We start from the raw sequence: 288358 nt of genomic DNA on the forward strand, positions 1-288358 counted from the left end.
TATTTTAGCAGGAGTTTTGTGCAGTTGGCTGACTAGATCATATTTAACTTTGGGTACAGTGTTTGTTGTTGACGTATGTCCCTTCAAGACATATTTTTGAGCTCTGGTTGTTACATTGACAAATTCATGATAATACGGATCTCGGATTGTGATGACGTTTACTTGATTGTCCACAGCTGATATATGGTTGATAGTGTTATTGTAGATGTGATTGATACAAGCCCCACGTGTATCATTTGAGGTTGAAGCTCCATCTTTGTTGTAGTTTGGAAGAGGATTCTTAAAGGCTCCATGGTCACCATTTGTCTTGAGACCATCCACCGTTAAATCACCTCTATCAATCATGTCTTGGACAATGTTTTCCAATCTCATGCAATCATTTGTTTCATGACCTTTGTTGCGATGAAAATCACAAAAGTGTGAGTCATTCCACCAAGGTGGTTTGATTTGTGGTTCATAGTTGTTGATTGTTGGTAAAGAGATAATTTTGTTTGCTATGATTTCTCTGAATGTTGACTCCACTGATTGTCCCAATGGTGTGTAGACACGTTTTTGAAAATTGTTGGTGTTACCTCATGAATTGTTATTAGGCCCTTGATTTGTGTGGTTGTTCTAAGCATTGTTGGCATTGTTGGTGTTGTGTTGATCTTGATTGGTATTCGGTGCATAAGTGTTAGTGTCTGGGTTAGCACCTTTGGGATTCTTTGTAGCTTGGGTATTTCCTGACAATGCAACTACGAGCTGCTTAGATTTTGGATCATGTGATTCATTGCCTCATTCGTTTCCATTGTTTTTGTTTCTAGTCCAGAATCTGGATTTGTCCAAGTTATTGTTGTTTTGGTTATTGTAGTTTGATGAACTTGTTCCTTCTTTGAAGAATTTTAGCGTTCCTTTCTTGACACATGCCTCTTCTACTTGAATGCCATTTTCAATCAATTTACCGAAAGATGGTATGCATTGGAGTTTGAGCTTGTAACTCATCTCACCATTCAAGTTGTCTATGAAAATTTCTATTTTCTCCTTTTCAGGGATATCTCGGGGATATCTTGGAACCATACGTCGCCAACATTGAAGGAATACCATGAATGTTTCATTGTTTTTCTGTTTGGTGTTATAGACGTCTAGCATGGTGATAGCATGTTGAATGTTATAGGAATATTGAGTTATGAATTTGTTGACTAGTTTGTCAAATGATCGGACAGGAGGTGTGATTTTGGATAACCATTCCATTGTTTGTCCCCCCAAGATTCTTGGGAATAACCTCATCAAATAGGTGTCATCATGAGCAAATTCAAGACTCATTATGCAGAATTCTTGACATGATCACGGGGATCGCTTTTCCCATTGTACTTGTCAAATTTGGGAACGTCTGAGTTTGGAGGAAAAGGCACCATGTTCAATCTTCGATCAAACAGATAAGGACAAATTTCATTTAATGAATACCATATTGTTGTCCCTTGTTGCATGTCTTGCATTTGTTTTTGTAACATTTGCATTTGTTGAGTAAGGGCAATCAAAGGTGCATTATTTTGTCGAGGGAAGTATTCTTCCCTTGCATTAATTCTAGGTTGAAATGGTGTATGGAACGGTATGTTTTGCTCGGGGATGTTTTGCTCTGGTAGATTTTGTTCAAGAATATCTTGCTCAGGGTCACGTGTGTCTTCCTCTCTTTGTCGTTCTTGATATTCGTAATGTTGAGATCTTGTTCGAAAAATGTTTGTATCAAAGTCCTCCATAATTTTAACTCCTTTTCTTGTGAGCATGAGTAGGTATTTTTCTTTGTCATTTTCCATTAGCCCTTCTACAAGTTTTTGAAATGAAGCACTTTCTTGACATTCTTGAAGAAGTTCTTCAGAAATCTCGGTGTCCTCTAGATGCGGACCTTTGAAAGGATTAGATAACCTTCGATTCATGCTTGATTCTGGTGGTGTGTCGCTTTGTTTGTTTCGTTGAGAGTGAGTGACAATTGGCATTTTAGAAATATTCGGGGGTTGGTGGTGGTAACCTTGGGAAGTTATAGGTGATGCACTCGTCGGGAAAGAATGCTGGATTGATCTTTCCTCCACGATTTATGAGTTGACTGAACGTGGATTTTTGACAGAATGCTCTATTCTTCAAAGGTTCCTTGTCAAATTCGTTTGATTTGTTCTGAATATAGAGTCGTACATGACAAAGGAATGTTCGATGAGATTTGAAGAGTTGACGATTGATGTATAAAAATTTATTTCTTTTGGCAAATTTCGAAGAACTTGGTTGTTGTTTCTTCAACTTAGTATTACGATAAATATTCTTTTCTTCTCAGAATATGAGGATTAGTCATGCACAAGTGATCAATGGTTTCCTTTGAGTTGTTTTGGATTCAGTTTATCTTGTTTTAGAAACTCAAGTTTTACTTTATCAAAGTGAAGGTTTAGATTCCCCCTCATGACAAAGTGTGTCAAATGATATGGATAAAGTCTCCCGATATGGAAACTTGATTAGACAACTTGGAGTTTTAAACAAGTGTGTTTTTGGGATAAAATTTGTGAGATAAAAAGGACCTATTTGTCACTTGTGATGATGTTTCTTGATTTTGATAGGATAGATATGTTTATCGTGTGACCAATTTTAGATGTTTGGACAACTTTTGTTTGATTAGAAACTTTCTTTAGAAATAGCTTTGGATACTTTGTTTTTGGTATTCTGATTTGATGAAGTACAAGTTGATGAAAGGAGGTTTCCGAAAATGTTTTCAAAATTTTCCAAATTTACCTCTACTTTTCTTGTTTTGACCACGCGCTAAAACAAAGACTCTATGCGCTATAAAATGTTCTCAAAGCGCTAAGGAAAAGACCCCACGCGCTATGTTGTTTTTCGGACGCATTGCTAACTGTTTTGCACCAATTAATTTGTTTCAGCTTTGGTTTCAAAAGATTATGCGCTAATATGGGCCGTTGATGCGCTAATGATTATACTCTACGCGCTAAAGTTTGACTTCCACGTGCTAAGCTAATGCTTCCACACGCTAAGTTGTTTTCAGAACAAGCTAAGTTGTTTTCAGAATGCACTAACTATTACTGTTGATTCTAAATTTTGGTGAAGCGCTACTGTTAATACTTTATCCGCTAAGGACAAGGCTTGATGTGCTAAAGTATGATTGCCACGCGCTAAACTACCCTGACTTGATTGTTTTCTGCAATTTTTGGAGTTTTGCCTTGAGTTTTTAATGCTGATAGATGATTTTCTGAAGTAACCAATGAAAGCACGGCACCAAAGAGACAACCATTTTGTCTAATCTAAACAATAAGTGTATGTTCAACGAGGACGTGTTCAAATCCCCAATATTTCAACATGTTTAGATACAACATGCATTTCAAACAGACTCTTTATTCAAAGGTCATAAGTAATACCATAGCCCACTAGTCTCGATACTCCATCAACTCAAACAGTCGTGTCACCCCCTAGAGGGCGCCCATTTTTTTGCTTTTTGCCAGAAATTAACTCAAAGTGAATTGCTTCATAATTGAGTAGTTATCTTGGGAGATATATGGTGAGCGATCTTGGGGGCGGATTCTTCCCCACCCTTGCACTATGATATTACAAATGTTTGGTTACTGACTCGGCTCAAAGTTTCTATGCTAAGGTTTGTAGTCAAGCTTCTTGTTCGGCCGTCAGTGATAAACTCCCTCAAGAGGCTTCCCAATGTTTAGAACAAAGTTTTTATGTATCTCAAGGATACTGGGAGAAGGCTAATCGCTGCGCGCAACCGTTGAAAAGGACTTTCGTCACTTTCCACATTTGATTATAGTGGGTTGGAACACTTGGCTTCAAAGTTGTTTCCCACTTAGGTTGTTCCCTTCCCGCCGGCCAAAAATGGCTTTAAGAGTTTTTCAACCCCTCGGGAAGGTAGGCCTGCTAAAGGATTTAAATGTTGTATGACTGAAAGCGTAAGAGTAATCTGGCTTTTTGATCACCCAGTTAAGGGGAGAGCATATACCTTCTACTTTTGAGACAAGGCAAATAAGGTTCTTTTTACCTTTCAAGTCAATGATTTTCTAAGATCTATATGGAGATGTTGCTCCACGAAAACATGGTGTTTCTTTTATTTCCTTCAAAGCAATTATTTTCTAATCTAGGAAAAGAACCGGGTCAACAAAGAAAACTTCGATGTTTGGTCAACAAAAGAAATCGATCCAAAGGGGAAGACCTTCCCTCTTTGATTGTGAACAAAATTTTTAAGTGTGGTTCTTTTTCCTTGCAAAAAAATTAAAATTGATCCTTTTATGCACCAAAGGATGGTGAGATTCTTTTTAGTCTTTGCTTGCAAAAATAAAAGATTGTCTTGTTCCTTTTAATAACCCAAAAAGAAAAGTTTTTCTCCTATGAAAGCAAGAAAGATTTTCATTGTGATTCTTTTTAGGTATCCCAAATGAAATGTGAGTTCAGTTTTAAGAAAATTTAAAAGAGGCTCAAATTTTAACTAACTTATCTAAGTTAGTAAGAACTCTAAACTATCTTAATGATCCTAAAAATGGAGCTCCTATCTGCAAGAAAATTGTTAGAAACCTGCAAAATATCAAGCAAAAACCATTAGACAAATGTGGACTTCAACAAGTCTAATTTCGCACTCGGTTACAGCTTTTAGTTTTTGCCTCTATCTGTGATGCACTACAGAACAAACTGTACGCCTCACAATGTAATCTGGATGCGCTATAGGACAAGCCCGACGCGCTAAACTCTTTTTCAGATGCGCTACTCTATTTTTCTCCCACGTTGAGATCTACAGGAAAAGATTAGTGAAGATGATGTGCTAAGCTAAGGACTTCACGCGCTAGAGTGTAAACCCCACGCGCTAAACAGTGTACGGGATGCGCTATAATGTTAACCAGATGCACTAAGGGATGTTCCCCACGCGGTGATTCCTGTTTCCCGTGTACCTGCAAAATTGTTTGTTTTTGAAAACTAATTTGATTAATGGGGTAGTGCCCCATAGTGGGGGCCAGAAATGTATGCGGGAAAAGCGGGTCAATGAAACTTAAAATGCGAAAAGTGAAGCCCAAAGAGACTTGTCCACACACCCACAAGACTTCTTGGTGCAAGGTATGGAGTCATGAAGGATGACTCAACTTCCCAAGGTTGGTTCCATGGTTCTCTATCTCACAAGATCCCTCAAACCAATGCCTTTGCTCTTAGATCACTGAGCAAAGTGGTTTAGGGATGACAAATGCAAGAACAAGGGATGCTTTTGATTGATTTTAACATGAGAATGCATCATATCTATGCATGATTCTATAAATGCAATAAACTAGATTATAAGATGACAAGATTAGTAGTAATACTATCCTAACATGATATACTAGTTATATGATTTAAGCTAATGATAAAGGAAATAGTCTAAAATGCTTATTAGATTTATTCCTATAACAAAGAGAGACTAGATGTGCTAAAATTGAGCATAAGTGTGATACTAAGAGCTTGCATGGATATTAGATAATAGATTTCTTAGATTCATGGATCCACAAAATGGAGGAAGGAGAGCTCTATTTATAGCAAAAATAGGGCAATGGATGGCCAGGATTGAAAGAGTTAATCAAGGGTCAAGTTTGAAAGTTGATCAATCCATGTTCACAATTTTCACCAATGAAATGGTGACAATTGTTAACATAAGGTTGGTTTAGAGGAGATGTAAGAAGCATTAAATGCTTGAGAAGACCTCATGGTTACCTTAGGAGGTAAGAGTTAAGGTTAGGTTAATGTTATCCATTGGATAAAGCTTTTACCCAAGGGGTAAACTCTTGTGCAAAGGATAAAGGAATAACTATGGTTAAAGCAATAAATGTTTGATGAGACCCTTGGATTAGATGGAGGTTAAGTTAGGCAAAAAGTCTCTAACTATGCCACTAAGGGTTAGTTAACCATTAATGGTTTGAAGACTTTGGAGACAAATTTGTAAGAGTCCTTCCAAATTTGGGGGCATTCAACAAGTTGTTGAATGGATAAAGGCTTTAATGCATTTTGAAGAATTTACTCCAAATTTGAGAAGTGACCTCCTCAAATTTAGGGAAAGGGGATAATGAATGGCTTTGGGTTAATTGATTAGGATTAGATGGATCTAGAAGAATTTAGGAAGGGGGTTAGGATGCAAGTGGGAGATGTAGGAAAATGCAAGTGGGTGAGGGAAAATAGAATTTAATCAAAATAAAATTAATTTATTTCAATTTGGTTGCAATTTGGGAATTTGAATAAATTAGATTTATTCAATTTGGGGTGAACTATTTAATTAAATGTAAATTTAATTAAAAGTAGAGAGAAAGGGATTTAATTAAATTAAATGATTTATTCAATTAAATAATGCAAAAGGTTTTAGTGAATTTAACTAAATAATTTAGTTAATTAAATAGAGGAATGTGGGCGATTTAATTAAATTGGATTTAATTAAATAGAGGAATGAACATAAAATGTTCATTTGGGAATATGGTCATTTTATACGTCTACAACAACAATATATGGTGCAAAGTTAACCATAAAGGAAAATTCTATTGCAAAACAAAGATTGAACCATACACTCCTAGTCCCATAAATATGAATTTCATTTTGCATGAAGATGGAGAAGAATATATTTTTCAAGAACTTATTTCTCTCTTGGATGAGGTTTTTGATTGCTCGTTATATGACTAAGGAAATGCCTTCCAGTTTGACCCATTAGGTGAAGGAAAAGAGACCAGGTTGGGCACATATTGCATTCATTAAGAGAACACTCCTATCCTTAACCTCATAAAGACAAAAAAAGATCTAGAGGGGTTATGGTAGTTGTATTTTAATGGCACAATAAAAAATAATGGTGTCAGTGCTGGTGTAATGCTAGTGTATCCTAGCTAAGAGATGTATTTCCTCTCTTTTAAATTTCAATTTAGTTGTACTAACAATGTCATTTAATATGAAGCTCTCATCCAAGGTCTCCAACTTGCACAAATACAAATTGCTACAACGCTTTGGAGATAATGAGTTGGTTGTTAACCAAATCAAAGCTCAAAGCATAGCTAAAAAAACCTACTCAAATCTTACAAACATAGAGTTTGGGATTTGATTGAGGTTTTGAAGGGCTTTGACATTCAAAGTATCCCAAGGAATCGGAACAAGAATCATGATATACATACAGTAGTCACACAGGCACATGTTGTAAACAAAAAAGGAACAATATATTAGTCGTGTTATCCCAAACAACCAAGTAAATTGGAAAGTATTTGAAAGTGATTAGAAAAATGTCAATTTCTTACAAAATGAGGTAGAATTTTTTTGATAAAAACTAATCTATGTTGTAAGACCAACAAGAAGATCATATCATGTAGTTCAACTCCAACAAGTTACTTCCAGGTCTTGTCACCTTATAAGGCATTTATTAATGATGCTCTGCAAAAAGGATTAGAAAATCTATTTGATGGCAACACACACAAGAGCACAAGAAACAAACGTTAGTGTTAGCAACAAAAGATTATCCTAAACAGGCATATCAAGAGAGATATTAAGCATGAAATAGAAAGCATATAAACATAGAATGAAATAGCTAATCAAGATGCTCATAGTTGCTCCTCCCTTGTTCCTCTCCTCTCCAAGTCCCAAATGAGTGTAGCTCTCAGCTTTTAGCACTAGCCATGGATGCCATATGGAGATTCAAGATGGTTGAATATGATAAGCAAATACTATGCAAGAGTAGATAGTGATGCTATGAAAAAACTCTATGCTAATGCCAGTATAACAACAATACTCTAAATGCTTCCTCCTTTGCTTGAGGAGAAGGGTTCTATTTATAGAAGAAATGGAGAAATGAAGGGTTAAGATTGAGCAATCTTAACAAGGGTTAGGATTGAAAGTTGGGGATCCATGTGCACAATTGGCACCAATAAAATGGTGACAAGTGTCAACATAGGATTGGGTTGAGAGAAGAGGTTGGAGGCATTAAAGGCCTGAGAAGACCTCATGGTTATCTAGAAGGTAAGGGTCAAGTCTAAATTAAGATTACCCACTGGATTAGGAGTTAATGCAAGGATAAACCTTTGTGCAAATGATTAAGAGATAATCATGGTCAAAGCATTAAAGGCTTGATGAGACCCTTGGGTTGGGTAGAGGTTGAGTCAAAACAAATGTTTTAACCATGTGGGAGGGTTTGAGGTAACCATTAATGGTTATTGGAGACTTTGGGGATTAAGTGGTTGAAGGTTGAAAGCCTTCAATGGTTTATCAAAGACTTTGAGCCATTTAGTGGTTGAAGGTTGGAAGCTTTCAAAGGTTATCCAAGACTTTGAGACATTTAGTGGTTGAAGGTTGAAAGCCTTTAATGGTTATCAAAGACTTTTAGGCTTTGAGAAGTGACTCCATTTTGCTTAGGAATGTGACAATAATTAGGGGATGGATTAAGTTAATTAGGAAGAGGTTAGAAGAATCTAGAAGGGGATTAGATTTTGCAAGTGGATTTGGTGGGTGAGGGAAAATAGGATTTTATTAAAATAAAAATTCATTTATTTCAATAAATGTGTGCAAGTTGTATTTGGATAAATATTCAAATAAATATTAATTTATTTAAATGAGAAAAAGGAAGATAAAGCATTAAAATGCTTGAGGACTTTGAGGGGAACCATTAAAGGCTTGAAGACTTTAAGGAAAACCATTAAAGTCTTAAGAAGACTCTAGAAGGAAGCCATCAAGTTTGAAGACTTTAAAGCCATCAAGTTTGAATACTTTAAGGGAAACCATTAAAGGTTTCAAGTGGGTGAGGATAAATAGGATTTTAAATAAATAATTTATTTAAAATAGTTGTGCAACTTGCTTTTGTAGGAAAATACAAGTGGGTGGAGGATAAAGGTGATTTAAATAAATGATTTATTTATTTAAATGTGAGAGGTGGGATTTTGGGGGATTTAAATAAATATTAATTTATTTAAATGTGAGAGGTGGGATTTTGGGGGATTTAAATAAATATTAATTTATTTAAATGTGAGAGAAGATTTAATTAAACAAATATGATTTATTTATTTAATTAATGGTATGAATTTGGTTAAGTGAATTAAATCAAATAAATTGAATAATTTATTTAATTAATAGGAGAAGAGGGTTAAGATGAATTAATTAAATATTAATTTAATTAATTATTAATTGATGGTTAAATAATCAAATAAATACTAAGTATTCATTTAATTAAGTGGACAAATTTATGTGACTACATTTGCCCCTCTTTGAGACGGTGTGGTTTATCGCGTCGTTTCAAAGAAAGAAAAATAGGTGTGAAGAAATGCCCCATAAAATATAAATTTAATGGGTGGTATGCCCCCTCGAGAGATGGGCCGAATTTTTTTTGAAAAATCGGGCGATCTCTCGAAAAAGAATGAAAAGTGGAGGGGAGGTAGAATAGAAGAAATTAGAACTAATGATGAAAGAATGGGAGAAAATGGAGTGAATATGAAGAAACAACAAGCCAGCGAGTACCCTGAGGTCATGCAAGAGATACATAGCAGATGTAGTGTGGGGTTTGGATTGATGCTATACAATTGATCAAAATTGGTTGGACAATCTGGTGCAATCGGTTAAATTGCCCCGATCGAGTCAAAGCGTGACAGTTGATGTCAGTTGGTCGCTTGGACATGATAAAGTCTGAGTAAGTGAATCAAAGTGACCTGATGTGACTTAGACAATTGATGTAATTGCCCGATGAAGTCAAGGTATATGAAGCAAAATACTCGTTGAGATTTAGACAATTGATGTAATTGTCCGTTGGATTGTGTTTGATTGGCTAATCAATTGATAGGATGTGCGTGTGATGGATGGTTGTGGGGAATCATGGTAGCCCCGTTGAGACTAGGTCATTATGATAAATGCCTGATGTAGTCTAGGATTACCATAATCGATTACCTGTTGAGACCCGAAGATACTTGATCAGAGTATCTGTTGATAGTCTAGGTGTGTGTGAGACGATGTATCTGTGCAGATAGAGTAACTTTCTTGACTTATTGGATGACTTAGGATAGGAAACACAATCCCTCCTAGTTAGAGATGGATGGTGATGAACGTGGCTTGATTAGGCTGATTGGGACACGATGTAGGGTATGTGATGCTGATTATTGAGATGGGGAGGGTGGGGGGGTGTGCAATGTTAGATAGAAGAAATGGAGGACCTATTACATTCCTATGGAAGAAGAGGAAAATAGAGTATCCATTGTCATTACTATGTATGAATGATATGCAGCTATTTATGAATGTATGGATGGATGGAATGCAACGGAATGCAATATATACAAATGAGATGGAATGATGATCCATGGTGCATTATTTTTCATCATTGAGCTTTAAAATGTTGTAAGAAAATACAAGCAACTTGACATAAAGATTCAAGATGACCAGAGTCTTTCTTACATGGATTTTGATATAGCAAGTTAATACAAGCAACTTGATATAATGGATCAAGTTGACCTGAGTATTGCTTGCGGAACAGATAAGGATTATCTCCTTTCATGCATGACTTGGATCGTCCTCCTTGATCTTAGGCTGATCATATCCTGAGACAAGTGCATACCGTACTAAGAAATAAAAACCTTTATCCAAATTGGATGAGGAGGAACCAAAGAATGAGCATTGTACCTGTAAACAAACAATATATACATAAAGAATAAAGAATATGGATCCTTGGTAATGGTTCATGCTCATATGGTCGAGATATACGCTGTAGTCAGCAAGCCGTAGTGATCTATGACTGCATTTGGCATAAGATCACGTAGCTTGGTGAACTTCCCACGTAGACACCATTAGTACATGCCCCAGAACTTCATCGGAAATAATGCACAAACGATACAAAACAATGTTGAAAAGATCCCGATACAGATAAACAAATGAATTACTCACAAATCAACCAAGTATTTGACAGCCTAACAGAATTTTCTTGTCAAAGAAAACATCATCTTGTCTTTGTTTTGGTAAGGAAGGATGCATCCTTGTTTTAAAGACAGTTTTGGATTGTTGATGTGGATTGTGTGGTTGTTTGGTAAATGGTCATTGTGTGAGTAGTTTGTCGCAATGTTTGTTTTGGTATCTGCATGGATGAGTATGTACAAGGTGTTGCCATGTTTTTGTGTGATTTTTCAATGGTTTTGTCGATGTTTTTGGATTTTGAATTATTTTGAATGTTTTTGGTATTTTTGCGAGATATTTTTGAATGTTTTTGGATTTTTGATGATTGTTTGAATGAAGAACTTAATGAATCATAAGACAATGTAGAATCCACTTCCATCAATAGGTTAAAGGCATTGCCCCCAGTTTTAGACATGACTATGAAAAAGCGGGATGCAAGATGTATGGAGTACTATCATAATTGCAGAGGAATAACAAGCCATGGTTGATGGATGGATGGATGTATGTATGAAGTAGATGTGATCGCCACAAGTCTGAAAGATAATGGAGCCATAGCCTTTACGAGTGGCGCCTGTTTGCCAGGTTTTCACCATCGTTCTTACCCAAGGTGCCACCGGAGTGGTTGTTCACCGTTTGGATGCATGATTTTTCTTTACTTTTTTGAATGTTTTTATATTTTCTTCAGGACATTTTTCTGAATGTTTTTTGGTATTTTCTGATAGGCAGGGGAGCCTAATGCTCTGTACAGCTTATGTGTAAAACCGTTTGAGGTGCATGCTGTTGATTGGATCTGCGAGCGGTTCTCCGTCTGATGTAGCCAACTGATATGCCCCGGACCCGAATACAGCAGTGACAACATATGGGCCCAACCAGTTTGATTCAAACTTGCCTTGATGTTCTCTGTTTGGTTGGTTGCGAGGATTTTCTCGAAGAACAAGATCACCTACCTCAAATGTACGAGATCTAACTCGGTGATTGTAGCTTCTACTCATGTGCTGCTGATAGGCTTTGAGGTGATTGTATGCAGCTTGTCGCTTCTCATCAAGTAACTCTAAGTCCTGAAGACGGGATACTCTGTAGGCTTCATCATCGATGAGATTATGCAAGGAAACTCGTAAGGATGGTATCTCGACCTCAATAGGTAAGATAGCTTCAGCACCATAGACCAATGAATAAGGAGTTGCACCTGTAGGGGTTCGAATGCTAGTTCGATATGCCCATAATGCTGGATTCAATTGAACATGCCAATCACGACCGGCATCATTGACTGTCTTCTTTAGGATTCTCAATATGTTTTTATTGGATGCTTCGGCCTGACCATTGCCTTGTGGGTAATAGGGAGTGGAAAAGCGGTGTTGGATATGAAATTTATCACAAAGCTCACGGACATCCTGATTTTTGAAAGGAAGACCGTTATCTGTGACAATGGACATGGGCACACCATACCGACAGATGATGTAATTGAGGATGAATGAGGCGATCTGCTTGCCGGTGACTTGGGTAAGTGGAACAGCTTCGATCCACTTGGTGAAATATTCGGTGGCGGTAATAATGAATTTATGGCCATTGGATGAAGATGGATGGATTTTACCCACAAGATCAAGACCCCATTGACAAAAAGGCCATGGTGTTGTGATTGGTTGCAGTTCTTGAGCTGGTGCATGTATTAGGTCACCATGAACTTGACATTTTTTGCACTTCCTGACAAAGTAGTAGGAATCCTTTTCCATAGATGGCCAATAATATCCAGCTCGCAGGAGTTTCTTGGCGAGTGATGGACCACTTGAATGAGTCCCGCAAATTCCTTCATGTACCTCTTCCAAAGCCTTTGTTATCTCACCTTGTTCCAGACATCGAAGGAGAGTACCATCAAGACCGCGTCGGTATAGGGTTTCGGCAATAATGGTATATCGAGCAGTTTGGCGAATGAAGGTTTTACGTTGGTTATTTGATTGGTTGGGAGGAAGGGTGTGATCGCGGAGATAGGTGTAGAACTCACCGTACCATGGGGATTCAGAACCAACAAGGCAACATATCATTTCAGATTCGGGGATATCATAAGCCGGGATCCAAAGTTGTTCTACCAAGAACTCGTAGCGTGTTGAATTTTGTGGAAGATCTAGTAGAGATGCGATGGTAGCCATAGCATCAGCAGCTCGATTCTGATCTCTTGGTATCTGCTCAAAAGTGATAGTAGTAAATGATGTCTTTAGAGTGTCCACCATTTGCTTATATGGCATGAGTTTATCATCCTTGGTCTGATACTCATCTGTTGCTTGTCGAATGACTAGTTGGGAATCACCATATACTTGCAATTCTTTTAATTTCCATTGTATGGCTAATCTGAGTCCTGTGATCAAGGCCTCATACTCTGCTATGTTGTTTGTGCATGGAAATGTGAGCCTGTAAGACTTCGGGATGCTATCACCTTGAGGTGTGATAAACAGAATGCCTGCCCCCGAGCCGTGCCTAGTGTATGAACCATCAAAATATAGTTTCCATGGCTGTGCTTCTGTGATCATGAATATCTCTTCATCTGGAAAATTGGAAATGAGAGGATGATCGCCTATGAGTGGTGCATCGGCCAACTGATCTGCAATAACCTGACCTTTGATAGCTTTACGGTCCACATACTCAATATCAAATTCACTTAGAATCATCACCCATTTGGCTAAGCGACCTGTCAATGCTGCTTTGCTAAGTAAATACTTGAGTGGATCAATCTTTGCAATGAGTTGCACCTTGTGTGTTAACAGATAGTGCCTCAGTTTAGTGGCTGCCAAGATTACTGCTAGGCAAGCTCGCTCAATAGGTGTGTAATTGAGTTCATAGCCCACCAGTGTGCGAGAGATGTAGTAAATAGCACACTCTTTTCCTTCTGCATTATGTTGTGCCAGTAGTACACCCAATGTTGTACTTGTTGCTGAGATATAGAGCAATAATGGTCTACTTGGATCTGGTGGCATCAGCAATGGTGGATTCATGAGATAGTCTTTAAGCGCCTGAAATGCTTGCTGGCATCGGGCATCCCACTGAAAGCGGATGTTCTTGTGTAGCAGGTGTGTGAATGGGTGACACTTATCAGCCAATTGTGCAATGAATCTACGGATGGATTGAAGCCGTCCTTGTAGTGTCCTTAGCTGACTGATATTCCTTGGAGGTGGCATGTCCATGATTGCCTTAACCTTTGCTGGATCGACCTCAATACCTTTGCTTGAGACAATGTATCCTAGAAGCTTCCCGGAGGTCACTCCGAAGACACATTTCTTTGGGTTGAGTCGAACATGGTATTGTTCCAGTCTATCAAAGATTTTATCTAAGATGTGGAGATGCCCATCTCTAGTGAGTGATTTTGCTAGTAAGTCATCCACATAATCTTCCATCATAGTATGCATCATGTCATGGAAGATGGTAGTCATTGCTCTTTGATAAGTCGCTCCTGCATTTTTTAGACCAAAAGGCATTACATTCCAGCAATATGTGCCCCATGGACATGTGAAGGCTGTCTTATGTTGGTCCTCTGGTGCGATCTTTATTTGATTGTATCCTGAAAAGCCATCCATGAGTGAAAGCATGGCATGTCCTGCTGTCAAATCCACTATGATGTCGATATTTGGTAGGGGGAAGTCATCTTTAGGACATGCCTTATTCAGATCTCTGAAGTCTGTACAAATGCGGATGCCCCCTTTTGGTTTGCCGACTGGCACAATGTTGGAGATCCATTCTGCATAATCAATTGGTCTAATGAAACCAACATCTAGGAGTTTCTTGAGTTCTGTTTTGACTAGTACGGCAATCTGAGGATGCATCTTACGAAGTTTTTGCTTGACAGGTTTGGCTCCTTTTGCTACTGTGAGATGATGCATAACTAAATCCGGATCAAGCCCAGGCATGTCTGCATATGACCATGCAAAGTTGATCTGACGCTGCTGGAAGAACTCTATAAATGTAGGTTGTTCCTCTGGAGTGAGAAGAGATGCCAGATGTATGATATGAGGGTTTTTAGGAGTCCCCACATTGTATTCTTTAGTCTCCTCAATGAGAATCGTCGATCGTTCCTGTTGTGTACTAGCAGGGAGAATGTCAAACCCTTCATCCTCAAGTGCCTCAGAGAGGTTTTCACCGTTGGATACGCTCTTTCTTTTTACTTTTGTTGGATCAAACAGTGCCACAGTGTGGTTTTCACTGGAAGATCCATTTTTTAATGTTATATTTTTGCAGCTGAAGGGTTTGGCATCCGCCCCGAAGTATGCTGCGCTATTAAGTTCAATGGCGAATCCAGCTTTGTGATCCCCGCTTGGTAGATTATCCCTTAATTCCAAAAAGTCAATGATAGCCTCATCGTTCTGGAAGAGGTCAAGACATGGGGGATTTGGTTGGTTCCATTCAATGAGTTCAGGGTGGATAATGGGCATTACTTCATCGATTAAGTTAAGTGCGGGAGATGTATCAGTGAGGGTTAAGACAGTGTGGTGAAGGTCCTTGATGGTACTCTCCCTGTCAGAATCAGGCGTAGGATGAGACGTAGGGTCTGTGGAAGATGTTTCCAGCTCAGGTACCCAAGTGGTCTTTATCTGTGCTTCTCCGTAAACAGGGATGTCTTTGCGTGGTGGAGGTGGTGATGTGTCTTCCTCATCTGAAGTATTAAGTTGCACTGAATCGAATTCCCACTCATGTGAGTCGGTCTCTGAATCACTCTCCAGCATCCGATTGCTATACCATACTGGGATGTCTTTGGAGTTAAACACGGCAGGCGTGATTGGTTTATGTACCTTTGTGGTGATCGGTGCTGCAGGAACTGTGATGGGGTTTAAAGGATTTGTTACTGGAAGTATTGGTAATGGTGACTCAGTGGCTTCTGCTGGAATTACTGGCGCCATAGATGTTGCAGCGGGTTCTGATACAGTTGCTGCTGCTATTGGTGTTATTGATGGGATTACTGGTTCATTTGGTGGGATGATTGGCATTGTAGATGGTTGTGGTGGGTTTGTGAGCCTCGATGGGGCAGTGGGGATAGTGTTTGATGGTGCTTTGATTATGAAAGGTGTCCTCTTTGCAGTAGGTGGGCAAAATGGTTTGCTAGGTTTTCCTTTGAATCTGAGTTGAGGAAGGATCTCTTTTTCAAAACCTAGGCCTGTATTACCTTTGGGCTTGAATTCTGGTAGCAGCGGTTCGTGTCGTCCTTGTTTGCAGTATCCCAAAGCACTCTGACCATCATATCCCATTCTTTGCATAATGAGGAGGCCTTTCCCATATTGTTCCGTAGGAAGTGTAACTTGCGGTTTGTCAGTGGTGATGGGATCTTTATAGATCCAGTCCGCCAGGTCCTCATCTTGTGTCTCTTCCTCTTGACTCTTTCCAAGAATGAAAGGCGTTAAGGCACATGGAGGCATGATTAGTGGTTGCTGGAGCAACTGCTGTGGTTTACCATGTGTTCTAGGAGAAGTGGGCATTTGTCCCACACAAAAGAGCTGACTCAAGTTGTATTCTCCAGGACCTTCCTCTGCGATTTTCATCTTAAGCTTTTCTTGCTTGGGTATAGGGGTGTTTGAACTGGCAAGAGAGGCGGGATTTATATATGATGTGGAGGAAATGGCTTCTCTATTATTAGGAACGGTAATCTCTGGTTGATGGCTGATATTATGGCAAAATGCAAAGGGATTTGCATCGCCCAGGATTGTGATCTCGACCCCGTTATGTGGGAACTTGATACATTGATGGTAGGTAGATGGAACAGCTTGCATGGCATGTATCCAAGGTCTCCCTAATAATAGATTATATGGCAGAGGAAGGTCCAGAACCTGACAAATGATATGCTTTACCACAGGGCCCACTCGGATTGGTAGTACCACAGCTCCTTTGGATGAACGCTCTGCATCATCATAGGCTTTGATGGTGATCTTCTTACGAGGATCCACTGATTCTATTGCATATCCCAATGCTGTGACCAACTGAAGTGTGCAAATGTTTAGGCCTGCTCCATTATCGATCAAGACTCGCTTGATCCTGTGTTGGTTGACAAAGCCTTCAATGTGGAGTGAGGCGTTATGAGGTTGTTGGAAAGAAGAGTTGTCGCTTTCAGAAAAAGTGAGACAAGGTGATGACTTTAGATTTCCAACCATGGCTTGAAATTGGTCTGTATTCAAGTTTGCAGGGACTGACGCCTCTTGGAGTGCTTGATCCAAGATAGTTTTATGAGATGGTGACAGGCGTAATAGCTCTAAAATGGATATAAGCGCAGGCGTTTTGTCTAATTGTTCCACAAGATTGTACTGCTTTGGGATGGAGGTGGTGCCTTGTGGAGCTGCCTTGATGGTAACTTTGCTGCGACGCGTAACAACATTGCAATTTGAGGTGGGATTTTTGAAGGTGATAGTTGCAATTTGTTCACTGGCATCATACAGGTGATTGACAGTGTAATTATACGCAGCCTGCGTGTAATCAGTGGTATCAGGACCTCGTCTGGAAGTGGAAGGACCCCTTTGATCTTGCGATGGAAGTGGATTTTTGAACATCTGATGATCATTATTTGTCATTTTTGGATCATGTCCTTCAATCTCAATTTCTCCTCGATCAATAAGATCTTGAATGAGATCTTTCAATCGATGACAATTACTTGTCTTGTGTCCTCGTCCTTGATGGAACTCACAATGTTCAGTATCTCTCCACCATGCTGGTTTGACCTGAGGCTCATAGTTGGATAGCTTAGGTAGAGTGATCAAATTCTGAGAAAGGAGTGGTCGCAACACTGTTTCAATGGGTTCCCCTAAGGGAGTGTATGTACGTTTTTGTTTTTGTGGACGAGGTCTTGGTTCATCCTGAGATGTGATGCGACCTTGATTAGGAGGAACATTTGTGTTATTTTGAGGTGGAGGATTTTGTCCTGCAAACCGAACCACAGGTTGTGCATTTTGGATAGTTCGAGCATCCACAACCCCATCGTTGACGATATTCTTATTCTTGTTCCAGAAGTTTGGTTTATCACTATTGAATCGCGGGCGAGGACCATCTTTTGGTTCATTAAAGATTTTGATGAGTCCTTTCTTGATGAGTGCCCTTTCACATTTTATACCTTTGGTGATCATATCGTTAAAGGAGTCTGTGTCTTTGACATCCAGGTGAAATTCCATTTCTTCGTTTAAGTTGGAAATGAAAATTTCCACTAGTTCTCGTTCAGGTAACTGAAGAGAACGTCTGCTAGACATTTGGCGCCATCGTTGCAGGAATACTGAGAATAGTTCACCTGGTTTTTGTTTGGTATTGCATAGATCAGCCATGGTGATGTCGCGTTCAATATTATAAGAGTAATGAGATAGGAACTTCTGGATGAGTTCCTCAAATGTTCTAATGCCACCTGGAAGTCGGGAAAACCATGATGTGGTTGTTCCTCCCAAGCTTTGGGGAAAAAGGCGCATTAGGTATGTGTCCTCATAAGCCACTTCAAGACAAGCAGAATGAAATTCTCGGACATGATCACGGGGATCCCCTTTTCCTCTATATTTTTCAAATTTGGGTGTTTCAAACCCGCGTGGAAAGGGTGGCATATAAAGATTCCTATCAAACGGATAGGGACAGATGTCGTTAAGTGAGAATTGATTGGTCTTAACACCACTATGAAGTTGTTGGGCGAGATTCTCGACTTGTTGCCGCAACATCTCTATTTCATTTGGAGGAGGAGGTGGTGGGTTACCTCGAGGAATGTTATATCTAATGTGATTTCTACCCCTTTCCTCCTCATGGTGACTTTGTCTTTCTGATGCTTGTCTTAATTGGGCAAGATCAAAGTCCGAGGGGAGTTTGGCTCCTTCTTGAGCAAGTCTTAAGAAGTGAGCATCCGCATTGCTCCTGAGAATTTCATCAAATAATCTGTTAAAGTGAGGGTTATGCTGAACCCTTTCGATTGTTGAAGGAGTGGGACTACTTGGGTTTTCATCATTTACATTTCCTCCAAGTGCTTCTTGAAATTCATTGAGGTTGTCCTCTTCTTCCTCAATTTCTATTTCTCGTTGCCTTGATCGCGATCGGGTTTGAGCCATTTTGTTTGCAAGTTTGTGTTGAAGTTGATTGAAGATGATGATGAGTTGTTCGATGAAAGATGGATGATTAGTGGATTGTAGATCTCTAGCACTCTAAAGGTAAATGTAACCAGAATTCTTTCTTTGAATTGCTTGTTTGTTTTGATGAGTTTGGATGTGATAAGGTGTAGAGAAATCTGAGATGTGTTACAGATTTTGACTACCTAGCAATGAGAGGATTCACTCATGAACTAGTTTTAACCTGCGTAGATGTGTCTCTTAGGATGAGCTTATCCTAGATGTAGAAACAATCTAAAAGTGATGTGATGTGTTTGATTTCAAGCAATATCTAAAAAAGGAATCTTGGGACAAGAACCTCTTAATGTTTTGAGAGTTTTGGGATGAATTGATGATGGAAAAATGATGTATGAATGAGATGATGGATGTTTTGTTTTCAACTTTAATAAAAACTTTGTGTTACAAATGGAACAAACTCTACTTCTTCCCTTTCAGGCGTTGGTGGCATTTCTCGAGCTGTGTTGTAGGTGATACAGATGTTTGGGAAGAAGTTGGGATTAATCTTTCCTCCTTGATTTTTGTGATAACTCAGAGCTCTATATTGCATAAAAGCTCTGCGGTTCAATGATTCGGAATCAAACTCGTTTGTTTTACCTTGAAGATAGAGACGCATGCGATGTAGAAAGACTCTATGTGAGACAAAGATTTGTCTATTGAGATAGAAGAATTTCCTCCTTTTGATCAAAGCCTTTGAGCTTAATGGTCTTCTTTTCAAGGTAATATTCTGATGACACTTCTTCTTTCGCAAGATGTGAAGAATGGTCATAAATTTTTGACTCTTTGTTTGTTTGCACTTTGTTTTTGGTATTTTTGGTTGTGTTGACAGATGTTGGATGAATACTTTGTTTTTGGGATTGATTTTCTGATTTTTCTTTGACAAGAAAACAAAGCAAGCACACAAACACAAGATTGTAGCCTCAAAGGCACAAATGAGTATGGGTCTAGATCAACCCAATCCTTGGACTTGTTTTTGACCCTTCCTTTAGATTTATTTTAAGGTGTATTTCCAAAGCCTGAAGTCGGCTCAATTCGCACTAGGTCTGTAAAACGAACACACTTCAAACACTTTTTATCCCTAAGGTCAAATGGCCAGTTGTGATAAATTTAGCCCACATCTTGATATTTCTTCGACTTTGGTACTACATACCTTATGAATCCCGCCATGGCAGGTAAGGATGTGATATACTAAGTCTTGCACGAGCATAACAAATAGATGATCCCTATGATGGGGGAGTCACCACTTTTATCAAGCCACAAGTGACTTTTCAAAAAGCTATGTTTCTACTCAAGGAAATATGTATGGTGAGTATCTTGGGAGCAAAACCATCTATGCTCTTGCACTAAATTATACCTCAAATATCCTCAATCAATAGAACAGGTGGGCTACTACTTAAAGGTGTTTAGTCATGTTCGATGGCTTTGGACATAAGTTCATTCTGCAGTGACTCACTTAAGAGCCTTGTAACTGGTGGTGGGGCCCATTTGTCCTTTCGGCCAGTTACACTGTAGGAACAGCTATACCCAAGGTTACAGCTTTCGCTCTCACCTGATTTCTATAGCGGCTCGAAGGATTTACCGCTCGAGGTCGTTCCCAAGAGTATCGATCCCTTGGCAGGCCTCTCTTAAAAAGATAAAATGTGAGTGTTACTAACACTTTTCTCTTGCACCTAGGACCACAAAAGCCAAGGGAGAGGATAGTGTGTGTTAGAAGTAGGACCACTCGACCAACTCTTTGCACAAGTGTGCCAAGCACGAAAAACACCTGTTCTTTTTAATCTATCATTGCAATGTGATCTAACTATTTGGAGATGTTGCTCCAACAATCATGGTGTTCTTTTTAATTTTCAAAGGCAATTGTTTGAGTAAACTAGAATTTGAAAATCCTGGTCAACTTAATGAAAAACACGTTTGCATGAAGTAAGATTGCTTTAAAAATGAGACAAGTTGATTGTGAATTTTATTTGCACCAAAAATGGAAGTGTGGATTGTGAGTTTTATCTTGATGCAAGAAATAAAATTTGCCTTGTTGATTTTAAGCACCAAAACGAAGTTTGTTTCCTAACTTGCAAAAAAAAAAAAAAAAAAAAAAAAAAAAAAAAAGTTGTTTTTGTATAAGTTTGTGGTTCTTTTTACCTCTGAACAATGAAATTCTTTTTAAGAGCCCCAAACAAATGTGTGATTCTTTTTCAAAAGCCCAAATTTGAAATGTGAAGTTAATTTTAAACCAAAATAAAAAGTGAATTCATTTTTAAAACCAACTTCAAAAACAAGTTAGTAAAAAATATAAATCTACTCTTTAATCTAATTTAAATCTGCACAAAAGAGAAAAATAGTTAGTAAAATCTGCCTATTTGGTGGGCTTCTACAAGCCTAAATTTTTATTTTTTATTTTTTGGTTACAAGGTGATTTGTACAACGTTTTGTTACAATAGCGCTAGTCTGCGTTTGAACAGAGGCACTATTTAACACAAACGTATTAAAAGAAAGGGAAAGACAGAGAAGGGAAAAACACTGAAACAGGGGGAATAGCGCCAAAATAATGCCAAACGCACCAAAACAGTGTCAAAATCGCAACCTGTGTGACATTTTCAACATTCAAACATGTTATTGGTTAAAAAAAAAATGATCTTTTTGGTGTTTGGATTCACGTCAGGTTCACCAAATGATGCTCTGCAAAAAGGATTAGAAAATCTATTTGATGGCAACACACACAAGAGCACAAGAAACAAACGTTAGTGTTAGCAACAAAAGATTATCCTAAACAGGCATATCAAGAGAGATATTAAGCATGAAATAGAAAGCATATAAACATAGAATGAAATAGCTAATCAAGATGCTCATAGTTGCTCCTCCCTTGTTCCTCTCCTCTCCAAGTCCCAAATGAGTGTAGCTCTCAGCTTTTAGCACTAGCCATGGATGCCATATGGAGATTCAAGATGGTTGAATATGATAAGCAAATACTATGCAAGAGTAGATAGTGATGCTATGAAAAAACTCTATGCTAATGCCAGTATAACAACAATACTCTAAATGCTTCCTCCTTTGCTTGAGGAGAAGGGTTCTATTTATAGAAGAAATGGAGAAATGAAGGGTTAAGATTGAGCAATCTTAACAAGGGTTAGGATTGAAAGTTGGGGATCCATGTGCACAATTGGCACCAATAAAATGGTGACAAGTGTCAACATAGGATTGGGTTGAGAGAAGAGGTTGGAGGCATTAAAGGCCTGAGAAGACCTCATGGTTATCTAGAAGGTAAGGGTCAAGTCTAAATTAAGATTACCCACTGGATTAGGAGTTAATGCAAGGATAAACCTTTGTGCAAATGATTAAGAGATAATCATGGTCAAAGCATTAAAGGCTTGATGAGACCCTTGGGTTGGGTAGAGGTTGAGTCAAAACAAATGTTTTAACCATGTGGGAGGGTTTGAGGTAACCATTAATGGTTATTGGAGACTTTGGGGATTAAGTGGTTGAAGGTTGAAAGCCTTCAATGGTTTATCAAAGACTTTGAGCCATTTAGTGGTTGAAGGTTGGAAGCTTTCAAAGGTTATCCAAGACTTTGAGACATTTAGTGGTTGAAGGTTGAAAGCCTTTAATGGTTATCAAAGACTTTTAGGCTTTGAGAAGTGACTCCATTTTGCTTAGGAATGTGACAATAATTAGGGGATGGATTAAGTTAATTAGGAAGAGGTTAGAAGAATCTAGAAGGGGATTAGATTTTGCAAGTGGATTTGGTGGGTGAGGGAAAATAGGATTTTATTAAAATAAAAATTCATTTATTTCAATAAATGTGTGCAAGTTGTATTTGGATAAATATTCAAATAAATATTAATTTATTTAAATGAGAAAAAGGAAGATAAAGCATTAAAATGCTTGAGGACTTTGAGGGGAACCATTAAAGGCTTGAAGACTTTAAGGAAAACCATTAAAGTCTTAAGAAGACTCTAGAAGGAAGCCATCAAGTTTGAAGACTTTAAAGCCATCAAGTTTGAATACTTTAAGGGAAACCATTAAAGGTTTCAAGTGGGTGAGGATAAATAGGATTTTAAATAAATAATTTATTTAAAATAGTTGTGCAACTTGCTTTTGTAGGAAAATACAAGTGGGTGGAGGATAAAGGTGATTTAAATAAATGATTTATTTATTTAAATGTGAGAGGTGGGATTTTGGGGGATTTAAATAAATATTAATTTATTTAAATGTGAGAGGTGGGATTTTGGGGGATTTAAATAAATATTAATTTATTTAAATGTGAGAGAAGATTTAATTAAACAAATATGATTTATTTATTTAATTAATGGTATGAATTTGGTTAAGTGAATTAAATCAAATAAATTGAATAATTTATTTAATTAATAGGAGAAGAGGGTTAAGATGAATTAATTAAATATTAATTTAATTAATTATTAATTGATGGTTAAATAATCAAATAAATACTAAGTATTCATTTAATTAAGTGGACAAATTTATGTGACTACAATTAATAATGATGATCAATTGAAATAAAAGAAGATAAACCTAGGTACAAAAGAAAGTGACTATGAATTAGTTAGTGTAGTTGAGTGGAAGTTATTAGATTTGGGAAAGGTATGTTTTGCATTTGAACAAGATACTTCTGTTAAGCTTTGTCAAAAGTATGATGATATAGTTGCATGGACTTATGAAGTGTTGCTACACACCCCAAATTCTCCTTAGGGGAATTTATTCCCTAGGCGCTTTAAATTTCCTCTAAGTGCATACTTTCATAAGTTGTTGTACAGGTTCCCCTTGATGACTCAATTCCCAATAGGTGTTCAAGGCTTCAATATTAAATGTTTAGTAGGAAAACATCTCACAGAAGTCACCAAAATATTTTCATTTCATGTCACCCTCATGATCCATAAGTTATATTTGATCTAAGAGATCCTAAATGGATGATCTTTCTCTTTATTAACCAACTACCCAAGTTAGAAATCCCAAAAATTTGCTAAGTGTGTTCCCTGTTGGGGATTGGATATTAGAATTCCCCTTTCCTTCTTACCTCTTTCACCCTTTTCTTCCTATATGCTTGCATTGTGCTTCCTTTCCTTCCCCTTTTCCTTTTCACCAAGTCTTTCAAACTACAAGGATTGGGGTTTCATTTTGACATTTTTTCATATCCTTAAGGAAAAAGTTAGCCTAAAACCCCAAAGCTTGAGGCTCAACTCCATTTTCTCTCTTTTTCCCTAGTCTTTGGACATCAAGGCTTGGAATTTAGACTTAACCTTTTCTTTTTTATAAAAAAATAAAACTAAATCTTGACCATGATGCTCGATCTCATGACCTTTACTTCCTTCTTGCCCTTCCTTATTGGACAATGAATGTTAGGGATCCACCTTAACCCTTTTCTTTGGAGAGAATTAAGGTAAATCTTTGAAACCTGATCCCTAAATTCTCTTTACATTCTCTTTCCTTAGGCCTTTTGCGGGTCAAGGTTTTTAATTTCCCTTTAACCCTTCCCACTTAGAAAGAGTTAAAGCAAAATCCCAATCCTTGATCATTGATCCTTCCTCACTATTTTTTTCTTCCTCCTTTTGATCTTTGAACCTCGACACTTCTTCTTTCTCCATGCCTATTAGAATGTTGTAAAATGTAAGTTTGATGTTCAATTCCTAACCCCTAACACACATTTAATTTAGCATTGTAGCAACCCAAATTGTACTCCCTTACAATTTTTTCCTCACTTAGGCCTCACTTTGGCGTTTTATCCTCTAGGGATTGACTAAATCACTAATTTTTCTCACACCCTTCACTCATGTCACACTTTCACCTTCTCACCAATTTGAGCCTTTTTCTTGGAGCCCTGACTTGCAGGACCCAAGGCCTAAGACCATAGCACCCACACCCTGGGCCTCTTAGGACTATGGTGTATATGCCTTAGGCTCCTCAATTGGGCCCCAAATTGGCCCCACTTAATGGTGACATTTAGAGAACAGGAAATTAGATCTCGTGTCAGCATAGGTAAAAAATTTAATGAGATTTTCAAGAACCAAGTATAAAAGGTCTACCCCTCTCATTTCTAACCTAGCCAATTCGAGATCCCAATTACACTCTAGAAAATTCAAGTGAGAAAGAAATCAGTCTTCTATCAAGAATTGGAGCAGAAGTGAAGTCAAGATTCAAGCATTGGAGATAACATTCATATTCTATGTTTTATGTAGACTATCTACATGAAACCCTAATTTCTTGCGAAGACAAACAAAACTTCATTAAAGGTGAACCCCTATTCCCAACAATTTCCCCCTTTTCATTCTATAGAAGAATAGGTACAAAGTTGCATTCAGGAGGACCAATAGGATTTGCAGAGATGAACAAGTTCATCTTTCGCCCACGAGAAATTTGGAGGACCATGACAAATTGATACTACCTAGTCTTGAAAAATAAGGCCGAACTTTTGGGAACAGATCTGGATCATCTTCTTCTACTCAAATCTAGGCTGGTGGCTCGATACAACATCTATAGCTCACTGTTTCTATCGGATTGCTTCAATAATTCATTATCTTGTCCTAATCTTCAACAATTCAATTTCAATTCAATTTGGGGAGGATAGAGCCCCATCCAAGAGACCTGAAATATAATCAAAATCTAGATCTATCAAAGCTAGATCTATTAGATTCCTCTCCTCCCTAATTTAAAGGTTAATTAGGTCACTTAGTGTTTTTATCACCTTAATTTAACCTTGACCCTAATTTTTCACCATTTCAAGCATGTTTAATACATAATGCCATAAATGCTTCATCAACTCCTCCAACCATCAAATATTGATTTGTGGAGATACATGAGGTTATTTTAATGTGTTTTCAATAGATTCATAGTGGGAGGTTGATTCCCATTCTCATTTATTATTTTATGCAACTCCTTTGTTAGAAAACCCAAATTTTGTGGTTGATATTCTTCTAGATGTACACAAATTCAAAATATTATCTTGCTAGGGCATGACAATGGCTCCTAGCACATCTTATTAGCCCCTTGGCTTTCTTCGTGTATTTTTTGTAGAATTTGATGATTCAACCTCACAAGACAAGAATCCTTTGCAAGAACACCATATGTCACAATAGAGAAATCAAGCAAGGATGATTTCTGAACAGATCATAAGAGTTCTATATTATTCCACAAAAGATAATGATTACAATGAATGAATTAATCTTAATGACAGAATGAACGAAACCCTAGATGCAAACCCTAAAGAAAGATTAAATTATCTAGAGCCAAGTGTCAGAATCATAATGAATGAAACAACTTAAGCTATTTTTAGCCTAATTAAATAGAAGTAAATAGAACCTAGAAGTTTAGTTTAACTGAATAAAGTACTTAAAGGACCTATTTAAATAAATAGTTAGTGTAGACACCTAGATTCGACTACTCTAATTTATTAATTCAGGTTCACTATAACCTTTATTTCATATAAATTAACTAATTATATTATATTTACTTAACTAATATCTCTACACAAAATTAATTTCATAATTAATTATGTTTCATTTTATTCTTCTAAAAAAATAATTAAACCATATTTAATTAATTATTATCCCTAGACATAATTGATTATGTTTGCCTTCTATTCTTTTAAGGTTTGATTAATTTTAATAAATCAAACCCCACTTTAGCCAAAATATTAAATCCTTCTAATCTTGATTAGTTAATTAATTAACTAATTAATTCGATTCCTAACCTCATTAACATTTCTTCTCATTTTAAATTAATCCCATCTACCTAAGTCAACATGTGACTACCCCTCTTAAATGACTTACATGCACAAGTCATTTTTCATCCTCCATCTCAACTTTTGACCAAATATTTTATTCGGTGCTCACACATGTGTGAGAAGTGTTCTTCCCAACACAATTTCCTCTTTTCTCCATTTTTCATCTCTTCCTTCTTACACATCATCCACTTTGCCACTTTTGTTTCCACTTGTCATCCTCATATTCTTCCCAAGATGTGTGAGCACACCTTGCCCTCTTACCTTGAAAAGGGTTTTAGATAGTCTTTTAATTATTAAAATTCACTTGATTTATTCTCTAATTTTTAATAGTGCTAGAAAGTTACTTCATCGAACCTCACTAATAAATATCAACCTTGACAATGAATGTTATCAAGCTTCAACCTTGAAGCATCTGCTTACCATCCCTCAATAACATATATCAAGTTTCATTCCATGAATGGCTTCCTAGTTAATTTTAAAACTTATAGTTTTAGTCCTTACACCAAAGCCATCATTTTTAGAGTCATCATTTTTATTTCATTGTTCGCGGCTCTTGAAAAGTAGAACCATCCACAATTCAATAAGTTGCCTAGTGAATCTCTATAGAGATAATTTGTAATATAATAAATTCTATGATAAAAGAATATAACAAGAAATATTCTATAAATATTTGAAAGTGCTTCAAAACAAAAAGGCTACTTTGAGGGAGCAAATCTCCAATAAGAGCATAATTCAAATATAATGATCATAAATTAACCACTAGATCTTATATATACCCTACATATGACTTTGATGTTTCTTAAGCCAACTTAACTGCATATATATGATTATCTAGATTAATTAAGAGTAATGGTAGCTACAAGTCAATACTCATATCCCTATGCTAGTATTAAGGACATAACATGTTCCTCTCCTTCACACAAGAGTTTTCCTTGATATTGATCAATTGTGGATAGTTCTCCACAAAATATTCATCATCTCATTTGAAATCTTTGATTATAAAATTCTTCCATGATTAGTATCTAAGTCCTCAACTCCTTTCTGTGTTTGAAAAATTAAATCAAGCATTGAGATGACTAATCCTGCTACATTTAACTCAAGTAGAGCATTGTATGTTAAAATTTTGTGCTCAACTTGTTGCTTCATTGTGTAATGTATATATCTAGCTTGTTCTCTTTGTGATTGAAGAGTATGTCTTCCTAGCGTTGAATTTGTTACTCCATCTCTCTAAAATTTTGGTGTACCTTCAAAAACATGGTGAAGTGCGGTGCATGGTGCCCTACCACTAATTGAATGGTTTGCATAGGATCTCTTTTGGGATCCTTGTAAACCTTCCTTCAAAATAACTTGTAGATTTAGCAATATGTGAATTTTTAATTGTTCTACTTACAATAACAATAATTGAGCCACACATCTATCTACCCTCATGTTAAACATATTTTGCATTTGGTGTAGCTTACATGTGTGGATACTTTACATGCAACCCCCTTGGTTTAAATGTTTTACCCTCTAAGTAAAAATGCATGTATAGTTTTTAGATATTAATCTCAAATGCTCCTACAATAGTAGTGAGCCCTTGAACACCCATAATAATGTATGCTCCCACCATGGTAATAGCACATAGGACAATCAAGCATGCAGTATTCCATGTGAGTTTAATATTATGACATTTCCCTAAACAGCTTAGTTTACATACCTCTACAATCATCATATAAGATTATAGGTTTAGGTAAAGTGAATAGTTCAATTATTTTTCCAACTTACTATTGATGAAGTTATGAGTACTCTTTGAGTAAATCAATACTATTACTTTTAATCATTCAATGTGTAATGAGTTCCCCCTAAAAAATAAACCTTGTGACAAGATATCATTTTTTTCCTTCTATTCATGTGGCCAACAATACCAAATGAATTAGTGTTCCAAGTACAAGTATGACATTGCAACCCTTTGTTGACATGTAATATAATGAAGATCAAAGAATTTCTCCATTTGGCAAGAACCAATTGGTTAGATCTTTCTCATCAAAGTTTTTGCATATCCTTCTTTAGTGTGAAAACCTTAACATCAAGTTTTTTGGATGATGATACATCTTCAAGTTTGTGTCAATCCTAAAATCATTATGCTTATGATGTGAATCTATTAGTGTAAATAGGGTCTAGCATATCACCCTTTCTGGGTTGACCCATTCACACTTGTTCTTAAGTCTCCAATTAAGAACTTTGTAGGGTTTGTCTCACTTCATGTGCTTGAGACATGTAAATTCAACTCTTCAAAAACCTATTGCATGCACACTTATATATGTTCTCACACTTGTCTTATGACCTTGCATGTATTCCACATTTGGAGTGGCCAATCATTCGATCATACCTTCCTACCTACTGCTTGTCTTTAAATGCAAGGTTCTCATTATGTATTAGACACTCAGTTTTTATATGATATGCATATTATTGTGTTTCCTATTTTCACTTGTGCAATTTAATCTTGATGTTTAATAGATCTTGGTCTCCCTAACAAAATCCACTCACTTAGCGCTCATAGAACTCTTAAGAGAAATATATATTTTCATTAATGCATGGGTCCCTTCACTCTTAGGAAACCCATTCTTCTCTTCCCTTAATGAAAAAATATTGGGTCAACTATGGAACCCATTTCAACTTTTAGATCATCCATGTTAGGAGATTTTCCATCTTTGGCATAAGCACCTAAAAACATTTATTTAGGTAGTGATCCATCTTAAGATTTGAGTCAATTACACAAGCATCATGTCCCTTAGAAGACACACCTTGTTGAACCTTATGATGTAAATCCACTTTCTTAGAATTCATTAAACTCTCAAAAGAATCAAATATTTACATTAATAATTGGAAAAGCTTCACTCTTAGTGAACACATTCATCTCCTCCCTTAATGATGAAATATCATCCTTAAGATATTACATATCTATGAAACCCTTCTCAACCTTAGATCATCCTTGTTGGGCAATCTTCCAAGTGTAACAAGATTCCTTCCTTCAACTATTGTTGAAGCCTCTACACAAAATGAATCCAAAAAAACTGAGAAGTTTTATTATCTTACCATGGCCTAGATCCCACTAAAAAAATTACTAGACATTTTGTTGATTTTTAATCTTAGAGGCAAACTTGGTGGAAATACTATATTTGTAATAACTTCGTCAATTATTCTCCATACTTAAATCCTACCTATAGTAGCCTCAATAATCCTCAATCAACTCTATAGAGTTCCACACACAAAAAAACATTTAAGAGTCATGTGAACAAATTTGGTGGAAACCCTAATTTTTCATTAATTCTTCCAAATTTCATTCCAATGATCTCAAATCTAGATTGTAGCTACATTAATGTCCATCAGCCCTCCAAAAAGCTCTTAAAAATCATCAAATTATGATATGTGCTCCCCAATTCAACCTCTTGAATTAAAATTTGTCTTGTTTCCTACGTTCTATTTGAGAATATCATGTTTTGATACCACATAATGAAATAAATTGCACAAAAGAAGAATATAATTAGAACTATTTTACAAATACTTCACAATACTTGAAATTAATAAAGCCACTTTAAGGAGGCAAACCTCTAAAGATCTCCAATAAGAACACAATCCTCATTATGATCATCATAAACTAACTACTTGTTATTATATATAGCCTAATTATGCATTGGATGTCACTTCCGCTACCTATATTAATAAGAATACAACTTAATTAAAAATAATGGTAGCTACAAGTGTACAACTCACATTCTCATGCACACTATAAGATTAAAGGTTCATTAACATTTCGTAAAATTATATCATGAGAAGAGGTCTTCCATCTCACAATTTAGCTCTTCAACTATGAGAAATTGATTTCGATACGTCTAATACTTCTCATTTAAAGATTAATTTAAAATTGTCTCAATCTTTTTCCAACAATTCACCCACCAAACTTCATTCTCTTAAAAAAAATATCATTCTTCTCCAACCAAATCACCACAATATATCTTTTTCATCTTTTTTAATCTTTGGTAGGGATATTTGATCATTATAATTATTATTTAGATGTTTAAATTTAAAAAAATAAATGGATATAATTAGAACTAAAATTAATTATAAAACTAGATAAAATTTAACATATAAAATAAAAAAATATTCAATATAATTACACAAAGAGGCATATACAATGACAACAAAAGTAGTATAATATTTTTTAATTAATTTTTTAATATCACCAATTTTTAATTTTTAATTTTAATGAATATGATTTGTCTCAAAAAGACACTTTAAAATAGAAAAAAAAAAAAATACATAAATAACGAAGACTTTTTGACATGCCAGCAAAGCTACCCATGTGTCTTCCAATATCTTTGGCAAAATTGACAAGTTTTCATCCCCCACCAAATAGGATTATAAATTATATTATCATACCAACAATGTAGAATTGACACTTTCCTTCATGTAGATGATCTCACTTATCCATGACAAAATTAGCAAGGTTATATGATAAGATCACACAATAATAATATAAATAATTGTATGTGTCTATTTGCATATGCAATATCTTGTGAAGAAAATAAGTTTATATGCTCATTTTTAACAATAAATAGGTAGGTGCACCTAATAATCATTCAACCTAGTGAGAAGACTATATAGTGCTTAAAAAAATATTTTGAAAAAATATATATAGGGTTTCATAAAGCTTGAATGAAATCCTAAGCGGCTTTAAAAACTTCTGGTCATAATGTGATTTCACGATTTTTATCTAATTTCATCATTGGCAACAAAAAAAAATTACGTTGTCAAGAAATTTATAATTCTTCATCTAGGATATCACAAATCTTAAATGAAACCCCAAGCGGTTTTAATAACTGTGGTGATAGATAATAGGATGCTAGGATTTTAATTGAATTGCTTTTTGGCTACGCGTTGTATGTTTTTCTAGGCCTTTTAGGGATATGAAAGAAGCTTGGCAAAAGGCATTTTGCCAGTGAAGAAATGCATAGGAGCTCCAACATTTGGGCCAATCTAGGACTCAAAATTATGATTTCTTTATAGTTTAAAAATATTTCTTCTGATAATGTGTGATGCACACAATGCATGTGCACGCAAGGGCAAAAGCTTCACATCTAACAAATCAATTCAAAGACCAACTTAAATACAATTCTTTTCACTTAAATAAATGTGACAAAATTGTATGTCAAATTTTGTTGAGAAATAAGTGCAAATTTTTTCCCCTTTCTGTATATAAATCTACCAAATCTTTAAAAAAATATGCTTGAAATGTTATAGTAATGAAACAATAATCCAATTTCAAAGTAGATTATATCGTGTAGACACCTAAAATTGTCTTTTCTAATTAAATATAAATATTTTCATTTATTTTATTATTTTATTGTAAGTCTTTTATTAATTAAATAAATCTTTATTTATTTAATTAATTCATTAATCCTCTTCTAAGCCTTTCCTCATTTAAATAAATACTTTTATTTAAATAATCATTTTTTTAAATTAAATAAATATTTTATTTATTTAATTGATCCCACATCTTCTATTAATTAAATAAATATTTATTTATTTCATTTATTCATTAGCCTTTTCTACCCATGACACATGTCATTCATCTCTTAGTTATTCTCTTACCTACCCCTTTATCATTTAATTATTTCCTCTACCTACCCTTTAATCATAGCTGACCATTTATCTTTACACCACTTAATCTTATCCCTTCATTTCCAAAAGTGTCTTCTATATAAGAGGATACTGTTGGAATCCAAGAACACTAAGAGGGGGTGAATCAGTGTTCAACTGGAATGTAAGATTTTAGCCATTTTAAAACATGCATTCAATAACCGGTAAACATAAAACCATATAACTGAGATAAATAAAGCAATCACATAAATCAACACCATAACACAGAGAATTTATACGTGGAAAACCTCAAAGAGGAAAAACCACGGTGGGATTTGTGACCCACAATATCAATTCACTGGCCATATTACACATAAAAGGAGCCTGCACATGCAGGAAGGCACACTGCTCCTCACAAGGAGTCTCACTGACTACAATCACTTTCTGATACAAATATGCAAAATTGAACTCATATAATGCATCTTCTATGTCTGATTAAGTTTCAGTTAAAGCTTTGACTGTTCCAGTTCTAAAACCCTAAACCCTTACTGAAATAACATACACTTTGTAAGTGCCTCCAAATCATCTACAGATCATTACAAAACATTGCTCACATACATATGATCTCGCATACATAATCTTCGCATCACTGATCTAATTGCATATATCATATATCAAAATGACTTAATGACTAACTTATATACCTTTACAAACATTCATGCCATATGTTGGCTTACATTGATAATACAAAAAGATTATCCATGTCGGCTTATTACAAGTATATATGAATTCTAAAATGTATTGTCGATAACTACCCTTGTCGGTTTCCAAATGTTGTCGGCTTTGGGAGCCGATTACCCTTATCAGTGAAGATACCTGTCGGTGTCGGTGTCGATGTCGGTGAAGTGTCTATCGGTGATGAACCAAACCAAAGAATGATGTCGGAATATGTTGCCATCAATGACAACATATGAAACCGACAAAATGAGTGTCAATCGCCAACAATCTCCCCCTTTGGCATTGATGGCAACAATCATGTGAAAAATGGATTCCATCTGTCGGACTCCCCCTCAAACTGCTCCCCCTGAGCTAAATATGTCATCTACAATCTGATCCATACAAATACTCCTTATCCCTTTTGATGTCAATGAAATATTTTTCACCTATACTCCTCCCCCTTTGACATCAATGCCAAAAACCGGGACAAAGAATGAATGAATGAAATTGTGTACAGAAGAATGTCCCTCAAAATTCTTACCGAAGTGGAATTCTCTTGAAAAATTATGGATAAGCATTTTTCAAAAACTCCAAATAAGTGTCCCAACTGGATTTGAATGTTCCTGATATTGATACAAGTCCATTTAGGACATATGCATGGGATTCCTTATCCTTGATGTTTGGCGGTGTGGGCTTGCCTAACATATCTATGCATTCCTTCTTATGTACTTTTAGTGTGTCCAACTGGGGACTCACTAACCCTCCAAGCTCCTTATCTCTTTGAATGATTTTGTCTCAATCTCTTTCAAGAGCTAAAATTTGCACACAACAAAATCTGACCATCTACCAAAGTGGTTAAATAATTTACACCATCAAAGTTATTTAGCTAACAATTTTATTCTGAATATCTCTAATGCTTTTATCTATGTCTGCAGTAAGTAAACATGAGTTGCAGCATACCCGGTATATCTTTGTACATTGTCTCAAAGAATTATCTATCAATTTCAATCTATCTTTAATATCTACCTTGTCTGATTCAATCAATTGATCAAAAGTGGCCCTTTTTCCTGAGCGAACCTGTCCAGAGCATGTCGGTTAGAGATTTGTTGCAGTGATTGAAATTCCTTAGAAATATGTTATGTCGGCATCTTAAGCTTGTCAGATGAGCTTGCTCCCTTGTCGATCTGGCATTCCAGGATTAATTGATGCAAAATTAGAATTGAATGATCAATAGTTTGCTTCTCTTTTGTCCCTTCCTTTATCATTTTGTGACCAGCAATCATCATGAGTTCAGTTGAACTCATCTCTGTTATGCTCTTTTGCTCAACATTTACAGTGTTAATTGCCAACAATGAGGTTGTGACTATCAGTTCCATGTCGGATTCCTTAACCCTTTTCTCTGATGATTGTGCAGAAGCACTTATTTCGGTTTGAGTTTTCTTTTCCTTCTCCACTTCAAGATTTTTCTCTTTATCCTTCTCTTCTAGTTTATTTTCTTCAATAATATCTTCTTTTGTACCGGTGGTTTTGCCACTTGGTGCAGCATCTGCGACTACCGTTACATCTTTTGTTGTATCCTCAATCTGTACACTCTGATCTGGAGGATTGTTGTCCTCAAAATCTATAACCTGTACATTTGGTGTATCTGTCGGTATATGTACACTATCTTTCTCTATCAGCATCTCCTCTTTATCATGTACATGAGTTACTGCCAGAGATTTTGCATTCAATTTCTCAGCATCTTTCAAAATTTTGGGTGGGTCACCCATTATACCTTTTCCTTTCCTATCAATCGGGATATCTGTGGAGTCATATTTAGGATTAGCTTCCAATGATGTGAACAAACTAGGGTTATCAACAAAGAATTTGATCCATGTCTCATGGTTTTCATTGATTATTTCTTTAAATCTCCCTACCATGAGGCTAACTGTCATGTGCTTGCTACAGAAAATTATTTTATTTGCAACTTCAAGGCACATATCCAACTCTTTCGAAGTGATTGCACCACAAGCAATTAATAACTCTTGAATCTTTATGTGCTTGTCCTCCTCTAAAATGGATAATCTTTTAACATCTAGATTATGATATAATTATGTTGGTATTTGCTTTTCAATTTCTATTAAAGCTTTGTTGTATATATCTAAGTGCAACAAAATTGCTTCGTCAACTTCTTTCAGCTCATCATCATCCAAGTGCTCATGATAGAATTGTGTATTTTTCAAAATTCCATCCTTGGTAATTTTATCAATCAAATCTGCACATGTCATGGGAGGGATTATAGATACATTACTGGTTTCGATAGCAAGGTCTATAGCATCCTTTTGCTTTCTTCTGCCAGTACCGGATGGTATAGGACATGTATGAGATGTTTCATTTGTATCTTTTCTCTTTGGTACTGGCCTCCTCTCTACAGGTTTGTTGGTCGGTATCTTGATTGTGACCTTTCTTACCGGTTGCTTCTTTGCCTCCTCCTTTGACTTCTCCTTAGGATCCTTTGCTTTCTTTCTCAATACTCTCTTGAATGCTAAAGGAGTGTCATCTTTAGTTTTAGAATCTGATAGAACAGTGGAAATGATGACTTCGAGCTCTTTCCTCTTTCTTCCTTTTACCAAAGAAACATTCATTATGGCCTTGATGTCTTGGTAAACTTTCTCAACAAATTTGTTGGCCTTTCCTTGTTTCTTCTCCCTCTTCTTCTGATTGAATTCAGTCTGGACCTCTTGCTCCTTTTGCTTTGCAGTGCCAAAAGACTTTTTAGTCTCATCAAGTGGAGCATTAACCAGTGTTTGAGCATAAGCATCCAGAATCATAGCATCAACCTCATACCCCATCTCCTCTATCCATATCTTCCGGGGTTTAAATCCTTCCATTAAGGTTTCATCATTTTTAACCATAAAGCATATCTCGGTTGATTATTTATCAACAATGTTCTTAGGGATCCTTTCTCTAGATTTCATTGCTTTCTGAAATGCCTTGAAATAACCCCAAACCTTATCGTCTATCAGGATTTTTAAGCTAGCAATGGATTGCTTCAATTTCCTGCCTACCGAGATGTCAAATGCCCATTGTCTCTTTCCAAAACTGGGAGTCTCATTAAGAAAAAATACTATTAAGTTGACAATGAGGTTCCCATACCAGAATGCCCCAGTTTTCTCTCCTTTAATCTTCCCTATATTGATGATCAACTCATCCTTCATCCATTCACAAAGATCTATTTTCTCATTTTCCTTCATTATTTGATGTGCAACATATATGCAGGAGCTAGAAACAAAATTGAGATGGTTGGATTGAGTTACCTTGTACCCAATGACCATGCTGCCAAATATGATGTCTCTGTCAGTCATGGTGTTAACCCTCATCTATCACCGGTCTGAAGTTGTGTCAGTGAGTTTGTTAACCTGATCATTTGAAACCTTTTTCTTTGGACGTTGACCTATCTGCGACAAACCAATGATGGCCCTAATGGCTTCCTTCATGATGGTATATGGCCTATCCAACCAAATGAACTCTCCATGTACCCTTCTTAGTACATATCAGATGATTTCATATTTGAATTCAGGGAATCAAGGATGCCAGTAAACCCTAGATCTTCAATGTGCTTATATTCAAGTTTGATCATACCTGAGTCACCCATTAACTCATTCATGTACATATTCTTGATGTCACTGGTACCTAGATCCTCAATGTGGCAATGATTATATGCTCTAACATCTTCCACATAAACAACTCCTATCGGAACATGCAAAAATGCACCAACCGAATCATCCAAGGTGGCAATATGCGGGCATGGTTTGAAAATTGGCAAAGGACGATCCTTAACCTCAACAACGATTGGATTTACAATGAAAGAAGGTGTAGAGGATGATCCTTCCCCCATGATAAAAGATGATTGTGATAAATACCTGAAAATGGTTGTCTGTGAATAACCCTAGAGAACTCTTATGAATGTCGATGGAATCACTGATGAAAGTTTCAAATCGCTCTGAATCGCCTCAGTATCGCTCTAAATCGTTTTGAATGCGAGGTGATCAAGAATTCTTCCCTTTAACCTTTGAGAAACCCTAATTCGCCATTGATATAAATGCCTTCCGGTGAGACATATCGGATCTTGATTCAGCATATCTATGCTGAATGAACCTCCCTCCTCAAATGTCTGAAACTACATTTTAGATCTCCTTCCCGGGGAATATGTAGGATTTGCATGAGATTTGCCTACCCCTAAGGCATCTGCCTTAATTACCGAATGAGCTTCCTGTCGGTGCAGGAACAATCTACTCTGTCGATTGAGTAATCGAAGCAGTTTGTTCTCCCGATTGATCATCTGACTTCCTTACCCAACTCTTGATAATCAGTTTATCAAGGAATGTAAGCAATGTCAGATTCATGGAGACCTCATTCATGCGCCAGCACAAGAACTTCAACTGATTGTGACTCTTTGGCCCTTTTGTCAGTGGGGACTCGATCTCATAGACAAGATTCATCCTCCTTCCAATGGCCATAAATTTATTATTACTACTACAGAATATTTCACAAAATGGATTGAAGTTGTTCCTCTCACCCAGGGCACTGTAAAACAGATTGCTACATTCATCCTTAACTATATTATATGTCGTTGCGGTGTTCCCATTTCCATTATCATAGATAATAGACATTCCTTCAAGAATCAGGATGTTTGTGAACTTTGTGATCGCTTCCATATTAACCACCGCTTCTCCACTCCATACTACCCCCAAGGTAATGGTCAAGATGATGAGTATAATAAAACCATTCTCAAAATCCTCAAAAAGAGTCGATGACAATGGCTGAAATCGGCACATCCAACTTAATCCCACACTTTGGTCTTATCGCACAAGTGTTCACACACCTACTGGAGCTACCCCTTATTCACTTGTCTATGGTGCCGAAGATATCTTTCCTATTGAGGTCAAGTTACCATCATTCCGAGTCTCTTTGCGCGATATAATCAGTGATGAAGACTACAAGGTCTCTCGCTTACAGGAACTAGAACTATTGGATGAGCAACGACAAACTGCTTTTAATCATCTTAAGACTTATCAACAAAGAATGAGTCGCAACTACAATCATAATGTAAATACTCACACATTTTATGTGGGTGGGTTAGTATTGTGAGAGAATCCTAAGAATCAATAGGACCGAGAAAAGTAAAGAAAATTTGAGCCCAATTGGCTTGGTCCATATGTCATCACAACAATTTCTGGATCAGGTGCATATCAACTCTCAACACCAGATGGAGAACCTTTAGAAGATCCGATTAATAATATGCACCTTTGCAAGTTCTACACATAGCTTTCTAGAATATCCTAATTCAAAAATACAAAAAAAAAGTAAAAAGAGAAATAAATTCATCCAACGGTGAAAACCACTTCGGTGGCGCCCTGGGCAAGTACCATGGTGAAAAGTGAGTTACCGATGCCATGCGTAGAGACATTTCTCCTCCCTCCTTCAAGATTCAGTCTCACTCTTTCACTTTTCACACACTCACAACCTATCCATCCATAATAAACTTACCCATCCCCATCATGGCTTGTTATTGATCTACCTAAGATTGGTTAGTCATTCATAATAAACCTCCCTTTTCACCCCTTTCCTTCCATAATAAATCAGGTCCAATCTATAACTGGGGCAAGATCCTAAGTCTAGTGATGGAAGTGGTACCCTGAGCATCACATGTTTTAAGGAGCATCGTCTTTTCATTCCTCCTTCTTTTCATGCACAATCCACAATAAAAGATCACTCCCATCGCCAATCTGCAATAAATTTTCATTCTTCTTCGCAATAAAGTATCAGTTTCATGGATTCAGTCAGTTTCAAATGAGACACAACCAACATTGATCTTTCAACAAATCAAATCTTTTAGCAGACTTTGGCAACAACATGGTTTTCAGCATAATTTGTCCTTTATCAAGATGACAACATGGTGACCAAATCAAACATGTTAACATATATGGCAAGAAACACAAATAACTTGAGGATTTCATTGTGTGTTGGTATCAAGTCTTGGTTTTCTTTTGGTTTTATCTTTTGGTGACATGTCTTTTAGCTTTTCCAGGATGTCTCTGACTAGAGATTTCATCTCCAGGATGTCTTTGACTAGAAAGGTGAGGATGGGATATGTTCACCTGTTGTTTTGTTGAATGTGGATTGTCTCTTAGTAATGCTATGACTTGTCCTAGGATATGAGGACATTGTGAGTCTAGTGTGAACTAGGGCATTCCTTGTTTGTGATTGTCTGATCTCTATGCAAACGGGTACAATGACTTTCTGGGTCAAACCTATACCTCGATTGTCATAACCTATTTGTCATAATAAATCTCAATAATGATAAAGCACAAGAAGCTCTTTCACTTCCATATCTTCTACTTTTTATTCCCCCTTTCTTGATTGACGTCCATTGTCCTTCCTTGAGTCCGTCAAGCCCGCTATCACATGATTGAGTATAATGACATGCCAAAAATATTTGCATTTCATGTAGTTTCTACCTGCATCATCACATGTTAGCATATCTCATTTCATGCATATATATAGAAATCATAATCACATCACATCCTACACACACCACTGATTAGCATATCAATTATACATTTACATTCTCATCATGTATATAATCATAATATGTTAAGAATCATACATCCATTTACACTTAGTACATTCACATTTGCATTATAAAAACATAAAAGAACAAAAACATATTGCATATCATCATGTACATATTGGCATCCATAACATAAGATCATAAGCATCATAGAATCATTATAGCAACATGCATACATAAAATGCATCATCATATAGAACATTACATAGGTACACATGCATATAGTTGCTGCAACGAATGAGTCATCTCATATATATCTCATAAGGCTAAAAAATCATCTGAAGGTGTCTACATCATCATACAAAATTTGATACAAAATGGGATCCAAGAGAGCTATGATGGAGACCCTCTCTCGGAGCCTGTTGGCCTTGAAGGAATCTGAGCTCTTGAAGTCCCTACTCTAGGATCACCCCCTTTGTCTCTCTCTCCTGGTGGTGCGGGTGGACCCATAACTCCGCCACTGGATGCATGTCGTTTGTCCCCTCCCCCTGTGGTAGTCATCCTGGATGCTCTCCTGAATCTCCTAATCCTCAACTCTAGAGGAATGAATGCGTCATACATATCTCTCCAATAGGCTATCTCCTCCCCTGCCCGTAAGACATATGTGTATCCATCCCCTATGTCCTCAGCTGCTCTCCTATCTACCCTCAGTGTCTCCTCAGCCTCAGTGTACCGTTGGATGTCCTAATCCCTCTCCCTCTGCATCTCTACTAAATGGCACCTCAATCGAGTCGTGTCTCTCTCAAGATCCTCGATCTCATCAACTTGTTCTGCTACAATCTCTCGCAGTGCTAGCAGCTCATCCTCCTCATCCCCACCCAGAGAACCCTCCTCCTCCCTATCCTATCCCTATACCTATCTCTAGGCATCTCTCCCTGGTACTTGTCCCTATACTTGTCCACCAACCTGTAGCACTTGTCCTCCTCTACCCCTCGGTGGTCTCGGTAGTCTCCCTACCTATGGATCTTGTCTCTCCTCAACTCTCTCGTCGACATCCCTATGCCCACCCTTTCCCCTCGTCACCCTCCTCATTGCTCCTCTCCTTCATCTCCTTTGCCTCCCACCACCTACGTCATCATCATCCTCATCATCATCATTCTCCACTGCCACAAGCTCATCTAGATCTGTCAACCTGGGTATCGGATGTCCTGCAAAATAAGAATCATACTTTGCATGTGTACCTCTGTCAGCAACATCCCTCAGTAGATCCCAAGGCATCATAACCATTTGCTCAAACTCAGTCACTGCAGCATCATAAGACAAAATTGGCCCCCAATGAGCCTGCTCCCTCACTGTTCGTGCAAACTCTCCTGAACCCCTAGGCATCCTCTGTTGCTGCCCAAACTACCTGCATACCCTGTCAATCAAATGCCTATCAAGTATATAAGGTGTCCGCCCAATCAAATACTTGCTCTTGAAAACATAAGGTAGCTATGTGGCATCCTCCTCCCAGTCCTCACAATACAGATACAGTCTCCATATGACATTATCTATGTCATCTATAACTCGTCTCCAATAATCCACCTTCCCAATCTATGGCTAGGAAGTGATCATATTGTACAAGTGTGCAAAGGACTATCCATGTCCTCTCCCTCTGAAGTGCACTGGTATCGTCACTGCAATGTGCTCATATGACCACACCTGTAGTAGAGTCACCCTGCAACCACCGAGATACACAAATTGATGAAGCTCGTGATATAAGTGTGCCAATACAAATGGACCCCATCATATCTAGTATGCTATGTCCCCAATGTCTCCAGATTCCTCTCCCAGTCGGCAGCCATACCCCGTGTCACCCTGTCTGGACACAGGTAACCACTAATCACTCCTCCAACTATTGTTGGTAGTCTGCATCCAGTAACTAGCATCACATCCCAGCTGACATGACCCGATCTCATCTCCATCTCTCGGTCTCCAAAGACTCATCTCGGTACATCCCTATCTCCCTCTTTGTCATACAGCACGAGCTCGTCGTGGATAGGTATCCTCTAACGTGATTGATGTCTCGTTAATCGACAAATGAAACGAACAAGTCTCAGAGTGCCATCTCTCTGCTAGAGCAATCAGTAATCCTCTATTCGCTCGAATCTCAAGCAGATACATGATGTGTCTCAATCTCATACCCTCGACAGTTCCTCGCTCCTCAAAGGTCAACTCAGGTCGCAACCTCTGTGTCATGGGGAATCGCTCTCTAGACTATCTGGGCCAAGTACTCCGAAATCGAATCAAACCAATCATGTCAATATTAGTGGTACTCATGTTTATCACATAGTGCTACTTCTATTCTAGTGCTTATGTCTATCACATGGCGTTGCATCCTAGTGTATATGTTCATCACATTGCACTTGATCCTATTTAAAGGCCATATTTGAGTGTATCCTCTCAGCAACTTATCCAATTGGTAACGTATGTTCATCACATAATTGTCAATTCTAGCCTATCTCTCACTTTGTCTTCTTAGGGCACTTGCTCAAGTGTATCCTCTCAGCAGCTTATCCAATCGACAGTGTATGTTCATCATAGAACTGTCGATTTGAGCCCACTTAGACACAAATGCAATTTTACAATGCAGACGTGGTTTTTATCAACCTAAACGTGTTTTTTTTTCCTAGATGCGCCATTGTCCTACACAAACGCATCTTTGTGACACAGACATGTTTTCTTCATATAGACGCGACCATACTCTATCCATCATCGTCGACTGCTCTAAGCTCTCTCTCCCTCTCTACACTTTGATCTCCTAAGTGTGTGGATGCAAATGAGGATGTTTTCCTTGTGGCACTATCTTATAGGCTACTTAACCCTAGTTTCCTATGTCAGTCTTTTTCTTGTGTGACCTTGTCACCCTATCTTATTAGTCATTTCTAGCCTTTCTTTCTTATCGAGAGATTGTTTGCGATCTTTTCAAATATTTCCATTCAATCTCTCGAGGGAGCGTATCATTCTCATCATGCAGTAACTTCGTATCAGTTTATCTTGTCTTCTTTGAGCCAATGCAATAAGCTGCATTGTCTCAAAGAGGCGCAAAATGTAGACACTTAAAATTGTCCTCTCTAATTAAATAAATATTTATTTATTTAATTATTTTATCATAAGTCTTCTATTAATTAAATATCTTTATTTATTTAATTAATTCATTAATCTTCTTCTAAGTCTTCCCAATTTAAATAAATATTTTTATTTAAATAATCATTTTCTTAAATTAAATAAATATTTTATTTACTTAATTGATCCCACTTCTTCTATTAGTTAAATAAATCTTTATTTATTTAATTAATTCATTAATTTTTTGTACCCGTGATACATGTCATTCATCTCTTAATTATTCTCTTACCTACCCTCTTTATCATTTAATTATTTCCTCCACCTACCCTTTAATCCTAGACGACTATTTATCATTGCACCTCTTAATCTTATCCCTCCATTTTTTTAAGTGTTTTTTATATAAGAGGATACTCTCCTTCATTATCAACCCTAATGAGCATTCTAATCGTCTAATCGTCTAATGATACAATCAAGCTTTCTTGCGATCAAGCTATCAACTACATTTCTATTCTTTGTTGAGTTCTTGTGTACACACAAAATCTGGGAGCAAATATGTCAAACAAGATCAATGGAGATTGAAACTCTACTTGACATGTAAATGGTATATTTGGTTTATTTTATTTATTTGCATGGTCTTAGGTATCTTCATTTATGTATGGTACATTGCTTTCATTGTTAGGCTAGGGTTTTGTGATTGATCCTTGTTAGTCTTTCAATGTTGTTTTCAGTATCCATTTTCACCGTATACACACCCAACAATATATAAATGATTTTTTCTTTTCAAATACTTTAAACTTAAATAGATAAGATTATCTTCAATATTTATTTATATTAATTTCTAAACATTTTTTTTATTTGATATTTAATGTAAACTATTTTTACATAATAATATATTTATGATTTTTACTTTTTACAGTTTTACTTTTTTTTTAAATAAGTATCTTAACTATTTATTTATTTTTAAATTAGAAAAAAAAAATTATTCCACTAATTTAATTAATTTCTTATTTAATCAAATAAACAATAGTATTCATTTTTATTACGCAATAGAAATTTTAATTGATTTTTTATCCACTAAATCTTAAATCCATCATTTTCAAAATAAGGATAAGATTTTGTATTATTGCCATTAGATTTAGGTAAGGATTTTCAATTAATTAATAAACACTAGACAATAGTTTTATTACGTGATGCAAATAGAATTTTATATAAATATATACATTATAAAATTAGAATATTAATATAATAAACATTATTTTTTATATGGATATATTTGATTGAATATTAATCATATTTTAGATTATATAATAAATGATGAATGAAATTAAGGATGAACTAATATTCAAAATAAGTAGAATAAATATTGTTATGTTTCAACATCTCAAAAAGTTAATTTTTCTATTTTTCTATATTTTAATTCTAGTAATTTTTCTTTTTAAATCACTTACTTTATTTATAGAAATCATGTCTTCATGTAGGGAGTATTCAAAACCTATCATCATAAATATGGTATATATATTAATAAAAACTTAAGATAACTAAATTCAATTTTAAATAAAAAATGTTTATCCTACATAGTAGAAAAATAATATAATGAGAATATAGAAATCTGAAAAATACAAAATAAATAAATAAATAAATTATTCACATTATAAAAAAATATTAATACTAATCTTGATTGAATCTTCATATTACCTTAACCCTAATCCAAATTATAAGTGAACATTATTCTTAAATGAACTCTAAGTCTTATTGAACTTAACCATAATCCAATCCTTATCAAACCCTAACCTAAATTTAAACCTCACTCATATTCAAATTGAATACTAACCCTAATTAAATTCTTACACTAAATCATAAACCATCAACCTACGTACATTTGAATAAAAGTTAAGTTTTAATAAAAGACCTATCAATCTACTACTTGAAATCTAGAGATATTGACTTATAATTTAAACATTTAATTATGTAAACATATAGACATTATTTATGTCCAGATTTTAAAGATCTTTTAGTCAGCATGTTTTAACATACTTATAATGGTTATGGATTCAATTGTCTGCAAGAAGATAGAAATCTTGCACATAATCGAATCCAGAAGCATTATAAGAATTATAGCATGGATTGTGAAAATTTGATAGCTTTAAGCATGTTTTAAAATTAAGAACTTCACATTTAAATTTTACTAATTTTTGTATTTAAATTTAGATGACTTACATGCATGTGTCAATCGAAGATAATAATTTAATATGCTTGGCAATGTATGAAAGTATTAGCAGAAGAAAACAAAGGCAAAGAGGTGATAAATTGTAAAGCCTTGCAACTTGAAAGGAAATCACATTATCAGGCGAACTATCAAGCAATGAATGAAGAGACAAAGGGAAGTCTCCCAAAGGCACCCAAAGCACAAACCCAAATGAATGGTAGGTCAGCTAATGGAGAGAAAGCAACAAACACGCAGGTTGGTAGGATGCAAGAGAAAGAGTTTAAAGAAAGGCAAGATAGAGAAGCCAACTTAATTATTAAAGGCGTGAAAGAGTATGGGAAAAGGAATGCACTCTTGACCTTGCAAGCGATTTCCTTAGTGACATGGTGAGGTGGCAAGGTAAAATTTGCCAAGCATGGAGGATAGGCAAGATTTGCGATGATAAGGTTAGGCCCATAAAAGTCATCTTATCTGAGATGTGAAGCATATTCTTTTAAACAAAAGACAACTTTTGAGGGCTTCTCGTTTCTTCCTTGATGAAGATTTAACTGTTAGGCAGCAAGAGTACAAAGAGAAGAATTGACAAAAGTTAGAGCAGCAAGAGATGAAGGGAAAAGGGTGTGGTTATACAAGGGCAAAGTTGTTATTGCATGTTTTGGTCCTCATTCTAAAACAGGACAGCAAGCTGAGAGCAAAGTTATAGCAACAAATTCCTTAGTAGAGAGTAGAGGTGCAAGGTCATCATGGGCAAATGTGGTTGAAAACCCAATTTTGGGTCTTACATGTCAATATAAATAGCAATCAACACCTACCCAAGATTCCTTGAGTTTGGTTTGTTGGAACTGCAAAGGTTATCCGTGGAGACGTGGACCTGGGTTAAGGCCTATTGTGGAGGAGAGAGACATCATTTCTCACTGAGACACATGAGCACGAAGGGTTTATGATCCCTTTGTTTAAGGGTTATTCGAAGATGGCGGTTTCGAAACAAGGCTGCGGGAAATGGCAAAGGTCATGGAGGTATAATGGTTTTAGTGAAAGAAAGAGAAGGTTGTCTAATCCAACTAGAAAGAGAAGACAAACAAAACAATTTATGGTTCAAAATTTCTAAAAATGGAAACTTCGTTAGGATTGCAGCATATTATTTTACCCCACAAGTCTCAAAAACATACAAAAACTATGGTTTGGACCACAAAGATCCCTTTGCTGCCTTGAAAAAAGATATTGCAATTTATGCTCAGCAAGGCGAAATCCTCCTTGTAGGAGATTTTAATGCTAGGACAGCAAGTGAGCAAGCTTGTATGCTTTGCAATAAAGAAGATTGCAATCCTCTATGGCTCAGGAAAGTCAGAGACCATCAGTGGACAAGATGATCTGAAGACAAACTACAATCACTTTGGGGAAGAATTACTCACTATTTGTGGTGTTTTTTATTTAATCATCTGCAACAGTGTAATTAGATGGGCAAAATCTGGTAATTTCACCTGTAACACCTACAATGGGGCAAGTGTTGTGGATTATGCAATTTGTTCTCATAGCCTATGTGAGCAAATGGAGGTAATGATAGTTTGTAAACAACTCTCGGACTTAAAATCTGACCATAGGCTTGATATATTTAAGCTTTTCATGGGCAGATCAAAAGCGTCGAGAGGTGAAAACTCAATGTACTCAACATTCTTCAAATAAAGGCAGAATTCTTTTAACCCAAAATAACTACAATATTTTCAAGGTTGTGCTTGAGAGACTTGTTAGGAAGGTGAGAATCTCATTCCATGGTCTCCATAGCCATGAACTCATAAATCAAATCCATAGTGTATTGTTGGAGTGTAAAAGGGCCAAGAATAAGAAATCTGAAACAAAATGCTTTCCGGTAAATGCTTGGTTTGACCAAGAATGTAAAATTGCAAGGAGGAATTTGAGAGATTCACACAAGGAAGAGATCAACATTAAGGTTTACAAGCATATTTTAAAGCAGAAAAAAGTTGATTTTGTGCTCACAAGGCAAGAAGAATTAATTTCCCTTAGTGAAAAAACCCAAAGTCTTTTCGGAAGGAGCTGCAATCCAAGAAAAAGCAAACGGAAAACAACATTACAACTAAACACTGTTTCGATTATGCTAAACAACTTTACGAGTAGGACGTTGGGGTGTAATCGCCTCCAATTTTCAACTTTAATTTAGATTTTTTTACAAAGCAAGAAATTGAAAGGGGTATAAAAAAGTTGGGTGTTGGAAAAGCAAAAGACTTGGTTGATCTTCAAGCGGAATATTTGAAGTGGGGTTGGAAATCTTTGGCGCCATACATTATAAAAAAATTTAACATCATACAACAAGGTTTTCCCAAAGATTGGACTACTAGTCTTGCCATTTCTCTTTTTAAGAGCAGGGATGTCAATAATACCTCTAATGACAGGACCATTATGATTAACCCTTTGTTTGCAAAGTTATTTGGCAACATGATAGAGAATAGTATTAGCAAGTGAGCAGAAAAGAGTGGTAAGCGAGCAAAAGGGCAAGTTGGTTTCACACCTAGTTGATCATGGTATCACTTTGAGACATTTAATTGAAAAAGGATGGGAAGAGAAAGAATAGATCTTTTGTTGTTTTGTTGATTTCAAAAAACAAATTGACACGATTCCTAGGGTTAAACTTTGGAAAAGAATGGAAGAACTTGGGATTTCCATTCATCTTTGATCTTAGAGTAGTTGTCCATAGACTTTATGAGGAGGTTAAATTCAAAATCAGAACCTCTGATGGTCTCTCTAGAAGTTTTAGAAGCGATATCGAGGTCAAGCAAGGGTGTTCGTTCTCCTACGTTGTCTGGTTTATACATTGACAAGTTGGAAGAGTGGTTAAACTCTCAGGATGGTGATGGTGTTCGTCTGGGTAAATTTGTGATAAAACTTTTGCTTTATGCGGATGACCTCATTTTTATTGCTAAACCAACTCTTGGTTTGCAAGAGCATTTGTATACTTTGGAGCACTTTTGCAAAACGGTCGAGATGCAAGTCAATATCAGCAAGACAAAAATCATGGTTTTTTCTAATAAGAGGAAACGAAACCAGCATAAGTTTTACTTTGAAGGCAGTATTCTTGAAGAAGTTTCAGACTATAAATATCTTGAGATTAACTTCAACAAAAATCTAAATTGGGATGGTTGCAGGAAGAGAATCCTAGGTGGTTAGAATGCTCGATATGCTCTTCAAAACAGATGTAGAGAAGTGGAGCTTTGGGATTGGCAGGCCTCCCAAACTTTTTTTGGGCTTTTAGTTCTTCCTGTTATTCTCTATGGTTGTGAATTATGGGCCAACACTTCAAGTTCATAGTGGAAGCAAATCGAGCAAATCCAAAAGCGCTTGATAACAAACAAGTTCAAGATTAAAAATACAATTCCTTATGATATCATGTCGAGTGAATTGAATATACTCCTATTGAAGATATTGTTCTTCTCTATGGTTGTGAATTATGGACCAACACTTCAAGTTCATAGTGGAAGCAAATCGAGCAAATCCAAAAGCGCTTGATAACAAACAAGTTCAAGATTAAAAATACAATTCCTTATGATATCATGTCGAGTGAAACTGGGTCTACTCCTATTGAAGATGTTGCTATGGTTCATCTCATTAGTTATCTCAAAAGAATTGGGCAAATGGAGGAAGGGAGATGGCCTAAAGCTGTTTTCAATGACACCTTGAGAAAAAGAAAGAAGACTTGGATGCAACAAAACATCAAATGGTTGAGTAAATGGAATATCTACCTAAATTTGTGCCCCACAAATAGTAAAGAGATAAAGGCTTTTGTTATGGATAAATTTCACAAGTGGTCTTGAGGTAATGAGTTAGCGAGAAAGAAAAAATATTATATCACTGAGTTTAATCCTGCTTGTGATCATCATCAAAAAGCTTATATAAAGGCTAATATTTCGTGGAAAGCTAAGTGTATTATTGCTCAATTAAGAACCAACTCTCATCAGCTCCGTAGTGAAACTGGTTATTGGAAAAGACCAAAAGAAACTTGGGAGGAAAGAGTATTTTTTACACATCTGGGAAAGTTGAAATTGAAAAACACTTCATTTTAGAGTGTGATGCCTTCAAAGATGTTAGGGACAAGTAGAATAAATTATTGACTATGGGATCTTGGTATGATTTTTTCAGCGAGGATTTGTTGAGAGGTTGGGGCCACTCGTCAACATTTTACACAGAAAGTGAACAGATTTGCAGGTTAGATCTGATGTGCTATCCCATAGACTTTGTCAAGTCTCGTGGACATTAAAATAAATTTATTTCTTTCTTTCTATGGATAAATTGAAAACAAATATCCTTTTCAATGGACATCAACAAACAAGAGGCGCGAGTACTACATATCATTCAATAACCATATAGCATAGCCCTGTTCCTCCCCGTAAAGAAGACGCACTTATCCACCAAAATAACAAACAAGAGTAAAAAATTCAACTTCAGTTCTGCAAATTGAAGTTTGTGAGCAATGGCGAAGGCAACCAACAGACCGGACAGCAATATGAACAACTCTCATAGTCGTCAAGATATCTATACATCTTTACTGCACTTTTTACTTATATTTCTTCATATAAAATCGAACGTATCATAACTACATAACGTATATAAACAAGCTTACAAAAATAACAACACGGAAGAAACAAGACAATCAAGCTGGCAGAGAGATTCAGTGTCACTCAAGCCGTTAAAAGATCCAAACATCCGACAAACTCTCCACCTTGGATATAGAGGAAGGATGAAGGGCCCGTACATGCAAAACTTTCCCAATCAAATATGTGTAAAGGCTTACGATTGACCTAATTAGAAGAGGTATTGCTTCCAAGCTCAACCCAACAAGTAAACAAAATGATCAAATCCAGAAAAATATATGCTAGAAAGCCAGGGGAACGAAACAACCTTTGTCTTATCTTTGTCTTAAATTCCACTAAAAAGACACTAGTGGGGATTATTTCCAAATTTCTAGTGGCCTGCCAGTGAACTTTTTTATTGAATTAAGCTTTTACCAGAGTTGGAGGGCATGATAAGGGCCACGGCTAAACTCGCTCCAAAAAGGGATTATAAAACTCATGTTATTGATTTTTCAGAAAATTACAGATCATTGATCGTAATGAGAAGAACAAGCTGCGGCTTTGATTTTTCAGAAAAGTCAGTAACACGAGTTTTATAACCCCTTTTTGAGCTTGTTTAGCCACGTTCCATGATAAGCTAGGACATCAAAAGAGAAGGAACAAAGTGTACCGATACGAGAAAGATAGGTCTCTTTCTTCTCACACATGGACCTTATGCGTAAGATAAGCATTTTCTTACTCGAAACCATAAAAGCTGCCTTCTAAAAAGATAGTGCATTCCCTTAATAAAAAAGATAGAGACAATTGATTTCAAATCTGACAGCTTTTTGAAAACGAATAATTTCATGAATCTCCATTCCAATTTATTTCTATTCTCACATTTGACAGTTAGTTTTAACTTATATGTTTCTTTCATCTTTCTACAAAAAGCAATTAGCCAAAGAAATGAATATAATAACAAGATCATCAATAACCCTTACCAGGCATCCAAGGCAACGTAATATTACCAATAATTTACTAAAAAGAACCCTTAGCACAGTTGGACAATTGTCAAACCCTGCAAGGGGAAAGCGAAGCACTGCGGATGAACTATACCCCTGTACAGATTATGGAAGGCTATCCACCATGTTTACATTCAAAGAATTAAATTAGGTTTTATGCATGCATATGCTGTTGTGGTTAGTATCTCTCGCTTCAGAATTACAGGATACATCAGATCAAGGGCTTCAAAGCATTATTTGAAAGCTTCATAATGATACAAAAATGTATTAAGGTAAGTTGTTGCCTAAGGATACATCAGATCAAGGGCTTCAAAGCATTATTTGAAAGCTTCATAATGATACAAAAATGTATTAAAGTAAGTTGTTGCCTATTGTACAGAAATAGATGAACCAAGAGTTCATATTTTTATGCTTTGAAATCCAAGACGATAATACATCAGGCTCAAAGTACAAGAAAACTTATACATTGAGTTGGACAAATCAACGACGAGGTGCTGGCATTTCTTGCTTCTTCACTTTCGAGTCTGATTTTACCATGCTGCACACAAGAAAATAGAAATATATCATACAATATAAGATGTTCCATAGTCAGCTAACTCTTGAAAGGAACAGTATTATTACAACTAGAGTTATGATGTAAGCAGCCCAAGTGGATATGCAATTAAGTAGGTTCGTTACATATTACATATCCATAATGCCAACAGGAAGCTTGTGCAGCATATTAATGAGAAAAAACATCAAAAGTTGGTATATGAACAAACCAATATTCAAATCTTAGTCACAATTATGATCTACAAATTTGAAAGATGATTTCCTATCACCAAGATAGTCTTAAGACACAGTGACAAGCAACTAAATTGGAATTTGCAAAGTTCATTAAACATGGATATCTAAACAGAGATAACAAATAAATGCACACACAATATTGGTTTCTTCTGCACAAAATCTCATGATGCAGCAATAGTATGATATGATATCGAGTATTTAAAGGAGACCTGAGAAAAAGAATGATTCAAATGGCTTAACCACTAAGAGCCTGGACACAATCAGTGATCTACTCTTAATATTCATTCAAAATTTGTAGCACATCTGACAATCACCTATCAATGAACTACATTGCACTTACCATTCATATACATCACTTAAGCCTGTTAGTGGAAAATACATTGAGAAATAATTTGTTCTTTTGCTCATTTTAAGAAGTCTTATATAATCAAAATTATCAAATATACATTTCTAGCAATCATAGAAAATTTTTTGACATCAGCACAGTATCTGAAATATCTACCATTACTCCACAGAAATTTATGGAATAACAAGAAATTTTTGACAATCCTAAAAGAAAGTTAAAAAATTAGCATAGTATCATGAATGATGCACAAGTATTTCAGTCGCATGCAATCCTGGTCATTCAAATTTGGGTTGTTGCTCTGATTTCTGTGTCTTATCAGGTTCTTTTTGTCTTTTTCGCTAAGAGCATAACTGTCTTGCAGGATGACGCCTTTTGCTTCATCCCTGAATGATGTAACTTCTGCTGGAAATGCATCTACTCATTCCTCATGCATGGCGTTTTCATCCAAACCTCTCTAACCTGTTCACTGGGGTCTGCCTGGTCTGGCACTCAGCCTTTTATGCTGGTGTTTCAGTAAGGTATCCTGACAGCCTTAATGCTGGAAGACTCTAGTGAAGTAATGGGATTTTAAATGCTGCAGTTCTGACTGGCAGTTACTGTTGCTTCAGTTATTGACTGACACCTTTTCCTTTTTGTTGGTTGATCCAAGGCGGTCATAGGTGTTAATGGCAGGCACTTCCTTCACTCAACCACTTGTTGTACCTTTTATAACTGATGTCTCTTTCACTCGTCCATTCCTGATTGTGGGAAATAAAAGCTAACAGCAGTTTCTTTTGCTGGACGGAGCTTATCTATTCTAGGTGGTTTTTTTGCTATAAAGTAAAACATATGTAAAAAGGCAAGGAGACAAGAACAGGAAAACAGGGATCATGGAAGGTTAAGAATCTGGGAAGTATCCTTTTTGCTGGCCTGCATTGACTGTCCAGGCTGAGGTTTAAGAGAACTCTAAAATTCTTGTATTGTCTTGTTGCTAACTGTGTGCATATAAATAAATTGTAATGTTAACTATAAGCTTTAATTTTCTGAGCATTATTCTTGTTGCATTTGTGAGATATTATTTTTTGTGTGGACCTGAAAGAGTCAGCTGCCTTTCACTAGGCACCTGATCCGTATCTGCATCAAGTGGTATTAGAGCTAGTTAGATCACTGGGTAGCTGAAGTGTCTAGAAGAGTCAATCTTGAAAAAATTTACAAATTTGTTGCAGGTGTTAGGATCGTGTGACTGCAAAGAACTAAAGTGGAAAACATGGCTCACAGATGCAGACCAAACAGTCAAAGAAATGCTAAGAGCAATGGCAATTAAATTGGAAGCAATAGAGGCAACACAAAGAAGAGGTGTGCATATTGAAGACAATGAGTAAACATAAAAGGGAAGAGGCAGTAAGCCAAGAAGGAAAGGAACCCTACACCAATAAACCATTCTTGAATGCTGTCACACATACGAAATAGACCCCAAGATGGATAATCGATGCTACAATGACAGAATGAATCCTAAACAGCTCATAAAATAGATTTCAGATCCTAAAAGTATTTTGATTTTGAGTCAATGGTAGACTCAAAGTGGATAAGATTTGTAAGAACTAAATTGAAGGGTCATGCATCCCTATTGCAGGATCATCTGAAGATAGACAGAGAACAGCAGAGAACAGCAAACAAGTACAGATCATGGAATTGACTGGTTCCAAAATTGAAAGGAAATTTCTTACCAGCATACTACCAACTCAATATACAGCAGAAGGAGATGATGTAATGTCCCCTTCTAGAATTACCCTAGAATCACAAATGCAATAAAGCAAGAGATGAGATAGGGTTAGGGTTATATTGTTACCAAGTTAAATATCCTTTTTAAGATGAACCTTGATGTAAATCCTGCAACCAATAACCAAGGATATATACAGATATACTTTTCAATCATTAGGGTCACATGTTAACACGTAATAATCTCAAATCAATAAATAGACAATATCTATAATACTACCTACTATTCAATCACATTAGGGTTTGGAGGACGAAGCATGATAGGTGGTGCAGGAGCACCTAGGCTACACGAGGTAAAAGGTTCTATTATGAACAATGTCATTGATATTTGAGCTTTAAAGGTCATTTGAATTTATTTCAATCTATTTTGAATCAATATGTAAGGCTACATGAGCCACTTGTATCAGGTTGTTCAAAATGTCTATTAAAGTCCTAATAGGGTCACTTGGGTCAACATTGGTCTATATGGTCAAATTGTGCCAAATAACCCATGGGAGGGTAAATATGATGTAATATGTTTTGTTTAGTCCCTTTTGAAGTGTCAAGAATGTGTATGCAAAGGTTTGAGGTCATTTGGGTTAAAATGCAAAAATTGTCAAAAAGTTGCAAAGAGCAACATTGCAAAAAGTTGCAAAAATTGATGTAAAAGGTTTCTATTTGGTCCTAAAGGGGTAGTTAATCAGTTATAGGGGGAAAGATCTTATATATTTCATGTAATGGTCGAATTTGAGTCATGGTGGCAGGTTTGGAGGAAGGGTTTGTAAGGAGAGCAATTATTTGCCTCTAGCTGTCACCCAATCTGCAGGTTGAAGGTGACAGTCATGGTGTTTGGCACCAATTTGAATGTAATTTCTCAGGGATGGATGAAATGGTGTGCAAAGGAGGAAGTATAAACCATGAAAATCAAATATTTGTAATGGTTTTGGAAGAAACAATGAAGATGTATTATGTTTTGTGTAACCCTCTATCTGCTGTTATGTTGACAGTCACATTACATTGCTGCTTTATGCATATTTTACTTGGAAAATGGATTGGATATTCCCTCTAATAGATTGGAGTGTGTAGAGTAGTGAGTTAGAAAACCTCCGGAACAAATTTGAACACCATCCGTTGATTATGGTAAGAGATCCACTTGGTTTTATAAAATCTGTTTTAAAACCCTCATTAATGGAGTCTCTCGTAAAGTTTTAATGATATCTTACGTTTCAACAAATGGAAATTTATGTTTCTTGGCTCATTATAAAGTATATTGAGAGAACTTTAACATTAATTTTGTTTGGGATTGAATGGTTTGGTATTCTATGAGAAATTTGATGCCCTAGCAGGCTAATCAATGAAATTTTCTAAGTTATTTATGACAGTAAAAATGGATCTCAGTACGGGGGGCATAACTCCAAAATTAACCGTTGGATCTGGCTAGATTTTGTATATGTTTTCGTAAACCTAGTTATCTGCATTCTCACTGGAGCAATTGACCACGTGATGTTGTTTCAGAAAGTTATGAGCAACAGAGTTCTGTACTATCAAAGTTGCAGAATGATGGTCTAATGAAAGTTGCATGTCAAATTCTTGTTTATGATCAGATTTAGGTGTTGTGGCTTGAATGTGATTGGGATATGGAGTTGGTATTTTAAATGGTGCTTGGATGTGGCTTAAGTAATCTGATTTATCTTTTTGTGATCAGGATACATGTGGTTTAAGGGTATGAAGGTAGGAACTTGTTGAATAGTTTATGATTCTTGAAATCAGAAATGAGTTATGAATGTGATCTTGAAACATATGGATGGAATGATATTGCAATGATTGGTTGAGTGTTTAAGATGCCTTAAGTCAGTAAGGGTTTGGTTAAATTGCTGATTGGATGTTTATGTGACTATTGGAAGATTGGATCCTAATGATAGATTGGGATAGTTATGTTGTTTGATATGGTTGATTGGTTATTGATTATGCCTCTATTATAAAGAAATCGTTGATAAACAAATTGGAATGCTGATTGGATTAGTAAGATCCTTGGTTGTGAGCTGGTTTTCCATGATGCTCTGCATCAATAGGTCTGCCTGAAGCCATCCCTGCACTAAGCCCGAGCGGACACTCACCCTCTTGGCCCCAGTGGCAAGCACATTGGACATCCACTCAGGGTGCCTACTGAGATGCTCGTATCTGCTTTCTCTATCCATGCCTCACCCCTTTAAGTCAATAATCAATCATATTGGAGTAGGGAGAGGAGATCATAATAGGTGGCCCCAATGGTAAGCACACATGGACATCCACTCAGGGTGGCCTACTTAGATGGTGATCTTATAATAACCCATCTTCCTTAGACCTCTTTTCCTTCCCTACGTGATTGCTTGTTACGAGTTACAACAGATTTACATTCATGCATATGTATTTTACATTCAACATATACACAAGTGCTAACTAATAGGCTGAACATATACCACAAAGATAGTTATTAATGCTATCAGCTGTTTAATATAATAATCCTGGATCATATCTTGGTTCATACTGCTGCTCCCAATGATCTTTTCTGATCTGAATCCATGTTCTTTCCTTTCCTGCTGTAGTTACTTCCATTTCCCTTCATGACTCGATTACTTTTTCCTTGATGTCTTGTTCCTTGCCTCCCTCCAAGGAAATCTTCGACAACCATTGGAGGTTGCTGCCCCTTGAGAGATGGTCATAACCCTTAATTGTGCCTCTTTATCCAATCGCTGCTTAGATGCTTTTATCCTAATTGCTGGTGTATACTAATGGTGTTAATTGCTGTTTAACCAAGATTGGAGCATTTGCCTGCAACTAATTATCGCTGATGTTTGTAATGATAGAATTGCTGCTTAATGAGATCGCTGCTTCATGAATAATGAGTTTGCTGCCCTAGTTTCCTGTAATCGCAGCCTTTAATATATTATTGCTGCTACTTATTGCCTATTGCCTTGAAGATTTACCTCTGCTTATCTGCTATTATATTATTGAATATTTTTCCACTTCATTCCTCATCCTCTACCATTTTATCTTCTACTTATACCCCACCCAAGAGATGCGTCTTTATGAGAGAGGTTGGCCCTAATTATTAAGCTTTATTTAATTTAATCTTTTTGTTGGTCTTAATAAAGGATAATATCCCTTCATCTAAACTGGCCCTCTAACAAAGAAATGATAATATAATTTATTCATGTTGGCCTTTCATTTAATTTTTATCCTTTAATCTTTGAAAGACCCTAGCTTATTTCTTATAAAGCTATAACCTGAGTTTTTCAAGACTACAATTACATAGAATTGTGACTAGTGTTGCCGGGAATAATCATTATGTTATGTTGTCATATTATGTTTATGTTGTCGTCGGTAATAATGAGTTACGGCAGTTAGTTAGTTGTCCCAAAGGGCAGTTGGACGCGATGGTTGGTTGCACCCCTTCGGGTATTATATATTGCATACCTTTCCTTCTTAGTATCATGATAGTCGTATCTGGGTGTAATGTTATAAGCACTTCATGTACATGGACTATTGAATTAATACAAAAACTGGCTCTTTAAAATATTTCCATTATGTTTTGTGCATTTACTTTCTACATTTAATCGTTTACCCGTATGTGGCAAACATTTGGCGTCATTGCCTAGACATACTTGGGAAAAGAAGGAGCGGATGGCGCACGGACACGATGGGCCTACCCGTTGGTGAGATTAACCCAAAGGTTGACGATGCGCAAACAGAGCCCTACAACGGAGAAGACATTGCAACGAGGGAATTCTCAATCCTGCTTCAGGTGGCCATCGAGACCTACGTCCAAAGGGAAGCCATAGAGGCTGACGTCCCAACAAGTGCAGTGTGGACCGCACTGGAAGTTAGCCCCGCAGCGAATCAGTTGATGAACCACCTCCCCCGGTTGCTTGCACAGGCATCACTGGCACAACGAATTCGCCTGGATGAGATTGCCCGTGAGGAGCGACGCCAACAAGTCCTCCAACAGTACGAAGAAAACAGTCGTATGGCATGAGGCCAAGGGGAAATTGAACCCTGAACCTCCAGGAGGAATAAAGAACATTCAATAATAATGGTGTCTTACTATTGAAACAAATTGTATCCGACGGGATGAATTAATAAAGAAGTGTTCTATTTTTATGTGTTGTTGCCATTTATGGAGATGTACGGGAATTAATGCCCAACCTATTAAACAAAGATAGAAATAAGAAGGCAAAAAGTGAGGAGTGGGAGGCCGCACATAGGGCCTTGATTTGGAACAACAAGTAGAACATAGACGGAGGCTAAGGCAACTTGCAGAAGGACGACCTGCCAAAGGGTTGCCCGAAGGGAACCAAGGAGGTGTCACAGAGGGTGCAGAAGCCGAAGAAAATTTGTACGCATCGCCAGAACACCGTAGGATGAGAAGCCACGCAGAGTTTTTGGAGGAAACAAGGCTACGAAGGAATCTAGTCGAAGAGACCCGGGATCAGTTCAAAAACTTATCCCTTACGCCGCGCACGAAGGACCACCGAAGGAAGCGAGCAGAGGACGAGGGTGAGAACGGAGGGGAGGGCAACCGTACGACCGTAGGTGCGGAGAAGGCACAAACACACGACAAACAGGACCCCCTCTTGGGACCCATCACACCAAGCACGCAGGGACAAAATACCATACCCCCAGTCACTCAAGCAGGAAACACCACCCACGCCAGAGGGAGTGGCGCGGGTGCACGACGGACACAGCCACCTCCGGGGACACAACCCCCACAGACACAGACACCTCCGAGGACACAACCCCCATCAATTGCCAATAGGCAGAAGTGCCAAAATTCACCGGCGACGAGAAGGAGGATCCTGTCAGGCATTGTAGAACCTACGAAACCATATGGGCGGCCAATGGTGTCACAAACTAGGATGAATGGATGACGCAATTCCCAGCGACATTACGAGGAGTTGCCATCGATTGGTACTTGAATATTGATAAAACTGCAGTGGCCACATGGGACACGCTACGGAAAGCCTTCGAGAAGGAGTTCCGCCTACTTCGAGACGACAATGAAATAGTAGCTGAAATCTATGGCACAAAGCAGAACAAGAACAAGACGGTCCGAGCCTATAGTCGGTGGCTCAAGGAACTGTTGGGGAAAATGGAGAGTCAACCAGCGGATGGTTTGAAAAAGAGATGGTTCGTGGAGGGACTGAAGCGCTCCCTCCGAAAGAAGATGAAAATTGTTCCACCAACCGATACCATCCTAGCCTTTGTGCCAGAAGGTTGTGGCCACTTCCAGGCATGAATGGTATGCTTTGAGGAACTCGAAGTATGTCTCGGCTGGACGTGAGGTTGCCTTGGTGGATGCACAAGGCCTCGGGAGGAGCTGACCACCAGGTTGGAGGCAGTAGTAGCGGGAGACTCAGCTCAGTGTACACAGGTCTTGGATGCCGAGAGGGCAACACGGGTGGCTATCGAGGACAAATTGGCTAGGGAGACAGTATCATTTGAGTAGCAGTTGGTGGAGGCTGAGACTAAAAAGCGTGTTTTTCAGACAATTTGGTTTAGGCACAGGAGGACTATGATGTCAAGAAAAAAAGAAAAAAAGAACTCCTTGCGGAAGCAATAATGGTGACATCCGCACTTGAGCATCGGATGGTAGCATAACAGGGTTTTCAGGCGAGGACACAGTAGGTGTATAAGTTCCGGGCTCGACTGGCGTCAGCAGTTCTCTGTAAAATACCTGACTAGAACTGGTTGTAGATAGATATGTAAACTGTAAAATTCTTATCACACTGAGTGTTGGCAATGTGTATTTCCAGTTTTGTATTGGTTTCAATAATTTTGTTTGTGATTTCCCTTCTAACAATATAATCTTGTGATTTAGAATTAACCATCTAACTTATTATCAACAGTGCAGACATTGTTCATATTCAATATTTAGTCACTGCATTAATTCAACATTTAATTACTGCATTACTTGAACAGACACTTCATTCACATCATTTATTTAGGCTTTCTTGTGTGCACCTATTAGTTCACCCATCTGAGAATTGTCGGATTTGCGATGGTGTTTTCTCAGGACCTTCAACATCTCCTCATGATGGGTATTGTGAAACTCGGAAATCACGAACTCTGAGTATCTTTGTCAAACGTTGATTATGCTCATGCAACGATCACGTATTCCATGGTTGGATCTTCAGCCCGGCCGCACCAGTTATGAGGTTTACCGCCACACGGCAAATGTGAATTGCCAGGGACGTGAGACGCTTCCCTCGATTTCCCTCTCGTCACAGCAACCAGGAAGTGCCAGAAGTGTGGGGCTCGTCACGGCAAATAGGAACTGCCTGGAACATGGGATTCTCGTCCGTATTTGCAACCTGAAACTCCTCTTTGTGTTTGGGCGGCTTCTAACTATTCTCTGCAACTCAAGATTCCCATCAAGCCTTCACTCGTTCATGGTGATCAAAAACAACTTGCAGTGCTCCCGAATGTGTTACATGGGTGTTGGACCTACGTGTGGGACTTACTCGTGACTTTCCCAAACCACCGAAACTTCCCTCATGATGATGTGATATAAAGATCACATCTTTGTAGCTATGATACCGGTTCTCCCCTTTTTTGCCTGGGTCCTGGTCCTGGTCCGTGCCCGGTCCTGGTCCTGGTCCGGTTCGCCCTGGGTCCCCCCCGGGTCCTGCCCAGGCGGCTGGGTTCCCTGTGGGTCCTGCATGTGGGTCCTGCCATGCAGGACCCACAGGGAACCCAGCCGCCTGGGCAGGACCCGGGGGTGACCCAGGGCGAACCCAGGAGGACCCGGGTGAACCCAAGCCCGTGGGTTCCCAAAAACGGGGCCCACGGGTTAGAAAGCATTTAAAAACAATAAAAAAAAATATTTTTAATCTTCTAAATACATCTAAACCCTAATCCGCCCCTCTATAATGCATTTCATGCATCAAAACATGCATTCAACCTATTCTACTTGCATTTTTGAAGATTTTTTCTCTACAATCAGGGTTCTTAGTTTTTGTATTTTTCTTCGAAGGTGACGACTACGAAGGTGTGAGACACGCATCAAAGGCATAGGAATCACTGGAGAAGAAAGATTTAGCCATTAAAGGTAAGTGAATCTGAATTTTTTTCAAGTTTTCAAGAATTTTTCCAAGTTTTTTTCAAATTTTTAAATTTTTTTTTAAAGTTTTTTAAAGTTTTTTTAATTTTTTTTAAAGAAGTCTTGTATATTTTTTTACACTTTGTATGCATAGTATGGGGTTATAATACCAAAATTTTAATAATTTTTTTCAATAATGTTGTGCATTCTCTTTTCATTTTAGGTGCACTATTCATATAATCATACATAATGGCTGGAACTGGAAGTGCAAGTGCAAGCTCTAGTTCAGTTGCAAATGTCCGAAATGAAAATACCCCCTTTAAAATTGATCAAGATTCACCACTTTGGCATTATACAACAATGATCAAGCCAGTGTCTGGTGGTGGGGGTTTTGTTTGGCAATGCAACCATTGTGGCACTGAGTATACCAGCTCATACTATCGAGTGAAAGGCCACCTTTGTTTCATCCCTGGGCGTGGAATAAAATTTTGTAAGGGATCAGATGGCAAGGGGCTGCCAAAAGCTCTAGTTTTGGGATATATTAGAGAACAAGAGGAAGCTGATAGGAGAAGTGGCAAAGCAAAGACTAATCATCCTCTTATCCATCAAAGCTCAATGTCTAAGAGGCCTTCTAGTAGCATGGGCTCCACAAGACCAGCTGGTTCACATCCTTTCATGCAAAACCCACCAGTTGATGCAGTAGAGAATCAGAATGTTGTGGCTTCACGGAAAAGAGGCCCATTGGATTTTGCCTTCAAAAATGAACTGAGAGAGATTGCAGATTCCAAAATTGCACGTTGCCTTTATGGCAATGGGCTTCCTTTCAACCTTGTTAGATCACCTTACTTTCGGGACATGGTGCATACTCTTTGCAATACACCTTCTGATTATGTTTGTCCAGGGTATGAAAAGGTGAGAACCACCTTATTGGCAAAGAAGAAAGCATCCATAGAGTTACAGTTGAAGGTCATCAAAGATACATGGCAGGAAACAGGTGTGACCATTGTTTCTGATGGATGGAAAGATTGTAAAAATAGGCCATTGATCAATGTTATAGCAGTGTGTCCTAAAGGGGCAATGTTTTTGAAAGCAGTGGATTGTGAGGGGCAAGTGAAAGATGCAAGTTTCATTGCCAATATCTTGATAGAATGCATTGACATGGTGGGGCCTCAAAATGTTGTCCAAGTTGTAACTGACAATGCTAAAAATTGTAGGGCAGCAGGGACTATAGTGGAGGCTACATATGGTCACATCTTTTGGACACCATGCGCAATACACTCACTCAATTTAATCATGCAAAAGCTTGGCACACAAATTGATTGGGTGAAAAAACTATATGCGGAGGGCGAGGAGATTCAAATGTTTGTGACTAATCATCATATGTCACAAGCCATTTTCAGGACCTTCTCCAAGTTGGAGTTGTTGAAGGTAATTTATAATTACTAATTTTAAATTTTATTTTTTAATTTTTTAGTTTTAAATTTGTATTTTTTATAGACTTGCATTTGATATATGTTGTGTATTTTGTTATGTCATGTTAGGTTGCTGAAACACGATTTGCATCTCACACGCTCGTCTTAAGACGACTTCTGAAGGTGCGAGACGCCTTGAGTTCTATGGTCATCAACAGCTTGTGGAGTGTATGGAAGCAGTCCCACACAGAAAGAGCTCTAAAAGTAAGAGCATTGATCCTTAGTGAGAAATGGTGGGATGATGTGGAATATGTTTTGAATTTCACTGAGCCCATCATGAGCATGATCAGGTATGCTGATACTGATCGCCCATGTTTGGGCGAGATTTATGATGGCATGGATTGCATGGTGGAAAAAATAAAAGAAGTAATAAATAGAAAAGAAAATGACCCAACGGAAACATTTTTCAAAGTTGTGCAGAAAATTGTTGTTGACCGTTGGAACAAGATGACCACCCCCTTACATCTCTTAGCATTTGCTTTGACGCCAAAATTTTATAGTGCAGAGATGCTTGCAACACCAAGGAGGGTGCCACCATATAGAGATGCAGAGGTTGCTTCTGGCTATAGGGCTGCCTTTAAAAAGATATATCAAGATGAGGAGACAAGAAATATTGTCATGAGGGAGTTTGGCCAATTTGTATCTGCAAAAAATCATGATGTTGTAGCTCTTAATGCTAGATATGGGATGGATGCTGATGAGTGGTGGTATGTACATGGTCAAGGCTCCATTTACTTGCAGCCTCTTGCAATTAAACTTAACTCCCAAGTATGTATCTTTTTATTTTTTATTTTTATAGTTTTCCAATTCCATTTGATGCTATCATTTTTTTATTTTATAATTTTAATTTGTAAATTTCTAATTATGTTTTAACTTTTAACAGGTTGCAAGTTCTTCTTCAGCTAAGCGGAATTGGAGTACATACTCCTTCATCCACTCAGTCAAACGTAATCGTTTGGGTGCAAAGAAAGCTGAGGATTTGGTCTACGTACACTCCAACCTTCGTTTGTTGTCACATAAGGACCCTGAATATAGTGAGGGTGTAACAAGGAATTGGGATCTAGCCCCTGAGTGTGCTGATTTAGATGCTACAGTTGCACAACTTTGCCAAGTCTCTATAGACGAGGCGGTTATGGAATTTGAGAGAGACATAGCTAGTGGGAGTGGCATTCCATTTGATATTGGTTCAATTGATGCTGAATTTGAACCACTTGATGACCGTGAGCTTGGGTTGGATGCTTCAGATGAAGATGAATATGGAATTTAAATCCCATAGATGGCTTGTAATTTGAATGTTTAACTTTATACTTTATTGTGTCATGACATTTTCACATTTTGAAACTTGAAACTTGAATATTATCTTTTTTGCAAATTATGAATATGATATTACATTTATGATTTATGATATATCAATATCAGAATATTTATTGGCATTGGCAATTATGGATTTATGATTTATTGATTTATGATTTATCTGTTATCATCTATGTATCATTGTATGGGAAAGTTACATTTTATGTTTGATGTTTCATATTTGTATGTTTGAACTGTGAACATATATAATTTTGATGTTTGAAGTTTGAACATATATATATATATATATTAAAAAAAATTAAAATATATATATATATATGTACGGACGAACCCGTACCCGTACCCAAAAAAAAATTTTTTTTGCCGAATCCGCGAACCCGTACCCGAATCCGAACCCGAATCCGAACCGGAACCGGTAACTTAGCTTTGTAGTATTATACAACGATTCCATTAGGCCAGAACAATAATGGCGAAAGGAATTCAATTTCCTACCATTGATATCCCGTGGATCATCAACCTTCACTGAGTTCTTTTCATAATTCCAAATCTGCCTTATTCGTTATTCGCCAAGCTTATTTATAAGATGCAAACAGGTGAAAAGTCCCGTAAGGAACTAACTTCGTAGATTAAATCATTAAATAATAGTTAAGCAACCAATATTTAACGTTAATCTTTATTAAAAAGAACTATTAAAATATATCATGCCAGAAAATGATATAATATTAAAGAAGTCCACTTTATTAAAATCAAACTATGCTTAATTTGATGGTGACTTTGATGGGGACATTACATTCTCTACCTTGGTTCTATTTAATGTCATCTCTATTTTGTATTAAGTCGTCCGGAGACGACTTCTTTTCTTGGGGAGGATGATGTTGCCGGGAATAATCATTATGTTATGTTGTCATCGGTAATAATGAGTTACAGCAGTTAGTTAGTCGTCCCGAAGGGCAGTTGGACGCGACGGTTGGTCGCACCCCTTCAGGTATTATATATTGCATACCTTTCCTTCTTAGTATCATGATAGTCGTATCTGGGTGTAATGTTATAAGCACTTGATGTACATGGACTATTGAATTAATACAGAAACTGGCTCTTTAAAATATTTCCATTATGTTCTGTGCATTTACTTTCTGCATTTAATCATTTACCTGTATGTGGCAAACAACTAGGTCTCATGACTGCTACAACTAGGGTTCTATTAATGTTGTGACAAGGGTTTATGTTTGTTGCGACTAGGGTTTAAGACAAGGGCATGACAGATAAATGTCAGATCCTACATAGAAGAGTTCTACAAGATTATAATACAAGACAATCATATAGAAGACGCAACAAAGAAAAGATTCCAAGGTATGTTTCAGGGCTCCAAATGTCAATCCAAGATGAGTTTTGCATTATCAAAGTAAAATCAATGGTGATGACTTATCAATATCCCTTAGGTAGAAGAGCATTTGGCCAGAAAGCAGCAAAGCAACTCAAAGGGAAAAGGGAGATCCTCTAAAGAAAGAAGACAATTTAGTGATGATAAAAAGGCAACATACAAACAAGTGGGAAACTAGCACTTATGAAAATGAAAATTTCAATCAAGATACAAGGGGAAGGCAAAATTCTACAAGAAGAAAAGGATAACATGGAAGAGGAAGACAGAGGATTCACCTAATACATGTGGGGAGATTGGTCATAGAGCGCTTCAAATGTCCACAATTACAATAGGACCATGGAACAAAAAAAAGTGAGGCAAGAAATAGCATTGCCCAAGCTAATGAGAAGTGTAGCATCACTCCCCCATACAAAAGAATTGGACCAAGAAGAGTCTCTCATGATGAAGAGAATGATGTTAAAATCAAAAAAGGAATAGCATAAGCTTACATGGAGCAAAAAAATTTCATGACTATATGCAAGTCCAAAGAAAAATGCTTCAATGTTGTTGATATTTTAAGCATGGACAACTTGGTCTCCAAGGAGATGGGGGGGAAGCTTAAGTAGGATTAAACATCCCAACCCATACAAGGTCTCATGATTGCAAGAGGAGCATCAACTCCTAGTAAATTAGAAATGTGTTGTGTTGTAAACACACGCCCCATTGCAAATGGGGACCCCTCTTTTTTTGCCAATTGCTCGCTTACTTTTGCTTAGTTTTGCTTATAGGTTCAGCAGTAGTTTCAAAATCTCTAGCCTTAGAGTGAGAAGGGTATGGTTCTGTCAAGTCCTAAAGTTGGTTGAGGAACGAAATTGTGAAATGAAGTCTTGTGTAAAATGAATGTCAAGGGTAAAAATCATAAAATTCTGATTTGTAGAAGTGACAATGCAAAACTTGAAGTTTAAAAAGAAAAAATGAAGAAGAACAATGTGAAATTAAATTTCTTGCACATAAGTGTGAAAGTGATGTGAAATGAAGGGAAGGTAATTGAAGACTCTAAGAGAAACAGTTCAAAGGTTATAGTGCATTTCAACTCCACCTTTGAGCATACATTTTGTGAGCTCCATCAACATTTCTGCAAACATTAGGAGAGATTCCGCACAAAATTGTAAGACCCTTTGGAATCTCCAGCATGCACTAAGGAGTGTTGTGCAAGAGATGGTCAAAATTCCACCCCAAATTGTAAGTCCGCCTTGCAATTCCACAAAAACTTGTATGTATTAAGTGAATTTCTGCCCAGAATTGTATAACACCCTATGATTTCCACCACAAATTGCAAACACACATGCAATTTCTGCTCAACAATGTAAAGACAAACTTCAAACCCACTCATGAATTCAAGGTATCATAAAAAATCTGCTTGGAAATGTATATAAAAGTCAAAAAATCCTGCCAAAGAATATGAGAGCTCATCTAAGATATGGTGGATCTTTGTATGAAGTTTCAACATTTTACATGGTTTCTACTTCTAAAGTTTTAGTTTAAGTTCATTGATTTTAATGGTGAAATGTGAAGATATTTGATAGATTTCTTGATTCATATGATATGTTATTTGTTGATTGCAAATTGCAATGCATAGTTATTCTGAACTTATTATGATTTTAGTTCAATTGTGGATGATCATTTGAATTGCACCAGCATTGGGTATTTGGATGGATGTTTATAATATGAAAATCTTTCACTACCTTCAGAGATCGCATCAGTTTTGTGTAGTTGTTGTTATCATGCCAAAGCAAAGCTTGATTTAAGGAATTTGTCTATCTAAAGCACTATCCATTATCATCGTTGTCCTTAGGATCTTAGCTTAGTTTCTCTAACCCTTATCCTTTTGTTTGAAGACTACGATTTTAGGAGGAAAGCATCACTTAGATCGTCATAACAGATGTTCAAAGATTCAGATTTGTTCAAGTGTAAGTCCCTTTATGATACCAGCAATATAACATCATTTCACTGTGACTATCCATTGCACATAAAGACCTAACAGTAGGAACCTTCGGCTTACCTTATGTGATGTCCCCAAATAAGACTCCATCAAGTATTATTAATATTGAGAAAGCTCCTTGTATTATCTTTAAGGATTGTTGGAATTGTTTGTCATTATGGCTTATCATTGATGTCAAATGGCTGTTTAAGAAATGATGATACAAAGACTAAAGCTAAAGAAACATGAATGCATTATTCAGGACTTGTACATTGATGTGATGAAAGCCTTTCAAGTCTACCTACAGTCAAGACTATTTGCAGATTGAAGATTTTAATAAGATCATTAAGTCAGATGGAAGAGATATAATGCATCTTGTATACAGTGACTTTATAACAACGTGGCCAACTGGTTTGGACTACCTTCATTTGTATAGTGGCAAGAGAATTGTTTATGACAGCCCAAAAATGTCCCCACTTTGAAATATAATTTATTAATAAAATTTAAATACAAAAGAATAAAAATAAAAATTAAATTAAAATATAAAAGAATATAATTAAAATTTACTTAAGGAATGGTGAAAAGACATGGAATGAAAAGTTCCTACTCCCTCCAACATGAGATATAAAAGGGAGAAGAGAACCTCATTTGAGAGGGGGATAATTTGGGAATCAAAAGTGCAGATCTGACTCAAATAAAAGTGCAGATCTGATTGTGAAACGTTGTGTCCCTTTGAAAGGGCAGAAATAATGAAGACTTGCACTCTTTCAAAGGGTGCTAATGGTGAAAGGGGGTGTCTCTTCCCAAAGGGCATACATGGTGAAGAGGTGTGACCTCTCCCTCAAATGGAGAGATATAAAGGAAAGGAATCAAAAGCATCCAATATCACCACCATCAATCAAATCAGATCAGAATTGTTATTAAGTTACAGGCAGTAACATCCTTGTTATTGGTGATTTGCATGGGGATGTGCTTAATATATGCAACCTGATAATATTCTTATGCAGAATTTAGTAGTAATATCAATAATATTAATATAGACTGCAATATGTATAACAGTCATACTTAATTTTAAATGCATTCATAATAATTGAAAGAAAAATATATTCAGTCTAAGTACTTAATCAATTCTAATTCTATTCCCCAAGGGAGATGGGTTCTGTTAGGGAGAGGCCAAGTAAATCCACTCCAAGATAAAAGGGCCCCAAGGATGAAAGAACTGATGTTCCCGACGTCTGGGCTCAATTAAGGAGGTGGTGTCATAAAGGAGGTGGTGTCATAGCGCCCTAGACAAGCCGCCCTCTTCTTGGGTTAAGAATGAGAAGGGATTAGGAATTAGGACTGGAGTAATGACAACATTAAGTTGAATTATGCACTACTTAATTATCTACTCTGAAATAATGTAATATACTAGGTTGTAATATACGTTTCCCTTTGGGAATTGACAGCCTATAAATAGGGGACATTACACTTGTGCATGACAGCAAGATGAAGACCCACACAATTGTAAAAGATAGAAAAGAATTTATATTAAGCCCATTGAATATTAGAATAGAGGATGTGGACATCCGTCTAAAGGTATGTTTGGTTTCTGGAAAGCAGTTTTTAAAAGATATAAAAGAAGCGTGAGTGTGTTATGCTTTTAGTCTTGAGCTTACAAAAGTTAGGATAGCTAGGGAAGTATTGGAAAAATATGTTGTAATTCTTTCATAGGAATTGCTGAATGGGTAACCCCCCCATGAAAAGTATCACACGTCACATGGATTTGATCCCTAAACCAAGCTTACAAAACTAGGTAGTATACAAGATGACATGAACAGAGAATGAGGAAATGAAGAGTCAGGTCCAAGAGTTGTTAGATAAAGATTTGATAAGGCAAGCTTGTCTGCAATACCAACAATATTAACACCCAAAAAGGATGGTGAATGGCAAATGTGCATGGATTCATGAACCATCAATAAGATAATAATAAAGTACCAATTTCCATTACCCCAAGTGGATGACCTAATGGATTGTTTTAGTAGAACCAAATATTTCATTTAAAAATCGACTTAAAATTGGGTATCATCAAATCCGGATCAAAGAGGATGAATGGTGAGTGACTAGTTGTGCCATTTGGATTGACCAATGCACCAACCACTTTCATGAGGTTGAGGAATGCTGTATTGAAGCACTTTCTTGATACATTTGTGTTTATTTATTTAGATACATTTTCATTTTCAGCAAAATAAAGGAGAAACATTTGAAGCATTTTATGTTAGCCTTGCAAAGACTTTAAAAAAAAAGTTTGCCAATCAATTTGAAGGAATGCAGTTTTATGAAGAACAAACTAATATATCTGGAAACCATCAATTCCCAGGGGTTTGAGAATGCATCCAAAAAAGTTTGCTGATCAATAGTTTTATGAAGAATGAACTAATATATCTGGAAATTGTCATTTCCTAGGGGGTTTGACAATGCATCCAAAAAGGATGAGAGCAATTGTAGAGTAGCCATCTCTAGAAAATGTTTATATGGCATTCCACTAGCATTTGTGCACCAATCACAAAGACTTTGAAAGGCGGTAAGAATGAATTTCAATGAGCAATGATAGCACAACAGCAATAGGGAAGAAGAATTCATCTCTTAAAGAGAAGGTAACATAACAATTCATCTTAGCATTACCATTTTGACAATGTGTTTCAAGTGATAATGTAAATAGTGACATTATCAAACTAGTTAGCTTTTATCCTACCTAGGAAAGTCCTATTTACACTAGTTAGGTCCCCGCTTAAAAACTTTTACCTTTTTGTCTCACTTCATGTGGTTGAGACATATGTACTCACCTTTTGAGACACATAGTTCATGTGAAAATGACACCTTTATCACACCTGTCCCATGAAGATGATATATTATGGACACATGTCTTGCACTCATGGATGAGGTTAGAGTCCACACCTACCTTCTCATCTCACCCCTTCTTCTATACATTCAAGGGAATCATAGGTACTTACATGCTTTTTGTATTCACACATATTGTATGAATATATTGCATATTTTTGGCTTATTTGAAATCTCTTGTAGAAGGCTTCTCATTGTTTTTGCAAGAACTATTGGATTGTGAAGATAAAATTTCCAACTCCAACGTTATATCAAAACTCTGAAATTGCAAGCATCTTCTCAAATCAAAGGGGGCTTTAGCCAACAGATTTCTTATAGTGCATTTTGGAGCCAAGCAAAACTTGCCATTGCAATCACAAACCTCAAAAACTTTGAAATCGACTATCAAATTGTCCATTTTCGACCATGTGACCTAGAGCTATTAGGGAAAATTCCAGCCATACGATCGTATAGAAAATTGTGCAAAGTAACTTTTAAAATAAAAAAACATCTTTTTTTAACTGTTTCTCAAAAAATTTAAAAATCATTTTGGAAAAAAAGCCTAAAAAAAAATAATCTAAATGTAAAAGTGCACCTTTTTAAAAGAAACATACATCTAAACAAGGTACCATGCAGACAACAGGTCACATCATTTCCTTAGCATCTTTTTTCGTGGCTTTGCCAAATTTGGCAACCAACTAAATTTAGCGAATAAATCAGCTGTAACTAATTTTAGCTACAATTAATTTTATTTGGAGTTTCATTAACCCTGGAGCATCCCTATAATTTGGTAACTTTCTATTAAATTTGGCTATGTCGTCATGCTGACATCATCAATTTTTCCTCTAAAGTAAACCCCTTCTTCATCAGCAATTTCACTTTGGCACTCCAGCTTTAAAGGCCCATATCTTGGCCATACAAAATCATTTTTCCAGGCAATTTATTTATTTAGTGTAACTTTTCATGCTCTATCTAGTGGTGTTATTTTGTAATTTTGAAGTTTGGATGTTTCAAAAATCACAAATTCTAAGGATCATTCTGCACAATTCCAGTTTTAACAACTTCAAAGCACTCGTTCAAGCACATATAGACTCCTTTTTGAGTATTAGTAATATTTGTACATCAAATCTACCTGATGATAATTGTAAATGCACTAAATATAAACTGCCATATCACTATTATTTTATTGGGGGCACTCTCTTAATGCATCGAGGGGGTAATCTAGTGTTTCTACTTTTGTATTTGTTGATTCACGTGATCATGTTTCTCACACTAGATTCCTTCCATTTGAGTATTATTCATAATCCTCCTAATAAATGAAAAATCATGTGTTGATATTGTGGTAAGAAAAGGTATAGTAAAGGATTGTATTAATCATCAAATGATGAAATGAAGCAACTTTTTCTCAATCATGATATTGTTTTACAGTTTACTTAATCATCCACTTCATGCACATGTAGAAATGTCATATGGTCTCACTCAAGCATCTTGTGAGACATCCACCTCATTTGGGAATGAACAATGTATGCCCATGGCTTTTATCTAATGTTGCTACATTTATTGTACATTTGAATTTAGTGTTTATGATATCTGCAAGGCTTCCAACAATTCTATGCACCAGGCCATCAATATCAATTTTTCAGATCCACTGCATTGGGATGCATTTCAACCAGAAATATCATCCTTGTTTGTAGAGTCTCACATCACAAATATGGAATACGCTATTGAGAACTTTTGTCATCTATTTGATAAGTCACATAAACATTATTGTCACTCCATATACGTCTTTGGATCTTGCTCTTGCCTTGCCCACATCAACTTCTATAATGACAGATTTTGCAAATATTCATGAGTTCACATATTCGACTTAGTCATCATCCATTTTTATTTTTTTCGTTACGAGAGGGGTATCCCCGCGACCCAGCCCAGCACCCAACCTGCCTTACCTTGGACTTATTTTATTGCCAAGTTGGGGTCGAGGAAGGGGCGAGCTGAGGCGAGACTAGTCCCCTACGGGGAGGATCCACAGCCTGCAAGCAGTCCCCTCTCTAAAACCCGGGAGGGAGTCGAACCCAAGACCAATGGGGAGCAAACCCACAGCCCAAGACAACTCACCTACCCGTGTGGGCTTAGTCATTATCCATTTTTGACATCCTCTGCAATAGTACAACATTCTCATCAATCCAATTGCCACCATATATACATGGTTCCTGTACTTGAATCCTATACGGTGCCTAATTCATCCTACCAACACATTTTAGCATTGGGTTGGAGACCCTTGAGCAACATTTGAAGACATCATCATGGGCATCGTCTACGTCTTTGCATCATGTGCAAAATTTAGAGACTTTCATTTTACTTCCTACATATTCCTATCGAGGATGGGAAGTCATCTTGCACAAAATTGTGGTGTTGTTTCTTTCCAAGGGAAGAAACGTTACTTAGCATTTATAAATCATCTTTAACACCCGATGTCAAACATATACCATCACTACAGGAAGCATTTTGAGGGAAAGCTGCATGGTTTCTATTTTCCTCTCAATTTTGGGAGGGAGCATTTTTTCACATGGAGATCTTTCCTTCTCACCTTTTTAGGGGGGTTCTAACAGACCACCTCTTTTCTCTCTCCTATGGGGTAACGTTTATTGTACATTGTCCTAGAAGTAAGCCTTGGGGGTTCATGACGAGTCCTCATTCTACTTCTATATTCTTCACTTGCACATTCTCTTTTTTAAAGGACTTCTATTTCCAACTAGATTTTCCCCTTTATCATATTGATGAGAAATTTGTACATGGGTACTGTTATCACAAAAGCTTGCACCCTTGCTGAGCTATCAACTCAGCAACCTTGTGAAACATGGAAACAACCCCGAAGTGTGGGACCTTGCGCAAGGGGGTTGAATCTCCGGAGAAGGCCGGCTTCCTTCTCAATCCAGGTGCAGGCGTTGAACCAACTCAACACTTCAATACTTACTCCTAAGCCTATCCTAACAACTTGCAGAGGAAAAGAGAAGAGAGAAATGCTTAAAATAAAAAAAAGTGATGCACCAAGAAGAGATTGTTTCTTTCCCTACCCGAAATGACACAAAGAATCAACTAAAATACCCAAGAGATTGTAATGTCCCCTACTAGGTCTAGCCTTGTTTTCCCCATGATTAATCCATCTCAACATACTTAAGACTTAAACTAAATTGATTAGGAAACAAACTATCTTAAATATCGCATTTTCCAACTTCTTAGATATCGATAGTCATAACAGAGAAACATAATCTTCTTTCTAATATTGAATTAATAATTCAATTTGGTTTATAATCTTATATTTACTTGTTCATTCAAATTACTATTTGTATTTATTTTCAGATAATATTATAATATACATTTTACTACAAAGCAGTTCTTATAAAATATTATAATGATTATAATCGTTATTGGACTGATCAACCCATATATATATACAAAAATTAATAAGTAAAATCGAATTATATTCTCTACAATATTATTAGCACTGCCAATTGCTAAATCTCTAATTATTAGTTACCTAGTAGCTGCAGCAACAGACAGATCTGACATGCATCAGATCTGGTCTGCCACTGTGAATGTAATCAAGTGTGACTGCCTTATGTATTATAGTGTATAACTTACTTTACTGTTAATTAATATAGAACATTTCCAATGATTTAATTCAGATTTTATATTCACTCTATTAGTTATTAACCAGTTTATACCTTACGTCTTACTTGTGGATTGTTTGTTATTTTTATAGCAAAGTCATAATATTGCTCTAATATGACACTGTTAAACGTAATTTGTGATGAGGCTGTAGTATTATTAATACTAATTCTTATAATAATTATCATGAACCTTCTGAGGCATTCGGCACTTACCTGGAGCGAATTCCTTCTTTGATCTGAAAAGTGTTCCATATGCAACCAGTTTAAAGACTCAAGATTAATTCGCTCAGACTGAACGATCCCAATAGGATATAAACCCGATACCCTCCGTCCTCCACATTGTAAGTTCTTTATATACTTATTATATGTCCATTGAATAAGATCAAATCTTCTCATGACAACGGTTATGACTTTTTATAATTTCCTTTCCTTGCATAAGAGTTTTAATCTCTTAGTATGATCAAATATACTTAACTAATAACCATATTTTTATTAGCACCGTTTGAAGTCACTTTTCATGGTACGTGGTATTTGACTATTCCACATCTCTTAAGGACAAATACTCATGCCTATCAGATATCGTTTCATCTACTGGATATAGATCGCTGACTATCGACACTCCATCCATTACAATAACCTTTGTTTTAGCCAATGCGTAATACTTAGGAATATATCTTAATCGTTCTTCCTTTCCCGATATCCATCTTTCTTTAAATGTTGCCGGCTATGTCTCTTTAATAGTCGATTACACAATATGGTTAGAGAATGATGAGTTGTAATTATCAATGATGATATGGCTACTGGTATTTAGAAGAGGTTGGTGACTTTGACCACCAATTGTAATTTTTAATGATATGGAGCCAGATGTATATTCATAATAATCGACTGATCATACCCAAAGTTTGAACACCAACCCATGCCCCTCTATCCCTTACTGGCTCACTGTTATTTAATCAAGTGAGTAATATATATAAATTATATATTTATTATTTTAGCTCACTGTTATTTAATCGAGTATATAATATATAAAGTATACATATTTATTATTTTAAATATATAAATTATGTTTACATTTAAGAATAAGTAAATTATGTTTATATAATTTATTTTGATAAGAATATTATTAATAATAAATATTGATAGTAATGTTTAATAAATTCCAAATAATCATGCATTGGTAATTAATAATAATAATTGTTTCATTTATGCTATATATATAATGATCAAGGAGGGGACATGACAGAGATCTTCAGTTGTATGAGTGACCCCAATGCATGTATGGAGGTTAGAATTCGTTGAATGTCAAGAGGGGAGGAGGTTTCCCACAAGTCACACTCAAAATTAAATTAACACAGCACATATGAGAGAAGAGCCACAAAACATACACCTATGATGAACGTAACGAAACATACACAGCATACATAAGTTAAAGGAAGGCAAGAATGGTGATTTCAATTCATTATAAGGCCAATGGCCAAACTTACACTTGCATAAATGCAAGATAAATACAAGAGAAGTGAAAGAGCATCGAATAGCTCAAGCCAGCAGGGAGAGAACCCTTTACCATGAGGCTTAACAGCCTTTATATAGAAATTTGGTTACAAGAGTGATCATGACCCCTGTGTGTGCAGGCAAATGTCAGTCTGGGAGTGCAGGGAAGTGCATGTACTTGACTTCTATACATGCAAGCAACCTAGCCATACCTTGAGAAGAGTGGATTGACTGACCTTCCAAAGTCAGAGCATGCAGACATGACATATGTTACCACAACAAGTATGGCCTTGTACCTCTCTTGATGGAAATCCTACCAAAATCAATAAATGCACCCTAGTAGCTCCACAAAGGAAGATGTACAAGTCACAAAAGTCATCGAAGCATTTAAAGTTTTGAGTGTTGATCACAGCATCCGGAAGTGTTGCCAGCCGGAAAAAAGTCTGAGGACTTCAAAAACTCGGGTTCCCGAAGTGGGGAAGACAAAGAAGGAACTTCGAAACCTCGGGGTTCCGGAGTTTCGGGAAAGGGAAGAAGAGACTAAGCAAAAGGAAAAGGGGAGACCTAGCAAAGGAACTTTGGAACCTCGAGGTTCTAGAGCTCCGGGGAACTGAAAAAAGGCTAAGGAAGGAACTTCAGAACCTCGGGGTTCTAGAGTTCCGGAGAACTAAAGAGGAGGGGGAAGGAAAGGGAGGAAGTTCGGAACCTCGGGGTTCCAGAGTTCCGGGAAGGAGAAAGGAGAGGCAGCAAAGGGAAGGAACTTCGGAACCTTGGGGTTCTGGGGTTCCGAAGAAGAAAAAAAGAGAAGGAACCTCGGGATCCGGAGTTCCGAGGAACATGAAAAAAAAGGAAGCAAAGGGAACTTCGGAAAAGGTTCTGGAGTTCCGAGGAAGAAAGAGGCCAAGGGGAGGAACTTCAGAACCTCGGGGTTCCGGAGTTTCGAAGAAAAGAAAGGGAAGGCTAAGGAAGGAACTTCGGAACCTTGGGGTTCCGGAGTTTCGGGGAAGGAAAGAAGACTAAGAGGGAAATCCGGAACCTCGAGGTTCCGGAATTCGGGGGAAGGCGAGGAAAAGGAACTTCCTCCAAGCAAGACAACACTTCACACCAATGCCTCATTTACTGTATATAGATATGAACAGTAGAAAACACCCACCACTTTGTTCATCCACAAGATTGTCAACCCTACTCGCTCATCCCCTTCTCCTTTTCCTAAAAGTGGTGTTGTGGATTCCCATTCCCCCAAGCACCCCAAGGTTGTGATCCTTGACAAACCCAACCCAACCCTATGGTTAAAATCTATGTGTCACTCGCAGCTCTTATCTCCAATAATCCCATGCCCCTTGGCCAATAATCCCATGCCCCTTGGCCACAAATCCCTACCGGCCAAAAAGGGAAAATTTATTTTCAAGGAAACCGCTTTTGCCAATCTCCCTTCCATCCCTAGCCCCCTTGTCAAGCTCTCTACGACCAAACACCCAATATACAAGCTGAAAAGGGATCATCCCACTCACAACCAAGAAACCCAACTGAAGATGGGACTGTGCTTGAAGGATGTAAGGCTCCCTCCATGCCACCCTACTATTCAAGAAGAAGTCAAACATCCTTAGTGTAATAATCTTAAGGCTCGTGTGGACAACATTTAAGAAAGTTTCAATATTCACACTAATGTAATGAAATGGCTCCTTGCCCAATTCCAAAATGCCGAGTTGAGAATGCAAGAGATGGAGATAAAAGTGTTCAAACAGACAGAGGAACAGCCTAAAAACCCAAGTGAATGAAGTCGCATCGTAGGAAGTGAAAAAATTCATGCCCTCCAGAAGAATGAGAAGAAATTAAACAAAAACCTCTCCCGGATAGTCAATTTCAGCAAGCAAACCATATAAAACTCAGCTACCAGTCTTTATGTTCTGCAAAATGCAATTCAAAATGACAAAGGGAGACTATATAAAAGAGCCCAACCAAGAGAACCCAGAGCCAGTCCACAGCTTAGAGGCAAAAACAGTGGCATTGATGAGGACCCCTAGGGATTTCTTTGATTGATCTAATTAAATTTCTTACCAAATAATGGCAGGCTTCCAGTGGGCATCAGAAACTGGCAGATAACAAACAAGTGTTTTTCTTTCTGTGGAAGATTAAAATAGAAAAACAGGGGTCGTGGAAGATCAAGAATTGCATAAATGTTCTTTTTGTTGGCCTATGTAGACTGTCCAGGCAGAAGTTTAAGAGAATTGTAAAATTATTGTACTACAAGTAAATTGTAATGTGCACTCTGAACTTTAATTTTCAGACTATTATTCTTGCTGCATTTGTAAATTGGTTTTTTGTGTTGAGCTGCGAGATTCAACTGCCTTTGACTAGGAACCCAATCCTTGTCTGCATCAATAAATGCCAATTGTTGTTCTATGGGACTTTGTATATCCCATAATATCAGTTAAAAAATTAAAAGATAACAGCAACTACAGCATAATGCATGTTTGGTTTTGCTGATGAAAATAAGGATGTAAATGGTTTTATGTTGCTTGCACCCTGGGTTATAGTTTGGTTCATCAGTCGTTCCAAGATAAGATAACTGAGATTACTGCAATCTCTGTAATATATGTTGTATTTTAATAGAATTTTCTTCCACCTATAAAAGTACATAGTTGTAAAGTTATATCCTTGAACTATCAACCTGCCAAATATATGCTCAGAACACAGAATATGCACTTTCATTGATATGCATAAAAAAAAACTTCAAAAATAGTTGATTTTTAGAATAAAATTGCAAGCAAAACCTTTCAATGCCTTGGTTCATTGTAGGAACTTCATTAAAACATGCCTAGCCATTACTTTTTGCGCAGTGTCACAAATTGCTTCACCAGAAAAAAATGAATATTGTAAATTATTGAAATGACCAATACCTTATGTCATGTGGTGTAATGAATATCCATTGAGAACCTTGTGCCTTGGCAAAGTCAACAACAGTATCCAAGCTTATTTTCCTGCTAACAGCATCCTGTGTAGCAATTCTCGATCAGTAATCATCAAGTAAAGCTAATTCTCAAGGAGATTGAACATCAAATGGTCCAAGAATTGATTATTTTTTCTTACCATAAATACATCAAATTCATCCATTGCACGGAAGGGAGCCTCTGTCATTTCATGTAAAGCAAGAGCAAAGCAAAGCGTAGAGAAAGAACGCTCTCCACCTGTATGTTACGGAGACTATCTAGTCATTAACTCTCCAGAACTCATTTGTTACCATGACAGAAAAGAAATTGTAAGACTTTATGTGTGACCTTTCCCTAAGACGAAATGTATTTCTCTCCATGTCCAGTACAGTTAAACTATTTTGTTACATTTAGTTATCAAATTTACCCCTGTATCTTAGCTTGTGAGCTTACTCTGCTCAGAAATTAAAACACTAGTAAATGCCTTCTGCCATTACTGTATTAGTATCCTTCAGAGACCCATTGACCACTTTTAATTTCTATTTATCTCAGCATCCATACTAGATATTTGGAAAGCAAAGTAATGCAATTCAACACTGTTCCTCGTCCTCCTAAGCCTTAGGTAAATACAATATCATTAAGAGAAAAATGATAAACATTTTTGCTCATGGCTATGCTCTGAGGAACTTGCACCAACTAGGAAAGAAAGAATTCAGCATCTTGATGAAGATATTATCACATAAGTCATTGAAAACAAAAAAGTAAAACAGACCTGATAATCCCCTTGTATCTCTAACTGCACTACTAGAATTGTCTTGAGGCATCTTAACCTGCAAATCAAAACAGAACCATCAAATCAAAGCAACTTGCAATATATTTGGTCACCTGAAATTGCCAAATAAAAATGCCATAACATCTAAATCTCAAACACATATGGAATCTTGGCATAGATAACTATCAGCTTGATGTATGCTTAGTGGCTTGAGTTATTTTTTACTTTATCCTTTGAATAATAATCTAACGTTATACTTCTATTTTCCTAATTTTACCTGTCCAGTCCTTCGTTTGTGTTCTTGATTCTATTAGGAAGCAAACATGTTCTTTGTTCTTTCTCAATCCCTGTTCTATTTGTTCTTCCTCCAATTTTCCCACCTTTGCTTCTTTGTATGTTCTATATTTGTTTTATCTTCATAATTGTCTTTTTTCTTAATGTGTGGATTCTATTGTTAACAGTATATTACTTTCTTAAAAATATCATTATCATTAAAAAATTACTATTTTGAGAATAAAGATTACAATAATATTATTACTATATTTAGAATAATAATATTATGAGTATTTTAGCTATTCTTTTCAGGCTGCTGCTATACTAATAATAATATGGCTATCAGAGTTTTTTTGGTATCAATAATTAGTTATGTTCCATGGGGACACATCCCCTAGCCTTTTACCCACATCCCACTACCTAAAACGTTTTGGTGACATGAGGATGACTAGGAAACATCCCCTTACCATCCCCTTTTGCCTGCAAACTTCATAAACATCCCGGTACGTCTGGGAAACTTGCAGGGGATGTACAGGACAGTTAGCCATCCCCAAGATAGCCAGGGGATGCCTAGGCATCCCTCGACCGTCACAAAGACAGCTAGCAGTTCCCTATGGCCCTGGCCAAATTTGGACACCAGTTAGAAAAAAAAACACATTTTTTAAAAGAAAAAAAGGAATAGCAAGACCACAAGGACTCCCCACCTGCAATGTCCCCTATTGGGAATAAGCATGTTTCCCATAATTAAACCATATATCAACACACTTATCATGCGTTCAATCAGATAATTAAAACCAGAGAACAATTAATTATTTATAATACAATCAATAATTATTATATATAGGCCCCATCATTACTTCTTTCCTAACCCTAATGGAAGACAGGGATTTACTGTCATACGGAGCTTGGAAACCAGTCTACAAGTAGCCTCCCTCGAGGTTTCAAGACTGCGTCCATCCACCATCTTGGGCTAACCTATCTTCTGAGGATTTACTCTGCCTCTCCCTACACACACCAACCTATCCTCTTACAAACAATAGCGAATGATTAAAGACTAGGCCATTGATATAATAGTCTTTCATTCATTATAAATGTATGAGAAATTAAGTATAAATCTGATTTATTATTATGATCAAATGCAGTCTTATTGACAATGCTTCTTTGTATGTATTTATAACAGAACATACAATAACTTGTATTACATTTATATATAGAAACGTAGACATCACACAACATAAATGAACAAGTATATGATCATAAGCACAATACAGCATACCAGTCTACTGCTCTGCTGCTGGTATTATTTTAATCCTGATTTCCTCTTTATACAGACTTCACGTCTTTTATTCTTTTTCTCCTCCAATGCCTTCTTGAATGCTAGACGTGTACTTCTTATACCTGTTGACGTGTATTTTGTACACAATCATACACAGAATAAAATACCCAAGGGTACCTTATCCTCTCTTGAATAAAATCTCTAATTGCTGAAGATATCGCAAGAAGGATCAGTTAGGGTGACTTAATGTTCTTTTAAGTAGGGTCTCTACGTGTGGATAAGCACCAGTGGTTGTTGTGATTGCTGTGTCATCAAGGGGCCTTACGTTTCCGAAGTAGAATTTCCTAAACTAAACGAATTCTCAAAAAAGATCAAAAGAGTAGGGCTTGCAAGAGATCTAGTCTAATCTAACCCTAAGAATGACTCAATGTGGACGAGACTTGGCAAGATTCTACCAACTTCAATATTGCCATAAAATAACAACTCGATTGAAATTGATGCGATCTTCTAAGGTAACAAATGATTTTCAATTCACCAAGGATCATAGACACTACCACAAAGGCACATATCCAAGATATAACAATGATTGAAGGTTTAAGTGATTCAAGTTTATCCAGTTGACCACGCAAGGCGTTCCTACAATCAGCAAGAAGCTAGTGGTTTGGAATATGAATCTCACCAAAGATCAAGCCCAACACTTAGTCCTTCAAACTTAAATACTACTTTGACTGAGAATGATTCAAGAAAGTAAACAACCATGAAGATAACCATAAGAATTGCAATAAAACACCATAACTTCAATATTTTATTGATCTCAAAGCCATCATGAACAACAATTGTTTGAAATTCCTTCTTCAAAGCTCAATCTTGCTACAAAATACTTGCTTCTATCAAATTGCTAATCTCTAATCACTAATGCTGATATCTAATAATAAAATGAAAAGGAATGAGGGTATATATAGCATCCTCAATTACAATGAACAGTCCAGATCAAAAGAAGATCAATGGCCAAGATTATGACACCTAAACCCTAATTAGGGTTTATTACAAATAGCCCCCTTTTTACTGAACAATATTAAATGCATAGCCAAATATTAAATTTGGCACGAAAATCTAGGAGACATAGACCAATGACAATTAAGGTGCCACATCATCTATAACAACCTTTCTTCTAGAATCTTATTCCCTTTCCAATGCTCCTTTTTAGCATATGCAATGAATCTAGACACGATTCCCTCGATCTCAGCAATTGGAATCTCGGGAAGATTCTTCATTCGTTCCTCCAAGTGGATGACCTGATCGAAAGCCTTGAGAAGAGCAGCGTCCCATCCAGGTTCAAGTTCTTTGATCTTCTCAATCAGGAGCATGGTGGCAAACATCTAATCTCGTTGCTCATTTGTAATAACATTCTCATCTTTGCAAAAGATGACCTTGACTCTATCTTCTAATTCTTGCAAATCCACATCTGTCTCAACCGCAATCCTCCTGCCAAGAATAGCACATAATACTTCGAACACTTTGTCCTGGATCGGATGGATAATCTCTTCAACTTGATTGCATTTGTTACTGATGTCCTCAAAAAGAACTTCCTTCATCTGGAGTAAAGTTGACCATTGGAGTAAACTATGAGGTCCTCCATCCATTATCTTTTCTTGTGCTAGGACCTTCCTTGATGTTTGTCTAATTACTTGCAGGACAGGAATGATAACATCCTTAGTATGAGCAAAAGCAGCTACAGTTATCATTAGGTTGTGGATGACCTCAAGAACTTGAATAGCTCGGTGAATGGTCTGCATCATCCTTGTTGCAAATTCAATAGCAACTGTATGGGATTTGTCAATCCAAGAGCCCATAAGCTGAACCAAACTCCTGACTCTCTCTGCCTCGCCAACTGATTCAAGGGGAAGTGCCTGTGTAGGAGATACTGCTGGATCCTGACGTCTCAAAGGCTGATTGAGATGGCTAAAGTAGCCTCTCCAAGCACTGACCTCTCGCTCAAGCTTCCTATTCTTTTCCATTTCTTCTCTAAGCTTGTCCTTAAGTGCCTCAAATGAATCAATGGCATCATCCAACGTCTGCTCGGCTGTGAGTGGACCAAACTCAAATGTCTCTACATCATATTCCTCTGCGAGGATCTCACCTTCATACTTGTCCACTGCTGGTGTAGCTATCTGTAGTTTCCTGGATCTTGTCTCATCTCTGATCATCTTGGACATCTTAGTAGCCTTCCTCTTCTCTGTCATTTCCTGAGAATTTCCAACAAGGCTCTCTAAATCAATCACATTATCTTCGTCCTCGATCACAATCACCCTTGTTAGTCTTTCTTTTAACCAATCTGGAATGGCAGATCTTGTTTCTCTAACCTGTATCTCATTAGGCAATGTTTCTTCTTCTCTGAGAGGAGATGTTACTTCATTATCTTCCTTATCTTCATGTAGCTCATTAGCTTGGAGAGACCCACTTGGTGACCTTCGAGGTGCCTGTCCTTCTTTATCGTTCTGTACCATTGATTCCATAGATTCCTCCATCTCAAGTGTCCTCTTCTCTTGTCGAGAAGATGTGCCGGATGAACGATCTCGGTTGGCCTCTGGCTTCTTCTTGGAAGATTCTCTTTTCTCAGGTCTCTCTTTCCTCTTCGAGCCTCTTGGATGGGGATTGCCCTCACTTATACTTCGAAGGTTGCCTTCGCTTGCATTTATGGGATTAGGATTACCCTCACTTACACTTGCTCCTCCTTCAACTGGTCTTTCTTCCAAAGTGAAAGTCATAGATATGCCTTGCTCTCTCAACTTCTGATGCTGCACATCAACCCATCTGCGAGTACAAGACAAGACTGGAGCCATCAAAGCATCTAGATCCACAACCTCGGGTTCATTCCAATCTAGCCTCACTGATTTGCTTTCTCGATCATAAGATGATTGTAGATGTCTACCACTATCCTGAGCTTGGTCGGCCACTCTGTAAATTTTGCATTTTCTGATAAAGTCTAAAGGCAATCTAGAATGCATCTTTCTTTTCACTTCAAGGTCATCCAAGAGATTCATCACAAAGTCTTCTATCTGAAACTCATGCTTATATTTTCTTCCGACTGTCTCCTCTATATACCCATATGGATCAAAGCTCTCTCTCAAGGCAAAGAATGAAAATGAATATAAAGCTAACTCTTTCTCTGCATCATCCATGGCTAGAGCATTAGGACATACCTCAACTGAATTCCCTAATATGATGGGCACAGGAACTCCATTTCCATGTCTGTGTCTGAATGCTTTCACATAAGCTGCCAACTGTCTTGTTACCTCAAGTAACACTATTCTGTCTGTCGGATATCTTGGCAACATGTAGAGAGGTGAAGGACATCCATGAACTCTAATATATGTAAATTTCTGGAATTGGATAAACCATGCACCGTACCTCTTTACAAGTTCTTGTGCATCCTGAGATAGCCGGTTGTGAATCCCGCCTTGCAATGTCCTGGTGATGTTCATCGTGAAGGTATCATTGACTAACTTGTAGTTACTTCCTGGCGGATGATGCAAGTGAACATAGGAATCACAAACTCTGACTTCCCCGGGCCCTCTTCCGATCACTCCTCTGTGAGGTAGTCCTGCATACTCAAAGCTCCTGATCAAGGCATATATGATGTATGAACTCATATGGAAAGACTTGGTAGCCTTCAATCTCCTTAACTGTACGTCCAAGCAATGGCTAATCATTCTAGCCCAATGGATTGTTCCTTTTCCCTGAACTATCACTTGGATGAAGTAGAACATCCACTTCTCAAAATAGAAGGCTTGAGGAGATCCTGTGACTCGGTTGAGTAGTGTTATCAAATCTCTGTACTCCTCCTGGAAGTCGATCCTATGTGGTGTGTTCGGAATCTTGCTCAGGCGAGGACGACTCTTGAGTAACCAGTTCTTATTGATGATGCTTAGGCAAGCGTCTGGATCATCTTCATACATGGACCTGGCTCCTTCTAAGCTTTTATAAATCATATCTTTATGTTCTAGCAAGTGAAGAGCTTCACTGATAGCTTCCTCTGAAAGATAAGCAAAAGTGTCTCCTTCCTTGGACACTATCGATCTGGACTGTGGATCATAATGGCGAGCACACTCGATCATCAACTCATGGCACTGGATTGCTGGAGGGAAGCCGGCCGCCTTGATAATGCCACTTTCAATTATTCTCCTTGCGACAGGTGATGGCTTGCCAATGTAAGGGACCTCTCGAAACTTCTTCACACTGAAGTTTCCCAAGTTGGTATCTCCAATGTTGCTCCACTTCGACACGATCTTGGTCTCCAATTCTTCGTTCTTCTGATCTTCCTTCATGAGAGCTGGACGACTGGTGGATGCTCCCGCCTTTGGGGTTGCCATTGTAACACCTACACAACATTTCATAATAAGAAATAGATTTTCCAATGTATAAACATAAATTAGATTAAAGATTGAATTTAGGAAACTTCATGATAAGTCCTTGAGTTATCATTTCCTAAATACGATTGAGATACTGGAAATTCAAAATTTCAAAATTCAAAATTTAGATTAAGACTATGACGATCAAAATTCAAAATTTAGACAAAAGAAGACTTCGCCATACCTCACTTTGAGAGCTAACTCTAAAAAGATGCAAAATAAGGAAATTCGCCTAGGCAAAAACGAAATTTGAAGTCTTCAACGTAGTCCTCCTCTAGCAAAGGCGCCTTTCTTAGTTAATTTCACCACCTTTGGGGTCTCCAACGTGATGATAGAGTATTCGCTCCACCTCTAACCAAATTCGCACCCTTCCTTGATGAGATTTCGCACTCTCTCCTTGTCTTCTCCAAATCGCATGCAAATGAATGATTAAATGATGATTTGAAATGAGATATCACACCCCCTTTATATAAGCGCTTACCTCCTCAATCCCCATAGGCCGACTTTTGAAAATAGGCAAATAATAAATAAATTTCAAATAAAAAAAGAGGCCGACTTTTGCAAAAATATAGAAAATAAAATCCAAGCGCTTCAATTTTATTTATTTAATTTAATAATTAATTAATTAAATGCCTTGTAATTAATAGCTTCGATTTTTAAAAGGCAAAATTAATTATTAAATGCCTTGTGCGCACCCATTAAATGCCAATTTTAATTAAAAATATCAAGGTTTATCGAAATTTAGCATTTAATGCAGTTCAAAATTTATTGGCGCCAAACACGTGAGAGATGTAAAGGATACAAACCATATCGCTCTGGTCCCTGGGAGAGGGACAGGAGCGATCTAGCATTTTGCTCTTGAATTTCTCCCCTTTTACGTTCAAAACCACTTCCCCTACGTTGAAACTGGCATCTTCATTGGGAATCTTGAATTTGATCGATTCGATGTTGTAGATGAATGCCTCTTAAGATCATTATCGCCCTGGTCCCTTGGTGAGGGACAGGAGCGAACTTTGCATTTACTCCTTGGTCTTCGCCTCTCTAATCACCAATTTGCATCACAAGGCAAGTAACAATTTTATCCTTTCATTCCACGCGTACTTTACTTGTCCTTTACAAGGCAAATTTGATATTCAAGTGAATATCGCCCTGGGCCCTTGGTGAGGGACAGGAGCGAACTTTGCATTTAGCTCAAATTTGTCATCTTTTCACCTTAACTCCTTGTTCATCACCTTTCAAATGACATTTCGGATCTTGTGTAACCTTGCTTTGATGTGATCTAGGAAGAAAAATGATTGATTTTATGAATATCGCCCTGGTCCTTGACTGAAGGACAGGAGCGAACTTGCCTCTTTGCTCAAGTTAGTCACTTTTTGACATTTGGTTCCTTGCTTATCATCTTCTCAAAGACATTTTCGACCTTGCGCGACCTCGCCTTGACATGGTTTTTGAAAGAAATGACCAGTCTAGTGAATATCGCCCTAGCCCTTGACTGAAGGACAGGAGCGAACTTTAGTCTATGGTGCAAATCCTCTATCATATTGATATCAAATTGTCTTCAAGGCGTAAAATGGTGCCCTTTATTCCTTCTTGAACGTTTGAAACGAAAGTGGCCTTCAAAGTTTAAGCATATTTGACTATTTCGCTCTGGTCCCTTAGTGAGGGACAGGAGCGAACTTGGATAATTTCATCAATTTTCATGGTCCTTGCAACTTTGTTCTTCTTCGAGGCGTTCCAAACATCATTGCCACCTTGTACCTTGGCTTGGAGTGGTTTAAACTTGGAGGAGAATATTAGATAGCCTTGATTTCGCCCTGGTCCTTGACTGAAGGACAGGAGCGAATTTTCACTTGTAAGCTCATTCGTGCTTTGCCAACTTTCACATTTGTCTTCAACGGACTTATTATGCTCCCCTTCACTTATCTTTGACATGAAACTTGCTTTAACTTGGTGGGAAATTTGTTTTAGGAGGAAATCGCTCTGGTCCCTGGGAGAGGGACAGGAGCGCCTAGGCAAATATGGGCTTCACTGGTGTCTTGCACTCTTCAAAATTATATTCAATAGATTCGTTACGCCTCCTTTTACTTGCCTCAAACTTAAAAACTCATTTCACTTCGCCAAAAACTTGTCTTATAAGGAAATCGCTCTGGTCCCTTGGAGAGGGACAGGAGCTACCATTAAAATTCGCCCTGGTCCCTGGGAGAGGGACAGGAGCGATTTTGCTTCTAGGGCCAATTTTCTCCTTCGAGGTACAATCAAATTATATTCAACGAGTAAAATGTACCTCCCTTGTTCTTCTCAAATCGCAAAATCGTTCAAATCTTTCAAGGACAAGGCAATTTTGGATTTCAAGCTCCGGTCCTTCAGTGAGGGACAGGAGCGATTTGTCTTCATAGCATGTTTCCTTGTCTGCAAATTTCTTCAAATTATATTCAATGGACAAAAGATGTCCTCCCTTACCTCTTCCAATCCAAAAATCGCCTTAGTCCTGCAAGGACAGTTGAATTTTGAGAAACAAGCTCCGGTCCTTCAGTGAGGGACAGGAGCGATTTTTGTCCTTGAGGGCAAAAGTTTAACTTTTCATTGCAAACGGCTAAATCCTGGCGCTTTATCATGTTGATTTCACCTTCCATTGCATCCTTGACGCTTCAATTTGATCAAAATGAGGTCAAAATGGTCTAAATAAGTCATTTCGCCTTGGTCCCTGACTGAGGGACAGGAGCGATTTCACTTCCATAGGCCAAAATACCAAGATTTTAAGCTCTCAGTCACTTCACAAGGCAAAATTAGGCCATTTCCAATGTTCGGGCTCAATTATCAAAAATTAGCCAAAAAATCACCCGGACAAAATTCACAATTCCATCATTAACACTTAGGCAAAATTTGGACTTGCATTCAAAAAATCTGACTGAACCTAGACAAACTCGTTTGACCTCCTGACAGATTCACCCTATTTCAAAATTGCATCCTACGAGAGGAAGCTCAACAATCTTCAAAATTTGGACTAGACACCGGCCTGAAAACATCAAAACGGAAACCCTAAGGCTAAACCCCAGTCCAGACGACTGACTCACTAACCCAAAACCCTAAAAGCAGAGAGAGAGAAACAGGCAAAACCGAGCAAAAAGAGGGGGTCCCCATTTTAATGGGGCGATGTGTGAAATGGTCACAACAATACCCTTCCATCAAGGGTGGAGAGTTGTGATCTTCCTTAAAGGTTGTGATCGTTTGAGTGGGGAGTGTCCCTTCATGCATCGCATCTCTTCAAGGATATAGCACTCCTTAATGACTTTGTAAACATATCGACCAACTTGTATAGTTGGTTATTATATCTTAAACATTGAATTGGTTGACACATCATATAAACAAATCTGTCAATCGTTTATCCTGTCCTTAGATTGGTCGATTAAATGAATCTTATTGAATCTGTCATAACATGAATTGCATATGTCTTGAGAGTCTTAATGAATTGGCTGGCATGGTTTTCAGATTCCTTATGTCACCGTTCATAACCTGTGCTTTGTCTTATTCCTTGGGCTTGAATCCTATGATCTCATCCACTCAAACCATGATACCAAATTATGTGTAAGGTCTATGTGCCCCAACTGTATGTTCTTTGACAAATCCAGCTATAATAATTTCATTATCAATTCTAATTAATACTATTCTTTGTACTAACGTAGGGTCCAATTAATGTTTCGGTATGACTTGTGCTCCAAAAAACTGAAAACAAGACAATTTTCCCTTATTAAAGATAGTGCAAGAATGGTTGTCATGGCATGGACATGGCAGTCCACCCTTCCCGAAATTGCTTGTCCTCAAGCAATGATTGTTTTAACTAAATCTTCTCAATGCAAGGATCCCTAACCAATCCTAGAAGATTTGTAATTTTAAGACAAGTTTTCTCTCATTAATTGTGATCATAAGAACAGTTTTGGTTATTCCTATGGATATCTCTTCAAAAAAAAGCAAGGAATGAGCTTCCTATATTAAGATGAGGATTAGAAGCATAACACACATCTATGATCCTAATTGTGAGATGTGTTGGACACCGCTGTCGTTACACCAAAAGCTAGAGCTGTCAATGAACATCACGGCGGCCAGAGACAAGGATCCATGGGAGGCGATTAAGCACATGTCACGAATCCCGAGGTCAGCATTGAACATCTATTACTGACTAGAGGGTAACAATTCCCCACACAGTGTGACCCGTGGGATTCGAACCCGTAACCCAGCACTCTGATACCACTTGTTGGACACCGTTGTCGTTACACCAAAAGCTCGAGCTGTCAACGAACGTCACAGCTGCAAGAGACAAGGATCCACCTAAGGCGGTTAAGCACATGTCATGAATCCCGAGGTCAGCAATGAACGTCTATTACTAACTAGAGGGTAACAAGATGATCATGCTGACTCTGCCTTATAGAATGGAGACCTTTAGAAATTAGTTCACTGTATCTTATTGTTTGTATGATAGTTGTACCCTAACACAACTGTTCGAGAGGGGATAAAATGCTATAACATTTGTAAATAAGTTTGATACCATGGCGGATGACTATGCTTAGCCATGCTTTGTATAAATTTGTTTGAATATGACAATGTGTGATAAGCAGCTTTGTGAAATGATAAGTACTGTTTAGAGAATAGAAGATCTTTTGGTACAAAGGGTTATTAAGTATCGCTTATGACTGCGGAAGTGATTTTGAGAGAACCCCAAATGATGATTCCACTCCATCATTACATACGGAATCTAAACCTAAACTTTCATTCAAATCAAGCAAAAAGAAAAAAAAAACTCATTCATTCTAATATTTGCAAACAAAGAAAATTGCAGTAAAAGAGGACCAGCAGGTGTTGAAGTATTGAACAGCAATTGAAAGAGGAGTCTAGGGCATCAAGTCTTCTACACTAGAGGTATGTTATTCATCTTTCATTTGTTTTTGGCATTTATTTTACATTTTTTAATGTTTTTTTCAAGATTTTCAACACATAGGGAGGGCATTGTGAGGTTTTTTTCCAACTTGCAGCTCTCTTTGAAATTATTACCAAAAAAATCATGAACCGCAACAAGAGCAGTGATAGTGAGGATGTTGAAGTCCAAATGGAAGAAATCAGTAGACCTAGAAGTATGCAAGCCATTGGGGGGTCTTCAAGTTCAAATCTAGCAACTTCAAACCCATTTGATTGTCGTTCCCAAATCCTCAAAACCTATGCAAAAGGCCCATTCAACCCCAAAAAAACTCTATTACAATTTGCATCAAGAGTTGATAAAAGATAAGAAAAAAAATAACAGCGTATAGTAGAGTATGGGAAGGCCATTTGTGCCACAAACAATATAGGAGCAGCTATACTAGAGTTTATTGCCATCTTTCATGGATATGTGGTCAAGGGGTGAAAGATTGCAGAAAAATAACTCAAGCTCATAAAATTTAGGCCCTAGATTTCATATGGAGTGGGAAGCATTAGGTAAAGGGATTCCATAGGAGAGTGTGCAGACTAGTGTGTCAATGTCTATAGGATCAGTGGATGTTTCTTCTCATGGGGGAGAGAGTTCTACTACTTTTACTTGGGGAAAGAAGAGAAGTACTAATGTTACTGATTTGCTTAAGATACAAGCAAAAGATGTGACTGAATCCTCTATTGCTAAGTTTGTTTGTGCTCATGCCATACCCTTTCATGTCTCACGTTCACCATATTTTAAACAAATGTTCAAAGATGTTCAAGCTATTGGTCCCTGTTGTGACGTTTTCACACATCGCCCCATTGCAAATGGGGACCCCTTTTTTTTGGCTTTTTAGGGTTTGTTTTCTAGGTCTTTTAGGGTTTTGTCCGTTAGCCTTTGCATTTTGAGTGTCGCCCAGGGGATCACATGGATAGCAAGTCCGGCTTGAGTGATGTCCTGATCCTGAAATTTTGGCTAAGTCTGAAAGTCCTGATCCTGAAAATTGGCTAAGTCTGGAATGTCCTGATCCTGAAATTTGACTTAGTCTGGAAACTGAAAAACCTCCAAAAACTAGATTTTGCAATATGGCTCCTGGAGGTCTGAAACCACTCTCAAACATCTTGAAAGTATATATGGAATATAACTTAAAGTATATACTTAAATGTTATATTCCATAAAAATTATCCTGATAGAGAGTTCAAAAAGTCAAATTTCGCTCCTGTCCTTCACTGAGGATCCAGAGCGAATTTCGCTCCTGACCCTCTCAGGAGGTCCAAGGCAAAAGCGCTCCTGTCCCTCCCCAAGGGTCCAGGGCGAAAAAGCTTATTGGAGTCATTCCTGACCTTGTTTGGTCAAGTTGAGACATCAAAGGCATGGCGGAGGACGAAATGAACGTGATAGAGCATCCGGACTTGATTGAAGACAATGAAATGATGGCACTTTGGCCTAGAAGACAAAAAAGCGCTCCTGTCCCTCACTGAAGGACCATGGCGTTTTTTCCAAAATTCTCCTCTTTGTTTAAGATTTTGAGGCAAAACCTGACTTGGATAGGAGGGAGCAATGATGTTTTATGCCTTAGATGCGATTGAGGGTTTAAAGAACAAAGAAATACACCAAGATGTAAAAAGGCGCTCCTGTCCCTCTCCAAGTGTCCAGAGCGATTTTTTAAAAAGTGCAAATTTCTTGCAAAAGACAAGGCAAGTTTGTGATTGAAATGAATGGAATAAGGCATGATTAGCCCATTGAAGATAATTTGGAAGGCTAGCAAAGGACAGACAAGCTTGAATTTACAAAAGCGCTCCTGTCCCTCTCCAAGGGACCAGGGCGAAAAACATATTATCTAGCTCTTCTCTCCAAATTGGGACAAATCCAAGCCAAGGCAAGTTTGAAATGATGTTTAAAATGCTTCGAGGTGGAATCGAGATGCAAGAGTTGTAAATTTTGATGACAATTGGCAAAAGCGCTCTTGTCCTTCACTGAAGGACCAGGGTGAAATCTCCAAATATGCCCATTTATCTTAAATTTTGAGATGCTATTTTTCGTTTCCAAGGCTCAAGAAGGAATGGGGAATGATGTCCTACGCCTTAAGGGTAATTTGAGGATCGAAACAATCAAGAATTTGCACAAGGACTCAAAAGCGCTCCTGTCCCTCACTGAAGGACCAGGGCGATTTTTATGAAATCAACAATTTCCCTCCGAGATTATGCTAAGGCAAGGTTGTGCAAGATGGAAAAGGTCTTTTAAAGCATGGTGAACAAAGATTTGCCTTCAAAATTTGATAATCCTAGCCTAAAATGCAAAAAGCGCTCCTGTCCTTCACTGGAGGACCAGGGCGAAAATCTTTAGAACACCAATTTTGCCTTGCGAAAGCAAAATGAGCATGCATAGAATGGACGAAGGGGATCATTGCTTGCCCCACAACGAAAGTTGGCAATTAAAGGACGAAGAAATAAGAGCAAAAGTGAAAATCGCTCTTGTCCCTCTCCAAGGGACCAGAGCGAAGTTAATGGCATTCATCATTTTTTTTTACCATATTTTAAACATTAATATCCTCCAAATCGCATGAGATGCCAAACTTGCCAACTTCGAAATATTTGAAAAAATTAATTAAATTGGCATTTAATAAAGAACATATTGGCATTTAATAAATTAATTTTGAGCCTCAAAAAAAATCAAACTTTTATTGTGGAGGCATCTAAAATTAATTTTGGATTTAAATAATTAAAAGATTAAAAGTTGAGCGCACAAGGCATTATTTTGCCTTTATTTGACAAGTCGGCCTCCTCCTTTTGAGGTTTTATGTATTATTTCACCTTTTATTTGCTAGGTCGGCCTCATGGGTAAGTGGAAGGTGAGCGCTCTATATATTAGAGGTGTTGCTTCACAATTCAAATCATTCAATCATCCTTTCAAGTGCGAATTTGGAGAGCTAATTGAAGGTGCGAAATCTAGCTGGAGTGGAGCGAATTTCTACTAAGTGTGGAGACTAAGGAGGGCGAAATTCATCTTGAAGGCTATTGGAGAGGCGAATTTCTTGCTAGATTGGAGGATAATTTCCAGATGTTTTGAAGGTATTTGAAGGTGAATTTCCAGATTTTTGAAGAGGCTAGTGGAGTTTATTCTTTTCCAAGCTAGAGGAGGCACAATTTGTTCAAGAGAAGGCTTTGATCTACATTTTGCCTAGCGAATTTCATCTATTTTTGCATCATTTCTTAGAGTTTAATGCTCAAAGAGGAGGTATGGCGAAATCATCTTGACACCTTTGTTGAAGATTTGAATTTTGAACTTTTATTTTGAAAATTCTAAGTTTGGCATAGTTAATTAGGAAATAATAACTCAAGATTTATCATGAAGTTTCCTAATTAAAATCTTAAATCTTCCTTTTGAATCCTAATTTCTACACTTCAAGATATATTATTAATTGTGAAATGTTGTGTAGGTATCAAGATGGCGACTCCCAAGCTCGAAGGATCTACAAGTCGGCAGGTTCTCATCAAGAGCGATCAAGCAAGGATAAGGGCGACCTCCTCCAGTCTAGCATCGACAAGGACGACCTTCTTCGATCCAGCATCATCAGGATAAGGGCAACCTCTTCCAGTCCAGTATTCCAAGGCGAGGTACATCAACATCCTGCACATCAGGGACACAAGAAGTCAGAACAAAGGGTTCGTTGAAGAAGCAGATAGTTCCAGAAGAATTAATTAAGGCTAACTTCTCAACGTTACCAAATTGAATATCTACCAAGTTACAAGTGTCAGACAAGGTGGCATCCTAGTCATCACTTCTCCAGTCAGTGTGGTCCACCTCAGCATGTCCAGATTCAATGTACCTAACTCATGGGAGATGGCACGAACTTCGATGTACCTACCCCGGCTATTCATTGGTGGAATTTTCCAGAGAAGACATGTGTCCTAAAAATACAATTTTTTCATTGGTCGAGCATTAAATGTTATGTAATGGTTGTAACAAACCCTAATTAGGGTTTTCATTGTTGAATCTTGGCCATTGATCTCAAATTGATCTTAGCCATCGAATTGTATTAAGGGCACTATATAGGCCCCGGCTCTTCATTTGTAAAGGATAGTAAGAAAGCAGTTAGAAAGGAGTTAGTGAATAGAGAGTAGTTAGAAGGTGATTAGAATAGCAATTAGAGTAGAGTAGAGAGAGAAGGCAAAGATTGTTGCCAAGATGTTGTTGTAAAAGACTTGTAACTTCATTGAAGAAATGGTGAGATTTATGGGTCGATTCGACAATTTGCATGGTCTCTATACTTCTCATATTTGATTTCGTGTTATTAGATGAGTGGAAGAAATGTGCTTGATTGATGGTGGAATTCGTATATCCATACTACTAGCAGTTTGTTGATTGCAAACTTGCCTTGTGTAGTCAACTGGAATCATTCAGCTTAAGCTTAACTTCAATTGTCGCTTCTTCATTGATATGCATCAACCTGATGGTGTCTATGCCTGCAGTGATGATTTGAACATCATAAAGCTTTCCTTCGAAGATCGCACTAACCTTGTGGAGATGGTCCTGTGATGTCAAAACAAGACTTAGTTAGAATTCCATCAAAAATCATTCATTGCTCTTACATTCTTAGTGTTAGGATTAGATCCTTTCCTCGCCCTCATCTTTTTTCCTTTTTTCAAATCTAAGGCAATAAAATCCTGTGTTCCAGCAATATTCAAAGCAAATCAGAAGTTCAGTCATCAAGTGTAAGTCCCCTTGTGATTCCAGCAAATCACATCATACCACTGGTGCTTATCCACACGTAGAGATCCTACAACGAAGAAGCTTGAAGTCATCCCGATTGAACCTTTTCGCGACATCTTCAACATTCGGAGACTTTACTCAAGAGAGGATAAGGTACCCTTGGGTATTTTATTCTGTGTTTGATAGTGTACAAAATACACATCAACAGTCCCTCAACTGTTTCACCTGGAAAAACTAATACGCACCACCCTTCCTGATAGACAATACTCCAAGGTGAGCATTTTGATGGAAGGTATTAACAAACATGGATAAGGGATGGATGCTCCATAATCATGGATGGGTGGACCTATATCAAACATTGGCCACTCATCAATCTTACTATCACTAGTTAAGCAAGCTCTTATTTTCTTAGAGCTAAAGATTGTAAAGGGAAAAGGAAAGATGCAGCCTACCAATTTCACATTTTGTGAGATACCATAGAGGAGGTTGGAGCCTCTGATGTTGTGCAGGTAGTGACCGATTCAGCCCATGTGTCATTCTTCTCACACTAATTGAGCCTCTAAGGTTGCAGCCTTCTCACGTTTATTCTCTTCTCTTTGGATGCCTTCTAAGAAAGGTTACGAGTATTTAAACAAAATTATTCACAAATATTTGTGGTCAAATTAGGAAGGTAAAGCTGGTTAAAAAATCTGCTTCTTGGTTGAATTGTATTCAAACAAAAGTTAGAAGTGGGCAAAGTCTTTTGGACCCTAAAACACATGAGATTGGATTAACTACCAAATGGATAGTTAGAGTTATTTCTAGAAAATAGCCACGGAAAAAATTGGTTCATCACCAATTATTCTTTCTATTGCTAAAGGGAAGCGGAAGGTTGTTGGATGGATAGATAAAATTCTTCTTGCTACCTCCTTTCATGTAAAAGCCTCATTTCCTCTTCAATCCATTTGGAAGCCCCGCTAGCTTGTTAGTAAATTTTTAAGCTGAAAAGATACCTCCTTGCAACATGGATTCAGCTTTGGAAATTCTTCTATTTGGTGGAATAGACAAGTGCAAAATCACGGTCAGCCTCTTACAGTTGCTTTTCCTAAGAATGCTTATTGTTGTTTTAAGAAAGGGATTCAACGGTTTGATAATGTTTGACATTTGGGATTTCAACTCCTTTGCATGGACCAATCTGTTAAAGATGATAGCTTCGGTCAGATAAATGTGATCATGAATAAAACTTACATCATTAGAATACTTCATATATGTATAACAATATTAGTAATAATCATTGAGTTTATTATTACTATGTATATTGATATACATACATATTCTTTTCATGAATAAACCAAATCTGATTAAATGATCTAATAGATGATCATATATCGATTGTCATCTCCCCAGTATAAAATCGGCGATCATGTATGATTTACTTCCTATCGAATTACCATTGCAAACGGATTGTAAACGGTTTGCTAATGCCACCGATTATGAATTGGTATTGGTGATATTAAATGGACAGACATATCGGTGGAGAGACATGCCTCCACACGTGTGGAGACATGTCTATCCATCGATGTGCCTCCCCATTTAATATATATGATTCACAAGGAGATCGATGGAGGATGTACCGAAATCAATCAGTGCAAATCTTAGAAGATCGATCTTATTCTAAACACAGCGATAGTTGTGATATAATCAACAGCAATTGAAGCAATACCATCTCCCTTCATACTTGCTGCAACCTGTAAAATTCATAGGTTAGTGAGATCATCAATTGTGAGATAATAAAATTAAAAGATACCTCTGTTTTATCTACTAAGAAATCTAATCTACATTAAAACAATCAAACAGAACTTGTGTCAGCCATTTGATATGATAGATTTGGGATTTCTGCATTTTTGTCTAGATGTAGAGGTTTGGCAAACAGGTGGCAGCATTTTCATCTCTCAATCAAAGTATGTCAGGAGTTTGTTGGAGAAGTTCAAGATGCAGGATTGCAAACCTTCATCTACACCTATGGAGAAAGGGCTGAAACTATCAGCCAAATCAGATTCACCTATTGTGAATAAGTCAGCATTCAGGCAACTAGTTGGCAGCCTTGTCTATCTTATGGCCACTAGACCTGATCTTAGTTATAATGTGAGCTACATATCTCGTTTCATGACAGCCCCTAAATTAGAACATTGGGTTGCAGCGAAGAATGTACTAAGATATGTGAAAGGGACACCTGACTTTGACATTTTGTACAGCAAAAGCAAAGATCCTAGGCTGATTGGTTTTATAGACTCAGATTGGGCAGGTTTTGTTTATGACAGGAAGTCTACTTCTAGGCATGTCTTTAATCTTCGCACGGGTGCAATCACATGGACCAGTAAGAAGCAACATGCAGTAGCTCGTTCCTCGATAAAAGTAGAGTATTAGGGAACTGTTAATTAGGGAACTGTTAAGGCAGCATGTGAGGCAGTATGTTCAAAGGATGCTTTCTAACATGAAAATGTCTCAAGTAGGGCCTTCACCCTTGTACTGTGACAATCAGGGGGTGTTGAAACTTGCCAAGAATTCAGTCTTCCATGAGCGAACCAAACATGTTGAGTTTCATTGTCATTTCATTCCAATTTCATTGTCATTTCATTCGCCAACTTGTTGAAGATGTGTTGTGACCTTTTCACACATCGCCCCATTAGAATGGGGACCCCCTCTTTTGTTTTTGGTTTTGCCTTCTCTTTGCTTGTTTTTCTCTCTGCTTTTAGGATTTTGAGTGAGTAAGTGGTCTGTCTGAGCTTGCTGCATTAGGGCTGAACCTTGGAAGCTCAATTTTAGGGTTTCATTAAAGTTAAGTCTAACCAAATTTTGGAAAAGTGTTAGTTTACCTGAAGATTCAAGATTGTCAGAATGAGGTATACCTTTCAGGAGAGTCAAATTGGTTAGGTCAGGGATAGGACAGGACTCAGGATAGGTCTAGATTGAAGGAGGGTTTGCCTGGGTAAGGTCCAGTTTGTTTCTAAGTCTGGGTAAGCTAAGCATGGTCTGTGAGGAAAGGGAGTCCAGTCGGCCAAGTTAAATAGGGAATGAAATGGATCAAGAGCCTGAAAATGCCAAATTCGCTCCTGACCCTCCCAAAGGGTCCAGGGCGAAATTCTTTGTAGACTGGATTTCCTTCATAATTTTGACTAAGTTTTGACGTGTTTGAAGATGAATTTATGTGTTCTTGCCTGGAGAGGGATTTGATCGATTTTGGAGAGCAAGATGATGCCTTAAATAGGATTTTCGCTCCTGACCCTTCCAGAGGATCCAGGGCGAATTTCATTCTAAACACTATTTCTTGCCTTAGATGAAATTGCTATCCGGTTCCTAGCCTTGAAAATGATCTAACCTTGTCTTGTGGAATGGTTTGAAACTTAAAAATTGAGCAATTTAACCTGGAATGAAGATTTCGCTCTTGACCCTTCCAGAGGGTCCAGGGCGAAAATTCTATTTGAGCTTATTTTTCACTGACTTTGGCTAACGTTTTATGTGCAGGGTCTCCTGGAAGAAAGATTGGACCTCATTTGATGCATTTGAAGGTTTGAAAACATGAAAAAAGATGAATTTTGGACAAGGAGGGTAAATTCGCTCCTAACCCTTCCAGAGGGTCCTGAGCGAAACTTTGAATATCTCTTGTTTTGCAATAAAAAAGGGTCAAGTTTTGGACATGAATGGAACAGGAACAACTCCCTTTACCCGCCTGAGAAAGTTTCAACTTGAAAAGATGAAGGACTTTGTTGAAAACCTAAAATTCGCTCCTGACCCTTCTAGAGGGCCCAGGGCAAAAATCTTTATGGGAGATGTTTTTGGCTTAACCCTGGTTGATTTGGAGTGTCAGAAGCATGATGAATGGCGAAATGAACATGATGAAGCCCCCAAACTTGTTTGAAGATGAAAGAATGAAGGAGTTTTGCCCAAGAAAGGCAATTTCGCTCCTGACCCTTCCAGAGGGTCCAGGGGGAAATTCCTTTTAGACACATTTTTTGGGTTTTCTTGGACATGAAATCCTATTCATAGCACAATACAAGATGAAATCTTACTTGGCAAAGGGGTTTCAAGGTGAAAAGTGAAACATTTTGGTCAAAATTGCAAAATTCGCTCCTGACCCTCTCAGGAGGTCCAAAGCGAAATTCTCAAAAACACCTTTTCTTGCAAGGTCAAAATGTTTTTTTATGGTTGGAGTGGATGTGAAAAGGTATGTTTTATCCTTTGAAGATAAATTGGACGGCCAACAAGAAGCAACCAAGCCCAAAAAAGGAAAATCGCTCCTGACCCTTGCTGAGGGTCCAGGGCGAAAATTCTAAAACCTATCTTTTCCTCCAAAGTTTGAGCGAAGCTGAGCCTAGGCATGGGTTTAAAACGATGTTTGGATTGTCTTAAAGTGAAGTGGGATTGTTGAAAGTGAAAGTTTTGATGCCAAGAGGGAAATTCGCTCCTGACCCTTCTAGAGGGTCCAGAGCAAAATTTCCAAGTCCTCCCCTTTTTTTGCAAATCCAAGACAAAATCTTGCTATTCATGACTTAGGTGGGAGAAGGACATCATGTTTTATGCCTTAGAAGTGATTTGAAGCTAAAGGAATGAAGGAATATGCTTAAAACTCAAAATTCGCTCCTGACCCTCCCAGAGGGCCCAGGGCGAAAATCATAAAATCAACATATTCCTTCTAAGTTTTTGCTAAGGCAAGGATAGACCAAGGTTGAAAAGGCCTTTGAGACCACTTGTGAGTAGATGCTTGTTTCAAAAAATGATGATTCTAGGCCAAGGAGGAAAAATCGCTCCTGACCCTTCCAAAGGGTCCAGGGCAAAAATTTGAAAAACCTCTATTTTACCTTGCAGAAACAAGACAAACTTGGGTGGAGTGAATAAAGAAGAATATTGCCAAGCGATGAGTGAAGGATTCAACAAAAAATGATGAAGGAATTAACCTAAGGAGGAAAATTCCCTCCTGACCCTCCCAGAGGGTCCAGGGCAAAAAACCCTAAAATCACACTTTTCCTCCTAAGTTGAATAAAACTAAGTCTGGAATGCAATGAAAGAGCCTATTTGGAGTGCCTTGAAGTGGTTTTTGAACTTTGAAAATGAACAGTTTGAGCCCAATTGTGAATTTCGCTCCTGACCCTTCCAGAGGGTCCAGAGCGAAATTCCCCTAAATGCACTATTTCCTTCAAAATTTGGATGAGCTAACCTAGCGATGGAAGGAAATGGACCCTGGAGATTGCCTTGGAGGAATTTAATGATTGAGCTAAGGTGAATTCTGGCCTAGAATGAGAAAATCGCTCCTAACCCTTCTAGAGGGTCCAGGGCGAAATTTACATTTTCACCTAATTACTCATGAGAAATGATTAAAAATTGAAATGCAATTCCTTGATTAGGCCAAAACAAACATAAGTTTGCCTTCCAGGAGATTTTGGAGTGAAGGGAATGAGGTGTTCAAGTCTTAAATTGAAAAATCGCTCCTGACCCTTCCAGAGGGCCCAAGGCGAAATCATTAGCAAGCTTCACTAGCCCTCAATCCAACATTGATATTCCTCAAATCATCAAAAAATTGCTAAGTTTGAAACATTTGGGAAGATTAAATTAAATTCACATTAATTGAAGGCATTTTTTTTAATTTAATAAATTGATTTTTTGACCTTGAAATAATCAAAAGGGTATCTTGGAGGCATTTAAATTAATTTTTTATAAATTAAAATTTTTAAATGAGCGCTCAAAGGCATTATTTTGCCTTTATTGGCAAGTCGGCCACCTTTTTAAAAGGTTTTTATTTATTTTTTACCCCTTTTTGCCAAGTCGGCCTTGGGGAAAAGGAGGGTGAGCGCTCTATATAATAGGGGGGCATTGTTTCAAATTCAAATCATTCATTCATCCCTTCTAAAGTGTGAAATTAAGGAGCAGATTGAGGAGCGAAATCCAGTAGACTGGAGGCTAAATTTCCAGAATCTACTAAGCGTTGGAGACTAAATTCCAGAATTTGCTGAGTATTGGAGGCTAAATTTCCAGAATTTGCTGAGTGTTGGAGGATAATTTCCAGATTTTGAAAGGCTGGTGGAAGGCAAACTTCTTTTGAAGGTTAATCAAGACAATTCATCCAAGAAGATCAGCAATTCAATCCTTATCCAGCAAAGTCCGATCTTCTTTCTTCATTTTTCCAAGGTTGATAGTTAAGCTTTCAAAGAAGGAGGTATGAAGAATTAAATTTTTGAAGTTTATATTCAAGACTTGTTTTGATCTTATAAGCAATCCTTCAAAAATCTAAGTCTTGTGCAATCTGATTTTCATTCATAATTTGAAAATTCATAAATTCTTGAGTTGTCATTTCATTTTCAAATTAATGATTTGAACTATTCCCTTGGAAACTCTTGATTTCTACGCTTTAAGGTACAATGCTTAAGGACTAATTTTGAAATTTTTGTGTAGGCATCAAATGGCGACCCCTAAAGCTGGAGGATCTACTAGTCGGCAGTCTCTCATTAAGGAAGATCAGAAAGGTGACGAGTTGGAGACCAGGATCGTGTCCAAGTGGAGTAATATCGGAGACACCAACTTAGTAAACTTCAATGTGAAGAAGTTTCGAGAGGTCCCCTACATTGGCAAGCCATCACCTGTTGCGAAGAAGATAATTGAAAGTGGCATCATCAAGGCGGCAGGTTTCCCTCCCACAGTCAAGTGTCATGAGCTGATGATCGAGTGTGCCCGCCACTATGACTCACAATCAAGGACGATCGTATCCAAGGACGGGAACATCTTAGCTTACCTTTCAGAGGAAGCTATAAGCGAAGCTCTTCATCTTCCAAACCATAAAGATATGATTTACAAAAGCTTAGAAGAAGCCAGGTCAATCTATGAAGATGATCCTGAGACTTGTCTGAATCTCATCAATAAGAATTGGTTGCTCAAAAGTCAACCTCACCTGAACAAGATTCCCAATACACCGCATAGGATCGACTTCCAGGAGGAATACAGAGATTTGATAACTTTGCTCAATCGAGTTACAGGGGCTCCTCAAGCCTTCTTTTTCAAAAAGTGGATGTTCTTCTTCATTCAAGTGATAGTCCAAGGAAAAGGAATGCTTCATTGGGCCAGAATTATTAGCAATTGTCTGGACGTGCAGTTGAGAAGGCTAAGACCCACCAAATCATTCCACATGAGCTCATATGTTATATATGCCTTAATCAGGAGTTTCAAGTATGCAGGGCTACCTCACAGAGGAGTGATCGGAAGAGGTCCCGGAGAAATGAGAGTTTGTGATTCTTATGTTCATCTGCATCATCCGCCTAGAAGTGACTACAAGTTAGTCAATTACACCTTCACGATGAACGTTACCAGGATATTGCAAGGTGGGATTCATAATCGACTATCTCTGGATGCACAAGAGCTTGTGAAGAAGTATGGTGCATGGTTCATCCAGTTTCAAAAGTTCACATACATCAGAGTTCAGGGGTGTCCTTCACCTCCCTACATGTTGCCGAGATATCCAACAGACAGGATAGTGCTACTTGAGGTGACTAGACAATTGGCAGCTTATGCAAAGGCATCCAGACACATGCATGGAAATGGGATTCCCGTGCCCATCATACTAGGGAATTCACTTGAAGTATGTCCTAACACTCAAACCGCGGAAGATGCAGAGAAGGAATTATCTTTATATTCATTCACATCCTTTGCCTCGCGGGAGAATTTTGATCCTCATGGTTATATGGAGGAGACAATCGGTAAGAAGCACAAACATGAGTTTCAGGTGGAGGACTTTTGGATGAATCTCCCAAGTGATTTAGAGGTTAAAAGAAAGATGCATTCCAGGCTACCCTTAGATCTCATCAGGAAATGCAAAGTTTATAGAGTAGCCGATCAAGCCCAGGATAATGGTAGATACCTCCAGTCGTCCTATGAGAAAGAAGACAAAGGAGTGAAGATAGATTGGAATGAGCCCGAGGTTTTAGACTTGAGAGCTTTGATGGCTCCCGTCTTATCGTGCACTCGCAGATGGGTGGATGTACAACATCAAAAGTTGAAGGAGCAGAATGTATCAATGACATTCACTTTGGAGGCTAGACCAGAAGAAGGAGAAGCAAGCGTGAGTGAGAATACTTCTCATTCCAAAGGCTCAAAGAGGAAAGAAAGACCTGAGAAAAGGGAACCCTCCAGGAAGAAGCAGAAAACCAATCCTAATCACCCACCAAGCACATCTTCTCGACATGAAAAGAAGGCGAGTCAAAGAGAAGATTAGGGGAGGATGGTACATGAAATTGATGAATCTATGGAATCCATGGTACAAAATGACAAGCTAGAAAAGGGACAGACGCCTCAGCATTCATCAAGTCAATCTCCCCAAGTTGATGCTAATGAGCTACATGAAGAGAAGAATGATGATGAAGTGACATCTCCTTTCCGAGAGGATGGACCACTGCTTAAAGAAATACAAGAGAAACAAGATCCGCCATTCCGGATTGGTTAAAAGAGAGACTGACAAGGGTAGTTGTGGTTGAAGAGGAAGAAGATGTATTTGTAGCTACACCAGTAGTGGACAAATATGAGGGTGAGATTCTTGCAGATGAGTATGACTTAGAAACATTTGAGCTTGGTCCACTTACCACCGAACAAGCGATGGAAGAAGCAACTGATTCATTTGAAGCACTTAAAGACAAACTTAAAGAAGAAATGGAAAAGAATAAGAAGCTTGAGAGAGAGGTCAGTGCTTGGAGAAGCTATTTTAGTCATCTCAATCAGCCCTTGAGACGTCAGGATCCAACAGTATCTCCTTTACAAGCACTCCCTCTTGAATCAGTTGGCGAGGCAGAAAGGGTCAAGAGCTTGGTTCAGCTTATGAGCTCTTGGATTGATAAATCCCACACGGTAGCCATTGAATTTGCAACAAGAATGATGAAGACAGTTCATCGAGCTATCCAGGTCCTTGAAGTTATCCATAATCTAATGATAACTGTAACCGCTTTCACTCACACTAGAGATGTTATCATTCCTGTCCTACCAATGATAAGACAAACACCAAGACGGATCCTGGCACAAGAAAAGATAATGGATGGAGGAACCCATAACCTCCTACAATGGTCAACTCTGCTCCAGATGAAAGAGGTCCTTTTTGAAGACATCAACACCAAATGCAATCAAGTTGAGGGTATCATCCATCCAATTCAAGATAGGGTGTTTGAAGCGTTGTGTACCATTCTTGGCAGGCGGATCGAGATCGAGACAGATGTGGACATCCAAGAGTTGGAGGAGAGAGTCAAGGTCATCTTTTGCAAAGAGGGGAACGTCATCACAGATGAGCAACGAGATCAGATGTTCACTACTATGTTCCTGATTGAGAAGATCAAAGAACTTGAACCTGGATGGGAGACAGCTCTTCTCACTGCTTTTGATCAAGTCCTCCACTTGGAAGAACGAATGAAGAATCTTCCTAAGATTCCCATTGCTGAGATTGAGGGAATTGTGTCCAGATTCATTGGATATGCTAAGTAAGAGCATAGGAAAGGGAACAAAATTCTAGATGAAAAGTTGTTATAGGATGATGTGGCAGCTTAATTCCTATTGGTCTATGTTTCCTTGATATTTGTGCCAATTAATTATTGGCTATGCATTTAATGATGTTTACCTAAATGGGGACCTTTTGTAACAAACCCTAATTAGGGTTTAGGTGTCAAAATCTCAGCCGTTGATCTTCTTTCGATCTGGGCCATTCATTGTATTTGAGGATGCTATATATACCCTCACTCATTTTCATTTTGATAGTTAGAAGTTAGAGAAGAGAGAGAGCTTAGAGAGAAGAAAGTTATTGTGTAGTAAGATTGAGTAGTGAAGAAAGAATTTTGAACAATTGTTGTCCATTTGGCTTTGAGATCAATAAAATATTGAAGTTATGGTGTTTTATTGCAATACTTGTGGCTATCTTCATGATTGTTTATTTTCTTGAATCGCTCTCAGTCGAAGTAGTATTTAAGTTTAAGTTTGAAGGACTAAGTGTTGTGCTTGATCTTTGGTGAGATTCACGTTCCAAACTACTAGCTTCTTACTGATTGTAAGGACGCCTTGTGTGGTCAACTGAAAATATTGAGATTGCTTAAAAATTCAATCATTGTGGAAGTATTGATATGTATCTCTATGATAGTATCTATATCCTTGATGATTTGAAAATTACTACATCACCTTAGAAGATCGCATCAATTCCAGTAGAGTTGTAATTTCTTGGCAATACTGAAATTGGTAGAATCTTACCAAGTCTAGCCTACATTGAGTCATTCTTAGGATTAGATTAGCATTCCTTCCTTGAAACCCTTATCTTTTGATATTTTTTGAAAATCTGTTAGTGTTAGGAAGATCCTGTTCCTGCAATCGAAAAGAGAGTAATACGGACAAGCTTTCTCAGAAAGTACGTAAGGCCCCTTGAAGAAACAGCATATATAACGACCACTGGTGCTTATCCACACGTAAAGATCCTACAACGAAGAACCTTGAAGTCATCCTAATTGATCCTTTTCGCGATATCTTCAGCATTCAGAGGCTTTAATCAAGAGAGGATAAGGTACCATTTGGGTATTTTATTCTGTGTTTGGCTGTGTACAAAATACACATCAACAAGATGGAACTGTGATCTTGCAATATGTTCCAACTGTGGACCAGACTGTAGACATAGCCCAAACAAGTTTGTAAAATTTAGGGGGCAACTTGGTCTAGTTGATAGAATGACCATTACGAGAGGATATTAGAGTAATAAATTAATTATTTAATGGTCATTAGTTTATTTAGTCGTCTTTAGTTTTCTCAAATAGTTTCTAAGTTAGTTCTCATTTGACGTTGGTTTCATTTAGAAACATCATATTGTATAATGCCTATCTGTATTTGCTTCACTTAATTAGTTTAATATCAATTTACCATTTCAGAGCTATTCTAAGAACAATAAAATTCCCCTATACTAAATTTAGCTTCAAATTCCAACTTCTACTTAAATTATCGTTCAATAGCACAAACCTGTCTATTCAACTTTGTAAATTATCATTCAATAGCATGAAACACCTTGAACTGAATATAAAATCGTATCCATGTCGAAAATGATGATAAATAACATATTACAAAGCAGTATGGCATGATTTTTAGGACAAATTAAAATATAAATGTTCATAAAGTCCAAAAGGTAGAATAAGAAACTAATTTAATTGGGCGTATTAATAGAATGTCTACCTCTACACATAATCTCTCTTCATTGTAGTTAACCTTAATGTGCCCACTGATTCCTTTCTTTTTTAGATGTCCATTAAATCTGCATTATCAGTTCAACACATATGCTTTCAGACGCAAGTATATTTAATCAGCAGATAGTGATACCAAAGTAAGACACTAAATGTAAAATTCCAGTTTCAAATAACAAAAATAGCCAATAAATGCTTCTACATCAATCACAAATTCCATGAAAATATGATATAATAATTATCTTTGGCTTTTCAATGTAAATCTCCCATGTTCAAATATACTATCACTTATCAATTAATATCAGTTTCCAATATTCTTGAAAAGGCATAGCCTGAGAATGGTGTTATTTAAACTGAAAAAAAATCCTTCCTATTCATCTATGTCAAACCCAAAATTGATGTCTATGCCGGTTGAAAAAATATACACAGAATAGCACAATATGAAACTGCAGTATAGTCTGTAGGTTTCCAAATAAAGCCCTCGAAGCTATGTAATTAACAGGATTCTTCAAATGTTCAACAGAGAAATTTATTTATCATTGCAACTCCAACGTAAATAACAAAATTATAATTAAAATAAGTTTTCATAGACAACCACTTTTATCACATTGGTCCTCTGTTTAAGTTAAAATGAATAAGACAATAATACTGTACATAAATATGAGAGAACTTTAAATTCTTGCTGAGAAATTAGAAAAAAAATGTCCTTGAAAGTAAGAGAACAAATTTTGAGGAAACATGAACTTCTAGACAAAAAAGATCTTGCAAAGACACTTGAGAAATGATCCAATATAACTGCTACCATCAAAAATAAAATCAGTGTTAATACTTACTGCCACGTTAATTGGCGTTTCAATAGAGATGCATTTCTTTCAAACTTGGTCTGTCGCAATTCCAATGCTTCACAACATGCCTGTACATTCACAATCAACAGATGATCATCACATGCAAGTATTTCAATATCAATCGAGCACTTGCTAAATATTTAATAAGAATAAATTTATAAATACTTTAACATTACAAATAAAAAAAATGGAATCATCCATAACAGCTTGATAGATTCGCACCTAATGAACTCATCCATGGCATATTATTAGGACAAATATTTTAGATTTACAGACAAAATTTATTTAATATATTAAAGGGTTATGTATGAACCAAAGCAAATTCAAACTAGAGCATCATACAGCAGATATCCTATTTTAAATCCATCTTTCAGTGACTATCGTTTCAAAGAAATCAATCCATAATAATACAAATATACACCAAGTAATGTCAGGCATATGAAATATGTAATTTCAAAATAACACTACATACAACATTAAATCCTAGCACAAAGCAATTACTAAAGCCTGCATACTATAAATAACTTCAAAGGAAAATTTAGCAAGTTAAATATTAGAACATCAAAGCCAATCAATCTCGTTCAATTCACTTGGCAATAACATTGTTTAAGATTGTGCAAACATCCAGTGCTCATGGTAAAGAGTAAAAAAGATCAATAAAAGAGTGGTATTTACACAATCAGGAGACTAAAACCCACATAGATACTATAGCATACAAAATTCTAACATGCATGCACAATTACAAGTAGACTATGTTAGCGGTTTTAGTCTGGATCCTGGTTTCAGTTCGTGGACTCAGCAAAAAAAAAAAGGGTAGCTGGATTCATTTTGGGTTCATCCGTACAGAAAACATGTGTATATGTAGAAAACATAAATGATAAATATTACAAAATATTCATTGTTCAAACTTCAAGTTCAATATTAAAATAATATCGAGTTTAACAATCAATTTTCAGCATCATACAGATTTTCTAAATCATCAACACCAGCATCACCACTGACATTAGATGACTTGGGAACATTTGAAGAATCACAAACAGTGCCACTACCACTCACACTAAATGTATATTCACGTTTAAAACTCAAGTGTAACATGTTGGAAAGTGGAAGAATCCAAGTGAGATTGCTCTAGCTCAATATCCCACAACTTCATGGAGGTCTAGGGACAATGCCCCCAGTGGGGTCAAGGGACAGCACCCCATGTGGGGACCAAAGGCAATGCCCCAATCATGTTCCCTATCACAATACAAAGTGGGCGTGAGGAGCAAAGGTCAACCACTAAGCCCAAAAGAATAACTTTAAAACTACATAGACATTCATGGTGCACACCAAAGAAGCATTAGTCTATAAAAAATCGCAACAAATAGCAATTATTCGCTAATCAGCTTAGGGCATGATTTTTTTATATTTAAATCGTGTGAATGATTGGCCCAAAAAATCACGAAAAACAGGAACCCTAGAAACAACAGTAAAACCCTGAAAAAATAGTGAAACAATGAAAAAATCCCATGAATGTGCATTCACTATTGTCGTGTGATGCGTTCACTGCATTCTTGGTCGCATAAGAGGAAAAAATGGGCAGAAACCAGAATGGATGTTTAGGGATCATTTTGCTTGCCGAGTTCTCCTGTACCATTTCCCCAATTCTCGATTATTATAATATTAAGGTGAAGCCGCTAATCAAGAGCAGACGAATCCGGCTAATAAACTTTTTGTGCATTAAGTTCATAACATAATGCATGTCCTCGATTTATCCTCTTATAATACATGTATAATATTTTTAATAAATCATTTATAGTATTTAATTTACAACATTAGTTATTAATAGAATATTAAAATAATGTTAATTTTAGTATTAATGCTCAATAGTGTATATTCTATTTTAGTCAAATCGTCTTCGATCTTCTCAACAGTTTCTTATTAGAAACTTGCTATTCTTGTAAATGTCCTTGTATTATTTATGAGCGTCTTGCTCATTCTGATAATTAATCAATTATTTGAAATCCATTGCGTGTCTCGCATTGTTTTATGGTATTAGAGCTATAGGAGAAATTTTTTTCGAAAATTTTTTAATCCTAATTTCCAATTAGTGGAAATTTTCGAAATTATTTTTTGAAAAAATTCATTAAAGTTTTTTTTGCCTAGCTTCTAGGGTGTATCGTCGCGTTTTTCCGCGACCTGTGTTCGCGCGACCTGCAGGGTCGTCGCGTTTTTTTCCCGCGACCTGTGTTCTCGACTCACAGGGTTGTCGTTTTTTGTTTTTTTTTTCCGCGACCTGTGTTCGCAAGGTCGTCGCGTTTTTTCGCGACCTGTGTTCGCGCGCCTGCAGGGTCGTCTGCAACATCCTGCACTGTTCCGCGACCTGCACCTCAAACGCCAGTTGACTACACCCTACACTCCTCAGCAAAACAATGTTGTCGCAATCGTACGGTTGTTGAGATGGCTCGCTCTATGTTACAACACCGGAGTGTTCCGAATAAGTATTGGGCTAAAGCAGTGTTTACTGCTGTCTACCTTCTTAACCGTTCTCCTACTCAGGCTGTTAAGGGGAAGACTCCAGAAGAGGTTTGGTCTGGTCGGAAGCCTCAGATCAGCCACCTGAAGGTTTTTGGCTCTGTTGCCTATGTTTGGATTCCAGATGCTAAGCGCTCCAGGTTGGATTCCAAAAGTCAGAAACTCATGATGACAGGATACAGTGATCACCATAAGGCCTACAGACTGATAGATATAGACACTGAACGTCTTATCTTCAGTCGTGATGTTGTATTTGATGAAGACAGAGGATTCTTTCAGTCCCCTTCTTCTGAGTAGAGTTCTGAGGATCAGCCTCACAGTGTTCTTATTCCATTAGGTTCGCTTGATGGGAGGGATGATGCAGAATCTATTTTCAATGATGCACTACCTGAGTTCCCTCCGAAGAATAATCCTCCTCTTGCTGCTCCTGTTCCTGATCCTGAGCCTCTTCCAGCTCCTCCAGATGTTCGCACTTCTACTCTCCGGCCTAAATGGTGGGCCAAGACCATTGGTGATCTCAGGGATACTGAGCTCATTGAGGGTAGAACCTCCCGTAATAAGAGCAAACAGCAGCATACAGTCAATTTTGCTCTCATGGCTAACATACACAGTGTTTTTGAGCCTCAGACATACTCAGAGGCTAAAGGTATACCTGAGTGGGAACAGGCTATGGAAGCCGAGTTCCAGAGTCTTCAGAAGAATCACACTTGGGCCCTTTCTGATCTTCCTTCAGGGAAGAAGCCCATTAGCTGCAAATGGGTGTACAAAGTAAAATACAAAGCTGATGGAACCCTAGACAAGTATAAGGCTCGTCTTGTTGCTCGTGGGTTCTCACAGAAAGAAGGCATTGACTACGAGGAGACTTTTGCTCCTACAGCCAAAATGAGTACCATACGGCTCGTTCTTGCCTTGGCAGCCCAGTTCAGTTGGAAAGTCCATCAAATGGACGTCAAGAGTGCTTTTTTGAATGGTGACTTACAGGAAGAAGTCTACATGACGCAACCCCCAGGATTCAGGGTTGTTGGTCAAGAACAAAAGGTCTGTAGACTAGTCAAAGCACTCTATGGTCTGAAACAAGCTCCTCGGGCTTGGTACATGAAAATTGATAAGTACCTGACAGATCATGGTTTTCAACGGAGTCCATCTGATGCAAACTTGTATATCAAGCATTCTAGTAATGATATTCTGTTTGTAGTTGTCTATGTGGATGACTTAATCATTACTGGCAGTTCAGCACATTTGATCACTAGGATCAAACAGGATTTGTGCCGCACCTTTGATATGACAGATTTGGGACTTCTACATTACTGCTTAGGAGTTGAAGTCTGGCAGACTGAGCACAGTATCTTTCTCTCTCAGTCCAAGTATGCCAGAAGTCTTGTGGACAAGTTCAGAATGCAGGATTGCAAACCTGCCTCTACTCCTATGGAACCCGGGCTCAAACTTTCAGCTCAGTCATCCTCACCAGTTGTGGATGAATCTCTGTTCAGGCAACTAGTGGGCAGCCTCATCTATCTTACTGCCACTAGACCGGACATCAGTTTTGCAGTGAGCTACACTTCACGCTTCATGACAACTCCCAAGGCTGATCATTGGATAGCAGCGAAGCGTATGCTGCGTTATGTGAGTGGCACTCCTGATTATGGACTTCTGTACACTCAGAGTTCTAATCTTATACTCAGTGGTTACACAGATTCTGACTGGGCAGGTTCGGTTGATGACCGTAAGTCTACAGCAGGGTATGTGTTTAGTTTGGGATCTGGGGCTGTCACATGAACTAGTAAGAAGCAGCAGGCAGTGGCTCTCTCCTCGACAGAAGCAGAGTATCGGGGAGCAGTTAAGGCATCTTGTGAGGCGGTTTGGCTTCGACGTATGCTTGCGGATATGCATGTCTCCCAGGCAGGTCCTACTCCCTTGTTCTGTGATAATCAGGGAGTGCTCAAACTCGCCAAGAATCCAGTCTTCCATGAAAGAACCAAGCATGTGGAAACGCATTGTCACTATATTCGACAGCTGGTTGAAGACGGATCCATCCAGTTGCTGTATGTTCCTACCTCGGAGCAGCCAGCAGACATCTTCACCAAGCCCCTTGGTCCTGATAAATTTGTAAAATTCAGGGGGTCTATAGGTGTAGTTAATAGATTGAGCATTAAGGGAGGGTAATAGAATATTAAAATAATGTTAATTTTAGTATTAATGCTCAATAGTGTATATTCTATTTTAGTCAGATCGTCTTCGATCTTCTCAGCAGTTTCTTATTAGAAACTTGCTATTCTTGTAAATGTCCTTGTATTATTTATGAGCGTCTTGCTCATTCTGATAATTAATCAATTCTTTGAAATCCATTGCGTGTCTCGCATTGTTTTAGTTATTTAATAAAACTTTTTGGGTATTGAAATTATTAATATTTTTTAGAATTTTTAATAATAATTTTTAATTTGATTTTAAAAAATAAATGTTATTTAAAAATTAATTAAATATATTTTAATAAATTATAATCGTAATCTTAATCTAATAAAAAATGCCATATAATTACAATACATGAAACCACAATAAATAATACATGTCCTTAACTCATCCTCTTATAATACAAAGGTCATTAATTATTTTATTTCACACTAACTTTTGTTGTAAATTATAATAAAATAAAAATTATGATTTTTTAATATAGTTGTAGATGGAAGGTCTAGTGAAGGACAATCAGTTCATTTCTAGCTAGTCCAATAATCACAATTCATTTAGAATCAAGAATCACAAAAAAAAAAGAAAAAATCAATTCGATGTTGAACAATGTTGAATACAATTTTTTTTATTCTTAATGTCAAAACGAATTAAAGATTTCCACTACTAGGAATTGCAAATAGGTATAGCACCCACCTTCATTTATAAAGAAAATCTTGCACCCACTCTAAATCAAATATTAGCTAGGCTTCCTCAAATGCAAGTTCTACTCTTCCACTTCACTTCATCTCAACCACCTTACTAGTTTTCCACCAACTTTATATAGTCATAAGTGATGCACTAAGGTAGCACTAATTAAAAAACTATTACCTCAAACCAACACCAAATTTTCTTGGGCAAAGATTTTTAGATCCTAACAGAGGCCAACTTGGATCATCATATTATTGGACAAGCTAGGGCATGCTCTTACCCAAGAGCTTCATCATCAAGACCTCCTACCCAATAGCATGCGCGGTTTATTTGTAGTAGCAAGAGTCATTGGCTACATTTTTATTTTTTTTACCTTTTTTAATGGTAAGTGCTATCGTTTAAGGGGATAGCGCCCTATATTAATATATAAAGATTAAAAAAGTTTGCCATCAAAGCTTGACAATAAAAAACAAAGAAAACACCACTACCCATCCACCACCCTGAATACATAAACTTGAGCCTAAACATGCACACCAGAAGGTAGAACCAGACTTAGACCAAATACAGATCATGTGCCACCATTAAAGGTTTGCATGATGTCCCCAGCAAATTCTCTGACATTAATCACAGTTTCAGTAGCCCCATCCGAAAACCACCATTCCTCTGAGTTTGTTATCCTACAAAATGGAGCCATATTCCCATTCTACACTGCACACCAAAAAACTTCCCAAGCATTCTTGCCGAATGTTCTCATCTTCTCTCTTTCCTCTTCCTTCTCTAAACGCCTGCTTTTGACTCTGATCCTTTTACTGTTGTCCGAATCTTCACTCCCTTCAATTTTAGACTCCTCCCAATCGTCCTCTGAATCAGTGGGCAAAAATACTTCCGGCTAGAAGTAGGTCTTCAGTATGCTCATCCATTCACTCTCTGGCAAGCTTAAGATGGAGTTGGCAATGCTATCCACGACTCTCTCCCTAGACTCGATGACGTCCACAAGAGGCATAAGAACAGCTTCATACACTCTGGAATCACACCAATGGCGGTCGAAATTGAGCGTGATCCCAACAAGTCCCTTAATAGCATCGTAGGCATACTCCTCTGAGATAAACAAGCTGCGGAGTTGAGCATCCAACGTCTCCTCGCAGTTCACGCATCCAATGTTGACGAAGTGTGCCATGAGCGAAACCGAAATCAAACACGAACACAACCAGAAGCTTTGTGCCACAACTAACTACCTTTCCACACAATGAGGTCGAGACTTGAAGAAAGCCAATTAATAGGCACTCAAAGATCTAGATGTTTCCATTTGGAGCAACGCATGCCAAATCTTCCAAGATCACTCATTCTTCAAAAATCTGTCCTTCTATCACTCTTTCCTATCACATGTCGCTCAGAACGTCGTCAATGCGAGTATGAGAAGACAACCTGCCGAAATTTGTGCGAATCCACTGCCACCTATCCCAAATTCGCAGGCATATCTACAAGGACATTATCCAACCCCATCACATTTCTTTTCCAATAAGTCTTTTTTGCTCAGATCCGTAATCTCCTTACTTATCGATATTGAATCCACTATCACTTCTGCCATGTCCGAATTGACACCAAGATTAGCAAAAAGATCTACCAATCGATTACCTTCTCGATGGATGTGAGATATTTCATATGGACCAATTGCTTGGATTTTTTATAACTTTGAATTTAATTTATATGTTGACTTTGTACAACTATCACCATCTAGTGTTATCATAAAAGCACTATGAAGTATGTTTTGTGCAATGCAATAGAATCAGCAGCATTAATATGAACAAGACTAATCTAGTTTTGACAATTTATGGGTCTCTCTATTTTATTTTCTCTCTATATCTCTATGCTTTAGAAATGCCCTTAAGTTTGTTTTTTAAATCGTTTCCGTATCATTTTATACAAATTTTTTATGTGTTTTTTTACGTCTGATTTTATCCCCATTTTTTGCTGATTTTTTTTTAAAATATTAAACTTCTGGTTTGATAATTTTTCCCCAAACGATTGTGTTGCTTCTATGGTGCACACCATTTTCATAATTTATTAAATTACAATGTCAAAGATAGAAAAAAGTTTTAAAAAGGTAGAAAAAATGGATGGATTTGACCTAGGTTCACCTAGGTTCCCTCATATCCTACCCGACTTCGTCAAGGACGAGCCCAACCCCACTCTCCCAAATCCAAACCTATCCACAAGCGGATCAAACCAGATCACAAATCCAATTCGGACTGAACCCAAATCTGGTTCAAATTGAACCCAGATCCAACCGATATAAAAAGGTGGATCTGGTAACATAGTAAGTAGAAAATTCCAATCAATGTGTGCAATTAGAAGGAATATATTGCATTGCATACACAAATGCAATTGGAATCTTGCTCTCAAGATTCACATCTACAAGCATGTCTAATATGTACTTACTAAAAAACCCTATAAGGTACTTGTTGTGACGTTTTCACACATCGCCCCATTGCAAATGGAGACCCCCTACTTTTTAGGCCGTTATGGTCTTTTGGCTTCGTTTTTGGGTCTTTTGTGGCAGTCTCGTTAGTCCTCCCAGTTTGCAAGTGTTTGGGGGTCAATTTGATCAAGTCTGCTTTTCATTTGAGCAAATTTGGTTAAGTCTAGGACTCGTTTTGTTAACTTTTGGGTTTATGCCTTTTGTCCTATATTTTAGGGGTTTCTGTTAGGGTTTTGAAGAAACTAAGCATACAACTAGAATCAAGTCCCTTCAAGGAACCTCCCAGTAAAATTTGGGCCAAAATGGAACAACTTTCTATTTTTAGAAAGTTCCTATTTTTTAGGGATTTTACCGAGTCCCAAAATGTCGTCATTTTGCGAAAAATCAAACTTACTATTTTTAGTAAGTTTCTATTTATAGTAAGTCATTCATGTGTCCTGTCTAGGGATCTAACGCTCACATTTTAAAGGTTTCTATTTTTGGAAAGTTTGTTCTAATAGGACCATTCGGGCAAGGTGACAAAGATCAGGCATTTGCAGCTACTTCTAATTCCGGAAAGTCAAAAAGCAGACAAGGAGGGCCAGAGAATGGTTAAGTGTTGGAAGCCCATTCTTGAAATGGAAAGCTCAAGAAATTTGTCTAAGTCTGAGAAATCACCCCAAATTCTTATATGTTGGCCTGATCCAGAAGAAGCTCAAAATCCATCCAAGTCTGGAAGAGGCACAATTCAATGAAATTCCTCCTCCATAGTGAAATTCCACCCAAACACTCAGTAGGGTGCCAAAATGGAAGTCTCATGCAGGATTCACAATTCAATGAAATTCCTCCTCCACAGTGAAATTCCGTCCAAACACTCAGTAGGGCGCCAAAATGGAGGGGTCATGGAGGATTCATATTCAACGAAATTCCTCCTTCACAATAAAATTCTGCCCGAGGCCAAGGACAGGTGCCAAAATGGAGAGGTCATGGAGGATTCAGCATTTGATGAAATTCCTCCTCCACAGTGAAATTCCGCCCAAACACTCAGCAGAGCGCCAAAATGGTGGGGTCGTGGAGGATTCAACATTTGATGAAATTCCTCCTCCACAGTGAAATTCCGCCCAAGGCATGGTGAAGGCGCCAAAACAAGGAAGTGATGGAAGATTCCAAACAGAGTGTGAATTCCTTTGCACGTGGAAGGGTGACAAAGTGGATGATGCATGGAAAAATGTTGAAGTTAAGAATTCCTTGCCTTAAGGAGAATTGCACCTAAGGAAGGTACCAGGGCGCCAAAACTTGATGGTCATGGAAAGCTTCAAAATCACAAAATTCCTTACCAGTGCCGAATCATTGCCCGAGTCCAAAGGCAGGTGCCTAAATCCAGGGATCAAGGATGAATGCTTCAAGATGAAATTTCCTCCATTATTGATGAAAATGAGATCACAGCAGAAGCTAAGTTTGATGTTGATGGCATCATGAATTTGAGAACAATGTCATTCCCAGAGGAATGATACAATTGGAAAGGATATTTGATCAGGATCAGATCAATGCAGTAAAGAACCACAAGACTGAGGGTGACCAATATAAAAAGGTAAATGTGGGAAATGAAGAGGAAGTTAGAAATATATGCATAGGCAAAGTCTGCAAGCCAAAGGAGAAGGCCAGTATAATTCAAAGCATAAGAGAGTTTGCTGATGTCATAGCCTAGAGCTAAGAAGATCGAAGGACTTCTGACACTTCTATCATCACGCATACAATTCCTTTCAGGCCTGAAAGTAAACCATTCAGAATGCACCAAAGGCTGGTTAACCCACTGTTGAAACCCCTTATCTACCAAGAAGTAAAAAAAATTGTTAACCCAATGCGCCACTCAACATCCAACCTGGTCCCAATCAGAAAGAAAAACGAAGAAATTAGGCTGTGTTGATTTCCGAAACTTAAACAAAGCCCCACCATCGCTTGATGAAGTTTTGCAAATTGTGAACGGATCACAGGTATTCAGGGTACAATCAGGTAATTGTTGAATACAGAGATAGATAGAACACAGCATTCACAACAAAATGGGGAATCTTGGTCATTAACACTTTACAGATCAACAAAGTGTTATTTGTGTTTGTGATCAAAAGACGTCTTTTGTAGGGTAGTTAGTTGATACAATGACCATTAAGGGAGGGTTTTAGAATATTTAATTATATTTAGTCAGCTATGTTTAGTTGTTTGTAATGTCCCTCTTCCTAAATTACTCTACTCTGCCCTAGATTACAATTTCCCAGCTATCAAGAGCGTTTTAAGAAGGAAATCTCCTTGGTAAAAATAATCTGCAACACAAGTTAGAGGATAATCTTCTAATTACAACATATGAATGGTTATCAATTATAGATCAATTATGAAATATAAATAAAGGAAAATAGGATAAAAAAGACTAACTATGATTTGTGAATTAGAAGAACTGTAATTTAAAGAATTACTATAATGAAACTTAAACAATTATGCAACAGCACTGTAATGTAGGAATCAGAAAGTCCTGAGTTAACTACAAGAATTTTAATTGTCTTGATAGGGTGCCTTAGCAACGGTTCTCCCTAAACAAGCCATTTTGTGAGGGTGCCTTCACAACGGTTCTCCCTAAACAAGCCATTTTCTGAGCATGCCTTAACAACGGTTCTCCCTCAGCCTAAGAGGGTGCCTTATAGCGGTTATCCCTCTAGAAACCATGCTCAGCAGTGTCAAAGATCAGATTCATAAGCATAGATTAATCAAGTAGGCAGGAAACTATCAGTATCGGTCATAGATATGCAACATATTAACACTGTAAATGTACAGTTACTATTACGCTACAAATACCATATAATGCATCTACAGTTTACTATATGTATTTTACAGAATTCTTACTGATTTCAATATCGACCCGAGTCTATTTGTGGCAAGGCATAAGCTTTTCCTTATTTCTTACTTCTTGTTTCTTACCTTTCTTTTCACATCCCCTTCCCGTACCTATTGGAAGGTATTTATCCTTCCCTCCATGGATGAAAAGTCACATATTCATCAGCCATGTCTGTTGGTGGCAGCAACCCCTTTGAAAGGTCGCTGCCCCACTTAATCAGTCAAATTAATATTATTTAATGCCATTATTGGGAGTACGTTCAAAAATTCTTCTATAAGAATATTAGGGAATATTACTGCCTGTAACTTAATAAAAGTTCTGATCTGATATGATCAATGGTTAGTGTCACTGGATGTTTTGATTCCTTTCCTTTATATCCCTCAATGTGAGGGAGAGGTCACACCTCTTCATCATGTATGCCCTATGGCCAGAGTTACCGGAAACAGCAACCTCTCAGCTCAGATACCCGTTCCTCCGTATCTGATACGGATACGGGAACGATACGGGTGTGATATGGCAATCAAAACGTATCTATTCGTTTCTGGAAACTTGCCCTTTCCAAATGCGTTTTGGATTCGATTTGGTAAAAAATCTAAAAAAAATCCTAAAATTGCAAATGAACTACAGACCACTATTCATTTAATTTAGAAAGAGTTAAAGATTTTTCTCCTATAAATGATCAGACCAGCAGCTCTCTAATTCGCACAGAAATTGAAAAGTTTTCTTTCACGCAGCCTGGGTTCTTTTTCTGGAATGCTTTGGCTTGAGATTTGCTGGAGCCTTTGCTTCTTTGCAACTTCACTCTTTTATCTTACCGTCTGCTCTGCAAGTAGATCCTGCGTGGCTATTCGGCATCACTTCTGTTCTGCTTTGGCTTCTTACTCCCGCCTGGCTCTTTGGCTTCTTCCGTCAGGCTCTTCGGCTTCACTTCCGTCTGGCGCTGCAACCTCTTCCCGACTCACTTCCGTAGCTGGCTTCTGCAGGTAGGAGCTGGTTTTTTTAATTAATTTTTTATGTATATTTTATAGTTTATTATTTACTTTTATTTAATTAAAATAGTAATTTTATTAATTTTTTTAATCTTTAATAGTTCGTTTTATATAACAGTAACTTTATTAATTTCTATTTAGTGTATTAAAAATTTAAATATTTAATATTTCGTTTTATTTATTTTTTATTTAATATTACTTTAGTTTATTTAACATTAATTTAATTAATTTATACTTGCTTTTATTTATTAATTAGTAACTTTATTAATAATATTTAGTTTTCATTTTATTTAACAATAACTTTATATTTGGTATTACTTTTAAATTTTTAATGTATATAATTTATTTTAAATTATTAATAAATTTTAAATTTGTCTACATAATTATATTATTATAGATTTTTATATTGTATGTTTTGTAAATTTAATTTTGAAATAGTAAAAATTAAGCATATATTATAAATTATTTAAGTTACACTCTTAGATAATAAATTATACTGTCTTTTATAAAGTTAAAGAAAAGTCAGTGTATAGTTAATAATTATTTATTTTTTATAATTTTATTAATTTGTTTTTTGCAGGATAGTAATCAAGGTAGAATCATCATCATCATCTGGAAACGACAAGTGGATCAAACCAAACCCTAAGTTTCCATTATGGAAATATGTCACCATCCTTGAAAAGTTTCAAGGTGGGGGAGGTTTTAAATGGAAGTGTCACGAATGTTTGACTGATTATAATGGTTCTTATACTAGGGTTCGTGGGCACCTTTGCCACATAAAAGGCACAGGATGTGAAGTATGCCTTGGTCCAAATGTTGGTGATAGTAAAGGGAAGGGATTGTCAGCCAAGAAGATTGCAAAATACCAGAAAGAAGAGGATGAAGCTAATCGGGTTCAAACATCAAATCAGAGGCCAAGTCTAAGTTTAAACAAACCTCCTTTGCATCCAGCTTCAGGGACATCTACTAGCCACAAGAGAAGCAATTTAGGACCTCTTGAAAAGGCGTTTAATTTGCAAAGTCGAGAGGATACAAATCAGAATATTGCACGTTGTTTGTATGCGAATGGAATTTCATTCAATGTGGTTCGCTCTCCATTTTGGCAAGAGATGGTTAGGTCTATTAATGAAGCCCCAAAAGGATACAAAAGTCCAGGGTACGAGAAGGTTCGTACAACGCTTTTGGCTAAAGAGAAAGATGTTATTGATAGAAAATTGCAAGTGATTCGAGATTCATGGAAAATCTCAGGGGTTTCTATCATCTCTAATGGATGGAAGGATGTTAGAAACAGGCCACTAATCAATGTGGTCGCAATGAGCCCAAAGGGGGCAATGTTTTTGAAAGCAGTGGAATGCAATGCTGAAGAGAAAGATACTCAGTTTATTGCCAACATTCTAATTGAGGCGATTGAGTCAATGGGTTCAGAAAATGTTGTTCAAGTAATCACTGATAATGCAAAAGTATGCAGAGCAGCAGGGTTGGTTGTGGAAGCAAGGTATCCAAACATTTGGTGGACCCCTTGCGTAGTTCATTTTTTGAACTTAATGCTCCAAAAAATTGGCAAAAATCAATGGATATAGAAGATTTATGAAGAAGCCAAAGAAATTCAGATGTTTATTTGTAATCATCACATGTCACAAGCCATTTACAAACAATTCGCCAAGTTGGAGTTGCTAAAGGTAAGTTTATTTATTTATTTCAAATTATCCAAACATTTTTAAAAAAATTAATTATTTTTTGAAATATTTGTATGATTTATTTGTTTCTAAAAATTATTAATTTTTAATTGAAAGTGGTTGAGACACACTTTGCCACACACTATATTGTTCTCAAAAGACTTGTGGATGTCAAACAAGCCTTAAAAAGTATGGTGATTAGCAATGTTTGGGCAATATGGAGGCAATCTCAAACAGATAGAGCAACTAATATCAGAAGGTTAATTCTTGACGATGATTGGTGGGCTCAAATAGATTATTTACTATTCTTCACTGAGCCAATATACACCCTCATTCGTCGTTGTGATACTGATCAACCAATATTGGGTGGCATCTATGATTGCATAGATACAATGGTGGAGAAAGTTAGAGATATCATTATAGCAAAAGAGCAAGATCCCTCTGAATTTTTTTATCGGCAAATATATGAGATAATTAAGAAAAGATGGGATAAAATGACAACTCCTTTGCAGTTTTTGGCATATGCTTTGAACCCCAAGTACTACCATGCTGATATGCTAGCATTGTCAAATAGGACTGCACCAAATATGGATGTTGAGGTTGTCAATGGGTATAGAAAAGCTTTCAAAAAAATGTTTACAGATCCTAGAGTTGCTAAGGAGATTCGAGATGAGTTTGAGACGTTTGCATCCTCTGATGGAACCTATGCAGATGTTGATGCAATGGCTGATAAAAAAGAAATGGACCCTATAAAGTGGTGGAACTTCCATGGTGCAACAACTAGACATTTGCAAAAGCTAGCTATCAAACTATTGTCACCGGTTTGAGTTTATATGAATTATATTCTAATTTAATTTATTTTTTATTTTAATTTTTAGTTGATTGCTGTCTTTGTAACTTGTACTATAAACTTTTTTATAGGTTTCAAGTTCTTCTGCATCCGAAAGGAATTGGAGTACATATGGCTTCATCCATTCTGTGAAACGAAATAGGTTGGCAGCCAACAAAGCAGAAGACCTTGTATATGTGCTTTCCAATCTTCGTCTCCTGACGCATTCCTCCACAAACTACATGAAAGGACCTTATAGACTTTGGGATGTACAACTTGAGATGAGTGACATTGATGTATCCATAAATGCATTGACACATCTCAATCCCACTATTGATAATTCTGACATGGGAGGAGCCTCCAGTGAACCTTCAGTACGTTCTGAGAGTCTAGTTGGTGGTCGCACTCAATCCAACTATTCTTACTCTTTAGAAAATCTTGATGACCTAGATCTCCAATTTCAAGAGAATAGTGATGATATTTTTGATAGCATGTGATTCTACGAGAAACTATTAATGTATTTGAATTTTGTTTGAATAATAAAACTATATTTCCCAATTATGTTTCCATATTGCTTCATAGTAATGAAAATCTTCTTTAGTTACTTAGAAATTTGTGTTAAATATATATGTAATTGTTTTTTTATAAATGTTGTATCCTCTACCGTTCCCAAATGAGAGGTCTCAAAAAATAGCCGTATCCGTATCCGATACCGTTCCCATATCCGATACCGTTCCCGTTTCCGTGCAACTCTGCCTATGGCAAGAGACACACCCATTCACCATTAGCACCCTTTGAAAGAGTGCAGCTCTTCATTATTTCTGCCCTATGAAAGAGACACAACCTTTGACAAAGATATCCCCTCTCAAATAAGGTTCTCTTCTCCCTTTTATATCTCTTGATTGAGGGAGTCACAACTTTTCATTCCATTTCTTTTGACCATTCATTAACTTAATTAAAATTTAATTATATTTTATTTTATATTTTTTTTTTAATTTAAATGTCAGTTTTAATCTTTTGTATTTTAATTTTGTTATTATTATATATTATTAAATCCTATTTCAAAGTGGGGACATTACATTGTTCTATTAATGGTCATTTAGTTAGTTTAATTTGTCTATTAACGGTCTTTTATTAGAAGGAATAGTTAGCTTTTTAATGTTTTTGCCTTTTTGCTTTTTAGCTTCAGTTAAACGGTTTGTTCTTTTTAGAACACCGTCTTGTAATCTCTATTTAAGGAGCCTTTGTCTCCTTTGTTAATACATCGGTTATTTGAGCAATTAATTTTTCACTTATGCCTAGGTTACACCAAGTTTTCAAGACAAGGACAGCAAGGGAGAGGTAGACACATTTTTGAAAAAAAAAATTGGGCAGCCATTTGTTTGGAGACTACGAAGGATGGCTAATCAAAAAAGTAGGGAAAAATTAAAATATAAGAAATTTCAAATATTTATATGATTAAAATTGTAAGGCATCCATCTTCTACATTAATAGAACCTTACCAAATAACATTAAAGCTGAATTGAGAGTTCAGATAAGAGTCAACTAACAAAATTTCATTGTCAATGTGCATATATGTTATATATAAGCTACAACAAATCAGAAGGCAAGAAACAAAAATATGACAAAATAAGTGAAAAAAATGGCAACTTCAATTAAATATGTAACCTATTTTAAGGAGTGCTTTTGTATTATACTTTGGGTGCAATACAGATTGGTTTCTAACTATTTTGTTTCTGATATTCTTTATTAGGACATTGTGCAAGTCTTATCCATCGAAATTTGCATCATACTTCCACTACTGCCATTCACTGTAGTTTGATGATACACCAACCTACAAATATCTAAAGCATTTGTTCTATGACTTGTTTATTTATGAAGGTAAGTATTCATAATCATTTTTTATATAGCACAGTAAACAGGAAAAAAATGTGATTGCAATATTAAAAAAGCATCATATAAAGAAGTCGACTCTGCTATGCCCCTAACCCTATAGTCTGCATTGGGTTATGAGTAGTCAACCTGTGGCTACTTTAACTCTTGAATAAGTTACATAATCATTATTATAATCATATATAGGCATTTAAGTTATCCTATGGGCTAGAGTTAAGTATCTAAATTGGCCTCAACCAAAGCACAATTAGGTACATATGGGAGTTAGTGGCTGGTCATTATCATCATATTGAGTATTGTTCTTATTGAAGACTATTTAAGGTATCCCCCTTGAAATGGATTAGGAGGTTGCCCCTAAGAAGTGGCATGTTATTATCACACATTTGCAACAAATTTCCTATTTAATTCCAATATTGTGTAAGTTCTTTCATTACAAATGGTATCAAAGAATGATCTTGGCAACATGAAGGTAAGGTAATTTATTTCAATTTTGGAGGTCATTTGGGGAAATGTATCTCTTTGATTTTGCTGAATTTATGCTTGATTTTTAAAGGGGTTTTCAAGGTCACATTGAAACTCATACAATATATATTTGAAGACAATTGGAGCAAAATTCAATGAGTTGTTGCATAATTAGGGTTGCATTAGGGATTCCACCTAGTTTTCTTCCAAATATGCAAAATTTCAGCCAGAGAAATTCTGATATCGAGCACAAATCACAAGGTCTCCCTAGCAACAGACCAAGAGATGATCCTAAATTAACACAAATCACAAGTCTCCCTAGCATATCTAAGTTACCAGACACTCCCGAGCACATAGTTGTGCATTCAACTAGCCCCCAACACCCCATCCTGAAAATCTAAATTATAAGACACTCCAGAACAGCCATCATATCTATGCTTGCTTATTCAACCACCATCCCCCATCCCTCCTCTCTTATTTTGTATTTATATATAACTGTTTACATAAAAATTAATATATATTTACGATGTATTATCTCTATCCATATAACTTGGAAGCTTATATTAGCCCCGTAAATAATTTTTATTTATCTAACAAGATATAACATACTCACATTCAATTTATTTCGGAAAAAATCAAAAGTTAGTCGTTTCTTATTAATCTTTCGCTCATGCTTTGCATACTTCATTCTCAAGTCATCAATTGATTCAGGGTGCCTGCACAAAATGGAATTTCAATTCCTTCAAAGTAGAAGAGAGGTAAAACATATATAAACATACGCTGAACAAAATGTATTAAAATAAATAAGGTAAACTGTACAAAAACAGCAGAATATATATATATATATATATATATGAGCAACTAATCACTTAAATTTACCTTTGGTTTTCGGTATTAAGTCTTTGGGTGAGCCTCTTTAACTGGGCACTAAGCTTTTCTGGAGTGTCTTCATGACAGCCACCCAAAGCTTCAACCTCTGCTTCAGGACAAATTACAGAAGCTTTTTTGTAATTCTCCTACAGACATTGAAATTAAAGTATGAATAAGATGGTATCAGGTATGAAATGAGGAAAAAACAATGTGTTCAATAAAATTCACCACAGCATTTGTTAAGAATCTTTTTTGTGAAAAAAGCCATACAAAACCAAAGCTGTGGCACGTGGTATTCAAAACAAATATGTTGCATCCTTACAAACATTAACTACAGAAAAAAATATATATATACATAACAAAATAAACAATTTGGGAGAGTATATGCCATTAAATGAGGCCGCAACATCATTTCCATAAATTTCCAAATTGAAGACCAAAGAGAAAAGTTAAGCATGTTCTGAGAACAGATCAACCAATATGACAAACAAGCCCCACAGAAATTAACAACCTTTTCCTCTGGATAATCAGCTTACAAGTCAAAATATAGCCACAGGACAATAAATTTCTCAACATAAGTGCATGCAGATAAAATTTGGAAGAATAAGCTGTTGAAGTTTACTTGCATATGCTTAGTTCATCAATGCCATTTATCATTTCTTGATTATTGTTTTCTTACTTTAGCTACTCCCTTGTCCAAAAGTTCAAACCAAATATCCCTCACAATCAAAATCCTCTTATTAGACCTATGCAAAAAAAACTAAGTTGCAGGATTCGCCCCCCTAGACCCCTGGTACTAGTCCGAGGTCCTAGGCTGGTCCGCCTGTGGTCCGAACAGGGTCCGTGATTCACAAGCCTAGTTCGGACCAGGTCGAACCCGGGGTCTGATGGTCCAAAAATGGCAATTTTTTTTGCAAAAATTTAATTTATATTTTTTTTGAAATCCACCACATAAAAAATTAAAATGTAACCCTAAAAGTGAGTTTTAAAACATTAACTTTGCTCATTTCACACAAGCAACATGACTACAAGAAAGGGGAAACGAAGATGTGGGATATAGAGCCAGAGCATACTGATTTGGATGCTTTCACTTCTCAGCTTGTTGCATTTGATGACTTGGATAGCAAGCAAACTTATAGTACAAGTGCAAGTGTAAGTGGCAGTGGCATTGGTTCATCTACTGTCAATGTCAATGAGGAGGAGGAGGAGAATGAGGATGATGAATTAGAGAATCCATTTGATGATTAAACTTTAAATTGTTGAAAGTTGAAACAATGATACTTGAATATTTTGTCATTTTGATATTAAACTTGATGTATATGATGTTGTTATGGTATGATCACAAGTTTATGTTGGTTTTGTTGTTTATATAATGGTATGTGACATGCTAATCTTAATTCATGCTTATAGGCTGCATTATATATATATATATATAACGAACCCAAACCCCTTTTCCAAATTTTGCCGTACCGGCATACCAGTTCTTCGATCCCAAACCAGCAACTTAGAAAAAAAAATATAAAATTCCAACATGATAGTAAGTTGAATAAATATATGTAAAGATATTATTCTAATGTCCACTAACGATCCGAAGTAAATCAATGCGACTCAAAAAGCGCATTCACTTGTAATAAACTAGGGCAAGGAGACCCTAAACTATGAAAAATATAACTTAGTATCAAACAATAAAGAAATTATCAAAATCAAACAATGGGGTAAATATAAAACAATAAAGCTCCATATTAAAGAGCTGAGATGAAAAAATCCTGTGAGGAAATGGTCCCTCAGAAGCATAGTGGTGGCAAATATTAAAGTGGGAAATCATGCAAGAAAGCAACAATGGTCATCAATGGCACTCAATCATAGTTTAATATTTTGACCCCTATTAAAGCGATGTAAATTAAGGAAAACTATAGATCGCGTTCATTGGCACAGCCAAGCTCTTCAAGCTAGGAGCTCAACATTGATAGGACTTCAAAAGGGAATCCTGCTTGGGCTGATATAAGTTGTATTATCAAAGACTTGCTGGCAAGATGACCATATAATTTTAACAAATTACATGCCACTTAAGACCGACAATGAAGCAAAGGCTTGGGCATAGATAGGAGGATTGATGTGGCTCTTGAACTTTGCCTCCCATCTCTAGAAGCTTAAGATGACTTTCAAATTTTTGCATCAGCTATGAATAAGAGCTCTAGCCCTGATTTTTAAACAGTTAGAGATTCTGCTAGGAATTTACATTGAGTTTGTTTAGCACATTGTAATCATGAAGTCAATAAGTGTGAGAGCATCGTAGCCAAACATAGGGTCAGTCATAATATTATCTTCCATTGCGAGGAAGATTTGAAAGATTGGGTAGTTGTCAATCCCCTTGTTTTAGACAATGCTCCCATTCTCACTTACAGCACTTCATCCCATTCGGGATCACTCTACAAAATTGTTATGGCTTTGTAGGGCATGCTCACTTTCAAAGTTCAATTTTGTGGGATCCAAACTTAATGACTCAAAATGGTTGTTGCAGTTATGGAGAACCTTGACCTAGATTTTGTCTACAACATCCTTGTGCTGGATGGTAGGGCAAAGCATTTGTGATTCAAGCAATTGAAGTCCACAGTGGTGAACTCCTTTATGTGAAATTTGGTGCCCACAACTATAAATTGGAAGATTTTCATTGATCAAATGATTTCTTCATGAGGATGTATTTTATATAAATGTTGAGGGCCTAAACTCCCATTGGAAGTCATTTGCATAAGGTGGTTTGAGAATAATGTTAACCTTACCTCAATGAGCCCTTGCAAAGTGAAGGTTGGTCCATTTGTAGTCAATGTGACCTCTACTCCCCTATCACCCTGACATCATCTCCTCTCTTTCGAGCAAAGGGTTAATACCCCTAACTCCTACTTAAGGATATTTTGGCTTGCGATAAAGCCAGAAACAATTGCTGTGGGCAATGGTGACAACCATTGGATAGTGATATATCTATTGTGGTCCATTCTCAAGCAAACTCCATGACATCCTAGCTTTGGTCGTTGTCTCTTGCACCAAGTGGGCTCACCCTAGTTTTCACTAGACTTTCTTTGTTCCTCCCCACACGCATGGCCCTACAATCTTGACTAAAATCATCCAAAGGTCAAATTTTTCACTACAAGCACTTCAAAAAAGGTGTCTAATATGGATATAATTGGCAAGGCTTTTTATGTGTTTGAAGTCAAAGATGATAAGTAAATAAAACAAATATAAGGTGAGTATGTTCACTAACAATAGAGGAGCAAGTGGACTTCAACACAAGTAAAGATTGTGGAAAGAGTCACAGTGGAGTCGTAATGGTGCTAGCATGTCTTTATTGTGAAAATGGGCTTGGAGGAAGTTATTATCGACATGGGTAGAGGGTCTCTTGAAATTGATTTGGTTGAGAAGGATCCTATAATGTGAATACTTATACCTCACCTGATTCAAACTCTCTAGACTTTTGTGTGTAGGGGTGGTCAACCTTTTCTTAATGGTCAGTTTTCTTTCTCACTTTGGTGTTTGTTTTCTATATGTTTATTAGCATCATCATCTGAAGACTCCTTTTCATACTACTACAACCAGTGCCCACGCTACAACCCATAGAAGAACAGGTAATTTTCATGTTTATTTTTTCATTAGCAAAGAATACCCAATAAACACCAATATTTATTGATAGAAAAATAATAATTTAACATTTTGAAAATTAAGTTTTCTATAACGTGCTTTTGCAAAGCACCATTTCAATATTGTATATAATGATATGGTTTTGTAAAAGCTTGATTAGAAATGTACATAAAAATACAATTTATTAAAAGCTTGATTGTTGCGACATAGCACCTTTTATAATAGAAAGATAGGCTAGCAAAACTCAAAATATAACAAACTACATTATAAAGTATCACTATAAAGAGCTTTGACCACTGGAAATAGTAACTTAACCTAAAATAATAAAAGACCCTAGATAAGCCAAATAAAAATAACCCATATGATACAAATCAATATATAGAACAAAGGCACCTTGCCAAAGAACTATGTATATAATCTAAGAGCATGGGGTATAGGGTATACTTGACCACTCATTTTACAAAGTGGTGGCCCTTTGAAGGGTCAAGCACCTCTTGTCTCTACAATGGAAAAAGCTATAGCTAGCATTCCTCTCAAGTCATTTTATGATCATTAATAACTCCCCTCCATCTCATGGCACACTTGACATGTAAAAACTATGGTACTCCTCTAACTCCACTTCCTAGAGAGAATAAACACAACAAACTCTATCATCTCATATAACATGGTGCTCTATCTAAACTTATAACTAGTAAAATAGCAACCTAACTAGGCAAGGGTGTCATAAGGCCATGTGACAAATTATGTTAAATATAGTTGTCATTAAGCATGTTGCCATCAACAATTTCCAATAAATGCACAAAATAGAAGCTGAGGATAAGCCTCCAAGGAGCATTCAAAGGTAGGAAACCTATCTATAGAAATGTTGACAAACTAGACAAGCAAGATAGAATCAAACTACTTATTGAGAGACAAGGTGAAACTACTACAAGAATAACTTCCACGATTGTATGCAAATGAAATTTATTTCTCAAAAAAGGACTACCATAAGAATGAATTATGCGAGTGCATGAATTAGCAATGAGAAAAAAAATCAGCAAATCACATCAACACAAGATTTACATGGAGAAACCCTTTCAAGAAAAACCTCCACACAAAAAAGAGGACAAGTATGCATTAATCTTCAAAAATGAGATACATGTACACACTAACACTCTTTACTCTAACAACACTCCTACAACACCTATGTACCTATAAAACAATCTTGTAAGGAAAAAACCTTATTTCTCCAATTTATAGAGAAATGTGAGAGGAATACTACATATAGTTTCCAGAAACAATGTACCATCAAACCATGCTAAATGCGAAATAATTCTATGTCCAAAATGAAGAACCTCTTATGAGAATAGTAAATGTGACTCCCAATGAGCCATCAATAGCCAAAATAGCCTTGATACTAGTAATAGATGACATATTTAACTTGTAACTCCTCCATAATGGCCCATGTGGTGTAAAATCATCACCCAACTCATACTAGACCCACCAATAACATTCAAAATGCTCCATTACTTTATTCTCATGCCCAAGTTGAGAAATTTACTAAAAATAGCTTTGCAACCCCACTACTAACTCCACCTCCAAGAATGCATATAACAACTAAAGCCAAGATTCTTGAGGAATCTTAATTGCAGAAAATAATTTCTAATTCCACTCTGCATAGCTACTGATAGTTTCCAATAGTGTTGGACATGCATGAGTTATATATAGGATTGCAAGCTAAATGGCACCTTAATTCTAACACTAGTGCATTGCCATTAGACAAGAAGGCCTTAGGGGCTAGCGTACTTGAAAAATAAAGCATTAAATACAAATATCTCCATAGACTTAAGCTAAATAACCACATGTCGTAACTATATGACAATGGATAGATGATGATCAACCATCAATGTAGAAAAGAGTCATACAATGGTGTAGGCTAGTTTATACCCTCTCAACACACTCAATCAACAAATACCAAACCAAACTTCAAACCTGGAAACCATGTAGAATAGTAGATTTAATGTTGTGTTCAAGAGATGTATCTTTAAAGGGATCTATTCAAATGTATCTTACAATAATAATGCCCCGTAAGAAGAACAAGAAGCATATTCCTTTTCTAGATGACATATAAAGCAAGCATTAGATGGAAACGTGAACCTATAAAGTGAACCCCAAAATACATAAACTAGTGACCTCCAGTGAGGCATTTATTACTTGGAGAGAATCTATATTATATTTCAGATTAAAGCCATAGTTTTACCTAGAAATTAAAATATGACCATCTTTAATGTGAATGTTCTATCTAAGAATGCCCTCAAGCTCAACTAGATGTTAAAAGAGTGTCTGCAAGAGAGCACACAACTCTGACTCCATCTGTGCATTAGTCATACTCAAAAAACTAAAAGTCCATCAATAGTATATCAGATAGAGAAAAATGAGGTTAATAATAAAGAGCCCTTAAGTACCGACAATGTGTAACCTCTAAAACAGGAAGTACCCAAGTACAGGGTTAAAGGCCTTCCCAAATTCTACAAAGCAGCAATAGATCACGTAAGACCAGACTCCTCAATGGTATCTCAAAGGGGAAATGTATTCCAAAATAGCTTGGAAAACTATCTCCAAGCCCACATGTCTCTTTGCTTTGCATCCACTATGCTCTGATTATTTAGAAACCTTCCTGACTGAAACTGTAGCATTTTCTTCAGTATATATTTGCCCAGGAATATGATTTTTATAGGTAATCAGATCTGATGTATCTCCTCATTTCTAAATGGGCCATATAAGGTGCAACAGCCAAGGGGAAGTAACATCCAAGCAAATAATCTTAATTAACAAACCTACAATGTAAACGAGAAAATTAGAATGATGACAGATGGTATACTCTTGTCAGTCATTCATTTTATACAAGGAAATATCCAATATTGCAGAGATGGACTGAAGAAAGGTTGTGCAATTCATGCTTAGGCAAAGGTTGGATCCTAGCTTCACATTTTGCAAAAGTTTCAATTCAGAAGCATTTTTTAACAATTTTTTCCTACACAATGAGCCACTATGACAATAGAGAAGCACATTACTTCCTCAATAAGACACAAAGTAATTGTCTTTTCATTTACCTTATATGTTGTTCAACAAGGTGTACAACCATACCCCCATCCAGATTCAAGCATGTGACCTTCACTATGAAATACACATCAGTTCATGACTAGGTCAAATCAAAAGTGTTTACTGTCTACATATGTGGTGGATAGATAATAACAAAATACTAGTTTTCTATTTAAATATTTTTTAACTTTTCGATTGCATTGCTAAACTATTTAACATCGATGAATATTGAGAGACACCTCATTATGAATGTGAAATTGATATTATGAATATATAATCACAATACAATTCATAGAAGGAATATTCATGCGGGATCAACCTGGATTGGTGTGCCCTGCTGGTCATCACCAAATGCGAAAAATCGATGTGAATCATGAGTTGAGTCTAGACCATGGACTCACCCAAACTCACTTGAGTTCTGCAAAAAAATTAGCCTCACTTCTGCTTGTACCCATGCTTTTTCTACATGGACTCACCTAACATGAAAACATAAAAAACTCTCACATCCGATTCATTATTTCAATCATGTCGATCTCTTTTCAACCAAAACACTTGCAAATTTGCATGTAGGTGGGGAAACGACGTGAAAGAAGTGTTTGGAATGCTTTCAAAATGAACATTTGTAATAACCCCACTTTGAAATATAATTTAATAATAAGTAATAAAAATCAAAATATATGAGAATAAAAGTTAAAATAAAATTAAAATATAAAAGAATCTAATTTAATATAATTAAAATATAAAAGAACCTAATTTAATATAATTAAAATTTGATTTAAAGTTAATGAATGATCAAAAGGCATGAAATGATAAGTTGTGACTCCCCCAAATATGAGGTATAAAAGGGAGAAGAGAACTCATTTAAAGGGAGGGATAATTTGGGAATCAGAAATGCAGATCCGATTTAAATAACAAGTGCAGATCTGATTGTGAAAGGTTGTGTCCCTTTCAAAGGGAAGAAATAATGAAGAGTTGCAATCTTTCAAAGGGTGCTAATGGTGAAAGGGTGTGTCTCTTGCCAAAGGGCATACATGATGAAGAGGTGTGACCTCTCCCTCACATTGAGAGATATAAAGGAAAGGAATCAAAAGCATCCAGTGACATCACCATCAAATCAGATCAGAAGAAAAATACAGGGAAATCTGCTCTCATCAAGATCGATCATTACAGCCTGTGGCAGCAGATTGGCATGATGTATCCCACTTATTGCTAAGTGACTATTTGCAATTATATGATATGGAATATTAGGAATAAAGAACAAATATCTATAATATGAGACACTATAAATACAAATGCATATTAGGGAATATTGTCAAAGAAATCAGATTTATACTTAATTTCTTATGCATTTGTAATACTTGAAAGGCCAATATATTAAACAGTTTAGTCCTTGATCTTCCACTAATGCCTTCGTGAGGAGAGGTTGGTTTGTGTAGGGAGAGGTGGAGTAATTCCCACAAGGCAGTTAAGTCCCAAGATGGGGTATGGACAGGTGTTCCAGAAACCTTGAGGGAGAAGTCCCAAGATGGGGTAAGGACCTGTGTTCCTGAAACCTTGAGGGAGCCTACTTGTAGATTGGTTTCCAAGCACCCTAGCACAATAGTTCCCCCATCCTCCATTAGTATAGGAGGATGATAAGGATAAACCCTTAATATAATTGGTTATTGATTTATGAAGAATTGTTGTTCACTAATCTCGAACCCTTAATTTAAGGCATAATAATATTTAATGATATGTTAATTATTGGTAACTGGCAACCTCCTAGTAGGGGACATTACAATATTTGTATATTCAAATGAGTTTCGAGTGTTCTTTGCAAAGAAGTCTCTAATTTTTATTTCCCTTTTTCGACTTTGAAATGACAAACGCTGAAAACCTGGGGGTGATGCCACATAATTATTCATACAATTTTATCTTATAAAAAAAAAATACTAAAAACATGCTAATTTTTTTTTGTTTTAACATCTTAATGGCATTTTCATTTTATGTTAAAATCAGCAACGTACAACACAGAGCAAAGGCGAGAAGAACCCTACATGGAAGCATGGGGGATCAAGTGATGCCTAAGGCAAGGTGTCATGCCCCACCTGAGGTTTAGGGCCGACCTGGGGTTTAGGGGACTTAAATTAATTTAAATAAAGTATTTTCTGGTCAACCCCCTGGTTATAGCGCCCATCTAGGCAAGGAAAAAAAAAAATTTTAAAATAAAATAATAATAAACTAAACATGTCTTGGCTGACCTTGTCAGAACTAGCACCCATTTTGGGTGAAATAAATGTCAATGATAAAAACAGTTATACTGCTGGCCGACCTAGTATGAAGAGCTGTGACTGTTGGGTTGAAGAGGCATTTCAAGAGGTATAAATATAAGTTTTTTGAGGATCATTCAACATCAATTCACTTGTAAAATAATTCCTATTTAAGAGCAGACAGAAATATTTCAGATAAACATATAAATCGCCAGCAGACATAAATATATCATAACAGCAGAAGGGGAATCAAGCAATCTACCAATCAGATATATCAGAACAGCGAAGGAGATCAGCAGTTCCATTATAGAAATCAGACCAGCAATAAGATCAGATAAGAACTATTATTAAGTTACGTGTTGTATCATCCTATTCCTGTGGTATGCATTAATTGTTTAATATATTTATGCCTGATGTATACAGTAATAGCTGCACAAAATCCTTATATGCTTAATATAATGCATTTAATATGATCTCCAAATAAGCCACAATCAATCATGGCAAGGTATTCTTTGAATTATGGGGTCATATGACACATGTAATCTTTGAATTATGATAAATTGATGGTCAAAATAGACTTTTGTGTTCTCTAAAGGCATTAATTTCTTTTTTCTACACAGTCTATGCCAAGTCCTAAGTCAAAATTTAGCACAACTATCAATATATTTGTTCTAAAGAATATGTGCCCAAACGTTATCTCTGTAAGTAGTTGTAAGTTTGTAACAAAACTAGTTTGTCTCCTTTTAAAGAAAAAGCCCTCACCCAAAAGTGAAAGGAAAATTGCATACATATAAACCATTTCCACATAACTCCTATAAGAGAAATATATGCAAAACAGATTTTCACAATCACAATGCAAAAGAACAGCAAACATACTACAGTATGACACAAAATGTACCCTTAAAATCCCTCCTGAGAAAAACCCAACCTCCAAAAGCACCCACATAACTCAATGTATTATCTCAAGAAACAAAAATTACAATACACTGGCAAAACTCTCCATGCAAGACTTCTAAAGCATCAAATATTCTAATTGCATTCCTCTATGTGAACAAACAAATGAGAACCATGCAGACCTATTTTATTTGATTGCTTATATACTGGAGAGATATAGAATCTTTTTTGTGCAGACCTGGGGTGTTGGGCAGAAAGGTGGAGTTAAATGGCCGGAAATTCTGTTTGGTTTTGTAAATGATTTGGGTAAACCTTTTAACCTCTTTTGGCTACTTTTATCTACTGAAATACTGTGGTTCTTATGGAAAATGAGAAACGAGGAAAGGTTCAAAGGAAGTAGGAGAGCACTTACTGAGTCAATTAGAAGACTCATCTTCCATGATAGTTCTGCACAGGTTTCTACAACGATGGAGATTTCTAAAGATAAGTTTGTCAAACTACTGAAGACTTGTACAATGGAGGTTAACAAAACAGAGATAAAGTATGCAAGACACTGTCCATTTATAAATCAGACAACATTCCATTCCTGAGAGGATACTTGCAGTTTTAGAAAAAGTATAACAAGAAATATTCAGTTGAGACACTGCAGAAAGACTTGGGGCTACATCAAGGATCGAATTTACTATAAACCAACGGGAGGAGTTCACAGTTGAGGTGGTGAGATCTAATGATGACTTATCTGATATTGATCCACCACTTGTGTGGGACGATATGGACAAATACAGTGAAAACATGACTTTCTGATTGACAGTTTCTTTTTCTGGTTAATATATATGTATTAGTTTTGGTATGAAACTTTCTCTAGACCTTGCACAGTCTGTTCACTTATTACATAGGCCTTGCATGGCCAGTCACAATAGATAAGTATTCCTTTTTTTGCATTATCTTTTTGTGACTCTGCATGGTCCAGCAGCAAGGGATAGGATTAATTCGTCATATACAGATTCTAATGGTGTAATATTTTGATTATTAGTAATCTACATGCAATACAAAAAGAAGCGACAGATTGATACAGTCCAACAATCACTTATTCCTTTACTCATCAAAAATCCAATCTAAATGTTCTCAAGCCAGTATAAGCAAATAATAAAAGCACATAAATTTGCCAACCCACCTCACGCTTGTCTTGAAGATCTTTGAGTTCTTTTTCTGCTTCTGCAGCCTCTGGAATTACTTTATCCCTCATTATTCCCTCATAATGTGTCTTTTCCTAGAAATATACACAACAGTAGTCAACCCTACAATATATATTACTAGTGCATTATAACTATAATGCACCATATAGTGAGAACATCCCTAACAAGAGTGCATGAAAGTCCAAAATATAACATGATAATATTATATTGAAAAACAATATTCAGCATCACTCTTTCATCAGAGTTTTTTGCAGATCTATGGTATAGAAAGAAATGTTGATAGTTATAAGAAGCCTGCAAAATATCAGAAAATTTTGGACACATATTTCTTGTAAAAGTCAACATATTTTTTGACGAAGTCAATATTATCCAGAATGAAGGCAAAGCAATATATTCTTTCAGTGCTAAAATGAATAACTAGGGTTCACTGAAAAAGCATAAAATGGTTACAAACTGCAAGTACGATATTAAACCAAAGAAACAGGACTCGGACTCGGCAAGGCCAACCCGGAGTCAAACTTGGGACTCGGAGTCAAACTTGGCTTCAAACTCGGCTGGACTTGGGAAAGTGAAAAACTCAAGAAATTTAGAGATTTTTAAAGATTTAAAACTTCATGCAACCTTTTTTTGAAGGATTTTTAAAGATCAAACAATTTGTATGCTAACAGTGCTATTACACAAGGTTAATAAGATAGATTTGAAGGATGAATAGCAAGCAAAAGCATAAAAACTAATCTCATAAACTAAAACATTAAGAGAAATGGGTAACAACAATAGAAGTAGATTGGAAACACAAGCTATGCAACCATAACATAGTTGGAACGGATAGCACACTGTTTGGTCCTTAATGTAAGGTTGGTAGAACTCACAGATAACACAGTATTTTCCACACGTACCAATTATTCATGTAACAGAACATTCATATATCATAGCAAAAGTAATAATGATAAACAACTAGACCAGAAGAGTTATATCTCTATTGAATTATCCAGAATAGGTCCCTACAATCCTTCTCTGTCGAAGTTCCATCCAAACAATATATAGACCCGACGATTGGCCAAGTTGCCAACTGTCACCAACTCCCAACTACCCGACGGGAACCTCTCGGCGACGCAACATAACCATAAACACAACATAAACACAAATATAACTATCATTCCTACTAACATGTGTTATTGACCCCTAACACACACAAAACTAAATACCCATGCTTAAGTACTAAACAAATAAATATAAAATGAAGGTACAGGCAAAGTCTAACATGCACTTGTGATCAACAAAACCAATCAAGTTGATAAAGTAAAGATGTGGATACCAAATCAAGGATCTATATTATATAACACTAAATCTATATTTTTTGAGTATAAATAGTGGAATCTAAACAGCGTGATGTAAATAAAATGCCATTCTCTATATAAAATTCTTACTGCAGCTGCTGTGCTTAGAGTATCTTCAGCTGATAGCAATTCCCGTTCAGCTTCTTTAAAAGCCTCTATGTCAACTCTCGCTGAATCTAAAATTTTATGAATGCAAGAAACTCAATTAGAAAGTTAAAGGCTACAAAACTTAAATACAAGATAAGCATATATGTAATGTAACATTAAAATATCCAAGTTCAACAACATGACACAGAAACATGAAATGTATCCACTGTGTCTTCTGCAAAATACTTGAAAAGTAAAAATTCTACAAATTTTGATCTAGACAAAATAACAACTAATAGCTATATGTAGCCATTATTTGCATATTTGATTCACTGTTTGATGTTTTCTAAAATGTAAAGAATGTCAGAAAACAGTCGATTCGCTTTAAACTATCATGATATCCTTCACGCTTAATGATCACAGACATGACTTGATAGGGATCTTCTGGTAAATAGATGTCAAAAACACTGATTTCACAGTTGACAATTCTTGTAATAGAGAGGTAAACACCACAGAATATGTAAACAATCAGAGTCGAACGTTGAATACATACCACATAATGTATCAAATGAGAGTTTACAATCATCTGCTTTCTTTTGAGCTTGAATCATTCTTATCTTGAGCTTCTCAATGGAGTCCTCCTTTTGCTGTATTTCAGATTGTACTTTCTAGAATGCCAGAAAAAAATTGTATGCATATGGAATCAGCTAATAAAGACGTACAAACTAGGTTAACATGCAATCATAAATTAAATAAAATGGTTAAGAACATACTGTAATCTCTTGTTCGAGTTCATCTACATTTGGACCATAATCTCCAGTTGCCTCCACTTCAGCTGAACTCTTAAGGTCCCGTAGATGGAGCCGTTTTGATGTAACAAACCTTTCCAGCTCAAGCAGGTGCCTCTAGAAATCATAGCATTTCAAGTCAGTTTGATGAAACAATGCAACAAAATACTGTTAACTCTATTAAAAACTGAGGCAACAAATAATATCATAAGAAATATTACCTTTGTACTTTGCAAGTCAACTCTAACATCACTTAATGTTTTTTCAGCTTTGGATTTTTTGTTTTCTGAGAATCTTATTAATTCTGGTATCTTTGAAGCTTCATTCTCATATTCATCAATCTTCTCACCAATCGCAGCGCAGAGACGCCCTAATCGGATCCTCCGATCTGGAGGAAGTGTAGTTTGAACAGATCCTCTTGAAAACCTGTTACGATGTTTTACTTGTCATTCTTCTAATCTAAAATAAAGAAAATTAAATTGAAATTATTTGCTAACGCACAGTTGTTTGTTATTTCCATGTATGAGATCATAGCATTCCAAGCCTCCAAATGACTGAATCAAATGACATTAAAACTAATTTTTGACATTGTGCAGTATTTTTCCTTATTGAAATGCATAATTTACAGATTTTGATTTGCTTAAACTCTAGTTGAGATCACTGTCTTCCCTCAAAAAATTGGCTTCCAGAAACATTTGTAGGTGCTTAAACATAACCCATTTCCCTCCTCCAACACTATATTCACTCATAAGAAACTTTTGGTGCCATGCCTTTGAACTTTTTCCAGCCTCACCACATCTTATGCTTTGCACTGAAGCATGTCTCAGCCAATGTTTTTCAGCAACAATTCACAGCCATTCCTCATTCTCGATGCTTAACTCATACACATCATAACATAATAATTCCCTATAGATCACAACATGAATTCCTCAAAAAGGTTGTCCTGGTGTACCTAACAATGTGCACTTGACAACTACTGAAATACCTAAGGATATAATGCACATGAAACCCAAATCTCTGCATAAGAATCTGGACCTCAGACATTACCCATGCCAAATTAACAAAGAAGCCTTTAAATGATATCACAAACATTTAACTTTCTATGATTAGTTCAACCAAATATTACATAGATTGAACTCATTCTCCAGTTATTCTTAATGGGCTATCTTGTTTTCCTAGATCCAATAAAATTCACATGATTCCTTCACAATAGGGCACAAGAATGGTCGATTATGTTTGATGGTATTTGATCCTCCACATTCCACATATCACATCAAACACTTTTTGTGCGACCTCTCCAAAGTCTTTCCTCCCACCCTTATGATGCATTGATATATCATATAACCACATCACATTCAATTATGGCGATAGAAATGACTATTCCTTTCCACCTTTTGTTAGTCTGCCAATCTCCACCAACCAACAAGAGCAAGTATGTGTTTTTGGTCCCATGTCATTTTAGGTAGACTCCTTGAGACCTTTCTAAATAAGATTCATTATTCCAATCCCTCTTTAGTTTGTTCCAGGCCCAGAAGTAGCACGAAGTACAACTTCCAGACTAAATGCCAATCCAATAATCAAACATGAAATGAAGACAGACAAAGATGGGAAGCACTATTATGCATTCAATTGGACAGTGAGATTTAACAATATCTCCCCTCTTCACTTTGATTACAATGTAGTCAATGAGATACAATACTGTGTATCTGTTAGTCACAGTTAATTGTCATTGACGTCAATATCTCTATGTCTATAGTTATACAATACATTGAGATTGTTTCTGTCAGTGTTATTTTTTGTGATCAGATTCAGTATTCACAGGTATTCTCTTTCGAATGCATATACAATACATTGTAATCGGTTCTGGCAGTAATAATCTTCATGATTCAGAATTTACTGGTGTATAAGCATGCACTCAAATGGTGTACAATCAGGTTCATATATTAACCATTGTAATGGATAGTAATGATTAGAACAATGATGCAAACATAACAGTTCACCATTATAAACAAATGCAGGACAGTTGATGGCACAAGAAAAACGTGATTGATTGACTCTCCTTGCACACGATTTCAAGTGAGAGAAAAGTCATGTAGCTCATGCCAACTTCACACCAAAAGATGAATTTATAACAAAAATGTGATTCCCAGCACAAAAACATACTCAGAAGATGACATCTGAAACAAGAACCTTTACCAGAAACAAACAGACTTGACATCAATGACAAAACAACTCAACAGTTCTTTGGGTCTTTTTGCGGCAATTCCTTCGGTCTCCCTGTCTGCAAGTGTTTTTGATGTAATTTGATCAGGTCTGCAAGCCATTTGAGCGAATTTGGCTCAGACTGGAACTCGTTTGGTCTATTTTAGGGTTTTGCCCTTCAGACTTAGGTATGAGGTCTTTTCCTTAGGGTTTTGAAAAATCTGAATGTTGTAGAGCCCTTCAAGGAAGCTACCAGTGAAATATGAGTGAAATCTGAGCACTTACTAGTTTTAGTAAGTTTCACTACGTCTCGAATTGTCTTTATTTGGCCAAAAATCAAACTTACTATTTTTAGCAGTTTCTATTTTTAGTGTCACCCTGTCCCGGTTTGCCCAAATATGATGTTTAGAAGTACTTACTATTTTTAGTAAGTCTATTTTTGGCAGGTCCACCTTGGGCAGTGGTCACGACACTGAAGGCAGAGCATTCCTGAAAATCTGTCTAAATCCAGAAAGTTGAAAAAGCAGACAGTTGATTAGAGAAATGGCTAAGTATGGAATTCTTTTTGAAGTGGAAAAAACATTGAAAAATCAGTCTAAGCTAGATAGATCTGCTTCAAACCCAAAAATGGCATCCCAATCTGGAAAGGTGAAAAAATGGCTAAGTCATTGGAGGAAAAACCAAAATACCTTACCATGGCAAAATGCACATCCAAATCTGGAAAGGGGCGCTAAAGAGGCCATGGAGGAATTCTTTGAAAAACTAAAATTCCTCCACAACATGGAAAAGGCGCCCAGACTGAAGGTAGAGCACTAGATGATGGTCTTGGAGGAATTTTTTCTCCAAAACACAAAATCCTCCACAGGGTGGTTTTAGCACCAAAACATGAAGCATAGCACCAAAATGGGGCATGCAAGGAATATTCCTCAAGGCCATGATATCCTTCACCTAGTCAAAATCCCCCCCAACTTGGAGATTGGGCACCAAACTGAAGTTGTGGAGGATTTTTCCTCCAAGAAACAAATTCCAGCACATAGAGCAAAAAACGCCAAAGATTAAAGAGTAGCGCCAGAATACTATCAAGGAGGAATTCCTTGAAATGTGAAACAATCTTGTTGCATAGTGAAATAGCGCTCTAGGATAGGAGTTAGGCACTAGATTGAGATCCTAGAGGAATTGTCTTCAAAGCCAAAGAATCCTCCACAGCATGGATTCAGCACCTAAGCAAGGAAGTAGAGTGCCAGACGAGAGGTGTGGAGGAATTTTCCTACAAGGTTGGAATTCCTCCACCTAGTGAAAAATGCACTCCAAATCAAGGATAGGGTGCCAAAATGAGCTTCAAGAGGAATTTTCCTCCCTAAGCAAGAATCCTTCACAACATGAAATTTCCGCCCCAAGGCCAGAACTGGAGAGGGGGTGCCAAACCCAAGGCATGGAGGAAAAAGCAAGAGATATATGAAAAATTCTTCACAAGGTGAATTTAGCGCCCAAGTTGAGATGAGGGCGCCAAACCGAAGTATAGGGGAATTTTCCTCCATGGCAAAATTCCTCCACAAGGTAGAAACTTTCACCCAAGATGAAGAAAATTCCATTGTACAGGAAAAATTGACCAAGGGAGAATTTTTTCTCCCCTAAATTCTAGAGCTTGAAAATGAAAAAATTCCTTAAAAATAGGAAAAGTCATTGATTGATCCAAAATCTCCTTCAAAACAAGATGAACTCAAAAACGCGAAAAAAAATTCCTTCCAGATAAAAAATTCTCTCCAAGAATTTTTTTTCTCTCAAAAAAATCCAGACAGACAGAATATTCCGCATTTATTACACAACTTAAGAAATTATGGAAATTTCCATTTTCGAACTTGTGACGTTTTCACACATCGCCCCATTGCAAATGGAGACCCCCCTACTTTTTAGGCCCTTCCGATATTTTGGCTTTGTTTTTTTGGGTCTTTTCGCAACAGTCTTGTCAATGTCTCTAATTTGCAAGTGTTTGAGGGTCATATTGGTCAAGTCTGCTTTTCATTTGGGTGAATTTGATGAAGTCTAGGGCCTGTTTTGTTGATTTTAGGGTTTTTGCCTTTGGATCCTAGATTTTAGGGGGTTTCTTTTAGAGTTTTGGAAAAACTGAACATACAACTAGAATCAAGACCCTCCAAGGGACCTCCCAGTAAAATTTGAGCCAAAACGGAGCAACTTTCTATTTTTAGAAAGTTCCTATTTTTTAGGGATTTTACTGAGTCCCAGAATGTCGTCATTTCGCCAAAAAATCAAACTTACTACTTTTAGTAATTTCTATTTTTAGTAAGTTTCTATTTATAGTAAGTCATTCATGTGTCCTGTTTTGGGGTCTAACACTGACGTTCTGAAAGTTTCTATTTTTGGAAAGTTTATTTCTGGCAGGACCATTCTGGCAAGGTGATGAAGATCAAGCATCCATGACTACTTCTAATTCCAGAAAGTCAGAAAGCAAACAGGATCAGTCAAAATGGTTAAGTGTTGGAAGCCCATTCCTGAAGTGGAAAGCCCTAGAAATTTGTCTGTCTGGGAAATCACCCCAAATTCTTATATGGTGGCCTGATCCAGAAAAAGCTCAAAATCCATCCAAGTCCAGAAGAAGCATGAAATGTTGGATTCCTTGCCTTCGGTGAAAGTCTGCCCAAAGCCAAGGATAGGCGCCAAAATGAAGCTTGCAGGGAAAGATTGAAAATTGGAAGAATCCATGGAAGTGAAGAAATAGCGCCATGAAATTGGACTGGGCGCTAAAGTTGGTATGTCATGGAAAGATCAAAAACTCATGAAATTCCTCCTCCGTGGTGGAAATCAGCCCAAGCACTGAGGAAGGCGCCAAAACAAGGAAGTGATGGAAGATCCCAAAAAATGTTGAATTCCATGCCTTAGTGAAAAATCCACTCATGCACAGGAAAGGGCGCCAAAGTAGGAGTGCCTTGGAATTCATTGAAATCTTTAGAATTCCCTCTCTGAAGCGCAGATAACACCTAAAGAAGAATATAGAGGCCAAACAGAGGCATCCATGGAGAACACGAAAGAAAGAATTTTATCCATCAAAGTCAAAATCCTATGCCCAGTCAGGAAAATTGAAAATTCTTCCAAGAATTGGAAGTGATGAATTCCACCATGAAGAGTGAATTCTATGCTCAGGATTAAAAACTCAAAAAACTTGGCTAAGGCATGAAGAATTTCCTTCCTCAGGGGTAAGGAACAAATTTCTTTCCAAAGGAGAATTCCTTCACAACATGAATTCCATGCCGGGATGAATTGAAGGTAAAAAAAAAACAATTTCTAAGGCAAGGAAGGAATCAGGGTTGAACTGAATAAGAAATTTCCCCTCGAGAAGTTTTTTTGAAAAATCCATTCTCAGGCATCAAATTACATCCAAATTTCAAAATTTTCATAGATTTGGATTAGTAGGAGAATTCTCTCCCTCTTGGACTTGAAACCCTAATTTGTGGAAAAATCCTAAAAAATAGGAGATGGTGGAAAATCATTAAAAATCTCCTCCAGAGCAAGGAAAGTTCGAGAAACTTCAAAAAAATTCTTCATGGATCAAATTCTTCTCTCCTGAAGTTTTCTCTCTCCAAGGTTTTCTCACCAAGTGGCAACCGAGTCAACACACGTTGAATTAATGAAGCATCTCTTTGCATGCAGCTGTCACATTTATGGCATTATGGCAGATTCCTTTTGCATGCAACTGTCACGTTCAGGAGATGATGGTGCATTTATGGCATCATGGGCGATTTTTGCATGAGGGTTCATTCATTGCATAGTGGGCACTTTTTGAATGTAATAGTTAATTAATGCTTTATGGGTGCAATTTTTGGCAAGATTGTAATTAATTGTATATGGGCTTTATGGGGTATTTATTGCCGATTCCCACCTTGTTGCATCTTGAGTGGAGAATCTTTTGGGCAAACCCTAATTAGGGTTTTGCATCTAGCCAAGGCTTGAAGCCTATATAAAGGGGTGACCCCCATCATTTGTAAGAAGGAGCCTTGTATGAAATTGTCGCAATAAGTTTTGAGATAGTAACAATAAAACATTGTTCTCTGATGGTGTCCACTTAAGTTATTTTTTCAAGACTTGCATGGTTTCACCTTCCTCACTAAGTAGAATTTTATTTTCTCAGTTGCTAGATAAAGTGCTTTGATTTCAATGGAGAACGTAATGGTGTCCGATGAATTTCATGGTTCATACTTTTTGCATCTTGTTGATTGTAAGTTGCAGTGTAAAGTTAGCCTGAGCCATTAAACATGTGCTAAGTTCGATTGTGGACAGTCGTTTGGATTGCACCGTGTTGGGTATCCAAACGCACTTTCTCGATATTAAAATTCTTCAACATCCTCAAAAGATTGCACCGGTTTTTGCGGAGTTGTAGTTGATCTTGGCAAAGCAGAGCTTGGTTTATTTGGAATTTGTCCACCAAAGTACTATTCATTGTTATCACTACTCTTAGGAGTAGATTTTGATCCTTCTAAACCCTTTCCCTTTTACTTTCAGTTCATTTTAGTCCGTTCGAAGCAGAAGCATCGCAGAATTGCCATATTTGATAATGGAGTTCCAGCCACAACAAAGAAGTGAAAGAATGATGCAAATGTAAGGCCCCTTGGATTACCAGCAATCACATCAGCCAGCTAAGTCACGTCCGTAGCATAAAGGAACCTTGGAGTCGATTGTTTGAACTTTCTGCAATCTTAGCATGCAATCATACTTTGATCAAGAGAGAGTGAAGTGACCATTAGGCAACTTTATTCTGTGTTCGATGTTGTCATAAAAAACACGTCAACGGAACTCAACCTTAACGGCGAGACCCATTTGCATGGCGAGTTGTCAAGGGAAACATGACGCATTTTTTATACAACTACTAAGTTTAACTTCTCACCAACTTGGCAAGGAAATTCTATTTAAACTCCAAATTGGGAATTTACATGCAGGAATTCCTTCTTCATCAATTTATTAAATTCCTTATGATCATTTTTAATGTCGATTTATTTTGTTTTGTAGGAATGGTGGAATCCAGCAAGGTTGCGGCTACTTCTCAGCACGCACAGATTAAGAACGAGATGAAACGATTCCTTCCAGAGTCCAAGATTATTTCAAAGTGGATGGAAATCAGCGACACCAACTTAGGTACTTTCCAACTGGGAGCATTCTGAAACAAAATATTTGGAACTGTAGGACGTGCTCCATCAACCCTTTCCATCAAGTTTGTTATGAGCGGAACTGTTTCAGCTGTCGGCTTCCCTCCAGCCATTCAATGCCCAGAGCTGATTTTGGAGCGCAAAGCATTATAATCCTGAAAGAAGAGCAATTTTAGCATCAGTTGGAAAGCTTCTAGCTAACCTGACCGTTGAAGCTATTGGAGAGACATTCGACATTCCAGCATACCAATCCATGACTTACAGAACCAAGGATAGAGCTGCAATGATATATGACGCTGGTGCGGAAAGATGTGCTGAAATAATCAAAAAAGTCTGGATGCAGAAGTCAAGGCCACGTATTTCCAAAATGCCCAAACAAATCACCAGTTTTGACTTCAAGCAAGAGCATGGTGACCTCATGATGATGTTAAGTAGGATTATGGGATGTCCACTTGCCTTCATGTCCGAAACATGGATGTTTTTCTTCATCAGCAAAGAAATGGAAGGCAATGCAATAGTAGATTGGGCAAGCTTGATCAGGCATTCCGTGCATGAGCAACTAAGGAATTTGAAGGAGAAGTGTACCCAATCTTTTTACATGAGTTCATATGTTATCTATTCATTGGCAAGAATGGGAAAATTTGATGTCTTGCCAAGAAAGGGACCCATAGGAATTGCATATGTACAGCATTACATCGATCAAGTTAGTCAGCGACACTTTCACCATGCATTTAACCAGATTATTACAAGGTGAACCCCATACAAGGTTGTCACAGGCAGCCAGAGCGTTGATACATAACTAGAAGGCTATTATATTCAATTTCAAAAGTTAAACTATATTCGGGTTCAAGGATTCTCTTTTCTTCCACATAAGCTACCGAGGTATCCGACAAACAAAATGGTGCTACTAGAGCTCACTACACAATTGACCGCCTACGACAAAATTCAAAAGAAGAAACTGTCAATTGAATTTCCTATTGTCGTAGGTGATTATATTAAAATGTGTTTGACATTTAGCGGTGACTAAGAATTTAGTGGAAGACTTGCCATTTTACGAGCTAGCATCCCATACGGCCAGATCCTACTTTGATTCGTACAACAAAATAAGGATGGTTGCCGAAGTGAAGTTCAAGCACAAATTCCACCTGGAGGACTATTGGGCGAATGCCAAAGATGATCTTGAAATCAAGAAAAGGTTGTTCTCCAGTTTGTCCCTTGACATGACCAGATTTTGTGAAATAATGGTTGTTAGAATCACTCCCAGTGATGTGAAATATTCAAATGATGAAGTGTGGAAATATTAGGCTAATCAAAATTTTGGAGGTGAAAATTTGACTAAGTAAGATTCTTGCTCAAGGCATGGTCCTACCACTGGCTTGCTCATCAAGCGGCATTCGTGCGAATGGGCACTAGAATTGCACCCATGCTAGAGAGGCAAAAATCATTAGATAACCTATGGCAATGTTAGATAAGTGATTTGGAAGAAAATTCAAAAATTTGGGCAAGGCAAAAATCTGCTTAAGGAGTGGCCTTGGTATGGGTTTGCTCACTATGAGGTAATTGCACAAATGGAAGGTGAAATTGCGCCTAGGTTGAGGATGGTTGAAACAAAGATGCATCAAAATGACTATCTCAATGGACAATCCTTTTATAGCAAAGATGAAACACAAGTTCATATTGTGCAAATGAAAAGAAAATGTCTGCCCAATCTATGTAATTGGATCATCAAAAGCCGCCACGCCAAGCTTGATCTAGGCAAGATAAAGTTTTGCAAATGAAAGGGCAAAAGCGGCCCAGCTTGTGCAAATGATGGCATAAATGTCGATCTAGCAAGGAGAGGTTTTGGTTCAAACAAAGGTAGAAAATGCACCCACCAAGCAAATTTGTACAATCAAAGGTCAAATTTCCACCTAACTTGTGTAAACAAACCTCAGTTTGTGGTCTTTTTTGTTCAAATGAGCACCTAAAATCCACCCAAGTTGGTGCAACTGAAGTCATGAAATGCACTCAAACAAGAAATCATTGTGCAATTAAAAGATGAAATGTGGACCAAGTAAGAGGTCTTGTGCAAATGAAAGGTCAAAAGTCGATCAGGTTGTGCAAATGAAGCACAAAATCCCATCTGACCTAGTGTAAAAAGTGTTCAAAAGATTGACCAAGCAAGTTATGCTTGTCCAAATGAGGCCCAAAATATGGAAATCATTATGCAAATGGGGGTTAATTTGCCGCCTTCATTGTGCAAATAAAGGGCTAAAAGCCGCCTTCATTGTGCAAATAAAGGGCTAAAAGCCGCCTTCATTGTGCAAACCAAGGGCTAAATGCCAAATTAATAGCGTAAATCAACCACTAAATGCCATCCTCTCCAAGGTATCTCCAAGCATCAATGCTAAGTCGGCCAGCATGAATGAGATGAAGTGCTTAAGGAGAAGAACTAAAACATTTATATGAAAGTCAAGTCAGCCTAGAAGATGAAAGGATGCACCCCTTCCCACTCATTAACGCCTATAAGAGGAAGTCTTCCACCCCAGTTAAGACATCGTTCAAACAATCAGCGAATTCTAATTAGCACTTGAGAGCAAAGTGAAATACATTAAAGGCAACGAATTTGAGTAACAAAGATTGATCATTTCATTGATCAAACTTTGCTTTAAAGCAAGACAATTTGAGATTAAAGCTTGGCTTGAAGATTTTTTTTTTTCTTTGAATATAACCTAGGCAGAGCTGAGCAAATTTTCCATATATCATCAGACCTGTAGCAAACATAAAATCAGACCTAGAGAGTGAACAATCAGAACTTCAAACATCATTTGATCAGACAAAATCAGACATATAGAGATGAAGGCTAGGTAAAGTTAATATGTACTTTATAATGTTTGATGATTTCTTGTTTCTTTTGCAGGTAAAAGAAAAGGGGCAGCTCTGATCGTAGGAGGATCAAAGTGAACATGGGGATATCAGAGACACATTTCGCATTTAAAGAATCACACCAAAGCAGGATAAGTTTATGACCTGGAAAAGTAAAAGAACAAGATCGTCACCTATTCTCATCACATCATGGTGACACAAGGAGGTCAAAGCCTTAGGGCATGAAGGAAAGATAGCATACAGGATAAGAAGATGTTTTACAATCTTAAATTTCTTCCCGAAATCTAAGAATCATTGCTAGCACACCGAAGGAGGAACCTCAATAAGGGACTTTGAAGAGAAGATGTATGGTCTAACATCATCAAGAGGTCAACTAGTACAAAGTCAAGTTGATCAAAACAAAATGAGCAAGCAAAGATAGAGGACTGACTTGATCATGATGATGCCATCATCATCAAACCAAGCTTGTAGATGTTGAGTATCAAGAGATTTTGCTCAACTATTTACATTTGTTTGTGATGAGATATCAAATCTACAATGCAAGTTGAGGTGGCGTCCCAATCATCACTCACCCAATCAGAGGATTCCAAGTCAAGAAATCCAAATATAATGCACCTGACTCACCTTATGGATGCACAAACTTCAAGATACCTAACCTCTTTTTCTATAGGTTCACATTCAATGTATGACGTGTCAAATTAAATGTAATTTTCTCATTGGTCAAAAGGGAGTTGTTGTAACAAACCCTAATTATGGTTTTCATCTTGTAATTTCGGCCATTGATTGTGAATCAATCTAAGCCATTCATTGTAATGAGACCTCTATATAAGGCTCACTTTTTTCATTTGTAAAGGTTAACAAGAGTAGAGCAATAGAGGAGTAATAGATAATAGTTCATAGATAGCAATCAATAGTGAGAAATTAGAATATAAGTTAGATTAAGGAAGGCAAAGATTGTTGCCAAGACTTTGTTGTAAAGAGCATATGATTTCATTGAAGCTATGGTGAATTAGATGTGTTATTTCAACAAGTTGAATGGTCTCTACTTCTCAATTCATTTTCATGTTGTTTAGATGAATGAGATCTTTGTGCATGATCAATGGTGAAATTCATACATCCATACCACTAGCAATTTGCTGATTGTAAGTTCACCTAGTGTAGTCAACTAGAATCCTTAAATGAGCCCTTGATGTGAATCACCTTGATGATATCCTTGTTGTTAATAGTGATTAGAACATCATGTGCTTACCTTAGAAGATCACACTAAGCTTTGTAGAGTTGTTGCTTTGCATGTCGAAGCGAGACTTAGTTGAGTTTCACCAAAGATTTTCCATCGTTCCTACATTCTTAGGATTAGATTAGACACCTTCAAACCTATCTCTTTTGCCATTTTATTTTCCCAACAAGTAGTTAGAATCTTAGTTCCAGCAGCATTCAAGCAAGAGTTTAAGTATCAACGTAAGTCCCCCTTGTGATTCCAGCAAAATCACATCAACCATTGAGCTATCCATACATCAAGACCTAACAATAGATACCTTGGAGTCGTCTCCGTTGATCACATAATGTAGCATCCGAGGAGATTTTGATCAAGAGAGGACAGAGTGCCTTTCGTATTTTATTCTGTGTTGCATAGTGCATAAAACACATCAACAGAGACCAGCTTTGGACACCACTCCAAATTGACAAAAATTAAAATGTGGGTGATTGAAAACACCACAATGACATTATCGCTATGCACCTATATCATTCTTAGTTCAAAGAACAACTTCCACACTTAAATTGTTAAAACATTGACAAATACATATGTATATGTGTATGTGTATCATAGTAAGACTCTTAACAAAATTTGTCAATTTCCGATGAGTTAACTACTCTCACCTGCAAAAACAGTGAGCCAACAAGACTGAACATCAGCCTGGCTCGGGAAAGTTGGTGGAACTTCAAGTAATCAACAGAAACCAGATTCAGCATGAGGAAAAAGACCCTTGATTTGTCTATTGTTCTTCAAGTTCTGTGTGATTTGACTTTGAAATAATCAACGATACATTTGTTAAATGGGATGAACTCAAATGTTAAGTCATTGGAGCCTTCATAGTGGAGACCCGTGTTCAACCACTCAGGAAACATGTTAAAATCTAATATGTGAAAAATGACAAGTACCTAAATCAGGCGGACTATTGATCCAATATTAGGTGTGTAACCCAAAAAATGACAAGTGCAAGTCCAGGGTAAATGTGATGGAAGACATACACTCAATTGTAGCATCTAAGACGAAGGACTCCCCATTAAGAAGATTTGCCAAGTGAAAGATTTATTAAGAACACACATACACGCACACGCATTTATGTATGTGTATCATAGTTGGAAAACTCAGACTTGGCATGAACTCAGTAGCCCAAAATTTTGACTTGGTCTGAGACTTGAGACTCAGCAAAAAACAAAAAATAAATGCCATTGCCAAAGCAATCCAATTGTCAATTTTCTATCTTCAAATCTAACCTTGACAATCAATCTGCACTGCTCAATTTGCACCTACCGAAGATGAAATGAAAAAGAAAATGAGTCTCTGAAACCTCAGGTGGCATTTCTTTTTCATTTGCCAAATCTGTTCCCAAGACTCACCTGAATCAGGTGGCATTTCTTTTTCTTTTTCACTTGAGACTTGACCTGTGAGTCTGAGGGAAGCTGTGTGTGCGCACAAATGCAATTGCACATATGTGTGTGTGTGTGTAAACATGCAATTGTACATGCACTTGTGTAGTTAAAATCCGAATGTTTTACTCTTCAACCAAATGACCCTTGTATTCTAAATGAGTCTTGACTTTGTGTATAGTATAGAAAAATCTAAAATCTTTCTACATTCTAACTTCCAACAAAATGGCTCTTCCAATTCTGAATGTGATAATTGCAATAATTTAGTAAGCAGATGTCCAACTAAAAATTATTAACTTGTAAAAGCTAGCAAATATATTTTAAGCCGAAATCCCAATCATATTTGCATTACTCATTATATGCTTTAAGCTTCAAAAATTAGAGTACTGAATCTATACATCATTGAATCCACCAAATATTCCAATAATAAAAGCAGCATCCTCCCAACAAAAGCAACTTCAGAAAGTTCTAAGAATTACTCACATTTTAAAACCATCCATTGTGAATACTTCCTTAACATTTGGGGACCTATTTTCAAATGCCACTGCCTTGCCCATTTCATAGTCCCTTACAAGCACTTGTCTTTCCATGCTCCCCTATAAGATTACAAAAGCAATTGAAACATATGTAACATTACACTATAGACTCTCGAGAAACAAAACATATTGACAAGGCAACCAAGCATAGTCTCATACAACATTCCAGCATGTCAGCAAGTTATTATTTGGAAAAATGGAAACCTTAAAAAATAAGAAAAAAAACAGCTCACATTTTTTCAGCTGAATATATATTTCTGTAACCTTGCAAAGAAAACTAACATATGCTTAACAGTAATATTATTTACAGCTATATGCAAGTATATGAAGTGCACAAAAGATGAACAAATTAAAACAAACAGCTGCATCAAATCACAGACAGTTAAAAAAATTCTCTATTTGAAATATTTAAGACCAAAAATCAATACTTGCTAAGATGCTATCAAACAGTAGCTACATAGAAAAAATTAATATACCAAAATACATAAGTGGCTCTTCTTCAGAACTAATTAATTGCAACACAAGATCTAAGTTAGAGATTAATCCAGCTCAGACAATATCCACAACCCACCTGATCAACCAAGACATTTACTATTGTTGGTATTTCCGTATGAATTGTAGACATGACAGTCTGCAAACTTTTATCAGGTAGCATTCTATCTGGAATATTCAACCTGTATATCATTAACAATAAAAGATGACAATTAGGAGATGTAATATCTACAATTTGTCAAAATGATTATTACAATATTATAAAAAGTACATATTTTAAGAAGAATATATTACATATACTTACAAAGGCCTATTGAAGTCATATATGATGATTTGAAGATTAGAATAATTTGCATCCCGAGCACAGGAACGTAACAAAAGTGCATCCTTATGATTTGTAACAACAAAAGCATTTAACAATTTCCCAATAGCATGCTCAATTGCTAGTGCCCAATCTTGGTCCTTCACCAGAGTCTGCATCAAAGAACACAAACTGTAATTCACAGACAATCATGTTTTCTTCTCCTGCATTACTACCATATCCAATCATCAAATGACATAAAAGAGGACATGTCAAGACAATTTTTTTCCTAAAGAACTTGTTTCACAAAAGTAAGATGTCACAATCTGGGGATAATTGTCAATTTGGTGACAAAAGATCATCAGAATATACAATTACAGTTAACAAAGAACCTTGTATGCAAGAATCATTCTATTGGAATCATTGTAGCAAGAGCCAAAATAAAAAAGGTAATCATTTCCCTAAATTATTTTTTTGTGCCAAAACAACATTGAATTGGTCAAAAGACTAATTGTAAATTATCTAGGAAGCAGATTCTAGAATTATAATAATAATTCTATTGTTGTTTCCTATTTTTGAAATTACACAGACAAATCTTGTTACTGCAAAGGAGTAGTTTAGTAGATAATGATAGAATCATAATAAAAAATAAGTCGTACCATGATAATTAATTAGTACTCTGCACCTCTTCAAATGATGACTGATAAAAAAAAATCTCTCTACCTGCAATTCATGAGCATTAAAGTTTGACATGGTTTCAGAGAAAAGGCAAATCAGATTCCAAATTATCCTTCTGGATTATTTCCATGCAGGTGACCTGATTTCATCAGCATTCCATCAGGACCTGTCCCACCCAAAAAGAGTGCTATTTCAGTGACAGTGACAAATATCGCCCCCCATCGCTCCCCCATTGCAGCGAAGGCATCTCTTAGATATCCCTGCCAAAGCAAGGGACATTGAGGGAACTCTGGGACAACCATGGGATGCCTAAGCATGCATCAATCATCCCAAGGACACCAGAGAGTCCCCATGTTGAACAAAGTTTCTCTGTCCTTATAACAATTTTGATTTGTGTCGAAGCTTTGAACAGACAGGCAAAATGATAGCATCTATAAACAGTTGATCCTGGAAAAAGAAGGAACATTTTACATGGTATTGAGAACAGGATGGACTATTATAAAGCTGTTAATGTTTTTGTTACATAGATGCATGCTATCTTAATTTTAGGAAGTTGGTGATCAAATATCTTTTAATTTGTGTGTCACAGACACCTTGCGCTTCATAGAGAGTGGAGGAAATTGTGAAGGTGGGGTGGTGGTGGATATTATCATGTTTTCATAAGTGTTTGTGAGGTTCTGCTCACTACTGCAAGGAGTTTTGTCATGTCCCCTTTCTAGAGTGGACATCAGAGACGGAGGAGTTGGCCTATCATTGGAGTCTCGTAGGCTAGCAGCGGTTGATTGGGACTCATTCAGTGCATATAGTGACTGGATTTTGGCTTTACAGGCAGTTTGGAGCAGTTCCTAGATTTTAGGGGATATCCCTAAATTTTCGGGAGGTCGTGACAATTGCCAGTCGTGAGGTTATTTGTGACCTTTCAGATGGTTTCAGTTTCAAGAGATTTGGGTGTGTTTCCTAGTTTCTAGGAGTGATTTCCGACATCAGTCACAAACAGGTGACAGGTTTAGTTTCAGACTTTTGGTGTGTTTCGAGCTTTCTGTAGCTATTTGGGTTATATTTTTAATATATTTAAATATTTCCTAAGTTAGCGTTTTAATATTTTAAATAAGGCTATGTCTATAGCCATTTCGGAGTAATAAGGGGTTTTTGGCTTCATCCAGATTCGTATGCCCATGTGTTATAGCTCGTTGGAAAGGTCTTGAACTTTTCTAAATGATTTTCACTTGTCAGGGTCCTTTTGGCGCTTGGAGTTATTTTATATTGAAAAAGTGGTGTTTTTTCTATACTTGGGTGCCCAATATTGGGAAATGCGACTTTATATTAAAGCGCACTTTTCAAATATCTTTAGGGTTCGATTTGGAAGGACAGAGATATAAGGAGAAGGAAACCTAATTTCTCATTATCTTTTACATATTGAAAACTTGTTTGGTGCGATATTGCTCTGGTAGAGCAATTCTTCAATCTAGGACGCAAACCCCATGATTGGTACTGGCTGGGACGTAGCCCTCAACTATTGATTGGTAGTGGATTCTTTTGGCATTGGCATTATTGGTCAGAGTGTATGCGCTATTCCTTGTGGAGATTCAGATTGCTTGGTGAGGGTTTCAACAAGGTGGTTGAATTTCCCAGCTGGGGCGTGATTGTTTCAGCATGATGCCACCATTACTGCAGGTACACTTTACACTGGAAGTGGTGAAGACTTGCATTCAGCCATAGCTGGTGTTCTTGGTTTGTGTTCATCATCTACCCTTCAGTTGACGCCATTATTGGATGTAAGCACATCCCCAGTGCGTAGGAAATAATCTGGATATTATAAATCAGAAATCTGCCTGGTACGATTTGTATCAATTCTGATTTAATTGAATGTTCTTACTTGTTTCAGCTTCCTTCCTTATTTGTTGTTCTTTATTCATTACTTGCTTATATATTCAAAAAAATACAAAAAGAAACCAAACATTCTGCAACTTCTCTCTATTCTGTAAGACCATCAGCAAAATCACAGAAAAAATATAGTTTATTATTTTAAAAATTACAGCGGATCAGCAAGGGGATCCATCAGGGATCTTTTAGTGGTATCAGAGCCTACATCCTGCCAGCCTGTCGGGTTTATGAGAAATTGTCACATCTGGGTACTGGATAAAAAGTTTTGATAATTCATTTCAGCATCTGGGTACTGGATAAAAGGTTTTGATAAATCATTTCAACATCTGGGTAGTTGATAAGAAATTTTGATAATTCATTCCAGCATCTGGGTATTTGATAAAAAGTTTTGATAATCCATATCAGCAACTGGGTAGTTGTCAGCCTACACATTTATGCTTACAGTTGACAGCTGGTAAGACAATACGTTGGCCAAAGTCCCAAAATTGTTGAGAACAAACTTTATTTCGACCTCCGGGATCTGTTGGGATATCAGTTTAGTTACAGGTAAATACCATGGCTAGAACTAAAATTGGGCACTCAAAAGTTTCATCTTCGCCAACACGTAAAAGTAGGATGCCTCCTGCCAAGATATTTAATGATACAGTTATGAGCAGCTAACATCAGTATTGTTCTCTTCCTAAGATGATACGTGAGCTCCTTTCCTTCACACAATTTATGGGTGTACCCGGAGCAGACGAAGATAACTTGGTAGCCACAAGTTCAGATCAGTGGCAAAGAAGGAAAAAAGAATCAAGGGTGCAGGAATCAGGAATGGACAAGGAACTTTCATTTAGGGGTAATATACCTCTACATAAGAATGTTTTGGTGCCCTCAAGTTCCGATGAGTGGGACAAGAATTTATGTGATGGTTTTGTTAGACGTGGATTCAACTCAAGGAGACATTAGGACAGCTTTGGATAATGAATTGTCCTCACCTTCCATGCAGGGGATTTCCCAAGAGGCAACTGATTTAGAGGTTAGTAATTCTGATTTTCATGACAGCAGTGAGGTACCTTTGCATCAGCTTGAGGTATCAATGTCTACACTTGTACAAGATGGTGCCAATGGGCTGTCACATGAAGGTATTCAAAATTCGGGTACCAATGATGCTTTGAATGTTGAGAACTCATATCATGATGATTCTGATTTTATAGATCAGACCTTAGAATCCAGCCCAGTATGTTCTCTTAGTAGCACTGGACCACAGGATCGTGAGCCAGTGGGTTGTGCGGACACATGGGATGCAGAAGAGAGTGATGACAGTGCATTTTCAGCAGCATCATCATTGACGGATGTGGTGTTCTCAGAGGCACAGAGCAGCAGTACTTACACGATGTTGACTACAGAGAGGTACAGGATACAGATACAACTTCTTTCCACAATGTAGATTTTGAGTTTGTATAGTTACAGGAGAGTCAACATTCTCGGAGTCCTCATCACCTGATTGGACAACTCAAGGTTGATGACAAGAGTATAGACACAGTTATTGAGCATTTCGATGTCGCTCACCAGTTGTTGGCTACACATAGTTGCAGCACCCTCATGATTGATGAGCAGGGCAGCAGTGATTTTTCCTTACCAGAGTTTCATGCTCTCTATGGAGCCATTGGGATACTGAAGCATGAGTATTTACAGTTAGTGGTTGACCGAGATTATCTCCTTCAGAGGGATTTTATTAGTTATGGTGCTTTGTTGAGGGAAGAGGAGGAAGTTGATATCCTCTCTTAGGAGCTTGCGGCGACTGTTGTTGCATGGGAGGATACCCAATTGTCCCTTCAGGAAGAAAACCCCAGATTGTAGGAGCTTTCTGATAGATTGAGAGTGGCACAAACATCATCAGCGACAGATACAGTACAGTGTTCTACTGTGACACTGCGAGATTCACCAGAGAGTTGTGATTTGACTCACGATATTACTCCATCATTGTTTTCACAGGCGACTAGCAGTTTGTCAGCTGGTTGGGAGTATGATACTCATGTTGACTTGTTTCCTTCTCTGGAAAGCAAATCTTCTTGTACACCTCTTACAGCTGACGAGGGAAACCGGTATGTTTCACCGCAAAGCCACAGTGCTCAGTTGAGGTGTATTTTGGATTTTGGATCTCAGACATATGAGTTGTCTTCGGATTCATGGTTTGAGAGCAGTGGGAGTGATGATGAGTTTGATGGACAAGATTATGACACAGAGCCATTGAGTGAGCCTACGAGAGTCCATTTAGATTACCTCGCGAGGAGTACACTTCATTTCTCTTTTAGTCTGATTGTAGATGATTGGATGGCTCACAGATGTGAGTTGGTTCGGGACTTATACTATCTGTGTTGCGATATGTAATGTCCCCTTCTCAGACCTGATCTTTGACTTGGTCATTATTGGCTTCAGGGCATGATTGAAGAGTTAAGTTGATATATTTAATTAAAAGGTCACGTTTTAATATTATATTCGAACATTGACCCCTTGGCCTAGTCTATTGACTTTATGTTGTTTTGAAAAGTGGGCTTTTTGAGGGTGGCGCCTTCATTTAAGATTATTTTATTAATTTCCAAAGTCAAAGCAAGCTTAATGTGGGCGCATTTATCAAGGTATTGAATTTAATTAAAATATCAATATTAAGCTTGAAAGGAAAAGGACGCCATCTTGGAGAAAGGATTAGGGTTTGGATATTGAAGTGGATTTTAGGGTTTCGTGAAGTCAACAGGAAGTTATAAAAGGAAGACTTTGAGCATCATTTGATATCTTTTGTCTACAGTACTATTATGTTGCCGGTTTGGCTCTGGGTTTGCTTCGAGGAATGAAGGCCTCCTAGCTCGAGCATCGCTTCTTGTTTGTAAAACAACAACTAGAGGTGATTTTAGTCTAGTTTGTGAGTTCCTTGAAATTTGTGCATTGTAATCAGCATTGTAGTTCTTAGTTTCTGATTTTTGCATATTAGAAGTTCCTGGTTTTTGCATGTTAGCTTCAGCAGATTGGATGTTTAATTCATAAATCAAAAAAGACAAAGAATTTCGTTGTGGGTATTGCATATTCCCTTCCATATAGGGAAGGCGCCCATGTGTGCCAATTTGTAGATTTATTTGTGAAGCATCAGATTTTTAAAAGAGAAATCGCCCTTTCCAACTGGGTCGTACCTTTGCTGTCTTGGGAATTGTGCATTGAGTGTTAGATGCTTTTTAAGTCTGTTTTTTGTTCTTAGTCTGAGCGCCTCCTTTCTATTAGAGTTTTGCAATTGATATCAAGCATTTTGAATGAGTAAAGAGTGAGTTCCGAGCATTTCAAAGGAATCCTATGTTGCTGGTTATTTGTTGAAAGGTTGCAGGTCTGTTAAATCAATTTGGAGAAATCTGCAATATCTTTATTCGATGGTGGTGAAAGTTCTTTGAAAGCGATGGGAATGCTTCATTGAAGATTTATTCAAGTCTGGAGAAAAGGTTGGATCTGTTTATTGCCATTTCCGTTAATCTTACTTCTCAGCAAAGGAATTCATTAATATTGTACCTCTCTATTTATATGCTGATACGTATTGTTTGCAAGATTTCATCTTTCATAGTGTAAGCTGGCAGTAGTACTAACAGCAGAGTATAATCTTGCTTTATCAAATTGTAATGCTCTTCTTACTTTCAGCATTTGATATTGTATTTAATTGACCTCCGCCCTATGGTAGCTACTTTCCCATTCTGGGTTAGCAAGCACATTCTGGGTGTTGAGTATTTCCAGCTTCCGCATTTCTTTTCAAGCATTGTTTTGTAATCACTCCGCCATATGGTCGCCCCTCACTCCATTCTGGATTGGGTAGCACATACTTGGTGTAGAGTTCCCTTTCAGCATTTAGGGTAGAAGATCCTCTGACCATATGCTCGCCATCATCGGCGCCATTCTTGGTTAGAGTTACTGCATAAGCAATTTGTTTTAGATCCTCTGACCAATGCTCACACCTTGCCCACAACGGGATCCTGGTGTACATTCTAGTTAGAGTTGCTTCAGCACGTTTTGGTTTATCTTCTAACCTTAACGGGTGCATTGAATGTAATTTGTAATTTGTACAAACGAAAAAATTTGGCTCGGAATATTTCACGATAGTGCTCTCCCATCTTCAGAGGATAGAGTTATTGATTGCAGGCACCTGATCCAACAGTTTGGGATGGATTGTTTGCGGGATCAGCAAACAATCAACCGTTATGATGAGCAACGACCGTCAGAGTTTTTCATCTCCTTGACACAAGGCCTTCATCCAGGATCATGGGGGAAGGATGATGCATGGATTAGCAGGTGTGTTGTTGTGGATGGTTATCACAGGTGTGAGAGTTTCACAGTGGTTGTAGAGAGACACGGTATCGAGGATGCCTCTTACTATCATTGTCTCTTCATGACAAATGGATGTGGATTTAGTTTTATTTGGGATCCAGGTGTTGATTCATTTGATACAGCATCTTATAGGGATTATAGTATGTTGCTCCAGATATTAAGATTATATGGCACTTATATCAGAGGAGAGCAGCAGGAGCAGTTTATGTCCTACAAGTGGTTTGTGTGGGATCATGGTATAGACATGTGTACTACCTTTCTTTCGTGGATCCTACATGGGTTGCTCCACTTCAGATGTATAGATGTAGTCGTGGGTGTACAGTGGTTGTTGACACTTGGACGGTATGTTCGGAATTCCATGAGGATGGAGCTGGAGTTTACCCACTATCCATCTCAGTTTATCGAGCAGAGTGGGAGGACAATTGATCCACAAGTTGATTGTCATCAGATAGCTGACGTGGATGAGTTATGTGATGTTACTCCTAGTGAGTACTTTGAGCCAGTTGATGTGGCAGTTTCACCTGATTCTCTAGACAGGGTGATTGTTTCATTGCTGGTTGGTGATTACATATTTTTAGATGCCAGCCTGGACAGTGATGATTTTAGTCAATATTATATATTGTCTAGTGAGTTGGCATTAGATCTTCCGGCACATCAGTAGCAGTGTGTGGCAATTGTGTGTCACTTGTGTCAGATGGGGTCAGATCATAGAGGGTCTTCAATGGATTGGCATTCATTGGATATTATGACGGAGGTTATGCATGTTGGTGATCACAGACACACTAGTGATCTTGGCATTTATGGATATTTGATCTATGGAGATGATATAGTTTTCCATTGCTCACTCGAGGTATTCAGCGGGAGCTATGCTTCGCTCTGGGACCCAGGTAGTGTTGATTTGACAGCATAGGTGCTTCAGCATTTTAAGGAGCCATTCCAGACCGGGTATTGCATGTTGTTTATATTAGAGATGAGCAGCAGTTACATGCAATGGTTTGTTTACGTCTTATTTGGGATGCTGGAGGATTGGTGTTTCAGTTGCTTGTGGGCAAGCAACTCCGAGAGGGGAGGATTGTCATGTCCCCTTTCTAGAGTGGACATCAGAGACGGAGGAGATGGCCTATCATTGGAGTCTCTTAGGCTAGCAAAGGTTGATTGGGACTCATTCAATGCATATAGTGACTAGATTTTGGCTTTACAGGCAGTTTGGAGCAGTTCCTAGATTTTAGGGGATATCCCTAAATTTTAGGAGGTCGTGACAGTTGTCAGTCGTGCGGTTATTCATGACCTTTCAGATGGTTTCAGTTTCAGGAGATTTGGGTGTGTTTCCTAGTTTCTAGGAGCATCCCTAGATTTTAGGGATGAGACTACCAGTTGATCCATGATTTCCGACATCAGTCACAAACAGGTGACCGGTTTAGTTTCAGACTTTTGGTGTGTTTCGAGCTTTCTGTAGCTATTTGGGTTATATTTTTAATATATTTAAATATTTCCTAAGTTAGCATTTTAATATTTTAAATAAGGCTATGTCTATAGCCATTTCGGAGTAATAAGGGGTTTTTGGCTTCATCCGGATTCGTATGCCCATGTGTTATAGCTCGTTGGAAAGGTCTTGAACTTTTCTAAATGATTTTCACTTGTCAGGGTCCTTTTGGCGCTTGGAGTTATTTTATATTGAAAAAGTGGTGTTTTTTCTATACTTGGGCGCCCAATATTGGGAAATATGACTTTATATTAAAGCACACTTTTCATATATCTTTAGGGTTCAATTTGGAAGGAAAGAGATATAAGGAGAAGGAAACCTAATTTCTCATTATCTTTTACATATTGAAAACTTGTTTGGTGCGATATTGCTCTGGTAGAGCAATTCTTCAATCTGAGACGCAAACCCCATGATTGGTACTGGCTCGGACGTAGCCCTCAGCTATTGATTGGCAGTGGATTCTTTTGGCATTGGCATTATTGGTCAGAGTGTATGCGCTATTCCTTGTGGAGATTCAGATTGCTTGGTGAGGGTTTCAGCAGGGTAGTTGAATTTCCCAGCTGGGGCGTGATTGTTTCAGCATGATGCCACCATTACAGCAGGTACACTTTACGCTGGAAGTGGTGAAGACTTTCATTCAGCCATAGCTAGTGTTCCTAGTTTGTATTCATCATCTACCCTTCAGTTGGCACCATTATTGGATGTAAGCACATCCCCAGTGCGTAGGGAATAATCTGGATATCATAAATCAAAAATCTGCCTGGTACGATTTGTATCAATTCTGATTTAATTGAATGTTCTTACTTGTTTCAGCTTCCTTCCTTATTTGATGTTCTTTATTCATTACTTGCTTATATATTCAAAAAAATACAAAAAGAAACCAAATATTCTGCAACTTCTCTCTATTCTGTAAGACCATCAGCAAAATCACAAGAAAAATATAGTTTAATTAATTAATATAATAATCATATTTAAATTATATATATGTGTGTATAATATATATACATTGTGTTGATGTGTTTTTAATGCACTTCAAACATAGAATAAAATACTAAGGTATCTTATCCTCTCTTGAATAAAGTCTCTCAAATGCTATGCTTTGTGATCAAATGAGACAACTCCAAGGTTTCTACTGATAAACTCAATGGTTGATGTGATTGCTGGTAATCCAAGGGGACTTACATTGAATACTTGAATGTTGAACATTTGGATGTTGCTGGAACTTGGATTGTAACTATTTGATTGGAAAATAAAATGGCAAAAGACATAGGGTTCAAGAAGTCCATTCCAATCTTAAGAATGTAAGAAAGATGGACAATCTTTGGTGAAATTCGACTAAGCCTTGCTTTGACATGCAAAGCGACAACTCTACAAAGCTTAGTGTGATCTTTTAAGGAAAGCAAAATGATGTACAAATCATAATCAACAAGGATACGATTAAGACAATGCATATCAAAGTGTGAATAGCAATTGAAGTTAAGTTCACTTAAAAATTTCAGTTGACCACACAAGGCAAATTTACAATCAGCAAATTGCTAGCGGTATGGATATGACTTTTACAATCAGCAAATTGGTATGGTATGGATATATGACGTACACTCAAAGAAGATCAGACAATTTTGCAACTTAAAGGTATTTAATTTGCGAATGATTTATCGATGGGAGCTCTTTTTAAGGATTTTTGGGTTTAAGATATGCAGAAAGTAAATAGAAAAGGGTTTCGAAAGCTAAGCTAACCTAATCTAAACCTAAGAACAAGGAGACAAAGATTGCTCAAGTGAAACCAAACCACACTTTTCTTCCCACTAGAAGACAACTACACAAAGGCGGTGCAATCTTCAAACGTTGTGCAAGAGTTTTTCTTACCACCAATGGACACCATCATAGAACAATATTCACCCGATGATCGAAGTTAAGCTTACACGTATAAAAGGCTCGGGCTAACCTTACAAAGTTAGTAACAATCAGCTACTAACAAAAGGTATGAGCAAGGGTTTGCACTATAAACAATCTCATCAATCTCTTTCATCTAAAAACTTGGAAGCAAATCTAATCTAAGTGAAGAGAGTGAGACCATGCAAGTCATAAAACAGCACAAGAATACACCAACAAATTGAACAATGTATTAAATTTGCTACTTCACAACTTATCGCAACAATCTCAAAATCAATCTCTCCTCCTTTACAAATGAGGGGGTCACCCCTTTATATACACTTCAAGCCACGACTACACGCAAAACCCTAATTAGGGTTTTCCCTGAAAGATTCCCCACACATGATGTAACAAGGTGGGAATCAACAATAAATACCCATATACAATTAATTACAATCCTGCCAAAAATGGCACCCATAAAGCATTAAATTATTAATTAACCATTACATTCAAAAAGTGCCCACTATGCAATGAATGCACCCTCATGCAAAAGATCACCCATTGTGCAATAAAGATTCCTCCATCCAAAACTACTCACACTGCCATAAATACCCATCATCCCCCATGCGACAGCTGCATGCAAAAGAATCAGCCATAATGCCTTAAATGTGAGGGCTACATGCAAAAAGATGCTCCACTACCTCAGCATGCGTTGACTTGGCTGCCACTTGGCAAGAAATCCTTGGAGAGAAAATTTAAAGAGAAAAAATTTAATCCACAAAGAATTTTTCTTGAAATTTTGAATTTTACCTTGTCTTGGAAGAAATTTTCCATCAAATTTTAACATCTATTTTTTAAGAGCTTTTTCAAATTAGGGTTCTAGTGTCCAGGAGAGAGAAAATTCTCTCACGAAGCCAATTCTATCATCATTTTGAAATTCATATGAATTTTGATGCCTGAAAATGGATTTTTCAAAAATTTTCCTAGGGGGAATTTTCTTTTTCAATCCACCCTTGACTTCGTTTTCCTTGCCTTGGAATTTGATCTCTAACCTTAGGCATGCAATTCACCTTGATGAGGAATTTGACTTGTTTGATCTTTTCCTTGGTACCCCTTCCCTAGCGCTCTGCTATGAACTTGGGTGCTATTTAGGCATGATGGAGGAATTTTGAGTGCTTGTTGTCTTTCCATGTCCCCCTCCATTTGGTGCCATAGCTTCTCCTTGGGTGCTAATTTGCTAGGGTGAAGGAATTCATGGTGTGGAGGAGAACTCTTTTGGCGCTATTTGGGCATGGTCAAGGAAAATGGAGGTGGAGGAAAATTCCTCCACTACCCCTCTTCTCTCTAGAGCACCAAACAACCTAGGCCAAGGAATTTCGCTTGTGCTTGACCAGACTTGCACATTTCCACATTGGCAAGGATTCTTAGTTGATTTCCATCCATACTTAGTCAATTTTCGACCATTTTCTAGATTCAATATGCCATATTTGGATTTGAAGTGGTTTTGTGCCAGACTTAAAAAAATTTCCATGTTTTCCACTTCTGGAATGGGCGTCCATATTTAACCAATTTTTTATCCATTTTGCCTACCTTTTGAATTTTCCGGATTGAGAAATGTTCAAGAATGCTAAGTCTTCAATGTCTGGCTGTGAAGAGCCTGCCAAAATAGACTTTCCAAAAATAGAAAATGTTACAAAATGTTAGGATCGGGGCAAAACAAGACACACGGGCAATTACTAAAAATAGAAAATAAAAATAGAAATTGCTAAAAATAGTAATTTTTATATTTGGCAAAATTAGACCAATCCAGGAGGCAATGAAATCCCTTAAAAATAGGAACTTTCTAAAAATAGAAAATTGCTCAGAATTCGCTCAAATTTCACATGCGCGTTCCTTAAAAGGTCCTGATTCCAATGCAACACTCAGTTTTTCCATAACCCTAAAGAAAAGGCCTCAAGTGAAACCCTAAAATAGACAAAACATCCTCAAACTGACCCCCAAATGTTGAGACATGGACCAACTAGGACTCGAACCTAGGACCTTCCATATGCTGCTGGAGTGCTCTATCACTGAGCTACTAGCCCCTCTTGGACCAATCCATCGTCGGTCCGGGTGTGGCTTATTTCCAACACCAACACCCCCCCTTAAGCCACACCTCTCGTGTGCTTGGGGCTCCTAGCTTGGACCTAGCTCTAATACCATGTTGAGACATGGACCAGCTAGGACTTGAACCTAGGTCCTTCCATACGCTGCTGGAGTGCTCTACCACTGAGCTACTGGCCCCTCTTGGACTAGTCCATCGTCGGTCCGAGTGTGGCTTATTTCCAACACCAACACCAAACACTTGCAAACTCGAAGAACTGACGAGACTGTTGCGAAATGACCCAAAAACCAAAACCAAAAGACCAATAGGGCCTAAAAAAGTAGGGGGTCCCTATTTGCAATGGGGTGATGTGTCATTAGGTCACAACAGGTACATTGCATCTAGACACACTGATGTGGAACTTTTTTGATTAGTTGAGTGGTCACTAGGATGCCATCTCAACTTGCACTTGTAGACTTGATAGATTATCATGAAGGAATGTTGAGCAATATCTCTTGATACTCAACATTATTCAGTTTGCTCAATGTGATGATGGTGATTGATCTTCTCTTATTCATCATCTACTTGATGAATGTTACACCTGGTTGGGATTAACTCCTCAATGTACTGGCTTTAATTCTTGGATTCCTGAAGGGAATTCAAGATTGTAAGACATTCTCTCATCATGTAAGTTATCTTTCCTTCATGCTCCAAGGTCCTTGACTTTGATCTCTGCTTTGCATGACTCAAGCTTGTTGTTGACTTGTCCTTGATTTCTTACTTAATCGCCTACAAAACAAACAAAAGGGTGTTAAATACATACAATACATACTAAATTTCACTTACCTTACACTTTTATATGCCTGATTTTGTTCTTGCTATAAGTTTGATGCTATGTGAATTTTCACATAAATCTGCCTTGATTTCTTTCCAAAATGGACAAAAAACTGCCTTCACTTGATCTTAAAACCTTCTCCCAATCAAAATCGCCTCCTTTACGTGAATTTTGATCAAATGTAATGATCAAAATGATTGTCAAATCGCTGATCTTGTGAAATTCGCCCTTCAAAATTATCGCCTTGAATGTATTTCGTTGTGCTTTGATCAAGAGGATGATTGATGAAAATCACTAAATTGCTGGTCTGGGTATATTTCAGAATTATGTTTGTTTGATTGCTTTGAAGTGTGACAAAATGAATCACAAATGCCCTCTTATATAGGCGCTGAAGGCTAAAAGTCACCACTTTTCACTTCAGCTTCTCATTAGGCCGACCTATTTAGACAAAATAAAAATCCTCTTATTGAATGCTTTTACCCTTGCTTATGCTAGCCGACTTATCATTGATTAGGAGATGGCAGCATTTGGCGGTTGATTTGCACAATTGACTCGGTATTAAGTGCTTCATTTGCACTAAGTTGGCGACTCAGAACCATTCAATTGCACAATGAACTTGATAAATTAACTCTCATTTGCACAAAAATTTATGTTTTGAACACTTCATAGTGAGTAACTTTTGTTTGCATAAGATCATTTTGCCTTGGGCGATGTTAAGTGATTTGTTTGGACTTTACAATCTTGGCGGCAATTTTGAGTTCATTTGTACTTGATAACATGAGCTGCCTTTTGATGTTCACTTGAACTTGAGGGCATGGGCAGCTTTCTTGAGTTCATTTGGACTTCTTCATCTGAGCGGCTTTTTGAGGTTCATTTGGACTTGATGAACTCAGCTGCTTTTTATCCTTCATTTGGACTTGAAGGCTGTAAGGAAAGCAGAGTGCGGAATACGCTCTCCTATCATCAATTCTAAGGGAGTATTTTAATTTCAGTTTGCAATACATTAAGATAAACACAGACAAAAGAACACCAGATAAAGACACCAGAATATACGTGAGAAAACCCTTGCGGGTAAAAAAACCCACCACCAAGAAGATTCCTTTATTCAGTAAACAACACGGTTACAATAAATTCTCAGATCTTCTTTTCAGACTCTGTTCTCACAACACGCAAACACCTCTCCACTCGGCTTCTTCAACTTCCATTGTAACGGCTACTTCCTCAACCACCTATATATATACCACACATTCCTCTGTCGGTTTGTATACCGATAGGCGATGTTAACCCGAACATTGGTCAGGAGATTCAAGGCATATTCCCAACAAAGGGTTGGGCGGTTTTTTTTGTGTGTTCATTTGGACTTGATGATCTTGGCAGCATTTCACCTTTCGTTTGGACTTAGAAGCTCTTTCGTTTGGACTCTGAAGCTTTTTCGTTTGGACTTAGAAGCTCTTTCATTTGGACTTAAAGGCTCTTTCGTTTGGACTCGATCAAAACCCCTTTCTCAAAACAGTGATTGGAGCTTCATTTGTACTTAGTGATTTGAGCAGTTTTCAGACCTTCATTTGTATTTCGGTGTTTTGCGCTTCGTTTGCACCATTTCATTTTGCATTTGGTGTGTACCTCTTTTCGTCATTAATCTCAAACTTGAATGGGGTGGCATTTTGACATCCATTTGTACCAAATTTGTTTCATGTTTCATTCATACTAATTCCAAGTCTTAAACTCTCCAACTTGAAGGGCGGAAATTTCACCTTCATTTGGACTAAATTGATTTCATGTTTCATTTGTACCACTTTCATTATGAAGTCTCAACTTGGAGGGGTCTAATTTTAACCTTCATTTGTACCAAGTTCATTCCTCATTCCATTCGTACCTCTATCAAATCTTGTTTCAAGGTTCCCATTTGCACAAATTTGAACTTGCTAAGCAATCATTCATCAAGATCAATCTTTTCAGCAAACTCATGCCTTAGTCTATTTTTCATCTCAAAATCCCAATTTGACGTATGCTATGATACTTCAAAATTTATCCATCCTTGAAAGCAATTTTGATGACTCTTCTCATTTTGACCTATATCAAACCAAAACCATAATTAATGCCATTCCAAACCCTAAATCTTTTTCTTGCAAATTGACAACTTTTAGCAACATTAACAACTTCAATCCTGATTTGACAAGACATATTACCTCTCACAAGCAAGGGCTAACAGCTACTAAACTTACCAAGCTAAGACAACCTAACTAAACACCTAAGCCTAAGCAAAAAAGTGGGGGTCCCCATTTGCAATGGGGCGATGTGGGAAAACATCACAACACATTGCAAGAAAGGCAGTGTACCTAAAACCCATAGCAGTGATGAATGCTCATTTCTAGAAACACAATGAACTTGCACCCTACCTGTAACAATGAATAGCCGTTTTCTGAAACGCAATGTATTAGCAACCTATTGGCAACACTGAATGGTAGTTGTTTGAAACGCAACGTACCTGCAGCCCATTGGCATTTATGAATGGCTATTGCCAATAGAGAATCCATTTCTTCTATAAAATAATAGCAGGAGAAGCCATGCAACCAAAACAGCACTGTTTTGTGGTCATCGCCTCTCAAAAACAACTATTCTGTCAATAAAAACTCTAATTATAATAACATTTTTATAAGCATGTTGTCCACAATTTATTCAATACGATCAGCGAAAGCGTGAGGAGCATAATGCATGTTAGCATTTTTCTGTTCAATTTTTCAAACCTGCAACCCAATGACAACAAGTAACAATTGTTGCCAATAGAGAATTCATTTCTTCCATAAAATAATACTGAGAGAAACTGAGCAATTGAAACGGCTATGACAGTCATTGCCTTTCCCAAAAATCTATACTGTCAATGAAATCCCCAGCCATAATTTGTAATGTCCCCGCTTTTGGGTTCTCTAGCAATGCAGTTGTTATTGACATTCCAAGTTTGTGTCGGCATAATCCAAAGGGTGTTTTGATATTTCCAATGAGCTCAGATGGTTTAGAGGAGTTAAATGATACTTTCAGATGTTATTTTCAGCTTCTGGTTTGGGTGATTCTTGGAGGGAGTTTCTATTTTTAGTAAATCACCCAGTCAGGCTCGTTTATCATCTTTCATCATCGGCATTATTCCTATGTTCGCCATTTCCGCAAGATGGGTGTACTATTGGCTATAATTTAATTAAATTTACTAAGGTTGCTATTTTAATTAAAACAGTTTAATGAGCACCTTAGTATTATAGCTCATTGAAACCGGGGCGAAAGGTTTTAAATCTTAGGCACATAAAATAGGGACCTTGTGTGTCAACTTATCATTATATTATTGAAAAGGTAATTTTCAGAATAAAATGGTAGTTTAAATTAATAAAGTGACTTTATTATAATGTCAACTTTAAATTATAACATAGTTTCTTTTTGGAGGGAAAATGAAATAAAAGAAATAAAATAAAGTATTTCTCTCAAAATAGGAAAAAGGCTATTATAAAAGGAGAAAAAAAGAAATTAAAATAAGATATAATTTCAAGTGAGGTGGTGGACTTGAAATTGGATTAAATTATATTGAATATTGGCTCCCATTTGGAAAACAATACAAAGGCATTATGAGAAGGTTTTTCATCATTAGATTATGCATTTTTTACCTCTTTGAGAATACTCTACAGCTGGGACTTGTTTCCAGCTCAATCTAAGGACGAAGCCCCTTGGATTTCTTGGTGTTGGATGAAAACCCAATCACCATTGTCAGGTGGTTTCACTCAGGAATCACTATGGAGTTTATTGCAGGTTCTTGGCATAATGGCAGCTAGGGTCTGCAGACAAATTCATATTATCAGCTGCATATTCATTCCAGAATGATACGGCAGGGTTTGAGGTTAATGGAGCCAGCCTTTGAGTACATATGCATGGCTATTTCACATATTTTTGGTGCTCAGATTTATTGGACAGAATTTCTATCGGGGTTTAGTGAAGCTAACTGGTTCAGACATGGCTCTTTCCCCACCATATTAGCACAAGATTTACATGAATAATATCAGTTGAGGCGGGTTATGGATTCTTCTCTTGGCAGGAGAATGAGATTATATTTGCAGCAACTACAGGTTCATCTTCAGATTTCATAACAGCAGCTACAGGTGCATAACAGTCCAAAATCGCATTAATCCTATGGCAACAAGCAAGGAGAATAACAGTGCATTGTTGAGGAAGCTTTGTCTAGGGGTTTGAAGCATCTTATGATCATTTTTGTAAGCGTATGTAAGTCTGAAAACATAAATCAGACCATATCCGCTGTAACCAAGCACTACCATTTCAATAAAGTGTCAAGCTTCTTCATCCGGGTACGTTTAAAGACGTTGAATGATTCTATTTCCTAAAACTTAAGTTGTATGCTTGCTGTTTACTTCATTTACAGTCATCTAATGGCATTATTTGGTGGTCATATTGCTATCCTTCCATCTTCATATCATGGCATAAACATATGTAGAAACGAAACATCAAAACACCAACCCAAACTTCTGAAAATCAAATCAGAAAATTCATCTCAGAACTCAAAAATACAGAAAAAGGAGGTTGCATGACAGCTGTTTGACAAAATGACAAACTTCCAAAACTAAAAAAAACAGGGCAGAACTACAAGGGGTTGTCCATAATTTATTCTAGTTAGTTAGAAGATGAGTGAGAAACATAAGGCTAATTGGCATTTTTCTATTCGATTGTTTTCCTTTTGAAAATGTAGAGGATCTCCATACAATGGTGACGAACTAGTTGCGCTAACTCCAAGTGCTAATTGTTTCATTGTCTATGTTGTCTTCTTCATACTGCTTTTAATCCTAGCCATCATGGACAATCAACACAAAGCATACACACAAGTTCTTCTAGTTCTTCTGCTAACATCCTACAACAGTTTATCATTCAGCAGCTATTTTCGAGCGTTACACCACCTGCTACTTGCCCAGGTAAGTGGTAACCACTCTGCTACGAACCTAAACAACTCTCCAACCCCAGGACTTGCTCATTTTCCCTCCCATTATCTCATTTTGAACTTATCTCTCTCATTCTCATTCAATACATCAACTGTTAGTATTCTCAACCTCCCTACCAACAATTTCCACAAAGTCTACAGCATACTTGACTGGTCTTACTCTCACATGAACACACCGGCATTGTTTTAGCAATCTCCTTGAAAGTTTTAGCATTTTAGAGAGGCCTTGTCTCCCTTGGCTTCTCCAAGCTCTTTGAGGTGATATGTTTTGTTTATTGTTCTATACTAGGCACCTTGGAATCTCTATCTCCTTCTTGTTATTCTCTCACATACACACTAGGTTGCACTTCTTGTAGACCTGTAAGTCACATTCATAGCTTTGTTATTGCTTTTACACACACACACACACACACACAATGTATGGTCACCGTAGTACACAAAAATGCTCCGAGGAATAACATAATGTTGAAAAAAATGAACATCAATAATGATCTTTAGTAGGAAAAATATGCTTGCAGATTAACATAAACAACAATGAAATATTTGCAACCATAGGTATAAATGGAAATAACGATCAAATGAGAATGAATCTGCATAGTCATTCTTCAATGTCTGAATGCTTGGAAAACAATATTGTTCAGACTTAGAACTTTGCATTACCTAGAATAATCGATTATTGTAATTGATTATTGAAGAATGAATACTCTACACTCATATCACAAACATGAAATGGGATGAAAAATTAAAGACTGACTGCATCAAAGGTTGCATACCACATGCGCTCCAATTGGTCCAATTGGTGGTTTGGTAAATTGACGATGACGATTCTCAATTGAACGCAAGAGAGAAAGCACTCTATCACCTCCAAATGCTGTCACCTGATTTCTAGGAGAGTCAATATTTCCGAAGAGGCCTGAAAGCATCTTTAATTTAAAATCAACAAAAAATAAAGATCATGTACTACCTTGTTGCTTTGCTGTCTTCTGAGAGTTTCAATATGTCTTTTGATATCCCGATACTTGCTTTGATTCTCTTCAACCTGCACCTCAACCAAAACCCCCATGCAACTCATCCATGAGCACACACAACCAGAAATCATAAGGATAAAAATGTCTCAAAATTTTCTAGTGTACAGAAAAAGAATATTGCATAATGGAAGCTTACAACACTGTTAGATCACAAATCTATGTGTACTTGAATAACTTTGTGCAATCTACTAAAGCATATACAATCATCACCAAAGTGAAAATTAAAATCAGATTTGAAGCTATATCTCCTTATATTGACATAGCCAACATAAACTCTACAGCCACAACAGTTTAATCTATTAGCTGAAATCTTATCCTAATTTGCCAAGAAATCATGGTCTGGTACTATCACTAAAATTGAAATGAACAGGTGCGTGATGGGCACAATTATAAATAAGAGTTAAGGGAACACCAATCCAAAGTTTCAGAATGATCTACCTTAAGTTTGTAAGCATGTGTTCAATCAGTCCATTCAAAATACATTAGAATCTGAAAGCCATATGTACTTGAGCATGAATGTGCAGACCTCTTGGATGCACAGAAAAATCTGATAAATCCCTTAAACTAAACTCCTCCTAAAGTTAAAAAAGTATATGACAAAATAAATTATTATCAAAAAAGGAAAGAAATAGAGCCCATTATTCAGTCAATTTCCATGGGCCACAAAGGAAAACCCTTTGAAAAGTCAAGTTGGTAAAGAAATCGATCAATCTCAAAAAGCTTTTACAGATAAACTGCTTTAACCATCCTGTAGCAACATTCTCTCAACAAATGTTCAGATAAACTCTTCCCTTTGAAACTGCTTCTCCAATTGGAAGAGGGATAAAAGACCAAATCTTAGAAAGATAAACCTCCACATTTGATATATAATTAATACTCGGCAAGAAATGTCAACTTTTTAAATTTTAAGCCTTATAAAAACGCTATGTGAAAAAATCTTCTAGAGAATCTTCACTTCAAGCCCATTCATTCAATTCAATAGATTCTTATCAAAGAAATGACCACATGCCTGAAAAGAAAACCACGATTCTTGCTTCCATGTAACGCTTATTTGAAGGCACCCTACATGGCATTTTCTGGTACCTAATCTATCACACAGCTTCAAATGCCATAGGCAAGGTAAAAGTGATCCACATGCATCAGCATTTTCACTACCTTGATAAGAGACAACCAGGAACCATTATCTTTTAAAACCAAGTTACACCTTGTTTGGAAAGAATGCGAGATATGAAGCTAACCCAAAGACTTCAGCAAGCAAAATGATCAAATCATCATTCACCAAGTAAAAAATATAGAGAAATGTCATCCTCACAATGTGCCAGCTTAGTTGTATTTGGATTAGGCTCAATTATAAAATTCAAAAGAAAACCTATTCATAACAGTACAGACCAAGTTTGCTAATTAAATTTTAGCAAATGGATAGTGGAAAACATACAACACATGCCCATACAATGTGAGTAAGAGCTAAAACAAATAATACACCAGATCAATTCGGGATATCATTGGTTGGATGCAACAAATGGACATAAGAAATAGGTATGAATTACAATGCATGAAAAAAATAATGCACTTTATAATAAATAACAAAGACTTGAAAAAGTTAGATTTTGTGGCATCACCACTGCAAAGATCGATGCAAGAAAAACACCACACACATAATTTGTCCTCACAATCCCATACCTCGGTAGTTTTCACTTTTCAGAATGTTTCCTCAGGCATCTAAGGTTAATGATACCTTGGTCCATAAACACAGCTTGAGAACAGAAGAAGGTCCGAGAATATTTCCATAATTCAAAACAGACACAAAACACTAAAAAATAATATGATTATAATCCAAAGCACAAGAAAAGGACTTTCCAACAAAGACTCCTGATCGAGATGAAATGTCAAGGCATGGTTTCTTCCTTGGCTTGGGTCATGAGGACAAAAACTAGGGAAAAATAATTTGGATAACATTCAAAAGTTAATATAGAAAAAAATTTGATGCAAAACCATATTGTTTATTAAATAACACAAAATCTAAGGATAAATAATTTGGACAATATTTGTAAGTTAAAAACTTAAAAGAGAAAAAAAAATTTAAAAAAACGACATTGTTTAACAAATAATGCACTAAAGTGCGAACCACTCTTTTCAATCACCAATCTCAATATGAAAAGCAAATAACTTTCCATTCAACTGTTAACAAACAACAATATGGCTCACTTCGTGAGCATTGTAATCCTTCAAAGCTTTTCTTATTAACTTGGTAATCTCCCACAATATTGGCCTCTGTTATTCAGTATATTCATATGTGATATGGCTAAGGATTTAAGGAAATGGCAAATGAAAATTTAATATTTGTAAAAGTATCTAAAAGAAATTAATATTTGCAAAGCTATCTTAAACAACATTTGCACAGCTCAGGTTCATTAGAGTTTTCCGGCTTACTGACAATTTTCCAAGCTACAAAGCCCCCACTAAAGCCTATCGGCTAATTATACAAGGAAAATGAGAAAGAAAAATAGCATAATAATGTGTCCACATTAGATTAATAAAATAGAAGATCTATTTGTGAGAATGTGTGGTTTAGCTTACCCAAAGAAAAAAATTCTTTCTCAAAAGAGTACCTTCATCAAATACATTATTTATTTTTATTTATATGATATTGTATTAATCATGTTCAAGTGAAGTGTGGCCTTTGCCCGTATCCAAAATGACATTGGAGGATTGATCATCCTAAGGGTGCCACTTATTGTGTTGAACACGTTAACACCATATCTTTTTCATAAAACTGATCCTCTGCATGTTGTCAATGTAGTTTTGGGTTTCAGCTGGTTAACTATGATGGCAACCTTGACCTATATCCACTTCATTGACATAGGAATGCCAACTGTCAAAACCAATTCACTTAAAAAACACAGATCTGCACACATCCATGGCCTTGACCAGTCACAAATTGTTGAAATAATACAATGTTATAAAAATTGATCACTTGAGCATATAGCACATTCAATGAATTATAGCATTACACCCTCTAGTACAATGCACACACTCTTATAGATAACTTCCTTTATTCCCACAGATTTAAACACCATGAATCATTAAAAGGTAAAAATGAAAGACAGGGCCATGTCTACCTCTGAAGCAATAGTCTTGACATTTTCCATGGCTGATGCTACTCTTCCATTCAACAAATGTTCCTCATTGCGTAGCCTGAAAAGCCAATGACGATACTGTAAGGCCAAACTACATTAAAACATGACACTGCAATTTTATAATGTCCTTTCTATTTCTATCATATAACCAATAGATTAATGAAGATCAAGTAAAATCAACCTTTCAATCTTTAAATTTGCTTCATCCACTTCTTCCTGGACCTTTTTGAACCTCCTTTCTCTTTCAGTTTTTTCTGCCTACAATTATTAACCACACAGTAAATACAACATAGGGAGAAGAATAAGAAAAGTTGCAAGGCAAGCCCCACAGGTATTAAACATTCAGATGCTAACAAACATAACAAAAATTCAACCATTTGTAAATTAATAGATAAATAATTGGATTAGGCATTCAACAATGGTTTAAGTAAATATTATTATCACAATGCAGAATGCTTTTAAGGATAGAATTGTGATCATAAAGATCTTAATATCATGCAAAATAATGGATAAGTAATTGAAAATATCATGCAAGATATCAAGAATGAGAGTTTGTGAACATCTAAATCCTAGTACCATGCAATCTAAGATTCATCACCTTAAAAAGTTGTTTTGCATCTGATTATCAATGTCCAAAGGAAAAGATGCAACAACAAAAAACACACCTGGGTGGTCCTAACGTGTCGTTCTTGAATATCAAATATCTGTTGTTGCAGAAAGCGAACACGATCGTGCATCCTTTGAATAACAGCTTTCCTCCTATCTAATTCCTCCTCAAGCTCAACTCTATCTCTGGTTGCCTGAAAACAATCAATGAAAGAGTGTTAATTTCGAAAAGGCAAGAGAAAAAAACCAAATAGCCACTACTAGAATAAAGTATCTAAGTTAATTGTTTCCATTCCAATACACATGAGTAAATCAAACGCATAGAAAATCTTTAGAAGTCCTCTTGAGTGACAAACAACATCCAGATGATGCATGGCTAGGGCATAAGCATTCCCATGTACCCATGAAGTTTACAAAGTAAATCTTGGAAATATATATATAATGAAATCCTTTGGGTGCCAAACAACATCCAAATGATGCATGTTTAGGGCACACCTATGTATCCATGAAGTTTCATAGGAGGAATATATATATTATGAAATCCTTTGGGTGCCAAACAACATCCAAATGATGCATGACTAGGGCATTCCTATGTATCCATGAAGTTTAATAAGAGGAATAAATATATATATATATATGATGCTAGAACCAATACACAATACGAACACAGCCAGAGGCAAATAGTTTTCCTCAAGCATGTCAGGTGAACGAGTTTCAACTAATGGATGAAAAATTCAAGTCAACAATCAATAATCCATCAAAAGCACTTACTGACAATTAAAACAAAATCAGCAAAGGAAACTTAATTTATCCATTAAATACTGTCAAGCTCTAAGGTAAGCATAGTAACTAGAATAACTCTGTAAGTAAGGTTCAAGTTCAGAGCAATCTCTTGACAAGAAACTGAAAAACGAGTATCACCTCTTCCTCTGTTGATCAGAATTCAAAACCATTTAATGCATTGAAATGCTTGGGTTATAATCAAGTCTAAACAAACCAAAATATTGGTTTAGTATCTCCTTGACCCCCAAAACGACTCAGAAGGATTGTGAAATTATAAAATGCAAAATTGTAGTTAATACCAAAAATTTTGGAGAGCCTAAATAATTTCAGGTTAGCATCTACTTTAGACAGAATTGACCCCAAAAAAACTCAGAAGGTCTATGAAATCATAATTTACAATATTGTAGTTAATACCAAAAAACTTTAGAGATCCAAAAACTTGTGCTTTTATGAATTTCAAATTACAATAAATCTTCTCAATTTCTTGAATAAAAACTTGTCTCAGAGATTTTCAAATTTCAAATCGGCTCACTTATCTTCTATTTTTATATTCTTTTCTAGAAATAGCAATAAAAGAAGTGTTATTTGAAAACACATTGAGGAAAGAGACAAGTAGAGTATGCTATAGTTTCACATCTCTTCTTAGAAATTGCTACCTTTTGTCACATGAGCATAGCAGAGAACAGATAATGATAGATTCATGTCTCTTATCAAAGATTCCTTTTGTAATCGCATGGGAAAATAATTTGCATCTCTTCTCAATAACATAAAACCTTCTGTTCTGATATTGTTTTCTTTATGTATAATTTATAATTGTATTTTGATTTATTCATGGTTAATTTCAATGCAACTCTGTAGATATGTTTAAGTTGTAAATATGAGCTTCAGGTTGTCATTGATGTCAAATTTGTAAACCAGATGTGCTATTATGTTGTTCTCTGAGTCCGGAAGTAGTTTTGTTATTAATAGTTGACATAAATGTGTAAAGTATGCACAAATGTTGTGTGGACATATGGAAACTATTTTAGGGTGTCTTGGATGGCAAATATTGATAGTATGCTGTGTTTTCGGAGCTTTGATGTTGGTTAGTTTGGTCCGGAGGTGGAATGTTGCTACCTGTGACTTTTCCAGTGAACAGTCTGGCTGCTGAGTGTTTTGGTCTGGTCTGTGCCAGAAATATATCAGATGATGTTGAGGATGGTTGCGATGGTTCTACTGATACATTATGTTGACTTTGAGGTTGTCTGCATGTTGTGTTTTTGGTCCAGATTGAAGTTTGAGTTTGGAATATCGGTGTAAGCTAAAAGGTTCTATTTTGGGGGTCGACCTAAGGAGTTTGGTCAAGGTGGTTGCATATGGTGCTATTTTGGAGGTGTCTGGAAGGTGTGCTGACATGGTGTGGTCCTCCACAACTTTCATTTTCCTTTTGGATTTGCATTGGAAATTATTATTGAGGCAGACAGTTGCTTATACATATTTCATCTACCCTTGGCCAACTTAACAAATGTTCTAGGTGTTGCGGTCGATATATGTAGGTCAGAATCATCATAAGGAAAGATAGAGAAGTTGTGTATATAGTGCGAAGATATACAATGATCTGGATGTGTGACAGAGTGGAGATGAAGGATGTTTCAAATGTGCTTTAACTAGTTAACTGTAATCAACAATCCAGTAAATGCAATTCTTTGACAGTTCAATCTTTGATATTGCATTATAATTGAGACTATGTATCTTGCCCTAAAGAAGTGATCTTCAACTATGCAAGTTTTCGTATCTTGCCCTAAGGTTGTGCAGCTTAGCTTGCTAGTCCCTTCCAGAGGAGTGAGCTACCTGGCCTGTGGCCTAAATCATTGTAAACATTGATATCTATATCGTGAGTGTAATTCTCACCATGGTTTTTCCCTGTTTGGGTTTCCCAGGTAAAATTTTTGGTGTACTTGTGTGATTGTTTTTGCTGTTTCTGTTATATGCTTTCATGCATATGGTGGATAGAATGAATATTGCGCTAAAGGTTTAATCTGATCAAGTTTTTTAAGTGTATGCTGATTCACTGATTCAACCTCCCCCCCCTCCCCTCCCCATTCCTCCCCCTCTCAGCATCTAGTAGTGTTCAACAGTTTATGCTACAGTTGTAATTAATCAATTCTATTGGTGACACATTAAGCTCCTACAAGTTAGTTACCGTACATCAGCTTAATTCTCTATACTAGCAGCTTTTTCAGCCTCTTCTAATCACTCTTAAGTTCAATCAAAAAAATGATTTGTCCATTGGGATAAAGTTATAAAGAAAAAGCCATTAATAGAAGGCCAGTCAAAAGAGACTCAAGAGAGACAATCTATTATGGAAAAACCAAATGAAATCTCACTAAAGATGAGAGATATTCCAAGTTCATAAAAGATTAAATGTGAACCACAGATTTCATCTATGTATTCAAGCAACATATTAAGTGAAGTGATTAGAATGCTCGGCAATATGTTGAGTGGTACATTAAAACCAAATTACAAAATGGAAAGTCTATATAAAAAGGCATATTCTTGAATAAATGTTTTTGAAGGTGATAAAAAATAACCTGTGAAAGATTTTGCTGAAGCTCATCTTGAGATTTCTTTAATTGTTTTGTTTTCTCCATCATCGAAGCAATAGTAGCTTTCTTTTCCTGTTGAACCACCTCCATCTCTTGTATTTTCATCTGCAATAAAATGATCTCTAGTAAGAATTGGTAAAAGTTATGGATAATTTTCTCAACTTTCTTTTGGGATCCATTTCTCACATACAATTTTATATATAATAAATGAATACAGCTTTTAATTTCCAAAGATAAACTTTTCCTCATCTGTCGACATTAATATAGCTTTCTTCCCTTCTTTCATTCATTCTCCCTTCCTATTCTCGACAGTTTACTCAAAATCTGATATACTACCACCAATATAGCCCTCCAGAAAAAAGCCAAATACTATTAACAATGGAATTTGCGCATTTCAATTTTTAGTATGCTCTAAATTTAAAGACATTCAAATGTTTCAAGGGCCCTTAATATTCAAGATAACATTATCCTTGATGGTCAGGGAAAATTAAATTAGAAATAGTTGATCACAAAACTATATCTACTAATATTAGCATTTCAACTGATATATAAGTTCAAATTAGTGTTGAGCCTTCTATCAAAAAACAAAATCAAACTGAGCAGATATGATTAAATAATGATATTTTTAAGCTATCCCAATAACTGATATATCTTTTCTCAGCAAGGTTCCCCACATTTCCTTGAAAATATCACACCTTTTTCAAAACATATTTGACCGACATTTTTGTTACATCCCTTTTTACATGGATGAATTTATGTTGCTTAGTGATTTATATTGCTAACATTGCAGATGATATGTACATCAGAAGGATGAATAATTTTGGCATGTATGTTTATATTAATGACTGGTTTATATATTTTTATTTAATATGTAGAATTATGGATGGATAAGATTCAGCCTAACTACATGTTTTGTGTCTAAGTGGGTGCAGGATAGCTAACGCCCTCAAAAGGGAGGGAGAGTATCATCAAGGAGAGGAATGTAGACCTTGGAAGAGGACAAAATTGCCATTGAAGCCTAGAACCTTGAGATAAGTTGGCTTGGCTTAGCGGTTGCGGTTTCCTTAGTCCAGGAAGTCAATTTATGGCATTGTCAATTACTTGATCTACTTCCAAGTTCCCAAGCCTTTTGAAACTTGGAACCTTGGAATCCTGAAATTCCAAGTTCCCAAGCCTTTTGAAACCTAGAACCCCAAAATCCCAAAATTTCAAGTTCTCAAGCCTTTTGAAACCTAGAACCCTGGAATCCTAAAATTCCCAAGTTCCCAAGCCTTTTGAAACTCGGAACCCCAAAATCCCGAAATTCCCATGTTCCCGACTCCTCTCCCCTAGTGGCAAAGCCCGACTTCCAACGACTTGCCACATTTCCAAATGACGTGATCAACACTCAAGGCTCTTAATGCACCACCAACCCCTGCGACTTGTCTACTTTCTTCCATGGAGCTACAAAGGCGCATTTAATGTTTTTTGCAAGATTGCCATCAAGTAGAGTATAGGGCCATGCTTATTTATGGTTACTTGATGGCCTTCATGTCAGGCATGCATGCTCTGACTTTGGAATGTCAGGCAATCCACCTTCTAGAAGTACTTTTCTTCTTGGGATTGCCTTGTGAGGGTATGGCCAAGTTGCTTGCATGTACACCATGTCAGGCCTGTGCACTTCCCTGCCTTCCCTGACTAACATTCCTTTGTGCACACCAAAGTCAAGGGTTCCCCTCCTTGACCATTGGTCTCTCCTATGCGACCAACTTACTATATATAGGCTATTAAGCCTCATTGTAAAGGGTTCTCTCCCTGCTGGCTTGAGCTATTCTTATGCTCTTTCACTTCTCTTGAAGATTTGTATATTTCTTGCATTTTTGCAACAATAAGTTTGGCCATTGGCCTTAAGAATGAATTGAAATTTTCATTCTTGCTTCCCTTCAACTCATGCATGTTGTGTATGTTTCCTTACCTTCGTTATAAGTGTATGTTTTGTGGCTTTCTCTCATGTATATGTTGTGTTAACTTGTTTTCAAGTGTGACTTGTGAGAAACCTTCTCCCCTTTGACATTTAGCAAATTCTAACCTTCATATATGTGTTAGGTGTCATTCATGCAACTGAAGTTTGTACATCTTCAGGGTATTTCAATTGATTCGTTATGTCATTTCGGGTGGGGAGAGGAACATCTCTTATCTTGGTGCATGACCTCCTTTCATTTAGGAATTTCCTTCTTCCCCTTCCCTCTACAAGCTGTTAGGATGAGTTTAGAAGTAGAATTTGGAGTGTTGAGCTGGTTCAACACCTACACTTGGATTGAGAATGAAGTCGGCCTTCTCTGAAGATTCAACCTCATTGCGCAAGGTCCAACACTTTGGGATTGTTTCCATGTTTTACAGGGTTGCAGAGTTGATAGCTCAGTAAGGGTACAAACTTTTGTGACAATAATAACATTGACATTTCAATGTGGAAGAGTTTTTTCATTGCTTCCTTTTCTGATAAAGGGGAGAAAGTTTTGATTTCAATACACAATAAGAAAAACCCTCAAAGGTCCCAAAATGGTTAAGGTTCCATTTCCTTCACCTATATTTATGAAATGATGAAGCCTTAAAGGCAATAGGAAATACCATTGGACCATAAAAGACTTGGGCTTTGCCCAAAGAAAAATTTTAAAAACTATTGTCTCTCATCTTTGTGTGGAAGTTGATCTTCTTAATGCGCTTCCTAAGGCCATTAACCTGAGAATGAAAGATATAGTTTACTCTCAACAAAGTGAGTATTAATGCATCCCATTGAAATGCAATTTTTTCCCAAAACACAACATTTCCAAAGGAACTGCCCTAAAAGACACAATCTCTTCAACAGAAAAGGGGCCAAAATAAAGACTTTCAAAAATCTAGAAGGAAAGGTAACAGGCACAAGAAAATCCAGATACTTCTGTAAAAATCCCTTTTCCATTAATCCCTCCTTTGTCTTGTTCTAAGATGTTGCTCCCACAGAAAATTTAGGGACCTATCCGGATTTTAAGGCAGATGAGGGGTTTGAAGAGGTGATGTTACCTAAAGGCAAAGCTGATAAAGAATATTTAGTACCAGCCTTTAACGATGGAAATGAGGTGAAAGAATATGAAGCCCTTTCTTCTGCTATAATTAGTCAAAAAATTAAATGAAGAAAGAAGAATGCTGAAAATAGATCCAAAGAGATATCTAAGAGCATTGCAGCTGGCAAGCGATCCACCTTAGATTTCACACTGAAAGCTAAAAGAAGACCTAGTAAACATTAATGGTCCTCATGTAGTATTTTAGAGGCTTTGTTGATAAGCTGTGTTCCAAACTTCCAGCTGATCTGATTTTTTGTTTTTTGAAGACTTGTCTTCTCTGTAGTACCTGATATCTCTGTCAGTATTGCTGCTGCAATATTTGTGATACTGATATTTTATAATAAAGATAATTCTTGTTTAATTGTTCTGGACTTCATATCATTAGACATGCATTCCACAGAACAAGAAAACTGAAGTGAAGAAATTTAGCAATTTAAGTTCAAGAATTCTTTAATGCCAAGAAGCATTCTACAGTAGCAGTAAGGCATGGCACATCATGTCGTAACCATGTATATAAAAACCCATTAACTTAACTTTTACAGACATTTACACATAAAATAATCAATATTTAATAATAAGCCTATACAGTAGCAGTAAGGCATAGAGCATCTGAGCATCATGTCACAACTGTGTAAGTAAAAACCCATTAACTTAACTTTTACAAACAATTGCACATAAAATAATCAATATTTAATAATAAACATAATATTAATTAGTAAACATTATTGAAATCTTAAATACATCTATCTAAAATGTTTAGAAAAAAATGATCTTATTGATCATAATAAATCTAAGTTCCCAGATTCTTCTGGAAAAACGCTGGGTCCTGGTTCGGTTCTGTCCAAATTCTGGTCCTCTGGAAATTCTCTCCAAATTCGTCTAGGGTCCTGAATTTGCCCTATGGGTTCACTTAGAAGGACCTGGAGCGAATTTTGGGGAATTTCCAGCGAATTTGAAATTCAGTGGCAGAACGCAGGCCGAATTAGAAAAATAAATTGAATGAATGATTCAATAATCGGATAATCACATTGAACTATACACACACGTATATATAGAGGTTACAAGACGATGTTCTATAATTAGAACATAACGTTAAAGTAGAAGGCTAAAGAGCTAAATGCTAAATTAAGCGTGAAAGCTAAATTAAGCTTAAAAGCTAATTACATAAAAAAAGTAAATGACCATTAACCAAGGAACTCAAATTAGGTGACTAACATAGAATTAAATATTCTAATACCCTCCCTTAATGGTCATGCTATCTATCACACCAAGCTACCCTCTAAATTTGAGAAACTTTGTCGGGCTCAAGGACTTGGTGAGGATATCTACAGTCTGATCTTCTGTAGGAATGTACTGCAATATCTCTAATCCATCTTCAACATGCTAGCGGATGAAATGACAATGAAGCTCCACATGCTTTGTCCGCTCATGGAAGACTGGATTTTTGGCTAATTTTAGAACACCTTGATTATCACAAAACAAGGGAGTAGGTCCTGGTTGAGACATTTGCATGTCTGCAAGCATCCTACATAGCCAAATTGCCTCACATGCTGCCTTAACAGTTCCCTGATACTCAGCTTTGGTGGAGGAAAGAGCTATTGCCTGTTGCTTCTTGCCGGTCCATGTGACTGCACCTGTACCCAAACTGAAAACATACCCAGAAGTTGACTTTTTGTCATCAACGCAACCTACCCAATCTAAGTCTATGAAACCAACCAGTTTAGGATCTTTGCTTCTGTTGTACAAAATGCCAAAATCAAGAGTGCCCTTCACATATCTAAGCACACGCTTCGCTGCAACCCAATGTTCAACTTTTGGGGCTGACATGAAGCGAGAAATATAGCTCACAGCATAACTGATGTCAGGTCTAGTGGCGGTGCGATAGATTAGGCTGCCCACTAGTTGCTTGAATGAAGACTCATGCACTACGGTGAATCTGATTTGGCTGATAATTTGAGCCCTATTTGCATAGGTGTAGATGCAACTTTACAATCTTGCATTCGAAACTTATCCAATAGGCTCTTGACATACTTTGACTGAGAAATGAATATGTGGTTATCAGTCTGCCAAACCTCTACACCGAGACAATAATGGAGAAGTCCCAAATCTGTCATATCAAAATGCTGACACAAATTTTGTTTGACCTGCATGATCAGATGTGCTGGTGTTCCTTACTGGCAACCTTGAAACCTGGAGGCTGCGTCATGTAGACTTCAATCTGCAAATCACCATTGACAAAGGCACTCTTGACGACCATTTGATGGACTTTCCATCCAAATTGAGCGGAGAGAGCGAGGACAAGCGTAATGGTACTCATCTTGGTTGAGAAAATGTCTCCTCATAGTCGATGCCCTCCTTCTGTGAAAACCCTTTTGCCACCAACCAAGCCTTGGACTTATCAAGGCTTCCATTAGCTTTATACTTGACTTTAAACACCCATTTGCAGCCAATGGGCTTCTTTCCTAGAGGAAGATCGGACAATACCCAAGTGTTGTTTTTCAGAAGACTATGTTGCTCAGCTGCCATAGCCTTTTCCCATTCAGGTACACCTTTAGCCTCTATATATGTTTGAAGCTCATAAATACTGTGAATGTTGGCCAAAAGAGCAAAATTAACTGTGTGTTGCTTGCTCTTACCTCTAACAGATCTACCCTCAATGAGCTCATCATCATGAAGATGACCAATGGTCTTGGCCCACCACTTTGGCCGGAGAGTAGAAGTACCAACATCAGCTGCAGGATGAAGATTACCTTGAATATCTAGAGCAAACTCCTCTGGATGTGGATCTAAAAGATCCTAAGAAAAGTCGGGGGGGTGCAATGTCATGCCTGAGAAAGCCCACAACTTCAAAGCCAACTGAATCCCTCCCATTGGGTGGAGCTAAGGGAAGACGAACACCCATACTTACAGCCTTTGGAGGCTGATCCTCAGTACTCAAATCAAGAGAGGAAGGCTGAAAAGGCCCTCTTTCTTCATCAAATACTACATCTCGACTGAATATGAGGTGATTAGTGTCTATATCAATCAGTCGATATGCCTTGTGGTTGTCACTGTAGCCGGTGAACATCAATTTCTAACTCTTTGGATCCAATTTGGTGCGCTTGGCATCCGGAATCCAAACATAAGTTGTAGAGCCAAAAACTTTCAAATGATTGATTTTGGGCTTCCTGTCAAAACAAGCTTCCTCTGGAGTCATCTTCTTAACGGCCTTTGTGGGAGACCGGTTCAAAAGGTAGATTGCAGTGAAGACCGCTTCCGCCCAAAAGTGTTTTGGAACATTTCTATGCTCCAACATAGACCGAGCCATCTCAATGACTATACAGTTCCTGCGCTCAACAACACCGTTTTGTTGTGGAGTGTAAGGTTTGGTAAGTTGATGCTTAACACCATGTGATGCACAAAAGTTGGTGAACTCTGTAGAACGAAATTCCTCTCCATTGTCGGACCAAAGAGTGACTATCTGACAGCTAGACTCTTTTTCCACTAAGGCCTTAAATGTCTGAAACATGGTGAACACCTCTGATTTCTGCTTAAGAAAATAATCCCACATGCGTCTGCTGAAATCATCAACAAATAATAGAAAATACCTGCATCTAGTGACTAATGGAGTGTCCATGGGACCACAGATGTACGCATGAACGAGATGTAAGACCTTGGATGCTCTCCAAGCGTCTCCATCTGAAAACGGAGTCTTATGCTGCTTTCCAGCTTGACACGCTCCGCAAACTCCATGATTCTAAGTTTGAATCTCAGGTAATCCTATGACTAGATCCTCTCGAACCAACTGAGAGAGATAGTGAACATTGAGATGCCCATATCACTGATGCCAAAGAGTGTTGATGGAAGTACTCCTAGTTGCCATGGCGAGGTCCTGAGAACCAGTAGAATCAACAAGTCTATAAAGACCACGATCCTCAATACCAACTGCAACTATAGTGCGAGTCTCCTTGTCAACAATGCTGCACCTGTGCAACCCGAAGAAGACATCCAGCTGTGGTGAATGATGCATAATCTGACTGACTGACAATAGATTGAGCTTCATACCAGGTACAAAGTATACATTGAGGAATATTAAATCCCTCCCACCAAATGAAATCTAAACGTTCCCCTTGCCAACAACAATCTACTCTTTGCCTCCACCAAAGATCACTGAATCAGTGAAAGGCATGTACTCTGTAAACCAATCCCGACAATGTGTGAAATGTCAAGAGGCTCCAGAGTCAATGTACCAGGCTGATGATTGAACATCATCAGAGGAGGTTTGGGCCATGAACGCATAGAATGCAGATTCAATCTGATCAGGATGCAAGGCAGAATTGGCTTTCTGCTTGGACCCCCCATGCTTGGATTGTTGGGATGCTATCAATTTCCGGCAATCTTTCACCAAATGGCCATATATATGACAGTAGGAACACTGTAAGCCCTTCTTTTTGGAAGACTGTTGAGGTTGACCTTGATCTTGTCCATTCTGTTGGAAGGACGGAGCTTTACCCTTGTACTTATGCGAAGCTGAGGCTATGAAAGCCTGTTCAGTGGATGAACTAGCGCTGCTTCCAAACTGTTGCTTCCATTGATCCTATTGTAGCAGCTTGTTGCAAAGATCAAGAAACTTCAAATCAACACTAGTAGAGGAGATATTGAGTGTATTAATGAGATACTCGTAGGATCTGGAAAGGCTTTTCAACGTGATCACTACCATATCCTCTTCCACCATGGTTGGGCCTATAGCTTCCAACTGATCACGGATGTCATTGATCTTCATAACAGGTGCTTGGATAGATGAATTCTCATCCATCATGATAGAAAACAGCATATTCTTCAGAAAGAAAGCTCGGCTCTTGTCGAACGTTTCATGAAGATCCTTCAAAAGATCCCAGATCTCTTTTGCTATTTTTCCTAAAGGCACCTGTAAGAGTTGATCATCTGTTACGGAGAGTTTGATAAGCATGACAGCCTCTCGATTCTTCACATCATGTTTGTCTTGATCATCACCTATTGTTGTAGGACAAGATTCCTTGCCCAAAACAAGTTGATCAAGGCAACGATACTCAAAGATGGTAAGCATACGTTGTTTCTAGGTGTTGTAGTTACGGCCGTTGAACTTCTAACTGTGTTCCAACATGATGTTGGTTAATGATGCCATCACGAAAATCGAGGTTGATCGAGGTCAATTGAGTGAAAGTAAGAGACAGAAGAATTTGATTGTTTTTAAATCAGAATAGAAGTAGCTAATGAAAAAACTGAAACCCTATAGGAGATTTCTGGCACGAATTCCAAGGCACGAATTTCGAGGTTTGGAAGAAACCCATAAATTAATTTTTTTGCAAACTTGAAATGGCATAAACAGTGCCCAAAAGACAGCAAAATTCCCGATGTCCACAGAATTAGCAGAAATTGCAAACTGTTTTTTAAATTCCAAGGCAAATTCGTTGGCACAAAATTTGAGGCATGGAAAAGGAGGCACCCAAAAAAATCTGAGACCAACCCAGACAAGCTCTCGAAAAACCCACCAAGAATCTGAAAGCATAATGTAAATCCGACGGCTCAAAACAAGGCACGAAAAACGATGCACCCAGAAAAATCTGATGATGACTCAATTAAGGTCTCCAAAAACCCACCAAGAATCTGCAACTAGAATAAAATTTTGACTTGAATTGAAGGGTCAAAACCCTAGTCGAACATTGCAGAAACCCTAGGAAAATTTTCAACCTAAAAAAAAAAAATCCACCCAGGAAGAGAAAAAGAACGTGCTCTTTTTTTTTTTTAAAAAAAACAATTTTAAAAAAATCTCTTCAATAAAAACTTCAAAAAAGTTTAATAACAAAAACTTTTAAAATTTTTAATTTCCATGCTCTGATACCATGAAAAATAAATTGAATGAATGATTCAATAATCGGATAATCACAGTGAGCGATATACACAAGTATATATAGAGGTTACAAGACGATGTTCTATAATTAGAACATAACATTAAAGTAAAAGACTAAAGAGCTAAACGTTAAATTAAGCTTAAAAGCTAATTACATAAAAAAAAGTAAATGACCATTAACCAAGGAACTAAAAATAGGTGACTAACATAGAATTAAATATTCTAATAGAATTTTGGCAATTAAACATGTTTTTTTCAAAAAAATTTGAAGTTTTTAAATTGCCTATTTAGTCAACTTGGCCCTCCAACCCTAAAAAATAGACCACTAAAAAGGCCAAAAAGGTAAAACACATCTCATTTGGGGATGAGACACTTGACAGTGGTGTATTGAGAACTTATTTGCTGCTCCATATATGTATATATTTTTTATTTTTATTTTTTATTTTTGTATGTTTTTGTACAACGAACCCAAAGCGAACCCGAACCCACCTCAAAATAAATTTGAACGAGTTTGCGAACCCAATTCTGGAACGGAATCTGAACCGAGACGACAACTTAGTCCTTAATTAATAAAATTTGATAAGGAGGAGAGATTTTCCACAGCAAGTCAAATCATGATATTGCTATCAAGATTCAACTGTGCAGTTTTCGAGTCAAACTCATTAACCCATATTTCATGTGTAGTGGTTCACAATAACCCATCTCTCATGAGAATGAATGGTCCACTTAGGACTCATTGTTGGCATTTCCATAAAGTTTGTTATGAGGATATTGAGAAGGTTGTTGGAGATTGTTGATATAACTGATAAAAGATAATTACTGTCTTAATAATATTGTTTTGTCATTGATGTCAAGCAATTGATTTTCTGATTCAGTATGATGTTGCCATATCTTAATGTGTATGTTGATGAGTATAAAGATGTCGATAAGTAACACAGAAAGAGTGAGAATGAAGGGGAGTCATAAGTTATTCAATGGGCAACTATTACCGAGTTAGACAGTGATGAGATTTTGTTGTTTTAATTGTTTGGATATCCTATATATGTGTATTCAAAGACTGAACAAGGAGGAGAAAAGATTTCATGCAATAGAATGAGTAAAGGTTTGATACTATACTATTTTACCGAGCAAAGAGCTAGTCAGTAAACACTAAGGATATCGATATCGGTTAAAGAAGGCAGAATGTCTACCGAGTAAAGTTCAGTATTAACCGAGTAACAACCGAGCAGTAACAGAGCGCATTGGATGAATAAATGCATTATTAATTGAAGGATACCAATGAGCTGGAGATGTATAAATGATCGGTATGTCGTGCAAGAAGTTTGTTGAGGATCTACGACAATGAAAATACAAGAGTTAGATCTACAGCGCAGATTGAACGATCATAACCTAGCACAAATACCAAGGAATACAAGTTCCAAGGCGAGATAAAACGTTTTTCAGATCGAAGGATTCAATGAACCTAGTCAAGTATGATGATCTGATGGCTAAGATTGATCATGGGAAATGTGATCAAGGAGATTAAGCGGTTAGGAATTGCTTATAAATAAGGAATTGTTGATAAACAAGTATGCGGGCAAAAATAGAAGAACAATGATGTTGCTGTAGCGGTCACCGAGCACAGAAGATTGAAGATTTGATTGTAGAACGGATTGAGATGCCCAGCAAGGAGCAAGATAAGTCTTATGACAAGATTATTTTGAGCACATAGAGTCTGCTTTAGCATTTCAGATGTGAAGTTGCAGATATATTTTATTACTGTTATTTATTTTGTAAGTGACAGGAAATCTCTTAACCGAGTGGACCTAATAGTCTTATTTGTAAATCCTTTAGCAAGGTAACATTCTGAATGAGTGTTTGAAATCCTTTGACAAGGTCACTTCTAACAAAGTGCAAGATTCTAACAGATCTGAGGGAAATCCCTTAACTGGGTCACATCTAGCAATGTGTATGTAATCTTTAACAGGATTTGCTTTTAACGGAGCATACTCTAGAAGGGTATATTTCTTAGTGGGTCCGAAATCCCACAGTGGTTTTTCCCTATTTGGGTTTCCACGTTAAATCTGGTGTTAAATGTGTTGTGATGTTTTAAGTTTATCAGTTTATGAGTTTGAATGATTTACAGTCATAGTTGCATATCAAATAAGGCTACCGAGGTTGAATCTGATGAATATATTGTAGATTATTGTTTGTAAGATTCACCCCCCCCCCCTCTCATCTAACTAACACTCATTGCATCTAGATGATGCTCACAGAGGTGAAGCATTGAGCCTTCCTGGGAGGTCACCCATCCCAGTATTACAAAAATTTGTTTGATAGTTATTAGTATTATTTTTGAAACAAAGAGTGACTAAAAATTATTATTGAAATTTTATAAAATAATATACTTTATACGTCATTGGAACATATAAGAGTCCATCACTATATATTTTTAGATAGAATATACAATAAAATTTATGTGTCCATGTATGTTATAAATAAAATAGTTCTAAAGTAAAATAAAATAACTCTTTTAAGTAAATTAAATATCTCAAATCGGTGTCTTTCAGATACATGTTTTTAAGATACTTATATAAAAGGAAATTTGCATGTTAAAGGCCATAGAACGCTTACACTAAACCAGTCAACAAAGAAGTTATTAGCTCCATATTCATCATCATGAACTTAATTTTTACAAAAAAGTCGGGAAACTTTTCTCCCTCAAAGATTTACATTACTGTAGATAAAGGCAACATATCAATGAACACAGTACAGTTAGTACAATCATGCGAGCCATTGGTGAAAGAATTTGACTCAAAAACTACACAGTTAAATCCTGAAATTTATATCATAGCTTGACACAGCAAAAAATAGGTCCTACTTATCAGCACTTACAATATTTAAGATCAGACATTCTTCTTCATCGGTAGAAATGTTAATTCTAAGGTATTAATAGACATCCTACAATTATGATAGTCTGAAAATTCCATGTATTAGGCTGTCATGTCCCCGCCATGACAACCATACTCGCACCATCTCAAATGAGAGAAAATTCTCTTGTTTCAAGACTTCACAATTTTCTATTACTCGGATCGTGCCCAAACACCAATCTGATCCTGTGTTAACACAAACGATGATATATACACAAATGACTATTAAGGAGCAGCGATTTATTACTAAAATCAGCGATAGCAAGGTATTTGTTAATCATAAGAGCTGACATAGTTTTGAGCAGCAATAATATCAATTAGTAACAACGACTATATCAAACTGAAGGCAATGGAGAAATATATATGAGAGCAATCAGTGTGTTTGGGCTTATGCTATCATAACTACACCCTCAACAGTGACAAAATTCTTTTTGGTACCCATTTTAACTAGACTCCTAGTTTTTTTACAGTGATTAAAAAAGGAGGAATAGTTATTAACTATGACATTCATAGTTATTAACTATGAAATTGTAGGAATAGGGCCGGCATTAACGGAAACAACAATGCATATGTTAACAGCAGTTAAAGACAATGGTTCTATTCAGAATAAGTCCAAAACAACAGATGAAGGCAGCAAACATGTGAACCAAGGCAGCCCTCAATAAGGAATAAACAAAAATAAACTAAAAATAATTACAAAGCAGACGTTAACCAAGATTCATGTCTCTTGGAACAATTCCCTCTTCTAAGGGATACCTCCATGAAGAGGCATCGCTATGATATAAAAGGGAAGAAGACCAGATTGATATAGGGGAGGAACTGGAGACTTAATTCGATCACAACAGGGATCATCAGAGAAGGAGTAGATCAATTATTAATTACTGGCAGATCATACTCTCTGCATATCATATTAATTTACAGGCAAATGATATAAAATTACTGGCAATCACTGGTATTACAACAAATTGGTATGCTGTGTCTTACTAATGAATTTAATACTTACAATCATATTATATTTGAAATCGATTAGGAATAAGGGGATTTGCATGGCCTATAATACAACATGTTTCATTTGATCTTATATATACATTTAATAGATTTTTGTGTTACTAATAGTGTAATCAGATCTATATAACAATTATATTTAATTTCATTAATTACTTATATAATCATCATAACAGAGAGATTAGCATATCAATGACCTAATCCTTAGTCATTCTATATTGCCCCTCATGTGTGTAGGTTGGTTTTGTTAGGGAAAGGTGGCAGTAATTCCATCCCAAAATGGGTGAGCCCCAAGAGGTGGTATGGATGGGTGTTCCTGAAACCCTTGGGGATTCCAAGAGGTGGTATGTACAGGTGTTCCTGAAACGCTTAGGCCTATTTGTGGAGATGGTTTCCTAGCGCCCTAACAACTAATTCCCCATCCTCTATTAGGGTTGATGATTAGGAAAGGAGTAAGGATTGGGGGCTAAAATATGGTAATTATCACTTGTATTATGAATATTAATTGTTCCTTAGTATTGTATAATGATGTATAATGATTTATGTTAATTACTAGGAAACAGGAAGCCTCCTAGTTGTAATGTCCCCACTTTGAATTAGAATTTAATAATAAATAATAATTACAAAATTAAATTTCAAAAGAAAAAAAATAAAATTTAAATTAATATATAAAAGAATATAATTAAAATTTAATTAAGTTAATGAATGGTCAAAGAAATGGAATGATAAGCTGTGACTCCCTCAAAAATAAGATATAAAAGGGAGAAGAGAACCTCATTTGAGAGGTGGAGATATGGATGGAAGAAAATGGAAAATAAGAAAAATAAACATTAAATCCATAAATTAGACATCAGAGTCATTTGTGCAGATCTGATTCTGAGTATATCATCGAATATTACACAAATTACAATCATCAAACATCAAACACAATCAGACCCCAAAAGACATTCAGCAGATCGAGGAAGAACTAATTCTGATAGAGAAAGGAAATCCAGATCAAACCTTTAGCCATCCAACAGCGAATACATCAAAGGAATTAATTTTCAGATCAGACTTAAAACAGCAGTCTGATATTATTTTCAGATCTACCCTTCTTAACACTCTATATCCTCAAAACCGCTTGTGGTATATATCAGTGTTCCACGGGGACGCATCCCCCCCCTTTTGGCCACGTGGTATATATCAGTGTTCCACGGGGACGCATCCCCCCCCTTTTGGCCACGTCTCCCAAGAGGAAACATCTCCGGGACCGCAGGACGGAGACGCAACGTACCCCGCCATCCCGCCACCGCTACCCAATCGCCACCGAGACGTCTCCGCATCTCCCAAGGAGATGTGCAGACATCTCCTTGGGAGACGTCTGGGCGTCTCCCCGTCACTCATGACGTGCAGACGTCTCTCGAGGGACGGGGAGACGCCCAGACGTCTCCCGTCACCCCACGCCAAATGTAATAAAAAAAGCATTTTTTTATAAAAAAGTGACTTTTTGGGGGGTTAAGGGGTAACCCTAATTGGACGTGGGCCCCACCCTTTCCCCCAAAACAACACAAAAGCATGTTTTTTTCAGATTTCACTCTCATTTTGGAAAACTGATTTTTTTTCCAGCAAGCTGAAGAGGAGGAAAAACTTGAAGAAGACTAATTGAAGGGGTGAGAAAAGTGATTGCAAGCGTGATAGGAGCTAGAAGAAGGAAGAAGAAGATTCTTTTGCATTTTGGAGAGATTTTTTAAGCACAATGTAGGGTTTTTCAACTTTTTCTTGTTTTTTTTTTGGTTTTATTTTTTGATTTTTATTGTTCTATATCATTTTTGGATTTTTTTTCCCTATTCATCTCAAAATGAGATTTGATGTTGAATCTTGAGGGCAAAATGATGAATATATTGTTAAACTAGGCTGATTTTATTTTTATTTTTATTTTTATTTTGTGAAATGCAGTGTCAATTTCACAATGAGCTCCCAAGGCATGAGTGAAGATGACATGGAAATCCATTCTCATAGTGAGAAAGATTCAGAATATGAACCTGAAAATGAGGGGGGTGACCATGGGGCTGATCCTGGAGCCCAATCTAGTTCTATGGCGAGTGCACTAGCTAGTACAGGTTGCCCTTCAGAGTTGTTGTATTAGAATATTTAATTATATTTTAGTCACCTATATTTAGTTCCTTGTTTAATGGTCATTTAGCTTTTTAGTTAATTAGCTTTTAAGCTTTATTTAGCATTTAGCTTTTAAGCTTTATTTAGCATTTAGCTTTTTTTTTTAGTTAATTAGCTTTTAAGCTTTATTTAGCGTTTAGCTTTTTAGTAGTTCACTTTAAACGACTTGTTCTTAATTTAGAACGTCGTCCTTGTGATCTCTTTATATACGCTTGTATATTGTTGAATAGATTATCCGATTATTGAATCATTCATTCAATTTATTTTTCATGGTACCAGAGTGGGTCGATGGGATTCTTTAAAGTTTGGCGAATGTTTTAATTAAAATTCATGGCCTTCTTTCAGGAATATTTTCCAGATTTTTTTAATTGTTTTTTATAAAAAAAAACGATTTTGCTTTTTTGAAGGCTTTTTGAGGGTTTCTGGTTCGTGGGCGAATTTCTTTGTGTTGGGCAGCAGTTCATTCTTTTTTTAGCATTCTAGAGATTTTCGGGCCTTCAACCTAGAGTTTTTTTTACAGATTGAAAATTTTCCTAGGGTTTCTGCAATTTTCGACTAGGGTTTTGACCCTTTAGTTAAAGTCAAAATTTTATTTTGCTTGTAGATTCTTGGTGGGTTTTTTGAGACCTCAATTGGGTCATCGTCAAATTTTTCTGGGTGCATCGTTTTTTGTGCCTTGATTTTTGAGCCGTCTGATCTATATTTTGATTTTAGATTCTTGGTGGGTTTTTCGAGAGCTTTTCTGGGTTGACCTCAGATTTGTCTGGTTGCCTCGTTTTCTGTGCCTTAAATTTTGTGCCAACGAATTTGCCTTGGAATTTAAAAACAGTCAATGATTTCTGCTAATTCTATGGGCGCTGTTTATGCTGTACATCCGACCGAGGGTTTCTGCCCTATTTTTTTTGCGTTTTTTTGGGAAAAAAAATTGTCAATATTTTTCTTTTTTTTTACAAAAAAAAAATCATGGGTATTTTTTTATTTTCTGCAAATTATTATTTTTTCTGATTATTTTCAAGAAAAATTTCAGGTTTTAAGCTTACAGAAAAATTTTAATTTCTGGGTTTCTTCCAAACCTCAAAATTCGCGCCTTAGAATTCGTGCTAGAATTCTCCTCCAGGGTTTCAGATTTTTTGTGCAATTGCTTCTATTCTGATTTTTGAATCAGATTCTTTTGTCTCATGCCTTCACTAGGTTGACCATGTTCAACCTCAGTTTCTATGATGGCATCTTTGAACAACATCATGTTGGAACACAGAGAGAAGTTCAACAGCTGCCACAACACCTGGAAACAGTGCATGTTGACGATATTTGAATATCGTTGCCTTGATCAGATTGATTTAGGCCAGACCTCGTCTTACAAGTCCTAGGGTTTTCACGATTTTTTCCTGAAAAATTGTCTGTCGGTTTTCTGATTTTTTCCACAAAAAATCATGGGAGGGTTTCATGATTTATTCCTCAAAAATTGTTCGTAGGGTTTATAATTTTCCTTTAAAAATCATCTCATCTGTAATCCGCGATATTTGCGTAAGATTTTAGTTATCTGGGTTTTACCCTTTTTTTCCACAAAAACGATGATTTGTAACCTCAGATTTCTTGGTTTTTCGGTTTTCTCCTTAAAATCGTAAATTCTCTTTCGAGGGTTCCTATTTCAAGGTTTGACGGTTTTTTCCTCAAAATCATGCTTTGTTGCAGTTAGTTTGGGTAGCACCTGCCAGGGCAAACATGTGCAACCGTGGTATCTTGCAGTCAGTTTTGGAGTTGATACTCTTCTACAAAAGGGTTTGCCGATTTTCCTCAAAATCATGGTTTCAGGTTTCAGTTTTGTTACCCAACGTCAAGTTGGATGGCTTTTGGTATTCTTGGTCATTAACACTTTTCAGATCCAGGAAGGGTCTCCACCACAACAGAGTGTTCTTTTCATTTGTGATCAAAAGAGTATCTTTTGTAGGGTAGTTAGTAGATAGAATGACCATTAAGGGAGGGTATTAGAATATTTAATTATATTTTAGTCACCTATATTTAGTTCCTTGTTTAATGGTCATTTAGCTTTTTAGTTAATTAGCTTTTAAGCTTTATTTAGCATTTAGCTTTTTCTTTTTAGTTAATTAGCTTTTAAGCTTTATTTAGCATTTAGCTTTTTCTTTTTAGTTAATTAGCTTTTAAGCTTTATTTAGCGTTTTGCTTTTTAGTAGTTCACTTTAAACGACTTATTAGAATAATATCTTTCTCTTTGTGTTATTAATGGTCATTTAAGTTGTTTCTAATTTTGCCTCTTGTTAACGATTGTTTCTTTTAGAAACATCGTCTTTGTAACTCTATTTAAAGGAGCTTTGTCTCCTTGATTAATTGAACAACATCGATTCTTTGAAATCCATATGCTTTTGCATCTGTATTATGGTATCAGAGCCTTGGTTATTTTCGAAATAATTTTTCAATTAAAAATTCGTCATGAATTTTTAACAGTTTTTTTTGAAAAATTTCTTTGTTTATTCGAAATTGCTACTTTGGCAGTTCGTTTTGGCTGCTGCTACTAGGGTTTTCTGGCTATTTGCTGCCCTCTCCCGCGACCCATCTCTCCTAAATTTCACGCAACCATGCGACTTTCCCGCCTGCAGATTTTTTTTTTTTCTGCCATTTTTGGACGAAAATCTGCATTTTCGGCTAGGGTTTTGACCCTCCAGATTCAGTCGAAAAAAAATTTTGAGCACAAATTCGTGGTGGGTTTGTCGAGATCTCAACTGGGTCGTCATCAAAAAAATTTGGGTGCTTCGATTTTCGTGCCTCGATTTTCGAGCCAGCGGATCCAGATTCTGACAGCAGATTCTTTCTGGGTTTTTCGCAAGGATTTCTGGGTTGTCTTTAGATTTTTCTGGGTCAGCCGGAATTTTTTTCTTGAAATTCGTGCCTATCGTACTTCATTTTTTTAAGTATGTACCTGCATCTGCCTCTGTTTCTGCATTGGGATTCGATTTTTTTAATTCTGTGCCAATGCCTCTTCTCAGTTTTTTTGTTTTCCATGCATTGGGAAACGTGCAAGATGGCGTCATTGACCAACTTGATGTTGGAAGGTAGTAAAGTTTTGTGTACTTAGCATCTTCTTAGTACCTCGTTTTTCGTGCCTCAAAAAGCGTGAAGATGGCTTATGGGCCTCGATGTTTGTTTCGGTTTTTAATATTTTTTTACCTAAAAAAAATTTTGATGGGTTTTAATATTTTTTTCCCTTGAAAAAATCTGTGGGTTTTAATAATTTTGTCCTAAAAAATTATCTGTGGGTTTTTAAATATTTTTTGTCCCTGTAAAAAAAAAAAAAAATCACAAGGGTTTATGATTTTTTCCTCAAAAATTGTACTTTGCTGCAGTCTGTTTTTAGTCGCACCTAGAGTTGTGCGAACATCTGCACTAGTCTCTTATTTGCAGTCTATTTTCGGGCATCTTGCTCATCTGCAATAGTTTGGAGGGTTTGCCGATTTTTTCCTCAAAATCGTGACAGTTGTTCTTGGTGTGTCTCTGGTTACAGGGAGGGACAGTTCTCCAACATCAGGTTGGACGGTTGGTGTTGTTTTGGGTATCTCCAGAAGTTCTGCAGTTTCTGGGAGGGTTGGTGGCAGACTCATCTCAAGTGGCAGAGTTAGTGGCAGGCTCTTGTCTTCTGTTGCAGCATGTTCTGAGAAGAAGGGGGCAACCTTCTCTGTTATTTCTCTTGGTAGTTAGAACGATGACCATTAAGGGAGGGTATTAGAATAATATCTTTCTCTTTGTGTTATTAATGGTCATTTAAGTTGTTTCTAATTTTGCCTCTTGTTAACGATTGTTTCTTTTAGAAACATCGTCTTTGTAACTCTATTTAAAGGAGCTTTGTCTCCTCGATTAATTGAACAACATCGATTCTTTGAAATCCATATGCTTTTGCATCTGTATTACGACTTGTTCTTAATTTAGAACATCGTCCTTGTAATCTCTTTATATACGCTTGTATATTGTTGAATAGATTATCCGATTATTGAATCATTCATTCAATTTATTTTTCAGTTGGCCATATGCTAGGGGTCATTTTGATCCTAAGTCTCCTCTAAAACAGTTTGCTTCACGAATATCAATACAAGGCACATCACATTCAAGTGGGGGAACAAGGAAGTGGACGTGCAACATTTGTGACACTGAATGGTTTGGTAGCATTAGTAGGGTGAATGCACACTTTCTGTTTTGGAGAGGAAAAGGCGTGAAACATTGTAAGTTTTTGGAGGAAGCTAAAAATATACAGTACAGAATTGAGTTTAAGAGGCTTTGGGGGGTTCCAGATGACACAAATATTTCAATGCCTACTACTTTGTTTGCTAGGGCAGCACTTCAAGGCAACCAGAATCTACCACATACTGCCGCCAGGGCTGGGAAACGTAGGTTGCAGACACCACAAAGCAACCCCATTGCTGATATGTTTAACGTGCAGCTAAGAGATGAGATAGATGAATCCATTGGCAAGTTCTTCTTTGCCAATGGCATTCCATTTCATGTTACACGATCTCCTTATTATAGGGAGATGATGGCTATGGTGGCCAAGGGAGGACCATCTTATGTGCCACCAGGGGAGATGAAAATGAGGACCTCGATCTTGGATAAATGCTATCCCAAGATCAATATTTTGATGGAGAAGATGAAGGCATGTTGGGTGGCATCGAGGTCCAGCATAGTTATGGATGGGTGGACGGACATTAGCCATCGTCCACTCATCAACGTCATGGTCACATGTGCAGAGGGCCCATACTTCCTTAGAGCAGTTGGTTGTACAGGGCATCGTAAAGATGCTGATTTCCAGTTTCAGGTCCTCAAGGAGGCTATTGAGGAGGTTGGGCCACAAAATGTGGTCCAAGTAGTCACAGATGCAGCCCATGTGTGTAGAGCAGCAGGGAGACTCATTGAGGCAGCCTATAGACACATTTGGTGGACCCCATGTTGTGTGCATGCCATGAACAATGCACTCAAGGACATGGGGAAGATTGACTAGATTAGAGGAGTGGTCACCGATGCAAGAGATGTGCAGATGGTTATCTGCAACCACCACACTTCACATGCACTCTTCAGGACCTTCGCGAAGAAGGTGTTCTTGAAACCAGTTGAGACTAGATATGCATCCTATTTCATTCTCTTGGAGAGAATGATTGAGTTGCAAGAGGCATTGCAACTCATGGTTATGACTAATGAGTGGAATAGGTGGGTTGAGGCCAAGACAGAGCAGGGGAGAAGGGTGAAGGAGATAGTGAAGGGTGATGTGTTTTGGACTGATACGAAATACATTGTCTCCATCGTTTCTCCAGTATTCCAGGTGATTATATATGGGGATGGGGATGCACCTAACCTTGGAGAGGTGTATGAGTGCATTGACTCTATGCTTGACCAAATGAGGGTTGTTGTGCGAGTGAAGGACCCCTCTCTAGCATTCTACAATGAGCAAATCCGACCTATCATTCAGCGTAGATGGGACAAGTTGAACACTCCTTTGCATATGGCTGCCTTTGCCTTGAATCCTAAGTGGTACAAGGCTAGACCGGGTAGAGTGACACCTATTCAGGATGATGAGGTGAAGACGGGTTTCTTTAGGTGCATAGAGAATATGTTTGATTCCAGAAATGCTGGCACAATGCGCACTGAGTGGGGAAGATTTGCCACTCTTAGAGGTTATTCAGATGCGGCAAAGATGGATATAGACACTATGGCACAGGAGGACCCACTATTGTGGTGGAATTGTCATGGCCCAAAATCTTTGACCACCACTCTAGCCATCTGTCAGCTATCCCAGGTTTTCAGTTCTTCAGCTGCTGAGAGGAACTGGTCTACATATAGCTTCATCCACTCTCTTAAGAGGACAGACTTACCTCTAAGCGAGCAGAGAAGCTTGTGGTTGTACACAGTGTTTTGCGTCTCATGGACCGCAAGACACTTGTGTACAAGGAAAGTCTAGCGGCACGATGGGATGTAGAGCCAGAGGAGCCTTCACAGATTGATGAGGATGATCCTACCACTTCAGATGCAGGGCTAGTTGGTGCGAGCTTGAGGGACCTTGACCTTCAGGAGTCCAACAGTTCCAGTGAGGAGGAGTTCGCAGATGATTAGAGGCCTCCATTAGCTACATTTTGTCTTTGACTCTAGTCTCTTTTGTAATGCTATTGCTACACGTATTTGTATTTGGCTACTCATTGTAATGATGAATCATGTAATCATCTTTATTATTATAGACTTTGCAATGGCATCAGATATTCATATTTTCGTTTTCCTTTTTCGATATAATAGAAATCTCCAATTTGACAATTTCATTTGTCAAATTTTATTTAGCATTTAGCAATTACTAATCTAAGTAATCTTGGTATTTCCTATAGTTTCATTTGAAATCTAATTCTTATATTGTTATACTGTCATACATCTTTTCAAAACTATATGAGCACCACCACCCCCCCGTCGTCCCCAAACTTAGGCCCTTGGTCCCCCCGTCCTGGAAATGAGTCCCCCCGTCCCCAACGCCTGTTGAACATTGGTCTATATATACATATTGCTTATGCATAAATAGATATATGCTTAAGTGCATACTTAAATATAAGATATGCCTGACTTTTTGAAATCCATCTTGTAGGAAGGGCCTGGGGTGTAAGAGGAGGATTATAAGAGAGTTGTCTAAGTAGGCCACCCTAGAGTTGACCACATAACTGGCTCCTATGGCCAAGAGGGCTCTGATAATCTACTCTTGGGCTTAGATACAACCAAGAAACCCCCTTACATCCTCCGTCCATCTCCGCAATGATAGCACTTGTTGTTAGGAGGATGAGATATTGATAGGGAAAGCAAGTACAAGCAAGCCACTAAGTAAACCACCTTGGTGGATGTCCTTATTGACTGCCCACCGAGGCCAAGAGGACTTTGGCATTCACTCCGCTCTTGGGCTAAGTGTAGAAATACCTTCGGGTGGACCTATCATGTTTCTTCCTCTGAACCCTAATGTACTTGTATAATTTGTATACTTTATTGATAACATATGAGTAGGAAGTGATATTGTTATGATTGTAGGATTCAAGTTCAAAATCACATTATTTAAAGAGATATTTTACTTGGTAAGATGTAACCCTTACCCTAATTTGTTGCAATTGCGATTTTAGGGCAAATTAGGAAGGGGGCATTACATAAGCTGCTAGTGCTGTATTGAAATCTGAAAACACATTTTAAATGGTTTGATTTTCTTTATGCTCGATTCCATTTATAATATTCATATATAATCGTAATGAAAATCAACTAGTATTGGCACTGCACATACTAAGGTTATAAACTTTATCTTTAACCTAGTTTAACGTATTTTCCTGAATAAAGTCTCTTGATTTCAAACCCAGTTCAAGACAGGACAAAGGACCGTAGTCCCTATTTCAATTACCTAGTTTGAGGTAAAGCCCAGACTAAAGTCTCTTTTATTTTTAACCCAGCTCAGGACGGTGCCTGAGAGTGAGATCTCCTATATTTTATCAAACTCAAGGTAATACCCAGAAAGATGTGAAAGACATCTCTAACATTATAATTCATTAAAGCTATATTTCGTAAGGATACACATATATAGGCAGTTTGTTAGAATTCAATATCAATAAGCCTACTAACAAGCATGTTATATTTCAGTCATATCCTGTGCTAATCCTTACAGGTTGTTTCTTGAACTACATTAAAACTGAACATTTTTAGATATTCAATTTTTAACATTGTATTCAAATATTGGAGTAATGATGACCTATTATGCTGCACATATATAAATGGAACCCTCAAGTAATTTTATGTTAATTAATAATTTTTCATAGTTCACAGGATTTGTATCTTTTACTTCTGGATTCAACTGGGACTGTGGAAATCTAATCTCTTTGAGTTCACAGGATGTTTTCACTCTCAAATCTCTTATCAAGACACTTCCCATTTTTCCTTCACCTGTTACAGTGCATCTCCTTGATGTAACTGCAAATAGTATTGCGGTTGCCTATCTTTCTCTATTAGTGTAACAAATTTTGTGAATCACCAATCATAACACTAGCAAAGCTACATGATTCAACGAAAAGCATAAAAAGAGGTAATGGATCTATCACAGAGAAATGAAAACAGATTAGCAAAGAGTGTTATAATTTAACAGCCTAGAAGAACTATAAGTAATTATTGACATTGTTTACTCATAGTCCCAACTCCTAGTAGGCTAGTAATGAGTTCTCACTTTAGCATATAAAAAAATTCACAACTTTTGAAGATTTCATATTTACTAATGCTGTTTTATAAACCAAGTGGAAGATTCATCAATGTTATGAAGCTATATTTTATGAGCTTGAGTCTCAAAATCATCAAGTTAAAAGAAATAATATGGAAAAGAATAAACTGAAGTCAAAGCTACCGTTCAACAACTTTTGCAGCATTTCAACACTTAAAAGAAAATAGATACAACATGCATTAAGGAATAAACAATCATTCCAGTTTAATTTTTATATCTAAGTTAAGTATCTGTGTTGTCAAATGGAAAAAAGTACCTGCTTCTTATCGATTCTCGCTTGAACTGTGGGTATGCGACCTTTAAGCTTTTCAAGCCTAACAGTCTGCTGTTGAATTTGCTTATCTATTTCATACACCCAAGACCATGCCAATTTCTTCTTCAATGGCTGAACTTGTTGTGACATTTTTTCAACATATTCCATGCTCTTTATCTTGTCCTCCAGTTCTTCTAATTCTTTGACAGAAGGTCTTATTGAAGCTTCCAATTCATCAATCATGGCACTCGAAGCATCAAGCTGATTCCTAATATTTTTCAATAGATCATGCACTTGTTGTAATAGCGTAGCCTTGAAGAAAAACTGTAAAAACAACAGTTTAAAGCTTTTTCAAACAAACCATACCAAAAAAAATCCTGTTAAGCATCAGAAATACATTGCCAAGCAAGATTCTAAGCAGTAAACATTGTGTAGAATAATATATAAAGGAGCAATATTTCAAGTCCTTTGACCATATTTCTCAAATCATTTACCAAAACTTGCCAGTATATATAGTTAAAAAAAAAAATAGAACCATTTAAACATAATATATAATAAAATATCATGGCAGATTTTTGCCACACCTTAAACTTTTCCTTATCATTTCCTGAGTGCAGGAACTCCCGGCTTTTGTCTTGAGTCATAATAACACATGGATTTTCCACGTCGATCTGTAATGGTACAATTAAGATACATAAACACAGAGCACCAATGTGAAATGCCATATAGCTGCAATACAATAATAAAGGATCTTCAAATATCAACAAGAATAAGAGAACCTTACAAGACTAGTCTATGAAACAGAAAAAATGTTATAAGATTCAAGAAGCAATAAGTGCATAAATAATGTAAATGTTGGTTGAAGAACGTTGCAAAAGCAGACAAGAAAAAAGCATTCTAATATGAAACTACATCATTTGAGGTAAGCCTTACAAGAAGGCAAAAGACTATCAAAACTACATCATTTAAGGCAAGTTTACCATCCATTATTTATTAGAATAAGTTCCTTTACAAAAAAAATTGTTTTTTTTCAAAGTTTCAAATAATTAGGTAGGATTTTTTGTTTGATTTTTGTTTTATGTTAGCACTTGCAGCTGTATTTTTATCTTTCAACAAAAAAAAGCAAAGAGCGGTAGTGAGGGCAGTATCAGTAAAGAGGTTCAAATTCAATATAGAGGCCATAGAGGTACTATGGAGGGGTTCTTCTGGGAGTGGGGGTGTTGTCAGAACTGTGAACTCAAATAACCCCTTTGAATTCCCTTTTGAACTCCTCAAAACTTACGCAAAGACCATAACTAAGAATTAAAAAACCTTTTTACAATTTGTAGTAACCATAGACAAACACAAGAAAAGAATTCAAGAGGAAATAGAGTAGGGCTATGTCATTTGTGCAACAAGGATTATAGAGACAGCTACACAAAGAATTGCTCTCATCTTTTGTGCATAAATAAACAAGAGGTTAAAGGCTGTGAAAAAATAGTCCAAGGTGAGAATGCCAACGTGACTACATAACCTACTATGTCATTACATAACCAAACCATAGATGTCTAGAGTTAAAGAGGAGAGGTTGTTGTAAGGATGTTCAATTTTCAATCATGAGAAGTGTTTAAGTCATCTATTGCCCATTTCTTCTTCACTGATGCCATATTATTACATGTGGCACATTCTCCCTACTTCAGATAAACGTTCAAAGATGAAATTGTTGTTGGTTTCTCATTTACCCTCTCTAGAGAGTATCCTAAGGTGATTCCGTCTTTTATTAATTTTTCATTGAGGACCTCTAGTTCCATTTCAACTGCACCTTTTTCCTCAAAAATGTTTCTAAACACTTCTTTCTTCCATATTCTAAGCTTGTTTTTCAGGAAATCTAATCTCTTGAAAATATAATACCGCAATTTTTTTATATTATTGTAATATTACTGTAATATTAGATAAATTACAATATATTTAATGTTTTAAGATATATTATTGTAATTTATTTAATATTAATGACTAAATTAGGTATGATAGTAATATATCTTAAAATAAATAAATATTCTTAAACGAGCTAGGACATGCTTTCACCCAAGAGCTTCATCATCAAGGATGTCATTGGCTACATTTGATTTTATGAAGGTTGACTTTGTCCAAAGTCACAAACTATATTGTAATTGACATTTTGTCAACTGTCGTGATCTACTTATTATTTATGTTGTTGTGGTATGTTTTGTGCAATGTAATCAGCGATATGAATATAAACAACGAAAATCTATTTCCAACAATTCATGTGTTGAAGTCTCTATTTTATTTGTTTACAATATCTCATTGCTATAGAAATGCACTTAAATATATAAAAAAAAAAGTAGTTTTTGATTGTTTTTCTGCAATTTTTTTGTCTATCTGACCTTAGTAAAACTAAAACTATGATCTACAAACCTCCCTAAGTGTTCTTTCCATGTTCTAACTCTACTACAAGAAATCTGTGCAAAATACAAGGAATTTATGTATTTACGGGTGAAAACTACAAGATCTCCATCACCCATACAAAACTACAAAATTCCTAATTTCATACCTAGATCTCCATCAACCATACTTTCTTCTCTAGTGTCAAGACTTACTTTCTCATGGTTAAAAGAACTGTTTGAATGCATGACAATATATATTCCTACACGTATAGGATACACCCATTTGGGTTTATCTGCCCCTAGTAATTTAGAATCTTTTTTTCTACTCTGAGCTTGTAGCTTGTAGTATTTTTACTCTTTAAGGGTTGGAATTCCTTTTTGGCTCTCACAACGCTATTGTTGTTAGTTGTCAACTCTTGTCCACATGCTTGGTTGACTTTGGACATTAATTTATCTGTTTTTTTTTCTCTCCAAGCATGGGATGCTAGTTGATATTGATTAAAACCAAAAACATGGGCATTGTATGATTGATAAAAAATACTACTGCTAAAATAAAGATGAGACTTTTAAGACATACATACCAAATGAGCTCTTGAATTATCAATATAACACAACAAAGAAGAAAAAATAATAGTCACTTACATTAAAATGCTCCACAAGCTCATGAAGTTCATCCCGCTTTTGGGTAACTCTTTTACCTGCAATATATAAATCATAAAATGGAAGGATAAACCAGAACATAATCACTTTTTATGCCAATTTGATTTTATCGAAATTCAAACCTTGGTAATTCTTTAAAGTAGTTGTACTTGAAGATTCAAGTATTCTGCGTTCAATGATTATCTTATCTCCATAAACCTCATGTTTGAAAGCATCTTCACCTTCATTCTTCAATTCCACAACAACAAGAGCATAACTGCAAAAAGATGAGCCCAAAGTTTAACACTATCGAAGAAGTATTTATTGATAATATCACAAGAAGCACTAAAAAAAATGGCAGTTAAAAATTATTCGACATAAGATTAATGTAATTAACATTCATTCTTTGTTTTATACGATTTAACATGTATACAGTTCCTACAATTAAAATGCTTTATTCATTTAGTTCAATTTACAAAACTTAAAGTAGGCTCCACAATTGATTTCAAAGTTATATCATTATGCATACTATACATCAGTTATAATGTATGTATTTGCAGATCATAATATATCTTAAGTTCAATTGCCATATTGTGGAACACCCAACAGTTAACATGACTACTGCATCACTTGCAGGTAGTGGAAGCAAACTGAAAAGTCTACTGATGACAAATATGAGAAATTTGTGTCAAAAATCTCCGCATAGACGGCTGACAAAAAACAGATGGAGGTCTGATATCTGCTGTGGGTGATTCCATTACAATTAGGGTTTTATTAGTTTAATTTTTCTATTTTGTGTTTCATGTATTTAATTTAAGGTATGAGGTTTTCTATTATGTCAGAATTTTCAATATTATTTATTTAGCAACTTAAAAAATTAAAAAAAAAAGGTCCAAACAGTTCTGGTCAGACCGAAGAGTTCTAGACTAAACCTCATCCAGGTCCAGCTAAACCATCCTGTGCACGAAAGTGACAAACTCTTCAAGGAAATGGATCATGAAATTTTCGTGAGGATAACAAAACAAAACAGACAGATAACCACCTAATTCGTTATACATGCAATAATAGCAGCACTGGATATTATAGTAACTAGGACACCTGAAAAGGTTTTTCTTGGTCTACACTTCCCAGAAGGAACAGACACAACAGATCATGTCACTTCACAGAATTTCGTTATCCATCTCAGCTTGTAACTGGTGGCAGTGTACCTATTACCATCGACTATCCAAAGAGGATCCTCCTGTGACCAATCATGATGGAGATGATCATATCAAACGACATAAGTGATATGAAGGAGAGCAATGTATGTGTGTGTGTGTGAGCAGTACATCTAGATTAAAGGAAGAAGGTTCGATGTTGCATCCAAGTATCATTTAAAGGAAGAAAGTGTAGAGTTGCATCCAAGCATCATTTGAAAGAAGAAGGTGTGGCATTGCATCCAAGGAGCATTTGAATGGAAGAAACCAATTAAAAAAGATGTCAACAAATTGAAGAAGCAAACTAGTCATAAAAAACCAATAAAGTTGACTCACTGTGAAGATAGAGAGATAACCATTTCTAAAGAACAAAGTGCCTGTGATGTCCCCATCTAAACAATCAAAATATGATAATGCCCGCTCTAAAATAGAATTTAATAATAAATAATAATACAATTAAAATATAAAAAATATATATATAACTAAATAAATGAATAGAATGAACTAAAAAAAATCTTAATAATAATAATAAACAAGAATTTAATATATAATTTATATTTATTAAATATTAATATTAATTTATTATTTATAATATAAATTTTACAATATTATATTATTGACAAAATCACAATATAAATATAATAATAATACATTATTGCAAAAATAATATTATAAATACTGTATTATTAAATTATTGATAAAATAATATTATAAATATTATATAATTAAACCATCCAGTATCATGAATAAGTGTTGATCACTTTGGGTAAATCGAAACTAAGACAAAGATCAATGGAGTGACTAAGTGAAAACTACTGTATGACTAGCAACCCATACAAAGCGATCGATTGACAATCATCAAAATTATTGTAACAAATGATTAGTACGATATTCATTATGCAGAAATCGTATATTCAGACAGTGATATTATTCATAGTGATGATCAACATAACCAGCGGTAAACACTCTCTAATGGTTGGGTCATGGGTAAGTTTATGTCCATGATAAGACAGATTAATAGCAAGATCGGAGCAGGTTTGACATCGAAAGAATAAGAAGTTTTTAAGACTACGATTGCTAAGGTGTGATACTACCCAGGCCCGATCAATTATACATCAATGGGAAGCAAATTAAGTTTGAAGTCAGCAAGCATACTTGAAGACAACATATACAAGAATGATCGACATCATTATGTTGATTTCTCATCGAACATTATCAAGGCCAGGAGTAATAAATGGATAGTGATGATTACTAAGGATGAATAATACTATAGTCAGCGCTTGTTATGAGAAGAATACCAATGGTAATGATAGTCAATGATGGTGATCAATTCATGAGGACAGCAATTGGGTAGAAGACTAATTGATGGTTTTGAGATGATTACGTTAGCAATATGGAAAGGTGTGATTAGTTAAGTTTGACCGAATATAAGAAGAGATGCAATTTGTTTATGTTGTGAAGAGATGTAATTAGGAAAGGATATGTCCTTTCATAATTCAAGAGGTGCATCCCTTCTATCTAGCAGGGTATAAGAGGAAGATCAAAATCATTCATTTGGGGATCATCGAACATTTCTTCTTTTATATATATCCAATATTGATCTGCTCTTTAAGCACATTGCCTCTCAGCAAATCAGAGGCAGACATTATCAAGATTGTAAATCAGACACGGTCAGCGTATTACATATACATCAAGATCAGATCAGACAGCAATTTTCTTGAATCATAATATCAGACCCTCTTTGACAGAGAATTCAGATCAGTTATTAATCTCGCCATTTCTATTAAAATATGCATATGTGTTCAAATGTCAAACCATTTCTAAAGAAATATTTCTTTAAGCAAACTGACAGTGATTTCCCTGTATTTGCAAGCTTTAGTATTTGCCTAATCTAGGAATATCAATAAGGGGACATCACAGTGCCAACTATGATATGTCTCTCAATCTGAGGCAAAATCAGCCATGGATTTGAGTCTGTCAACATAGAAAGCTTGAAGATATTCTCAAGGCGAAGTGGCTAGGTGACAAACTCGGCATGATAGTTTGGACCCTCTCAAAAGAAGCTCAATTTATATATACCAAGCTAGATCCCCAGATCTCTGACTCATACAGTAGATTAGATTTAATAAATGCAGTGTTATCTAAGAAATACATCTGAAAGCATTAGCACAATGAGACAAGACCTGGTACATATCTGTGCAAACATGCCAATTGTTGGCAGACTACAGACTAAAAGACGAGCCGGTAAACTAAACATCCATGTGAGTGTAAGTGTAATGTCTACCTATTTTATCTGTTGCCCCATCTTATTAAATAAATGATTAATCATGTGTTGATCATATTGCTTGGGTAAGTGATTTAATTGAAATGAAATTATTAAATGTGAATCCTATGACATTGAGTGATTTTGCCATTCACCTCAGCTAGTGTTGCATATAGGGAAGATGTGCCTAATGTTTGATTGAGGTGTGCAGGTGCAAATAAAATCCCAATAGTGCTTAATTGGAGATGGTGTATATGCTTTGTATACGTATATAAACTCATCCTACTCAGTATAGAGTAATAGGAAATGTGAAATCGAAACCCATCAAACCAATATCCAAATCAGTCACAATTATAAATCCCTGAAGTGTTAGAACTATAAATGTGTCTTTCTTGGGTGACTTTATTTGATTAGTATTTTAATGGTCACTAGTGTATTTTTTGCTTTATTTAGTTTTCTATTTTTGGCTTCTACTTTTAGAAGCAGTTGTTTCTTTTTAGAAACATCGCCGCTTGTAATCGCCTATTTAAACGGCTCTACAATTGAATAAAGTCATCCGATTGTATATTCAATTAATTTTTCATGGTATCAGAGCGGGTCGATGGGGTTTGTCAGAGTTTGGCGAATGTTTTGATAAAATTTGTGGCCTCCTTTCTGGAAAGTTTTTCCAGAATTTTTTTAATTGATTTTTTTAATAAAAAATCGTTGGTGAAATTTTGAAGTTTTTTTTGGGCAGATTTCTTTTCCAGATTCAATCGTTTCGTGGAATTTTTTTCCAAAATCGCATTTTTTTCACGATTTTTCTTGGCAAAGTTTTTTCTTTCCCTGCGACTGCGCGGGGGTTCTGAAGCAGTTTTTTTCCTGTGTTTTCCACCAACACCCTCCATATTTGGCGCGATTTATTCTAACGCGAAGTTTTCCAAAAAAATCGGGGGTTTTTTTTCCGGCAACATTTTTCCAAAATCGCAATTTTTCTTAAACACGATTTTTGCAATTGTAAAAATCGAGTTTCTGTCCACGATTTTGCTCACTAATGGCCCGCGATTTTTCTCTGCGACATTTTAGGTGATTTTCCTTGTGTGCAGACGATTGAGTCTTCTTCGTGCAGCGACTAGGGTTTCTACTGGCAGCGGGATATGTTTTTCCGACACCACATTTTTTCTCTCGCGATTTTCTGCATATTTTCATCAGGTTCTTTGGCATGATTTCTGCAAAGGTTTTCCGCGTTTTTTGGGGGGGTTTCTACAAGCCACGGCCTCTGCAAATTTTGGTTGCGTGTTTCGACTTTGGTGTTTTCTAGGTGCAGTTCTTGCAGAATTTAGGGCACAAACCTTTATGCTTTTGGCTACTGTGTTTTGTTTCTGCTATAAATCTGAACTAGGGTTTTTTAGATAATTTTCTAGGTTTTCAAAACATTATTTCTAGATTTTGATTATTTTTTCCACAAAAATTATTTTTGGGTTTTAGTATTTTTTCCACAAAAAATTATTTTTCTGGGTTTTACCGTTTATTTTTACAAAAACGATGATTTGTAAATCCAACTTTTAGGGTTTTCACGATTTTTTTCCTGAAAAAATGTTTGTGGGTTTTCTGATTTTTATGCCACAAAAAATCATGGGAGGGTTTTGCTTGATTTTTCCTCAAAATCAGGGAGTGTTGTTTTACCACGCGATGTCTGTGCTTTTGCCGCGTGATGTCTACTATTTTACCTCGCAATGTCTGGTGTTTTGCCACATGATGTCTAGTGTTTTACCGCATGATGTCTAGTGTTTTACCGCATGATGTCTGGTGTTCTACCGCGTGATGTCTAACGTTATACCACGTGATGTCTGGTGTTTTACCACGTGATGTTTTGGGTCTTGCAGCACAACGTTTCAAGGTTTTTACCATTTTTTTCCACAAAAAATGATGATTTGTATCTTCAGTTTTGGAGGGTTTGCCAATTTTTCCTCAAAATCATGGTTTCAAGTTTCAGTTTGGTTACCCAACATCAAGTTGGATGGATTCTGGTATTCTTGGTCATTAACACTTTGCAGATCTAGGGAGGTTATCCGCCGCAACAAAGTGTTATTTCCGTTTGTGATCAAAAGATCTACAGTGTTTTTGAAGGGTAGTTAGTAGATAGAATGACCATTAAGGGAGGGTATTAGAATATTTAATTAGTATTTTAATGGTCATTCGTGTAATTTTTGCTTTATTTAGTTTTCTATTTTTGGCTTCTATTTTTAGAAGCACTTGTTTCTTTTTAGAAACATCACCACTTGTAATTGCCTATTTAAACGGCTCTATAATTGAATAAAGTTATCTGATTGTATATTCAATTAATTTTTCATTATTTATCATCATTTTGTGTATTTGCTTGGTATATACAAAGGATTAGTAGTCTTTGTCAAAATGCCATTTTTCTATTAGATTAATTGAAAAGAAACATATTTGATTAGGCAAGTAAAGTAACTTTGAGAATATTGCACTTTAGGAATGTTAAGTTAGAAAATATTGCATTTGTATGTAAAGTAATTATTTGACTTTGCTAGTGAATTGGGAAATAGATTTAAATCAAAGTTCAAAATGTCTCTTAATAGGTAAAAAGATTGGCAATGTGAAAAATATGAAAGGTAAAAAAATATTTTACTTCTAAATATTTTGGCTTATATTGAAAAGCCTTTCAGTATGCATCTTGTTGTTTTTTAAGTTTTTGGGGAGACAAAAAGAGCATGATACTTACTACTTAAAACCCTACCTTTGATTGAAGTGCTTGGAATTGATTGGGGATTTCTCAGAACTGTTTGTAGTTTGTTTAAAGCTTGGGGATTGTATTGAATTCTCGCTTGGGTTAGACGAAAAAATTGCAAAGAAAGAAAACCCCCTATCCAAAGCTTAGGAGCACGACAGTTTCCTATTTATTAAATTATGCATTTTGTTGTTTGAATCTTAGAAGCCATGCTTATACCTTAAGTAGTAAAGCATATGGCCTTGCGTTGGGAGCACTTAAGTTCAATATGGGGGTGGTTTTAATTGAATAGCTCAATCTAGTTGTAAGTTTATTTTATTTTGAAAAAAAATCATTATTTCCCTATTAATGTGACCCTCTTTCCCAAATTTGTATGTGATCATAAAAAATATTGGGTAGATTTAAGCCAAATGATATTGTTGAAATTTTATTGGGTAGATAACTTCCGCATACAACCTCCTTTTGACGCAATTCAAGCTACGTCAGGATCGTGTCAGTGAGCTCTACGTAATGGGGCCATTGTAATATCCCCCTTAATTTTTCCCATTTTTTTTTCCACAATTACATTCAACACAACACTTGTTATGGTTAGGAAATGAAAACCAAATGCTGCTGAAAGTAACCCTTCGCTTTCTGATCACCGAGAGCCCAATATGGGAGGGTAAGAGCATACAGTGTCGAGGGGATCGTTAGATGCCAATAACTTAAAATGATTACAATCTTCGAGCGGCAAGCCAACCCCTTCCGCTTATACAGCAAAATAATGGAAACAATGCAATCACTTGCCGGTAAACCAGCCAAGGACAAGCTAAAGAACTAAAGAATGCAATCACTCGGCCGCTTGTTCAGCAAGAGGACTAGAAATGAAATACAAATCAACTCGGCCGCTTATGCAGCGGGACAGTATTACAATATCCAAAATAGGCGGCAAAGCCAGCCTCTTCCACTTATGCAGCGGGACTTAAAGCAATAACTCAATTAGATGGTTGTTAGTACTACTAACCAGCTTACAATGCATAATATGGATTACAAACTAAGAGAAATCACTATTCCAAGATAGACAGCATGGCCAGCCTCTTCCACTTATGCAGTGGGACAAGAGAACAATAGGAACTGTTGTTAGTACTACTACCAGCATTACAATATGGATCATAGAAGTAAGAATTGAGAACCAACAGCTGCAAATGATAACCAACTTCCTTCTTTCCACACCAATGAACTTACACACCCCAAAATCAACTCCCAACACCAAAAGCTCAAGGCACACCAAGAAAGCTCTTCACACAACCAACTTCAAATTCTGAAATTACCAATAACACACTAAAAATACAAAGACCAGCAAGTAACGGACAAACTAAAATGCTCACAACTTCCCCAAATCAACTCCGAATTGCACCAAATCAAAGTTCTCAGACTCGGACTCGGCTCGGACTCGGCAAGGCCGACTCAACTCGTGACTCGGCTATGACTCGGCAACGACTCGGCAATGACTCAGCAAAATTAAAAAACCCTTGAAATTAAGAGATTTTTAACAATTTAAAACTTGTTTCATGCACCCATTATTGAATATAGCCCAATTATAATGTGTGCTAGCTTGTTATGCCATGAAAGGCATGTTGGTAGAGTATCTACTTGTTTGGGGCTTCTGTTTAGTATTTTCTTTGGCCAAATTGAAATTTTGGGAGCACCAACATGAGACATCATGAATATCTTCACTTGGAAACTATAAGGAGTGCTTGTGTATGGTAGTAGGTAGGAAATGTCCCCAACTCACCCACTTTTTTTCAAAATTTTAAGAAACATCCCTGTTGTGAGGCACTCACACATAGCCCCATTGCAAATGAAAACCCCCACTTTTTGCTTTCTAGGGTTAGCTCTTTTAGTTTTGTTGTTGGTCGTTTTAGTGTCTTAGCCTTTGAATTGAAGGGATTGAGTTTCTCAAAGGTCATCAAATCAGGTGGATCTCCTCAAGGTGGAGTGAAGGAGGTTAGGTCAGTTGAGTGATTAGGGGTTATTTAGATCATTCCTAGGGTTTTTGTGTACTATCTGGTCACACTTCAAGTTGCTAAATCAAACCTTGGTTGAATGCATAGTGTCCTCCTAGGTCCCGTCCCTTACATCAAGGTCAGAGTGAACTCGCCTTAAAAGTCTGGAATGTCATCCTGATCCTGAAATGGCCTGAAATTTGACTAAGTCTGGAAATTTGAAGGATCCTCCAAAAACTAGATTTTGCATTATAACTCATGGAGGTCTGAAACTACTCTCAAACATCCTGACAATATATATGGAATATAACTTAAAGTATAAGGAAATGTCACTTATACTTAAATGTTATATTCCATATATGAATCCTGACGGAGAGACTAACTTGTCAAACTAGTCAAAACATTGACCTGTCGTGGCCGAGTCTTGGAGCTTGGACTCGGCGAGTTTTGCCATAACTAGCCTGACTCAGACTAACTTGTCAAACTAGTCAAAACATTGACCTGTCGTGGCCGAGTCTTGGAGCTTGGACTCGGCGAGTTTTGCCATAACTCGCCTGACTCGCGAGTCAGGCGAGTTATGGTCAAAACTCGCCGAGTCTGAGTCCCGAGTCAACAAAACTCGCCGAGCTTGGCTCGACTCGCCAACTCGGCGAACTCGCCTGACTCACGGCGAGTTTGGGAACTCTGCACCAAATCAAAAGCAAATGAGAGATATAACATAGACAACACAAATAGAACCTCAAACCTGCACCACAAACAATCAGAACACAACACGAGGCAGCCAAGGAAAGGGGACGGCTCTACTGGGAAGTTCGACTTGCTACATAAAATCCAAATCAGCTTTTCAAGATCCGCAAAATGGTGAACTTTATCGCCCAAGGCATAGGAAGAGATGGAGAAGATACCCAGAACCACACGTCAAGCACACAGGGAGCCACGAGCAAAAAAACACCTTCAGCACACACCGTGATCAGCAACATGATCACTCAAGAAAACACACCAAAACATCTGAAACTGACACAAAATTCTGCAACATTGTTCTCCAGTCCACTCCTCTGAATGAAGAGCAGTCTCTAGCTCGACTACTTATTGTATTGCAAGCAAGAAATCAAGCTATGGCTAGGAGTTAAGCCTTCCCCGAAGCTTTCACTTTGCATTTCGGCAGCATTTCATTATAAAAAATTCTTGGATACCCCCAAATGAAGGCTAAGGCACATATTTGTAACTTCCTCCTGAAGTCAAACTTCTTTTCCCTCCAATATGGGATTAAACAACCACATTCCAATTTCCTTAATTTGCATTTCATTTCATTTCTCCAAAATCGCCCATTACTTGGTGGCAAATACACCTTATACAAAAATACATTGATAAAGTGTATTATGGCGTTTAAAGAATAAATTGAATTATATCATAAAATTGACTTATTTTTCCTCCTAAGGTGTCCATCTTGCCTTAACAATAATCACCCACATATAATTAAGGAAATGACTTAGATATCAATATAACTTAGCAATCCCTTTTAAATAAATCCTCCAACCTTTGCCTTGAGTTATAATTTAATTTAAAACACCATTTTTTCATCAAATATTGAACCTGCCAAAACAAGCTCCAAGGATATGGGGAAACAAGCTAATAGAATTGCCCTGCTAGAAATAGTCACTGAATTGCACTGAAGAACCCTTGCCAAGAATAGCACCAAAACATATTGGACGACCAACTGCTCAAACTAACCTGCCAGAAATAGCCATCTGAACAAGCTTACTGACATCCTGCTAAAAATAGAACTACTAAAAATAGCATACTGCTAAAAATAGTACTTACTAAAAATAGCATATTGCTAAAAAATAGTAAGTGTTTCCAAAGTGACTTTAACCACATTTTGAGCAGCTGTTGCACTTACTAAAAATAGTAAGTCCGGAAAAAGTCACCCGATGCAGATGCATGTTGAACCATCCTGAAGCGCTATGAAAACCCAGAAGGAATCCAAAATCCAAACTATCAAACTCCCACATATACCTCTTGAAAACACCAAAGAATCCTCCTAGAAAATATGAAACCCTAATTTCTGCTCCTGACTAGACTACGGGCCTCCGAAATAGGCAAACGGCCAACTGAACTAATCACTGCGGAGAAGGGGACATTACAGCCATCTCCATCAAGATTTGAAGATATCTATTTTTTAGGGTTTTCTGGATCCTCCTAGATCAAAGAGACATTGTTTTTCATTGAAGTTATGGTGAATTTCATATGTTGATTCAACACATTGCATGGTTTCTACTTCTCATTTGTTTTAATGTTGATTAATTGAATGAAACATTTTGTGGATGATTAAAGGTGAAATTCGCATATCCATACTACTAGCAGTTTGCTGATTGTAAACTTGCCTTGCATGGTCAACTAGAATCCTCATTCAAGCTTATAACTTCAATTGTTATTCACACATTGATATGCATTGCCTTGATGGTATCTATATTGTTGGTGGTAATTTGAACCACATATAATTACCTTAGAAGATCACACTAACTTTATGGAGTTGTTCACTGATGTCAAAGCAAAGGCTAGTTGAGTTTCATAAAAGATTGTCCATCCTTCTTACATTCCTAGGAGTAGCTTAGTCTTTTGAAACCCTTCCCCTTTTGTCCTTTTTTCCAATTCAAGTTTAGCTTAGGAGAGAAAGCATCATAAGATTGCAATATCAGATGATCAAGTTCCAACAGTCCAAATATCCAAACATTCATGCATTCAACGCAAGTCCCCTTGTGATTCCAGCAATATCACATCAAACCATTGAGCTTATCCACATGTCGAGACCAGACATTAGGAACCTTGAAGTCTTCCAATTGATCACATAGTTTAGCATTTGGGAAGATTTTGTTCAAGAGAGGATAAGATACCTTGGTATTTTATTCTATGTTTGAGGTGCATAAAAAACACATCAACATGCCCCCACGGGTTAGAGTAGTTGGTCTTAAGTCTCGGGTTTGCTCCCTGGGGTCTTGGGTTCAACTCTCTCTCCCAGAGTTATTCTGCCACGAACACTTGGGGGCGGTGTTGATGGCACCGTGGCCGCAGTGATTAGTCTCGCCCCCAACTCGCCCCTTGCTTGAACCAGGGTAAGGTCGGGGCGCTGGGCTGGGGCCGCGGGGATACCCTGACGACAACAACAAAAAAATAAAAAAAATAAAAAAATAAAATAAAAAAAAGCACATCAACAAGGTGCCTGTAAACTAATCAACCCAACTAAGCCCAAGAGCGCGCAACATCCCACTATGACAACTCACCTCTTGGCCCACGAGGCAGGAACATCTCACTATGACAATTCCATCCCTTGCAGTGGCCTACTTAGCTTGGGACAACCGGTAAACTGCAACTCCCTAACTTACTTCCTCTATTCATTCCTCTAATTGATTACGAGATAAGACATACACACATATATAAATAATCTAAGAAAATATAATAAGAGTAATTTATTCATTATAATCTATCCATAATAATATATATACATAAATAAATAAATGAATTAAATTATATTACCAATTATTTATGTATTTGCTAATTACCTATTATATAAGTTATTAATGGTTCATAGAACCATTAACTCTCTTCTTATAACAATTTCTATTGATAATACAAGAATATTAAATACTTTAAATGTATAAGAAATTTACTATCCTTCCTATCATATAATTTGTAAATTTCTTTATTGAAATGGTGATCAATAAATATTAAATCATGAGTCTTCCTTACCAATAAAACTGATTGTTGTTCTAATCTCAGTTTGACCGAACTGCCTTTCTCCTTCAGCATTCTATACCCTTTTTCTTTTGTCGTTGTTTTTTCTCAAGTAACACCCAATGGCTGTCTTAAAAGCCACGTCCCATGCCCATGACATGGTGGAGTCTCTTCCCAAAGTTTGCGCCTTTCCTTTGACCGCTAGGTAATGGTTGTTGGTAATAGTTACATGTGCCCAGCCAATGATTCATATTTTAATTTAGTTAGTAGTTATTATTTATTATAATCAGCACTTCTCATTATTAGTAATAACTCTTATTTGATTTATTGTTAATTATAAATTGTCTATCCATTGTTTATTTATACATACAAGTAATATGTATGTAATATAATTAAGGGAAATAAATAGATAATGATAGGCTCTAAAATATGTTTATATATTGATCAATTGTTTAAAAGATTCATACATGTTTTTAATTTGAATGAATTGATATTGTAGTGTCGAAAATTGCATACCCCTTTGTAATTCGACCTACATCTTTAGTAACCACTTTGGTGTCCATTCCCCTAGCACCTAAGTAGGCTCACTTTAACCCTTGCATCATCCTTTTCCCTCTCAGGATGCTCAAGACCCCCTTTTCAGCAGCTCCCTCGTAGCGTCAGTCTTGTTGGTCACGTATCTCCCTTATCTCCTGTTGTTCTCGAGCGTGATTCATTTGGACACTAGCACGCCGCACGGATGTCCATGCACCACACATTTGTCTCACGACATCTTCAACGTTCAAATGTCGGTTATGAGCGCGCCTTTCCACTTGTCAGCTACACATGTCGATGGAAACGGCCCCGAATCTTTCAAATGGCTCGCCAACCCTCTTTTCCCTCCTCTTCTCTCTTTTAAATCTATCCTCTTTCTTCATTCAAGCTCTCTAGATTTTGGGCACAATCTCTCTTATTCTTTGGGGCTCTCACGGCTTTCTCTGGCTCTCTCTCGCTTGCTACAGGAGTCTCTAGTTTGCTACAACACTCCCAAGTTCTCACAGTATTCTTTTGCAACTCTCTTGGCTTTCTCAAGCCCCTTTGGTAATATCTATCTATTTATCCTATCTTTGGGCATCTTGGGATTTATCACATCCTTCTTCTATCATTTATCATTTATCATTTATCTTATCTTGCAATTATCTTTTATTCTATCAATCTATCTGCTTGTCTATGGAGGTGGAAACACCAAAACAGAGATTTGACTGAGGCAAGTCCCCAAGCAGCCCCAAACATTTTTCCTTTCTAGCTTGTGTGCAAGTTACATTAGAGAAGATTCATTTAGCTAGAGACTTCATAGCACAGACCTATTGTTTGTCTACTTTCTTCCCTTTTCTCTTATTTCACTTTATTTCCTAGTTGTCTGTATTTTTATATCATCGCACTTCTTTCATTTATCTATACAACTGTCAATCCCTTCTTTGTACAATTCTTTGTTTTTGTCCGTACAGGACGGTAGCGCGTCGCACTAGAGTCCTAGTTCCGCATGTTCGTCTTGGTCACAAAGAGCTTCCAGAAATGTCTAAAAGGTCTATTTGTCTTGTATTATCTTAGTTCTATATCTCGTATCCCCTGGCTCATCCTTAGTGCTAGTTTGAGTGAGGTAGCGGCGGATCAATTTGTCCTCTGAGATTCATCATCTTGGAGGTGACAAATCCCCTCTATAGATACATCAATATATTCAAATAAAGTTAATTGTTTACAATATAGAGGATATGAGAAGGTATAACAAAAATGCATGAAGGGCATAAGGTTGATGGTGCAGGAGCACCTTCACAATTTTGGCTTATTTGATCCTGATGGCATCATGAATTGAATAAAGGACTATTGTAAGAGTCCAAGTGTGTGTTTTACGTTTCATTATGGTTTAGGTTTATCTTAGAGTGGTTTACCCAAGGTTTCACAAGTTTTCTTTCCAGTTTTGGCCCATAGTGCCTTGTAAGCCAAAAATGGCATTATAGTGAAAATGTGTTAAAAACCTTGTAACAAGCCTAGAAAGGAATTGGAGTGGGTGTATTTATTGATTTGACACCAGCTCAAATGATTAGGTGGAAGATATTTGTATTGTAGGTCAAAAATGCACTAAGAGTCAAAAATTGCTAATGTTGTCAAGCAACATTTTGACAAAAAGTGAGAAAAGTTGTAAAATCACTCTACAAGGTAGTTATGGATGCCATAATGGTTGAAATGGTTTGATTGTGCCTATATAAGGACACTTCAAACATTGTAAATAGGTTGGTTTTGTATTAGCGAGAGGAAATTAATGAAATATGACTGTTTTTCATGCTTTTTAAGCTTAATCTGCTGTAACAGTCCGTACAGAGCAATATTTCCGTACTGTTCTTTCATGGAAGTTTGTGTCATGGTTGTATGAAGGTTTTTCATTCTTTGTGTTAGGGTTTTTACGGTGTTTTGGTTTATCAAATAAAATCTTTTAGTTTTTGCCAGTTGACTGCCCTAAACTGGGGTTTTGAAAAAAATGGGTTGAAACACTTGGTCTCCATGGGTAACCAAGCAAAAATGAACCTTGGAGACCAAGTTGGACCTTTGTACATATTGTATTTAAATTTTTGCTGTCAGTTGTGATGGAAAAGGTGAATTTGAGCACTTATTAGGCAAGTGGTCTAACTTGGCTAATATTCTTCTTTTATGCTCAAAATTTGGATTCTAAGCATCAAGTATTGAAACAAATATGGACAGAGGTCTGCACCTGTCCTAGAAGCCTTTTGAAGGGATTGGATCACCTTGGTTTATCCATTTGTGCATTATAAAGTATCACTGTTTGTAAAGGGCAGCGAACTCCCTGTTTTGGGAAATATATTGGTTTTTGGCCCCACGATTGTTTTTGAAACCTTCTATGCATGAAGTCTTCACCATACTTGTTCAAGGCAGAGTTAACTTGTTGATAAAAGGTTTATATATGTTTTGGTGCAAGCATTTGAGAAGTTCTAACCCTCCATTGTGCAGAAATAACAGTGAAAAGTCAGAAAAACAGTGAAAATGACTGTTTATGTCATCTTTTACAGCTAGTATGCCAAGTGTTTGGCAAAATGACAAGTGGGAAGTGTTTGAACAGTGATCTCCAAGGTGTGGCAGAGCCCATTGGTCAGTTTTAGGCCTTGGTTCATGAAGGAGAAGTGTATTTGATAAAGCAAGCTTGAAAACCCTCACTAAACCCTACATTTAAGCCTAAAATGGAGGACAGTCACTAAACCTCATTCATGGAGCCTAAGACCTGAAAAATCTTTGAGCTTAGGCCTCTAACACATCATCCAAAACAAGTTTGTTGGTGCAAATGCCCATCGTTGGGCTAGGTAAGCAAAAAAGTGACAATTAGCCCTCCACGGTTAGTAGCCCTTTTAGCCCTGTTTTGCAAAAAGTGTGAACCCGATTTGTGCAAGGTTGAATGGTCTTGAAGAACCATTGGAAACCATTTGAAAACACTCAAGGAAACCTCCCAACACCTCAGTATGACCAGAGTTTCTATATTTGGGGTTTAGACCTATAGTAAGGGTTTGAGAAAGTGTATGAACAAATGATGGGAAGAACTCAAGGAGGAAGTTTTGGGTTGAGTGAAGCTTGTGAACATTAAAAGTGAGCCTTACCTAGAAAACCAAAACCTTTCCTCTCTCATTTGAAAGAGTCTCTTAACAAGAAGATTATACTTAGCCTTAATTGGTCCTCCTTTGGGATTCTCCCTATCAGATGTCTTTCTAATCTATCTAGTGAGTGAGAAAGGACAACCACATTGTCAGCAAAAGACAATGTAGTAATCAAAATACAATGTGATAAACAATCAACTACATTTGTTTGCTACAATTGAAAAAATCAAGTTCAACTATGTAGATGCATTAAGAGACTTGTTGATAGAAAGTGTTCCTATTTGATAGAAAATTGTATTCTTGATGAAGTTACATACACAATAAGAGCATTGTGGTAATAATGAATGAAACTAAAATATCAACATTGTGCCTATTTTGGAAAAACATGTGTATCTAAACAAAATTGAATGCTTTACCACAACTTAAAAGTTGAAACAACAAATGACTTTGGGAGACCAATGACATTGAGGGGTTCCTTCTCAGTTGGATATTTGTGCTTACAATTAGTTCATATTATTCACGGTTTGATCACTTCAGATCTATCTATCTTGCCAAGCTAACACTTCCTCGGTGCTTAGTTACTTTTAATAATGCAGGGTCTTTCTAGTCTAGTATTTCTCTATTGTCACAAAATGTGCTCTGAGTCCCTTGACCCAAATGTTAACGTGTAGGCACTGATATAATTTCTTTCATCTTTGTTTCTTTCTAAGATTATCTCTCTCCAAGTAGCTCGAAGTTTTGTAAATGCATGTCCATTCATAATAGTCTTGTGGCTATTTAAGTCAAACCTATCCCCAATTTAAGAATGGGATGGATGATGTATTGCAGCCTTGTGGAGGGAACCCAAGCAAACAACCTCCTTAAAAAGGACTTTATATATGTAAAAAGAGTAACATAAGTCTTTATATAAAAAGACTCAATTTTGCCTACTTCTTGTCCATGAGCTGCCATTCAAGAACCAGGGAGACAAATTCTTTTAAGTAGATAATGAAAACCAGGCATTTTCTTGAACAATTGCATAAAAAAGGAGTGTGTATATAAAAATGACTTCAAATATGTAACGGCTGAGATCATTAATTATAAATTTATATGCATTGGTTTGCATTGGATCTAATGCCCATCTTTGGGGAGTGAAATATAGCTTCCCAAACATTTAATATACCACTTCACACTAATCAATTATAACTTCAAGATTAAAGACTCAATTCAACCCCTCTTGTAAGAAACCCTTCCCCTCTTTCCCATAGTTCAAATCAGAGATTCTACCAGTTGTAAGGTTCCTTAAAATTTGAACCTTTCCAAACTATGATGCCTTGTCTCCTTGTCTCAATCAAGCATGCCCAATACTACAAGCATGTGGGCACAATAAAGAAGCAGCGCCAAGATGGAATGTGATATAAGGAAGGGATACCTAACTATCACAATACAATGCAACATCTCCCCTGACTTTCTCTCTTTTGTTATAGGGCAAATCCATTTCCAAAATTCAGCTAGAACTCCTTAATAGAAATTAATTAATTTATCAACCAGTTACCTAATTAAAGGTATATCATAGATATGTTATAGGTTTCAATTGCAACTCAATCCTCTCAAAACTAAATGAACAACAAAGCTATGCTACAAAATGAAACGTCAGAAAACAGTAAAATAAAGCAGTTGAATCCACAGAACTCTCATAATTTGTTACACTGCAAACAATCCCTCAAAATAATTAAAACTATGATCATTTGTACTTTTCAATAACAAAGTGAAACAGTTGCTGCTAGTTGTCTTAAAAAACCTAATAACTATCAACAACATCGTTTAATAGGTTACTCTGATAGAAAATAGAAAAAAGATTACTACTTCTATGCTTGTTCATTTACAAGTTATTTTATTCTTTTTTATTTTTGGTTGATTTATATATTTTAATTTGAAACTGCTATAAATTTAAGTTGTTATTTTGTGTTATAATAACTAACAAAAAAATCAAACTGAGATTTCATACCCAAACTCACAAACGTAAAGGTAGCACAAACTTAAAGCATTTTTTTAATACAACTTTTAAATCAAAGATTTCCACGGGAAGACATTTTCTAAATACTTCCGGACAGCTCGATTTTGCGCTCCACTATTTAATCAAACTGAGGGTTGAAAAGAAACAGCTGCTACATAACCAAACTTACCTGCACCCATTCTTGATAAATTCCTTCAAAGATGTTGCCCTCTGAGTACTTTTCGCCTTGATTCCAAAAGCAATGCATAATGCCGTTAAAATTGCACTCTTTCCACCTGAAACAGTGATACACTACATTAATCCTACTCAATACCCACAAAATAAAAGAATAAAAAACGATTAAACAGCAAACAAGTAAACCTCAGCACTTCATAAACTACATAAAATTATAATTTTAAACTACAAGGCCTAACAAACTACAAAAAAAAAAAGTCAAATAATCTACTCACTCCCGTTCTGGCCGGTAATGAAATTAACCCATTCGCTGAACTCTATTTGCAAGCTGCTATGGCACATGAAATTCTCCACGCGGATCCTCAATATAGTACCGGCGCCTCCCCTTTGGCTGTTGCTTACCGGAAATTCTTCCGGTATGTCCTCCATCACGAATTTAGGCGCATCAGAAAAGAAAAGAAAACGAAAATGCTCCAACTATAAGGGTTTGGGCTTAGGGTTCCAACGCATAAAACCCCAAAAACCCTGTTTCAGAAAGTATTAGAAAGCGTATTAGAAAGCAATTTAGAGTTTGGAGAAGACGAAAGAAGATGAAATGAATATGGACTGAAAGCATAAACTTATCGCTCAACCTTGGTTGTGGTGTTGCTGGATACCAGCTAAATTTCCATAGTTTTATTTATTTTGTTCAGCTCGGCCTGCTGTTTTTGTTTTTGAAAAGCTGTGTAACAGTAGCGCTGTCATGTGTTCCAAGTCGTGGCGGGAATCGAAGACCGACTGTGAAGGAGATTTTTTAGTCGAGGTTAAGTTATATTAGGTAATTGTAGTCGTTTGTCAAAGATTAAAAATTGTTAAGCGAAAATACTCTGTCCTTGTTATTATTATTATTATTATTAGTATAACACAATACTACATAACTTTAAAACGTTAGGACAGTGGTAAAGAAATAATTGTAATGTGGAGTTAAAATTGCTTTTCTAGTATAAAAAATAGATAATTTAGTATTAGTTCATGCAAAAGAGGGATTTTATTGTATTCATTGAAATTTTTTTCAAAGTTTAATCAATAAATACAAAGAATTAAAAAAAATTATCAATTTTTGTATCGTTTAAATTCAATTTTTATTTTATATGATTATAAAAATATCATTTATTTGTATTCTTATTGGTTTGTGTGAGTGGAAAATTCAAGTTTTCCAAAAAAAAATCACAAATTTATATTAAGACATTATTACTCTTATATAAAGATGAAATAACTAGCCCGTTAATGAGCTTCCTAGGGTTAATTCTCCTCAACAGATGACAAGCCAAGCTAGATGGATACCCCCAGAAGAGGGTTGGATAAAGATCAATTTTGATGGTGCAGCTAGAGGTAATCCTAGTCCCTCAGGTGTTGGGTGTATTGCGAAAGATTGTCATGGTAGAGTTACAGCCAATGCTAGTCAACGGCTAAGTATGGGGTCCAATGATGAGGTGGAAGTGAAAGATGCACTTCTAGCAGTGCAAATGGCAAAGAGGTTGAGGGTAGAAAGGCTCCATCTTGAGGCAGACTCCCAAATAATTATGCATGTTATCCTTAAGGGTAAGGCAAACAATTGGAAACTTGACCGGGATATTCAGTGTATTAAAAACCTCCTAGCCACCTTTCGGAGATTCAAAGTATCTCATGCTCTGAGAGAAGGTAACTAAGAGGTTGATAAGTGTACAAATCATGCCTTTGAACTTAGTGAAGATAAAATAATTTTGAATATGCTTCATTGATCCATTCGTTGATGATAATAGTTTGAAATTCTTCTAACCGTTAGCATTGGTCAAATGGTTGAGGTGGCTATTTAAGTTGTCCAGCGTGGTGTATGGTCATAAATGCAAAGTAGCTTGAGATGAGTTGAATGCTTGTCGGGTGGTTTAAATTTCCAGGCTAGAGACCGAGAATTGAAATATCTATATCTTGGCTAGGTTGATCAAATTGCACGATCATATCCCAAAGATGCTTTGTTTCGATGCAGTGGCAACGGATAGATCAAGTGTTGTACCACTACAGTGGGTACTCTTGACAATGTGTGAGAAATTTTCTTTATACATCCCCTAAAAAGCTAAGGACATTTATGTAAACCGTATCTAATGGGGATTTGAACTCATTTGGTTGAGTATGATAAGCAAAGCTTGAGCACATATGCATTAATGTTTTGGGGTGTCAAGAACTTGAATGCGCTAGCTTTAATCAAGGGTTTGAGTCAATATCATTTTGCAATGTTTGAAGTTGAGAATTACAGCTCTGAAGGAGTTTTCTGTAATGAACAATGTAGGCAAATTTTTCAATACGAGTGGCAAGGTCAATGGTGGTGTTCTGGGGCCCTATATCAGACAAACAACTATCAAATGTGTTTAAAATCACAAAAAGGGACTTCTTAACTCGAGTAAAATTGTCTTTGGTGATGAGTTCATGAAAGCAAACTTTTGATATAGAACAAACGCTGACATTGCTTCCAAGTTTCTGGAATGGTGTTTGGAGTTGGAATCCAAAGAGTACTTATTTCTTTCGGTACAGTGTCTCTTGCCCACAATCTCCCCCTTTGGCATTGATGGCAACACTTGGTGAAAAATGATTGTGTTAAACTGTGTTAAACCAAAAATGTCATACACTGCAAATTTCAAAACTTTGAAAGTGCAAGATTCCAATAGGCTCCCCTAGGAATGTACAACATTTTTCACTTCTCTCTCCCCCTTTGACATTAATGGCAAAGATTGGTATCCACTCAAAATTCTATGTACAAGGGTATACACAACAACTTACAAAAATTTGAAGATGTCTGCAAAAATAGTCCTCAAGGACTGCAAGTGATCATCCCAACCTTTCTTTAGGTTCTCCAAAATGTTGATGAGAGCATTGAATAGATATTCATGCATTTATGCTCCCCTAAACTCTGACGGAACACTCTTATTCAATGCATTCATGGCATCCTGCTGATTGCTAAGTAGAGTATCCAACCAGGGAGTTCTTAGGTTCCTCGACTCTCCCTCTCTACCAATTATTTTATCTTTCTCTTGATTTGAGCTATTGATTTTATCTAGTAGAAGCATCACCTGAGCTTCATAATGACTAGCAAAGACGATTTGGGGGGCATAGGACTAAGATATACCGACCAGTTGTCCTTCTCACTCCTTGATCTTCTTATCAAGCTCTATGGTGAGCTTCAACAATAGAAGACATGACTTGTATATTTTCCCTCCTCTGTCCAATGCCTCTTCAATGCTCTTCACAGCGATAATTAGACTGATCCTATCTCCTTCAACCATCCTCAAAACTATCATCAACCTCGTGACATTAAAATGGCTCGATACTTTTACTTCAGTAGCTTTCTCTAGGGATTCAAAATGGGAGTCCATTGACTTAAGCATACTTCTCAACTTGTCGAAGGGTGAGTCAAGTGTGTCTTACTTGAAAGATGGCAAAATTTTCTCAAGAATACGTGTAACTAAGGATATAATCTATTTTCCTCATTGTGGGACTTCAATAACTATTCACTAGCTTTAGCTTGGGTGATTGCCTCAAATTTGAGTGCTTGAATAGGAGATAACGAATTAAGATTGATAGGTCCTTGAATGAGATTCGTATCGCTTATTATTTGGTTGTCATTTTTTAATTCCACGATGTCTCTTGCCACCAAAACCTATTCATCCTTGCCTTCATCCTTCTCCTTCTCTTCCTTCTTTGTATCCTCTCCCTTTTCATTACCAACCTCCCCAGGTTTCTTCATTGATTCAACAGTCATCACCGAAGGATTCTAAGCTACTTCACCTGAGTCTGCAATCTTCTGACCATCATTAATATCATTTGCAGCAGTAAACTGTTCAGTTGACTGTTCATCCGGTTTTTCAATTTTTGGCTCATCTCTTATGGGTGTCATCCCAATGACTTTTGGAATAGACTTTTGAACACTTTATTGAGTTTTCTCAAGAACTACATCATACTTACACTTTTGAATTATTTCTCTCAAAATTTCCCCTCTCCTTGTGTACATCCTCATTCTTCCTAATCATTATTTTATTTACTCCAATTTTTCTTCTAATTATTTCTTTATTTTCTTTAAGAATTTTATCAACTTTTGTCTTCAATCTCCTTTGTCAGCTTCATCACAATGGATTGCATTTTATTCTTCAAGACTGCATTATCTCTAGCAAGTTTTTTCATTCATATGTCTTGTCTTTTAAGACTTGGTTATCAATGCCCTGATCTTCTTTCTCTTTGAGTTTGTCCATAAGCTCCTTTCTCTTTTCTCTGGATGTGTTCACTTTTTTCTTCAATGACTCAATGAAGTCTTTAGCATCGCTAAGATTTTTTCTTAGGTTATTTGCTTAATTAACTGAACAATCGTTTAATTTTAAAATTGAACTTGTGGGTTGTCTAAATTTTGGATTAAGTGTTTTAGATCTGATTGTGAATGTAATTCAAATTCAAAATTGCAATCTTAGATCCATTAGTTTTAAAAAATCAAGAGGTTATTTTCACAAAACCCTTTTTTTTAAATAGGTCTTTTGATTTTTCTTCCTTGGTGGATGAGGGTCTTCATAATACCCTCTTTGATTTTAAAATTGGAAAGTCATCAAGTTTTAGGTATTACTCTCTTTTGATGTTGTAGTGTCATAAAATTGCGACCCTAGAAATTTTAACCACATTTGAGGTCCTCAGCTTGGCGACAACGTCTTCCTTCCCGACTAAGACTTCTCTCTAAATTTTATAATGCTTATCAGAACTCTCTAACAACAGTTCAAAATTTATTGTGTGAATTCTATTTGCATAACTATGTTGTTACTTCTGATAATGAGTGGAATCCTTTGCTATACATTGGTGACATCCACATAAAAGCATTAATGTCATGGGCGCAAAATGAAATTAGCATGGGGACTTAGGCCAAAGTACATAGAAAACTGGAATTTGATTGTCCATTGCCACTCAGGGCTACAGCCAAGAACCCACAACTTCTTTATTATGATTGGCATAAATTATTAGCAAGGCCTGATGTAAGGAGTCGAGTGTTAACTCCAGGAATATGAACACTTGATTAGAAATGAAAGTTCAACTGCAGTTCACTATCTAATTTAGCGTTGGAATAATCTTCCAGGAGACTTAAAACAGGGTGAGCCTCATTCATTGCCGAATTTTCATGTAGCTATACAGAGAGCCCCTAAATACATCCATTTGGGTAGGATGAAAAATAATGACTGGCTACCCTTGATCTTCCAACCTCCTATCCTCATGTGGCCATTGTTGGGAAGTAGGGTTGCAAACAAACCCTATGAGGCAGCCACAAAAGAAGCCAGATGGACCAGACTAGAAAAGATGAAGGGATTTTATTGGAATTTGGCTACACGAGGGACAGGATAAGGAACTATTGGTGACTTGTGGATTAGTGTCCGAATCAAAAACTTTCCTCTTGTTGGAGGATCGACGAGACACTAAGTTGAGGGGCATGATGAGCTAGGATATTAGCTCCTTTTATTCCTAGAACTCATAAGTTCTTGTCATGTTTTAATTTGTATAATGGGATGGTAATGATGTATTAAAGTTTGACTATATGTATTTCAAATGTTAACTGAACACATTAAATCATGTTGTGTCTTTGTCAGTTATTCATGTAGCCATGTGATTTGTTCTTGTTGCCATACAAATTATCATAGGCGATATCATGTGTGAAATAAATAAGTGGTGATTAATTAAAATGGATATGTATATGCTTGTATGTTCTCTCTTTTCAATTGCAGGAATAAATGAGATGTTGTTGTCGGGTAATTAAGCAATAAGACATTTAATGTAATTAGAGTTAATGACGGCAGTTAACCCGTCGGTTGTCGACAGTTGACACCGGGTAACTGACCGGTCACCTTTATATATTAGCGAGTCCTTGGTCATGGAGACGGAGTTAGTATGGTCATTGTCATTGTACTGACATTATTATGAATCAGTGAAGATCTAAGTTTCTTTATATTCTGTCATGTTGTATTCTGTCATGTCTATTATTTCTGCAATGCATTGAATTACACTTTATTGGCAAAACATTTGGCATCGTTGCCTAGACAGACTCGGGAAAAGGAGCGGATGGCGTACGGACACGATGGGCCTACCCGCGAGCAAGATTAACCCTGAGGTAGACGACGCACGAACAGAGCTCTACAACGGAGAAGATACTACAACGAGGGAATTTTCAATTCTGCTTCAGGTGGCCATCGAAACCTACGTCCGAAGAGAGGCCACGGAGGCGGAAGTTCCAACAAGTGTCGTGTGGACCGCACTGGAAGTTAGCCCTGTGGTGAATCAGTTGATGAACCACCTCCCCCGATTGCTTGCACAGGCTTCACTCGCACAGCGGGCTCGCCTGGAGGAAATTGCTTGCAAAGAACGACGCCAACAGACCCTCCTACAGTATGAAGAAAACAACCGTTGTTGGGAAGCACAACAGGATGGCATGTGACGGGACACTTGAACCTTGAGTTGTACGGGGCGGAATAAAGAACACTCATTGGAATAATTATGTCATATTGTTGACATAGACTTGTATCCCACATGATGAATGAATAAAAGTGTTCTAATTTTTATATGTCGTTGTTATATATAAAGTCGTACGGGAATTAATGGCCAATACATTGAATAAAGACAAAAATAAGCAAGAGTATATAGATGAATGTGCAGTAGCCCAACGTGCCTTGATCCTTAAACAACAAGCGGAAAGGCGACGAAGGTATAAGCGAAGGGAGGAGGAACGCTCCGAGGGGACAGTGAGGCCGACGGCCACCCATGGTGTTGGGAGGAGTTACTTGCGAAAACCCGTCGCAGGATAGAGTACTAAAACTCAGTTGAGGGACTTGAGGGACTTGTCACGCACACCAGAGGCTAGGAAAACTCCACGGAGTGGGGAGGAGGCAAGGGAGGGAGAAGACACCGGGGCTGCCAAGAGTGTCGGAGGGATACCGGGGCACGACGGTCAAGCACCTCTTACAGGATCTAACCCATCCAGAGTAGGACAGCAGCCACCAGTAGTAAAAAGACAAGGCATGGCGCAGAAACAAAAACTTCCAAAGTTCCATGGGGACGGGAAAGAAGATCCTGCCTGCCACTATCGCACTTGTGAAATAATTTGGGGAGCGAATGGTGTTACCGATCAGGACAAGTGGGTAACACAGTTTCCCACAACCCTAAGGGGCGTTGCCATCGACTGGTTCTCCGATACGGAGAAGGCTACAAGTAGCACATGGCCTGACTTGAAGAAGGAATTTCAAGCGGAGTTTCGTCTCCCAAGAGACGATAATGAGATCGTAGCCGAAATTTACGGCATGAAATAGAGTAAGAACGAGACGGTTTGAACCTATAGCTGGCGACTTAAAGAGCTGCTAGGAAAAATGGAGAACCAGCCTGCAGACGGACTGAAAAAATGGTGGTTCGTGGAAGGTCTGAAGACGTCTCTTAGACGAAAAATGAAGATCGTACCTCCCTCTTCATATATCAATGCCTATAATAGGGCAATGGATTTGGAAAGCGAGCAGAAGACGTCCAAGAAAAAGAAAAAGAAATCCTCATCAGACAACGATTCCTCTTCTGACAAAAGAAGTAGCAGTGATGACAAGTCTAATCGGAAGGTACGGGCTCTCCAGAAAGATATGGAGCGAATGATGAGAGAGATGAAGGCGACCAAAGGAAGCACAAGCAGAGCCGACGAAGGGGATTTATGGTGCACAGACTGCCGCAGCGACAGACACACCAAGGGGTCTTCTCTGAAGAAAGTATTTTGTGATATTTGTCAGCTTGTCGGACACCTTACCAAGGAGTGTCCGTACAATATGAGGACTCGTAACCAACAGGTTCTCTTTACGGAACCGTCTGCGCCAGCCAGCACATTCCAGCCTGCGATCAACAATGCGTCGTCTGGCGGGTATCAGAACAACAGGCGAGGAGGAAGAGGCAATAATAATAATACTAATAATAGAAGCCGAATCCAATACGACGCTAAAGGGCGGCCGATGATAAAATGTCGGGCTTGCAACCAATGGGGGCATTTTGCCAGGGACTGTACGACGGAGGAAGTGCCACAAAAACTTTGCAAGTGGTGCGGTCCGGGGGACCATGACGATGGCAACTGTCCAAAATCTAGAGTGAATTTGTTGAATGTAGAAACGGAGGATGTGCTCGCCATAACAAGATCCAAGACGAAAGTGGCCACTTACCCAGATCCTCGTACGGAAAAACGAAAGGCACTAGAGGCACGAGCGGAACTGGAGAAGGAGATGTCGACGAACAAGGACGCACACGGGCTTGTAGGTACTTCTCGCTCTGAAGCAGAAACAAATATTATAAACCAACTGCTACAGGTCAAGATACCCGTCAAAATGAAGGATCTCCTAGAAAGTATGCCACACTTGCGGACGACACTTCTGCAATCCATACTGATAACCCCAGTCGGTCGACCAACACATGGAAGGGACAACCTTGGCGAGACGGCGACAAACCCATTAGCCCTGACGATCAATAATGGTAGACACCCAGCAATGGTGGAAATGGGTATACTGGGCACCATCTTGACCGACACCATTGTCGACGGCGGGTCGAGAGTAAATGTCTTGCCAGAGGAAACATGGAAAAAATTGGGCAAACCTACTCTCTGGCCGTCCACCTTTAATTTATTGGGAGCAGACCAACACGACATCAAGCTGCTTGGCACACTCATGGCGCAGCCAGTGACAATCGAAACACGACCGTTTGTCTTGAACTTTGTGGTCATCCCATTGAAGAAGAAGGGATATGATGCCATCCTTGGCAGAGGCTGGCTGGTGGCGGCAAAAGCAAACCACAATTGGAAAAAGAACACCTTGTCCATGGAAAAGGTCGGCAGAAGATATATCATTGACCTCAAAACCCAACTGGTCAGTGAAGAGTTGGCATCAGAGTCAGAGTCAAACGGGGACGATGGTACGGACGAAGGGAAGGATGGCAGGGAACCAGACGACGAAGGCATCTTAAGAATTCAAGCTTGTTCTGAGGACGAGACGGATTCTTTGAGAGGGCTCTTCCATTGGCAAATAGAAGACTATGAATTATTGTACAGGTGCAATGTGCTGGAGATCGAAGAAGAACCTGACGAGAACAAGTTCCCGCCAGAGTACAGACAATACAAGGAAGGGGATGCCCCTGTGGATGACGCACCAGCGCACCAGTTCGACAAGAGTAAGCCCATAAGGTACGAGGAATCTGCACTTAAAATTACAGATCTTAGAGAACTTCAGAATAGAAAAATATTCTGGTCGGCGACGACTGGAATCCAGTCTTGAAGACGGCGGCGTTCAAAATTTTCACAGAGTACAAGGATGTATTCGCTTGGACGTATAAAGACCTTAAAGGGGTACCACAAGAACGTTGTGTACACCGGATCCCTCTAGTTCTCGGAGCCGTGCTTGTACGGAAGCGGCCATACATGATGAACAAAAATTATGCCGCTAGGGTAAATGACGAAATTGACCGCATGCTCGAAGCAGGAATCATTTTCAAGGTCCAGACCAGCAAATGGGTATCACCGATTGTGATATCCTTGAAAAAGGAGGCCGATTAGATAAGAATCTATGTAGACTTTAGGTGTTTGAATGCTGTCAGAATTAAAGATCCATTTCTCATACCATTCACAGACACCATCCTCGAGGAAGTAGCGGGCCATGAAATTTATTCATTTATGGATGGATTCTCCGGATATAATCAAATTTCCATTACAGAGGAGGACAAATTGAAGACCACCTTTGTCGTAGAAGATGGCGTTTATGCATACAGTCGGATGCCATTCGGGTTGTGCAACGCGCCAGCTACCTTCCAACGGATAATCCTCCATATTTTTGACAAAATGTCTGTAGGAAACTTCAAAGCATTCTTGGATGACTGGTCCATTTACAGCACGGAAGAGGCACATCTCGCCGCACTTGACGAATGCATGGAAAGATGTCGACGAGCGCGCCTCACCCTAAATCCCAAGAAATGCAAATTTATGGTACCTCAAGGCAAGTTACTAGGGCACATCGTCTGCAAGGCCGGACTGAAGACTGACCCTAACAAGGTACGGGTCATTGTGGAGATGGAGGTGCCTGACGATGTCACTGGCATCAAGTCATTTCTTGGACACATTGGGTATTATAGGCAGTTTATTAAGAACTTTTCCCAAGTATCATACCCACTTGATATGCTGACACGAAGGGGGGCGCCATACATCTGGGGGACGACCCAAGAAGAGGCTTTCCAGGAGTTAAAGTCACGGTTGGTAGGTGCGCCAATCCTGACATATCCAGATTGGGACAAAGAGTTCCATGTACATGTCGACGCATCCAACTTTGCCATAGGGGCCACACTGGCGCAGGTTGGCAGCCACGGGCTGGACCACCCAGTGTATTTTGCAAGCCGACTCTTGTCAAAAGCAGAGAAGAATTATAGCACGACGGAGAGAGAAGCCCTCGGGATGGTATACTCCATCCAAAAATTCTGACATTACCTATTAGCAACACCATTCACATTTTATGTGGATCACCAGGCGTTGATGTACCTGGTGAACAAGCCAATCATCCAGGGGCGGATTAGCCGATGGTTGTTGCTATTACAAGAATTTACATTCAACATCATTGTCAGACCTGGCAAGAGCCATGTCATTGCTGACCAACTATCACGGATCAAGTTTGGAGAGCCAGCCGAAGGTGTTAGCGAGGATTTTCCGGACGCCCATCTCTTCCACATTGTCGTCCTTCCTGCCTGGTACACAAGTGTGGGCGAATACCTATCAACTTCAAAATTTCCTAAGGAAATGTCGTCAGGCGAAAGACGAAAACTTGTACTGAGAAGCAGAACGTTCCAACTTATAAATGGCCTTCTCTACAAGATGGGACCTGACCAGATCCTACGACGATGCGTCTTGGAAGAGGAAATCCCAGGAGTCCTGAGAGAAGCACATGAAGGGGTCGCAGGAGGACACATGGGACCGGACACGACGGTAAGGAAAGTCTTACTAGCAGGCTTATGGTGGCCGACAATGCATAATGACGCTAGAGAATGGGTGACAAGTTGTGATACATATCAATGCGTTGGACGATCGTTAAAGAGGGATTTTATGCCACTCAACTCGTCGAATGCTCAAGAGTTGTTCGAAAGATGGGGGTTAGACTTCATTGGTCCGTTGAAACCAAGTCGAGCCTGACAATGTAGATACATTGTCGTGGCGACCGAATACTTGACCAAATGGGTCGAAGCGAGGGCCTTGGCAGACAACTCCGTCGTTAGTACGACAAGATTCATTTATGAATAGATTATCACCCGGTACAGAATACCTATACAGTTGATAAGTGATAGAGGAGGGCACTTCGTAAACCACATTATCTGGCTGTTGACAACTGAATTCAAAATTTTCCATTCTCTATCAAGTCTGTACTATCCTCGGGCAAACGGCCAGGCCGAGGCGACCAACAAAATCACGGTGTCAGTAATTTATAAGTCTTGAGGGGTTGAGAAGGAAGACTGGGAGGAACGTCTACCGTCGGTACTTTGGGCGTACCGAACAACTTACAAGGTAACCACTGGGCAGACACCATTCCAATTAATGTACGGCCAGGAGGCTGTGGTGCCAGTGGAATTCATGGTGCCAAGTCTCAGAATTGCCATTGACAACAGGTTAGGCGACATGGAAAGCCTCCGGGAGAGACTATACGCCCTGAATAAGTTGGATGAAAGATGGACGATGGCACAGTGGGCGATGAAGACAACTCAGCAATGATGGAAAGCCTGGCACGACAAACATTTAAGAAGGATGCAGTTCATCCCGGGGCAATTGGTATTGAAGTTTAATGGTCAAAATGAAATTAAACCAGGCAAGTTCAGGGTAAAATGGCTAGGTCCCTTTAAGATTCACGAAGTTGGCGCGAACGGAGCCATTAAGCTGTGGACGATGGACGGGATGGAGGTGCCTGATGCTGTAAATGGTTCCAATTTGAAAATCTATCACCAACGAAGGCAAGAGATGAGGTCCGCCCAGGCGAACAGGTAAGTGCAGTCGTATGGAAATGACCGTACGGTAGGTCCGTACGACCCCGTATGATGCCGTAGGAAAAAAATGGAAAATTAAAAAAATAAAAAATATTAAAATGTCGTCGTATGTAAATAACACTACAGTGGGTTCGTACGGCCGTACTGTATGGAATTTTTTTAATTATTATTTTTTTTTAAATTTAAAATTTAAATTTTATTTTTTAAAAAAAAAAAAACCGTACGACCGTACGGAAAAGGCCGTACGGAATTGAGTTAAATTTTTTTAAAAAATAAAATAAAATTAAAAATTTTTTTAAAAAAATCGTACGGCCGTACGGAAAAGGTCGTACGTACGTGCAAAATTGAGTTGTTTTTTTTTTTTTTGAAAAGGGGACGTACAGAAAAAAGTTAAAGTTATTTTTTTGTCATTAAGTGTTTTATATGGCATGAATACTTAGGAAATTGCCAAGTTAGAAAATTGTCGGGTTATAAAGACGTCTGTACAAACAAATCAGCTACTTGCCAGTTAGAAAATTGTCGGGTGATAGTCGTACAATCAAATCAGTCGTACCACATTAGCAAGGCAAATCCGTACAAAACGAAAGACAGTTAAGGCTCGAAACAATTACAAATCGAACCCCAGACAAGGAATTTTTATTTTTTGATTAATGGCGACTGAACCTAGGGGATTGAAAAAGCTAGACTGGAGGAAGAAATTGCAAGAAAGAGAAGAGCAAACCAAGAAGGAAGCCAGAAAGAAACCTGTTGTAGCAATGGGCGACCAAGACAAGGGCAAAGCAATTGCACAGGATGCAGGAAAGGGAAGAGTTACGCAGGTCACCGCAGATACAATTCTATTCGAGGGTTTGGCTGGAACGGTGTGCAAGCGATGGTGGGAAAATGCCACGAGCCCGTCAGATATTGAGGTAAAAATTGAATTAGCAAAAGCTAGGGTCCATGATGCTATTCAGATGCCCATTTTTAATATTAAGGAATTTGAACCCTGCCTACGAAAAATGATTAAAACATATGATCCTGAACTTCGCACATCGTCATTCAATTTCCAGCACACTGACATCATTGTTTCATTTAACTCTGATGATTTTGAGAGAGTATTTGGCATTCCTGACAAGGGTAAAAAGATTGACAAAAAGGTAACAAAGTTGTCTGAGGAAAGAAGAACCCGGCTATTAAAAGAAATGTGTAGGGACAACTTGACTACAGAAGAATGGAGTCGCATCCTGGATCCGAAGGGAAGAGGTCTGAAGAAGACATTTTTAAAATCTGGCATCTGGCAATGTTTACTTGACGCAGTACAAAGCAGGCTGACTGGCGCCAGCAGAGCGTCGGACGCGGAAGTACCTATGATCGCATTGATATGTATATGCTTGTATGTTCTCTCTTTTCAATTGCAGGAATAAATGAGATGTCGCAGAGAAGGTTATACTGTCACGTCGAGAAGGCAATTTGAGATATTCAAGGGGTGACTAAAAGTTCAAATCAGCGAAGAGGATAATGGGCGTGAGGAACGACAAAGGAGTAGTAGGGTGCACAAGACTCATTTATGTCTTACTTTAGTGAGCATCAACATTGTAATACCTCCACACTATATTCTTGGTTGTGGTTTGGTGTAGATCCACATTTTTTGTGGCTTAACTCCGACTGTTCTTTGACATGCATGTTATCCGCCTCTTCTCATCGGCGCGATCTTAATTGTAGGAAGTTGTTGTAATTTTCTTTTAAATAAGTTTCCCCGCCTCTTCTCTAAGGTTAGAGAGAGAAAGAAGGGGAAGAGAGGAATGAAGAACAAATTTAAAAATACAGTTGCAGAGTGTTTTAGTTTTCTTTCATTCTGAATGATGTATCGACTTTTGAAAAGCAATGAATAAAGTTATGTCATTTTGAGCACTTAGAGTTATTTTTGGAAGCCTGGATACACTCATCTAGGGGGGGCACTTGGTGAGTGATCCTGTGCCTTTGTTAAATCTAGTTTTTCTTTTCAGTCGCAGTAGACGTCCTGGCATTGACTGTTTTTGCACCCACTGGAAATAGATCCATTGACTGTTCCTACAGCCATAGCAAACAGAGTAATTCCTGTTTGATAGCTTTGGGCTTAGTTAACATTTCTTTGAGTGAGTGTTATGTTACTGGAGAGTTTTCCTGTAGTCATTTAGTTGTTTTAATTCTTGCTTGCCTTTTCCAAATAGATCTTAGTTGATGCAGTAATGCAGGACAGCTATTGCGAGAACTTAGTGCATATATAATGCATACCCATTTCAAGTAATACGCCCTTGGGTTGACAATCAAATGAACTTCAGTTATGGAGATAGTAACTTCATAGAGTGAATGTCCAAACTTTGGGTTGAGACTTTAACTATAGTTATTATTCCTATTGGTGGAGCAAACAAAAATATAGCCCCCAAAGTCTGTCTAGGTGATCCATGTAAAGGAGTAAAGTGAGAACATCATTAGTTCCACCCAATCTCAAGTGCGTGTGTGCAAGTGAGGTTTGAAGCACCTCATAGGAGTCTATGCCTTAATACGCTACAACCTAATATGAAATGTATAATACAAGTGTCAAGAAAGGTGTGATATCTCACTCTAAGAGTATGTACTCTAGTTCCGAGAATAATTACCCTGCATAGGAGAAAAGTGGCATCATCTCACTCTAAGAGTTTGTGCTTTGGTTCCGTGAACGACCCATTGTACAAGAAAAGAAGAAGTGAAGACATCTCGCTCTAAGAGTCTGTGCTCTGGTTCCGAGAATGACCCACTGTACTAGGAAAATGTAGTGTCATCTCGCTTTAAGAGTTTGTGCTCTGGTTCCGAGAATGACCTACTGTACAAGAGAAAAGTGATGACATCTTTCTTTAAGAGGCCTCCCTTGGGTTCCAAGAATGTCCCACTGTATAAGAAAAGTGATGACACCTTGCTCCGAGAGGTTGTCATCTAGTTCCAAGAATGTCCCACTGTACAATGCATGAGAGAAGTATAGTACAAAGGACCAGTGTTGGTGCCCCCCCCTTAAGATGTCAACGTAGGTTAATGTAGAACAAGCATACCTACCTTTATCACAAAGAAGATACCCATTATGCAACAATGTCATAAGTCTAAGAAAGAGAGGGAATACTCTTCAAACAAGGATAAAGATAGTTGAAAAGAGATATCTTGTTGTAAGTGTAAAGAAGATCCTCAGAGAAGAATAAATCTTTGTCCAAAAGGCATATTCCTCCAAGAGGAGTTGTCTTAGACAAATATAATATCTTATAGAACAAAGAAAAGGAGAGAACAAGAATTCAATCCTCCCTCCTATTCTTAGGTGAAAGAGATTCTTGATGAGGGATGACTCAATCTTAGCCCCCAAAGGGATGGGTGAATTTATCATAGATGTGCATTACCAAGTGTGAAATAGATTGTAATCAAGGATCTACACCTCCTATATGAGAAAGAACCCTTGAGCAAACCACCAACAATTTCGCACAAGGAGTGACATCAAGTAATTTACAACTCATGCCATCCACAAAATAGGGTAAAGTGGATCCCTAGAGAAAGAAAGAGAAAGAGATCATTGCCCCCCAAGTGTAGGGACAACGAGAAGAACTTACACAATCTTCTAGAGATAGATTAACATAATCAAATGCACAATGTACTTTCATGAATGCATGCAAGAAAAGACATTAGTATATGTCAAATACACGACTCAAGAAGTGGTAATCTTCGAAAGGAAGAAAAGAGTATTAGATATTCCCCAAGGGGGATTAAGCATATAGAAACAATAATCATATATGAAAAATGCAGCCCCTAAAGAAAACAGTGATACACGAGATAGAAAGAAAGGAATAGGATTGAAAATCCTTGCCCCCCAAGTAAGAAGGACAAGGGGAAAAGGGGTACATTGTTTGCCACATACGGGTAAACGATTAAATGCAGAAAGTAAATGCACAAAACATAACGGAAATATATTAAATAACCAGTCTCTGTATTAATTCAATGGTCCATGTACATCAAGTGCTTATAACATTAAACCCAAATACGACTATCATGATGATACTAAGAAGGAACAATATGCAATATATAATACCCAAGGGGGTGCGACCAACCATCGCGTCCAACTGCCCTTCGGGACGACTAACTAACTGACTGTCGTAACTCATTATTACCAGCGACAACATAAACACAATATGACAACATAACATAATGATTATTCCCAACAACATCATCCCCCCAAGAAAACAAGTCATCTCCGGATGACTTAATACAAAATAGAGATGACATTAAACAAAACCAAGGTAGAGAACTACAGGAACTGCTGACGCTAGTCGAGCGTGGAACTCCTACACCTGCTGCGTCCTCGCCTGAAAACCCTTTTTTGCTACCATCTGATGCTCAAGTGCGGATTTCACCATTAGTGCTTCCATTGACATCATAGTCCTCCTATGCCTAAACCAAACTTGTCTGCAAAACACACTTTTTAGTCTCAGCCTCCACCAACTGTTACTCAAATGATATTATCTCCCTAGCCAATTTGTCCTCGATAGCCACCCACATTGCCCTCTCGGCATCCAACCGCTGGGTACGTTGAGCTAAGTCTCACGCTACTCCTGCCTCCAACTTGGTGGTCAGCTCCTCCCGATCCCTCTGTGCATCCACCAAGGCAACCTCTCGTCCAACTGAAACTTACTCTGAGTTCCTCAAAGCGTACCATTCATGCTGGGAAGTGGCCACAACCCTTTGGCACAAAGGCTAGGAGACGCCTCAAATCCTCCATCCCACGCCCCAGAGGTTGATAACTGAACTGAATAAATCCTTGGTGCCATATGACTTCGCGTGCGTATAATGCCTTCCCTCAGACTCTGTTTGTTCGCAACCTCCAAATCCGTCTCCCTCTACGGCTTATGGCTTCCCGCCAATGCTGATCTTCAGGCTTCTTTCTCACAGTATGAGACAACCCAACACTTACCATGACTTCTTTGATGCCTTCGCCCAACTCAAAAAGTGTATTGTAGCTCAAAAATAAACTGGGGGTCTGGGGGCAGTGCCCCCAGCGGGGTCGAGGGGCAGTGCCCCTCGCGGGGTCCTGGAGCAGTGCCCCAGGTGCTGCCCCATGAAAGTCCATGGCGCACATCATTTCTGTGATATTTTAAGCTGCCAAAACCCTTCTTCTCCACTCTAATATTTTTAGCATCTTGGCTCCAGACGTCATCGAATGATTTTTCAATCTGTTCGTTTTTGTTTTTTTGTTTTCACTATAATGTCCCCGATGGCACCTCGGCCATACAACCTCCCCGTATGGTCAACAGCAACACTAAAACCTCCAATCACACGTCCACCTTCCCGTACGGTCAACACCCTTATTACCATACGGTCACCTCTCCATCGTACAGATCACACCGTACAAACAACATGACCAACCGTCCACACCGTACGGTTCTCCTTTCACACGCCCAATGTAGTTCAACCGTACGAGGGTCCACCGTACGGTGGTATTCCATCGCAGGTGTCCTCTGTCATCAGTGGTCCACTGTATGGTGGTTCCATCGCACGTGACCAACGTACGGTGGTCTCACCGTATGGTGGTCCCACCGCCACTTTCAAAGATTTTTTTTTTTTAAATCCCTAATCTAGTCTTCGACTCAGGTCCCATGCCTCTAGGATTGCCCTTTCTCAGTTTTCCTCTCCCGAGAGTCTCTCGCTTTGGTCCCGTGTCAGTCGAGTCACTTGCCCGAACCTCTCAGGTCCCCTTCCATCCTCTCGGGTCTCCCTCCGGACTCTCGGGTGTCCTTCCGGCCTCTCGGGTCCACGAGAAGCGCTGCGCGCTTCTCGTGGTAGGGTTTCAATTTGGACCCGTTGATGGCAAGTCTATTTTTAATGGTCGTCCGAAGACCTAGAACCATAAATTCTACAGGAACCACAGTCTCCTTCCCGTACATAAGAAGAAGAATAATAAAGATTTTGAAGGCTGCGACCTTCCACACAGGGTTCCAATCATTACTGACACGAATGATCTTGGGATTATCTACGTCACCGAGGTTTGGGGCATCTCCCTTCCAATATTCTTTGTATTCTGACAGGTACACCTCCTCTATTGCTTGCTCTGGTTCCTCTACTTCGAGTTTGTAGCTCTGGAACATTTCGTAATCCTCCATCTGCTAGTGGAAGAGCCCGTTCAATGACCCCGTCTCATCCTCGAAGCACTCTCCTAGTTTGAGAATCCCTTCGTCGTTGGGCTCCCTGCAGCCCCGCCCTTTGTCCCTCAGGTCGCCTTCTCCTTCACCCTCTGATTCCAAAGATGATGCCAGTTCCTCACCAACCAACTACGTCCCAAGGTCTATGATAAAATTCCTTCCTCCAATCTCCATAAACAGAGTGTTCTTCTTCCAGTTGTGGGTGGCCTTGGCTGCCACCAGCCACCCTCTCCCTAAGATCGCATCATACTCTTTTTTATTTAGTGGGATTACCACGAAGTCCAGTATGAAGGGTTGCATCCCGATGGTAACTTGTTGGCCCATCAGTGTCCCGATGGATTTGATTCCAGGTTGTTTTGCTCCCAACAAATTGAATGTAGATGGCCACAATGTCGGCTTCCCCAGCTTCCGCCAGGTTTCTTCTAGAAGAACATTCACTCCCGATCCACCATTGACGATGGTATTGGTTAGAATGGTGCTAAGGATACCCATCTCCACAATGGTCGGGTTCCTTCCAGTGTTAACTGCCAGCAGCATGGGGTCTATTGCAAACCCCCTAGGAATATCTGTGTGGTGGTTGGTATTGGTGCGTGGTTGGGAGAGATTATTTAGCAACCCCGTTCATAATTGAGGCATTGTCTGAAGGAGGTCGTGTACCTTCACAGGCACCTCCAGTTTTAAAATTCGATTTAGTATAGCCTCCTCTGCCTCCGGTCGACTGGAAGTACCCACCGTACCCTTCGCCTTTGCCCTTTCTCGTATCTCTTTCTCAATTTCTTCCCGTACCCTTCGCTTCTCCATCTCCGGGTCTAGGCACATTGCGTGTCTGGCTTGGGCGCGGGTTACGGCCAACACTTCCTCTTCTTTGGTTTCCTCGATATTGAGCAAGTTGACCCCGGACTTCGGGCAGGTGGCGTCTTCGTGGTCTCCCAGTCTGCACCATTTGCACAAATATTGTGTGGCCTCTCCCTTCGGATAGTCTCAGGTGAAGTGCCCCCACTGGTTGCACGCTCTGCATTGTACCATCGGTCGGCCTTTGGAGTCGTATTGGATCCGACTCCTTGCATTGTTATTGTTGTTTTGCCCTCCCCACCGGTTATCTCGGTAGCCTCCCGATGTTGCATTGTTGTTCGCCTGGGAGCTGTCGGTACCGCTCGATGTAGTTGGTTGTTCCTGCGTAAGTAATACTTGTTGGTTTCGTGTTTTCATGATGTAGGGGCATTCCCTGGTGGGATGCCCCATCAACTAGCATATATCACAATAGGCCTTCTTTTGGCAGGAGCCTTTCGTGTGGCCGTTCGTCTTACATTTCGTGCACCAAAGCTCCCCTTCGTCGGTCTTGTTCGGACCTCCCTTCATAACCTTTAGCTCTTTCATCATCCTCAACATGTCCTTTCTGTAGGGCTTGCACCTTTTTGTTGGACTCTCCATCGTTGATGCTTCCCTTGAAAGAGTCATCATCCTCGGACGAGCTATCCTTCTTCTTTTTCTTCTTGGATGTCTTGGTCTCGCTCTCGAGATCCATCACTCTATTATATGCATCTTTGTACGAGGTTGGTGGAACAATTTTCATCTTCTTCCAGATGGAATGTTTCAGTCCCTCCATGAGCCATCTCTTTTTCAACCCATCCGCTGATTGACTCTCCATTTTTCCCAACAGTTCCTTGAGTCGCCGACTATAGGCTTGGACAGTCTTGTTCTTGTTTTGCTTTGTGCCATAGATTTTGGCTACTATTTCATTGTCGTCTCTGAGGAGGCAGAACTCTATCCCGAACTCCTTCTTCAGGTCGGGCCATGTGTCGACTTTGGCCTTATCCATATCTGAGTACCAGTCGATGGCCACTCCCCTTAAGGTTGCTGGAAATTGTGTTACCCATTCGTCCTGGTCGATAATACCGTTCACTGACCATATGGTTTCGCAAGTGCGACAATGGTGGACGGGATCTTCCTTCCCATCGTCGTTGAACTTCGACAACTTTTGCTTACTTGCCATCCCACTGCTGGGTCTCGCTCCTTTGGTGCCTTGTGTTCTTGTACCTGGTGATCCTCTGCCTCTGCCTCCTACACCTGACCCTCCACTCATAGGTCCTCCGGAGAAGCTTGTTGACCCCAAACCGAACAAATTACCTCTTGTGCGGTGCCCTTGTGCTCCATCGGCACCGTCGGTCGTACCGTCACCTTCGGTCGTCTCCCTTCGGTTGTCCTCCGAAATGGACAACTTATTTAGTAGGTCTCTGGTAGCGTCGATCAGGTTTAGTCTTCGCCTTGTTTGTTCCACCAACTCTTCGCGACTTCTTACCTTACGGTGGTATTCTGACAAACTGTAGAGTTCTCCTTCGGCACCCTCCGTGACTCCTAGGTTCCCTTCGGGCAACCCTACGATAATGTAGAGAGTGTAATTTGCCTCCGCAACCTTCGTGACACCTCCTAGGTTCCCTTCAAGCAACCCCTAGGTCAATCGTCCCTCGGCAAGTTGCCTTAGCCTACGCCTTCATTCTATTTGTTGTCTGAGATTCAACACTCTTTGTGCCACTTCCCATTCGTCACTTTGTATCTTTTTTATTTTTACTCTTATTTAGTATATTTGGCATAAATCACTTCCATACATAGCAAGCACACACCATGTACACAAAAAAAAACTTTTTTTTTATTATTTTGCCTTTTGGCCACGATTTATATCAACAATGTGCCGAGATTATCACAGGGTTCAATTTCCCCCTCACCTCTTGCCATCACGCTCTGCGTCCCATGACGATTGTTCCATTTGCGCGTCATCGGCCTCTGGGTTAATCTCACTGACGGGTAGGCCCATCGTGTCCGTACGCCATCCGCTCCTTCCTTTCCTGAGTATGTCTAGGAAATGACGCCAAATGTTTGCCACATACGGGTACATCAAGTGCTTATAACATTAAACCTAGATACGACTATCATGATGATACTAAGAAGGAACGGTATGCAATATATAATACCTGAAGGGGTGCGACCAACTGTCATGTCCAACTGCCCTTCGGGATGACTAACTAACTGACTGTCGTAACTCATTATTACCGACGAAAACATAAACATAATATGACAACATAGTAGAATGATTATTCCTGACAACATACACATTTTCCAGTGGTGTTTATTTTCAAGTGATATGCCTTCCTAATAGAACAAATTCTCTAAAGGAAGGAATATGCACTTATCGAGAGATCATTCCATGCAAGGAGGCATATCATGCTTGAGAATAATTACAACCATAGAAAATATACGTTTTCCAAGAGAATGAAAGAAACAGAAGAGGTGCATTACTTATTAAAGAATCTCCTTTCTAAGCAACATGGAAAACCAAAGAAAAATTATCTGCTCATATAAGAATAACCCAATGCAGGAAAGGAGATCTAATAATGAATAATGCACAAAGACAAAGACAAGTGTATAGAACGAAGAAGGAAAATGGACTCCATGTTGCTGCCCCAAAGTATGTAAAATTGAAACAATACCACCACAAATGATAAAGAGCTCTTGTTAAACGAGCTAGTTATGTCATAGGGTGAAGAGCAACATGAAGAGAAAAGAAGTGCTATGACACTATGTTTTTACCAAGAATATAGCTAGATCTATTGTGAGACAAATTTGTGTAAGATCATATTGCAGTTGAACAAATTTCTTAAATACATAACATTTTCCAAGAGAATGTGAATACGAATCATGAAAAATACAATATTCAATATCTTTCACTTGCTTAAGATTTTTGTTTTTATTTTGAGGAGGAAAGGAAATGTTCTTGTCATATTTCAATCTCCAATAGATTCTTGCAGCTAATCTGTCTGGATGGTAAATATCGTTTTGACATAATGGAGAGGATTTGTTAGGAGAAGAAGTTTCGTTATCCACAATTCTAATTTTGCCACTATCTATGCCATCTTGAATAGACTTTTGAAAATCAGAGCAATCATCAGTATTATGATCACAGGTTTGATGAAACGAACAAAAATGACGTTTGGAAGAAGAAGCATTCTTACAGGCTCTTTTGATTTTATTTTTTTGAAGATAATCTTTAAAGTTTTGGAGCTTAAGGAATTCATCCATAGAAAGAGGGGTACAATTTCCTAGGCCTCTTGTAGTAGTTTGTGTGGGAGGATTTATAGGGACACGAATTCCATGCTCAAATTTTCCAATTCCGTGTCATTTAAAACCTTGTTTTGTAATTATATGAAAGCCACGACTATAAGAATGTTGAAATTGACCAGATGGAGGGACGTGATCATGAATTTCTTTGAAATCTGATGTTTAAGGAGGAAGAAAAGGATTTGTAGATGAAGAAGGAGTATCATTTGAAATGACAATCTCCTTTCCTTTATCAAGCTTATCCTTTTTGGAAGACTGGGGAGGAACATCTTCATCATCTAAAAGGTCATTTTTAGTTATTTCTATGCGAGGGGAAAGGTCATGAATAAAATGCATGACATCATCCTCCCTATATATACTTTGATGTTGAAGATGTGTTTTAGGAAAATAAGGAGGATCTAAAGATGTAAGAATGTTGATGTTGTGATTTTGGCCCCCTTGCTCAAGGGTATGTGTTTGAGAAGAAGATGGATTCATGTTACTTGCCAATGCTTGCTCTTTTTTAGAGAGATCATTGGTTAAAGCATTAGGTCTCATCTCATCCACACAAGATACCCCAGGAGAGGTACAAAGGTTAGGATCTCCAGGTTTAGTATCTACAAAAGCTTTAAAGTGATTAACATATGAAATGCATTTTGTTAACAACATCACCAGAATGCAATATAAATGATACATGAAAGCTTTGAGATTATTTTGAAAGAAAATAATTTGGGAATCCTAATAACACAATAAGACCAAGTGCTATGAATAAAGAGGAGCAACAAGAAATGGAAGAAACTCTTATCTGACACATGATTGTAGTGAATCTATGCAAAAAACAAAATAACCATATGCGAAAGAGCAAGTAAATCCAATTTATTAATTGCCATTTGAAAGTCTCTTAATTAAAATCTAAATTTGTTGGAAAAGAAGATCTAAAATTAGGACCTTTTATGAAAATCAATGTAATATTTGAATGTGATGAATTTTGAATTTTTGTTTGACCCTAGAGAGTGTTAAAATTGATAAAGTACGTTGATTTTCTAGATCTGAGCATAAAAATATAGTCAATTCCATCTACCGAAATTTCGGGGAAAAGTCAAGGACCGTGGCAAAAGTGCATTCTGTTCGACCAAATTTTTTCGAAGCTTTTAGGGATCAAAGAAATTATGATTTTAATGCGGAATCCAAAAAATAGCCGATTTGGAGATGTCTAGATCAATCAAACTTGCAGTCAAAGGTCGAAAATAGAAGAATCTTAAAAATTAAGGTTTTATGATTTAACCACTGAATTTTCAGAACAAAAAGACATAATTGAATTGCAATTTTGAAATAGAAATCAAATTTGAAACAAGTAATTAAAATTTTACACTTCACAAGATTAATTTCTCAAAATGAAAAATTAGGGTTTTTATGCCATTAACCTCTAAAATTTGCAAATAGATCAAACTTGGAAATGAAAATTTAAAATTTAAATTGTAATTAATCAGTTCTAATAATGAAAAATTAGAATAAATGTGTAAGACGTCGGGTTCACTAAAATGTAAAGTGGAAAATTGAACCCTAGTGACTCCCCACCTAGGAGAGAGAAAAGAAGTCACTAGGATGATTTTCACTTGAAGGAACTTTACATTCAAAAGAGGGGCTTGAATCCACTAGATTCAAATCCAATGGAGGCAAGGATGTGAATTCCAAGTAGACTGTGAGGGTTGGAGTGTGTTTTGCCCTCTTTTGTAAATAGGAAAGTTGACTTGTTGTCTATGTGGAACGAAGAGAGAAAATGAGTGAAATGAGGGAGCTACTAGTTTGGGATCATGATGTAACTTCAGATCTAAGCTAATTAGATTGATAAGAATCCACCTTGCAAATTTGGAGAAAATTCGTCGAGACTATGGCGAAAGTGTACACGGTCCTCCAACAAGTCCGCGAAATGAAAAGGGTTTCTCTGTCTTTGCAAATGAAGCCCAAACCTGCAATCACAACTGCGCACCTACAAACCACACACATAAAATAAGGGGAGAAGGGTTGTGGATAGGGGTTTGCCTTAGTCAAACCCTGGTTGAGGAATCAACCTTGAAAGAAAGTAATTGAAAATGCTTGAATGTAAACAATGAAAATGTATACCTCGTAGATCTGCAATTTGTTGATGATGATTGCTTTGCTTCTTAAAGGTAGTCACAAGTGTTGTATGAAATGGCATGTAACATGACAAAACCCTAACACACACGCATGCTTGCAAATGAATGTTGTAATATTGCTCCAATGGATGAATGAATAATACTTGAATGCTTGCTTATGATCAACTTCGCTTCATGGAAATGAGAAAACCAACTCCCTTTTATACATGCCTAGAGGATTAATTTCCATTCACCGAAGGCTGACAAAGAGGAGTGCAAACCTCGACGGTCAAATTATGCACAAGGGACCGATAACACCCATCTTAGGGCCACCTTGGGGACAAGGGTGTGGCGCCCTTGTCCTGCCCTATTTTGGGGCTTGGATAGGGTCTGCAGGTAGGAACAGGTCCTGAGCAAGGAAGAACCCAAGGGCAAAAGTGCAAAAAGAGGTCTTGGTTATGAAGGAGGATGTCATCGCCAAGGTGAGGACCTCAAATGTGGTTAAAATTGCTAGGGTCACAATTTTATGACACTACAAGATCATCAACCTTATTGACAAAGTCAACTAAAGCCTAAACCCATAAACCCATAATTACAAAAGTTACATCACACGATACCACCATACCAATATTGTGATTTACAGTACATAACATGAACCTAATTCAAATTCCCAAACAATTATATCCGTTGGAAATCATGCTAAGACCAATCTCCAACACGTTTCACCAGTCGATAGAAACCCTCAGTGCAATAACATAGAATATATAACCGGATCCATATAGGACCACCATATCAATATGCTAGCCAATGCGAAGCCACCAAACAATTAGGACATGACCAAGAACACCTTTAAAATGATATAAACCATTTCCACAAGCCAGACCAAAATCACTTAGCCAAATCATCAAATATCGCCAACTGATAAAGCTAACCGGTACTAGGAATATCAACCGGGAACATAAACGATAGCTTCTGAAGCACCAATTCATGAACCAACTGAATATGACAAGCATGTAGCCAACCCGAATAACCATCCAAAACTGAATCCAATGATCTGATCATAGCGGACCAGAATCGCAGCCAAAACCAAGATAAACTGAGATAGGAACCAACTGGGATACAATGTTGACATCAATGACAACACTTAACCAAATCCAACATATTGCCAACACTTTGTGCTTGTAGATTTGAATCTTGCACACAAAAATAATCTACACAAAACCTGTTTTAAGGAACCTATTCATCTTGAATTTTCAAATTTGTTATTTGAAAAAAGATATTATCAATTTCACACATTTGGGCAATTTGCTAAACAAGGATTGTTCTCCTTTAACCAAACCATACTTTCCATTTAATGGTTTAGACACAATGATTTAATGCAACAAGTAAACATTTGATATGTTGCTAATTTTATGTTCTAATGTTGATGCCATCCTTGTCATGATAATTTCAACATGCAAATAAAAGCTAATTAGATTCTCTTTTTAATCATAATAGTGTAGACACCTAAAAGTTGCACAATAAATTAAGTGAATTTTATTCATTTAATTATTCTTAATTCTTCCAATTAATTAAATTAATATTTAATTAATATCCTTATTCTTCGAATCGCCTAACATTTAATTAATATACCCTTCTTCTATCTAAGCCATTTAATTAAATTTACATTTAATTAAATCCCCCTTCTAGCCCATTTAATTAAATCCCCCCACTTGCAAAATCATACAAATGCAAGTTGCAACCAAATTGAAATAAAGCGATTTATTTTAATTAATCCTATTATTCCTCATCCACTTGCATTTTCCTACATCTCCCACTTGTCTCCTAAATCCCCTTCCTAAATTCTTCTAGATTCTTCTAATCCTAATCAATTAGCCCAAACCTAATCATTATCCCCTTTCCCTAAATTCGAGGAGGTCACTTCTCAAATTTGGAGTAAAGTCTTCAAAATGCATTAAAACCTTTATCCATTCAACTTGTTGAATGCCCCCAAATTTGGAAGGACTCTTACAAATTTGTCCCCAAAGTCTTCAAACCATTAATGGCTAACTAACCCTTAGTGGCATGGTTAGAGACTTTTTGCCCAACTTAACCTCCATTTAACCCAAAAGTCTCATCAAACATTTATTGCTTTGGCCATGGTTATCCCTTTAACCTTTGCACAAGAGTTTATCCTTTGAGTAAAAGCTTTATCCATTGGATAATCCTAACCCAACCTTAACCCTTACCTCCTAAGGTAACCATCATGTCTTCTCAAGCATTTAATGCTTTTTACCTCTCCTCTCAACCAACCTTATGTTGACAATTGTCACCATTTCATTGGTGAAAATTGAAAACATGGATTTACAACTTTCAATCTTGACCCTTGATCAACTCTTTCAATCTTGACCATCCATTGCCCCTATTTTTGCTATAAATAGAGCTCTCTTTCTTCCATTTTAGGGATCGATCCATGCAAGCTTTTAGTATCTCATTTATGCTCAATTTTATCAATATATCTAGTCTCTCTTTGCAATAGGAATTAATCTAATAAGCATTTTAGAGTATTTCCTTTATCATTAGCTTAACTCATAAACTAGTATATCATGTTAGGATAGTATTTATACTAATCTTGTCATCTTATAATCTAGCTTAACTCATTTATAGAATCATGCATAGATAGGATGCATTCATGTTAAAATCAATCAAAAGCATCCATCGTTCTTGCATTTGTCATCCCTAAACCGCTTTGTTCAATGATCCGAGAGCAAAGGCATTGGTTTGAGGGACCTTGTGAGATAGAGAACCATGGAACCAACCTTGGGAAGTTGAGTCACTCTTCATGACTCCATAACTTGCACCAAGAAGTCCTGTGGGTGTGTGAGCAGAGCCTCTCTGAGACTTTATTTTTCACATTTTGAGTTTCATCGACCCGCTTTTCCTGCATACAAATAGTACATTAGGGTTTGCCTTTTATACAACTCTCTTTTACATAGGTTGATGATTTTTGTGTCCAAGTTGACATATACTACCTATTTGGAGGGAGTCAAGTTAGTACCATAGTTAAATTTGAATTTACAAGTTTTAAGGTCATTTTTGCTTGACTAAATTGAACTAGATCAATTCTACATCCATAAATTTAACTCAAAATAATAAATAGATAAACAAAAAAATAACAATTGATCTTTAAAGACACGTGAGCACATGGACACATTCAATTTAGATTCTTTAATATATTTTATATTAAAGTATATCATTTATACATGTTAATTGCTGTTAGAAATTAGGATCTTAGGATACTAATCATTATAAACAAGATTATAAAGTAAATGAAATATGAAACATACATGCAAAATGTACACATTACACAAGATATACATGGGGAAAACCCTTTCGGGTAAAAAACCCCATAAAGCATCATTTAATTAAAACACTTACAAATATAGTGTATAATAAAATAGACATGAACTCGGGGACACTCCTCCAATACTTCCACATGGCCAATAATACCTCATATGCATAGTGATACAACTCACAATAAAGCTCCAAATTCCCACACCTCTCAAATGAGAGAGAACCTCCTTAAATATAGGAGGAAGGGTGACTTCACTAGTCACACCTTTTCAATAACCCCCACTTATAAATAATTAATAATCTGATAGTTATTAGATTATAATTATTTCAAATGGGATATGCTTATAAAGCATATAATATATAAGGTTTTATAACCTTATATTAGAACATTATATATAAATGTTATAAGGATGTGATCCCTAATAACATTATGTTCTGATCCCTAATAACATTATGTTCTAACACTCCCCCTTAATGTTAATAGGGGATCACATGTCAATTTCCATAAAAGAAAAATTGAAGCACCCCAGTAACGTAGGTCTTCTTTGATAGTGATAAACAGGGACACAAATATATGCCAACATGAAGATCATGCATTCCGGACTACATGAAAGTCATCTTGTCATAATTTATAATCCCAGTGTTTTAAAAATGATGCTGTGAGGTCTTAAAAATTATATTGGAGCCGCGGTCCCCTCAAATTAGCCTCTCCCCAGGTTCATTACATAGTGCTTGTAGGTCTTAATACAATGCTTTTATAAGTGGAAGTTTTACAAGGAGAAGAATTTACAAAATGCCTGTAGGACTTAAAAAAAATATGCCCGTAGGTCTTACGATACTGTGCCCGTAGGACTTAAAAAATAAAGGATTTAGCCACTAAGTGGTGTCATTGACATGCACACTCCCCCTCAATGGCATCACCTAAGGCCAAGCATTATTTGAATTTGGAGCATATAATGCCTAAAGGTCTTATGCCTATTAGGTCTTAAATCTAGGATTTAGCCACTAGGTGGTGTCATGTACACTCCCCCTTAATGGCATCACCTCAAAGCCAATCACTGCATAGAGGATTTCAAAGTGATGGCTAAAAAATATAATATGTAGTATGTGCTCATGATCTTCAAAGTGTCTTTATTATAAAATGCTTTCACTTGAGTGAGGTGCCCATGATCTTCAAGGTGCCTTTATTATATAATGCTTTCACTTGAGTGAGGTGCCCATGATCTTCAAGGTGCCTTTATTATATAATGCTTTCACTTGAGTGAGGTGCCCATGATCTTCAAGGTGCCTTTATTATATAATGCTTTCACTTGTGTGAGGTGCCCATGATCTTCAAGGTGCCTTTATTATAGAATGCTTTCACTTGAGTGAGGTGCCCATGATCTTCAATGTTTATTTTGATCTTTAGAAATGATATTCTCTAGAAAGAGTAAAGTAACTTCAAGTAATATAGTACTTTCATATGTATCCAAATGGAATTCTTCAATAAATCTTCAAGGCCATATTGATTCTTCAAGAGCTACATTCATATTTTGCCCATTTGATTCAAAGACACATAGAAGATAGTCTTCTTATTAAAGTATTGTAGCATCCATGTAATAGCATTTGCACCATACGTTTTGAAGGCATAACCTCGCCATAGAAGAAACAATATAGTTAGTAACATAGTATTCAACTTCATTTTTGGTACAAAGAAAGAACATAATAATTTTATTTTTTTTGTCATTTGCCAAAGATCATATAATATTCCTTATAAAAATATAGTCCAATGATTGGTAGAAAGGAGATCAACATATATTTTCATGAGAAATAATTTGTTGTCTTGCTTAAAATACAAAAATAGACATGCTACTACATATAGTAATGATCCACAAAAAATTAGGCAACGGGTGAGCTATCCTTTCTAGGTTTGCTCCCTAGACAGTTTATAAGGGCGATAGTCACCCATTTTAAATAGTATGATTGAAAAAAAAAGATCAAATATAGAATAGAATAACAAATCACTTGGATCTCCAAAAAAAAGAATGCTAATGAGAAATTTTTAAATTTACTTATGAATATTTAATAGCCTTTATATTTCATCGGTAAATATTTTATCCTCTATCTATAGATGATCATTGTGATAATTTGATAGTAAATCATTTGTACATCAAACATAGTACAAGTAGGAATATCCTCAATGTTAATATAATGCATATCCTTCATCAAATACTAAAAAAAATTTAAGATAATTCATGATGTTCCTTCTTTTCATTCCTACTCGTTCGTATGTGACATTTTAAATGCAACATAAGCACTAATATAGTTAATAATAAGTAATTTGGAAGGGCCACTTGAAAGGCATGTGACACATTAAAGTAAAGTTAGTTGATTAAAGCTTCAAAATTAATTCCACGGGTCTTAAATGAAGACTTGATTTTTATTTTTTAAAGTATTGAAAGTAAATGGGAAATGTCATAAATAAACAAATTTCATTATAATGACAATGGATACCAAAAATTACCCTATCAAAATGTAGTTTAAGATATTCTCATAATAATTTCATGCCAATTAAAATGACAAAGAGACCTCAAGAATATGGTTTGCTTCTAGATATTATCATGCCAACTTAGAAGGGGTGTAGACTTTGATATATCATTATTTTGATAGACCTAATTCAATATCTTCTATAAAAAACTCAAGAAATCTTGAAAGAGACGAGGGCATTATTGAACATGAGGTTGAAACTATCACTTAGAGTTGTTATGAAATTAATCTCATATAAAATAATAATGTAGATTATACTCCATAATCTTAAAATCTCTTCAAAGATATCATCTTTATGAAATTAAAAGTGGTTATAGGAGAACAATGATCCATCATAAACTCTAAAAAGCATTATGGGTCAGACACTTAGATGTGACATAAAAAAATTCTACGAATTTCACCTAGCATCACACTAAGTTGCATTATCTATTTCAAGGAGAAATGACTCGAAATTGGTTTCATATGTGAGATGTAATTGCAAGAAGGCTACTGAGCATGAAGGAAATTTTTCAAGTAGGAAATTTTTCAAGTGGAAGTAATACATTAATAAATATAGTTTTATCAAAATTGAATATATTTCATTCTAATATTCGACTTAAAGTTTTAAGGTTAGTTTGGAAAAGTAGTACTTATCTTGATAGATACTCTGATTTGAGATATATGTTTCTATATTGTAAACATCCCCTTAGACCATGGGTGATATCTAACAATTAGTGGAGAATGGATAAAAAACACAAATAATTTTCTCAAACAAAAAAACTTCAATCTTCAACATGTTGTTGACTCCTCTTAGATCATCATCGACCTTTTGTTAATGTTTATTGTTCAAATCACAATCAATAAACTACAAGACTTAGATGAGGCTGAAATAAAAAACACAACCAATATTCCAAAGTCTCCCAAATAAATCAATTCCATTGTCTAAAAAACACAACTATAATGGTGAAATCTTCAAACTCTTTTCTAATTGCTGCAAACATTGTTTTAAGATTCTTGTATTATAAGAATCTAAATAACTATTGTGTGGAGCCCACAAAGCACCTTGACAAGCTTATTCTAATACTAATAAATCTGAATTTTCTATTGAAATCCCCTTACTATAATTCTGATATCTATATCAGACCAGATGGTATTCCTAATTCCCTCCTTTCCTTAACCGATACTTGTGCTTAGACCCGATAATAGAAGATATGCCAAATATCTACTAATGTTTCAGATTCAATTCTACAATGTGTATATGATATGTCTGTTACGGGGATATGAAATATGTTATGAATGTAATATTTGCATCAAATGTTATGAATGTAATATTCCTATCACTAATAGTGATAGACAATGATAGTATGTCTGACATGAACAATATAAAGTATCCAATTAATATGTATTACTGGCAGTGAAGCGTTTGCTATGTCTGATAGGACAATGCGATTATGTCATATGGAATATTACTATGGGCGATAAGCTACTGTCTCAGCTCTTGACCTCTAAGCTTTCAACTTCAAATATGATCCTGATCAAATCGTGAAAAAAGAGGGAATGATATAAGATACATGTTGATTGAGCATAAGGATCTTAGAACGTTCCATTGTGAATTCTAGAAGCTCTGCAGCCAGGTGTAAAAGAATTTCCATTACTGCTGTCACCATTGAAGTTTTTCTAACTACGACTCGGTTGTGATGTGGGCCAAAAGAATGAAAGAGAGAAAAGTCGTCGTGGAAGAATGAGATAAGGAGGAGCATCTCATACCAACAATGTTTATCTTTTAGTGAACAAGTTACAGTGATAATGATGAAACTCCTCTTTTTCATATGTAGATTAGAAGGCATTTCTTATTACCAAAAGTCTCTAATAATGCTTCGACCTTCAAACCTAAAATTCTTTAGCAAGTCGCAATTAAATGATACGTCCTTTCAATATACAACACGATGATTTAGAAAATTAAGCTCGTTTCAAAAAGTGAAGGATGTAGGTATATGGTGAAGGTAAGGGCACGTCCCCATGTGGCTGCTCAGCGTATTTTGGCTAGCAGCTGCTGCTCCACTTTTTGTGCAACAATTTGTGGAGCTGGTGACCCCATGCATAAAAAAAATTGTGCTTATTTTTAAGCAGCCCTCTTAAATGACACTTTTAAATAATATTTTTTATATATAAAATTTAAAAGCAAAATTTAAGGCAAATAAAAAGGAAAGGAAAAAATTTTGGTGAAGCCATGTGTCATTTTTTTAATAAGCAGCTGTTGCTTATTTCCAGCCCCTCCTTTTTTTTCCAGCTTATTTTTTATTATTAAGCAGCCGCTGCTCCACAAAACTAGGAAAAGATTCTAAATTATCCTTTCCCTCTAATTAAAAAATTCCATGGGAACACTTTCCGTGCTTATTTTTAAGCAGAAAATAGACTTAAGCAGCCGCATGGGGACATGGGGTAAGCATGAGCAAAGTTACATCAAGAAGGATATTTCAAAAAATATCATGTACAAAGTTTTAGTTATTTTAGTATAGGAGTAGACATATTATAAATTAGTATCAATTTTTTTAGGAAAAAAAAAATTATAAAGGAATTTGCTTAATTTGTTAGAAGGATGCAATAATTTTTAAACAATTTTTTGTGTTTCTTGAAAAAGATATCAATCTTTTATCTTTTGGGATGTAAATTGAAATGTTAGCTATTTTTTTTTGGAAAATGGACCCTTATAATCATATTGTTACTAGTGTAATTATTTTTTGATGTATTGATTAAGGCAACACATTCAATTGATATGAGAGGAGGGAAACAAGGGTCATTACTTATGACTTTTAAATGACTCATCTTTTAACTTTAATAAGAGATAATAATCTATTAAAAAAGCATATTATTCTATATAATTGGCACTGAAATTTTTTGATAATATATTTTCTAATAATAGAACAATTAATGAGTTAGTTAGATTATGAAATTTAATACTTAAACAACATAATGATCTGATAATCAAATAGTTGCCTATCACAATCCTATTGTAAATATTTTAGAAAAAGAATATGAAATATTTTAAAATTATCACCTATAAAAGGAATAGGTAGAATTTCCTTACTTGACCTTGATAAATTGATTTTAAAACGATAGAGAAGGCACATTAGATACATAGCTCAAATGACCTTGCACATATGTTGATTAAGCATAAATAAATTTTGCATATCAAGTTTTATATATCTTCTAGTATAACTTGTAAAAATGATTAGCATAGCCTAATAGGCTCTGATACCATGTTAGAAATTAGGATCTTAGGATACTAATTGTATATGGTGAAAATGGATAACAATAATAACAATATTGAAAGGCTAAATGAATTCAACCACAAAACCCTAGCCTAACAACAACAAAGATCCACCATAACATATGAAGATTACCTAAGACAATGCAAATCACATGAAATCACAAAGATTATACCATCACATGTCCAATAGGGTTTTGATCTCCATTCTTCCTATCTCCATTGATCTTGCTTGATATATTTGCTCTCAGATTTTATATGCACAAGAGCTCAACAAAGAACGGAATGTGGTTGCAAGTAGGATCGTAGTGTAGTCAATTGCATAAAAGATGATTAGAATGCATAGAACAATTAGGGTTTGATAATGAAGGAAGCATCTCCTTATATAGAAGACACTATATGAAATGGAGGGATAAGATTGAGAGGTGTAAAAGGAGGTCGGCTATGATTAGAGGGTAGGTAAAAGAAATAATAAAATAATGAAAGGGGTAGGTAGTGTATGAATTAAGAGATGAATGACATGTGTCATGGGTAGAAAAGGTTAATGAATTAATTAAATAAAGATTTATTTAATTAATAGAAGAAGTGGGATCAATTAAATAAATAAAAATATTTATTTAATTTAGGAAAAGGATAATTTAAATAAATAAATGTATTTATTTAAATGAGAAATAAGGTTAGAAGAGGACAAATGAATTAATTAAATAAATAAAGATTTATTTAATTAATAGAAGAATTAAGCTTAGATAATTAAATAAATAAAATATTTATTTAATTAGACTGGACAATTTTGGGTGTCTACATTTTGCCCTCTTTGAGACAATGCGGCTTGTCGCGTTGTTTCAAAGAAGATAAGATGAACTGATACAGAGTTGCCCCAAGATGGGAATGATATGCCCCCTCGAGAGATTGGATGAAAAAATGTCTGAAAAGATTGTAGACAATCTCTCGATAAGAAAGAAAGGCTAGAATGGATTGACCGGATAAAGTGACAAAGTCACGGGATAATGAAGACTGACTCGGAAAATGAAGGCGAGGGCTAGGGTAGGCTATAAGATAGACCACGGGGGAAAATACATCCTCATTGTCATCTACACATTTACAAGAGCATATTGCAGAGCGAAAATAGAGCAGGAGCAGTCAGCAGCGATGGCTTTCACTCACAGATTCGACCGCGTTCGCCGATTTCAGAGGCCAACAGAGGCAGGAGAGCTGGTAAGTACCACCAAACCTCCTCGTACTTTGACGCATTTAATTTTTTCATTAATGCATGTCGAATAGGGTAATAAATGCGCTTAGACTAGGGTCCAAAAAGTGTCAAAAAATGTCCAGGCGCGTCTGTGTTCGCTAGGCGCGTCTGTGTTTGTGCCAGGCGCGTCTATGTCTGGACCCGCGTCTACATCAATTGCGGCTGTGTATGTGATGGACAGGCGCGTTTGTGCCAAGAAGGCACGTCTGTGTCTCCCAGGCGCGTCTGTGCAGAGCATAGGCACGTTTGTGTCAAGAAGGCGCGTCTGTGTTTTTCAGGCGCGTCTATGCAGTCTTTGAGCGCGTTTATGTCATGTAAGCGCATTTGCGTTTGAAAAGTATGAATTTGCATCTTCTAAGTCAAATTGGCAGTTCTGTGATGAACATATGTTGTCGATTGGATAAGCTGCTGAGGGGATACACTCAAGCAGGTCCTCTAGGAAGACTAGGATAGATCAAGGCACTTTGTGATGAACAGTGAGTACCAAGATAGAGTACTTTGTGATGAACAGGGAGTACTGAAATATGAGCAGCACTTTGTGATGAACAGGGAGTGCAAATGTGAGTAACACTTTGTGATGAACAGGGAGTGTCACACACGTAGTACTTTGTGATGAACAGTGAGTACCACTAGGATAAATAGCAACACTTTGTGATGAACAGTGAGTGTCACTAGGGTAGATAGCCATATGCATTTAGATAGCGAGTAGCATTTTATGATAAATAGTGAATGCCACTATAACTGACATGATTGAGTTGTTTGACTGCAGGAGTATTTGCCGATGCTAGAGTCATGGGAGAGATTCCCATCGACGCAGAGGTTGCGACCTGAGTTGTCACTCGAGGAGATGGGTTTGAGACATGTGCTATATGTGCCTGAGTTTCGGGCAAATATGGGTTTGCTGACTGCGCTGGCTGAGAGATGGCACTCTGAGACGTGCACGTTTCATCTGCCGATGGGTGAGATGACAGTCACCCTGGAGGATGTATATAGGATTATGCGGATATCGATTGATGAGGAGCTGATTCCGTACGATTAAGACGGAGACAAGGATGCCCTTAGACGAGTGTTCTAGGATCCAAGACTGGAGATGAGGGTGGGACACGTGGCATGGGATACCATGACATGGATAGGATTAGCACTACCAATAGTGTTGGCAGGAGTGATCAGTGAGTTCCTCTATATCAGTTTTGTACCATTTTGTATAATGATGTAGACACCTGCGGGTGATTGTAGCCATATGATTTTGACATCATTGTATCATGACACTTTATATATATATATATATGAGATGATTCATCTTTGCGGCAGCTATATGCATGTGTACCTGTGTGATGAGATGTTCTTATGTGATGCTTATGATATGGATGCAAATATGTATATAATGCAATGCAATATTTTTTATTTTTTTTGTTCGTTTATGTTTTATATGTGTATGCATGATGCAAATGTGAATGTAAGTAATGCAGATGAATATGATAATGCAAATGTAAATTGTGCTAATAGGTGTTGTGTGCAGGATGTGATGCAGTTGTGATATCTATATGTATGTATGAAATGCTTATATGTGGTAATGTAGGTGCAGCTACATGAAATGCAAATGTTTTTGGTGTGTCATTATACTCAGTCATGTGATAGCAGGCTACGCGGACTCGAGAAGGATGATGGAAGTCAATCAAGAAAGGGGGGATGAAAGACAGAAGATATGAAAGTGAAAGAGCTTCTTGTGCATTATCATCATTGAGCTTTATTATGGCAAAATAGGTTATGACAATCGAGGCATATGTTCGACCCAGAAAGTCATTGCACCTGTTTGCATGGAGATAAGACAGTCACAAACAAGGAATGCCCCAGTTCACACTAGACTCACAGTGTCCTCATATCCTTGGACAAGTCATAGCATTACTAAGAGACAATCCACAGACAACAAATACAAATAGGTGATGATACCCCATCCTCGCCTTTCTAGTCAAAGACATCCTGGAGATAGAATCTCTAGTCAAAGACATCCCGGAAAAACTAAAAGACATGTCACCAAAAAAAGATGAAATCAAAAGAAAACCAAGACTCGACACCAACATCCACTATAGTCCTCGAGTTTAGTGTCTCTTGTCACTTGTATAAGTCTTATTTGATTGTGGTCACAATGTTTACTTTCACAGAAAGGATAGATAGCACTGAACCATAATGTTGTCTGAGTCTGTTAAAAGATTTGATTTGTTGAAGCCCATTGTTGCTGCTGTGTCTCATCTAAAACTGACTAAATCCATGAAACTGATACTTTATTGTGGAGAAGATGAAACTTTATTGCGGATCTGTGATGCAAATGTTGCTTTATTGCGGATTGTGCGCGGATAGACTTGTAGCGTCCTAAAATTGCGACACTTGCAATTTCGAATGCATTTCGGTCTTCACGATGGCGACGCAACACGCAACCTGAATGGAGACCCCGAAACTTGCTCACGACACTGAAAACTGCATTTTTCAAGCACCCTGGCCTGAACCTCCTTGCACCCTGCTGTCCCGGGAGGTGGGACCAGAGCGCCTAGCGCCCTGGTCCTTCAGGACCAGGGCGCCCAGCGCCCTGGTCCTTCAGGACCAGGGCGCCCAGCGCCCTGGTCCCCAGGACCATGGCACCCAGCGCCCTGGTCCCTGGGTCCTATTTTGGGCCCGGTCTCCTAAGGGGTCTCGGGTCTTTTTGTTTGCAATTTGGAAATTAACTTCCCTGGTCGGCCTAAGGTCGGGAAAATCAGTCTATCAGCCCTAAATGACAAGTATATAAACTACATTTTTCTCTCTCATTTGGCATATGAAAGGAATATGATGAAAAAGGCGTGGAAACTATACTCAAGCATTCAAGCATTCAAGCATTCAAGCATTCCTTCTAAGTCTCCATTCAAGGCTAAGTGTTGCATTCAAGACAAGGATTCAACCATTGAAGAGGAGATCACTTACTACATACTACTACAACATACAACAAACAACAACATCTAAACCTTCGCACATAAGGATACAAACATCCTTAGAACAAGGTATTAGTACTTGTTTTACAGTCATTTACATTTACAGCTCTTGCTCATTTCTTGGTTAATTCCAAAACCGGGGTTTGACCTAAAGGCAAACCCCTAATCCCTAACCCCCCAATCGTCTTCGCTTTTTTGTGTGTAGGTTGCAGGTACGCGGCTGAGATTGAAGATCTGGAATCCTTGTGCAGAGACGAACAGATCCCCCTTCGTTTCGCGGATTTTTCGGAGGACCGTGGCGCTGGGTGCCATCGTCCCGACAACTTTCGCTCAAATTTGCAGGACAGCGCCGTATCGACATTTTACTACTAATTCCAGGTCCGCAGCTTCATCCTATAATCTGAACTCAGTTTATAAGCAAATCTTTGTCACTTTTTATGCATTCCTAGCTCAATTCCTTTATCAATATTCTTTACAAAAGAGGGTAGCCTTGCTGTCTTGACCCTTGAAATTCATTTAGCATCCAATCTTGCATTGTGTGGGATTGGATCTTGTGAGTTTCAACCCCTCTTTTGAATGTAAAGTCTCTCCCCTAAGTGAAAACCATCGAATCCTAGCGAACCTCCCTTCTCTCTCCTCGGAGTTGGAAGAGGGGAGAACAACTAGGGTTCGATCGCGATTTTCCGCTTTACATTTTGGTGAACCCGACGTGAACATCCTTTCTGATTTTTCATGCTTAGATCTGAAAAAATTTATTACATTTCCATGTTTGATCTTTTGCAAAATTTTAGAGGTGATTGCATAAAAACCCTAAAATTTCTTTTTAGTAATTAAGCTTGTGAAATGTTTAAATGTTAATGCTTGTTTCAGATCTATCCTTCTATTACAAATTATCAATTCATATTTGTGCTTTAATTTTGAAAATTAAGTGGTTTAGTGTCAAAACCCTAATTTTTGAAACCCTCTTGATTCAACCTTTGTCCGACAATTTCACTGATCAAAACATCTCCAAATCAGCTGTAACTTTGGATTCCGCAATAAAATCACAACATCTTCCATCCCTGAAAATTTGGAAAAAAGTTGCGAGGACCGTGGCGCCGAGCGCCATCGTCCCTGACATTTTTTTCAAAATTTCGGGAGCGAGATCTTACTGTGTTTTTCTGCTAAAATTCAGAATTTTGGCTGATTTTATCAATTATAACACCTTCAAAATTACAGTCAAAGTTGGTCTTGTGATTGCTTGGATTAAGGCTTTTAAACATTCAAAAATCATTGAAACTGAAATTTTGTGTCAAAATTGTGTTCTTACTGTCCTAAATCTGAAAAGTGTGTTAACATTCATTAAAAATTTCAGTGCTTTATTCAAATTCTTGCATTTCGTGACTTTTGAAATTAAGTGCTTAATTACAACAACTTTGATTTCCGCTTTCAAAATTGAATTTTGCGTGAAATTGAGTCAATTTTCAAATTTCAAAATTTGCATTGCTCTTGACATTCCCTCTAAAATCAAAATTTTCTCTCCTTCTCTAGTGCATGAATTTTACAACAATAAGTCCTACTTACACTATTCCCGTTAGACGAAGCCGTAGAATTAAGTCTTTCCGAGGTTTAACTACTGAGGAGATGGAACCTAATTTGAATAGCCTTTTTAACGAGGACATGGGTAATTCCTCTAATCCTCCTAATGATGAAGAAGCTCTCCATGAGGTTTCTGAAGAACAAATTTCAAAATTGGATAACCAATTTGATGATTTTCACCAATGGATGTCTCATGAGTACCCTGATAGTCAAGCTCTTCCTTTAATTGAGGGTCTAAAACGTATGCTTCAAAGTGATAAGAATGGAATTGATATTTTGTGTGGTATTGCACACATTGTGAATTCGAACGTGATGCCTATGAAGAGTTGTGCTGAAAATTTGGGTTATACACAACCTCCTACTCAAGTCAATCATTCTATTCCTTTGATGACTTCTATTGCTAGCATACCTACTTTTACATCAAACATAATGGCTACTTCTACACAAGACATTCCTCCTGTGATCACTAGTCATGGGGGCAATCCTTCCTTTTCAATTAACCCTCTTCCTTCATTCAATCCGACTTCTTCATTCATTCCTTCAATGAGTGTTCCTATTACATCTTCACAAATGAACATGACACAAGGGGGCAATTCATTTAATCATTCCATTCCTCCTTGTAGTGTTCCTCCTGTCCAATCATCTCCTATGACTAATTATCATAGGGTCCCACCACCTTACTCTTTACCTTCTTTCAATAACATAACACCTCCATCTCAATCTAACACATCTAATATGAACTCTTCGACTGAAGCGACCATTAACAATCTTGCACAAACTGTCTCTTCTTTACAGCAACAAATTGTCTCTATGAACCAATCTAAGTTTAGTGTGCCCACATTTGATGTTGCGAGCCCACTTTCTCTTGACATTGTTCGAGCTATCCCCCCTAAACATGTTGAAATTCTGCATTTGGAGCTTTATAATGGTAAGGGTGATCCTCTAACACATGTTAAGACCTTTCAAACAATATGTACCGATTTTGCTTATGACCAAAGGTTGCTTGCAAAACTGTTTACTAGAACATTAAGAGACAAAGCCCTAGAATGGTATTGCTCGTTGCCTTCCTATTCTATTACTTCTTTCGAACAACTTGCAAATGCTTTCATTCAACAATTTCAAAACAATATAAGTCCTAAAGTTACTTTGATTGATTTAATGCATTGTAAACAAGGTGTTAAAGAAAAAGTGACTGATTTCATTGGTAGATATAAGCATTTGTATGCTCAAATTTCTTTTCTAGTGCCTGACAATGATATTCAAAGAATCTTTATTTCTAATTTACAAAAAGATATTCGAGACAAACTTCTATTTTCTGAGTTTACTTCTTTCCAACAGTTGTGTGCCACTCTTCACAATTATCGACTGACTGTGAGTCAAATGGAACAATCACATCCTATGGCTCCGAGTGATAAGGGTGATAGCAGTCAACAACCATTTGGGAAGATTAAACCGAACAGAGATTCCATCAAATTCAATGAAAACATCATCAACAACGATGTGAATGCAACATCAGGTGTGCCTCCTATTTCTAAATTTTTCAAGAAAGAAAGAAAGTATACTCCTTTGAATGAATCATTGCATAGTATTATGAATAAGTTATTGGAACAAAATGTGCTTACTCTTCCTCCTATAAGACAAATTGATCCTGCAAAGATTACTTCACCTTATTTTGATAACAAAGCCTTTTGTCAATTTCATCGTCAGCCTGGGCATGATACTGAAAAATATTTTTCTTTGAAGGGTAAAATTCAAGATTTGATTGATAATAATACTATTTCTATTTCTGGAGTGAATGATAAAGGCAATACATCTGTAGCTCCTCCTAACCAAAATCTTCAGATTTTCACTGATCCATTACCTTCTCATACTTCTCATACCTCTAATGCGATTGAGACTAATGATTCCTCTTTTTCATCTGATGGTCTTGTGTCTATGACTCCGAATGTGATTAACTTTGTAGAGCAGCAAGAAAACCCTAAAGAACCTTCCATCACATTTGATTCCAGTGAAACCATTAGGGCACCTGATGGTCCTTTATACATAGTTGCAAAAGTCAAGAATACACCTTGCCGTGGAGTGCTTATTGATCCTTCGTGCATGGTTAATATTATTACTGAAGAATTTCTTTTTACTTTGCAATTGAATCAAGTGATCTATGACAAAACAGATGTGATTGTGAAACTATTTGATGCATTTTCTTCTCCTGCAATTGGTTCTATTACATTGCCTATTGAGGTCCATAAGAAATCCCTTGATGTGAACTTTGCTATTATTCCATCTTCCGAACAATTTCGTGTGAAGCTTGGCTATCCTTGGCTATCTTCCATGAAAGCTATTGCTTCTCCTATTCACAAATGTTTGAAATTTCCCCATAATGGTGAAGTTGTTACTGTCAATCATAGTCTCTTTAAACCAGCTGAAAGAACCTCTAGTGTTCCTCTTGATTACTTTTGGCCGAAACAATTCCAATCTCTTCCTCCGCGAAGTGATCATCTTTTCAAATCTTATCAAAAGTGGAAAACAGATATGATCCTATCTTTAAGTGAACCTAGAACACCTAAACTTGACATTCCTATCATTCTTGAGAAGGAAGTTCTTCCTTTGAAAGATAAAACCAATATCTTTCCTCAAGAAGATTCCCACCCCATCCCTATGGATGTGACTATGTCTATATCTAATAAACTTCCTAAAAGTAGACCTATCCCTCATCGTCATGATGGACTTGGTCTCCTTCCTAAACCAAATATTCCTCCTTTGTATGGAGCAGTTCCTCCTCCTTCTTTTTATAGAGAGAAGAGACCTTCTTCTTCTCCTATTATCCAGCATAAGAGACCACAACCTAAACACCCAAGTGATAGGGATGAGAACATTCCTCCTCCTCAATCTTCTTCACTTCCTACTAAGACTAGACGTAATCGTTCTGCACGTGAACGCCGACGAAAGCGTCGTCTTAGAGCTCAAGCAGCTGCTTCTCAAACTTTGCCATCTCCAAAAACACCTTCAACAAGCATTATTCCATTTTCTCCTCAGCCGGACATTGAGCCTAAATCTCCTAAACATAAGATGCATGATGGTCTTGATCCTGTGCGAGTTAAAGATCCTATTTTTATAAATCTTGATGATGATATAGATGAAAATGTTATTCATGATGAAAATGCTACTCCTCTTGCTTCTGATAGTGAATATGAACTTGTTGATGTTGATAACCATTTATCTAATGAATTTTCTAAAGCACTTATCCTAGCTCCTAGACAAGAACAACGTGGCTCGGAACATGAACATAGCCCTTGTTTGGATCTTGTGATAGCTCCATCTGCTGTGTTGGATGTTCCTCCTCTAGCGTGTTCCCTGCCTTCCCGAAACGTTGATCAGCAAGATCGGGGGTAGATGACGTGCTAGACTAGATACATTAGCATAGCAGATTCTCTCCTCCTCTCTTGTGTTACTTCTTCTATATGTTATTCTCATTCTTCTATTTGTTGTCCTTAGTGTTGTCTACTTGAGGACGATGCAAAGCATTGAGATCTCTTTGATCTCTCTCATGTTGACTCAAAAGACACATGTGTTCCCTTCTTCTAGGTGACCTTCCTTGATTGGGGAATGAAGAACAATTATGCATACATACATATGATATATACATGACTTATCATACAGCATACTGACCCCGAGGAAAGCGAAGTCACCTCGTGCTTTGTGTTTTGTGTCTATTATCCTTGGGCTTATCTCACACTTGGGGGCTAAATCCTTGCGATAACGTGCTCCTTTCCTTTCTCATTTCTTATATGTATCACTACCTTAAAGCAATCACCCCCGGTGAGGCGTGTGCGATCGCTTTAACGTAGGGGGGCATACATCCCGTTCATATCTTTTCAAGATACTTGAGAATTTTTGATATCTTTCTTGCATGACTCATAGTGAGGGAACCTTACTACTGACAGTCATGGTTCTCCCTCGTGATCTTCCCTTTTACTTTGTCAATCGAAGTCGTAAGATCCTTAGTCCACTGGGGGCTTGGTGTATCTTGCCTCCTTGACGTGGTGAAAGTCTTTCAATGTTGTTTCCTTGTACTTTACCGAAAGTATGAGCATACGCCTATACTCCCGCTAAAGTGGGGGCTAAATGTAGCGTCCTAAAATTGCGACACTTGCAATTTCGACTGCATTTCGGTCTTCACGATGGCGACGCAACACGCAACCTGAATGGAGACCCCGAAACTTGCTCACGACACTGAAAACTGCATTTTTCAAGCACCCTGGCCTGAACCTCCTTGCACCCTGCTGTCCCGGGAGGTGGGACCAGAGCGCCCTGGTCCCTGGGTCCTATTTTGGGCCCGGTCTCCTAAGGGGTCTCGGGTCTTTTTGTTTGCAATTTGGAAATTAACTTCCCTGGTCGGCCTAAGGTCGGGAAAATCAGTCTATTAGCCCTAAATGACAAGTATATAAACTACATTTTTCTCTCTCATTTGGCATATGAAAGGAATATGATGAAAAAGGCGTGGAAACTATACTCAAGCATTCAAGCATTCAAGCATTCCTTCTAAGTCTCCATTCAAGGCTAAGTGTTGCATTCAAGACAAGGATTCAACCATTGAAGAGGAGATCACTTACTACATACTACTACAACATACAACAAACAACAACATCTAAACCTTCGCACATAAGGATACAAACATCCTTAGAACAAGGTATTAGTACTTGTTTTACAGTCATTTACATTTACAGCTCTTGCTCATTTCTTGGTTAATTCCAAAACCGGGGTTTGACCTAAAGGCAAACCCCTAATCCCTAACCCCCCAATCGTCTTCGCTTTTTTGTGTGTAGGTTGCAGGTACGCGGCTGAGATTGAAGATCTGGAATCCTTGTGCAGAGACGAACAGATCCCCCTTCGTTTCGCGGATTTTTCGGAGGACCGTGGTGCCGGGCGCCATCGTCCCGACAACTTTCGCTCAAATTTGCAGGACAACGCCGTATCGACATTTTACTACTAATTCCAGGTCCGCAGCTTCATCCTATAATCCGAACTCAGTTTATAAGCAAATCTTTGTCACTTTCTATGCATTCCTAGCTCAATTCCTTTATCAATATTCTTTACAAAAGAGGGTAGCCTTGCTGTCTTGACCCTTGAAATTCATTTAGCATCCAATCTTACATTGTGTGGGATTGGATCTTGTGAGTTTCAACCCCTCTTTTGAATGTAAAGTCTCTCCCCTAAGTGAAAACCATCGAATCCTAGCGAACCTCCCTTCTCTCTCCTCGGAGTTGGAAGAGGGGAGAACAACTAGGGTTCGATCGCGATTTTCCGCTTTACAAGACTAAAGAAAGCTGGAAGAAACTGTACTCCTCAAAACATGTGATGTTCTCAGTTCCACACCCATTACTAGACATAGGATTTTGCCTTAGCCACAGATAGGATCTGATTTATTATGGATGGAAAGGGATGAAAATGAATGTTTATTATGAATGGCTAACCAATCTTGGGTAGATCAATTGACAAGCCATGATGGGAATGGGTAAGTTTGTTATGAACGAATAGGTTGTGAGTGTGTGCAAAGTGAAATGATGAAAGAGAATCCTGAAGGAGGGAGGAGCAATGTCTCTACGCATGGCGCTGGTGACCCAGTTTTCACCATGGTACTTGCCCAAGGCGCCACCGAAGTGGTTTTCACCGTTGGACGAAATTATTTCTCTTTACTTTTTTCGATTTTTCAATGTTTTTTGTGTCACAAGGCGCCTGTTTGCCAAGTTTTCACCAAGTAACGATTTTTTTGTTTTAAAATATTTTTTTTTGTATTTTTGAAATTTTTGATTTTTTTGTATAAATTTTTTTTTTTTGATTTTTTTGTATTTTTGAATTTTTTTGATTTTTTTTGTATTTTTGAATTAGGATACTCTAAAGAGCTATGTGTAAAACCTGTGAAGATGCATGTTGTTGATAGGATCCTCCAAAGGTTCACCTTCTGTAGTTGAGAGCTGATATGCCCCAGATCCGTATGTTGCTGTAATGATGTAAGGACCAAGCCAATTTGGTTCGAACTTGCCCTTCTCTCTGTCTTGCTAATTTTTAGGATTTTCTCTAAGAACCAAGGCACCCACCTCAAATGTGTGAGGCTTAACCTTATGATTGTAACTGCAACGTTCCTTGACTGAATGATGTGTAGCTCGAGTGACTGTCTTCCTTGATAAAGGAACTGAGATAGAATTACTAATGTGTGGGCTACGTAGGTTCGTATGCGTGTCACCTAAAGAAGTTTGGGCATCCTTGACAACAAAGTCCTTTGAGTAAGCTCCATTAAAGGTCCATGATGTATCGCCAGAAGGTAAAGGATGTGTGGAACAAGTGGATGATTGATGAAGGCTTATGATTGTGAAAAGAAGTGAAAGTAGGATAGCATGATGGAGACTTAGGATCAACAAGTATGCTTTTTGATTTAGAATTGTAGAACTTTTGCCCCCAGTTATTTTGATATTAGGGGAGATCAACTCTTGTTCTTTTTGCTTCATAGGATTTTTATCCTTGACCTTGATTTTTGCAAAGTCCAATAGCTTTTGATTTTGATTTGGACTAAAGGAATTTTCTTTAGTTTTGACTTTTAGATTTTTCTTTTCAAAGCTTGATTTTTCATCCCCAATGAGTAAGGGCTTTTGTAATTCTTGTTGATCCAAGTTTGGGAGCGGAGAGGAAATGGAATGAGTGGATGATATGGTAAAGCTATGTGAGTTCTCAAGAGGTTTGACAATACGCTCAATAGATTCTTTGTTGGAACCATTCTTAGGACTATTGATATCAAGAGTTGCTTGCACCATTGGAGGAGATTTGCATTCAGACTTAGTAGCCACAACACTAGGTGGTTCACACCCAATTCCTTGGCATTGCAAATTGTTTGTAGGTTGTTCCTGTTGACAGAATACCTTAGGAGATAATGGGAGTTGGTCAACATGAAATATATACTCACCACATCCTAGGTCTTTAATCTTGGACTTTTCTTTTAGCTCTGCTTGTTTGGATGTAGAAGCTTTTAAGGTTTCAGGATCCACATATGTCGATGAAGGAACAGCTTCGCGATTGACTGGAATTGTTATTTCTGATCGAGGTTGTAGATTGTTGCAATATATGAATGGATTTGGATCCGCTTTGACGGTCACTTCAACTCCATTGTGTGGGAACTTGATACATCGATGATATGTAGATGGGACTGCGCTCATCTCATGAATCCATGGACGTCCCAAGAGTATGTTGTATGTGAGATCTAGGTCTAGGACTTGACAAACCACATCCTTTGTAACTGGCCCAACTCTGAGAGGTAAGGTGACTGTGCCTTTGGATGAACGCTCTTCATCATCATATGCTTTGATAGTAATTTTGTTTGTAGAATTCACAACTTTGTCAGAATATCCCAATTGTTTAATTGTGCTCAATGTACAAATGTTTAGACCTGCTCCTCCATCTATCAGGACTCGTTTGATTCTATGTTTGTGTATGAAGGCCTCAATGTGTAATGGTGCATTATGTGGCTGACTTATGGAGGCGTCATCGACTTCTGTGAATGTAAGGGAGTGTGGAATGGAAAGGTATCCCACCATGGCTTGAAACTGGTCCACGTTCAGATCAGTAGGAACGACAGTATCTCTCAAGATTTTGTCAAGAATGGCTTTATGTGCGGGAGATATGCGTAATAGCTCAAGAATGGAGATGAGCGTGGTTGTCTTCCCTAGCTGTTCTAAAAGGTCATACTCAGGTTTGGTTGATGAAGAAGCAGTGTTTTTAGTTGGAGCACCTTGCAAAGTGAATTTACTTCGGCGAGTTGTAACATGACATTCAGAGGTAGGTTCGGAAGAAGATCCAATACCTTTTAGGACAATCTTGGGTCTCTGAGTAGAATTCTCGGACGCTTTGTCCTTGATGATAATAGTAGAGACGTAATTGTCCATCGATATGTGATTGATAGTTGAATCATAGTTATAGGATGCTCTAGTATAGTTGGTTTGGTCATCTGTGGCTTTAGCTTTTCCCTTGTCATGTTTTGGGAATGGTTCCTTAAACATCTCACGTTCTTGATTAGATGAATGTCCCTCAATCTCAATGTCACCTCTATCAATGAGATCTTGTATGATGTTCTTCAATTGATGACAATTTCCTGTCTTATGACCCTTGCTCTTATGAAATTCACAATACTCATCATCATTCCACCAATTTGGTTTGACCTTTGGTTCATATGGTGGGAAATCTGGAATTGTGATCACCTTGTTTGCCACAAGCTTCTTGAAAACTGACTCAAGTGGTTCTCCCAATGGGGTGTACTTCCTTCATGATTTAGAAGTTGTTTGAGTATTCACCTGATTGTTTGTAGAGCTTGATCTAGAAAAAATGAATTTGGGTCACACTGTGTTGGCATCAACAACACCATCATTGACTGTGTTCTTGTTTTTATTCCAAAATCTTGGCTTGTCTTTTCCTTTAAAGTCATCTTTGTTTTCCTTGAATATTTTAATGACTCCTTGTTCAATCAAGGCCTTTTCTGTTGCTCAGCCTTTTTCAATGACGTCCTTGAAGGTGGACAAACAAGCTTTCCTCGAGTCATAACCAATCTCTTTGTTAACATTTTGGGTGAACATTTCTACCATTTGTTTTTGTGGAATTTCACAAGAGCATCTGCTGGCTAGATTTCTCCATCTTTGTAAAAATGATGCAAAAGATTCTCCCTCTTTTTGCTTAGTATTGCACAAAGTAGTGACTGATATGTCTGTCTCTATGTTGTAGGAGAAATGTTGAATAAATGCCTCTGCTAAGTCACCCCATGACTTAATTCCAGGTGGAAGTTGGGAGAACCATTCCATAGCTTGATCACCTAAGCTTTGTGGGAATAATCTCATCAAATATGTCTCTTCTGCTGCTACCTCAATGCAAGCTGTGAAAAATTGTCTTATGTGTGCCTTAGGATCCCCTTTTCCTCTATACTTATCAAATTTAGGCGTCATAAAGTGTGTAGGAAAAGGAGGCATTGGAATGCTCTTGTCAAATGGATAAGGACATATGTCTCTCATTGTGTATGTTGGCTTCGATGTATTTATGTCCTCCATTTTCTTTTGTAAGTCCCTGATTTGTTGCTCCAAATTTCTCTTAGGTGGAGATCGACTTCTTAGACCATACCCCATGCTTGAGGCACCAATTGGAGGAGGAGCATGTTGCATATATGGATGATATTGATCATACACATGTTCATATGGAGGAGGTCTATAGTGATGCTGCATATATGGAGCACTTGGTATAGATTCATGTTGAGGAACGAAATATCTATTTTGTCCATGTATACCATACTCTACAGGCATGTCATGTTCTAATGTGTTACCCCCAAATTTGACACGAGGTTTCCTTGTGTCCAAATTTTGAGCATGCCTTTGAACATCCAATTGTTTTGGTGGTTGATCCTTAGCATTAGTATGTGATTGAGCATATTTGTCTGCATAAGACTTCCATAATGGTCTACGAAAGTGAGTATCATATGCTTGACCATATGTATGTGGGACCTCTGGTTTTTGAAGCAAAGCTGATGGTGATTCAGGTACCATATGTGGTCCTTTATTTCATCCACTATTAGGTCTCCTTTGATCCATATTGGAGTGAGGTTGTTGCAAAGGTCTATGTTCCATTATTTGAGACATGTCAAAATCATGAGGTATCTTGGCTCCACTTTGTGCCATCGTTTGTAAGAAGTATTGTCTATCGCCCCTCATTATTTCCTCAACCAATCGATTGAAACGGGGATTCATAATGGATTCTTCCACATCTGCTGAATGTACTGAAAAGTTGTCCACATTGTCATTGTGTGTAGCATTGTTGTTTATAGTGTCCATGTTCTCAACATTTGGAATGTTTCTATAGACATCCATGTCAGGTAATGTAGTATGATCAGAATTGAAAAAGATATCATTGTCATACTCATAAGAACTCATGTTTGCAGACTCTTGAGCCTCTTTAGTTTCTCTCCTAGATTTTTGAAGACGGGTTTCAACCATGAACTAGGTATTGACCAAGATGTGAGAGACTAGATGAAAAATGGAAAGAGTATGGAAGACCAAGAGTTGAATGGAATGTAAATGAGTCTGAAGTGTACTTGCAATGTCCAAAGTGTAAGACCAAGTATGTATGTAGTAGAGTAGGTGTGACTTCCAAAGAGAGGATAGTTTCTCTTGATGAAGTAAGTTGACCTTGACTCTAAGTAAAACCAAATGAGACCCAAAGGTAAGAAACCTTGATGAGGGACCACTTAGCAAAGTGTTGTTGTATGTAGTGTGTTGACAAAGTATGATGAGGACAAGCAAGTGACCTTTTGACTCAAGTTTAGACAAATGTGAATGTAATGTAAGGTGTGAAGCAATGATGGATTTTGTGAGACCCAAAGACAGGTTGAATGTTAAATGAAACCTTGGAGAAATGACCTAGGAAGCTGAAGAATTCCGAAACTGACTATGTTTGTTTGCTGGACTATAACAATTTTTCAATTCTGGACACAGACGCGCCTGTATACTTCACAGACGCGGTTTTCTGACGCGGACGCGACTCTGCTTAACATAGACGCGTTTCTGAGTTTTTTTTTGCAAAGTGTAATATTGACTGTTGGAACACAGACGCGATTCTGCCCTTCACAGACGCGGTTATACAACACAGACGCGTTTCTGTAAAATTTGTGCAATTTTTTCCAATCTGTGAAGTCGTTTTGTTGTGACCAAATCTGACTGTTTGATTGTTTTTCGTGACAAGAGGACACAATGTTGATGATGACTCAATGTTTGTAAGTGTCTAGACTCAAAATGACTTCAAGAAAAGTGTGTTGTTTGATGTAAAAATATTTTGCATACACTTGAAGACACAAAAGAAACAATGTTTTGCTGTTTGGTCTTGAATGTTTTGAATGTGTAAAATAAGTCAAGCACAATTCTTATGGCTGGCCAAGACAATAGTTGTTGATCCCACATGAGGTTTTACCCCCGAGGCTACGCTATTCAGAGCGGATACTTAGATGCTTGACCTCATTGGCTCCACCCTCGGCACTCACTTCTCGGGTCAGCCAAGCATCAGTCCCCACAAAAACTCCCCGTGGCGAACTTTGTATCTCTACTAAGAACCGTATGTGTGTGGGCCGCTACCAGAGGTCCGACCTCCTGCCCCAACAACTAGAAGGATTTGGGCTTCTAAAACAAAAAGGTGCTAGTAAGGGCATCCGTTTGTGTGGCCATACATGCGACACTTTCAGCTCTGTAAATACAGAAGGCTCCCAGCCGGTAGGGGTTACGTCCTACAAATGATCAAATAAATTTGATCAAACGGGTTTATGGGGAGACATAATGTCGGTATGAACTAATCACACACGTTATCCATAGTTTTCACTGTGAATACAGTTGTTTATAGTGGTTCGGAAGATGTGGGTTTTCCTCGCTACCACTTGGGTCGTTCTCTTCTCACATTAGTTCTAATGACCACACGGGAAGACAGGCCCTCTAAAGATTAAACAAAAAGAGCCTATTGCTCAAGACACAAAAGACAATGATTCAATTTTAGTGCACCAATTGAAGTGTTTGCTAGTCTATGAAAACAAGGCACACAATAAAAATCCAAAAAACCCTTGCCAAGGACCTGCAACAAAGATTTATTAGTAGTTTGGATTGTTTGAAATAATCACCCCTTCCTGCAAGCACACAAGTTAGGTAAATTTTAGATCCAAAAGACTTTGTGAAATAGGGGCCTTCAACAATGCGTTTTGTTGACCAATTCAAAGATCTGATTCATCATAAAAAAAGACCACCTGTAAAATTTCAAGAGATTTCCAGAAATGTAAGAAAATCCCCAAAATTTGCTAATTTGCTCCAAAAATTAATTTTTTATGAAAAATCATAAAAAATTCATATAAAATGCAAAATCAATTCAAACAATCTAAAATTTTTACTGGAAAGTCTTGATGGTCTTCCAAACCTGCACAAAAATTTCTGCAACGAATCCAAGCAGTTTGTGAGATATGAGTAAAATAATGCAAAACCCTAATTTTCAAAGATCTGATTTTTGAGGAATGATTTTGCATCAAATTTAAAATCACAAAGAACAAATCCTGTGTATAATTTTGAGAGATTTCCAAAAATATAAGAAAATCCAAAAAATTCTGTCATTTGCTCTCAAAATTAATTTTTTATGAAAAATCATAAAAAATTAATAGAAAATGAAAATGTACTTCAAAAATTCTGAATTTTGGATTGAGAGCTCCTGATACTTTCGTCAACCTGCAAAAAAAATTTGGTGCAAAATTTCCAATCCGTTTGTGAGATATGATCGAATCTCTCCAAGATCTTGAATTTGTGTCCAAAACCCTAGCTGCACAAGATTATTCTCCAAATTGTTTTACAAAACAACAATATAGGGTTAGAAAAATCTGAAAAAAACACAGATCTAAGAAAAATCCATGTCCCACCGGGCGTGCCAAAATGTATATGGTGAAAATGGATAACAATAATAACAATATTGAAAGGCTAAATGAATTCAACGACAAAACCCTAGCCTAACAACAACAAAGATCCACCATAACATATGAAGATTACCTAAGACAATGCAAATCACATGAAATCACAAAGATTATACCATCACATGTCCAATAGGGTTTTGATCTCCATTCTTCCTATCTCCATTGATCTTGCTTGATATATTTGCTCTCAGATTTTATATGCACAAGAGCTCAACAAAGAACGGAATGTGGTTGCAAGTAGGATCGTAGTGTAGTCAATTGCATAAAAGATGATTAGAATGCATAGAACGATTAGGGTTTGATAATGAAGGAAGCATCTCCTTATATAGAAGACACTATATGAAATGGAGGGATAAGATTGAGAGGTGTAAAAGGAGGTCGGCTATGATTAGAGGGTAGGTAAAAGAAATAATAAAATAATGAAAGGGGTAGGTAGTGTATGAATTAAGAGATGAATGACATGTGTCATAGGTAGAAAAGGTTAATGAATTAATTAAATATTTAATTAATAGAAGAAGTGGAATCAATTAAATAAATAAAAATATTTATTTAATTTAGGAAAAGGATAATTTAAATAAATAAATGTATTTATTTAAATGAGAAATAAGGCTAGAAGAGGATAAATGAATTAATTAAATAAATAAAGATTTATTTAATTAATAGAAGAATTAAGCTTAGATAATTAAATAAAAAAAATATTTATTTAATTAGACTGGACAATTTTGGGTGTCTACACTAATCATTATAAACAAGATTATAAAGTAAATGAAATATGAAACATACATGCAAAATGTACACATTACACAAGATATACATGGGGAAAACCCTTTCGGGTAAAAAACCCCATAAAGCATCATTTAATTAAAACACTTACAAATATAGTCTATAATAAAATAGACATGAACCTGGGGACACTCCTCCAATACTTCCACATGGCCAATAATACCTCATATGCATAGTGATACAACTCACAATAAAGCTCCAAATTCCCACACCTCTCAAATGAGAGAGAACCTCCTTAAATATAGGAGGAAAGGTGACTTCACTAGTCACACCTTTTCAATAACCCCCACTTATAAATAATTAATAATATAATAGTTATTAGATTATAATTATTTCAAATGGGATATGCTTATAAAGCATATAATATATAAGGTTTTATAACCTTATATTAGAACATTATATATAAATGTTATAAGGATGTGATCCCTAATAACATTATGTTCTAACAATTGTTATACTAAATACAAATTAAATACAAAAGATACAATTTTGATGAATATTTATTATTAAACTCTATTGATAAAAGGATAGTACAATATTAAACAAAGGGATGATAATAAAAAGGCACACCATAAATTCTAACTGTCCAAAACGAAGACCAAAGAATATTAAAAAAACCATACCCAACAAAATTTAAACAATGATAACAAAGCTGCAAAACCACACTAATGATGTTGAAATGACAAACAACTTTTGGATTTGATTGTGTGCAAGTTTTTGATCATCAACGTTTCAGATCACAGTTTGTGATCCATCATTAGGATGAATGAGAGATCATTTTACATCTCCTTGATTTCTCATTCATCTTCATGATGGATCACAGAGTGTGATCCGAAACATTGATGATAAAAAACTTGCACATAATCAAATCCATAAGCTATTTGTCATGATCATGGATTGTGAAAATCTATCAGAATTGATGTTGAAATGTTTAGAACAATAAAAAATATAGAATTTTCACTATTACAATTTGAAATAATTTCTAAAACTATTACCCATAACCAAACTTTAATTAAATAACACCATAAAAGAGTATAATTCATTAAGAATGTGAAATCATTATATTAAAAAAAATTGTGAGACATCATTTGTGAAAAATGAGTTTTTATTAAAAAAGAAGAAAAAAGAGTGAGGTTAGGGACTTTCTGATGTAATAATTTTGGCCCTCTTCGTAATCTCCTATATCAATAGTTGGATTCCGCCTCAAAGCTTAGGTTCCAAAAACAATGTCATTTAAAAAATTAAAAAAAATGAAAGTCGCTTTATGAACTCTTACCTGGAAAAACTTTCTAAAAACATTTTATTAAAGGCTATTTTTGTGGCCATTGTCAAATCATCGGGGACGGTGCAACTATTGGATCGCCCAAGGCGTAAAGGTAAGCTTTTCTTTAGCAGACGACCAAAACACCGAAATCCTCGCAGGCACCAGTGGCCCCTCATCATCATTTCAAATTATCATCTGTATTCAATTCAACTGTTTTTGGGTTTTAAAAGTCGCTATATTGTTTTTCAAACGTGTTCTCCAATCCTAGAAATTTAACCTTCTGTTTTTTTTTGTGTTTGCATAAGGGAATTTGTTCTGTGCATCAATCGGTGATAGTTGAGCCAGCCGCCAAAGCCATGAGCTATCAAAACGAGAGAGGGACAGCGGATGGTTATCCTCCTCCGGGTATTTATGTTGTTACTTGTATGCTTGTTTATTTATGTATAGCCTAAATTTGTTGTGTTTGATTGATTGCTGCTTTTAGTCGAAAATGTTGAATTCTTGTAATCTAGTGAAGGATGATGAGTGCTTTGTATCTCCGATCAGGCATTTTAAAGATGCCCTAGTTTTTTGTTTATTGCTCTTTTCTGTTGGTCCAATTGGGTGTATGCCATGTTTTCCTATTTCGTTGCAAAGTACAGCAGAGAAAAGTTGTTTTGCTTTCGATAGTGCACTTGGGTATATATTGATTAGTCACTCCGGACTAACAACACAAGGTTTTATCGGTCCATGAAATTTATAAAACACTCTGTAGAATTGTTGTCGTCAACATTTTGGATCGCACTCCTCGATGATGTGTCCATCTTTAGGATGAGAAAGATGCTAAGAAATTACAAGTTCCCGTGTGCTAATTTTTTTATACTACAGTTGATTATCTGCCAATTAGTTTTATTTGTTATTATATGTTTTGTAGGGTACGCGGCACCCTATCCATATCCACCGCCTGGGTATCAAGGACCACCTCCACCTGGATATGCATACCCACCACCACCACCTGGTTACCAGCCTCCACCAGAACAACATTGCTGCCATCAGGGGCCTCCTCCTCCTCCAGGATATCAACAGGGTTACCAGGGTTATTTCAATCAGGGCTACCCTCCTCAGCAATACCCTCCTCCTCCACAGTATGCGTATGCAGAACAACCTCAGCCATCTTATGGAAACTTTTTAGAAGGATGGTAAGCACTGTTCAAAACTTAGTCTTTTTTCATGTTGATGTATAATGTTTTGTATTGACGAATTGGATTTGTTGGAATGGGTTTAATAGCATATGCTAGTTTATGTATTTTTGATCAATTGTTTAGCATTTCCCAGTTTTGGCACTGTTATAGATTTAATTAAGCTCTCTTGTAAACAACAACAAGGGATCCAATACCAATGTGAGGCTGAGCCTGCATGGTGAGACTGCTTAATTGATCAGGCTATAATATTTCCTTTCCATGGATTTCTTTTAATTTGGATATATTCACAAGTTGCCCTAAATCAAGTTGGGTGATCCTATTTGAAGAACTTGGTCGATATGATTAGTTGCTGATGTTATTGCCATTGTTTTGCAGTTTGGCAGCCTTATGTTGTTGCTGTTTACTTGAAGAGTGCTGCCCATAAGATGGTAATAACGACTTCCTTGAAAAAATGTGCCGAGTCGTTTTATTGTTGGTTTGAAATGTTTTTGTGAGAGTAATATTTGGGACTGATTCCCAGTGTTCCCTTTTTTGTCTTTCAAGAAGAGGAACAAAAGTGTGAATATTGTAATGTGGCCGGGCATGTGTGTGTGAGGTGTTATATGTATTACACAAAGATTAAAATGATTCACGTGACTATGATAAATAGTTGACTTGTATTGGTTTCATATGATAAATATTTATTACATTATGACTTGTATACAGTATTACTATATCCATTATTCTCATTATTTTGCAGTTTGGCAAACATTTGTTCCTGCTGTTTGCATAAGACTGCTGCCCATAAGATGATAATATAAATTATATTTAAGAAATATATCCTGAAGTTTTCTAGTGGTGATTAGCAATATCTTTGTGAGAGTGGTTTTTGGCTATTATGTTATTCAAGCTATTTCCCAAAGCTCGATGCTATAGCAATAAAAATGAGGATCTCCACGTGTCTGGGCATGTGCATATTTTTCTTCCATATTACCTTAAATCAGGAATTTTAAAGTTATTATGATGAATAGCATAGATGGACTGATATCATATTATAAAGATACAGTACATTATGGCTGGAGCTTGCAAAACGTTACTGCTTCTTTGATTGTCTTTATGTTACTTATGTAGCTTGACTTGACCTGGCCTTATGCTGATGCTAAAAGGGGAGGAGCAGCATGTAATATGGTTTGATAGGATTATCCCTTAACCTTGACGTGTTATGATTCATATCTATGTTTTGTTAGTGGCTTTGTGTTTTGTGCTTGAGGAAAATTGAGTAGATGCTCTCGATAATCCAAATTTGTAATTTTTCTGGTCTGAGTATTGGAGGGATCTCTTTCTTACCATCATACAATTCTTGTTTCTAAATATTGAAATATCTATTTTTCTATAGGTAAGCATAAAGGATTTGGGGCCTATGCCCGGATAAAGACTTTTAGAGTTCAGGTTACATTTACATTCACCTGCCAATTGAGGCTTCTGAAGGCTTCCAAATGAAGTGCAGAAAAAGATTTAAACAAGGGATTTACTTATTTTTTGAAAGTTGAAAGTGTTGAAATATGTAGCAACGGTCAGATGATTCTAAACTGTTCAAATGTCTAAATGGCCTAACGGCCTTAGACATTTGAAAGTTAATTCCTTATTTCTATCCTTGATTAGACATCACTGCAGATTAACATTCTGATCACAGAGTATATTACTGTATGAGCAATTTGCTTCATTCATCATCTATATGAGTATCGGATTATGCATACCATTGATTCTATGTACAATTGATAATTGCTTATATTATCAATCATACATAACATCAATGATATTAACATAATCGATGTATATATATGTGATGATTAATGTTAGTTATCATAACATTGTATCTATTATATTAATCATGCCAATTACATTGTTAAGCGATGCTTATTGTTATCAAGGGTCGTATCTCCACATAGGAGTCACGACTCTATGTGGAACCATGTCGGTTCCACATAGAGCCGTGACTCTATGTGTGACCGACCGAGCACATATAATACCAATGCTATTGCCTTCAGTTGGTGATAAGGACAATAGCATCGAGAGAATACTATAACCGGCGATCATCTGTAGATCATCATTACTCTGCAGTACGATACGATAGGAAATATAGATACAGTTCGACCCAAGATAACAGTGCATGATAATATTCTGCAGTCGGAGAATATAGATATACAACGATAGAACAAGGAAGTCGACATACAATACTCGACATTAGTTTCCGCAGTCCGTGAAGAAGACTCACGTCTGTTGATTATCTCCTGCAGATCATCAAAGGATATATACAATAGTCCGTATTAATAATCCACAGGATGCTGCAGTACGTAGATTTAATAATCTACATCAAATTATTATTATTCAAAGACTGTGAATATATAAACACTGCAGGTCATCATAAATTGAATTAATACCAAACTGATATACAAAGTTAAATAAGAATAAAATACTTGCTTACCTACATCTGATCAAAATTCTAACATGGTATCAGAGCCAGCATAAGGATAAGATCAGATCAGATTTATTTAGGCAAGACTAATCTTCATATACCCTCGATTTCTCATTCTCTTCTATAAGTCACAATGGTGAATGGTGTTAGATTCGAGGATCGTCTTGAAGGAGCTTCCAACTTTGCATCTTGGAAGTTTAGGATTATGATTGCCTTAAGAGATAACGAATTAGATGAATTCGTAAAGAAAGCTGTACCTGAACCAGATGACAAAGGTGAGAAGCCTCAATGGATGAAAAAGAATAATAAAGCCATGAAAATGTTAGTGGATGCAGTAAAAGACCACATTGTACCAATTATCTCAAAATTGGAAATAGCCTATGATATGTTCAAATCATTAGAAAGTATGTACGAGATAAATAACACTAGTAGAGCTCTCGCATTAAAGCAACAGCTCCACCATGTTAAAATGATCAAGGGTGAAACGATCACCGCATACTTCATGAGGATAACCGAACTAAGAGATCAACTCTCCACCATTGGTCACACAATTGAAAGTAAAGAGTTAACCATGTTAGCCCTCAATAGTCTCCCTTCTTCTTGGGAATCATTCATTCAAGGGATAAGTGCACGATCTAAACTTCCTAAGTTTGACATTCAAGAAGAGTCTAGATTGGCGATAAGAGGTATTGGCCAAAGCTCCATAAATGAAGATATTCATGTTCTTGCCTCGAACTCTTTAAAGATGAAAGGGAAGAAAGGATATTTCAAAAGGAAGAAAGATGAGGAATCCAATGGTGCTCCTACTTTCAAAAGAAGGAAGGATATTTCAGAAATCCAATGTTTTAGATGTGACAAATATGGGCACTATGCAATGCAATGTCCAACCAGAACTATGTCTCAAGCTTCCATTGCGGATGTTGGTGAGACTCTTCCACAAAAGGATGCAGATGGATTCATATTCTAATTTGAAAGAGATAAGTTTTATGGTTGAATAATGTTCATGAATTTCATATGTAGTTATTAATTCATGCAATTACATTATGCATGTTATTTGTGAAGCAACATTGTTAGCAGATGTCCGCTTGCGACAAGCTGCATTTGGATATCTTGTTTTTTAAATTTTCTCAATTTACTTTGAGAAACTTGTCCCTTACATACAGGACATCTTTAGAATCACAACCTGTTGCTTTTCAAGTTATAGAGTTTTGAAGTTCTATTTGTGATGAAGAGATTGAAATTCAAGAAGAATATGTAGAGGACTTTAGTGGAGATTCTAAGATTTTGCATTTCCAAAACAAATATTTACTTGTAGAAGTGCAATTCACTTGTGAAAGCCATAGAGGCATTTGAGCAGGTGATGATAGCATCTATGGTTACAAAACAATATGAGACAAGAAGGCTTTCCTAGTGAGAGGGAGCATACTGCAAGGAGACTTTGTTCTAAATCTCAGGATGGTCATATTCCTGTCTAGGGCTCAATCTTATGACCGTAGATCCATGGTGGTTGTGGATCTAGCACTTCCAACTGTATAAAGATCATACCAGATGATGAAAGTCTCCTGAAGCAAGATATCTTCCATGATTGGGACCATGTGAGCAGGGGATGCTTCCATGGCAGAGGGAGTAGTTAAGAGAATATGCTTCGATTGATATCCAAGGATCTTGACCATATTGATTCAGAGGGAGTGGACTATGTCAAGTTAATTTCTCTAGTGATCAATCAAAAGACTATGCTTCATGAGATGAAGTCTTATATATATATGTTGGAAAGCCTTTACACTGACTCCTAGGTCATGAGGTTCCTCAATAGATGGAGACTTGGTGAGCTTGGAATACACCAAGAGTGATGCAGACTCCAACCTTGCATTTCATGAAAGGTCAAGGCATGCGGAGATCAAGCGGAAAGGTATGTTATTCAATTGAGATATATTAGTACATATGAGCAAACTTCAGATACCCTCACCAAGCCTCTCTCTAGAATAAAGTTTGCATACTTTTGAGGTAAGCTTGGTATGGTAGAATATGTAGCTTTAGTTGAGATTGAGTCTAAGCTACATTGATTTGGTTTCATAATACTAGTGTATTCCTTTAAGATGTTTTAAAGTGTAAACTCTTATTAATAAAATTTTATTAATCTGATATGGTTCATGATTAAGTGTCATGTGTGTGACTCCATGACTACATTGGTTCAGTGCTTGTTGAGCCCCTATGAACATTATTTGGAGGTGACGATCTCTCAATGATGGACACTTGTAGTTTTGATCTTTATTGTAAGATGACGATCTAAGAATATTGATATTACCATCATGATGGATATCATGAGACGTGATATCCGTGGACATGTCATGATGGTTGTCATCTCTAAGTAATATTTGTTCATGGTGGATGTCGTGAGAAATGATATCCATGGATATGCCATGCTAGATGATGTTACTAACAGAGATGTTCATGGTGGATATTATGTGATGTAATATCTGTGGACATGCCATGAATCAATATCCTTAAATTTGCCATTAAGGTGGATATCATGAGACGTGATATCCGTGGACAAGCCATAATGGTGGGTATTACATTACGAGATTATGGTGGGTATCATGCGACATGATATCCGTGGATATGCCATAACTCCTGATATCACGGTGAGGTGATATCTCTCACACAATAAATGGAATTGTTGTGTTCACAATAAGGTGTTGTAACTTATTGAAGGATAGAAATATTCCTCCCTAGCTAAGAGGGAGTGTTGAAATATGTAGCAACGGTCGGATGATTCTAAACTGTTCAAATGTCTAAATGGCCTAACGGCCTTAGACATTTGAAAGTTAATTCCTTATTTCTATCATTGATTATACATCACTGCAGATTAACATTCTGATCACAGAGTATATTACTGTATGATCGATTTGCTTCAATCATCATCTATATGAGTATCGGATTATGCATACCATTGATTCTATGTACAATTGATAATTGCTTATATTATCGATCATACATAACATCAATGATATTAACATAATCGATGTATATATATGTGATGATTAATGTTAGTTATCATAACATTGTATCTATTATATTAATCATGCCGATTACATTGTTAAGCGATGCTTATTGTTATCAAGGGTCGTATCTCCACATAGGAGTCACGACTCTATGTGGAACCATGTCGGTTCCACATAGAGCCGTGACTCTATGTGTGACCGACCGAGCACATATAATACCAATGCTATAGCCTTCAGTTGGTGATAAGGACAATAGCATCGAGAGAATACTATAACCGGCGATCATGTGTAGATCATCATTACTCTGCAGTACGATACGATAGGAAATTTAGATACAGTTTGACCCAATATGACAGTGCATGATAATATTCTGCAGTCGGAGAATATAGATATACAACGATAGAACAAGGAAGTCGACATACAATAGTCGACATTAGTTTCTGCAGTCCGTGAAGAAGACTCACGTCTGTCGATTATCTCCTGCAGATCATCAAAGGATATATACAACAGTCCGTATTAATAATCTACAGGATACTGCAGTACATAGATTTAATAATCTACATCAAATTATTATTATTCAAAGACAGTGAATATATAAACCCTGCAGGTTATCATAAATTGAATTAATACCAAACTGATATACAAAGTTAAATAAGAATAAAATACTTGCTTACCTACATCTGATCAAAATTCTAACAGAAAGAATCATTCTTAGTAGACTGTAATAACTATTTAAGGAAAATGGCCAAAAACTATAAACCACAAGGAAGACTTCAAAATAGCTGCAATCATTGTTCTGCATAAGCTGGCTTTCAGGATGCATATGGAAATTAGAGGATCTTGAAGTCTTAAATCTGTCAAGGAATAAAAACTGATGCCACCCATGTAGAATGAAGCTAATCATCAAATCAAATTTGGAGCATATAATGCTGAAGCTGAGCGAAACCATGATCACAAATTGCTCTTTTCCTCAATGGTGAAGATCATAAGTGAGATCAAAAGAAGTCAAAAATAGATTGCACTTATCTCATATTATGTCAGAAGTTAACATGACAGTCAGATACGACATATTTACTCCCTGCAATTATGTCCATGCCAGTAGAAACAAATATCTTGCAAACCAACTGCTGCCTGGCTAGACTAAAATCTGCAATAGCAATAGTGCCATAGTATGCATGTGCTAAAGTTCTAGCAGGAAACAAGCCTGAAGATTTCAATTTTTTCAATTGTTATATATGCATCAATTACTTCAAAATCTTACTACAAACTGTAGAGCAAAAGAAAGAGGATCCCATATGTCATGTTAAGAGAGCTGCAGCATTAGAAAACCTTTGATTGCTGTCCTTACCTTGGGAAAAGAAATAAAAATGGTAGCATTTTATTTAAAAGGGGCTGACTGAGATTAATTAAAGAATATTATTGGGCCGCGATTACCAAACAGCATGTAATTTAAATTAAACATAACAAAGCAGTGCTTGATATGAGGAAGTTTAACTCTTGCAAAAGCAATGGTTTGGTTGAAGAGGTGTGTCTCCCTCAAATCTAGAGATTTAAGAGGGAAGAACATATCAAATGAGATCAGCAATTCAGATCATGGATTCAGAAATCAATTGACAATCAATTCAGAATATCTATTGAGAACTTCATATCCAAACAACTAGTTTATTCAGCAATATATTATTTCAGAAGACTGAAAGTCTTTGAAGAATCATTTATAAAAGCATTCAAATAATACTCAAGGATTGTAATTTGCCAAATCATCATGAAATATTAATCAGCAATAGTCTAGCCAGTACATCAAGTTATTGGTAGTATTCGTAAATCAGAAGGACGAAATCCCTTCCGGGTTCATGAGAATTGGAAGGTTGGGAATCTTTCATGCTCTTACTGAGTTTGGATCCAAATCTTGGCCTAGGAGGATGAAAACCCTCCAAGGTGGGCTAAGGGTTGGAAGGACAGTAATTTATACCCTTGACAAGCTAGGGACCGTGTCCTTGGTATTTTAACTGTTGAGTTAGGAATGAAATCCTCTAGTTCAGAGGATTTGCAAAGTATTTCCCGAGAATTCACTATTTGATCAACTTTTGGGTATTGTGCTATGATGAAATCCTCTAGTTCATGAGAATTGGAAGGTTGAGAACCTTTCATGCTCTTACTGAGTTTGGATCCAAATCTTGGCCTAGGAGGATGAAAACCCTCCAAGGTGGGCTAAGGGTCGGAAGGACAGTAATTTATACCCTGGACAAGCTAGGGACGGTGTCCTTGGTATTTTAACTGTTGAGTAGGAATGAAATCCTCTAGTTCAGAGGATTTGCAAAGTATTTCCCGAGAATTCACTATTTGATCAACTTTGGGTATTGTGCTATGATTTATTGACCTGCATATATCTCATAAATTTGTAATCTTTGATAAAACTATTGTCATTTTTGAGTGAATATTATTGTTTAAAAGAATATCCAAAAAGGGGACATTACGCCATACTGCATTTCAGCAATAGATTTACGGAGCAAAGGCAGATGATTATCTTTCAGTTTATATGCGGTATAATCCTTTTCAGTCAGCAAGAGCTAATAGCATATACTGTTGGAAATAATTCTTTTAAACTTGCGTTCCAAACTGTTTGCTATACAAAACTGGAGAAAGGATACAAGATTTTTGAGGGGCAGCATGAAGAGACTATAATCAATCTGGAGGAGCTAGGCTTTAGATATAACGGTTCTTTGAGTCAAGGTAGCCAACAGTAGAATGGGAATAGGGGACAGGGTAAACCAATAGAGAGATGTCAATGTTCAAATTAGAGGCCTCCATCTGGTCATTTTCTCATCTGCAATTAAAAAATGTGTCTAAAAATGGACACTTGAACAAAAAACGGAATTTGATTTAAGAAACAGGGGTATGGCCTATATCTGTTGGTTGGAGGAGTTTTGACTTCTCATCTTCGAGTACATATACAAAGGTGGATATAGACTCAAATCAATGACCTTCCTTGGTGGTGAAACCAATACCTTTGTTAACCAAATAATGTGTAAGTCTGTTTTTGGGTCTACAAATATGCATAAGAGGTGGTTGACTCAAATTTTTTAGTGGATATCTTAGATGACCTGATTCAGTTGCCTGTTATGATATTCACCCTTGGATGTTGCTATAGCCAATCCCTGAGGGAAAATAGGCAGTTCTGTGACTAATTGCTTGCTATAGTTAATTCGTCAAGGAAAAATAGTCATATCCTTTTGGCACCAAGCCTTCATCACTTCTGCCATAGAAGCCTTAATCATGGAATGCTAAGGCTTCTTGCATTGTAAGTAGTGTCATTTAAAATATGGAGTTTCTTTTTAGCCATATGCTCATGTTATCGAGTGGCTGGTCTCCAGACCCAGTTCTCATAGACCAAGATTTTGCCTACAGGCAGAAATATGAGGGGTGCCTGTTATGATATTCACCCTTGGATGTTGCTATAGCCAATCCCCGAGGGAAAATAGGCAGTTCTGTGACTAATTGCTTGCTATAGTTAATTCGTCAAGGAAAAATAGTCATATCCTTTTGGCACCAAGCCTTCATCACTTCTGCCATAGAAGCCTTAATCATGGAATGCTTCTTGCATCGTAAGCAGTGTCATTTAAAATATGGAGTTTCTTTATAGCCACATGCTCATGTTATCATTGAGGGGCTGGTCTCCAGACCCATTTCTCATAGACCAAGATTTTGCCTACATGCAGAAATATGAGGGGATATCCAAAAACCCTACACAGGCTTAGGGGAAAACGGTGTCAAATGTGTTTGGAGAAGGGGTATAAAGGAAGCAAATGGTTCAGTCTCTTTATGCTGAAGGTAGAAAGCAAATCATTAAGTTCCTATCAATCCAGTTTTGGCAAGGTTATCGAAATAGAATTCTTCTGTAGGAATCTAACTTTGGCAAGGAAGCAGACTTAGGAAGCCCATCCTTTAAATTGGTTTGATCGCAGGAAAGGAGGGAGAATCTGGTAGAGTTTTTGATGCTGCTCTAGGTTCCACTTTTGGAATAACACCTTAAATTGACAGTGCTAAAGCTGAGAGTAGAATACTAGAAACTGAGGTCTTAAGTTCTGGAGGGCAGTCCATCTCAAGTCTTTTCCACATTCTGAGGTTTTTATGACCTGCAACACAATCATTCATGATATGCTAAAATCTCTTCATCATAAGTCCTTAATGGCCTGAAAACCTTCAATGCTTATATAGGGGATAGACAAGAATGCATGCCTTTTCACAAAAGTCATCATAGATGACTTCATTGATATCCTATGTTTGCAATGATATTACAAGGTTTTCGAGAAGCAATTAGACTTCCAAAGAGTAGAACCTCTTTAATAGGATGAGACTGAAGATTCTTTCCAGGGTTAAATTTTTCAAGTACTTTATTCGTAGTTGTTTATTCTAAAGGTGATACTTATTCTGACAAATTCATCAAAAATATTTTGTTCATAAGTTGTCTTTGTTATAAGAAAAACTTTGGATGCTGGTCTGCCCCATTCTTTTGGTGTGCAGACTTTTTCCTCCCAGCAGAAGGAATTTGCTTTCGGTCTCCTTTCTTGCTTTAGAGGAAGTTCCTTTGGATTTCAATAGAAAGATCCTCACTTTGATATCCTACTTTGCATTTTGACTGCATTTATGCCCGAGTTAATGGTCTGAACTTACAAATTTGAGGGTATGTGTTAATGAGGTTTGTTCCTCTTACTTTTTTAGGAGCTAGTTCCATTCTCATTGGTAGATACGATGCTAGGTGCACGAAGCACATGTTTTTGATTTCAAACAACTTTAAACAGCGGACAAATGGATATGCTATGTTAAAATGAAATGAATGTAAAATTAATGTTGTGGACTAAAGCTACTTCTAGATTTTGTCATAAAGGATGAAATTTTCACTATATGCTCTCACATTTGCTAACGAGGATTAATTTAGAGTAGCACTCCATCATCTTCATTACGCCATCTCAGAAGATTGTATTGTTCTCTAGTAGTCGGAAACATACTGTTAACCTCTTTCAAGCAATGGATTAGAGTTTAATTGCTGTAGAATGATCACAATGGGAAAAATAATGTGCATAGCAAGCACTGACACTATTGCTCAAGTACTTGAAACTTTTTGCAGTTGTAATGAAAACATAGTCATACACATTATGGCATGGATTCATTGACTTGAAATCAGGTTTTCTTGGAAGAATCCATACTTCCCCAAATGACTCTGATACTACTTGAGAACAAATTGTACATTGTATGACTGGCTGAAAAAGATTTTTTGCATCTGCTTAATTGGTAGGCGTTCTTTTATACATTTTTCTTATATTCTTTGTTTCATTTCAAGTTTTTGTTGGATGTGAAGATTTTTCAGCGTGCCATATCCATCAAATCACTTGACATGCACTCCATTTGGATAGGGTATGCATTTGCCTAGTATTTGATGTATATTGAAGCAGCATTATATCTTTATATGCAGGGGATACATGTAGCCGGGAGGGGGAGGGTATATCTGGTATATACGTGTTCCTGTATATGTGGTTTTGTATTTGTATTGCATGTGGTGTCATTCCCTCGTACATTGAAATAGTTCTTTGGTTTTATATAATAAATGTTCCTAGATGCTAAGTATTGTGCTTTCAATGAGATACCCTTTCATTTGAGCAGCTGAACTCCTTTGAATGTGCTTTCTTCTTCCCGGCACATTATTCCTCATTTTTTAAGTAGCAGTGGGCTTTTATGCAAGGTGCTGAGGAGACCTTGGCTAATTTAGGAAACTAAAATGCTTGTTATGCAAACGAAAACATTTATGTTTCTGGAATTCAGATATAGCTGGTTGATAATTCTGGAGTGGTAGAAACATTGCAGTAAACATCTCCATTAGGCTTGAAATGAAGCCTGGAAACAGCAAGCATGCATTTCTGGCCCATTGGAAATTATTTTCAGGCTCGAAATGCTACTAGTAGGAAAACACTATTTCTGATGATGTTTCATGCTTTTAGAAATGTCCTGGAAATGAGGACAGCTGCCTCATGATGTATTGGCTATCTACCATTATGGACTCTGGAAATTTCTTGATTTAATATCAGTGATTTTTTTTTTTTAATTACAGTTGCCCTATACAAAATACGAAGGCTTTAAAAAACCTTAGTTTTGAAAGCACGAACCAGAAGCTCAAGATAATAGCAATAAATTGGAATCTCTTTGTGAGTTGGCTTTTGGACATATGGGGCCCAAACAATAACATGCTCATTGGCACCATTAGGAGTGGGAATCAGTAGATTGAATCCTTTGCATACCAAATATTCTGAAGTTTATTGAATGTGTATGATCCTTGATTAGAATTAGGCATTCCATACCTAATTCATCAGCATGAATCGTGTGCTAGAAATCTAAATTTTTGCT

The 288358-nt window shown here is 37.2% G+C and overlaps 4 protein-coding genes across 7 annotated transcripts; 3 read left to right on the forward strand and 1 right to left on the reverse strand.

The window, feature by feature from the left end:
• Positions 1-50423: 50423 nt before the first annotated feature.
• Positions 50424-222239, reverse strand: LOC131033840 (structural maintenance of chromosomes protein 6B). Of its 2 annotated transcripts, XM_057965132.2 has the most exons (29): positions 222073-222237; positions 221716-221965; positions 221436-221541; positions 203869-204002; positions 203729-203784; positions 201287-201373; positions 200706-201026; positions 177143-177262; positions 173849-173983; positions 173365-173441; positions 173166-173241; positions 169983-170057; positions 169792-169896; positions 150859-151028; positions 150634-150736; positions 150010-150122; positions 136873-137077; positions 136637-136768; positions 136417-136531; positions 135867-135952; positions 134418-134513; positions 123396-123532; positions 123130-123232; positions 105929-106008; positions 105088-105166; positions 78270-78327; positions 77658-77755; positions 77468-77562; positions 50424-51010 (listed from the first exon to the last, which is right to left on the reverse strand). In XM_057965132.2, exons 2-29 carry the CDS (start codon positions 221867-221869, stop codon positions 50953-50955), a joined length of 3174 nt encoding a protein of 1057 aa, XP_057821115.2. In that variant the 5' UTR covers positions 221870-221965; positions 222073-222237; the 3' UTR covers positions 50424-50952. The 2 variants fall into 2 exon arrangements, 1 of the variants encoding a protein (XP_057821115.2); XR_009103688.2 differs by lacking the exons at positions 50424-51010; positions 77468-77562; positions 77658-77755; positions 123130-123232 and having other exon boundaries at positions 222073-222239.
• On the forward strand, positions 60217-63257 carry LOC131040650 (uncharacterized). The gene is made up of 3 exons (XM_057973606.2): positions 60217-60428; positions 60643-61847; positions 61961-63257. Exons 2-3 carry the CDS (start codon positions 60669-60671, stop codon positions 62762-62764), a joined length of 1983 nt encoding a protein of 660 aa, XP_057829589.2. The 5' UTR covers positions 60217-60428; positions 60643-60668; the 3' UTR covers positions 62765-63257.
• Positions 222240-275291: 53052 nt separating the features above from the next.
• Positions 275292-277212, forward strand: LOC131033846 (cysteine-rich and transmembrane domain-containing protein WIH2). 3 transcript variants are annotated; one of them, XM_057965143.2, is made up of 4 exons: positions 275292-275436; positions 275630-275729; positions 276238-276502; positions 276881-277212. In XM_057965143.2, the coding sequence occupies exons 2-4, from the start codon at positions 275681-275683 to the stop codon at positions 276927-276929; spliced, it is 363 nt and encodes a 120-aa protein (XP_057821126.1). In that variant the 5' UTR covers positions 275292-275436; positions 275630-275680; the 3' UTR covers positions 276930-277212. The 3 variants fall into 3 exon arrangements, with proteins under 3 accessions (XP_057821126.1, XP_057821125.1, XP_057821124.1); XM_057965142.2 differs by having other exon boundaries at positions 275393-275521; XM_057965141.2 differs by lacking the exon at positions 275292-275436 and having other exon boundaries at positions 275537-275729.
• Positions 277213-279093: 1881 nt separating this feature from the next.
• Positions 279094-280081, forward strand: LOC131858597 (uncharacterized). The gene is made up of 2 exons (XM_059211888.1): positions 279094-279757; positions 280023-280081. The coding sequence occupies exons 1-2, from the start codon at positions 279094-279096 to the stop codon at positions 280079-280081; spliced, it is 723 nt and encodes a 240-aa protein (XP_059067871.1).
• Positions 280082-288358: the final 8277 nt, after the last annotated feature.

The sequence above is a fragment of the Cryptomeria japonica genome, chromosome 9, assembly GCF_030272615.1.
Source record: "Cryptomeria japonica chromosome 9, Sugi_1.0, whole genome shotgun sequence".
NCBI lineage: Eukaryota > Viridiplantae > Streptophyta > Pinopsida > Cupressales > Cupressaceae > Cryptomeria > Cryptomeria japonica.

What these genes read in the sequence shown, in the direction of transcription:
- LOC131033840 (XM_057965132.2), bottom strand. Translation starts at nt 221,869, where the DNA reads ATGGAGGACATACCGGAAGAATTTCCGGTAAGCAACAGCCAAAGGGGA. An exon ending in AGCTTGTGGAGCATTTTAAT is followed by an intron (nt 201,374 to 203,728) that starts GTAAGTGACTAT and finishes GTACCATTACAG; the next exon opens with ATCGACGTGGAAAATCCATG. An exon ending in GACCAATTGGAGCGCATGTG is followed by an intron (nt 151,029 to 169,791) that starts GTATGCAACCTT and finishes TCTTTGATGCAG; the next exon opens with ACTCTGGTGAAGGACCAAGA.
- LOC131033846 (XM_057965143.2), top strand. Translation starts at nt 275,681, where the DNA reads ATGAGCTATCAAAACGAGAGAGGGACAGCGGATGGTTATCCTCCTCCG. An exon ending in GGATGGTTATCCTCCTCCGG is followed by an intron (nt 275,730 to 276,237) that starts GTATTTATGTTG and finishes TATGTTTTGTAG; the next exon opens with GGTACGCGGCACCCTATCCA. An exon ending in GGAAACTTTTTAGAAGGATG is followed by an intron (nt 276,503 to 276,880) that starts GTAAGCACTGTT and finishes ATTGTTTTGCAG; the next exon opens with TTTGGCAGCCTTATGTTGTT.
- LOC131858597 (XM_059211888.1), top strand. Translation starts at nt 279,094, where the DNA reads ATGGTGAATGGTGTTAGATTCGAGGATCGTCTTGAAGGAGCTTCCAAC. An exon ending in GAAAGATGAGGAATCCAATG is followed by an intron (nt 279,758 to 280,022) that starts GTGCTCCTACTT and finishes TTATTTGTGAAG; the next exon opens with CAACATTGTTAGCAGATGTC.
- LOC131040650 (XM_057973606.2), top strand. Translation starts at nt 60,669, where the DNA reads ATGGCTGGAACTGGAAGTGCAAGTGCAAGCTCTAGTTCAGTTGCAAAT. An exon ending in CCAAGTTGGAGTTGTTGAAG is followed by an intron (nt 61,848 to 61,960) that starts GTAATTTATAAT and finishes ATGTCATGTTAG; the next exon opens with GTTGCTGAAACACGATTTGC.